Source organism: Ochotona princeps, chromosome 1, assembly GCF_030435755.1.
Source record: "Ochotona princeps isolate mOchPri1 chromosome 1, mOchPri1.hap1, whole genome shotgun sequence".
Lineage (NCBI taxonomy): Eukaryota > Metazoa > Chordata > Mammalia > Lagomorpha > Ochotonidae > Ochotona > Ochotona princeps.
In genome coordinates, this window is record NC_080832.1 from 10,613,779 (window position 1) to 10,902,136 (window position 288,358).

Sequence of the window (288,358 nt, forward strand, 5' to 3'; positions counted from 1 at the left end):
GGCATGAGGCGCTCCGTCAGGGGGCATGTGTTAGCAGTGCTGTGTCTTACTGACAACAGCTCATCTCATGAAGTAGTCCTGGGTTCACACTGTTGCCCGCCCTCTGAGAGAAGTGGCTCCAGCTGCCCTGTCCTGACGACACGCGTGTGGCTGAGCTCCATGCCAAACTTGCATTGCACGTTCTCTGGGTATCACTCTAAGCAAACAGTGAAGTTAAAACCAGCTGTTGGGGCATTGTTCTGACTTAATAATCTGTGTGCTGGAGGAACTAATGTGCCCGGAGTACCAAGCAGATGCTGGCCAGCACAAGCAGGGTGGAGACTGCCTTCCTCCCTCTGAGCGCAGGGAAGGGAACCTCTACCCCCTAGGCCAGCTCCCAGCCGCCTCTCACCAAACAGAGGTTGAGTCCCTGGAGCTCTCCTCTGGGGGTAAGACGTTCACCTTCCTCTTACAGAAACTGATCTGCAAACTGCAGTTACAAATTCATTCAAATCCTGGGAAATGAACAAGAGTTTAGTGAGGTAACCTTGTGTGAGCTTTTTCTGGAACATAAATTAATCATGAAAATAAATCCTTATATCTTCTCCCACCCCTTAAATCCAAGATACAACTGCAATTCATAAATCTGGTTAATTTCTTGGTTTAAGACACTTAGGCATTAGAGATAGAACACAGGGAATTTTTGGTCCTTCCCATTAATTTCGCCCTTCAAAATATTCCACTACAATTTCAAGAAAATTGGCTTTGAAATACTCTTTTTATAAAATACCTATTCACTTATTTGAGACTCTGAGTTACAGACAAAGGAAGAGAGAGAGAGATCTTCCATCTGCTGGTTCACTTCCTAAGTGGCCGCAGCAAATGGAACTGAGCTAGACCCAAGTCTGGACTTTCCTCCAGGTCTCCTACATGGATGCGTGAGTCCCAACACCTTGGCCACTTTTTACTGCTTTCCCGGGCACATTAGCAGGGAGTTGGACCAGAATTGAAACCACCAGGACACAGACTGGCTGCTCTATGGGATGCTGACATCACAGGTTGGCAGCTTTATCTGCTAGGCTACCATGTTGGCCCTTGAAATGTTTTTTTTTTTTCAAATACAACTTTCTAAATTATTATTATTATCATCCATGATATGCTTTAATAGGTATGGAATTTCCCCCGCACCTTCCCTTCTTCCCAACCTATACCCCCTAAACACTGTGTTCCCCCATATTACTACATTAGTATAGTCCTTCAGCAAGTCACAAGTCCAACATTCTGCTACTTAGTTAACAACATCTCTTTTATTTTACTTCTTCTTCTTGTTATTATTATAATTTTATGATACAGTTCCATAAGCCGTGGGATTTCCCTTATCCACTCCCCAATCCCCTCCCCCCTCACTGAGTTCCCCTATATTATTACTATAGTATAGTTCTTCATAAATAGTCATATGTCCATCATTGCAGACACAGACAATGGCAGAGAGTCCAACATCCTATTTTCAAGGTATAGTAAACAGTTTCATTGGGAGTCCATCTTTGATCTGGAAGTAGAGATGCATACTGCATTGTATCCTCACACTGGATATGATAGTCTCCATTTCGCAGTTAATATATATCCCCTTAAATGAAAAGCCACAAAACAAAAACAATAATAGGAAGAAAAAACAATTAACAATGCCATGAAGTTAAATAACATGCTACTAATATGTTGCTGAAGAAATGAAAAAGGAAATCAAGAATCTTCTTGAAGAGAATGATGATATTGAAGAAAATGATCTATGAGTCAGTGAAGAATTTAATGAGAAAGTGTTTTGAAGGGATGAAGCTAAAAAAAAAATTAAAATCCATGAGATACAATTTCTGCTGATCTTTGTTGGTGAGATATGACTCCTATAGGCATCAAATAGATGGGTTTTGTTTTTTTAATCCAGTCTAAAATCTATGATGTTTGATTGATTAGTTTAAGCCATTTATATTCAGGGTTAATATGAATGGGTGAGAATTTGGTCCTGTCATTTTAGGAATGGGTTGTTCATTGATTTAGTGTTTTGTTGTTATTTTTACTGGGATGTTCTTCCCATTTGCCTTTGGTTTTGGTGGGTGCTATTCCTCTTCTCTGTCAAGAGAACATCTTGAAGTATCATTTGTAGGGCAGGTTTGCAAGAGGTATATTCTTGTAACTTTTCTTTATTGTGGAAGAATTTTATCTCATTTTCAAAGACAAAGGAAAGCTTTGCTGGGTACATTATCCTGGGCCGACAATTTTTTTCTTTTAGAATCTGGAATATGTCACTCCATTCTCTTCTGGCCTGTAGAGTTTCCTGTAAGAGGTCTCCTGTGAATTTAATTGGCATTCCATTAAAAGTCAATTGATTTTTTTTTACATGCATATTTAAGGATATTTTCCTTATGTTTGATTGAAGAGAGCTTAATGATCATTTGTTGTGGTGAAGATCACTTTGGTTCAACCGTTTTTGGAGTTCTGTGCCCCTCCTGGATCTTGCTTCCCAATTCTTTCTCTAGATTAGGGACATTTTCCCTTCTTATTTCATTGAATCTACCTCTAATCCCAACTTCTCTTTCTGGGAGTCCCATAACTCTTATATTTGGCCTTTTAATAGTGTCTTCAATTCTTGAATACTTTTTTTGGCCTGATCCAGCTCTGCTTCCAGCTTTTTGTTTGTTTCCCCCTGGTGACAGGAAATATCTTCCAATTCAAAGATTCTTTCTTCTGTCACCCTCATTCTATTTTGGAGACTCCACTGTATTTTTAATTTGCTCCATTGTATTCTTCATTTCTGATATATCAGTTTTCATTTGATTCATTTCCAGTGTGACATATTCCTTGAATTCCTTGAATGCTTGCATTACATGCTTCTTGTTGTCGATAAGAAGTTTTATAACAAGTGTTTTGAATTCTGTATTCCGCACTTTCTCGATTTCTGCCTCAGTGAACTCTGAGTTTGGTAAAGGCTTTTGCTCCTTTGCAGGGGAGTCTTCAGTAGTATTCATTGTGCCTCTGTCCCATCTTTTGCTATTGGTCATTAGCAGAGTTTTCTCCTAAGGACAGGTTTCTAAGCTGTGTCACCCACAGGTCTACAGCTTGATCTTATTTATTGTAGTTGGCACATGGCTCTTTGTTTGCAGTCACTTGTGTCACTCCTTCCAGCGAGTTCCAGGTCTGGCTTCTTATGTTGCATTTCTACCATCGTCTTTGTAACCCTGGCTCATTCTCCACTTCCTGTGACCCTGTGCTGAGGCTGCACCATTCATTATCTGTACAACTTTTCTCCCACTTCTGGTTGGAGCAGGTCCCAGGATTAGGGAGAAACCAGGAGTCCTATATAGCTAGGTTGTTGGTGGTGCTGATCTTGCTGGAACCTGTTGGACGTTAGGTCTGGGTGCCACACGGACCTATTTTGACCCATATGAAGCCATAGTCAGTATTATTTTCCTGTGGGACCAGTTCAGTGCATGCACAGCTCACTGTTGACTCTGCAGTCTTAAAGCCTTTGCCACATCATACAAAACACTGGCCACTACTAGAGTTCTTGATTTGCTAGCCATCAGCTCTGAGGGTACACAGATCTATCTTGGGTGGAACCTGTAGAATTCTGTGTTGTTGCAGTTCACTGAGCCAGAAATGAGTTCACTCCCAGCTCAGTGCATGTGCAGTCCTGTCCCATAGCCTTTGATTCTTTAAACAAAATGGTGCCTGATGCAGCTCTGGGTTGTGAAATCCACCCTGTTCCCACACTGCCAGCTTGGGACCTGCCACTCTGTCTCTGCTCCTGGTCAAATCAAACAGACCAGCAAGATGAGCAGTTCTTTGTCTGGGTTCACCTCCTGAGCTCCCAGGTAACGTCCCTTCCCACCTTATTGCTGGTGGACTTCTGGCTGCTGCTGCAATTCAGATTACCGCATGCTGCTGGGGTATTGATCACTGCAACACCACACCATTGTGTCTGCTGTCTTCCTGTGTCTCTCAGTCTCCATGTACTCCTCTGCTACTGTTCTACACTGTCCTGCTTCATGGAATGTGCCCTCTGTGCTTCACACTGGCTAATGTTTCTCCATCTGTTTAAACATGTCCTTATCCTATTCCGCCATCTAGATTCTCCTGAAATGTTATTTTCAAGGGATGATCCTTCACATGCTTTCCTCTGAAAGTTTTGACAAAAATGAACCAACAATCCATTTATTATCTGGGATACACTAGGTATTATAATATCAACATAATCCATTGTTAATGCTTCTGAAACAAATGAGAAGATCCCCCCCATCACACTTGCTCCCAGGTGATTTATTGGAACTGACAGATGGCCCAACTATGGATTCTATTTGTTTGTTCCTGGAGATCACAGGGTGTGGACTGGAAGGATTTGCCTTTCGAAAATCTAGGTTAGAGATTCAACAATTAGACACGACTCAAAGAATCCTCTACTCTCTCTTTTAATAATTATGTTTAAAAATGTTTTCTGTGTCATCCTTTGATAAGTAGGTGCATAGACCAGACTACTTTGGGTAAGATACAGTGATTTCAGTAAAAGAAAAAGCCGCACAAAGTCACTCAGTTTGTCTACTGCCACATCTGGACTTCCAGTGAGGTCCCGCAATGTGCGAGATACCGTGTTGAATAAATCAGTTAATAAATGAATTAATGCCCTAAGGGAGATGTACTTAATTACTGTTTAACAGAAGAAAGAAGAATATTCTTCAACAGCAGAAAACCAGAGTAGTTAAAATCAGCATTGAAGGCATTCTTACTTATTGCTTCTGTTTTGCTGTTCCTATTTCTTGTTTCCTTTTGTGTTGAAACTCCTACGAGGCAAGTTTGCCATTATTCAGCAGGAAGATATGGACTGAAGAGGCCCCACACACATCTGTGTCTATGTCAGCAGAACTAGGTGACGTGAGTGGCAGGAATCTATTTTTTCCTTAAGATTTATTTATGTAAACAGGAGAGATAGAGGTACCATCTACTGGCTCACTCCCACAAAGGCCACAGTGTCCAGGTCTGGGCCAGACTGAAACTGGGAGCCAGGAAGTCTGTCTAGGTCTCCCATGTGAGTGGCAGGAGCCTAAGCACTTAGGTCATCCTCCTCTGCTTTCCCAGACACATTGGCAGGGAGCTGGACACTTAGCACTTAGGATCTGAATCAGCACTAGATGTGGGAGGTGGGCAGGTGTAAGAGGTGACAGCTTAACTCACCAGCCAGGCCCCAAGTTGCATGAATTATGAAACACACACACATATACGCACACACATACACACACACACACACACACACACACTGTTTACAGATCATTATGTCCAACCTCTCCCTTTGCAAGTGAGAAAAGCAAGATCAGAAAAGCTTAGAGATAAAAAAAAAAACACAACCAGTTGAACATGAAAAATTGCTGTGACACTATTCACTTCTCTTTGCAGGGGGTGTTTGTGTGGGGGCAAACGAGCAGCTCAGAAGCCTGTACCATGCTTGTTGGATTTGACTGATTGATTTGCGTTTGCATTGCTTTTTTACAAGAACTCACTGAAAATCACGCTCTTTGTTGGTCTCCTGCACAAGAATGGACTGGCATGTGGAGACATAGTACAGTATGCATCTCCATATCCAGATAAATGATGGACTTCTGGTGAAACTGTTGAATATGTCCTGACAATTGGATGTTGGACACTGTGACATTATCCATGCCTACAATGTCGGGAAACACTGCACTAGCAGAATGATGGACTTATGACTGTTCATGAAGGACTAACCATTGTAATACTGGAGGGGAAATCAGTACTTGGGGGGGGGGATTGGGGAGGGGAGGGGAAATCCCAGAGACTATGGAACTGTATCAGAAGAAGGAGCAGGAGGAGGAGGAGAAGAATGGACTGGCAGTGGTTGTGGGTGGGGTCGGGATGCCTTATTACAACAATATACTGCTTCAGGCCCCAACTCCTGAGACCGTAATTCTGTGAGTCAGAAGGGGGGGAGAAGAATCGGCAGTTTTATAACCTGCATTCAGATGCAGGAAATGCATGGCTGGCCTCAGTCCGGCCCAGCCTTCTTCCAGGAGTGCGAAGGGAGGACTCCCTGATGTCGCGATTGCTCAGATGACATCCGAAGTGTGGGAGTGATGCGTGTGTGTCGTATACCGGTAACATCTCTGACTTATCACTGTTAGAAACACAACGCCACTTCCAAAAAGGCATTTATTTTGGTGTGAGAGATTTCGAAATCCATGTGTTGCAGGCTTTTTTCCAAATATGCCCTCTCCATGAAGTTTTTGAAGACGTTCATTGTGGGCATGTGCCACTTTCATGTTTCTGAATGAATCTGCGATAAGGGAAGGCATTAAGAGAATGCGTCTGACCAGGTGAAAACCAGACACACTGCAGCATAAAACCCATCAGTCCTATACTGGAGAAGCCACTGGCCTGTTGAAGAAGCAGTAGAGGACAGCCCAAAGCCTTGGGACCCTGCACCCACATGGGAGACCTGGAGGACGTTCCTTGGCTCCTGGCTTCAGATTGGCTCAGCTCTGGCCGTTGCACTATTTGGGGAGTGAACCAGCAGATGGAAGGTATTTGTGTCTCTGTCTCTCCTTCTCTCCATAAATCTGATCTGCCTTTCCAATAAAAATAAATAGATCTTTAAAAAAAAGAATGAGGCAACTATAAGTCTGCAGAAATGGCAGACACAAAATATAACACTCTAGAGGTGATCACGTCTTTCTTCTCAGGAATTAATTAAACTTTTGAATTCCCTGTTTTCTTTTACTTCAAACCACAAGTTTCTGGGAGGCCTGGGATATTTTAATGAAACTCCCATGATGAGCACAGACTTTCCAAGCCTCGCACCAATACTCTTCAGAGCCTGGCTTAAAGACAGAATGAGTAGGTCAATAACCAACTCCGGAAGTCTGCATGATCCCCTACAAAACACGACCACTGGGCAGCGGTGGCGGGAATTGTCCCGGGTCCATTTGAAGGCTTGTGGCGATGATTATTTCATCGCCTTCTGTGACTGGCATTTGGTTCCCTTACTTGCCTGTGCTGTAGTCACAGAGTAAGGTTCTGTCTGACTCAGGCTATGGAAATACTTGACTTGGCAAGCAGTGTGGGCATTCCCTATGCAGGCCTTAGCACAAGGCCCAGAGAAATAAGGCCAGCACTTGCTTCCCTCCCCTGGTGCCATCTGTAGTGGTCTCAGCTGCCCTTGCCAAGTGCCACAGTGGAAAGTGGAGGCTGGACAAGCCAGCCACGTCCTGAGCTAAACTTTGCTCAGAGAGGCAGCTGGGAAATGGGATAGGACTGAACAAGAACACTCTCTCTCTCCCTCCCTCTCTCAGTCTCTCTCTCTCTCTTTCTCTCACACTGCCTCTGTTTCAGTGTCTGTCTGCCCCATCCCATCTGTCCCTTCCCATATACAACTCTCCCTCTCCTCCTTCCTCTGCCCCTCTCTGCCTTCTTATTTTGTGGGTTGCTTATGAAAACAAAAGCAGCAGCAAATCTCCATGAGCCATGTTAGCCAGCAGATTGCTGTGGACAGCCTTGGCCTTTGCCCAAGTCTGTCACTCTCTCCAACTTGGCCCATTGCTTTCAATGTGAAAAACAGAGGGAGACTGCTGGGAAAGCACACAAAGAAACAGGCAATTCAGTAAGCAGCCCTGGCCTAGAGGGGCCGGGGGAGTTAGACTTCATGTGAAGAAAGGCAGCCAGGGGTGGCCTGCCCAGGGGGGGTACCTTCTCCCCAGGATCCACACAACATCCCACCGAGGCCACCAGGCCACCCTGGCTCAGCACATTGCATTTGATTACACATGTCACATGTGTCATGAGCTGACTTCTGGACTCTGAACATAGTCATGCCATTCACGGAGTCTCCCAGGTTTACCATGGGAACAAGAATTCCAGCTTAAATATTAAACAATGCTGTATCTTGGACAACTTCCTTGCTAAAGTGGACAGAGAAATTATTTCTTGATCTGCATGCATTCAATGGTCAAAAAAGAGCACCTTTCAGGTGTAAGGAGCAAATCCCAAGAGTTGCTCATCCAGTAACAGCAAGGTCCCACAGAGGCAGCTCTGACCACCAGCTGGCTGCGGCCCGGCCACAGGCCACCGGGTGTGGAGTCCAGGAAGTGTTGTCCCACTCCCAGGTCAGCAGTTGCTGGTGAACTTTTCTGGGGAAAATCCGAGAAGATGCAAGAAGAGCTCCTGGCTTGTGGTCTTGGCCATGTCTCAGAGTTGTTCCCTTCCTAAATGTCACCTCGAACCGTCCTCCGTGTCCCAAATCTGCCATCTGAGAATGGGTGCATTGATTTGTGAAGGTAAACACCCAGGGCTCAGTCCAGGAAGTTGTCAAGCGGGTGATTTACGCACATGTTCTGAGTCCCGCCAGGCGCTGAAGAGATGGCTGCTTGGCTAATAAATCTTGCATGCGTCAACATTAATTTAAGGTAATCTGAGTTGGAAGTCAAAAGCAGGCTTTGCAATAAGCAGCCAACTTCGCTTCCAGGACATCTTTAGGAGAATAAATTACCAGCTTGAAGGAGATACCATCTGCAAGGAACAGAGCTGGAATAGGGTTAGGAATGGAGCTGGTCGCTTTGTGTCACAAACACATATCCTGGTGGACATATGGGGCCCACAAGTCAGGCGGTGAAACAGCTTTGTGGCCTCCATGCTCACCCCTTCCCACACAGAACCCTTGGGAAGGCTCAGTGTCCCTGAACCCTGTGCCATCCCAAAAGAAGGACAGAGAAGCCCCATAGTGACACAGGCCAGGCTCACAGTCTACACTCAGCTGCTCAGAGAAGGACGAGGCACGAAGCAGAGACCTGAGCCCTGCACTCTGGGAGATGCGAATTAACTTGCAATCCATTCACTTCCCAGGAATAGCTATTAATTGGAGATCCCTTCACTTCCTAGGGAAAGAGCTAGGTCAGCCCCTGCCCCAGGCACATGGCCAAGCAGCAGGTGGCCATGTGCCAAAAGATCAGAGGAAGCAGGAAGGACAGGTCAGTGCATGAGTGTAACTGGCCACGGTGATCCGGGGCTGAGCTACATACACACCAATCCAGAGACAAGCAGGCAGGGTGTTAGAAGGGACGAAGGCGTGGGGCAGGGGTCACCTGGAGATGAGGAATGCCCTGAAGGCAGGTGGGAGTTGGGCTTGTAGTCTTCTGAGCTAGCAGTGGCCTAGAAGGCTGCTGAGAGAGGGATGGAGGGTGGGATGGAGGGTTGGACGGAGGGAGGGAGGGAGACAGGGAGGGAAGAGAAGGAGGGAGAGAAGAGCTGATCCAGTAGGGCTAAGGGAAGGGGAAGCTTCAGGAAGCCTGGCAGTGGGCAGAGCCAGTGGGAAGTTGCCGCCATCCGGCCCCTGGTTTCAGTGGTGGGTGTGTCCTCGCAGGTCAGCTCAACATCACCCATTGGGTATGGGAAGAAAATAAATATTGGTTTCAATTTGCTTTTACTATTTTTTAAATGTATTTTTTATTTTTATTTTTATCTTTTATAATTTCTACATAGTTGGAGTGATTAGGGCCAAGGGCTACAGGAAGGTGGGTGAGATCACCATTTCCACATTCTTTTTCCCTTCCTGTATCTGGAGGAAGGGGAGAAATATGGAGAGAAGCCACACCCAGCCTCCTCTGAGATGGAGGACAGCCACACGACACCACCCCAGGGTTCCTGATGTGAGGCATGCACTGAGGGTCCTGCACAAAAGGTTTTGATAGTTCAATAGTTCTGAAATACTGCAAATCTCACCACTCCGAGCACGATAAAATCTCCCCAGAATCCACTGGTTGACATAGTCCATCTCAGAGTCTCACTTTGCCCCGATATTCACTGCCAACACGTGGCTGGGGTAGTTGATCAATTTATTCTGTCCTCTGTCCTCTGTGGTGGTACCAGGTGTTCTCTGCAGACTCCAATGTACTGTGTGTCCTCCATGTGCACCTGGATATGCTGCCCACTGCTCCATCTAAGCCACTGAGGAGGCCCAGCTCTGACACATGCACTCCACAGACCATGGAACCTACAATGCTCTCCATGGTTGGGGTTCTGAGTCCAGCAATTCAGTTGTGGGAATCTCCAAAGAAACTTTGTCTGAGGTGATCCCAGACCTGATTCTTGCATGTGCTCGTCAGGACAGGGTCTGTCACAGTCCGTCATCACAAATCAGGCTATGCAAACACTGGTGGATGCAATTCCAGGGTCAGTTCTGTCTCCAGCCCTGTCTTCTACATGAACCAATGGGTGTTTCAGTCCAGCCCAATCCTGCCCACCACACACTTGGCCTTCACATACACCATTGGAAGTTGTAGCCTAGTCAGAGCAACCCACAATAACCCCCATGATACCTGCCCCATGCCCCCTGCCCTGGTTCCCATGTTTGCCAGTATGGACAGCCAACTGGTTCAGATGGTCCCACATTACATTCAGCTCTCATACATGTCAATGGGCATTGAATGGGCATTGAAGCCTAGTTCAACCCTACCAGCTCCATTATCCAGCACACACACGTACCTATGGGTGCCATTCTCTGTCTAGCCATGCCTACACTAGTCCTGGCTCTCATGATCACCAGTCAGAGTGGCAACCCAAGAGGGATGTGTCCACTCTTTCCCTACTGGACCCACTCCAACTCCCACATCAAGCACTCTCCAGGTGGTTCTGCAGTTTAACTTGACAGAATTTGCCCCCCACCCCCATGCCAGCATCTACCTGCTAATGCTGTGGCAAAGCCAACCAATCTACACCCACTCTGACTTGTGCATGAACCAGTAAGAACAGTCAACCCAGCCTGGCTTTTCCCTGATACAGTTCACATGAGGCCAACAGGCATTGTAGCCCTTCTAGGCCCGGTCTTCCCTATCCCAACTCATGCTCTCCAGTGGGAGTGGTGGTTTAGCAAGGGAGCTCCACACAGCCCCCTTACTGGTTTTACCCCCTTTCCCTCTGGGTCTCACATGTGCTGGTTAGGTGCTGCAGCCCAGTCTGGCATGGCCTGCCTCATCTCAGTATTTGTCAGTGGGTGCTGTAGCCTGGCCTAGCCCACCTCCAATTCCAACTCACGCTGGTTGGGGCTACAGCCTAGCCCAGCCCAGCTGGTCCTCAGTCTTGGAGTTCATGTGAACTGCCATGTGCTGCCACGTGCTACAGCCTAACCCAGCCCAACCTACGCTCTGTTCTGGTGTTCAGATTCACTAGCAGGTGATGTAAACTGGCCCAGCCTGGTTTGCCCCAACCTGAGCCAAATGTGTGCTGGTAGGTACTATTCCTTGGCCTGGCCTGGGCTGCTCATATCGTGGTTCTTGTGTTCACCTGCAGGAACTGTGTCCACGGAAGAGTTACCCAAGCTCCTCCAAAGAATCTCTCCCAAGGTCAGATCTGGTGCACACTGGTGGGTCTGTGGGCCTTCCCTACACTTCATTCACCTCCTGTCCTAGCAGGAACAGTGGCCTTTCGTGACTGACTTTCAATCCATTCCAGTTTTACTGTTGGGTGTTACAGCCGAGCCAAGCCTAGTCCACACCCAGACACAGTTCACACATGGCTCAGCAGGGACAGAGACCTAGCCTAGCCTGTCCTACACCTACCCTGGTTCTCACTAGCACCACTGGGTGCTAGAGTCTAGCCCAGGCTGGTACACCCCAGACCCAGTCCACACTTGTGCTGAGGGACACTGCAACCATGTCCAGACCAGATAGCAGCCTCCACTCTGGCCTTCCAACTCACCAGTGGGAACCACAACCCAGACAGGGTGTCCCCTTTGCTCCCCAAGCAGGCATGTTCCCAGCCATAGATCTTACGCATGCCAGTGGTTGCTCTGACCTAGCTTGGTATATTCTATCACTTGTCTTAGGCTTTGCCTTTGGATGATGTAGCCTGGTCAGACTCAGCCAGCCCCCAGTTCCAACTCTCACTGTGGGTTCCAGAACCTGGCCCTGTTCAGTCTGCGCCCTTCCCTAGGTCATGCAGACTGGTAGGTGTGACAGCCTAGCCCAGCACAACCTGCACTCCAGCCTGGTTTCTGCACTTACCAGTGAGCTAAGGTTTGCTTGGCTCTGCCTGGTCTGCCCCCTACACATTTGCCAACAGTTAGAGCTACCTTGCGCAACTTGCCTGACCCCCATGCCTGGACTTCATGCTCTCCAGCGGGAGTTATGATCCAGTAGGGGAGTTTCCCAAGTTCCCCCACTTGGTCCACTCCCAGACCTCATGCATGCCAGTGGGGCTAGGCCCTTGCCCAGCATAGCTTGCTCCTCCATTTTGGCCTTGTATGAGTCGGTGAATGTTGCGGTCTGGCCAACCCCATACCCTGTTTTAGGATGCACATGCAGGTGCTGCAGCCTGTACCTGCCCAGGCTATTGGTCCCTGTACCTGTGAGTGATGACAGGTTCCATGGTCACACCTAGCTCAGCCCATCACCACCCCAACTCTTGAGCTAATCAGTGGGACTTGTATTTCCACAGGGTTTGACTCACATATTCCCCCACAGAATCTACCTCCAGACCTGATTCCTTAACGTGCTGGTTAGTGACATGGCCCTGCCTAATGTGACCTGTCCCCTGTTTCTACATTCAGTCAGATACTGGGATCTAGCCCTGCTAGACAGGCCCCCAACCCTAGCTCTCACATGGACTGGCATGTGGTCAGCAATGCTCCATAAAAAGCCTTCTCAGGACTCCCATGTAGGCTGATATGTCAGTCTGACCCATATGGAACTTCTGGTCTCTTCCCTCCAGCCACCAGATCTGTCCCCTCCTTACCTGCAAGTACATTGGCCCTGTTGTTGGGAGTCCCTCAGGATTCATTCCTCACCTACACGTACAGTGGCCTTATCCATGGGCGTCCCTAGGCAGTAATTCCAATCCTCCAAAACCATAGAGCTCACTGATGGGTGGCCAGTGGGTGAAGTCTGGTGCCAGTTGGCCCTTTGGCTGCCCACAAGCAAAGGATTTGCTCACTGTTTGGCAGCAGTGGCTCAGATACCCCCAGCAGCTACCATGCTCCCAGGAGCTCCCTCCACCCATGCTCTGAGGTCAAACTCTGCTTTTACTATTTTTTTTAAATCTCATCATTTTTTATTTGTGTAATTTTTAAAAAAGATGTATTTATTTGAAGGACAGCATTACACAGAGAGGGAGAGACAAAATTTTTCATTTGCTGGTCCAGTAGCCAAATGGTTGCAACAGCCAGGCCTGGGCTGAGCCAGGACAAAGCCAGGAGGCAAGAGCTCCTTCTCGGCCCCCGACGTGGGACATCTGCTCTTTTCACAGATGCCTTAGCATGGAGCTGGATCAGAAGTGGAGAACTGCAACAGGAAACAACACTCTAATACGGAATGTCAGCATTGCAGGAGGTGGCTTGATACTGGTCCCGCACTGTGTGTGTGTATTTAAAATGAACAGACTAGCTTCATAGGCAGAGAGTGTGATGTGCAGACAATTAAAAATCGGGAGAGAGAATTGTTTGTCAAGCACACATTTTGGGGGGAGCATATGCAAGCCTCTATTGCTAACGAACAAGGTCCAAGGGGCTTAAGGATTGAGGCGGGTGTTACTAGGGTGATGATGAGGGTGAGGCACTAGCACCCAGGAAGAGGGAGAGTAAGTTGAAAGACACAGGGGCACCAGGAGTCATGCCAGATGCCTAAACGGCCTCTTTTGTAGCTCAGAAACACATACCTGCAAGCAGATGTTAGCGTCTTTTGCAGACACTGGAATCTGACCTCATGCACACATGTGTGTTTGTCTGGAGGGTGTTGTAAACAAGGGCACAGATGTGAATTATCAAGGTGTGGTGTGCAGGGCAGGGCAACTGGCCTCACTTGCTTATCTCCTTTTGTTCAGATGTTCGAGTGATTGGGAAGCCAAGATGGGGCTGCTGTAGAGCAGGTGCCTGATACTAACAGAACTGCCAATGTAATTCTCCGGAAACCTCATTCAGAGTTCAAAGAGGAAACAAAAGGGCTGCTTTGTGTATGCCTGTGTGCCTGTGTGTGTGCCTGTGTGTGCATGTGTGTGTGTACGTGTGTGTGCATTTGCTAAGTACATGTGTGCATGCCATGGTTGCATGTTTGGGCAGGTGTATATGCCTCTGTGCGCATGCCTACATTGTGAGCTTGGCACATGTGAAAATGTATGCCCAAATGTTTACCCTCTAGAATTTTGTGGTGCAAATTAGGATGCTAGCTCTATTAATGAGGCAATAAAACATCAATGTTTGCCCTTCTGTCTCTCAGCAGGCACAGGAAAATGGCTTATCTTGGGTCCTTCAGCAGCTGCTCACACCATAAGGAAGTCATGGAGGATAGAATTATCCAGAAAATTTAAGTTCAAGGCCACAGAGAAAAGGGGCTCCCTTGCTGGGTGCTCCGCATACAGAGCCACAGTCCCCAGCGGCTTTGCTGGGCCTGTCCTTCGGGAGGGCCATGGCCACATGGGCAGCAGCTGAATGGCACATCTGAAATGAGAGCGAAGCCATGCCAGCAGCCTTTTGACAAGAGCCAACTCTGACATAGCCCTTGCTCAAGAAGCAGGGCACTCAACTCAAAAGTTCTTAGGAAAGTTCTGTGGAATTTTCATTCATTTGTTTATTTGAGAAACAGTGAAACAGAGGCAGAGACAACTCCTGTCTGCTGGTTTACTTCCCCAAAGGCCTGAATGGCTGGGGTTGGCTGGGGCTGGGGCTGGGCATGGCTGGGTGGGGCTGGCTGGGGCTGGGACTGGAAATTCAATCTGGTCTCTCACACGGGTGGCAAGGCCCCAGTCACCTGAGCTGCCAGCTGCTGCCCTCCAGGTTCTGCATTGGAAGCAGCTAGAGTCAGGGGCTGGGGCTGGGTCCCAGGAGCATCTGAACCAGCATTGCAATTGTTAAGCTAGGAACCCTATCCCTAAGAATGTTTTAAAACTAATTTACTTATTTGAAAGGCATGCAATATGATGGAGACAGGTCGTCCATCCGCTGGTTCATTCCTCAATAGCTACAGCAGCCTGGCCTGGGCCGAAGCCAGGAGCTAGGAACTGCATCCAGGCCTGGCGTGTGAGTGGCATGAGCCAAGCCCTTGGGCCATCACCTCCTGTCTTCCCAAGCACATCATCAGGAAGCTGGATCAGAGAAGAGCAGCTGGGACTCGACTGGGTGCTCCGATGTAGGATATTGTTGCAGGTGGTAACATAGGGCCCAACGTGGTACCCTGGTGGCTGGAGTCCTTGCCTTGAACGTACCAGGATCCCATTTGGGTACTGGGTCTAATCCCAGCAGCCCCACTTCCCATCCAGCTCCCTGCTGGTGGCCTGGGAAAGCAGTCAAAGACAGCCCAAAGCCTTGGGACCCTGCACCCACGTGAGAGACCTGGAAGAGGCTCTAGGCTCCTGGCTTCAGACCGGCTCAGCTCTGGCTGTTGTCGCTACTTGTGGATCACAGGAAGGAAGATCTTCCTCTCTGACTCTCTTCCTCTCTGTATATCTGACTTTCCAATCAAAAATAACCCCCTGTACCACCACAACACCACAGCTCTCCCTACCTCCTGACTCAAAATTTTCACAAGAGTTTTTTCAAAATTCAGGCAAACTGGGCCTGGCATGAGAGACTAGTGGCTAAAGTCCTCACCTGCAAATGCTGGCATCCCATATGGGCACCAGTTTTGTCCCGCCTGCCCCACTTCCTATCCAGCTCCCTGTTTATGGCCTGGGAAGGCAGTGAGGGATGGCTCAAGCCTTGGGGCCCTGCACCCATATGAGACCCAGAAAAAGCCCATGGCTCCTGGCTTTAGAATTGGCTCAGCTCTGGCTGTTGTAGCTACGTGGGGAGTGAACCAGTGCATGGAAGATCTTTTTGTCTCTCCTCTCGGTAAAATCTTTCCAATAAAATTAAACAAATCTTTGAAAATTCAGGCAAACTCTTACACCCTCCAACCCCAGATTAGTGGAAAAGAAGCACTCTTCTCAACATATTTCACAATCAACCTGTTTTAAGAAAGGCAGTTTTAGGGTCCAGCTGGTTGCCTATCTACTGAAGGCCTTGCCTTGGATGCACAGGGATCCCATATGGGTGTAAGTTCATGTCCCAGTGGCCCCTGTTTCCCAACCAGCTCTCTGTTTGTGGCCTGGGAAAACAGTGAAGGATGGCCTAAAGGCTTGGGACCCTGCATCCACATGGGAGACCTAGAGAAGGCTCCTGCTCCTGGCTTCAGACTGGTTCAGCTCCAGCATTTGTGGTCTCTTGGGAGTGAATCAGTGGATGGAGGATCTTCCTCTCTGTTTCTCCTCTTCTCTGTATATCTGACTTTCTAATAAAAATAAATAAATCTTTTTTAAATGGCAGTTGTAGGTTTGTTTTTTTTTAACTTGAAATACTGTTTTGAGTCATTTTATATGGTCTCACAAGAGCTCACCAGATCTTGGTAACAAAACAGCCCAAGGCCCAGAGTTATGCTCCCAGCTGCTGCAGCACAGCATCTTCCAAAACCCTCGGCTTTCTTTCCTGTGTTCCTCCGTCATGGACCCTGACTCCCACAGGTCTACCTGTGTTGTGATTATAGTTCACGGACAAGTTGCAGTCTCTGACTCTGACATCCACATCACTGCCCAGGTCTTGAAGGAAGAGGCTGACCCTCCTTACCCATGGCGCCCAGGCTGGAGCCCTGGACACAGCAAGGGTCCACTAGTGTCTGGCGAGGGTATGAGAGCTAGAGTAAGATATGAGGAGGTTGGAGCTGGCATGCCTAGGCCTTGGGCAAACAGGGAGAAGATCCTGGTCTTGACGTATCATTTTTGAATGAGGGGGTTATATGTTAAAAAAAAAACAAAACAAAACACCTGCTCACATTTAGGATTGGGGCACCAGAACGCAGATCCAGGGAAGAAGCTATTGCCAGAGTCATAAGGTTAGAGACTAGAGGTAAATCTCAAAGCCATGTTCTGCATCCGAGTATCCAGGTTCAATACCCAGCTCTAGTGTCCTGCTTGTGTACACCTTTGGAGGCAATGGTGACGCCTCAAGCAGCTGGGCTCGTTGCACACATGCGGGGGAGGTCAACATCAAGTTCTCAGTGCCTCACGTTGGCTGCAACCCAGCCTTGGTCGTTGCACGTGTTTGGGAGAGTGAACTAAGGGACGGCAGATCTCTATGTATCTGTCAATTAAACATTGTTATGATGTTTACATAGTTGATCAGGGTGGGAAGGGTTTGAGGAAAATGGATGAAACTACTGCCTTCAAACTTACTTTCTCATTCTCCTGTATCTGGGGGGGAGGGGGGAGGGGGGAGGGGAAGACAAGTGGAGAAGCTGCACCCATCCTCCCCAACCACCCCAACACCCAGGGATGGGGAATGGCCACCCAACATTAACCCGGGGTCCCCGATGGAGCATGTGGTTTTGATAGTTCTGAATTGCTGTCGATCTCACCAATCCAAGGATAAGGAAATCCTTCTAAGGTCCATTGGCTGACACAGTCCACCCTAGAGCCTCCATTTGCCCTGATATTTGCTGTCCATGCTTGGCTGGGGTAGTTGTCCTATTTGTTCTGCTCTTCGTCCTCTGCTATGGTACCAGATGTCCTCTGCAGTCGCAGTGGAGTGCCACCTCCTTCAGGTACATCTGGGCATGCCATCCACAGCTCTGTGTTTTCCAATGATGAGGCAAGGTTCTGACACAGGCACTCTATGGTCAGACCACTGATCCTGCACTTCTCCCCATGGTTGGAATTCTGAGTCTAGTGTTTAGTTGCGGGGGATCCCCAAAGAGACCTCATCTGAGGTGATTCCAGACCTGAGTGTTAATCAGTATGGGATCTGGCTCAGCCCATCACCCATATCAGCCTATGCATACACGGGTAGTTGCAATTGCTGGGTCAGTTCTGTCTCTAGCCCCATCTCTCAGACAAATTATTAGATCCTACAGATTGGACCAACCCAGCCCACTACACACTTGGCCCTCAAGTCCACCAGCGGGAGCTGTAGCCTAGTCAGAGTGAGCCACAATAACCCCCACCAGGCCCGCCCCCTGCCCTGGTTCCAGTGCTTGTCAAATGTGCAGCAGATTGGTCCAATCTGTCTCACATCCCATTCAGCTCTCATACACATCAAGAGGCATTGCAGCCTAATTCAACCCAACTGACCCCACTATCCAGCAGATACTCATACTGGTGGGTGCCACCTTCTATTTAGCCAGGCCCATGCCTAAGTCCTGGTTCTCATGCTCACCAGTGGGAGTTGCAACTAGACAGAGAGGCATTCACGGTTTCCCTACCGGGCCTACTTCAATTCCCAAATTTTGCACTTTCCAGGTGGTTTTGAAGCCCAACTTGACAGGATTTGCCCCCAGTCCCAGCACTCGCCTCAAATAAATAATTTTAACCACATTTTGCATAGAACTTGGTGACACCCTCCAAGAGATGGGGGCTATGGAAGGGTCAACGTCATAGGTGAAGGGTGGGCCAGAAGGCAGGCGAGAGTTGCTTGCTGACTTTGAATAGAAGCCACAGGCTGAAATGTCCAGACCACAACTGTAACATGGAGCAGGGTTTGGGACTCCGGATTCCGACCCAGCGGTCATCCTTGCGGGCTCGGCTCTGGGAAGAGAAGGAATTCCACCTGAAGGACAGGCGAGAGTGTCTGGCTCTGTTCCCAGATCTGCTCCCCGGGGTGGAGAGAGGATGAGACTAGCATAAGGCACCTGCCAGGATCTGCCTGCGTGTGAGGCAAGCGAGGGAGGGCTGCGAATCTCAGGAAAGAGAATGACCCCACCGGAAGGGAGGAGGAGTGCAGAGCTTACAGGGGAAGTAGTTCATGACTTAAAGACTAGACTCAGCAGCGTGCAGAACACAGATGACGCGGAAGAGCAGGAAGCATGGTGCAGAGGTGCAGACTAAAGGGTGGTGGAAGTGCTGAGAGCTCCAAACCAAGGCCCAGCATGAGCTGGGTCGCAATGAGCTTTCACTCTTGGTGTGTCTGCCAGAGCTTTCCGCACTGAACCATGCACCTAGGTCCCCTCCCCAGGAGATAGGTCCCCACAGTTGACTTCATAGCAGGTGACTCCTGTGTATCCAAGGCCCCCCTGAGCCCTAGAGAAGGAGGCTGATGGTGGCTATGCCAGCCGCTGTGTGAGCATGAGAGGAGAGACAGCGGCCCCAGGCTGGGTGTGAAGCTCAAGCGCTTCCCTTCGTGGGACAGAGACTGTGCTGTGTCCATAAGCTGCCCTGGTGTCAGTGTGCAGAGAACACATGGCTCACGGGTCCCCAGTGCAAGTGCACACAGAGAAGGGCCATGGCTGCAGGGATGCGACTGGACACAACTTTGGGGTGTCCTGGCTGTGTCCATTGAACTCAGGCACTCCTGCTGGGAAGGGGAATGAGATAGCCAAGAGCCACAGGTTCTGACACTTATACAAGTCAGGGTAACCCAGGCTCCAGCCTCCTTCCTCTTCACACCCTTCAACCCTACAGAAAGCTGGGCAAATCCTGCCCCATAGACATCTTCACATGGCATCTATTTCACAGGGGCAGAGGAATGAAGGATCCCAAAGAAGCTTAATTGCCAGAGTTCCGGAAGTATCCAAAGGGCCTTTAAACCAGGGGGCAATGGAGTCAAAGCTGTAATGATGCCTTCCTGGTCTGGGGATTGAGCTACTGAATGAGAAACAGCAATGGAAATCTCTGGGGCCAATGTTTTGGTGTAGTGCGTTAAGCCATTGCCCACAGCGCTGACATCCCATATGGGTGCTGGCTTAAGATGTAGCTGCTCCATTTCTGATCCAGCAGCTAACTGATGCACCTGAGAAAGCACCAGAATATGGTCCTGGTGCTAGAGCTCCTAAGCCCACATGAGAGACCTAAAAGAAACCCCCGGCTCCTGATTTCACTCTGGCCCAACCTCAGCCCCAAACTATGAAGCCACTTAGGGAGTCAAACAGCCAGTGGATGGAGGATCTCTCTCTCTCTCTTTATAACTCTGCCTGTCAAATAAATAAATCTTAAAAAAAAAAATCTCCTGGGTTCAGCATAATGGCCCAATTAACTAATCCTCCCCCTTGCAAATGCCAGTTCATGTCCCTGCTGCTCCACTTCCCGCCAAGCTCCCTGCTTGTGGCCTGGGAAAGCAGTGGAGGACGGCCCAAAGCCTTGGGACCCTGCACCCGTGTGGGAGACCCGGAAGAAGCTCCTGGCTTAGGATCAGCTCAGCTCTGGCCATTGCAACCACTTGGGGAGTGAACCAGTGGATGGAAGACTCCTATCTGTGTATCTCTTTCTGTAAATCTGATCTAATTTTCCAATAAAAATAAATAATCTTTTAAAAGTATTTTCTAAGATGTCACTAACAATATATTTGCATTCAACCTCCTCCAGCATAGGGTTCTGAATTTTCCAGAAGATAATCCATAAGCTAAAACCATTGCTATGCTTTGTGGGGTGCTGATCTTCCAGGGGAAAATGTGCGGTTCCCTTCAGTGTCGTTTTTCTTATGACAAGTACCACTAACAGATAAGAATTAAACAGTATGGCCTGCTACCAGCCCATGTGTGTTACATAACAATGTACAAGCTTGCACTGTGGGTGTTTTATTACCCTGGTTTTATAGACACAGAAAATGAGCTAGGGAGAGCTGGAATCCGATAGCACACACTCAACAAATCCTTTAACGGGATTTGAACCCATGCAGTATGGCTCCAGGAACTGTGCCTTTGACCATGGTGCTATCCTGCCTCAAGGATGGGGATGTCGCTCATGAAGAAGGAGACCCAGTGCAGCAGGAGGAAGGAACAAGTCGAAATGCATCATCAACCAACTGGGGGAGTGCAGGGACCGAGGTCTAGTCAGGATGCTGGGCTGAGCTCAGCCCACTGTAATGGCTCCCAGATGGGCTGTGTGAGCTGAGGCAGGTGAGGCAGACAGGCAAAGGAGGTGCAGGTGGTCATGCCAGATGGAACGACAGCCAGAACAAAGGCACATGACAAGTGCCAGGCTGAGGAAAGGGCTTTGAGCAATGCAGCTGGGGGAGCCTGGGCTGCAGGAGACCTCAGGAGCCTTGCCGGACACCGGAGTCCTGAGATACGAACCCTTCAGACGCAGCCCCAGGGGAGCGACATGCTGGGACATGCACTCTATTTTAGGGGGAAATGAGGAACCAGAGCAGGACACGGGGACTGAGGCAAGAGGCCAAAGGGAAGTGATGGAGGACACACAGTGAGGAGGCGGCTCCTAGCAGCCACTCGGCTCTGTACAACTACCGACCGGGCAGCCCTGTCTGCGCAGAAGCTCAGGCCATCTGCATTCTGAGAACAGCAGAGGGAAGAGACTCCTTCGTGAATCTTTCCAGGCGAGCTTCACCTTTCAAGCTGAACCACTTCCTAATGATCTTTCCCAACAGACTCTGTGAGGATAGTGACGCCGGAGCTGGAGAACTGCGTGGCAAATGCCACCACCCGAAGCATCTCCTGCCTCCTCTGTACTGAGCAACCTTTGACATTAACACAAGGGAGTGGCAAGGCCTACCCTGTGCCGGGGACAGGATCCGAATTACCCACAAGCTTCAGGCCGGCTGGTCACTATGGACTTGTGAAGATTCTGAGGTCAATGGAATTCGCTACTGACCTTCTAAAGCTGGAATCAGGTGGCTGGAGGGAAAACTTCTTATTTTTCTGGGTGTTTAGATGCTCCATGATCTTCTGTGTCATTCTGTTCTAGGAGAGAACAACAAGCAGGCTCGTTAATTACTCTGTGGCAGCTCACAGGGCACATGACAGAAGACATGTTGCGTACACAAGATGAAGTGCAGCTTGGAGCGAACCACCATGATGACAGAGGCCAAAGCTTGTCTGCTGAGGGTTCCCTTACATGGGCAACAGCTGCCTTGGCCCCTTGCGGCTCTCGCATCAGCTGACAACACGATGTGATTGGAATCTCTAATCTGAACATCTGAAAACCAAACTCCCAGAGTTTTGTTCTTTGGAGCATTTGGGATTTTTAGATGAGAATGCTCAACCAGTATTGTCTGTGCAAATGTGCAAGGATTGAAAAACAGCCAACTCTGAAAAGCTTCAGGTCCCATGCCTTTTGGATAAGGCGTACTCAACTAATCCTAACAAGACACAGCTGTAGGCACTGTACCGATCTGACCACAGCTCAGACTGCTTTCTTGTTGGTAAATATAAAGAACTCCAAAGACCAGGCTTGGGGCATAACCTTTTATTTCAAATTTTTACTTATTTATTTTCATTTGAAATGTAAATACAAAATATACAAATTAGAGTGTGAGAGAGAGAGAGAGAAAAAAGATGTTTTGGTTTCCAATTCACTCCCCAAACACCCACAATAGCTAAGGGCTTGGCCACACCAAAGCCAGGAGCCTGCTCTCAACCAGGCCCTTCCACACGGGCAGCAGGAACCTGAAGATTGGAGCCATCACCTGCTGTCTCATGGCATGTGGCTTGACAGGAAGCTGGATCCAAAGTGGAGCAGTTAAGGGCCTGGCACGATGACTCAGTGGCTAAATCCTCGCCTTGTACATGCCAGGATCCCATTTGGGCACCGGTTTATGTTCCAGCTGCTCCATTTCCCATCCAGCTCCCTATCTGTGGCATGGAAAAGCAGTCAAGGACGGCCCAAAGCTTTGGAACCCTGAGCCTGTATGGCTTGGAAGCTGCTGGCTTCAGATCAGCTCAGCTCAGGCCATTGCAGCCACTTGGGGAGTGAACCAGAGGACAGAAGAACTTTCTATTGGTCTTTCCTTCTCTCTGCAAATCTGCTTTCAAATAAAAATAAAGAAATCTTAAAAAAAAGTAGAACACCCAAGACTTGGGCGAGGCACTGCTACCAGGCCCTGCAAGTAGAGGCTGAAGTGCTGCATCAGGAGTCTGTTCCAGAGGCACAGGCTTTTAGAATAGGTGGCATCCTCCCGTTGGCTGGTGGAGAAATGAGATCCCAAGAGGCTACTGCATCCACAGCCTAGCAGCCAGCTCGTCGACTCACAAATCCATCGCACTAATTCAGGTTCACGGAGTGAAAATGATTTTTTTAAAGTATATACTCATTGTATTTATTTGAAGACGTTACCGAGAGAGGGGGAGACATACAGAGCGAAAGAGAGAGATCTTTCATCCCCAGGTTCAGTCTCTAAATGGCCACAATGGCCAGGGCTGGGCCAGCCAGAAACCAGGAGCCAGGAGCTTGTTCCAAGTCTCCCACGTGAGTGCAGGGGCCCAAGCACTTCGACCATCCTCCACTGCTTTCCCAGGCCATTAGCAGGGAGATGGATTGGAACTGGAGCAGCCAGGACACGAACCAGTGTCCATGTTAGATACCTGTGTCACAGGTTTGCTATGCCACATCATTGGCCCCAGAATAATCACTCCTATGAAAACTTAGGATTGTCCAAACATTCTAAATCTTTCATTGGCTTTAAACTTATAATTGTCCTAAAGGTAGATTTAATATTTGTTTCCCCCCCATGGAATTCTAACAGTAAGTTATTTTTTTTTCATTTTCCAGGGAGAAATGAATCTTAATATAGTATAATTAGAACGACCTTCCCCCATATTTCCAGCCAGAGACTGCCCTGTGCTAAGCTCAGAAAGAAATGCTATTCCTGAAGGCGAATTTGCCTCCAAGCCCATGGCATCTTCGAAAATCCTAGACTGCTTGAGCTGGCTGGGCCCTCAGACCAATGGTGTGTAAACCTCCCATTACGTTGAATGAAAACAATGTAGAGTCTAAATATCTGTTAAGCAGAGGGCTGTATGCAGAAACCGTAAATGCATGTTAATTGAGCATGGGCCAATGCCAGGCCCTGAGACTTGGGTTTTAAGCAAATATATATTCTTCTTCAGGTCTCACAATCACGCCAGGAGGTAGGCAGGCCCGAGTACTTCGCTGTCTTGCCAAATGGAGGCACCAACAGTCAGAGAAATTGAGTTGTTTACCACCTTGAGTACACCAAGGTGCAGTACACATTTACTGAGTTCGTAAGTCATACAATGTATTAGGGATGGGTCGGGAGGGAGTTGGACAGCTTAATGAAACCTGTGTTGTTAATCTTGCAGCTTGCGACCCGCAAGGAAGTCATGAGATTCCTTTGGTGGGTCATGATCAACATGAAAAAGAAATCATTGAGACAGGGAAGTAGCAGGGGATGGCACGCCGTCAAAGTGAGGGACATGTGGGTTCTAGCCACACGTGACTCTGTGCTCTGCTTTGCACTTTCTTTTGTAGGTGATGGCTAGAAAACCTGTGACCGAGGAGCAGTGCCCCCATCCAATGCTCAGAGCTAGGAAGAGCTGAAATACTACTGGTAGGAAGTTTCAGGGATGAGAAAAGAAAGCAAAAGCTGGGAATGTGAATCTCCTGGAGCCTGGGACGGTAAAACACCTCTGGACACTTCAAGAGTTAGCAGGTTTATGCCGATCCACTAGGCTGTCAGTCTCCAGCAATGGTTCAAGAACTGCTAATGCAGTCACCTGTGCCACACATGCTGTGAGGCCCCTTGACATGGGCTATGCAACGACCAGCCAATAGCAAGCAGCAGAGGGCACATACATGCGTCATACTATCTCAGTGACTTGGCTCCTGCGTGTGCTTCTGTCCACAGGCAATGACATGTGCTAATGTCAAGATTTATTATGTTGGGTCATAGCACAGTGGGTTAAGCTGCTGCTCACATCACTAAAATCCCATGCCAAGTGCTGCTTTAAGTCCCAGTTGTTCCACTTTTGATCCTGCTTCTGGCTTCATCTGGGTCTCCCACATGGGTGGCCTTGGGCCATCTTCTGCTGCTTTTCTCAGGCCATTAGGGAGCTGGATCAGAAGTGGAGCACCCAGGACAGGACTGGCATCCACAGCATTGAGACTGGGAAAGCACTGCAAGATGGCCTAGGTACCTGTGGCCTGCCTCCCATGTGGGAAACCTGCAGGGAGCTACAAGCTGCTAGCTTCAGCCTGGCCCAGACCTGGCTACTGCAGGCATCGGAGAAGTGAACCAGAAGATGGAAGCGTCTCTCTCTCTCGGTGTGTAACTCTGTATTTAAATAAAAAGAACGGCTGGATATATATGTTTTATGTTTCTTCACTGATCATACGTGACAGATGATACAAATAACAAGGTTTCAACCAAGTTCACCTTCACTATAGCTGACGGCTGAAAGAACACTCACATATGTTAGAATCAGGAGAAACAGAGCACGATTCTTATTCAATTAAGAAGCAAATGAAGGGCCCGGCGGCGTGGCCTAGCAGCTAAAGTTCTCGCCTTGAACGCCCCGGGATCCCATATGGGCGCCGCCGGTTCTAATCCCGGCAGTTCCACTTCCCATCCAGCTCCCTGCTTGTGGCCTGGGAAGGCAGTCGAGGACAGCCCAAAGCATTGGGACCCTGCACCTGTGTGAGAGACCTGGAAGAGGTTCCAGGTTCCCGGCTTCGGATCGGCGCGCACCGGCCCGTTGCGGCTCACTTGGGGAGTGAATCATCGGACCGAAGATCTTCTTCTCTGTCTCTCCTCCTCTCTGTATATCTGACTTTGTAATAAAAATAAATAAATCTTTTTGAAAAAAGAAGCAAATGAAATAGGTGATGTATAAGTGCTGCATGAACCACAAGGTATTCTGCAACTATTCACCATTCCGGGAATTGGTATTGAGGCTTATAACTGATTAAGTAAAAAAATGAAAAAATATGTTAGTGACCACAAGTAAAGGAAGTTGTATTTCATGTTTCCTGGGGTTACTGCATTCACGTATCTTCGCTGTTCCAATCCTGGACAGACACCTAAGCACATGCTCAAGGACCAGCATAGTGAGGAAGAATGTGCAATGCATAATTACAGGATTATTCAGAACGGAATGCCCATGGGCTTAGGTTAATAAACAGGCCTTAGTATCTGCACCTGCTGGAAGAACAAGCGGGAACGGAACAGGTGAGTTATCTCTCTGGGTGGGGGTAGGGAGTTACACAACAGCACACCAGGAACAGAAGCCAGAAGCCCACGCCAGGCACCAGAACCCTGGCTTTCCACAGCAAGCCTGCTCCTTGCTGTACCTCATGAAGCTACAAACTATTTTCTACTTGTCCAAACTACAGGTGATCATACACCACGCAACATTATTCAGTCCATTGGTTACATGCTGGTTACAATGCTCGCATCCCATGTCAGAAGGACTGGGTTCAAGTCCTGACACCACTCCCAATCCACATTCTGCTCATGCGCACCTGAGAGGTAGCAGGCAAAGGTTCAAGAAATCAAGTCCCTGCCAAGTGCGGAGAGATGCAGGTCGGACCTCTGCCTTCTGGCTTAATCCTGTGAGCATCTGGAGAGTGAATTAGTCAGGAGAAGGTTTTTTGCACAAATAAACAACTATTTCTTAAAAGTTTATGGAAGGTGGGGCTGACGTGATAGCTCAACTTGCTAATCCTCAGGGCTGCAGCTCTGGCAATGCTATGTGGGCGCTGGTTTGTGTCCCTGCTGCTCTACTTCCCATCCAGCTCCCTGCGTGTGGCCTGGAAGCAGTGGAAGGACCCTGCACCATGAGGGAGACACAGAAGTTCTGGCTCCTGGCTTCAGCTCAGCTGAGTTCTGGCCATTGTGGCCATATAGGAAGTAAACCAGAAATAGAAGATCTTTCTCTTTCTTCTCCTCCCTGTAAATCTGCCATTGCAATAAAAGTTAAAAATAAATAAACAAATAGAGTTCGGGCTTGGGTTTGGGGGCAACTGCCGCTCCTCACAGTGTGGCGGCTGTGGGGGGTGCCCCTGCCGGGTCGGACCCAATGCTGGGGGCTCACGCCAAAGACGCTGCTGCAAGGCAGTGAACGAGTCCTCAGCCTCACCCAGGACCCAAGAGAGCTCTTCCCTCAGGGTAAGTACACCATGAGGGAACTTGGGAACTGGCTTAAAATTCCTAGCTCCACCCAGCTGCTAATATCTGGCAGCTAGGTGAGTTTGGGAGGAGTTCGGGCTTGGGTTTGGGGGCAACTGCCACTCCTCACAGTGTGGTGGCTGTGGGGGGTGCCCCTGCTGGATCGGACCCAATGCTGGGGGCTCACGCCAAAGACGCTGCTGCAAGGCAGTGAACGAGTCCCCGGCCTCACCCAGGGCGGCCAGTGCACCATGTGGTGCCAGGCTGTGCCTGCTGGCCACCCGGGCGGGGAGCTCTGGGGTAATGGATGTCCGAATCGCTGTTTAGATAGCTCTAGGGTGACACCACTGTTTCTGGGTTCTGAGTCAATCCTAAAGATTCCCAATGCCAGTAACTCTTCTTTTGGAAAACTTCTAATCACTCATTAATGCTGAGCTTTGAACACCTGTAATGCAAATGATAAGCCCCGGACTGTCTAGCAGGATATTTTTTTGCCTGACATGATGTTGGTTCAGGAGACTGGTCACAGTAGGCAGGTCCATAATTTTAACTAGCACTCTAGAACCTTATCCTGGGATGGACTCTGTGCAGGATGTGTGGGCCACACCCTGTAGAAAGTTTAGCCCCACTGGTAAACCTAAAGTTTAGGTGGTTATGGACTAAGCTAGGTGTGACCAAGGAGCCTGCCATCAATCACAGGTTAAGGGATCCGCCATAGACTGGACTGGGCAAGGCAGCAGCACCCAAATGTGCATCCTGAATAGGGTGTGGGGTGGGCCGGGCTGCAACATTCACCAGCTCATACAAGGCCAAATGGGAGGCCAGAGTACACCGGGCACTGGCCTAAAAACCAATGGCATGTATGTAAACTGGGTTTGGGAGTGGATCAAGTGGAGGTACTTGGGAAGCTCCCCTGGCGAGTCATAGCTCTCGCTGGTGAACATGTCGTCCAAATCTGGGGGTCGGACAAGCAGGGCATAGTAGCTCCAAAATGTGCAAATTGGTAATGGAACGGAATGTACTGGGCAGGACTGAGCAAACCTTTGTCTACAAGCAAAACTAGAAACCAGCATGGAACACAGGTCATACTGAGCTAGGCTCTTGCACCTACTGGTCCTCAGAGCAACCACGGGCAGGTGCATGATTTACAGCTAGGAACAAGCCCAATCGGGGAGGCAACAGGACACCCTAACTAGGTTGAGGTTCCCACCAAGGGGCGTATGTGCTAGAATTGGAGCTGCGTTCTATCTAGGAAACAGTTGCAGTCACCCGAGGCACTAGTGTGGGCTGGGATTGGATGCACCAGGCCAGTTCAGACCCCAACACCATCTGGTGTCATGGAGAACCAGAGGGTAGATGTGGGACTGACTAGGCTGGGTCTCAACCCCCTACTGAGCCATGCGTGAGCTGTATGTGGGTATGGACGAGCCATGGCCGGGCTGAAACATCCAACAACAAGAACCAGAATGGGGTGAAAGCCAGCCAGGAAAAGCCACTGTTCCTGTTAGGACAGGAGGTGAACTGAGTAGGGCTGGCTCAAGGACCCCCTGGCATGCGCAAAATCTGGCATTGGGAGGGGTTCTGATGGAGGAGCCTGGGCAACTCCTCTGGCAGGACACAGTCCCTGCAGGTAAGCGCAAGAAGCATGATAGGAAACAGCCCAGAATAGGCCATGGAAAGTTTCCCACTGGCACACATTCAGCATGGGTCAGGAGCAGACCAGGCTGAATCAGTTCATGTCACCCACTGGCAAATCCGATCACCAGATCAGAGTGTGGGATAAGCCGGGTTTGGTCGCGACAAAACCAGTACACATTATGGAATGCCAGGGCGTGGTTGCCTGTACTGGATATGAATGCAGCACCCAACCAGCACACGTGAGATCCAGGAAGGAAGGGAGGGGCAGAACTGGCCGGGGGATTAAGGGGCTGGTCCCCTTGCCGGACAGCTACTCCTAATGGAGAGCGTGGGCTGGGATAGAGACAGACTAGACTATGCAAGGCTACAACACCTGTGCGCTGCATGTGGACTAGATCAGGGAAAAGCCAGGCTGGGCTGATTATTCCTGCTGGTGCAAGCATAAATTAGAGTGGGTGAGGGATGTTTGGGCATAGCCGCAGAAGCTGGCACTGGGGACTAATTCTGTTGAGTCAAATCACAGAACCACCTAAAGAGTGCATAAACCGGGACAGAGAGACCTGGGAGGGAAAAAGTGGGTTCCCCCTTCTTGGGTCACTATTCCCGTGGGAGGGCATGAAAACTAGGACGGGGGCTGGGATGGTTAGATAGAGAGGCACTCAACAACACCTGTGAGGGCTGGATGGTTGAGTTGGTTAGATAGAATTAAGCTTTAATACCCATTGACAAGTGCCAGAGCCAAATGGGATGGGGGACAGACTGGTCTTCTGCTACACATACTGGCAAACCAGGGTAGGGGGCGGGCCTGGTGGGGGTTATTGTGGGTCGCCCCGACTAGGCTGCAGCTCCCACTGGTTTGTGTGAGGGCCGAGTACGTGCTGGGCAGAACCAGACTGGACTGCAACACCCATTGGTTCCAGTGCAACTCGGGACTGAAAACAGAACTAACCCAGCAATTGAAACCACCAGCTGATCAGGGTGATAGACTGTGCTGGGCCCTGTGCTTGCTAGAACATACAACAAACTAATCTGGGAATACCTCAAAGTTTCTTTGGAGATCTCCCCAATCAAACTGCTGGACTCAGAACTCTAATCAAGAAAAGACAGAAGACAGAGCATATCAATCATTCATCTCAGCTATATGTTGGCAGCGAAATATGGGGCAAACGGAGACTTTATGATGGACCATATCAATCAGTGGACGACCTCATCGAGCGAAACTGGCAGCGATTCATAACTGGAGAACTATTAACACCACTTGAGCACATATCTCAGAGCATGCCCCACATCCGGGACTCGGGGTGGGCGGGAAACCGGGTGGGGCTTCTCCCTCAATATCCCCCTCTACCTCAGATACATGATGGAAACAATGTGGACATAATAGTCTTACCCACTTCCCTATCTCCCTGAACCTTTTTTTTTTCTTTTTTTTTCTTCTTTTTCCTTTAACTGTAATTAACTATGTAAAGATTGTCAACAACAACACAATAAAATAGATTAAAATAAATGAATAAATAAATAAATAAATAAATAAATAAATAAATAAATAAATAAAGCAGGGCCCAGCGTAATAGCCTAGTGGCTAAATGCTTGCTTTGCTTTCACCAGGATCCCATATGGGCACCAGTTTGTGTCCTAGATGCTCCACTTTCTATCCAGCTCCCTGCTTGTGGCCTGGGAAAGTAGTGGAGGACAGCCCAAAAGCTTGGGACTCTGCACTCATGAGCAAACGGGAGAGCTTTTTCTTTGTCTCTCCTTCTCTCTGTATATCTACCTTTCCAATAAAAATATATGAATCCTAAATAAACAGACAAAGAGAAGTTCATGGAAAATGTACAATACCTTTACAAAAAATTCTTTAAGGACTATACCACTGTAGTAAAATAGGGAAAATCTGTTGGGGGTGGGAGTTGGGGGGGAAATCCCAGTCTACACGAAATTGTAACACATAATTCAAAAATTCAAAAAAATATATATATATGAAATATTTAATATTTGTTTATTTTTATTTGAAAGGCAGAGTTACACAGAGAAGAAGAGACAGAGAGAAGACACTTCCATCCTCTGGTTCACTGTCCAAATGGCTGGATCAGGGCACACCTGACACCAGAAGCCAGGAGCTTCCATGGGTCTCCTACATGGGTGCGGAGGCAGGGGTGGTGTCTCACTTCTCCCCAGGCACATTATTTATTTGAAAGGCAGAGTTACAGAAAGAGAGAGGGACAGAGAGATCTTCCATACACTGGTTTATTCCCCAAATGACAGCAGCAACTGGGGATGGGCCAGGTTGAAACCAGGAGTTTCATCTCCCCGTGGATGTAGAGGCCCAAGCACTTGGCCCACCTTCTGCTGCCTTCTTTCCTTAGCAGGGAGCTGAATCAGAAGAGGAACACCTGGGGCCTACACTTGCTGTGGACGGTAGCTTAACCCCTTTATGCCACAACACAGAACCTACTTATTTTTTATTTATTTATTTATTTGAAAAACAGAGAGAGAGAGAGAGAGAGAGAGAAGAGGCATGAGAGACAGGGAGAAAAATATCTGTGTCATATCCACTAATTCATGCCCCAAATATCCACAACATCTAGGGCTGGGCCAGGCAAAAGGGACTCCATCCAGGTCTCCATGTGGGTAAATGGGTCCAAGTACTTGGGCCGTCTTCTGCAGCCTCCCCAGAGTAACATTAACAGAAAGGTGGGTTGGGAACATAGTAGCCAGGACTCAAACAAGCACTGTGATATGGAATGCTAGTGTCCTAGGCAGTAACTTCATCTGCTGTGCCAGAAAATTATCCTCAGCATCTTTTAAAAACAGATTTATCTATTTATTTATACTGGAAAGGCAGATATACAGAGAAAAGGAGAAAGCTCTTCCATCTCCTGGTTCACCTCCCATGTGGCTGCAATGGTCTCAGCTGAGCTGAGCTTAAGCCAGGAACCAGGAGCCAGGAGCTTCTTCCAAGTCTCCCACGTGGGTGCAGGGTCCCAAGGCTCTGGGCTGTCCTTGACTGCTTTCCTATGCCATAAGCAGGGAGCTGGATGGGAAGTGGAGCAGCTAGACATGAGCTGGTGCCCATATGGGATCCTGGTACTTGAGCCATTACCCCAGACCCTAGCCTCAGCGTTTTAAACTCTATTTTGAGGTTTTATTTAAAACTAAGTATTATCATCTTGCTTTTACTTAAATTTGTTTTGCTTACAAGCTGTTCAACAGTTAAGCTTTATCAGCGTGGAGGAAGCATTTCCAGTTTGAAGGAGGAAGGAAAATTCCTCACATGCTTTTAAATGGGCAAGATTTGAACTTGTGAATCCAGGGATGCACATTCGGGTGAGAAAAGCATTAAATGTGAGAGTGTGATGGATGACCGTGGAAAGCCAGAAGGGTGGCCACCGTGGGGGCTGCGAGGGGGCTGTGAGGGGGCTGGGTGGGGACCAGGTTGGGTGAACGCGCGGCAGGAGCCGGTAGCCAGGTCCACACCCTGCTTGGCTCGGGTGGTGTTTGCCTATTTGTGTGCCTTGCTGTCTTTTGGGTGGGTTTCTTTCCTTTCCAACTGAAGGGATTTACATAAAGACATCACTTGTTTGCAGCAGAGAAGTCAAAATATAATGATTGATGACTTGCTGTTCCCAGAGCCAAAAAAGCCTGTGTTTCTTCCATCTGGGAAGTGAGAGGTTAGACAGTAGGGGCCAGGTAGGGGAATGCACTTCAAAAGATTCACCGGAGCCGTGTGTGATGAAAACACCACACGTGGGTGTCCAACACATTTGTTTGGAGTGAAACGCACTTATCTTTTAACTTGACTTTCTCCCCTTGAGTTTGCTGGTCGATGGAGTCCCCTTAGTCATTGCAAGTTAAGCCTCCTCTAGTGTGACAACACAGGGAGATGTAATGAGCTGGGTTTTTTTTTTCTTTAAAATCTGATATCCAAATGCTTGTGACTTTCTGGCTTTGTTTCTTGGCTTTCAGATTTCAATCAAGTTCAGAGCACTTCAAAATTTCCTCTCCCAGGGCCCGACGTGGTGGCCTAGTTAAATAAAGTCCTCACCTCACACGTGCTGGGATCCCACATGGCAGCTAGTTTGTGTCCCAGTGGTTCGCTTCCCATCTAGCTCCCTGCTTGTGGCCTGGAAAAGCTGTTAAGGACGGCCCAAACATTGGGACCCTGCACCCACATGGGAGACCTAGAGGAGGCTCCTGGCTCCTGGCTCCTGGCTTCGGATTGGCTCAGCTCTGGCCATTGCGGCCGCTTAGGGAGTGAATCAACAGACAGAAGACTTTCCTCTCTGTCTCTCTTCCTCTCTGTATATCTGACTTTCCAATAAAAATAAAAGAAAGAAAGAAGGAGAGAGAGAGAGAGACAGAGAGAAAGAAAGAAAGAAAGAAAGAAAGAAAGAAAGAAAGAAAGAAAGAAAGAAAGAAAGAAAGAAAGGAAGAAAGAAAGAAAGAAAGAAAGAAAATTTCCTCTCACACAGGAATGGTCAAGATGGAACCCTGGGTGAATCAGGGTCGGCAGCCCTGCCACCTGCATGGGCCCTGAACCTGCATGGCCCCAGAGCCTGCATGGGCTGCAGCCACCTGGGACTTCCTGGCCTTTCTCTGGGGAAAGGACAAGAAAGCATGGTGGAGGACACAGCCTGGCTATGTCATGCGAGTTCTCGGGGGTCCAGCCTCACCCCCTGTTCTGTGGCTTCCCCCATTTTCTGTTTATTTGCACAGAAGGCTTGTTGAACACCTGGGTGTGGGAAGTTGGGGGCTGGGTAGGAGAGCTGCAGCCTTGAGGATGCAAATGATTTCCAGGCACAATAATCACTCCCAGAGAGGGCAGACGACGGTAAGCAATCGATTTCCCTTCTCACAGTCCTTAAAATAAATGCACAGCCTTGGAGGAGGCCGTCTGTGTTTTCACTAGAAGAAAAAGTGTGGAGGGAAGCAGATCTTTGGGCACTGTCTGCCCCGTGCCCAGGCCCTGTGCCCAGGCCCTGTGCCAGCCCACTTTGGAAACTGAGTCTCCAGGGACAGGGTCCCTGGAGGTATCTGCAATGCAAAGTTGTCTGAAAGTCAACAAGGCCACTTTCCGCTGCATTGGGCCTTGGTGCTGGGACATCCAGGGGGATGCTTGGGCTCTCACACCTTCTGCAGAGCCGAGTCTTGGGGTGCTGAGAGATGCTGTGTTGGTTTGGAGACCCCAGCCACACAGAACTCCACCTGAGAGCAAGTTAAACCTTCATTTTTTAAAGTTTTTTTTCCCCTATTTATTTGACAAGCTGAGTTAAAGAGCGAGAAGGAAAGACAGACAGAGACAAGAGATTTTCCATCACTGGTTTACTCCCTTAATGGCTGAAACAGCCAGGAGTGGGCTAGGCCAAAGCCAGGACACTGAAATTCCATCCGAGTCTTCCATGTGGGTGGCGGGGTCCAAGCACTTGGGCTGTCTTCTGCTGTTTGCCCAGATGCACTGGCAAGCAGCTAGATCAAGGTGGAACAGCTGAAACTTGAACTTGTAGCCCATAAGGGATACTAGTGTTGCCAGTGGCATCTTACCTGGCTGCAGCACAGTGCCCACCCCAGGCGATGGCAGGTGGGAGCTGATCCCCCTGAAGCAGGTGAGTGAGGGTTGGGGAACAATCCAAGGCATCTGATTTTCTTCCTCTGCCTCTGAGAAGCTGTCCCTTTTAGTGGCCAAGGCCATTGTCATTCCACTTCACTCCTTTTGAATAAGGCCCAAGCATCGTGGTAGGGGGCACATTACACACTTGGAAACCCCAAATCCCAGCTGCCAACAAAAAGCCTGATACTCCCTTTGTGGCCAGAAGCAGGCATAAGGGCACATCCCTGGAGTCCATCAAGGGGCATGTGGCAGGGAAGCTCATTTTCAACACAGAAAGGCACCCCCTCTTGTCTACCCAACACTCCTCTCACACTAACAACCTGGCCGGAGAAGAGGTCCCATCAGGGGATTATTTCTCTCAGGCTGATCAAATTTCTATTCTAAACATCCTCTTTATTTGCTACTGAAAGCAACAGACCATTAATACGTTGAGCCGAAGGAGGAATGAGACATATGGCAGGTTTGCAAGGAGGCCTAAAGTAATCAGCAGTGCTGCCCCCTAGAGTTGTGCAGTGTGCTGCTTGTGAAGGCATATACAATTTACTCACATATATAAAAGTAAATACACGTTGGAAAGGCAACAAATGTATTTTCTGCAGGTACGCCAGCAAGTTTGTGAGAGAATGGAAATTAGAAGTTAAGCTTGGCTTGGCCTGGTGGCCTGGTGGCTAAAGTCCTCACCTTGCACTCACTGGGATCCCATATGGGTGTCGGCTCTAATCCCATCAGCTCCATTTCCCATCCAGCTCCCTGCTTGTGGCCTGGGAAAGCAGTTGAGGATGGCCCAAAGTCTTGGGACCCTGTACCTGTGTGGGAGACCCAGAGGAGGCTTCTGGACTCCTGGCTTCAAATTGGTGCAGCTCCAGCCATTGTAGCTGCTTGGGGAATGAATCAATGGACAGAAGATCTAAAAACAAAAAAAAAAAAAAAAAAAGGTTAAGATCATTTTGGTTCAAAAACTTTTTTGAGATCTCTGCATTTTTTCACAATACACATTTTAATGCATACATTTCAAAATTATTGGCACCAGGCTGGTGCTGTCAAATAGCAAACTAAGTTTTTCCTTTTAGCATTGGCATCCCATATAGGTGCCAGTTTAAGCCCCAACCACTCTGCTTCCAATCCAGCTCCCTGCTTATGGCAGTGGTCAAATCATGGAGGACAGCTCAAGTCCTTGGACCCTTGTACCCACGTGGGACATCTAGGGGAGGATCCTGGCTCAGCTCTGACCATGCGGCCATTTGAGGAGTGAACCACCAGGTGGAAGATCTTCCTCTGTGTCTCTCCTCTCTATAACTTTGTCTTTTACAAAAATTAAAAATAAAATAAGTCTTTTAAAAAATTATTTGCAGCAAAACAAAATTATTTAAAAATTTGTTTAATTTATTCATTTGGAAGAGAGAGGGAGAGTGAACGCTCTTGTGCTGATTTGCACTGCAAATGCTCCAGCAGCTGAGGCTGAACCAGGCTGGACCAGGAGCTGGGAATTCAACCTGGGTCTTCCGTGTGGGTGTCAGGGACCACCACCTGCTGCCTCCCAGTATAGTAGGAAGCTGGAACGGAGAACAGAGCTCTGACCCTCCTTTGGAGTCCAGTTTAGAACCAGTTTGGAATGTGGGTACCATAGCTTGTGCCTTACCATTAGGCCAAACACTTGATCCAAATGCATCCTTTTGTTTGCCATTTAACTCCATTTCCACACAAACTTACTGAATTCCCCTTGCATATTCCACACTCCTATAAATCTGTTATTTTGCATGTCTATTCAAAGCTTGCAGGGCAGTCAGTGCTACCTCACTATCACCATTCTATAAAAATGTCAGACAACCAGTTATGCTTGTGTGCAAACATGGGGATCATGTTTCATCCCCGAACACAAACCCACTGTGCAAGTCAGACTTAGTTCCACCGGAGTCCACGGTGATTTCCACTCTCTTTACCACAATGGTCACCAAGAACTGGAGCTATAAAAATCCCTCTCAGGACTTCCCATCTCTCCTTCGAAGCACAACAAGTTTTCTAACCATTGTTCTGAGTTCCAATCTCTTGAAACCCAATCTGTCATGTTACAGCCATCATCAGTGTCTGACACCAAGATAGATGTAGGTTCACTTCTCTGTTTTAGGATCTTGGCTGTTTGTTGCCAAAAGATGAAATCCAAACAAACCAACACAGTACACAGCCTGTTTAGAGTTCAGTCCAGTAGCTAGAAGTAGCATGGCTTCCAACAGCAATCCACAACAACCATTCATGTGTCAACCTACGGGGCCCTGCTGAAAACATGATGGGATTCAGAAATCCTGACCGGAGTAATTCCTATTCCAAATCTCAGGTTTGGGTACAAACACTTTCACAGGAAATATGAAAATGTAAATAGGTATGATAGACCATAATCAGTGCAACTTCATCCCAATCTGGTGATCTGCCTAATGTCCAGGAAGTTTCCACTCATCCATCCATATTGAAGTCTTCTTGGATTATCCCAAAATGTGTCCAGTCCTTCGATCCCTGCAACCTCATGTCACTGCAGGCCTTACAATGCCCTTCCTGGGTGGCCGTTCTCCGACTCCTGGGTGCCCCCGACCTCGGCCCGATGCATTCCCGCTTTGCAAGGTCTTCCCTGACCCGCAGGCATAGTTACTCCCTGCTTTTCTAGGGCTGCTGTAGTTTTCAGTGGACATTCTACTATAGCAAACTTTAATTGTGCTGCAACTACAGCAATACTTCAAGGAACTCACAGAAAATAAAATTGAAAGGTGTTTGTTTTGGTGCAAAAAATTTTGGCGATCCATTCATAATTTTTTTGTCATATGCAATTCTATGAAATTTTTGAAGATTTCTCATTTGTTCAAATGTCTGTGCTTCCCACTATGCTGGCCATGTTCAGGGCAGCCTCTGCAGCTTAAGTAACTGTGACTTTGTCACCTCTCCCTGCTACATGGCAAATGAGGAGGGCTGGGAATAAAATGGTAGGGCCACTGTTGTGGCACAGGGGACTATGCAACTGCTTAGCATGTCTGCAGCCAATATAGGGTGCCTGGTTCAAGTCCCGACTGCTTCTAATCCAACAGCTCTGCTAATGTGCCCAGGAAGTAGCACATGATAGTTCAAGTACTTGGATTCCTGCCACCTACATGGGAGGCCTGGCTAGAGTTCCTGTTTCCTGGCTTTGGACTGGTCCAGCCCCGGCTGTGGTAGGCAAAGGGACCAGCATTTGGGCAATCTCCTCACTCTGCTGTTCAAATAAATACAGCAGGAGGAGGGAAGGAAGGGAGGGAGGGAGGGAGGGAGGAAGGAAGAAAGGAAGGAAAGAAGGAAGGAAGGAAGGGAGGGAGGAAGAAAGAGAGAAAAGATGGGAAGGGAAGGGAAGGAAAAAAAGAGAAAAGGAAAGAAAAGAGGAAGGGGAATGGCAGAGCAATAGCAGTCAGCAAGAGCTGACCCCGGCCAGCGGCCTCGGTCACGGCATTCGGAGCAGCTCCTCCGCCTGGGCTGCTCTAATCCTGAGTCAGTGTGGGAAAGGTGGTTTCCGTGTGGCTGAGCTTAGCCCAGGCGCCAAAAGGCCTTGGTCTCCCGAGAGGGGACAGTGGGGTAGCGGCACTGGGATGCAGGCTGGTGCCCTGCACATAGTATGATCTTTCAGCTGCTCCCTGCTCAGCAAATCACCCCCCTTCCAGGCAAATCCAGTGTCTGCTTTTGTAGTTTGGAAACTAAATGTCCGGGTTCTGTAAAGGCTTGTAGAAGTGCTTGGTTTTGCCTGGGATCAATATAGGCCACTGGTTTAAGCACGAAAAAGGAAATGAGGGCTCTAATCAAGTACAATGCCTTTTTAAAAAATCTATTTTAGGGTGTGGTACACTGGCTCAACAAGCTAATCCTCCCCTTGCAAGTGCTGGGATCCCATATGGATGCTGGTTCGTGTCCCAGTCATTCTGCTTCCCATCTTGCTCCCTGCTTGTGGCCTGGGAAAGCAGTGGAGGATGGCCCAAAGCCTTGGGACCCTGCAACTGCGTGGAAGACCTGGAAGAAGCTCCTGGCTTCAGATTGGCTCAGCTCCAGTCATGTGGCCATTTATGAAGTGAACCAGTGGATGGAAGATCTTTCTCTCTGTCTCTCCCTCTCTCTGTAAATCTGCCTCTCCAACAAAAATAAATTGTTTTTAAAAATCTATTTTAGGGGATGGCTCTGTAGCATATGAGGTTAAGTTTCTACCTGTGCTGCTGGCATCTCAGATGGGTGTCAGTTTAAGCTGTCCCACTTCCAATCCAGCTCCCTGCTAATGCACTTGGGAAAGCAGCAGAGGATGGACCAAGTTTCTGGGCTCCTGAACCAGTTACATGACCCAGAAGAAGCACCTGGCTCCTGGGTTTGGACTGGCTCAGCTCCAGCCATTGTGGGAGTGAACCAGTAGATGGAAGATCTCTCTTCATTTCTGTCTCTCCTGCTCTCTCTGTTATAACTCTATCTTTCAAATAAAAACAAGTAATTACTTTTAAAAATGTACTTTAAGTAGAGTTCAATTTTGCTTTTCGAAGGGCAGAGAGAAATGTGGAGAAAGAGCTCTTCCACTCATTGGTTCATTGTGCAAATGCCTGCAACAGCTGGGCTGGGCCAGGACAAAGACGCAAGTCTGGAACTCCTGCTGAGTCTCCCAGGTACGTGAATCACGCAGCACCGCCACCTCCCAGGGTGTGCACCAGCAGGAAGTTGGATTTGCTATGGAGCAGGCCAGCCTCAAGCCAGGGACTCAGACACGGGACATGGGCATCCAAGCAGGGGCTTAACCAGCATGCAAACGCCTGCTCCCGGGGTTCACTTCACAGTCATTCATTCAGTAGGAGGTGGGAACTGCGCACAAGAAATTCACAACCCAGTGGCCATGTCTTAGGTAACTGATAACCCCACCCTCTCCCACAGAATGAGACATGCCAACCTGTAACTATTTATTATAGAGGAATCCAAATTTTAAAAAAATCAACGAATCGATCATTTAATTAAATAATAAACCCATTAGCTCCTCTAGGCTAACAAGTGGTGACTTCCCCAGGAAAGAGAACTGCGTTGACCTTCAACCAATGAAATAATAGATCGGAGTGTGTGTGTGTGTGTCTGCTGCCCAGGGTCTGTGACAGGTGGGCACACGTGGACACAGACATCTGCCTCTTCCGTGGCTGCCTCCACAGCAGCCAACAGGCTGCTGGCCACTTGCAGGGCTGGCCTGGCTGATAGGGTTTCCTCCTGGACATCTGGGATCCACAAGCTCACCCATGCTGGGGAGCTCCCAGAAGGCTCTGCGTTCTTCTCAGGGACACAGGGGCTAGGGGTGACCTCACGCCTTGGCCAGCCCACGGCCCACCACCTTCCTGCTTCTGTCTTACAGGCTAAAGCCCAGGTTGTCAAGTGTAGCCCTTTGACATGTCCCTTCTCCGGCAGCCGTTCAAAGGACCTGTGTTCTGGTCAGGCTTGAGGTCTGGAAGGCAAAACCCCCAAGGCAGCCCCCCGCCCCCCTCACCCAAGCCCGTTCTGCATCTTTCTCTCACACAGCAGTGCACTGAAACCCTTAGTGAGGCTCATCCGAAACAACAGCCAGGAAGCTCGGAAGGAACCCAGAGCTGCGCCTTCAAGTGGGGGGCGGCGCAGCTTCCCTCCCACTCTCCAAGGGCTGCAGGCCCGGGGCAGAATCCCAACCAGAGTTTGCTTCCTGTTTCTTGTATGAAGCAAGCAAAGCAAACAATGTCCCTTTGGAAACAGAGTGTAAAATTAACTTGGGAGAGACCAGGAGCGTGGCCTAATAAAGTTCCCAAACCAGCCACTGCCCTACCCTGCTCTATGCCACCACCACAGCATTTCAAATTGATGCAGTTTGTGCCCTGGGAGCAGCGGGGACCCGCAAGGCCCCCCTGCTTGGAATGGCGGGGGGCCATGAACAGGGTGCCAGTGTCAGCATGCGCCCTGCTTCTGGGAGCTCTGCCCTTGCAGACCACAGCCAGAGGAGTTCCAGCCCATTCCCGGAGGACCCCCTACCCGCCACCTCCGGCCGCACTGACTGTCCCAGGCGGTTATTTGCATACATCCTAACCTAAAACAGGGCCGCTTTATAAAAGGCCTTGTGTTTAACTTTCTTCTGTTTAATTCCAGTGCTTTCTTCCAGCTACCCAGTCTGTACGTAATTAAAATCATATTGCGGCAGACGTTGACTGGTATGAAAAGTTTTGCCATATGTGTACCACCGCCTCACTGCAGAATCTGGCCCGTCTGCCGCCATGCAGTGAATGAGACGCGAACCCGCCTTCATCTGGAGTGGACGTTATGTGCTTGTCTGCAAGGCTTAACCCCTTGTCACCGGTAGCCATGACAGCCTTGAGTACCTCAGTGATGACAAGCACTGCGTCTTCCTCCAAACCTCAGGCCAAGATACTGTTAGGCGGAGAAAGCCTTCTTGGAAACATTTCCGTTTTTCTGAGCCCAAATTAGCCCTCACAGTGCTGACCGGCAGTGGCGGGGGGCAGATACCATCAGAGGCTCACGGCAATGGGGCAGGGGCAGTTAGGATCATAGCTTGCAAATCCTGGAGACCCAGGTGCCACCTGAAGCTGCCAAGAGGCCCTTTTTTTAGGAAAGAAGAAAGATCGTGCCACTATGGATAATCAAAATGCGAAACTTACATCTGCAGAGGAAGTAGGTAGAATAGAAACAGATTAAAGAAAGATTTAGCAAAAGTCACGCTGACAGAGCCGCCTGCAAGAGCCACTCCTGACCTTCCCAGAGAGAGGGCAAAAGAGACTGTGCACCTTACCGGACTCCGTGTCCCACCCACCTTATAAAAAAGACAGGATGGGACTTTGGCCCTAGTCCCTGGGTCAGCTCTGCCCAGGCTGGATACAATGTGTAGATAATACAGCCATAAAGGACAACTTCACTTTCAAAGCTGCAACAGTAAATTTCAGCCTGCCTTGAAATCCCTCCAGAGAAGCGTGTGTTCTTCTGTGGATTTAAAATAATTTTGCAATCACATCCATGGGACATAGCCTGAGCTTAGAACAGCGTTGGACAGATCTCTGCAGCTTGTAATCCCCAGACTAAGAGCAGGTCAGCTATGACAGGTCCGTCTGCAGCTGCACAGAGGCTTGGGACGCCAGAGGGCATTCGCCTCATGCTCAGGTGGTTGTGAGGCTGGGGTGAGGGTCCAGGAGGCCAGCGCATTTGGGAAGGGAAGATTGGAGGAAAAAATGTCCTCATCCTGCTCACCAGATCCAGGCAGGACTCAGCGCTGGGCTGTCAGAACCAGATGTCACGTTATGAATGCTGAAGTCCGAAGAATGTCAAATGCACCTCAAGCATTTGGCCCTTTAAAGGGGGGGGAGGTGCCAAAAAGTATTTAAACATAGCTTGGGACTGTCCAGTCCAGCAGCTGGTTTCAATGATCCATTGTACAAACAAGATGCACAAAAGACAAAAATAAATTTTTAAAAATATGAAAGGTAAATAAAAATCGTTTTGTAGTTCAGAATTGCATATTTCAGATTTGTACTCAGGGTAAGTGATGAAAGCCATGACGCTTTGTCAAGTAAGAGTAAGAACAATAGAAAAAAAATGGAAAACAGGGGCAGGTGTCTGGCACGGGACATGCCAGGCTCAGGCTGCATGGGATGCCCCTGTCCCAGAGGGGAGGGTCTGGGGCCAGGTGTCAGCTGTCCTCTGAATGCCAGCCTCCTGCTGGTATGCCCTGGGAGGCAGCGAGGGGGCTTCAAGCAGCTGGGCCCCTGCCACCTGCATGGGAGACCCCAGGCTTCAGCCTGAACCCTTCAGGGCTGTGGTAAGCATTTGGCGAGTGAAAGTGCAGGTGAAAGAACTCTATCTACCTGTCTTGCCTGGGTCTTCTCTCTCTGCTTTTCAAACAGATAAATAAGAAAGACTAGGTATAAGAAAGACTAGGTATGGCGGAAAATCGGGAATGGTAAACCCGTGCTGAGGACTAAAGCAGCAGAGAGTTCTAGATGGTTAAACAGGGCTGGTCGTGAAGATGGACACCTTCAGTACCATCTACTGAGGTTGGCCCCCATGTTAGGCAATCCTTCCTCCACGCCATGAGACAAGCAGCAAATTCCAAATCTCCCCAGTCTACAGCTGCAGAGACTGAGGCATACAGACAGTCACCAGGCCACAAAAGGACCAGCTGGTGAGCTCCCTGCCGCAGAACCCGATGCCCTCTGTCCATTAAAGCACCAGGATCCTAACTCCTTAAGCAGTTTTTAAGAAAAAAAAAACATAGTTTTTCACCTCACTCCCCCTTTGCTTCATTCATCATAGCTAAGTGGGTGGCTTCGGAAAGCTTCCCCCCTGGGGAAGAAACACTTGAATCACCAGAAAGCGGGTAACTACCTGAGACCACTTAGCCTGACTCTGAAATGGGAAGCACAGTCCCATCCATCTTATCCATTCGCTGAGCAGGGAGTTAGGGGCAAGCGGTCCAGGCTGTCAGGCAACTCGAGACGCAACTCTGGCTTCTTATCCTCCTTCTTTCATGAAAGACAAAGTGGGAAAATGCCACATTCCATTTGGGGGCCTGTCACTGGGGGCTCAGGGGACTGAGCAAACACACACCAGGTGGTGTTTCTGACCTAGCCGAGATGACCAGATGCAAAGAGCAACAGGTGCAAACGGTATGGCACAGGAGAAACAGAACTTGCATTTATTCCCATCTTGGCTCTAGAATAAAGCAATGGACTGGGACCACTGAGTGCGTCCAGGTGTGCCCACCTGTCACACACCCTGGACGGCAGACACACACGCTCCAATCTCCCACTCCATTGGCAGAGCTTTGGCAAAAGAGAAGGTGAGTTGAATGATTCTACAGAAGATTTAGAGACTCAGTCCTCCGTCTTAGCCCTTTCCCATGGACTGATCAGTATCATTTTTCTGCCTTCCTCTTGCTTCAGGGAAGTTGTGTTACTGGTCTGAGACTGGGAAACCTAGTTGTTAGCACTGCAGCGCATCCGGTGAAGCCACTACTTGCAAGAGCAGCGTCCTCCTTCTGGAGCACTGATTCACGTCCTAGCTGCTCCACTTCCCTTCCTGCTCCCTGCTAATATGCCTGAGAAAACAGTGCAGAGTAGCCAAAGCACTGTGTCCCTGCCACTCGAGTGGGAGATTCGGATGGAGTTCCTGACTGCTGGCTCTGGACCGCACCCGGCTCTGCTTGCTACAGCCACTGCAGAGGGACCAACACATGGAGACACCACCACCCTCTATCTCTCTCCCTCCCTTCCTCCCTCTTGTCTCTGTCAAGCTGCTTTCAAATTCATAAACCTTTAAAACAAATGATAAAGATGAAGGCCCATTGGAAACCAGCTCCCTATTTATTCCACACATTTTAGGGCTTCCTCCCTTTAACTAACAAGATGCACATTTCCATCTTGGATATTTCCGACCAACCACCGATTACATGCTGTTTCTTTCATTTGCCTCCTGGGTTCACCTTAACGTTGCCTATCCACTTCCTCTCCTAGTGTGCAGAATTGGATAACAACAGCTCTATTTCCCAGCTCCACTTCAGTCAGCAAACAAGGAACTTCGCTTCAAGTTGAACAAGGAAAACATTAACTTAGAAATAAGAAGTTTGCTCAGCTCTGTCTCCGACTCCCCATGCACCTTGGCTGACATGGAGGCGTGCGATGCTTTGTTGAACTCCTTAGTGTCATCCTGATGGAGTGCTGACTATATCCCAACTTCCTACTTCCTCAGGCCCGGAAAACTGTCGAATCCAACCCATGTAGGAAACTGAAAAAGTCTCTTCTCAGGAGATGGCTCGGCTGGGTGACAGCATGATGGGGTGAGGAGGAAGATGAGGGTGTCCTTGCCTTGCCACCATCCTATTAAGCAACATCTAGCAGAACTTTGACTTGAAGTGGAAGCCTGGAAGATAATGGATCTTTGCTTCAAACTGTCACTTAACCGGAGCACAAGGGTGCACCGACATCAACAGGGAATCCGAGGGCCCTTGATGAAGCCCACTTCCCTGACGAGAAATGCATCCTGTGCAGATGACAGGGCTGGATCGAGTGTTTGAGTGACACTTGTGTAGCTCACTTGCCAAGATAAAGGCCTCTGGCTCAATCTCAGAGCAAATATGATCAATTTCAAGACGTCCTCTGGGTAACAAAAGATGTTGGGAAGCGGTTTCTTCCTGGGCCAGGAAACCATCTGTGAGCAGAGGTCGCTGTGGCTGACCAGCTCAGTCCACCGGCAGACAACCAATCCGGATGAGCAGGTGTGCTGTTCTGTTCCCTGTCAGTTGCTGACGGAGGGATGCTGACAGCTCAGTGGTAGGGACTTATCTGTGGCTACCTTAACTCGGCCAGCATTCCTTTGAGCGTTTTGAGCTCTCTGACCAGGTATATAATTTTACGGATGATCCACATTCCTGGAGGATTTCCCTGCTACCCCTGATAATATTTACTCATCCTGAAGCCTATTTTCCGTTCATGTATCTTTGATGGCCAGTCCAGGTTTCTAAAGCACATTGCCACCTGACACTGACTTCAAATTAGAAGAGCCCTGCCTATGTGTAAGAAAGCAGGTGTGTTCTCTCTCTCTTCCCCCAGCACCCCCCGCCCAGGTCAACAATCTCTGCCTTTAAACTGTGCAGTCCATTTACATTTAATATCCATTTCTGAGGCAGCTGGATTTACCACCCTGATTTACGTTCTTTTTGCCCCATCTCTTTAAAAACTCTTCTTCTCTGTTTTATGCAAATCATTAAATATTATTTAGAATTGTATTCTCATTTCTGTGATTTTTTTTTAAAGCTCTCTCTTTTTTTTCTCTAAAATTTATTCGTTTTCATTGGAAAGGCAGATTTACAGAGAGAAGGAGAGGCAAAGATCCTCCCTCTGCTGGTTCACTTCCCAGATGCCTGTAACAGCCAGAGCTGAGTTGATCCACAACCAGGAGCTTTGGGCTGTCCTCTGCTGCTTTCCCAGGCCATATAACCCGGGAGCTGGATGGGAAGTAGAGCAACCAGGAATCAAACAGGTGTCCATATGGGAAGCCGGCGCTGCCAGGCAGGGGGTTGGCCAGCCAAGCTATCATCACACCAACCCCTCCGCCTTAGCTGTGTTTAATTTTTTCTTTTTTCACAATTGGTAATATGATTAAAAACCAAGAGCCCAAACCAAACACCCTAATCCCTTCTGCCCCAGGAAGTGAGCCAACCAAGCGCTGGCAGTCACTGCAAACAGACTCCTTCTCCATTCCCCCTGGCGGTCCTCCCTGCCTTCCTTGGGGCCTAGTGTGATCCCAGTGACAGAATCTCCTGGACCTGGGCTTGCATCTGCAGACTTCGCCTTTCAGCTCTTCTGCTTCCTCAGAGCTCCTCCAGGGTCTTACTCTCAACTCACAGGACTTGCTGTCCTTTCTCTGAAAAGTTTGAAAACCAAGCTTGGGGCCTGGAGAGGCCTGCCCAATTCTAAGGCTTGCCAGGAGCGCCCTCTTGAGGTAGGCTTTGTAAACTATTTGGGCAACTATTGGGGAGGAATTCATTTCGCCAGTTTCCAGCATGAAAAGCTAATAAAAATACTCCAGCAGCCACAGCAGTGAAAGTAAAAATGACTGAAACGTCTTCAGACAAGCAAATAAATTTTAAACCCTGAAAGTCAAGGTAATTTCTAGCATAAAAACCAAGAGATCACGGTACCTCACTAAATGAATAAGTAAGTATACAATGATCAAAAGCTAGAAACATGCCAGTCAGAAAGAGAACGGAGATTCCAGGGTTCATGTACTATTATTTTACAACATTATTCCTCATCCTGAATGAAAACAAAAGGCAAACTTTCCCCAGAGAGAGAGAGAGAGAGAGAGAGATGTAGACTCATCATAAGGTGACCAAGAGAAAGACCACCAGGTCAGAGGGCCATGCCCTTAGGGCCCTTGGTACAGGTCCAACGCACAGGGGACTGTGCATGCATGCCGAGTGCCACTAACAGCATCTACATCCGGGGCCAGCATTGTGGCGCAGCAGCTAAGCTGCTGCCCGCGAGGCCTGCATCCCACAGAAGCCCTGGACTGAACACCAGCTCTTCAACTTCCAACCCAGTGCCCTGGGGAGCAGCAGCAGTGGCCCATGTGCTCCAACACCTGCCTCCCATGAGGGAGACCTGGACAGAACTCCAGGCTCCTGATGTCAGCCTAGCCCACCTCCAGCTACCGTGGACATTTGGGGATGAACAAATGAATGTAAGAATCTCTCTTTCTTTGTAACTTCTTCAAATAAATAAATCTTTTCTGTCTGGTTCAGCCCTGGTCATTGAGGTCATTTAAGGAGTGAATCAGAGGATAGAAGAACTCTTTCTCTGTCTCTCCACCTCATTTAAACTGCCTTTCAACTAAATTAGCGAATCTTTTTTGAAAAAGGAAAGTCAAGGATACTAGGTGCCTTAGCAAGCTAATCCTCTGCCTGCGTGCCATCGTCCCATATGGGTGCTGCTTGTTATCACAGCTGTTTCACTTCTGATTTAGCTCCCTGCTTATGACCTGGGAAAGTAGTGGAGGATGATTCAAGTCCTGGGACCCTGCATCAGTATAAGAGACCCTTGGGCCCTTGCGCTCACACAGGAGACCCAGAAGAAGCTTCTGGCTCCTAGCTTTGGATCAGCTCAGTTCAGCCCATTGCAATCATTCGGGGAGTGAGCTAATAGATGGAAAAGGTCTCTAGCTCTTCTCTCTGTAAGCTCTACTTTTCAAATAAAAAGAAATCTTTTTTTTTTTTTAATCAAAAGCAGAAAGAGACATAGACAGAAGGCTCGCTCAGCTCAAAGCCTGTGGGCAGGCAGGGTTGCGCCAGGCTGAAGCCAGGGCCCCGAACTCAGCCTGGGGGTCCCCAGGGCGTGCGTGGCAAGGCCCTGCGTCTCTGGGCCATCATCTCTTCCTCCCGAGGAGTCTCCCAGGTTCATCAGCTGTTTCTGGAGACAGAGCTGGGCTGTGAACCCGGGCATCATGAGTGTCATCTTAAAGGCTGTGCAGAACTCCCCCAGCTCCATGATCCCTGTAACCAGTTAGCAGCAGAAGGTGACGATCACCCCGGGCCACCTGGCAGCAGCGGGACATTTGCCATAGCTTGGCGTCTTCTGCTGTGCTCCTTGCTCACTCGCTTGTTTCACGCCTCCGCCCCACCCACGTGTTCAAACAGCGAACAAAGCTGGGAAACTGGCAAGACAGTCCACAAAATCGGCATGATCTCAGAGACACAGAACGCCGAAGGGGCAGGGAGAAAGTGACCTTGGGTTCCCTGAGGTTAAACAATACGTGCTGGGACAACACCCCAAGGGTGGCCCCATGAAGGAGAGGATGATGAGACTAGAGATGGAAAGACATCCAGGGAATTAACAGTGGTTGGCAAGCTGGCTATTGTGGAGCAACCTGGCCATTCACACTGGAGCGGAGAGCTTTTCCAAGTGCAAACTAGGTAATATTGGGCATCCAGAGCCCACAGTGAGCCTCCATTTTATTGGGAGGAGGTATGGCCAGAGACCCAGAGGCCGCAAGGGTGTAAGCCAGGACCTGGGTCTTTAAAGCAAACTTCCACAGAAGTGGAAGTTCAACTGCTACCCTGTGGTCATACCCCGCTCTGAGATAACTCAAGATGCCCCGTGCCTGGACGCTCCTGTGACTTTGACTTAGAGAACCAGGAATTCACTTCTTTTCTTCCACAGACTGTACTTGCCCGGGGAGTAGGGGAAAGGCAGCTTGGAGAACAGTAGAACAATGATTCCTAGGCGCGAGAATGGGGGTGTAGCCGGTTAAGCTGCAGATGCCAGCATCCCACATCGGAGTGCTTGCCTGCCTACTCTATGCTTCTAATCCAGCTTCCTGCGCATGCACCCGGAGGCTTCAGGTGCTGGTCTCAGCACTTGGCTTTCTGCCACCCACGTAGGAGACCCAAACGGAGTCCTAGGCTATTGATCCAGGGAGTGAACCTGCAAACAAAACTTCTCTCCTCTTCCTTTCAAATAAATAAACTTAGGGGCGAAAAAAAAGAGGGACTTGCTCCCATCTGTCCCTTCTTTCAGGTTTTCTTTTTTCAAAACATGTTTTATTTATTTGAAAGTGAGAGTGGGCAGAGTAACAGGGAGGAAGAGACAGAGAGACAAAGAGCGGGGTCGGGTTGAAGCCAGGAGCTCCAGCCTGGTCTCCTGCATTCAGGCGCCAATGGTGCGAGCACTTGTACCAGCTTCCGCTGCATTCCCAGGTACATTGGTAAGGAGCTCCATTGGAAGCAGAGCAGCTGAGGCTTCAACCCCACCCTCTGATGTGCGATGCCAATATTGCGGCTTAACTCACTGTGCCACAATGCCAGCTCCTCTTCCAGGGGTTTTGAAATCTCTACTGGGCTGACCCATTGGCTGCTGGGTGTGGGGTTGGGGCCTGGGTGTGGTTTCTCCCCTTATCTCTTCCCCCTCGATACAGGAAGAAGAAAAAAAACCTGTGTAAACAATGGTCTCACCCACTTTCCCCTAATCCTGGACCCTTCCCACCCTGATCAACTATGTAAACATCATCAAAAATAAAATTTTTAAAAAAGGCTTTTATTTTGACCTCAGGAAAATACTTTCTCCTTTGCTTTCAGAACATTAAAAGAATTTTTATGCTTATATAAAAAATAAATACATAAAGCACCTCTGGCAGGTGAAACATCATAGGGTTTCTTTAGGGTTTCCGCCCACAGGAACAGCTTCATCGCTTCCCTGCCTGCAGTCTTGTCTTTCCACGGCAGCAGAAGGGCACATGGAAAGGTGACATTCTTATACTTGAAATCCCTGGTGCAGGGAAGGTGGGGGCAGAGAGGCTGGTATCATGGCACAGCAAGTTAAGCCTCTCCCCGTGGTGTCAGCATCTCACACAAGAGCTGGTTTGAATCCTGACTGCTCCACTTTCAATCCAACTTCCTGTTAATGTGCCTGGGAAAGCACTGGAGGATGGCTCAAGTGCTTGGGCTCCTGCACTCATGTGGCTGACCCGGAAGAGGGTTGTGGCTCCTGGCTCCGACCAGCCCAGCTTCACATCTGCTGCTGCCGCTGGGGAGGGAATCCGCAGATGAAGGTCTTTCTCTTTCTCTCTCCTCTTTATTTCTCCCCTTCTCTCTCTGTAACTCCACCTTTCAAAAAAATCTTAAAAAGATACATGTAAAAAAAAAACACATCAGAAATACAGAGATCGACAATTAAAAAAAAAAAAAGAAGTCCCAGGTGGCTGCCCACCACGCCAAGAATGCAGCCTCAGCTCTCGGCTCTCCACAAGCTGCCTGTTAGAATTTTTTCTTGGCAGCACCTTGATCTTTCTCTCATATATAGATCCCTAATAGCTCTTCCTTCCATCTCTTGTTGGTTTGTATCGCTGCTGTTGCTAAAAGTTGAAATTATTGCACTCACTTCTGTGTTGCTGTTCTGCGTTTGAACATGCGGTCCCTGTACGCTACTCATGCAGGGGAACATGCGTTCCAGGGCTGGCGCAGTGGAGCAGCAGGCTAAGCCCCCACCTGTGCTGTTAACATGCCGTATGGGTGCTGATTTGTGTCCTAGTTGTTCAACTTCCAGTCCAGCTCTTTGTGAACTGGGAAGGTGGCAGAGGATGACCAAATTCCTTGGCATCCTGTACCCACATAGGAGACAAGGAATAAGCTTCTGGCTCCTGGCTTCAGATCAGCTCAACTCAGCCATAGCAGCCATTTAGGGAGTGAACCAGCAGATGGAAGGCCTTCTCTTTCTCTGTCTCTCTTTTTCTCTCCTCCTTTCTTTGTAAAATCTGCTTTTCAAATGAAAATGGATAAGTCATTAACGGAGGAAGGAAGGAAGGAAGGAAGATGCAATGAGGCCATACACAAGGATCTGTGCTTGTCTGTTCCCAGCTGAGTCCCAGTGCCTCAATATTTGTTGTCAGTTGAGTGAGCGAGCCGTCTGGTACTTGGATTTTGTGCTGTCCCTGTCTTCTAGCTCTCATGATACATTCAAGTCCTCAACTCTTGGTTGGCAGGAACACGCCCTCTGGCAGCTTCCTGCAAGAGGAACGTGACCAGATGGCATCTAGAGACCTTCGGCTCCTGTCCAGCTCCCTGTACCTTCTTCCAAAACTGCACAGTCCAAGTGTGAGGTAGAACTCCTGGGCCAGGACTCCATCCAGTCAGGCAGCTTCCAGATGCAAGCTCTTGACGTGGAAGACTTGACAGCAACCAAGGGTGTGCATGCGCCCTCGGGTTTGACCATTCCCATCAACTCATTTTTCCCGGGCTGCCTGAATATCTGGCATCCCACAAGAGGGAGGGCAAAGTCCGCACCGTGAGCCTCTTCCCGCACACCTTCGTTCCCAGGCCCTGGCCTGCCGTGGCTCCGAGCCTGCGCAGCACGCACTTGGCCCCCCTCAGCTCTGCTGGGTCACTCTGGACTAGGGGGAGGCGTGGTCGGCTGCTCGGGGCAGACACGGCCGGCTGGGTGCCGAAGACCACTGGCCTGTGGGGTGGGCTGTTCGTGAGAGTCCCCATGGGAGGCTATGAGCACTGTACACAGACTCCGGACGTCCTTCAACACATACTAAAATGCAGCATCCAGAAAATATACAGAACATGTCACCAAGGAGAGGCTGAGTATGGTGAACATGGAATCAAATGTTCAAAACTTAGAAGATCAACTTCCAGGTGGCCAAATACAAGAGGTGATTCTTCAGGTTGAAAAGGAGCTAAGTCTAGCAAGAAAAAAGATGCAGTGGGAACCATGGGAGCCGGTAGTGAAGACCCTCCTGCCAGCCAGCGGAAACAACCAGTAGAGTCATCGTTACCTCATTTTGATAGGTTGATGAGAAACAAACGTTATTCAGTCTTCTATTGTTTTAAAATGGCCCTTTATTGCTTACATTTTGTAGAAATGTAAAAATGTAGATAACTGATATAAGATGTATTTAGGAAGCTTGATAAAATTAGTTATTATGTTAATAGAGTCTTGTGGCTCAGTTTTTGATTTGTATTTACCCTGATTATTTCAAAGATGGTATTTCTTTGATAAGATTGTGGGGAGATTTGGAAGTTAACTAGAAAAATCCCCACAAGTCTACAGAACGTGGACTCTAAACCAAAGGCCAAGTGGCTTCAGTAGAGCATAGTAATTCTTCTTATTACTACTATCTAGAAGAGTTTGGGAAAGAGAGGTACCTAGTTATTACAGTCTAAACAAACTGACAGGCTGCCAGCCAGCAGAAGTAGTAACAATGTATATGTTAAGTTATAAGAAATCAGCAAAAATAGTTGGTGTTAAAACTTCATGTTGTTAACCTAAAATATATACCAGAATAAATTAGGGGGAGGCAGGTAGGAGGGTCCACACGTGCGGAATTCAGCTCCAGCCTCACTAAGGGAGTGGACCCCTTCCCTCTCTCTCTCTATTGTCTCCTGGAGGAGAGAGGCTGCTTTGTAGATGTGGGACCAGGAGCCCGTGGGAAGATGCATCCACCAATAACAGGGTTGGTTGAGGGACTCTGTGAGTCAGTGATCAGCACATGGCTCACAGCTTAAACAGCAGCTCTTCCATGAACCCACCTGCACCCCCCTACTCTGCCCTCAACATCATGGCTCATCTCTGCGCACAGCACTTCCCTGGCTGGAATCTCGGACTCCGTGTCGCCTTGTCGAGTTCTACATTCGCTTCTCCAGTGTCTCTAGCACAAGAGCTCTGAGCTTTGTCCTTGCCGCTTGCTTGGCAGGTACTTAGTCAATAGTTCTAGAATGAATGAGGGAAACAGGATGCAAGTGGTGCCAGCTTTCCTTCCTCACGGAGTCAGGCAGGTGCTTCCAGCAGGACTGGGCTGGACGAGAGCGTTCTGAGTCCAGTGAAGTGGCCCCTAAAGCAGAGCGCTTTCATCTTTCCTGGATGAGCTTTTTTAAAGCTGCCAGTTTGTCAGTTCTAAAGCTGAGCTGATATTGAGAGGCACCCAGTGTTCAAGATTCCCAGCAACAGGAGTACGTTTGTAGCTTGCAGAGACATGCGGTGGCTAAGCTGGTAAGGTACACGCTTGTTACGCATGGCCTGACGGCACCCACAGCTCCAAGCCTTTGGCTCTCCGTGTGCCCCAGGTTCTGGGCTGAGCATTTTTCAGTGTGGCTGTCACAAGTGCATCACATATAACCATCTGGGGGGGGGGATTTACTATTTTTTTTTTTTAAAGATTTATTTTATTTTTATTACAAAGTCAGATATACTGAGAGGAGGAGAGACAGAGAGAAAGTGGAGCTGCCGGGATTAGAACCAGCCGCCATATGGGATCAAGGCGAGGACCTTAGCCACCAGGCCACACCGCCGAGCTGGGATTTACTATTTTCATGCCCTGTCTCCCGGTATTATTCCTGGAGCTGAAAAAGACAGCGATGAAGATGGGAGGTGCTAGACTTTGGCCCATTGGCTGCTGCTGCTGGTCGTGAAGAATTTGCTAGGACCGGAGACATTTGCCTTCATAGAAAATGGCTTCTTCCCTGGCAGCTGTACCAGCATCAGTCTCTTGGTTGAAATTTTCTCTGTCAAGCTCAGCTGGGGGTGTCCTCAGGTGCTTTGGGATCATTATAGATGACAACATATGATGCTGGATTGGTTTTTAGCACAAGGAAATGGAGATGGGGAACACCGGATGTCTGTGACATGTGGTGGGAAGCCCCAGGTAGGACTCTGGCCCAAGACATACACAGATGCTCCCATTTGGAGTGTTGCCCATTCAGAGATGGGCTCCGTGGGCAGAGGTGTCATACTGTGAGCTGATGTGGCAACAGAGGCTGTCCCAGGAGGAGGGGGCCAAGGAGGGCTCCCAGCATGGAGTGCATCAGAGTTGAGAGCTGAAGAAAGTAGAGCAGTTGGCCAGGAAAAGGTGGGGAAATAAGTGTGAAAACTGAGAAAAGTGTGAAACTGAAAAAAAAGCAGAATCTCCAAGATGCAAAGGGAGACCCCCAAAGCTGTCATCAGTAAGTGCTTAATAAAAGGGAACTGAGACACAGCATGCTGCAATGTCATGGCCAGGTTCTAGTGGTCACAGCATTTCACTGTGTTGGGAAGCAACACTGTGGGAGACTGAAGATTCACAGTGGTGCATCAGGCTAACCTGCCACCCTGTGGTGCTGGCATCTCATGTGGGTGCTGGTTCATGTTCTGGTTGCTCCAATTCCAATCCAGCTCCCTGCTTATAGTCTTGGAGAGTAGCAGAGAACTGCCCAAGGCCTTGGGACCTTGCACCCACATGGGAGACCGGAAAGAGGCTCCTGGCACCCAGCATCAGATCAACTCAGCTCTGGCCATTGCTGGCATTTGAAGAGTGAATCAGCAAATGGAAGATCTTTCTCTCCCTTCTTGCTGTAAATCTGCCTTTCCAATGGAAAATAAGCAAACCTTTTAAAAAAATCAAGTAGTGCTGTGAACCTGTGAGCTTTGAGTCCTCTCTACATGACACACCACGCCTTGTACGGTGTAAATGCTGGGGCAATAGTCGTTAGAGCATATATCTAGAGAATGATGGTCAAAAAGTTTACACAGGTTCGTACAGGCGCAGGTGTTTCTCAGTCTCCGACTGGCTGACTCTGTCAGCACAGCGCCCCCTTTGGGATGTTTCTGTACTCTGAATCTTCACTGTGGCACCTCAGTGCACTTTCTGTCCTGCACATGATTTCAGTAGGAAGCCTTCAAGACAGAAATATGGGGTGAGGGAGGTCACAGAGACCCGAAAGGGACTGTGTTCGGGGTCTTTCGGGCTGTCACGAACAAACACTTGGGTCTTGGCATGGAGTTGCACTGCACTGCCAACAGCATCTGGCAGTGTTCAAGTGGTGGTCAGGATGGCGTCACCTTCCACTGCAGGAAGTGAGGTGGGTGAGGGATTGTGGTGTGGACCAAGAAGGTCGGGTCCTCACTTCCAGAGCCTGTCAACATGACCTTACACGGGGACGAGCCTTTGTAGATTCATTAAGAATTCTGAGATCAGACCATCTTGGAATATCTAGGCATATTATGAAGAAACTATGATGAATATCTACATTTTTATACCCACATGAGCTCATCTTTTAATTCCATTTTCCATGAACTCTATGAAGCTGCCTCATATTTCCTGGAATCCAGATTCCTCCAATATTTGTCATAAGAAAATTATATTACACCAGATCAGCAGCTTGTTAGAAAACATAAATTCACATCAGACATTTCCAACATTTTGCCACGCCCTTATAACCTTCTGTGCCAGTGAGATTCCTTCCTAAGAAAAATATATTCTCTTTTTCCCTTGGTCATTTACATGACAAGTATTCAATTACATGTATTTTCTTTCTTGGGTCATTAAAAGCTCCAGAGAGGTAACAGCTGAGTTTGGTCATGAAGACATGTCCAAACGATCATTTAAGAGCTTTCATTTGCATCATGGACCCTAAACTTGACCCGCTAGTTCCGTATTGTTTGAGTCCAGTTAACAGCATTAACTGAGCATACTCAGGGTTGGTGGGACAGATTCTACTTGTCAGCATTTTCACATTTGTCCTCAGAATTCTGCTACTATGGTAAGCAATGCTGTCCCTTCCCATCTTACAAGTAGAAAAACAAAGGTTGAGAGTAAGATAAGGCTAAACGCCAGTGTGTAATGGGGTTGAAATGTTCAATTCTGGCAGAGCTGTTGGTGCTGGAGCCTGAGCCACTGACCACTAGCCTGCAACCTGTCCTGGGGAATCAGTGGGGAGGTGGTCCCCCAAAAGTTGTCCCATAGGCACCGCCAGGGACCGCTGCAGCCCCAACCTAGCTGTTGCTGTGACCACAGCAGGTGCGTCCTGGGTGGCCAGCGTCCTCAGGCATTCCTCCCAGGATGAGGTAGATTCACAGGGGCTGGGCCATGCCTTTACGCTGTCAAAATGCAGGTCTGGCTCAGGAACCCACCTAAATTATATCTAGGACAGGAAACGGAAAACCCCACCCCGCAAGCCTGGCCTTTGAGGCCCACTTCTCCTGGCCTGAATTCCTCCGGGTCTTGGTAGGTGCCTGTTTTCCATCAGGCTTGACTGATTTTTCCACTGTGGGTTAAAATGATGAGGATTCCAACAGCTATGGCATTTCTCCCCCTCCCAGGGCCTCGGGAGGCGGGAGAATGGGACCCTCGTGCTATGGCCTCTGGGTAGCTAGTGATGCTCCGGCTCACACAGCAGCAGATGCCTAGGGAGGGGGAGACGTGACTGCCACCTGAGCTCTGTTCCCCATTGGGCTCCCACTTGCCCTGGAGCTTTAAAAAGTTCCACTGCATCAGTTTCCTTATTAATAAAAAGGACCCTGAGTGATTGGAAGCTTTACCAAGCTCTGTGTCAATCAAACACAAAGTCACGGCTGTCATCAAAGACAAGCTCAAATGTTCAGTAGTGCTGCAGGTGAGTTTAAAGTGGTCTCAGTTAGGAGGCCTGGGATGCAGGAATGGAATGCTGGGGGCACCTGTGGCTCTCACAGGCTGCAGATGGGCCAGGCACATCCTGACCTCCACTTCCTTGCCTTGTGGAAGGGAAAATGAGAGGCTTCCCGTCTCCACCCAAGGCTGGCAATCAGTGTCCCAATCCTCCCTCTAGCTACTGTTTGTCACGTTTTATTTTAATGGAAATAATTTTTGTTTATCTGAGATGAAAGCAAAACAGAACTGAAGCACCAGAGACAAAACTTACTAGATTAAAAATACAAACAGCTGAGCCTGGCACAATAGCTTAGTGGCTAAATTCTTGGCTGGCATCCACTAAGATCCCTTATGGACATATGTTCATGTCCTGGCTGCTCCACTTCTCATTCCAGCTCTCTGCTTGGGGCCTGGGAAAGCAGTTGAGGACGGCCCAAACGCTTGGAACCCTGTACCCACTTGGGAGACCCTGAAGAAGCTTCTGGCTTCAGATCGGCTCAGCTCCAGCTGTTGCAGCCACTTGGGAAGTGAACCAGCAGAGGGAACATCTTTCTCTTTATGTCTCCTTCTCTCTCTGTGTATCTGTCTTTCCGATAAAAATAAATAGATCTCAAAACAAAACAAAGCAAAACAAACAAAAGCCAGACCAAGCAGCTGTTGGACCTGGATGGGTTGAGGACCGGAACAAGAAAGCCCCACCTGTCCTTGGGGATGTCCCTGGGCTACAGTCAGGTGACATCAGCTATGCGCTCACCAAACACCTCAAAGTAAGTGCCCAGACTTATCTGCCCAGCAGATCCTGTCTGCCAAGCCCAGCGCAGATTCACCCCGCCCTGGGAAAACAAGACAATGGCCTCATCTCGGCTAGGAAGCAGACCCTGCGGTCACCCACCTTATTTTCCACTTTCATTAAACTGACATCACTCAGTCCTCCCGCTGTTTCTCTGCCTTCCTTTCGACCCAGGGCTGAAGGGCAGCTCTCTTGTGCCCCCTGCCCACTTCTCCCGGGCCAAGCCCATTGTACCATGCTCTCACAAAGCACACCAAGGTAATTAAATTCACGGATGAGGGAACTGCTGGCATCGTTATCTCCATTTCACAGACAAGGAATCCAGGCTGGAAAAATTAAATAATGGGCCGCAGATCACACAAACACGAGGCAGAAGTCGGATCTGCGCCCAGGCAGCCAAACCTTCACTTCCTTCCCTCTAGCCCCGTGTTTCCTAAGCGCCAAGGGAGGAAGACCCAAGCCCAGGGCCCTAAGTCATGATTGTCAGGGAAGGGTAGAGGACTCAGAAAGCTTTCCAGAGGACTCTAAGGTGCAGATAAGTTTGGGGATGACCAAGGAAGTGACTGAAAGCATCTTTGGTTGTAGCTGTTTGCAAATCACACAAGCGCACAGGGAGAGCAAAGAACCCCCAAACAGCGAAGGGCGGACGGTGCCGGAGCAGCTGCAGGGAGCTCCAGAGGGAGGGGGTTCACGTTCCACACGGTGATGGCTGAACCTGGACAAGCACAGGTCGCTCAAGTGGAGCGCTGATTACGACTCAGCCTCGACGGCTGCTCATCTCGCTTTCCACTCTGCTCTTGGGAAGAGTGAATTGTTAATGTCTCCCAGGAACTTTAGAAAAGCTCCTGGAAAAGCAGAATTCACAGCATGGTTTGGCCTGGCCCTGGGGCGTTTGGCTCGGCCATGGGGTCTCTGGCTGAGACACCTGGATCCCTCGCTGGCATGTTTGGGTTTGATTCCCACTCCAGCTCCTTTCTTCAGCTTCTTGCTCTCACGGATCCAGGGAGGCAATCCTCCTGACTCAGGAAGCCAGGTTCTTGCCACCCATGTCTCTATGCCCCCAGCTCCTGGCTTTAGCTATGGCTGCTCTGGACACCTCAGGAGGGGTCAGCAGATGACAGCTCTCTGTTTCCCAAAAACATTTTTTAAAATTTTAAGGTTTATTTTGGTGCATAGATTTTTGAAATTCATGCAGCATTTATTCCTAATATGAATCTTTTCCTTGCATTCATGTTAGATACTGGCTTTCCATGCACAGAACCCTGTGGCGCCTTGAGTGACTCCAACAGATAGACATTCATTCAGAGCACCCTGAGGTCCTCACGGCCTTTTGTTGCATCAAAGATTGATCACAGGGCATTTAAAAAATATATTATAACCCCTAAAATCCAGCAGATCCTTTGGAAAACCTTCTACCTCTCACTATACTAATAACCAACCTAGCATGATATCCTGGGGATTGTCAGTTTGAGAGACTGATGATCTACTAAGCAAATAGTACTCTCTGTTGCAAAGTAAGTAGGATTGCATGTCATGTCTTGATTGAAATCCAAAAAAGGATAATGAGCAAATGAGAGTGATGGCCATGTTGACTTACTAGGTGAATAATTTAAGTAATATGTATTGTTCAGCGTGTTTAAGTGACCTTGGTCTTCCAAAGCAAGCCTAATCTGGGTTTGATATTCCAGTTGGTGACACTTCGACACTTCCCTGCTCACGTCTGATGCATCATTCCCCTGCCTCAGAAAAAGGCAGGAGTTCATTCTGAACCAAGTACACAGTTTAGGGGTCAGAGTTGTCATTGTGGCACAGTGGGTTAACCAGCCACTGATGGTGGTGCTGGCACCCCATATGTACCAATTTGAGCCTAGGCTAGTTCACTTTGAGGCCAGCTCTCTGCTAATGTGTTTGAGAAAGCAGCAGATGATCTGAGTGCTGGGCATCCCATGTGGGAGACCCGGATGAGACTCCTGGTCACTGCAGCCACATGGGGTGACACAGCACATTGAAGGTCTCCCTTCGTTCTGTTTCTCCTTCTCCCCTTCCATAATTTTTTCAAAGATTTGTTATTTCTATTGGAAAGTCAGATACACAGAGAGGAGGAGAGACAGAACGAAGATCTTCTGTCCAATGATTCACTCCCCAAGTGGTTGCAATAGCTGGAGCTGGGCCAATCTGAAACCAGGAGCCAGGAGCTTCTTTCTGAGTCTCCTGTGTGGGTGCAGGGTCCCAAGGCTTTGGGCTGGCCTTGACTGCTTTCCCAAGGCGCAGGCAGGGAGCTGGATGGGAAGCAGGGCCGTCAGGATTAGAACCGGTGCCCATATGGGATCCCTGGTGTGCAAGACAGGATTTTAGCTGCTAGGCTACCATGCCGGACCCCTCCCTCTATAACTCTTCCAAAATAAATCTTTAAAAAAAGAAAGAAAAGTGCACACCCACATGAGGTGCACTGATCGTCTCTGGCTTGGGCTTCCTCTTCTTCCTGAGGAGGGTCTGCTTAGCCAATCCCACACTGAGGCACCTGCTGATTGTAACAGAGATCTGGGAACATTGTGTTGCTTGTGTCGAAGTTAGGAAGGCACCAAAAAAAAAAAAAAAAATGAAACAAACTTCAAGAAAAAATGGACTGAGACCATTTCCTATTTCTTGCTCTCCCTTGCTGTAGATCATTTGGTTCCATTAAGCAGACTTCTGAAAAACACAAACTGAGAACACTCTTGCAAAACTGAATTTGTGTAGTTTGACAGTGGAAAGAGCTTCTCTTCGGTGTCATGTCCCCAGCATCATGAAGCGAGGTGGTTGTGCATATTAGAAGGTTTCTCCCGCTATAGCTGAAACTTGTCGGTTCTTGCTTGGACTTCAATGGCTGTCCTCATCAGCTGTACCCCTGCTGCAGAAATGAGCCATTCATTTCAAAGCTGTTGCGAGGAATGTCCACATGCAGAACGCATTTGCAAAACCCTGTTTTGGAGGCCTTTGCCACCAGGCCATTGGATAAGCCGAACAATTGGAAGGGTTCACGCTTTGAAGTGAGCAGAATCCTGGGGGTCTAATGTCCATTTAAACCTGAAGCCGTGGCTGGCTTGGAAACAGCACAGGGGAATGTATAGCGAGAACTATTTTGTTGTTTTTGAAAGTGGAATGCTGAAGCGCTGAAAACACAAATCACTTTAAAAATCCACCTCGGATTGGTGCCACTGTTGTGGGCCTCTTTTATGTTCCTCTTCCGTTTGGTATGCCAGATCTGGCTGGCTGCCTTTAGGATCTGTGGGTCTAATGCTGGGCACAGCCATCCCTGATCCCAAGCACAGAGCTAGGCTCTTGGCAAACACAAAATAAACGCGTCGGATGAAGGAACAGATTGGTATTTTTGGAGATGGGTGTATAGCACGATAACTTCAGAGCTGGAGCTGGAGTGAGTAAGAAGACGGCTGCAGGTAAGTGAGGGTCTCTGGGTCGCTTTCTGGGGTGGCAGGTCTGCAGCTGTTGTTGCAGAAACCGGAAATGACCGCTCAGTCCCTGCGCTCTGCTGGGCAGTTCCTGCCGGGGCTCGGCTTCAGGGGTGTGGCTTCTGTGTGCCCCTAGAAGATTCTGGTCATTGTATTTATCGTCTCTAGCGCCATACAGAGTGGACATGTACTTGAACTTTCATCCCATCAGGCAAATGAATTTCTTAGTAACATAGATGTTGTTTCTGTAAATGACGTCCTTTCCTTCATCAGCTTTTTTGTTTTGCTTTCCTTGCTAGGAATGTTAGGAAGAACGCAATGAGAAGTGGGAGGTAGCCATTCTACTCTGGCTGTTGGGTCTCCTCACCTTTTAACACTGTATATGAGAAGTTTTCGGTTTCAGTGCAACTCACCATCGAGGCTCCTTGAATATGAAGGAAAATGATTATGGGGTAGGAGGCATTGGCCCCGAGGCTCAGACACCTCTTGGGTTTCCCACATCCCATATGGAAGTGCCTGGGTTTGAGTTCCAGTTCAATTCCTCACAACAGGCTCCTCCTAACGCGCACCCTGGGAGGCAGTGGGTGGTGGTGGATGAAGTTTTGGCTTCTGCCATGCGCGTGGGAGACCCAGATGGCTTCACCGTCATCACAATGTGGCTGTTGTGGACATTTAGAGCATGAACTACTGGATAGAAACTTGATTTAATTTGTTTTTTTTTTAAAGATTTTATTGTTATTGGAAAGCCGGATATACACAGAGGAGGAGAGACAGAGAGGAAGATCCTCCATCCGATGTTTCACTCCCCAAGTGAGCCGCAACGGGCCGGTACGCGCCAATCCGATGCCGGGACCAGGAACCTCTTCCGGGTCTCCCACACGGGTGCAGGGTCCCAAAGCTTTGGGTCGTCCTCAACTGCTTTCCCAGGCCACAAGCAGGGAGCTGGATGGGAAGTGGAGCTGCCGGGATTAGAACCGGCGCCCATATGGGATCCCGGGGCTTTCAAGGCAAGGACTTTAGCCGCTAGGCCATGCTGCCGGGCCCGATTTAATTTGTTTTTAAAAATTGCTTTTACGCTCTATCGTTCTTCTCCTTGCCCATGACCATGGTAAAGCCCTACAAGGGGCATCAGAGTTGGCCCCAGCCACAGGAGCCGGAAGTCAGCCACCCGAGAGGACGGAACGACCCAGCGCAGCATCATAAACATGTATTCACTTTAGGAATGATTCTGTTTCAGAGACTATACCTGAATCTTGTGCTTTATCTTGGATTAAAAAATTAAGATACTAAGTGCATGCATGGTTTTTCTAATTTACGATCTTTTCTCTCACACTGCCTGCAATAACAGGCATTTGCTGTTTGTAACCTATTGGACTGGGAGCCATTTGGCTTTGCAGTGATGTAACAATGTCGAAAATGGGCTTGATTTTATTACAGCCCATGAGCTTTCTTCTTCTGCAATGCGTGTATTAAACATCTAGAAAGAGATGTGTGCCTCAGAAGAAATGAGAGCCAACATCTCTTATAGGTTCCAAGATACAACAAATATTTAAAAACCAGTAACTGAACCCTCTGACTGTGTCGGGAGAGGGTCCACTCAGCTAGCAAAGGGTCTGGGTATGTCGGCACCTCCAGGAGTGCTACCTCGAGGTTAACATCCAGAAGCAGAAACAGCGGCCACTAACAAAGAGGTTTCTACCAAAGTGTCAGAACTGACTGATTTCCCAACTGATTCTCTCAAAACATTTTAAAAGACGTTTGGGGTGCCTGGCACAGTGGCTCAATTAGCTAATCATCTCCCTTCAAGCACTGGGATCCCATATGGGTGCTAGTTCATGTCCTGGCTGCTCCACTTCTTATCCAGCTCCCTGCTTGTGGCCTGGGAAAGCAGTGATGAATGGCCCAAAGTCCCAGTGTGGTAGCCTAGTGGCTAAAGTCCTTGATTTGCAAGCGCTGAGATCCCATATGGGTGCTGGTTTGTGTCCTAGCTGCTCCACTTCTCATCCAGCTCCCTGCTTGTAGCCTGGGAAAACAGTACCAGGATGGTACCAAGCCTTGGGACCCTGCATCCAAGTGGGAGACCCAACAGAAGCTCCTGGCTTCAAGTCAGCTCAGCTCTGCTGCTGCAACCACTTGAGTAGTAAACCAGCGGACAGAAGATCCTCCTCTGTCTCTCCTTCTCTGTAAATCTGCCTTTCCAATAAAAAAAAAAATCTTAAAAAAAAAAATGCCCCAAAGCCTTGGGATCTTACAGCCATGTGGAAGAGCCAGAGGCTCCTGGCTCCAGGCTTAGGGTCAACTCAGCTCCAGCCATTGTGGCCATTTGGGGAGTTAACCAGCAGATAGAAGATCTTTCTGTCTCTCCCTCTCTCTATAAGAATCTGCCTTTGTAATAAAAACAAATAAATGCTAAAAAAATTAATCAAATTGACTGCTTTGGGTAAAAGTATGCATCTTTGAGCAGATCTTTTGCAGAGGCCATTGTGAAACAGACCCCTGCCACCCCAACTGAATTTATGAACCACAAAGAATTTGCTTAAGACCGCCCACATAATCTTTGGTTTTCAAATGAGCGTCACTTACAAAATCAAATAATCCGCCTAAGAAATATAATTGTGTGACTATCCAACAGCTTCCAATTGCCAGGGTCACTTAAAGCTGTTTTAAAAGCTGATTCCGAATGGTTAAAAAGTCCCCAGAGAACAGCCAGCTCGCCAAGGCTCTCCAAGGGCTGTGACCAGGGGGCAGGGATAGAGCGCAGACTGTTCAATATTCATGGAGATTCACAAAGAGCTGGGCCGGATGCTCCTCCTGGGTGGAGGGCGCAGGGCCCAGAATACAGGCCTGCACCTGTGCCCTGTGAGCCTTTAGAGACTACCCACTTCTCAGATGGGCCTCCGGGGCACCTGACCTTTAGGGAAGGGCAGGGAACCCAGGGCCCTGTCCCCAGCTGGCTCATCTCTTTTTCTCCCACACCCCTCATGAAAAGCACCTGGGAACGTCCTGCTTTATTCCAATGGGAGAGTTTTCAAATCCTAAAGCCACACTGTTCCTTTTGTAAGGGGGATGATTGGGTGGGATGCTCGGGGTGCTAGATATGTCAGCCACCTGTAGATTTGGTTACAAAAAAAATAATAATAATAAGAGGAGGGTGAGCCTTCTTTATTGCCAACCCCAGTCTGGTAGAGCCAAGATACATGTTTGTTTTTTGCAGGCTCCCATGTCTGTTGTTTTTTTTTTTTCTTTTTTGGCATCATTTCTTATCACAGCATGATGGAATACACAACGGTACTCCACACAAGGCGTGGGGTCAGGTCGATGCTATTGAAAAACCCATAGCTGCCACTACATTCCCCATAGCTGTCTTCTGTTTCCCACTACTTATTTAACAGAAATCCACGCATACTTTTTCATAGTATGTATTTTTTTAAAATTTTGAAGATTTCCTCTTCACATGCATGGATTTCAAAACAGTTTTTGTACCCAAACTTATCTTTTATCCAATTTTCTATGAAAGTACCCTTAAATACTATATTTAAAATATATTATAATCCAGGGCTGTGTCATGATATAATAGGCTAAGCCTCTGCCTGTGGTGCTGGCATCCCATGTGGGCACTGGTTGAAGTCCCAGCTCATCCACCTCCATTCCAACTCCCTGTTTATGACCTGGGAAAGCAGGAGAGGATGGCTCAGGTCCTTGGGCCCCTGCGCCCACACGGGAGTCCTGGAAGTAGCTCCTGGCTCCTGGTTTTAGATTGGCTCAGCTCCAGCTACTGTGGCCGTTTGGGGAGTTTACCAGTGGATGAATGACTCCCTCCTCCTCTCTCTCTCTCTCTCTCTGCCTCTCCTTCTCTGTGTAATTGTGCTTTTCAAACAAAAACAAATAAACCTTTTTTTTTTTTAAATACTATAACCCATCTGATAGAAAATACAGCCAGAAACCCAAGCTGATACGATCCTGAGAAATGATCTTTCATCTGTGTTGTAGAAGGCAAATTCAAAAAGACTTTGGCTTTGAAAAAAATTCGGCAGAGACACAGAAAGAGGGGCTGTTCAAGCACAGAACACCACAGTGACTCAAGGAGACAGTGAAAGGCTCGAGCTCTGTGAGCTCTGCGTCTGTCGATAGCAGCGACACCGGCTGCTGGATGGTGCGAAGCCGAACCATGACGGATGCACTAAACTACACAGCCAAATAAACAACTAACAATCAAAGCAGTTTCAAATTTTATTACGAATGTCCAAAGTGACAGCATACTGGGAAAGGGTGGGGTTCTCATTGATTCAACTTCAAGAGACCACAGACTACAGCATTTCAAGCATTTTAATTTTTGACAGAGCCGAAACAAAAGAATGATAAAAAATATTCTTTTGGGTGTAATGAGTGCTCATACTGGAATTTTTCATATTTTTTTCTTTTCCCCTGCAGGTATAATGAATACTGATCATTTCCAAAACACAGATTCCTGGTCTGGGTACTTGCAGTACATTGTAATCACCTCTACTTGAATTGGAAGCCAATAAGAAATGTACTTATAAAGTATGTTTACAATACAGGGTCATCTGTCTGTTCATTGACCTTTCCTCAAGGCTTCTGGCCAACCACCTGGGAGTCTGCTATTGACAATAACAGGACAGGAAGACTAGAGGGAAATGTTTGGAAGACTATTCTCTACCCTGGATTTTCTCAAGGCTGCATTAAAAAAGCCTTTTTTTTTTTTTTTTTTAAAAGAAAGTATAAGACTTTCAAAAGGAGTCAAAGAATGACAAGGGACCAAAGCCATCATCCAGAGCCCCCCAGGCTATGCGTGGCGTGTCCGAGAGCGCAGCCTTGGTCTGCTAAAGCTAGGGTCCGGGTAATGTGTGGTTTCAGCACACACCGGCTCCTTCTCCCCGGGAGGCTTCCCTGCCCTCTCTCCTTGTCTGTCACTGGTCCTGGACAATGCTACAGATGGAGCTCGTTGCCACTGAGATGCCAGCCAGTCCTGGTCCTGTGGAAGTGTGTATCTCTTACAGATGCAATACTGTTCATCTGAGTGGATCCTCAAAAAGAACAATTATGAACTAGAAACTCACAGAGTTTGTGTTTAAAATTTGTAAAATTAAACCTGCTCCAACAGGTAATACAGGAGGCATGCTTGCAACCTCGGGATTCAATCACAAACAACGCCTGAGAGCACAGAGCCTTCTCAACAGGGAACGGTGGGTTCCTTCTAATGCTTCCTTAAACAAGATCCGACGGGATGCCCATTAGAACTCTGAAGCACGTCATTTATTTCTACAAGGCCTGGGACACTGGAGGCTGCCAGGACTTCACCAGCTTGCCTGTTGACAAAAGGAACAATAACTGGTCATCACTGGTCAACGGAATCACTTTTCTTAAAAAAATTTTTTCCCCAAGAACATTCCTAACGAAGAGATGATGTCCGCAGTCAGTGTTTCCACGCTTGATGAATTGCTGCACCCGAGAGGGCCAGCTCTTCTAGGAAAGCAGAAAGGCTAGGAGATGCAGCGGCCACTTCTCCCGAGGCTTCAGCTGCTTGGACTAGCTCGAGTGAACACGTCAAGTCACTTTACCTAAAGACACACAACTGGCAAGCAGAGATGGCACTCAAGCCAGGAGACCTGACGCTAAGACTGAAGCTTGTCTTCAGGATGCTGAACACCTCACCACACCTCCGTTAAACAGATCACAAACTGGGGCTAGCACATTGCAGGTGATTTTTTTTCCCTCCCAGCAATCAGGTTAAACATTCAGAAACGCTGGTCGGTTTGTTCTCATGACCAACACCAACACAAGCTTCAGTCATTGAGAGACTGTACTTAGCACTTTGTCTTGATCTTTACACCCCTGTGGCTGGTAAACACAGACAACACAGAAATGGCCATTATGAGTTATGCCACGTTACACTTGGCTGATTTTTCACCGCATATTGCTTTAATGCGCCCTGGCTGTCCCCTGTGACCAGCAAGGTGGTGACAGCTTGCACCTGTTTACTACGGCTTGGGCACGGGGACAGACACACAACTTTGCAACAGGCATGAAGGAGCCACATAGATTAAACGTGGCGAGGAGACCTTGTCGATTGCTTTGGGGTGTTCTAAGTGCTTGGCAGATAAGTTGATCCTCAGAACTTGAGTGCTAACTTAAAAGTCACCCCTGCAAGATAAGGAAAGCCCAGGTCCCGGGCTCTCAGAACCATGTTCTGAAGTCTAGCTAAGATGTGCCAGCTTGTAACGGGGTAAGCCTGTGCTAAAGGCACAGACGCTACAATGCGGAACAAAAAGAAATGCAACTTTATTCCAGTTATGAGGTGGGGATGGAGGACGGTTGGCAAACGCATGCACACACTGTCTAACACACAGTAAATTGGCTGGTTTTTTTGTTGCCAATTAAGAGAAATATTTCTGCCATGACAATGAACTGTAAAAGGTGTGTCAACTTTGTTACGGGGATTCTGGCAAGTATTTCTATGACTGTGGTGTTCTGGAATGATGTCATGAAGAAGTGCCTGATGGCATCGCTACAAGTGCAAGTAACGCAACCCGTCACCAAGGTGGACACTGAAAGCAAGCACGAAGTGCTTGTGCAAGGAACAGAGATGAGAAGACCATGGGTGTGGCAGCTCCTGTCGGAAGAATGCTTTAGTTTTGAAGGTCTTTCTCACTTATCAACACGGTGTTCCTCACAGTGGGGGACTCGGCTTCCAGCAGAGGCAGCCCCGATGCTACAGCCAAGGGCTTAGGTCACTCGGTTGGGGCGGGGCAGGCCAGCCCCAGGCTGCGAATGGCAACCAGGCCTGTTTAATTCTTTCCCAGGTACTGTTGCCTCCTGCTCCTAACCCTTAGGGTTCACAAACCATTATTTCTTATTCTTCTCCCACCTTTGCTGCATAGCATGTTGTACTAAGTGCTTTATAAAAAATGTCTTGCAAAATACAACTGTCTCCAGAGAGAAGCTGAGGTTCCAAGGGCCATGGCCCTTGCCCCAGGGGAAAAAGCCAAGTGAAGTTCTAAGCTGGAATATTCGATTTTTACTTATTTGGGAGAGAAAGAGAGATGGAGAGAGAATTCTCTTCTTTTGGCTCTCTTCCTAAAATGTTTCCATGATTGGAGATGGGCCAAGCCTAAGCCATCAGACCACAACTCAATCCAGGCCTCCATGAGGGTGGCAGAACACAGGTCCTTGAGCCTTCTGCTGTGTTCCAGGGTGCACATGTGGCGGGAAGCTGGGGTCTGAATCCGGGCACTCTGATATGGGACTCGGGCATTCTGAGTGGTGTTCTCATGGCGGCAGCCATCACTCCTGCTTCAGCCTCAACTCCACAGTTGTTGCTTTTTCTCTGTGGGAATCACTTGGGCGCCAGCTGGACTGCTAAGCAGAAGCTCCTCTGAATGCCCTAGCGCTCCACACCCAGCAGGAGTGATGGCATCCGAAGCTTACCCTTGAAAACAAAGCTTGGGCTGCACTGGGGAGCCACACTGGGGAATACCACAAACACCCTCCTCTGACACTGTCCCCTCCACCAGCATCCTCCCCTCCTCCAGCATCCTCCCCTCCTCCAGCATCCTCCCCCTCCTCCGACATCCTCCCCTCCTTCGACACCCTCCCCTCCACCAGCATCCTCCCCCTTCTATGACAGCCGCCCCTCCTCCTATTCATTCTGCACAAAAGGCACAGTGTGTGATTAAGAAGACACAGAGAATGACTGATTCTAGCATCTGGATCACCTGGGCCACCTAAGAAGGTAACGGAGCAACACTCATGGGTAGGAGGGTCCCCGGAAGACATCCCAAGCCAGGCCTCAGCCAGCCTGCCATGAGCAAAGGAAGGGCCCTGAGGCCCTGATGGATTCCAGGCCCCCATCTGCCTCTTGCAGCTGATCTGTTCAGTCTGCCCATATGGACGCAGGATGCTGGCACGGAGCTGCAAGTGTCATTGTGTGCAGACACACACTAACATAATTTGCTAAATGTTTTATTGTTCTGCAGTTAAAAATCTGCTTAACATGTGTGGAGCTGTTTCCCACTGGGTTACAGCAATATGCAGTCCTGTCTTTCCAATTACCAAGAGTAAAAGTAATTAAAATACAGGCGATCATTGACGATTGGGGCACTGATGCCTGTGATGGGAGCTGGCCAGGGCTCCTCCACAAGACTGAAATGCTACCCCCTGCGTCGTGACCACACGAGCCATCCTGCATGCAACCCTTGAAAAATCCCAAACACGCAGCTTATTCTGCCATAAAAGAAAGGAGGCATTGCATCAGGGCTAAAACAGATCCTAGAAGTACAAGGCAGCAAATGACAATCTCCAACTCTAGGACACTTTCTAGAACAAGCTCAGAGGTCCCAAATTTGCTCACCACCATGCAAGCAATGTGACCTGAGTTGATGCTCTGTCTCTGGTCCCAATAACGTCATTTAACTCAAGTATCTCAGATGCCACATCCTGAAAACTTACATCACATGGCTTGAGTGTTCAAACTCCAGAGCAGCCTTCAGCATCACAAGGGACTGAGCTGTTTCCTTACACACTGGAATTCATCAAGAGCTGCTGGGGGGGAGGCACATGGACCCGGGGTCTGGCAGAGTCCCCCAGCAAGCCTATCCAAGTCCTTGCTGACTGCATGTGTGTGCTCCGCCGTCAGACATACTGGGTTTGCAATGCTGCGATTCCCCAGCTGTAAGGTCACGTGAGGGACCCTCCTTCCTTCACCAGCTGTGATCTCAGTGCTGGGGAAGCAGAGCAGCGGAGGTGGCCGCTCCTGTCTGGTTGGCTTTCCACACTGCTCACTCCTGGAGGCTCTCGCCTCACTTCCGCACGTTGGCAGAGCAATCCCCACCCTCCCTCCATCTGTGTCTCTCATCACCTCCTCCTCCCCTGAACTGGGAGCTGCTCTGTGGTTGAAAATGCCATGAAGGATGCCATGACCTCCCCACTTCCCCGCAGATCACGGTGCCTTCCACTGAAATGACACCACGGTGGTCACGGCCATCAGGATTCCCCCTCCTCCACACTGCTCCCCGGCCCCGACTCCTCCTTCCTCCCCCACCTGCCAGGAGTCTCTGTCTGTGAGCCAGCCCTGACCATGAGAGAGGCACGCCACAGGCAACAAAGACCCAGCACACCTGTTTTCACAACCAGACGACAGTAAGAGAATTCATGCCATAAACGCTCAGAGCTGTGCCCCAGCTGTGCCACACTGAGTCTTAGGCTGCATACGGCCTCCCAGGGCGGCACTTTGACACCTGAACTTCCGGTTAGCATAGGTTACGAAGGTGCCCTTTTGTGACCTAACAACAGACAGCCAACTTTGTGACTGCACACCAGACTGCAAGCTCCGTGAGAGCAGAGCCGGGGTCTGAATTTAATTTTCAAAGATCTCAGTGCCTAAGCATGGCGCGGAGTGGAAGCTCACCCTTGCACGAAGGGCTGACTAAGAGAAATGACACGCCTATCCTGGAAGGCAGAGCCTATTTGCTACCCGTTAATGATCTTAGACTGACTGTGTGAGCCAGCCAGAGACAGTCACCGCATCAGCAATGAGATCAACTGCATTGACAGTGGCATCCCCTGAACTGCATGGAGCCCTCGACGGGGGCTCATGCTAAAGCCCAGTGGGTGCTGCATGAGAGCTTGCTTTACAGCTCTCCTTTCAGCTTAAAGGTAACAGAGTTGAACTCTGGTTTTCCCAAAGCAGATACAGTGACATTAATGCATGGCAGGCCACACGACACGCTGCCCTTCAGCTATGGACACTTTGTTAGTACAGTGGAACCCACAAGATAAAAGCTGTTCATGATTTTACGAGTTAGCTTAAGAAGGCTTCCACATTGCTGGTCGGCACAAAGTGTGCTCTAGTGGGCAGAGGTCGTCCAGGCCACGGACAGTCCCCTTTGGTCTGGCCCTCCCAAGACAGGTGCAGACAGGACCCAAAATTCAATCAACCCAGCTACAACAGGCTAATCTTTGATAACATTATAAATCTCTAAGAGGTCTTTGGCAAAAACGAAATTCCACACCCTTGCTAGGACATGAGTGAAATCTTATTTTCAGTGTGCTGAGAGAGGACTGTGTTTAAAGGAATCTTATTGTTAATCCTTTTTTTTTCTAGAAGTGCACAATCAGCCATTCAGAACAATTCCCGATTTTCTTATATCCAGTTTGCTGAAGGCAAACTCAGTCTGGCGTCCTCAGCTGTTTTCATGGTCGAATCAGAGAGACAATCCGGCTCTCCATTCGAGCAGACGCTGTGTTTTTTTTTTTTTTAAATAGCTGCAGAAGCTCATTTGCAAACTGAATTAGTGGCAGAGAACAGATACGTCTCAGTCAAGGAAATGACAAGCGCCCACTCCTCTCAGATCCAAAAAAGGCAGTCCCAGCCCCGGGGGACCCATCGCCCTGGAAGGGACAGTAGTCAAACAAGCATTGATAGGGACCCAGACTGGCTAACGGGTCCAACTGCCCCATCAGGGCACTAAGGCCTGAAGCAGATCTTCATTTCTCATGCAGTTGCTTTGTCTCATTGCCTGGAATCATATATTACAAGTAGGAGTTGGCTGCTTTAATAAAAAAAAAAAAAAAAAAAACCACACAAATCCCACAAAAAAAGTACTAGAAAAGTGCGTAAGTGAAAATACTAGGGGCCCAGTGCAGTAGCCTAGTGGCTAAAGACCTTGCCTTGCACATGACGGGATCCCATATGGTTGTTGGTTCTAATCCCGACGGCCCTGATTCCCATCCAGCTCCCTGCTTGTGGCCTGGGAAAGCAGTCAAGGCCAGCCCAAAGCCTTGGGACTCTGCACCCGCACAGGAGACTGAGAAAGAAGCTCCTGGCTCCTGGCTTTGGATTGGCTCAGCTCTGGCCATTGCGGCCACTTGGGGAGTGAACCAACAGATGAAGATCTTTCTGTCTTTCCTCTTTGTGAATCTGCCTTTGCAAATAAAATAAAACAAATCTTAAAAAAAAAAACCACAGCTTACAAAAGCTGGGAGTGGCTGAAACCATAGATGTTAGAATCTGGGATGCCAAGGCATGCAGGCCTGAGTTTGTGATTCGCTTCCTATTGGTTAGCCTTGGGGGCACATAGCTTTGGTTTAGACGGGTTTGCCAGACCTTTATGCACGGCCTCGGAAACACAGCTTGCAAGCCAGCGATCTCATTTGCACGACTTTCATTCGGAGATGATTTTGAGCACTATCAATGAGCCAGTTCAAGTTAACAGCCACTGCAGCCTACTCCCGGATCCACCCAAGAGCTCTAGAGGTCTGCCAGGTGGACATTTCTGCCTGTGAATTCAGGGGACAGTTCCCTGATGGACGGTGAAGAAAGCCCAGCCTTCCTTGCTGCCTTTTTGGGGCCTGAGCTCTGTCCACATGCAACATCGCACTGTGGGAAGCTGAAATGCTTTCCTGAGAATGTATTCCTTCCTCAGTCACACTGTGTGCTGTAGCAAACCCTGGCCCACTCGACGATGATTCGGAATGAAATGAGCTTCTCTGTTCAGCGACAACTTCAGGAACACAAGCTGGCTTTAATGGCCTCTTTCTCTAAGTCTCCGCCCCCCTTCTGCCAATCACACACACTGAGTGAGCAGGCTAAAACAGCTCTAAGCTGTAAGCACATTTATCATGTGCACCAAGCGATATGCAAGTAAAGCCCACGGATGTCCTGTGGCCCAGGGGAAGCTGACACCTGCTCCGACACCATCTACCCAAAGACCACAGAGCAGTGTCACAAGTCAAAACAGGGCTGGGGGACAGCGGAACTAAGAAAGCAGAATGGCTGCAGGTCGCAGGATGACTGGGACAAAGCCCTGTCTATAAACCACTCTCAAGAAGGTGCTATATAGCAACACAACCACGCCCCTCTTGACACTTGGCCGATTTAGCAGAGTTTGCCTTCCAGTTCTTTTTTTTCACATCTTGCAAAGAATCAGCTATTACTTTTCCAGCCAGCAGCCATATCCAAAGCCTCTGCTAAACCCTCTCTGGTGACCTTAGAGAATGTATTTATGGCTATTGGAACCACTTTTTCCAAAACCATTTAATCTTCTCCCTTAAAGCTTGCCATGTACTTGAGCTGTCGTCAGTCCTGGGCCGGCAGAGCCAAATCTGATTGTAAGCCTGTCCTGGTGGTGAGGCGGGAGCAAATGAAACGTTGCACCTGCACAGGTGCCAGGCACTCTGCTCCTGACCTGCCCATGGCTGATGCTAATTCCCGTCCCAGAGAGGACCAGGCCCATAGGTTCACCAAGCCAACCCAGGCACATGAGCAGAAAGTGCTAGAAGGAAAATAAGAAGGGCTTGGGGTGGTACTGTTGTACTAGATGGGACTAAGCTTGCTGAGATGTACTAATGGGAACTTCAGGGCTGCACAATAGTGAGACAGGATGAGAGGAAGAGGGAGGAGAGGCAACGATTTTGCATAGGGAGTTTCTGGAGAGATTCCTAAATGAGCCGGGGAAATAAGAGAGGCTTCCAGGAGGTGTTCACATACCAGCCACGCTCAACTGGCATGTGGTGACCGCAACCACACAGACCCCGAGTCCCAGAGCCTAACGACCGGTGGCTTCCCCAACATGCAGCAGGGTCCTCTCGGACCCCTGAGTTGTCCCTCTTGGCCTTAGCCCTGGAAGCAGCTTCCTTTCTGGACAGCGCCAGTGGCCACCAGGAAGCCCAAATCGAGCACCTCTTGTATGACTGAAGCTGACTCCAATCCCCCAGCAGAACTCCACTTCCTCAAAGCCAGGGGCCTTAACGCTCCTCAGGCATTCTCCAGGGTGCGCATCCTGAACCTCGCCTCTCTATCAGCCTCCTGTGGACGCACCGGGATGTGTCCCTCCCTGCACGCAAGCTGGGCTTGGCTCTGACATTTCGGTTCTGGACTGACCACGGGGGCTGTTAGGGCACTGCGGGGGTCTGGCACCCATCTCAGACAGAACTGTGTGTCTGCGTACACAGGCCCAGATTGGCATCCCCCACTGGCCTCTCCCCCACAGGACGCTACTGTGCAAGAGTGATCTGTGCTGCACTCAGAACAGCTGTGCTTGGGACCTGGCCTGCAGGATCAACGGCCTGTGGTCTTCTCTCCCACTGCATGTCACCCACAAGTGACACCCCCATGTCCTCACTCAAAGCAGTAGGAACCGTTAGTCACTGGGGTTAGGTCCAAGCTCAGAGACTTCTCTGTCCCAGACTATGTGACAGCTGGCTGTGGTGACATAGTGGGGGGCGAAGACCCCCTTGTCCACCAGCCCTCAGTCTCCGTGCTCCTTTCCTTTCCCCACCCAGTTGGGTTTTCTTCCTTCTGACCTAGGCCCTGGCTCCTGACCCCTGCTCTCCAGCTTCCAGACAATGCACAGGTAGGGGTGTCTCTCCCGGACTCCACTATCCTTGGGCTGGGCGGTGCGAGCTGGCAGCCCAGCTCTGCTCTTTCATGCCTGCGAACCCGTCCTTTTCACACTGCAAACTTGAGTTACCCAGGCCCCTTGCTGAAACCCTGCTGGACGGTACCGTGTGGTTCTCATTCGCCACGGAGGAGCCTGTGTTGCAGGTTGCGATGATCATTCTGGCAGGGCCTGTGCTCAGGGAGCCTGCCTCAGCTCTGCTGGAGCAGGGGTACCCTTCCTAACGGCGACAAATCTAATGAATTCTTTCCAGCACCAGGCTGGGAACCGCGACAAGTTCTAGGAAGCTCTCTGCCTGCTCCCACCCACGCACCAGCCTCTCCCTTTGCCCAGGCTCGAGGGCCTGCTGCATGCTAGGGACGTCACCTGTGGGGGCAGAGCAAGCCTGGGGACGAGCAGGAGCTCCCATACAAGCCGTGTCCCCTCTGAGCTTTGCTTCGCATACTTATTCACACAGCACCCTAGGAGCCACTACCACCTCCCAGCTCCGGCTTTTTGCTGAAAGCAAACAAGCAGACTTGACCGCACAAGCCTCATCTCAGACCTCATGTGAGCCACCTGTCACGGTTTGCTTCTACAATTTCACGTTCACCTTGACTTGGGTGTGCTCCTCTTTCCCTCTCTGGTGGGAGCTGGCCTGCTGGTCAGCAGTGAGTGCACACAGGGGTCGCCTGCTGGGATCACGTGTCACGTTCCGTAGGCCAGCTGGGTGCTACCGCCAAGCTTACCAGTCTCCCTGCATCCGCTTTCCTATTGGAAACTGCCCCTTGTGTGGTCTCGGAGAAGCACAGGCTGTCCTTAAGGCACATGTGCCCCAGGCCATGTCCTGTCACATTCTTCACCCTGTCTGCCCTGCCATGGGTCCTGCACACATGCAGATTCAGTCCCGCTAGCAGCTGCACGTTCATGCTACCCTCTGCCTTCGCTAAGAACTCCCATCAGAGAAATTCAAGAGAGCGGAAGCCTGGTCCAAGGAAGGGGCACCGCCAGGATGGAAGCCCGCCTCAGGGAGCGCCAGGAACCCCTGACACTGCCTCTGTTTTCTGTATACTTCTTTATTTGCAGAGTCTTCTCCTTCATGGCAGAGAATGCTTCTTCTGTCTTGTTAGTAATTTAAGAAATGCTGCCTAGGTTTAGGACTGGGAGAATTTCCTAGAGTATTTACTATTTGCATGATTTAAAATGCACAACCTGAGACCCAATTTCATCTGTACAGCAGGACAAAGACTCTCCTTTAACAGCATTTAGCAAGAATATGTTTTTAATGACCAAGAAATTGTCATTTCCTGTGACAGTTCCTGATTGGAATTGTATGATAAAAAAAATAGGACACTTGTTTTAAAGAGGCATTTACCAGGTGAGGTATGGAAAGGGGGTATAGGCAGGTTTGCATGAAAAACACGGGTCTCCAGCCCCCCAACTAGCAGTGGTGGAGGGGGTCCCTTGGTGCTCCTCTTTCCAGCACCACTCCACACAGATGAGGCTTTCCTGTCGGCAGGGTTACAGTCTGACAGGCGTTCTGCTTACTGTCCAACAACCTGTTCAACTGCTACTTGGAAGCACTTAAGATGAATGTATCAGAGAGTGAAGTGGACTCGGCCCGCATGTCTTAGCAGATTCCTTACCGACCTAATTAGTGTGGATACTCTAGGAGTATTCCTAAATATACTCCAACAATGAATGCGGGCGCTTCGAAAACAGCTTGTGGAAAACACTTAGCATAAAAAAAATTATACAGGGATTTCAGAATTTTTTTGCATCAAATTAAACTCACATTTTAATCTCATTTTTGTACAGATTTTTTTAAAGCTCCCCTTATATTGATTCTATCTGCATTGTATGAATCTCAGAGGCACAAACTGGAAACACAGGTCTAACATTCTCAGCGTGGAGAGAGACACACTCCAGGTCACAGAGTTAGTTACAAAGGAGAGGACAAAGCCCGAGCTCTACTTTTATAACACTGAATTTAATCTAAATCGTCCTTCGATGAGTTAGGGAAGTCATCTAAATGGCCTAATTCTAGTCAAGGTGTGTTTTCATCAGAAAGTCCGACGTTTCTACGGACAGCATCACGAGGAACACTGTTAGCTGAACAGCTATGTAGGTTTCTATGTGCATTTCGTATTGCAAAAAAGCTGTAGGAATCCGAGGTGTGGCAGCTGGCTGAGACGACTGCGAATTTTAGAAATCTGCAGGTGCATCTGTCAGCAGTTTGGACTTCCTACCACAGACTCACAATTTGGTGATAGCAAGCTGTTTTCCAATTAATGTTCCAAAAAAAAAAAAAAAAACACCATTTAATTTCGAGATTTCTAGGAGAAGGGCCAAGATTTTCTGGGATCTAGTTCCATGAAGCGTCATCGTGTTTTGTGCCTTTTACAAATCTCTCGTGTCTAGGATTAATAAGCCGTATGTCTTGAACACGTTTTGATTTTTTTTTGGAAAAAGCTTCATGGAGGCTCTTCAATAGGTAGTTTGCCTTTAATCCTGTGACAGGCTCATGGATAATTCACCCTCCCCCCCAAAAGTAAAGCCCTTCGACATTATATTTAGATAAATGCCTTTCTCAGGGCTATGCGATTCCTCTTGTCCCTGGTAAATGTGACTCACAGCCTTAGAAACATCCCTCCTTCCACCGGGGCTGGTTTTATCTGTGTCCTGCCAGCCTGCCCCTGGCAGCCACCTGCCTGCGGCATCACAGCCCCCAGTCATCTTCACACACCTCGAGACTGGCCTTCTTGGTATAACTTCTCGGGGGTTGTGGGGAGCCCCCAGAGCTGCACGAACCCTCGTGGACCTGTGGCGTCGCGAGCTCTCCTGCCACCTGCTAGTGGAGCACGTATCACTTAGCCTGGACCAGGGTCCCAGCACAGTGCCCAGCTGCTCAACCGCATCTGGTGAACAAATAAACGGACAAAACCTAAGGCCCAACTGACAGTCCACAAGTGCTCCTTGAGAGCACTTATTACTAAATCTAGTAATAAAGTAGAAAATCTGAAAATCCACATGCACGATTTTTAATATATTAGAAAATTGGAAAGAAAAAAAAGGAGTAGCAAAGTCTCATACTATACTTTCTACCTCATCTTACCACTTCCGGTTTATAAATGTCACTTCTGTGAGACCATAAGCTTTCTGTGTTTGGGAGTAATGTCTTATTAAAATTTCCTGTCATGACTGTGACTGTTGTTGAAGGGCTGTACTGCTGTAATACTATAGGGAAAATCAGTGGCGGGGCAGTGGGGAGGAAGGAAGATCCCTGCGCCTATAGAATGGCATCATAAAAAAAGAAAAAAAATGTTTAAAAAACAAAAACCCTTCCTGTCGACTATAAAACCAGGGTACTGTCTTGCACAAGTACCTGATTGGTTTTTTGGAGGATAGCCCAGAAGGACGAGCAGATCAACAGACATGCGCATGCAAAAGTTTCCTACAAGCAGGAGAAGTCGAAGTTAGCCAATAGGGAACACGGAGCGTATTCACCTCGTGGGAAGAAAGGTGGCAATGAAATGGGACCCGCCCGGCCACCCGGTGACAGCACTGGGGTGCACCCAGAGGGAAGACAGCGGCAGGTCTTTGGGACAGTCGCGGGTGAGATGTTTAGGGCTCTCAGAGGGCGACACGGCTTGGGTGTGAAGCCAAACAGAGGGAGTTAAAAAGTCCCACCATGGTCACCCTCACTGCTACTAAGGTTGGCGTCTAACACCAGCCACACCAGTTTCATGTGGGCTGGTACATCATGAGCAGAACCAGGCCTCTACGTATTGCTGCGAGACCTCTTTGCCAGCCAATGGTCTTTCACCAAGTTCTTAAGATTCAGAGTATTCTAGGACTATTGGGTTGGCACAGGAGCGGTCACAAATGCTCTGGGCCTGTATGCCAGCTATACACAGCATGGGTTAGTGCGGCTGCCTTCAGAACCTCGGTGCGCTTCTGGGGGCGTTGAGGGGGGTCTCCCCATAGCTGGTGCCGTTGCTGAGGCATTTGCAGGGCCCCCGCGCGGACCACCTCCGGGGAAGCTCTCCTTTCTCCTCGCGTCTGTGTCGGCCATTAGCGCAGGCTCAGCTGTGACAAGCAGATGTGGGTGTGATGAGGATCTCAGGCCGCCCCAGGGTTGGAATTTGCTTCCCAGTCATTCAGTACTTTTCTCACTCTATCCAGTCTACTTCTGAATGCCTGGATGTGCCAACTGATGCAAGAATGCCACTTTCCATGGCCAGCAAGCAGGCTGCACCTGCAGCACCAGCATTCCCTGTGGGCGCCAGTTGGTGTCCCCTCTGCTCCACTTCCGATCCGGCACCTTGCTTATGGCCTGGCAACGCAGCAGAAGACAGCTCAAGTCGCTGAGCCCCTGCATCCATGTGAGACCCAGAAGCTCCTGGCTCCTGGCTTTGGATTGGCTCAGCTCTGGCCACTGTGGCCAGTTGGGAGGAAACCAGTGGAATGGAAGATCTCTCTGTTTCGGTCTCTCCTTCTCTTGGTCATTCATTGTTTTCAAGTAAAAATAAATAATATTAAACAAAAAAGCTACTTCCTCGTGTTTATTAGAAAGCCATTTGATTGAAAATGATGCATTACTGCCTGCCCCAGACTAGAAGCATGGGGGGGCTGGCACCCTATTGTCTGGAAAGCAGATGTGGTCACAGGAATCTTGAGGCTGGGCCATGCTACTCCACAATGACAACCACAGGAGAATAGCAACGTCAGAGGACCTGTCCCACTCACTCCTCCCCCTCTCAGTGTCCAGCCTTTACTCCTCCGGGCAGACCTCACATGACACTCACTCTCCCTCGAGGGTGCGGCAGCATGGCTGGGCAGGGCGTCCCATAGGTGGTGTCCCTGTGTTGTGCTCTGCTGGCCCCGCAGTGTCACCTGCCCTTTGTTCTGGGTCACTCATCACTCCCTGGTGCTGTCCACCGGTGTCCCTGCCACCAGCACGTGCAACAATATGTCTGTGCTTCGGTCCTAAAGGGTCACTTACTTACTAATATGAAAGATGGAATTATGGGGGTTGGGGAGAGAGCGTCCATTTTCTGGTTCACGCCCCAGATGACGACAACAGCTGCTCTGGGTTAAAACCTGGAGCCTGGAACTCCCTTCAGGCCTCCCATGTGGATGGCAGGGGCTCATCTATCGGAATAAAAACCAAGCTTTTCAGCAGATAACGTTGAATGAACAATATGCTTATCATCTATGAATCTATCCTGGATATTCCATGCTCCTCCCTGGGGATCCCTCATGTCCATGGCTTCATGAGATTCTCTTCCTGTTTCCCTCAAATCAGCGCCCCTTGTAGCCTGGCGAGAGCCATGGTTTACCCCATGCACACGGTGAGCCACGGCCTGGGAGGAAGAGAAGGCTGGCTTGTAAGACCCTAATTTAGGGGAGCGCATCTGGTGTGACAGTTAAGAAACAGCAGGGTTAGGCCCGGAGCAGTAACCTAGTGGCTAAAGTCCTTGCCTTGCACGTGCTGGAATCCCATATGGGCACCGGTTCTAATCCCTGTGGCCCCACTTCCCATCCAACTCCCAGTTTGTGCCTTGGGAAAGAAGGGAACCTGGAACCCTGCACTCACGTGGGAGACCTGGAAAAGACTCTAGGATCCTGGCTTCGGATTGGCGCAGCTCCTTCCATTGGGGAGTGAATCAAGGGACAGAAGATCTTCCTCTCTGTCTGTACTTCCTCTCTGTATATCTGACTTTCTAATAAGGATAAAAGAATAAATCTTAAGAAAAAATAAAAGAAAGAAAGAAAGCAGCAGGATTACATTGCTGGTTCAAACTTGCAATCCAGCATTCCTGTGAATGTAGCTCTGAGAAGCAGCAGGCGACGGGTCAAGTGTTTGGGGTGCTGCCTTCCATGTGGGGGCCCCCGCATTCAGTTCCGGGCCCCTGGCTTCTGCCTGGCCTAACTGCTGCAGCGAGTAAAGCAGCAAGTGGAAGAGCTCTTTTCATCCACCTCTCTGCCTCACAAATAAAATCAAAATAAATAGAATTTAAAAAGAGAGAGAGAGCGCTGCTACTTGGGAATGCCCACATCCCATTTCAGGGTGCCCAGGCTATTCCAGCTTCCTGCTTACGTGCACGGTGGCAGGTACTTTTACCTGGTCTAAGTCTAAATGCCATTGAGTGCATTTAAGAGAATGATCCAGTGGGCAGAGAAGAACTCCAATCCTTTGCTTCTGTCTCTGCTCTCTGCTTTTCAAATAAACTTTTAAAAAGATTATTAATTTGCCAGGATACATGATCCTGCCGACATAGCATCCACATCAAACGAGGACAACCGGGAGTGTTCGGCACTCAACAGGTGCTGTGTGAGGACTTTGCCTGCCCCAGCGAGCCCCGCGAGCCCTGCGAGCCCCGCGAGCCCCACCCAGCGAGCAGCGCGCAGAGATGGCCGCTTGCTGCCTTTCCCAAGCCTCAGGGCTCCCAGGGCAGACATCGCATCGGAACCAAATGGCTTTGAAGGCCCGTGCTTTCCCCATGACCTCACACCGCCTGTTTCACAGGAAGCAATGTTTGTCTGCACTTGTTTCAAGTATGAAATGTGCTGCTGTTGTCATTCCACCACAAAAATAAAGTTCCTAATTGCGCTGGAAGAACTTCAAATTGCTTTCCCATGAACAAGATCACTCAGTACAATCGCCCCGCCATCTGGTGTTCAGAACAACAGGAATGGTACGGAGCGCTCTGTCAGCAGCACAAACGGCCCAAGGCGCATCCCCCACAGTCCCAGTGAAACACCAAGGCTGCTGCCCTGAGAGCCAAGCAGAAACCCCTGCAGTCCCATGGGGATTCCTGGCTGCACTTACAGATAAAAAGGCATTTGCAGGTTACACGGCGGGCACAGCTACAATGTTCATTCAGCCTCACTTCTCCACCACGCCAAGAAACAGGACATCCCACCTCACATTATTTTTCAGAACGGCAGTTGCACACGCGACCTAAATCCACCTCTGCCTGCAGTGCTCGCTCCCTGATTCGTTAGGCGTTTTCTGTCGGATTTCACAGGACGGAGGGCTCAGCGTGGCTGCTGCTCGCTGCTGGTTCAGACAGATCTGCTTTCCTCAAACACCCGGGCCGTCTTGTCTGTGCCATAAGCAAAGGACTGAGAGAACAGCCCGAGGCCCTTCTTCAGTGCATCCACTGCCCCGAACTTTAACACACGGATCTGCAAGCAGCTGTCTGCATTCACCTGGACCGCCAACCGGGAGGAAGCTGGCCGGGCTGGTCCTGTCCCTCCACCTGGGAGCTCACGCCCACTCATACACACCCCACCACACAGCATGACGTCTCCTTACAGCATCCTTTCAACCTGTTTGCTTGACATCAGCATTGACCTTGCACCCTGACCACCACCTCCTGTCATCTCTAAACTTCAGGAATGTGGCCAGACCCCTAACATCCCACTAGCTCCTCCAAAACGGACCTTGTCACAAGGGCTCTGGCCACAACAGGATCATCTGGTGCTCACTTCGCTTTTATCAACTCTGTCTGGGAACAGCAAAGGGCCTGGGTAAATACTTTGAGACAAATCAGGTTTTCTTGTTAAGACTGGCATTATTTGGGCCTGGTGTGATAGCCTAGTGGCTAAAGCCCTCACCTAGCATGCGCCGAGATCCCACATGGGTGCTGGTTTGTATCCTGGTTGCTCCACTTTCCATCCAGCTCCCTGCTTGTGGCCTGGGAGGGCAGTAGAGGATGGCTCAAAGCCTGGGGACTCTGCACATGTGTGGGAGACCCGGAAGAGGCTCCTGGCTCCTGGCTTTGGATTGGCTCAGCTCCGGCCACTGTGGCTGCTTGGGGAGTGAAACAGTGCATGGAAGATCTTTCTCTGTCTCTCCTTCTCTCTGTATATCTGCCTTTCTAATCAAAATAAATTAAAAAAAAAAAAAGGACTGGCATTATTTGAGGGGCTCTGGGATCCAACCAAGGGCTGGTTTGGTATCCAGGGTTCACCCCAATGACATTCTGAGGCTCTGGAGGCATCGCTGCCACACAAGCAGGGGGGCATCAGGCCCAGCAGGTGCATGCCCGACCCAGGGCAGCACACCTGTTTGTGGCTGCTTCCTCAACAAAGAACCCCACAGAAACAAAGGTCGGTGTTAAGGATCTGCAGATGGAGAAAACTGAACCCAGCCCGCAGGCAGGATATAAACTTACAGGAAAACTCCCTGATGACCTTGTGTGGGTGGGGCACACAGCCAAACCGGACAGTTTCGACCGTTGCAGGCAGCCACGGGCCTCTCACTGCTGCATTCCCATACCTGCCTGTGGCACTCCACCAACGTGTGTTGACACTAGTCCCCAACTCAAGTTGAAGAGCCATTTTGGGTCATCAGCTGTCTGGCATCACCCCTCAAATAACCCCAAGCACCCAGACTTGCCTTCCACGCTAGAGCTGGCGCATTCAGCTATGTCGTATTTGTGCTCACGGGGACATATATCTGCCACATTCTGACCCCTCCCTGTCTCCTGTCTTAATTTTGTGAATTAAAATTTCTGTCTTAAAATTGTGACTTCTGTGATCTGACCTAGCAGTATGCTGAGCAGGCGTGGGTGTTGTGGCTCAGCAAGTTAAGCAGCTGGCTGGGCCACACGTGCTGTGTATCTGAGCGCTTCTTTGTTTCCCATGAAGCCTTCCACCAACGTGAGCAGGAGGCAGCTGAGGATGGCCCTGCCACCAATGGGAGACCAGGCCTCTCCTCTCACTCCTCTTCTCTGTCACTTTGCTTTTCAAATAAATATTTTTCTTAAAAAAAGAAATTGATAAGCAAAGCAATGACAAGAAAACACCTCTGACAATGATAGTGGTTTCAAACACTAAGATAACTAATTATGTATGCATGTGGAATGCCCATACTTCTTGTCATTAATTTAAGAAATCTCCTGATCAGTTATGAATGATTTCTTACAATCATTTAACATAACTCTACTTAAGAACCTATATACAATGGGTTGTGTAAAAAACGACACCAATTAGTTTTGATTTCCTACGTAGCTTTCCCAGTACAGCTGATTCAGATCGATAGCTGCTGCTGGTGACCATCTAAGTTATTCTGAAGTGTTACACTGAACTGTGTTTGAGCATTTCTCTTGCCTCTTAGCAAAATACAATTATAAGGTACTTAACAAAATTGGACCCTTTGTCATGATTTTACTCGCCGCATTCCCTATTTACAAAGCAGCGATTGCAAATGCCTTCAACTGAACATTTTAAGATGTGGTTTTCTGACATATTTCAGTTGACTTACTGGACCCAAATGCCAGCTTTGGAAAAAAGTTCTCCAAAGGTCACATGCGGCTTAAAAACAAGGAGGAAAAGAAAGACAGGGCCCTGCGTGTCTTCAGTTAGTGAATACAGAATCACCAGTGGAGAGCTGAGCCCACGAGTGAACACCTGCCCGTGCAGACCTGAGCTGCACACTCTCCTAAGATCTCCCAGCACAGTCAACTCCGACGCGACCCACGCTACCATCCCTAGAAAGACGCGAAACGCTGCCACAGATGAAGACAACACAGGCCTTTACTAACCAAGCTTCATCATCATTCAGACTCAAGCAACTGTCATCTTTATCAAATCTGCATAATCAAGAACAAGGCAGAAGTGAAATCAGATGGAGTAGAACATGACTGTGCACCCAAACATTGAAAATAAAAACAGCCGGGGCCAAGCACTGAGTGTAGAGGGAGGAGAAGGCTTGCGAGTGCCAGAGTTCAAGTCCCAGTCACTGCTTAGTTCAGCTGCCTGCTTGCACGTTTCCTTGGGAGGTAAGTCCAGTCCTCGGGTCCTTGCCACCCACACGGGAGGCTCACACCGAGCTGGGCCACCTCGCTGCGGCAGGTATGCCAGGAGAGACCGAGCACACGGACAATATCTTTCTCTCTCTGCACCTGATCTTAGCCAAAAGTCCAAGAAGCAATTTTCTCTGCCTTTCAAAACTAAACAAATGACTAAAAGAACTTTAATAAAAGAAAAATGAAAATAGCTATAAACATAATTTAGATGATAAAACACTTTGATGGATTTCCAGTCTTTGTTTTGGTATAACTCACTTAAAACTCTGAGTATAAACAAATGGTTAACTGCTGAGCCCAGATCCACTTAGGAGCACCGAGGCACAGGGACTCGTGTTGTGGCACAGTGGGTGAAGACGCTGCTCGTGACACTGGCTTCCTACACTGGAGCACTGGTTCTGGTCCCAGCTGCTTGGCTTTTGCTCCCGTTCCCTGCTGATGTGCTCAGGCAGCAGCGGGCATACTTAGGCTCCTGGCTTGGACCTGAATCAGTGCATGGAAAATCTCTCACTGTCATTCCGCCTTTCAAATAAATAAATAAACAGACATTGAAAAACAAAAAACATTGTAGATTAGTAGAAAAATTATAGATTCCAAGGTCTGGCACGGCCTGGTGGCCTAGTGGCTAAAGTCCTCACCTTGAACACACCAGGATCCCATGTGGGCGCTGGTTCTAATCCCAGCAGCTCCACTTGCCATCCAGCTCCCTGCTTGTGGCCTGGGAAAGCAGTCGAGGACGGCCCAAAGCCTTGGGACCCTGCACCCGCGTGGGAGACCTGGAGGAAATTCCTGACTCCTGGCTTCGGATCGGCGCAGCACCGGCCCGTTGCAGCCACTTGGGGAGTGAATCATCGGAAGGAAGATATTTCTGTCTCTCCTCCTCTCTGTATATCTAACTTTGCAATAAAAATAAATAAATCTTAAAAAAAAGAAAAATTATAGATTCCAGGCATTAGCTCCCATATATTCAGAAGAAATTATAATAATCCACAAGTGTATATTTAAGAAATTAATTTTTGCCTTTAAATATTTCTATTACTATGTATTAAAAATACTGTATTATTTGAGCACTTAAGAAAAGAAATAAAAATTTACTGGAAAAAAATCTGAGTCATATTCTGGTCTATTTCCTGAACCTTCCAAAAAAGAATTATTGACAAATCATATTTCAACATAATCTTATTCCAGAAAACTAAAATAGTCAAAGTGTTTTTATCTCTGGAAAACACTGAATATGTATGATTCTTTTTATCTTTAAAAAAATATGTCCTGCAACTTAAACTTAGGAACTAGTGGTCAGCATCCCAGTGCCGAGTTCCTTCCGTCTCCCAGTCACAAAGGGACTCGAGCTGACAGACCTCTCGCAGCATTCTGAAGGCATCACACTTCATAGACACCGAGTCACCAGGACAAACACTCAGGAGGGACAACTGACTTCCGGAACAGCCAGAACGCAGCCAGGTGCAAGCGACCGCTGGTCTCCTACGGCATGATGCAACACTGTGCTCCAGGATGCCTCCCTGGGGGCGCGTGTGTGCACACGCACAGCGTGGGGTGTCCACACACACAGCGTGGGGTGTCCACTTCAAATCCTACCGTGGACATTCGGGTGTTAACGTGCTGCTTTCTTTGCAGTCAACATTATCTTTAACATCCTTTGCCTTGGAAATATACGGCACTTCATGAAGAAAATAATGGTACTTTGTGGCCTCCTAGATATTCTAGGAATTCATGTCTTAGGAAATGCTAGGGGTTAAGCAGATAACACAGGTGGCTAACATTTTTTCTCCTTGCTTACCTATCTCCAATAGATCGCAGCAAGTGAGAACCAAACCATCCCCCTACCGCCGGCTCAGGCCGCCTACCTACAGAGACTGATGTGGACAAACGCTGAGCAGTATAGAATTTAAAAACAGCTAGTGAAAAGGAGAATCTGTCACTCTACTGGGTCTATCTTTCAAGAAGAAAATGTCAAAAGTTCCATACCAGACCTCAATTCCCCTCATTCAGAACTGGCAGGATTGCAAATGAACACGAAAATGAGTACTGTTCTTTTATGTAAGTGACTGAGTTGCTACTGCATATATTTCCAACAGGGTTGACAAAACGTGAATGCTTTATAAATAGTCTGATACATTTCTAATAAGAAAAAATATTATAGAAAAATATTTAGGAAACAACAACTTGAGTGACTTTCACGGAAAAAAGGCATTTAAATACAAAAAAAAATCAGTAGGAATCACTAAAAACAACAACTGAAATGTAATTACTTACTCCACAGACAAAATTTCTGAGCAAAATAATGGATCAAATGAGGGAATTCATTGAATTAATATGAGGCCAGCTTTAAAGAAAATATGGAGAAAACTTAAAACCACTGAAGTTTTAAACATTCACTCACATACAGTCTGGTGCTTCTGGTCCTTCTGACTGAGGGTTCATCAGAGAAATCAGAACGAACTCCATTTTGATCCTCAAAGGACAGTCAGAAAATGGGATAAGATCTAAGAGTTCGGCCACCGTATCCCAGCACAGGCTCCACCAGCAAACAGGGCAATCCTCCCCCGCGAGCACCGGCATCCCATACGCGGGTCGGTTTGTGTCCCTTTCAGCATTCTGCCTGTGGCCTGGGCAAGTGGCAGAGGATGGCCCAAAGCCTTGAGACCCCGCACCTGCACGGGAGACCCGGAAGGGGCTCTTGGCTCCTGGTTTTGGATCAGTTCAGCTCTGGCCATTGTGGCCCCTTAGGGAGTGAATCAGTCGATGGAAGCTCGCTCTCTCCTCTCCACAAGTCTGCTTTTCCAATAAAAATAAACAAATCTTAAAAAAAAAAGTGAGGGTGTTTAACAATAGCAGCTCAGTACTCAGTGCTCTGAGCAGGTACCACTAGCAGCCCTCCATCGCAAACGTGCACTTCATCCCTTCACAGGTCATCCAGGACTCGGATCTCTTCCCAGAATGCAGCTGGCTAACTACATGCACCTGCCAAGGAGGATGATCGGTTAGAACCTGGGAGCTGTGGAGGCGTCTAGTACCTTATTCTCCTTCAGCAATCACACAGCTCCACAGGGTGGTCCTCAGTACCCAATCGCGTGCTGCATTCACAACATTTTCTATTGCCCTTTACAACCAATCTTAAAGTAACTGGGCTATTGGAAAAGGCTGGTTGGAGATTCACACACTTGCTCTGAATATGTGGTAAAGGCATCCTTACAGTCTTATGGACAAACCAGCACTTGGTAGTTTAGTTCTTAAAAGTTCCTCTTGCTATCACCTGTAGGAACGAGCCACATAAGGCAACCTTTTTCTGCAGAATATTTTGTTGGTGTGCACAGGAAAAGGAATGTTATGTAATACAGACTACAATAGTGCAAAGGCAGCAGTAGTTTTAACAAGCAAATGCCATTTATGCTGAAAATTCCTTTGAAACTATTTTAGGTTAGCAAATTAAATATTAAAACAATCGATGCTAACTCTGACGACTGGAAACGTCTTTAACACTCAGAGTCAATGATGAGTGTGCACGAGCGTGTGTGAATGCACGCGTGTCAAATCCGAGCTCCTGATACAGTAGCTGAGTCCCTCAGTACCCAAGGCCCTACCCAGACAAGCTCTGATTATGTGAGCTCAGGTGACAGTCAAGGGTGGCAACATGATGTGGCTAAATTTCCAGAAACGACAGCTGTCAGTTCTGGTATAACCAGTGTTTGGTTTCGTTCCACAGGGCTACAGTGACCCCTGCTGGCTCATCTATGGAATCCTGAAATGCAATTTTCTCCACAGTGCAATTTCAGGGGCACGACTACAAATATTTATCCTTTGGATCCCGTCATAATTTTAATTAAATTCCTTCCTCTCCCAGAATCAGACATTCCAATAAAAAAACACCATTCACATAAAAACCTAATTGAAACAACTAGACATTTGAAAAACGAATCTTGTTGGGAAAAGCAAGTGTCACGGTGTTGAGTTATTCATACAAAAAATAACATTTTTGGAAATAACTTAAATATATACAAAGAAAATTAAAAAATCAAAAAAATATCCAAAAGTTATCTATCAATGGCATATAATATAACCATAGAATCTACTTAAATGTTTCAAAATATTTTGAAATCTGCATTGTGAAATACTAAGTTGGCCTACCTCTTCATGGATGTGTTCGAAGTAAGTTACAACTTTGGTCTGTTTTCTGTTCTAAACCTCAAGAGTTAAAAAACAAAATGGTAGCTAGCTTCCTTAGTTTAAACTGTTGATGGGCAAATTTTTCTCACATGAGAAAAAAATGCTGAAATAGCTATTTGACCTCAAAGACATTTCCCATGTACTTTATTGTACAATAGTGACGAATATGCAGAGACACCTGGAATACCATATGCAAGCTCAAAGGAAAGTATTTATTTCAAAAAAAGAATTTAAAAATGAGTAAGAACATTTTTCATTCTTACAGGCTGCAATAATTTCCTTGATGCCCTATTTCCATAGCTTTCCACTGGACAAAATGAAGCACAGAATTCAAAATGGTATTTTTCAGCCATGAATGTTTAAATCCAACTTCATTCCAACAACGCGAAATGCAGCCTTGCTAACTTTGGCCACTTTCTTTTCTTTTTAAATTTAATCGCAGGTTTGGAGATGGGCAGGTTTTGCACAGAGCAGATGCAATGATGGATTAAATGCTAATTACTACTGAAATAAATGCAGAGTACAGGATGAGGAAAAAATGAGGACAATTGGGCTAGGCACAATGGCTCAGCTGGTTAATCCTCTACCTCCAAGTGCTGGGATCTCATTTGGGTGGCAGTTCGTGTCCCAGCTGCTCCACTTGCCATCCAGCTCCCTGTCTGTGGCCTGGGAAAGCAGTAAAGGATGGTCCAAATGCTTGGAACCCTGCGAACACGTGAGAGACCTAGAAGAAGCTCCTGGTGTCGGATTGGCTCAGCTTCAGCCATTGTGGCCATTTGGGGAGTGAACTAGTGGATGGAAGATCTTTCTGTTTCTCCTCTCTATAAATCCGCCTTTCAAAAAAAATCTTAAAAAAAAGAGAGATTTATTTTTTTAAAAAATATGAGGTATTAATCCACTGAGTTCCCATATATCTGTTACCTCATTTCCCCTAGTAATGTTTTAATCGTATCAGGGAAACACAGGACATTAAGTCGAGAAAGTCAACATAAACACCGACGCCTTAGCAGTACTCTACAACAACATGTCCAATAAACAAGTAAATACCATCGTTTACAATTCTGTGTGCATGAGGAGACACTGTGTGTACCCCCATATCCCACCGCAGGGGCCTGGGCTGAGTCCCCACTCTGCTTCCGGTCCTGCTCCCACATAATGCTCACGCTGGGAGGCAGTAGGTGACAGCTGAGGTCCCTGCATCCCCAGCACCCATGTGGGAGGCCCGGATGAAGTGCCCGGCTGTTGGCTTCCATCTGCATATAGGGAGTCAGACAGCAGACGGGCGCTCTCCACACACCCACCTCTCCCCCTCCTTGCAGATATATTTTTAAAAAGGAAAAACACTAAAACTGTGCCAAGAATGGGTTTAATGAAGAGAAGAACAGGAAGCAAGCGAACTACTGCTCAGCGGTGAACTGACCATCACGGGAAACTTCGCTGAGTCTGGGCAGACTAGGAAACCAGGGAACAACCCAGGGGTGCCCCAGGAGGAGACTGGCATGCTAACCCATGGGTAACTGGGCACTAAAATAGGGCTGAGTGCGTCTGCACTGCAAGCTTCTAGAATGCTCCGTGGGGAACTGAAACAGGGCCTGCCTCAGAGAGGAGGAGAGACAGAGAGGAAGATCTTCCGTCCGATGATTCACTCCCCAAATGAGCCGCAACGGGCCGATGCGCGCCGATCCGAAGCCAGGAACCTGGAACCTCTTCCAGGTCTCCCACGCGGGTGCAGTGTCCCAATGCATTGGGCCGTCCTCAACTGCTTTCCCAGGCCACGAGCAGGGAGCTGGATGGGAAGTGGAGCTGCCGGGATTAGAACCGGCGCCCATATGGGATCCCGGGGCTTTCAAGGCGAGGACTTTAGCCGCTAGGCCACACCGCCGGGCCCAACATGTATTATTTTAAAAATAAAACAGAGCAGCTGGTGTCATGGTATAGCAGGTGAAGCTGCTGCCTTTGATGGGCACTGGTTTGTAGCCCAGCTGCTCTGCTTCTGATCCAGCTCCCTGCTCATGCCTTGGGAAAAGTAGAAGATGGCTGGCCCAACCTCGTCAAAGGACCGTCCTCCATCCCCGGGTCCTGTGTAATATTAAAGAGCTCAATCCAGAAAGAGGAAAACGCAGACAGGTATACATCCCAGTGTGTGAAGCAAGTACCACTAGACCTTTAGGGAGAGATGCATTCTAACGCCATACGATAACACTCCACTTTCAGAAACGGATAGCTCATCTAGACAGAAAACACATAAACAGAGGAGTTTAATTCTACCCTAGATCTACCAGCCTTCACAACTATCTACAGACCCTTTCAGCAGACGGCTGCAAAGCACGCATGTTGAGAAGTCCACGTGGTGGGAAGCCTTCTCCAGGATCCATCTGATGATAGGTCTCAATGAATTCTCCACCGAAAGCATATGATCATCCTTGCTGAGTGCAGTGCAATACACAGGAAGCCGCAACAAGGAGCTAGAAAATAACATAGTGCCTGAAAGTGAACCAACCTGTTTCTAAACAAGCAATGCTCCAAAATAAAGAGTGGTTTCCTTGAAAACACAAAATTAATCAACCCTGGAGGATTCTAACCAAAGAAAAACAGAGAGGACTCAAAACCACAGAATCAGAGGAATCTGGAGCCACGCTGGCTGACAGCACCGGAGTACAAAATGCTGAGAAGGGCTAGCATGAAAGGCAGCATGTTCGATAACACCTGAGGCTGTTGACGGAATCATGAGGGAACGAAAAGCCGCAACAACAAGCAGCAGTAAGCACAGGCTGGTCATCCAACCCAGGAGCACTGGGCTTCATTGCTGCTCCTTCCAAACGCTTAAAGAATTAACACTAATTCTTATTTTTTAAAAATACAAAAGCAAGGAATTCTTCCAAATTCATTCTATGATGACAGATTATCAAAACCTGACTAGGAAAGAAAAACAAAACAAAAAAACCCCAAAACAAAACAAAAAGAAAGCTACAGGTCAACATCTCTGATGAATAGACATGCAAAACTCCTCAACAAAATATTAGCAAATCAAACCCAACAGCATTTTTTACAAAGATCACTCAACTATGACAAGTGGGTCTCAGGCTTGGTGAGATGGCTCAGTGGTTAAATCCTTGCTTTGCATCCACTGGGATTCCATATGGGTGCCAGTTTGTGTCTCGGCTGCTTCACTTCCCATCCAGCTCCCTGCTTGTGACCTGGGAAAGCAGTCGAGGACGGCACAAGGCCTTGAGATCCTGCACCTGCGTGGGAGACCAGGAAGAAGCTCCTGGCTCCTGGCTTCAGACTGGCTCAGCTCTGGCCATTGCAGCCACTTGGGAGTGCACTAGCAGACTGAAGACCTTTCTGTCTCTCCTTCTCTCTGTAAATTTGTCTTTCCAATAAAAATAAGTCAATCTTTGATTAAACACACACACACACACACAACATGTGGGCTTCACACTAGGAATGCAAAGATTGTTCAACAGTGAAATCAATTAATGTGCTACACCACATCTCTGGAATAAAGGACAAACATCAAATGATCATCTCAACAAATGTGGAAGAGGCATTTCATAAAGTCCAACTTTCTTCCATAATCCAAACCCTGACCAAACTAGGTAGAGAAGGAATATACCACAACATGATTAAAACCACACACATCATGCTAACAGCTCACATCACACTGAACGGGGGAATGTGAGGATTTTCTAAAATCTGTAACAAGACAAGGCTGCCCATTTCCACACCTTTAATCGACAAGGCACAAAAGTGCTAGGTACAGCAATTAGGCAACAGAAGGAAATAAACTAATTCAAATTCAGAGAGGAGAACGTCAATGGCCATAGCTGCAGATGACATGAGAAACCCTAGAGAATCTCCCAAAAAGTTAAGAGAATAAACAAACTTGGCAAAGTCGCAGGATAAGTCAGCAAACAAAAAATCAGTAGCATTATTACAATTACATCAACAGCGAGTTGTCTGAAAAAGAAACCAGGAAAGCAATTTCATGTACAACAGCTACAAAAAAAGAAAACAGCGGGGAATAATTTTAGATCTCTATGATGAAAACTATGAATCATTGACAAAAGAACACTTAGGAGGTCACGCAGAAATGGGAAGACATCTGATGCTCATGGAAGAATTACTGTGAAAGTGTGCATAATGTCCAAAGTCACTTACACGTTCGATGCAATCTTTATCAAAATTCCAAGGACATTTTTCACAGAACTAGAAAAATACTACTGAAATTTGCAGGAACTGCAAGACTCAAAGTAGCCAAAACAAAGCCAAGGGGAAAAAAAAAAGCAGCAAAGCAGTAGATATTATATTACCTAACTTTATCTACAAAGCTACAGTAACTGAAACAGTATGGTATTGGACTAGATCAATGAATATAATACAGACTTCTCCTAGAAGCAAAACTAAACACCTATAGTCAAGTGATTTTTGACCAAGATATAAGAATTTGTACTAGAAAAAGTACACTCTTGAGTCGGGTGCAATGGCTCAACTGGCTAATCCTCCCCCTTCAAGGGCTGGGATTCCATATGGGCACCAGTTTGTATCTTGGTGCTCCACTTTCCATCCTTCTGGTGGCCTGGGAAAGCAGTAGAGGATGACCCAAAGCCTTGGGACTCTGCACCTGCATGGGAGACCAGGAAGAAGCTCCTAGCTCCTGGCTTCAAATTGGCTCAGCTCTGGCCAATGCAGCGTTTTAGGGAGTGAGCCAGCAGATGAAAGATCTTTTTCTCTGTCTCTCCTTTTCCCTATAGGCATGCCTTTCCAATAAAAATAAAAAGAGGAGAGAGAGAGAGAGAGAGAGAGAGAGAGAGAGAGAGAGAGAGAGAAAGGAGAATTTGAGTGTTAGAGATGGAGACAGAGTCTGTTTCTAAATGGTCATGAGAGTTAAGGCTATGCCAGGCCAAAGCCAGGTGCCAGGAGCTCCATTCTGGTCTCCCTTGTGGGTGGCAGAGATTCAAGTTTCTAGATTCATTTTTCTAGTGCTTTCTCAAGTGCCGAGTTGCCAAGTTGAGCATTTGGACTCCCATCAGCACTCTGATATGGATTGCAAGCAGGGGCTGAATCAGCTGTGCTGTATTTCCAGTCACAGGACAGTTTTTTTAACTAAATTGTGTCGGGAAAATTGGATGCCCACATGTAGAAGGATGCACCTACCCCCTCACCGCGTGAGAACACTGATTCCAAAAGAACGAAAAAGAGTTAAGCATTTACATCTGAAGCCTATTAGAAGAAAACAATAAGAACAATTCAGGACATGCGAATAGGCAAGAAATCTCTGGCTCAGACCCCTCAACTCGCAGAAAATGAAAAATTGACAAATAACATTGTATCAAACTACAGAGGTTTTGTGTAGCAAAGAAAACAATCCAAAGAATAGAGAAACAGACCAGCAAATGGGAGAAAATATCTGTAAGCTACACCCAAGAATTTAATATCCAGAATATATAAGGAACATAAACCTCTTAACAGCAAAAAGGGAGCAAAACTCCATGAGTAATCCAGTTAAAAAACAGCTGGTGGGGCTAACATGACCTGTCCCCAAAAGACGAACACACGCTGCTGACAGGTATCGGACCAAGCGCTTACAATCGGAGCACCGCAAGCTCTCAGCTCGCTACAGCGAGTGGCCTGGGCCCCTGTGTCCACACGGGAGGCTCAGAAGGAGCTCTTGGTTTCTGATCAGCTCAGCTCAAGTTGTTATGGCCATTTGGGGAGTGAATCAGTGGCTAAAAGACCTCTCTGTCCTTCTTTCTCTATAAAATTTGCCTTTCAAGTGAAAAAGAGTAAATGTTTAAAAAAAACAAGTCAAAAATAAAAGACAAAAGGTTGCAAGTGTTGGTGGGGACATGGAGAGAAGAGAAACCTGATGTTCTGGGGTAAAAACTGGTGGGGCCCAGCACAGTGGCTCCCTGACTAAGCCTCCCACTTCAAGCTCCAGCATCCCGCATGGGCGCTGGCTCACGTCCTAGATGCTCCACTTGCCTTCCAGGTTCCTGCTTGTGTCCTGGAAAGCAGAGGAGGACGGCCCAATGCCTTGGGACCCTGCACCCGCATGGGAGACCTGGAGGAGGTACTGGCTCCTAATCAGCTCAGCTCCTCTCACTAAGGCCACTGGAGAGTGACCAGCCTCTCTGCTCTGTCCATCTGCCTTTCCAATAACAGTAAAAAAAAAAAAAAAAAAAAAAAAGAATGTAGTTGCATAGCCACCGTGGAAAACTCTATGGAGTTCCTTGAAGAGCTAAACACAGAAGAAGCACATACCCCACCAGCAAACTCGCTGCTGGGGATACAGTCAGGGAGTAGCAAGCCAGTTGCAGAAACATCTGCATACCTACCGCGGCACTGTCTGCAATAGCCAAGCTAGGGAACCGACGTAAGTGCTTAGCAGAGGACGCATGCGTAAAGAAAATGGAATCTGAATACACAAGGGCTTTCTCTTCAGCCATGAAAAAGCATGAAATCCTGGGATTTGCAACATTACGGATGGAAGTCAAGGGAAGTCAGTCAGATGCTAAAAAACCAACACCCGTGTGCACACTCACACATGAGGGCTGACAACAACAAGAAGAAAGTAGAACAGTGGTTGGCAGCGTGTGGAAGGCTCAGCAGGGAGTGGGGAGGGGGTGTTCACGGACATGGGGTGGGGGACACTGCCGGGTAGGAAGACTCCAGTGTTCTGTAGAACGGATGACGACAGTTGACAAATATGTACAATTACTGAGCCACTCAATTGAAAGTAAGATACACAGAGAGGAGGAGAGACAGAGAACATCTTGTGTCCACTGATTCACTCCCCAAGCGGCTGGAACGGCCAGCCAGAGCTGAGCCGACCTGAAGCCAGGAGCCTAGAGCCTCTTCCGGGTCTCCCACGCAGGTGTAGGGTTCCAAGGCCTTGGGCCGTCCTCTCCTGCTTTCCCAGGTCACAGTCAGGGAGCTGGATGGGAAGCAGGCAGCCAGAATCAGAACCGGTGCCCATATGGGATCCCAGAGTGTGCAAGGCGAAGACTTCAGCTGCTGGGCTACCATGCTGGGCCCAAACGATGTATTTTTAAAAAGCAAAACCACAAAAGAATTTACCCATCACAAGTATATAATAATCAAAATCCTACACTAAATACTTTAAAATTACAAAAAAAAATTTAAATAAAAAATTACAGTGTATGGGAATATGTCCAAAATGGGAAGAATCTACTGGCACGTAAATAGCCCCCTATTTACCTCAGAGGACAGCCCTGAAGTTGTTGGCTCATCCTTTCAAAGGACTAAGGGTATTTTATATTCAGCTGCAAGCTTTCTTACCACAAACCAATTTATCGGGGACATTCAATGTCTCAACTTCACAGCTGAGATTCCCGATGTCCCATTTAAGTAACTAACAGCCCAGTGCACTCTTACAGAGCAGACCTGAAAATCAAAAGCCCCGTGGAAAACTAACGACTAGAAAAACTTATTTCTGCTCTGGTTAATGACATTCTGGACTTGGTGGCAGCCCTGTGTCAGGGGCACTTCCCTTTGGACAACTAGTAGGAACTGTAAATCTTCTCTTGTACTTGTGGCAATGAACAATCAGGCGTTCCACGCAGAGGCACGAACACTCAACATTATGCATGTAAATGCACAACTCGGTCTCAATGTACAAAGCTCTATAGTTTGCACAACACTACCAATATAGTTGGATGAACAATCAAATCTGTATTAATGATAGTCTAGAAATTCTGTTTAATTACTGTTACTTCCTGTTATTTAAAAAACATACACACAGGAACACTGTTATGGCACAATGTTTTATGCCTCCATGTGCCATACTGGCATCTCATAGTACAGTGCCAGTTCAAGACCTGGCTACCCCACTTCCAATCCAGCTTCTGCTAACACACCTGCAAGCCAGTCTAAGTGCTTGTGCACATGGCATCCACGTGGTAGCCCCACTGCAGCTCCTGGCTCCTGGTTTCACACTGGTCCATTGGGAAATCAACCAGCAGGTGGAAGATGGGTCACTCTCGTGTGTCTCCCCTCTCTGCCTTTCAAATAAACAATTAAGTTTTAAAAGCATATACTTTTAGGCCAACAGAAACAATCTAACTTAACACGGGTGATACATATTTTAAAAGGAGGGCCATTAACAAACCTGCCTTGCAACATGCTTTTCTTAGAGAGAGGATAGTTGTACATTTTTATCTCATTTGCCTACTGCAAAATGCTTGACTGCTGCTTTTTTCTTGTATCACACACATAGTTCTTGGGCTTTCCCAGCCAACTCTAATAGAGATAGATACTGCTTTCTTGCCACTGCAGAGCTCACATGGCAATCAAGAGGCTCCAAGAACGACCTTGAGTGTAGGCACACTGCAGAGGAACATGCGGCGCTTCCCCCCAAGATTGATTTATTTGAAAATCAGAGCCACATAGATGGACAGAGCGAGGCCTTGTGGTCACTGGTCTACTTCCTAAATGGCAACACGCCAGAATCCAAGAGCTTCATCCAGGTCACCTACTTTGGTGCAGGGGCCCAAACTCTGGGGTCATCCTCTGATGCTTTCCCCAGGCCTTTAACAAGGAGCAGGTGTGGAAATGCAGCGGCCAAGGCTTGAACCATTACCCGCAGGGGTGCCAGTGACACAGGTGGCGGCTTTACCTGCAAACCTACAACATGCATCCTGGAAACATGTAGTTTTAATGTTATCATGAAACAGAAGGAAAAGTAGCAAGCTACATTCTGCTTACAGTCAAAGGGAATAAGTATTTTCAGATTCCATTCATGACTGTAACAAACATGAATATAAAGAAATTCAGGCTTCCCCCCCTCCAGTATAGTACTTAACTTGTTTGCAAATAAGCATTAAAATAGCAATGGTCTCAATTTATTCATATTTATAGTAACCAAAGGCCAGCAAAGCTTAAAGAGGGGCCAAGTGTAATATGGTAGCTATAAGGTCAAGTGCTTGGATTTCTGCCCAGCAAGGAGCAAATTATACTTAGTAACCATGTGTGCTCCCACCCCACCCTCTTCTAACGTAGGCTAATTTCACCACTTATCTCACTTATTAGATAGAGGTTTTTCTTTTAAAGACTGGGTAATCAAATGAATACAGGTTTTTACAAGCAGTTTCAGTAGTCAATACAATATTCCATGAAGAAGTGTAATTATTGAAGAATGTTTTTAAATGAGACATCTTGGTGGGGCCTCAAGCATTCAACAGTAGAAACTGTGACATTGACATTCTCATAGGAAAGGAATTTGATTGAAAGAGATTTGGCAGTTGAAAACCCCACCAGTGCAGGCTCAGCCGTGGGGTCAACGGCACTCAGCCCTTCGAAGGTTCTTGCAGGAGTGACAGCTCGGTAGAAAAACGAGAATTCCTTGAAATCAGTGGTTCTCAAAATTTCGTACCTATATACATTAAATGGATTGTTGGTTAGTATGTGGTTTCCTCTGCCTGCTCTCAAAGAGTTTCACCAGATCCTGGGAATATCAGCAGCACCTAGGCTGTCCGTGGGGCACACTTGCAGAAACACGAGTCTAAAATGGAGACCCGTTTATACAGGGAGCCCTTTCCACAGCGCGATTTCCACTGAGCACTGTGTCCTGTCGGAAAGCCTGAGAAACCTGCTGTTTCGTCACTGATCTATAATGAAAACTGGACAAGGAGAGCCCCTGGTTTACAAAAGCCATGTAGGGGGCCCGGCGTGGCCTAGCGGCCAAAGTCCTCGCCTTGAACGCCCCGGGATCCCATGTGGGTGCCAGTTCTAATCCCAGCAGCTCCACTTCCCATCCAGCTCCCTGCTTGTGGCTTTTTTGGGAAAGCAGTCAAGGACAGCCCAAAGCTTTGGGTCCCTGCACCCGCATGGGAGACCTGGAAGAGGTTCCAGGTACCCGGCTTCGGATTGGCGCAGCACCGGCCGTTGTGCTCACTTGGGGAGTGACTCATCGGACGGAAGATCTTCCTCTCTGTCTCTCCTCCTCTCTATAGATCTGATTTTGTAATAAAAAAATAAATAAATCTTTAAAAAAAAAAGCCACATAGCAAAGTAAGGCTATACATTTTCAGAAGAGATTATACTCCAAATTTAGCTCATTGTGGAACAGTGAGTGGTCTAGAATCTTTTGGAAAAAAAGACACAAGAAAGTAAAGTGGAGAGTGCGAGTAGCAAAACGAACAATCTACCAATAACTTTGCTTGGGCCCAGTCCTGTGTGTCCTACCAAAGGGAACATGTCCCATGCAAGGGTGCTATGGAGAAACCTGTCCATGTCCCTCCCCCATCTGACACAGACCCACTAAGCCAGTCTCTGTAAACCCCAATTCATCAAGTCAGTTTTCAGTTTGAGAAGCGGCACTACGTGGGATCCACCTGACTACAGCCGACCACACAGCTCCTGCCGCTTCAGGCGCTGTCCAACCTCATCTCACCGAAGCCATCACACCACCTGTGATTCCTGAAGCCACTCTGACAAGCGGATAGAGCTTCCAGCTCAACAACTGCTCAGGGACAGACTCAGGGCTGCACGTGGGCTCTAGTGTTCACCCCTGCCCACCTCCAGGATTTCCACCGTGACTCCAGTTGGCACCGCGTTGCTCATCTTCTCTGCACCTGTAACATCCCAAGTTTTCACCCAGGACTGAAGCACGCGCCTGTGGGCAACCCACTGCTCTGCCAGCACCATTCCTGGTAATTCCTTCCCACTCCGCAACAACTCCCCATGCTTCTGGGGGGCAATAACATTTACAGAATTTCCTGCTATCTGCCATCTCATCTGGACTCTCACACAAAATGCTAGCAGACGGAGTTGGCTTGAGAAAGAGCCACCATCATTTATATATTCCATTATGAGTCAGCTGCATCCCCAGACATTATCAAGCAAGCAGTGGGGTGACCTTGACCCATCACAGACTGTTTCTCAGCATGGAAGGAGGGGGCTATACTTGGCAAATGGTCTTTGCTTCTCAACTCATGTTAACTCTTCAAACAAAAATGTGTTGTTTTTCCTGTTCAGCATTACGTGAGATTCTACAGTCCGTCTTCATTAAAGATAAGCTAATCAGAACCTTGCCTACTTGCAAAACTTGCTGGCACCAATATTACAGCTGAGAAGAGGAATTAAGGCACCGCCTTTCAGACCAAAAACACTGCGTGTTCTATTTCGTCACATTAAGACCTTCAGATTAATGAAAGGTTTGTAGGGAGCTCATTTCCTGTGTGCTCTGCTCAGCACCTGCTGGATAACATTAGATGTCAGTTGTAACTTGGATTAAAAAACAAAGTCCAAACTGTGTGTGTGTATAAAGTATAATACAGATGTGTGTGTGTGTGTGTATAAAATGTGCCATGAACTGAGCCACCAGTCATTTTTCAGTTTCCGAAAACTTTCATCACTCCAGAGACCAGCATTAGGAGCCATGGAGGTCGTGCTTCTTCCAACCCCAAAGCCTGAGGTCCTAGCAACCATTACTAAACTGTTTATCTCTGCAGATTGGCCTATTGTGAGCAGTTCATATAAATAAATCACACAGCATGTGGCCTTTTGCGTCCGGCCAATTTTACTGCACATAAAACCATCAAGGTTGAATCATGTATTCATACCATGCAATATTCTTTAGGTCCTCAAAACACAAAACACCAAAACTCCTGCACTACATGCAATCACTGGCTTCATTTTACATAGAAAAACAACGGACACAGTGAGAGGTATATAAACCTGCCCTGTATGGATCTTTCTGAACTCAAGCTTTCTCACTGCATTCCTAGGACGTAAAATTAAAAGTATTATGGAAAAGCTGACCTGGAGTAAAGCCGACATTTGTTCAAGCCCATAGGTATCTGTATCTATGACCATGACAGAAATTACACCTTCTGTTTGACTCATATAAAAATATAACCAATGAGCTCTGTGGCGCTTTCAAACTAGGTTATTTTTAAAGACATTTAGGAGTTACCCACTTTGTCTTCAACTCTGAGCAGATGCGCCATCCTTCCTAATAAACGTTAAGTATTATTATCTATGATGGGAACCACGGGTGGAGAATTTATGACCTTCATAAAGAATAACAAAACATTTCATCGTACAGAAATCTCAGTACTTAGGTGTAAATCTGGGTGCCATTTTCAGGGCCAAGAATTTCTTTTAAAACTCTCTCTGAAAATATTCTTTACAGACACATACAAGGATACTCGTAGGGCCCTTATGGATAAGTTCTTGGCAAACGGCCCCAGAATGTTTATGTAACAAAACCTTTCAGCTCACTCTAAGTTTGCCAGTAGCAGTCAGCTCACGGTTTCTCTTCTGCTCAAACAAATTAAATAAATACCTAAAAACGTCAATATGCCTAAGGGTGGGCTGACTGGCAGCTGCATTACAAACACCCATTGAATACTGTCTTGTACTTGGGAAGCATAAGCTGAATGGTTGAGTAAAAAACAAACAGCAGGAGCCCGGCGGCATGGCCTAGCGGCTAAAGTCCTCACCTTGAATGCCCCGGATCCCATATGGGCGCCGGTTCTAATCCCGGCAGCTCCACTTCCCATCCAGCTCCCTGCTTGTGGCCTGGGAAAGCAGTCAAGGACGGCCCAAAGCCTTGGGACGCTGCACACTTGGGGAGTGAATCATTGGACAAAAGATCTTCCTCTCTATCTCTCCTCCTCTCTCTATATATATCTGACTTAGTAACAAAAATAAATAAATCTTAAAAAAAAACAAAAAACAAACAGCAAACGTAACACACAAAACACTAAAGAAAAAAACCGGATCTAGGCGGCCCGGTGAAGATGTTTACAGACACAAATAACCCTGTTGTCTCGAACCAGAAGTAAAGGTATCTAATATTACTTGAAAACCTTTATTGGTATCTGAAGAAGATAGTTTAATGAAAGCTTTCAAATGTGAATTATCAACCCAGAATTTGCGTTTATAACAAACGAGAATGGAAACCAGGAAGCCTTCATGGAAAATCACAAGAAACAACAGAATTTTAAAAAGCCGAATAAAGTGAGAATTTTGAATCATAAAATTGCCACAGTAAATAGCCCATTTTCAGTCTTATACCGTCGTCAATCACTGTCTTAGAACAGTGCTATAGAAAAGAATTTTCTGTACATGTTTTATGTTTGTGCTAATTTGGCAGCCATTAACTGAATACAGGTATTGGGCACTGCAATGCGGCTGATACAATCGAGGAACTGAATTTTAATTTTGTAAAAATAATGTGTAGATATGTAAGAGGCCGGTGACAGTGCGGGGCAGGCAGAGGGAGACAAAGAACCTTCATTTACCGGCCCCAACGGCCACAGCTGGGCCAGGCTGTGGATCCCCCAGCACGTGGCCATCAACCACTGCTTTCCCAGGCACATCACCAGCGAACAGCAGGCACTCTGCTAGGGAATACTAATGTCACAGGCAGTGGCTTAACCCACTGTGCCACAATGCAGGTACTGAATTTTAATTTTTCATAAAATAAAGTGAGTAACCATGTAACTAAGGCCTATCATGTTAAACAGTGCACATCTCTGATGGTAAGAGACATCGTACACAGAAAAAAGCCATACAATTAATCTCTTTGAAAGTGAGAACAATAGACTTGGGCTATGACTGGTGCATGCAGCGGGGAGTTGGGGGGAGGCAAGAGTTAGGAAAACAACAAGAAAACTTCTGGGGCTGGCACAATGGCTCAACTGGCTAAGCTTCCGCCTCTATTTGTTTCCAACAAATCCACACACTGGGGTTTGAATATAAAAAGAAAAAATGAAGAGAGGAAAGCATAGTAATTGCTACTTGGTTTTATCTGTGGCAGCCCACACCTGCTACCAACGCTTTTCTGGTTTGTGCGTCTCACTGAGCCCTTCAGGTCAGTCTGTCTCCCAGCCTCTGTGGCCCGCAGCGACAGCCTGTGTCCGGTCAGTATCTCCTAGGCTTTCTCAATCATCTCCTACCATCACCTTCTATCATGGCACCGGAAATGTATGAATGCGAAGATTCTTCTAGAAGCCCATGGAAACACAGAACTACAATGAATTACTTTTGATACAAAAATATTTAGAAACCCACATATAATTGTTTTTCATAATACCTGTTTGATATGAACTTTTTAAACACCTCTCCTATATTCTCAGTTAGGATTTGCTGAATGGAGAGTGAGTTTGCTTCCATCCCAATGACACGCAAAGGTGGTAAACAAGCTTTCTCCAGCTCCTGCCTCTCAACTACGCACAACCGAGTCCGAGCATCAGCTCAAAAGCCTCGTGTCCAACAGTTTCATAAGCTGTTTCAAAAGACAGGGCAGAAATCTTTGAAAAGAGTTTGAGATGTCATGATTTTCAGGTCCATTAATTGAAAAAAATTTTCTTTTTTTTTTTTTTTTGAAAACAGCTGAACGAAAACTTTAACACTTGACTGAAATACTTATTACACTAACTGTGCCAACAGCATGCATCCATTCTGTCTGGAATGTGCTAGGGCAGAGGCACACGCTGTGCTTTACATAACCATGGCTTGGGGCGTGCGTTTAGCAAGCAGTGACTGTTGGGGGGGCCGTGTCCTGCAACACAGCATGGGAACCTGACCCCCCAGTTCTGGCTCCCGACTCCAGCTTCCTGCGAATGCACACCTGGTGGTGACGCTGCAGTCTCTGGGTTCCTGCCACCAGGAGACCTGGCTTAGTTCCCCCTCACAGCTGTGGCCGGTTCACCTCAGCCCAGACCACGTGGCCACTGTGGGAATACGGGGAGTGAGCTAGAAGATCAACATTTTTGGTCTCTCAAATAACTTCTTTTAAAAAAATTAAACCATAAGGCTTTCCTGGTTCCCAATCTTTGCAGTATATTTCATTAGATTTTCCTCTCTCTATGGGACACACTGCCAGAGTAAGGCGAGGTCTTGGACAAGCTTTGGAAGCCTATTAAAAAAATCAGAAGAGGCCCAAGTGTCTTGACATTTATTTCCTTAATCTAAACTCACAGCCTTCAACCCCCAATTGTACTTGGAAATTTGATCTGTACTTGAAATAAAAACATTCATACTGAAATGCCTTGAAAACTCTTAAAAGTATCATCAGAAGTGAGTACTAAAACTTTTCAGCGGTGGGCTTCCAGTCCTAAGTGAGCGCCCTGGGGTGGACTGTCACGATGGCCACACCCCTTCCTGGGGGTGCTGGCCTCTGGCTCCTCACGCCAGCCTCCTGCAAAGGGGGGCATGCTCTAGCTGTTGGGTCTATGCTAGCCACATGGCACAGTGGGATGGGGTTGCTGGCTCTGTCAATGTGGGCATCGAGGAGGTGAAGCAGCATGAGGAAGCATGCTTGCTCTGCCCCTCAAACTAACAAATCAAACTTTCCTTCGTAGAGACAAGCGTCGTCTAGCTTCTGTTAACTGCTAGTTGAGGAGCACTACTTAGCAGGAGGCATTTGGCTTAGTGGTTAAATTACTGCTTAGGGTGGCCACATGCCAGGGCCCAGGACGATGGCTTGACTGGCTAATGCAAGAGCCAGGATCCCATATGGGCACTGCTTTGTGTCCTGCCGGCCCACCTTCCCATCCAGCTTCCTGCTTGTGGCCTGGGAAGGCAGTCAAGGATGACCCAAAGCTGGGGGATCCTGCACCCGCTGTGGGACTTACTGCTGATGTGTATCTTTGGAGACGGCAGCTGCTGCAGCCCCCATCACCCAAAAGGAGACGCAGACTAAGCTCCCAGCCCAGCCAGAGTGCACACAACGGGCGGGGAGCTCGGTCTGCTCCTTTCTGTCTGCCTTCCCCTTTCAATAAAACAAGCACATCTAAAAAAATTATATAGCACCATTCACTTGTCTTTAAATTTTACTTCACTTTTCTGGCCATTAAGCCTATTTTCAAAACTGCCTATTTCACCTTTATATACAGCAAAAATGGGATTCTGAACCAATGAAAATCATGTCTGTTGAGGCAATTTTATCACGCTGAATCAGCCGAAGGTCCTGCGGAGACACAGATCCTGACCAGTAAACCTGAGGAGGAGTCAGGAATTCAGAATTCTATCACACTTCAGGAGACACGCACACAGCTAGCTGGCCCAAGGCTTGTGTTGCAAGAACTCACTTTTCTGGATGGCAGTGCCTGACTCTGCTGGCATCTTTTCACTGTTGCTTCCAAATTCTTACTAAAGGTGTGCTAGGATCCAGATACTTTACAGGGAATATAAATCTGATCTGATCCCTGCCTTCCAAGAACTCAGTGGTGAAGCAGAGAATGTGTACCTACAGGTCAAGCAGTACCTGGCCCCTAACTGACCAGCACTACAGCAAAGGCCTGGAGGGAAAAGGGAGTCCCTGGAAGAGAAACAGAAGCCTACTCGGCACACAGGATGGTGACGGCGCATCTGGGGGAAGCAACAGCAAGACAGGCCACAAAGTGCCTGGCAGTTGTCATCAACAACAGCCCGTGCCAACTGGGCAGAAAGCAGAAAGGAGACTGGAAGGTAAACTGAGTTGCACCATGAGGCCAGCATGTCAGAGGAGATTGCCTGAGTTTTATTTGGCATGCTGTCACACCAGTGAAGGATTCTGGAAGATAAACATGCTTGTCCATGAATGATGATGTTAATAATCAGACTAAAGTAACAGCGGATAACATCTAAATGTTTATGTGCCAACAGCTGTTATAAGCGCTTTAACCACTTTATATGCATGTATTTAATGCCTTCATGTTACATCTTAATTTTACTTATTCCCAGAGGATTCCAGAACACTGAAAAGAAAAAGACCCTTCCGCCCACCACCCTCCCCCTTCACCTCAATCAAACCTAAGCAATACTGTCACAGGGGCCACATTCCCCATATTGATGAGAATTCTGCGAAAAATCATACTCCAGTAAGCATTGTTGAAGACGCCTGTATCAGTTGAGCCGGGAAGATAGTTTTGAAGCTGCTGCAGTGTTCAATTAAAGAGATGAGGAGGAAGGTAGGCGTTTCACTGGGGATCAAGACACGTGCACCCCACAGCAGAGTGGGGATTTGATCTCTAGCATGGGGCCCTGCAGGGTTCCCAGCTCCTGGGTGCAGTCTGGCCGACCCAGGCTGCAGCCATGAAAAGTGCACAGCCGCTCCAGCTCTCTCTAGCTTTACTTCCAAAATGATAAAAATTAAAAACAAAATGCAAAGGAGACGGTCAAGGACTGATTTCAGACAAAGGTGACAGAGAATTCCAGTTAAGTTTTGTGAGTGAAAGCTCTAAGAACTTTGCCTCTAGGTACGAAGAAGAATATTTGCCAGTTTCTAGAGTAGGATATGGGAAGAACAAAGTGGCTGAGCAGTCAGGCCACTGAGAAGAGAATCTGGAGAGCCGGGTTGAAGCCAATGGGATACCCAGCAGAAATCTTTCACAAAGGCCAGGCAGGGCTGCGCGTCGGTCCTCCGAGTCTGTGTGCTGTGAATAGAATGCAGCCACGGCGCAGGAAGGAGTAGACTTCCAACACGAGGCAGCACACAGGCAAGGGGCACAGGAGTGGGTGGTCTACCAGCCCTGAAAGCTGGCTCCAGTTACTTAAACAGCAATGCTGTGCAAGGCAGTTGTGGGCCTGGCCCAGTCCTGGCTCTCCTGGGCATCTGGGGAGAGAACCAGTTGACTGAAAATCTTGGTTACGTCTCCAAAGATGCATTTACCCTTTATTCAAAACAGTGCAGGCAACAGCCTTCACACAGGTGAAGGGATCAGACCCAGACAGCATTCCTAGTGCTTGCCAACATCATTACCAAGGACAACGATCAGTGAAACTTAGCTAACTCAAAATCTTCCCAAAACATCTGGGGAACCTTGCCCCAATTTCCTTTCTTTTTCCTGCATTTGCAAATTTACTGAAGCACTTTAAAGTGAGGCTGATTCTGCATGTTTGAATACATTCCTAAAGAGATCAAATGCATTTCAGCATGAATATCTTTCACTTAGGAACATGCCGAAAGCCCCTACCCTCCACCTGCACATTAACTCAGTGGCTAAATCCTCACCTCATACTTGCTGGGATCCCACGTGGGCAGCAGCTTGTGTCCCGGCTGCTCCACTTCCCATCCAGCTCCCTGCTGGTGGGCATTAGAGGACAGCCCAAAGTCTTGGGACCCTGCACCCACGTGGGAGACCCAGAGGAAACCTCCTGGCTTCAGATCAGCTCAGCTCCAGCCATGGCAGCCACTTGGGGAGTGAACCAATGGATGGATAATTTCTATCTCTGTAAAATTTGCCTTTCAAATAAAAAATAATCTTAACAACAACAGAAGAATAAGCTGAGACCATCATCGCAAAGGTAACAGGCAGAGGTTCTCAGGATTGGCATCTGTATAACCCTCTCCTACAGCAGAAGCTGCTCATCTCACTGGGGTGAACACAACTCCTTCAGCTGTAAAATCGCTTGGAGTTGAGCTGAACACCGAAAAACAAGTACTTTAAATATGCTGCTGTCTTCCAAATGCAGACAATTCAGATCTGCTCTCTAAACTGGACAAAAGAACAAGCTTCAGTCACATATTAAAGGACTGATTTGCCTGACATTTAAACACATCGTTGACTGCAGTACTTTTCACTGTTTCAGGATAAGGCCACAAACTTTACCCAAAATTTGAGTACAAAATGAGACCCCAGCCAAGAGCCAAGTGAACAAAGATGAAAGAACGCATTTACCAAAGGCAGACATGTTCATCCTGCAATCAGGATCGTCTGGAGCTGTTGAATATCTGTCATCTCCCAAAGAAAGTGCAACGTGTGTGATTTAGGAAGCAGGGAGGAGGTACTCACACTGAGAAAGGGGATGCAGGGACAGCTGCAGAGCAGTCCAGACACGATTCAAGCACAGCAACAAATCCGAGATGTCCGCGGCCAGCTCTCATCTCAAGCCGCTTAAAGCAACACAGCTCTGTACCTATTTGTCCTTAAGTCACTTTGGTGCCAACATCAAGCAAGATCTTACCAGGCTCTTCCATCAAGCCTGGGAGTTTAGTCTGGTCTAGTCACAGTGGGCACATTTCTGACTTTTTTTTCCTTTCTCACACAAAATGGATTCCTCTTTGAGGCTTATCAAGAAGTCAGCGAGGTCCCAGGGCCCTAAGATCCAAGCGGTATTTGGATCACATCAAATGTTCACCTCTGGGTCTATTATTCCATGTACACATTAACTTACTGTAAGGCTTCACTTTTTTAGTTCAAGCAGCATCTGGTACACACAGGTGCTAAACAAAGCTTGCTCTTTTTTCAGTCTTAGCACTGTTTCTCACTAGCTTTACTTTACTTTTCACAGGCCTACATCATTTTTGCTATGCTTTTTATTAGTTCTCTTCCCTTAAGTTTCTTCTTCAAAAGTACAAACTGCACCTTCAACATCTAAAAAAAATTTTTTAACTGGGTTCAAAAGTCATGATTAATATGTTTCTAACAATGATTTAGACTGGTTTTACTGACAAGGTTAATTTCAGACTGAAACAAAAAGAAGTATCCTACTTACTGTATCTGTTAAGGATTCTTTCCTTTTAAGTTAAAGCCAAAGTAGTCAGGGTCATTAAGACATGGATAAAATGAAGAGCGAATAAATAATGTCTTCCATGATGCTATTTTTGGTTAAAAGAAAAAAAAAACTTAAACTTGGGAACACAAACACTTGGATGACACAAGGTGTGGCTGCATCTCACAGCCAAGGGAAGGCCACGCCAGCGCTGTCAGCAGGCTGCTAATCAACCTACAGTAAGTAAACAGGCAACTCCTCCAAGAACTCCACAACTGTGCTCCCCAAACCAGGAGGACAATGCACAAGGGACTGCAAAGAAAGGCACACCACTTTAAAAGGAGAACGGCTCACCGACAGTGGTTACCTGCAGCAAGAGGGAACATGCTGGGCTCAGCAGTGCAGAGCACTGGACAGACCGATGGGACCTGCACAGCTATATGGGAAATGCGTTTCTCCTTAGGGCAGGAGACACACGCTGGCCACAGCTCCCACACTGCATGTCACCCCTCCAGGTAAAACACCACAAGATCAATTCTAGTACTGACAGGTGTTACAGCATTCATTTTCCTCAGGGGTTAGGTTCTTTCCACTGTGCAAGCTTATAGTAAAAAGACACCCTGAAATCCATGAGCTATTCTCATGTTGCTTGCAACATTCTTAACTACAGATGAAAGCTAAAAATTAGATTTGGCAAAGCCAGAAGCCAAGGCATCAGGGTCTCCACACAAGGGTCTGTTAAGAGATACAGTTCACTGCTTTTAAACTTCCTGTTTAGAGAGCAGCAGGGTGTAGAAAAAATAACATTGGCACAAATTGGGATGCTGTGGTTTGGAAACACAGGAAGTTTTCTTTCCTGGGCTAAAATCCAACGTCAAACAGCTGGATTTTAAAGTACCGCTGTACTTCACATATGTACATAACAATGCACAAGGAGCCAAACACTCTCGACTCCCCCGTATCAACCCTATAAGCTGAATGCTTTTAAATAGTTTTGCATTCATCTGTCCAATGAGTTTAGAACAGCAGTTAACAAATTACAATATCCACGAGTATATTCTTTTTTTTTTTATAATCTTTATTGCTTCCTTTTTTTTTTTTTAAGATTTTATTTTATTTTTATTACAAAGTCAGATATACCGAGAGGAGGAGAGAGAGAGAGGAAGTGGAGCTGCCGGGATTAGAACCAGCGGCCATATGGGATCAAGGCGAGGACCTTAGCCACCAGGCCACGCTGCCAAGCCCCCGCGAGTATATTCTTAAAATGGACTTTTAAAGTCACAAAAAAAGGAGAAAATAGTGGGTTAAGCCACTGCCTGTAATGCCAGCGTCACATATGGATGCCAATGAGAGTCCCAGTTTCTCTGCTTCCGACTCAGCTCCCTGCCAAGATGCCTGGCAAAGCAACGGAGAATGACCCAAGTCCTTGGGCTCCTGCACCCACACTGAGCACTAGAAGCAGCTCCTAGTACTTGGCTTTGGCTGAGCCCAGCCCTGGCCACTGCAGCCAAACGCAGAGTCAATCATTGGACAGAAGCTCTGTCTTTCCCTAACTCCACCTTTCGAATAAATAAATATGTAACTTTTTTTCCCTTAAGGAAAATAGAAGGTTTCCTCTTGATTCAAAACTGATTATGGGGCCCGGCGGCGTGGCCTAGCGGCTAAAGTCCTCGCCTTGAATGCGCCAGGGATCCCATATGGGCGCTGGTTCTAATCCCGGCAGCTCCACTTCCCATCAAGCTCCCTGCTTGTGGCCTGGGATAGCAGTCGAGGACGGCCCAAAGCTTTGGGACCCTGCACCCACGTAGGAGAACCAGAAGAGGTTCCAGGTTCCTGGCTTCGGATCGGTGCAGCACCGGCTATTGTGCTCACTTGGGGAGTGAATCATTGGAAGATCTTCCTCTCTGTCTCTCCTCCTCTCTGTATATCTGACTTTGTAACAAAAATAAATCTTAAAAAAAAAAAAAAACCACTGATTATGAAGTAGTCTAAAGTAGAGCAAAGGAGCACCTGTCGGTCCACACTACATCACTGTCTTCTCCCAGCAGCTTCTAGTTACTGCTGGCATCTTTGGACCAATGAGTTCCAGGAATGAAGCCAAAACAAATCCACACAATGAATCATGGTATGGCTGCTCATAAGAATGTTCTCTTAGGCTATGATAAATTGAAAACTAAATGAGTCAAAATGAAAGAAGGCCCATGCTGTTAAAGTCAGCTGCCTCAAGTGGAGCTACCACACTGCTCTAAACCTCAGCGGCAGCTCTGATTGGTTCCCACTCTCTACGATGGGGATACTGTTAGGATGTGCTCCCGGCTACTTGCTCATTTAAAGGAGCCCTTTTTCTAATGAGGGCTGAATCTACAGGATTTCACAATTAGAATTCCTCAAAAGTTGCAAGAGCCCAACAAAATGAAGGCAAGGTTATTGACTGAGAACAGCAACAACAAAAAAAGTTTCTCAATGATAATCAGCTTGCTTCATGAATCCTGGGTGGGACTGGCAACCGGCACAAGATGAGCAACTTGAAACAACAAAAAAGAAGGGGACTTGGCTACTCTGCTTAGCATACGTTACTGGAGAAGGACTTAACAATTCTCCATACATCCTTAACCATTTCAGTTCTCCAGACCTCGGCATCATGACTGCCTAAGACCCACTTTTACTGAACTATCCATATATTCTTTAGATGTTTCAGACAAGACCCAAAGCAATATTCTTGTCTATGACACATGTAAAGCCAGAGGTTCACTGGGATGAAAGGCTACTGTTTTTCTTCAGTTTGCCAGATGCGTCGTCCACGAGATTCTCTCTCCACCCGTGAGCGCGCCCACTAGCCGCTGCATGACTGCTCTGGAGGTGGAGGGAGCGCTATTTTGCCTCTATGAAAACTGATGCTCATTTAGAACTCAACCTAACTCTACAATGATTAAGAATGACTGACTTTACTTTTGCAGAATATAAACGCTCTGAGTTGTGAGTTCGGGGCAGGTGAATGTGTACGTGATTCTGAGTAATGTCCTCTAGGTGTCAGGACTAAGTAAGACGCCCGAGGCACTGGGCTGGATGCCTGCCTCCAGTTCCTGATGTCATTTTCCTGCTGTAGGGCTGCTGAGAGGCAGTGACAGTGGCTCAGCTAACTGAGCACCTGTCACCTTGGTGGGACACCTGGGCAGAGTTCCTGGTTCTGGACTCTAACCCACCACTTCACTCTGGGCACAGTGGTTATCTTGGGAAACAAACCAGCAAATTAGAGATTTCTATCAAATTAAACGAAATCCCCAACTAAGTCCTCTAGCTTAACAAATAAATGCCAGAAAGATTCAAGCCGTAAAGTCTAAGGAACTGCACCATTTCGAGTATTTCTGTAAGAAAGTAACAACTGGGCATTCTCCTGAAGGAGCACAGCTGTTACTTTCTAAACCACCAATATCAGGCAAGTAATTCACACTTCAATGTGGCAGTAACTGTCACCGCTGCGGCATTTTGTTACTTCCACAGGGGCCCAGTTCTTCCAACATCTTACTAGACTGCCGCTGACTTGATTAGACACCAGAATCTGAAAACAGGTATCTCAAATCCTGGCATCCCAGGTGTGCGACAGACCCGGCTGTCAGCGGCAAAGTCACTTCATTCCTCTCCCCAAAGAGAAATAGCTTTTGGAGCCTCTACTTGACAGATTAACTCTGATGCTTTTTGAATTCTCAGGAATCTTCCCGCAGGGCTCGTGCTGGGGTGTAGCATATTAAGCTGCTGCTTGCATCACTTGCATTCCATATGGGTTTGTGCATCAGCTGCTCTATTTGTGATTCAGCTCCCTGCGGATGCTCCTGGGAAAGCAGCTCAAATACTTGGGCCTCTGCACCCACGTGGGATGAAACTCCTGCCTCCTGGATGTGGGGAGTGAACCAGTGGATGGAAATGGTTAACTGTGCCTTTCCGATAAAAAAATATTTTAAAAAAATTCCTCTAAATATAGTTACCCACACAACAAATTAAGTATAATAGTATTTAAAGATGTGGTTACTTTGTTATTAAAAAAACTTTGAGTGAATATATTCATGTGAATGACATGTCTTTCTTTTCCTGCCCCATTTCAAAATGCACCAATCCTTTTCAAAGATCCACGGGGGAAAAAAATCAACTTGAAAACGTGATTTTCCACTTCGCTGAATAGGAAAACCAGCGATACTATTTCTAACCACTGGATCGTTCTTCTTCAGACAAACTGAAGACAAGAAGCAGCCACCTCTCTGAGATGGCTCATCACTCAGCTGCATCTCTGAGGACTTCTAGAAACACAAATCAGGCTCAAGTAGGCTTTGGAGAAGGAAATGCCTTTTTAAAACACTTACAAAAATTCCATTTCCCTCCAATTTCTGAGTTACATGTTAGTCTGCAAAAATCTTTTAACTGAAACTGGTATACCACACTGACTTGCATGTCTTAAGCCTCTACTAATCACTATTGACAATTGTTAAAAGTCAACACTATAAGACATTACGCACCAAGCAGTTTCAGCAAATATTAACATGAGGATTTCTTCAAAATTTGTGGAAAAATGGAATAATCAATCCATGCAGTTTTTTTATAATACATTTTCCATTAGTTTTGTGAAGGCCTCATTTTTTTTCTTTAAATCATGACAAATAGACAAACTGCTCACTTCCAGGTAACTATGAGGACGGCTTAAAAAAATCCTTTGCTTTTAAGGCAGTGTGTATATATATATATATATTATATACACACATATATATTTTAATGAGGAACAGTTTAAATTCTGTTATGTAACATTAGTATCATTGGATTTTTCTTTGCAAATGATTACTAAAGCAACACAAAAATAGGAGCATTACACTGGAATCCCTTATGGACACTGGTTTGTGTCCTGGCTTTTTCGCTTCCAAACCAGCTCCCAATTTATGGCCTGGGAAAATCTAGGGCTTAGCGTCCTGCTTCCCATGTGGGAGACCTGAGAAAAGCTATGGCCTCAGCCTGGACCAGCCCTGCCGTGGCTGTTTGGGGAGTGAAACAATGGATGGAATACATTCTCTCTGTAATTCTCTCAAATAACTAAACCACTTAAAAAAATACCAAAAACTAAGTTCAAAGTTATCCTCATACAATTCAGTTACAGGCTGTTCCGGACTGACAATGTCTCCTGCCAGGTAAGTGTTCCTGTCCTAATTGCCAGCATTGTAGAATGTGACCCTGGGTGGAAAGGGTCCTTGCAGAGGCACTGAAGACGGGGTCATGGAGCAGGATGGTTACTGCAGTACAACTGGCATCACAATCAGAAGAAAATTTGAACACAGACCTGCACAGAGGGCAGGGAGCTATTAGAGGGAGGCAGGCAGTGCTCGGTCCTTGTACAAGCCAAGGGTAAGATCTGCTGAGAATTGTCTGGAAGAGACAAGGAAGGGTGCTCCCCAGAGCCTTTAGGAAGGTTCCAGAACTGGGACAGGGACAGTGTTAGTCACAGCAACCTCAGGAAACTACACAGGACACACTCATATAGAAAGGGTTTCCAAAAGGCCCATAGAAACGCAACCCAAACACTATGGTAGTTTTGCACCAAAATAAACTCATACTGATTTGTTATGAGGGGATTTGGTTTGAGACACAGAGAATAAGACAGCACTCCTACGGCTAGAACCATTATCACGGAAACAGGAAGTCTGCCTACACTGAAGAACAGACATGCAATTGACAAAAACGATGGAGTGGAAGAACGGTGAAACCAGCACTGCGTTTTAAAGTACCTTGTAGGGACAGTGTCCCCAGAGCGCTTACTGTGCCAACGGACAAGGTGCTTTTAGAAGGGATGAGGTGATGTGGAAAATGAAGCCAACAAATTCACATGGATTTGAAATGGAAGAACTGTTCATTCCACCCTGAATCAACAGTATGACTGACAACCAACACACAGAACTACAGAATTCTGACTGAAAAATCAAAGTGGAGTAAACTGGCTGCTCAATCTGTGTCACTGTTCAATGATCATCTGCAGCCTGTGGCGGCTGTAAACAAGTGATAAAAAAGCGTATACTGCTTTCTCCAGTACGAACCTGAAGACAAAGCCAAGTCCACCAACAAGTGGAGCTGACCACTCAAGGCAGAAGCAGTCAAGGGCAAAAGTTACCTCCCACTGCTCTGTGGTGCTCAGAGACCCAGGGCCCCAGGATGCCATCAGCTCACTAGCACAGTGTTCTGAGAAAGGCAACATTTTAGCAAAACAAGCCCTTTCTTATCATAGAATCCTTCTCTACTGTGACAAAGCCCTTGTTATTCCTCTCCTTCAAGGCAAGTGTTTTGAGTTTTGGTGGGAAGCCATTATACATTATACCTCGGTGTGACTGGACTCGCTAACATCTTTTTCCCCAATTAGTAACCCAACGGAGACTGAATGGACAGTTACATTCCCTGTACTCTTGATTCTTCATGCATGGACTTAAGGGCTGCGGCCATAGATTTTCAAGAGTTTTTGAACTTGATGGAGTTTACACTGAGAAATAACGCTTATGTTTAATGTCATATTTTAATCCCATTGGCCACAAACTTTGAAGTCCCTGCATACTGAAGTCTGCTTTTCTGAAAGAGCATCTTCTTTTATTTTTTAAAGATTTATTTATTTTTATTGGAAAGGCAGATACACAGAGAGGAGAGACAGAGAGGAAGATCTTCCGTCCGATGGTTCACTCCCCAAGCTGCTGCAACAGCTGGAGCTGAGCCAATCCGAAACCAGGAGCTTCTTCCAGGTCTCCCACCTGGGGCCCGTCCTCGACTGCTTTCCCAGGCCAAAGGCAGGGAGCTGGATGGGAAGCAGGGCTTCATATGGGATCCTGGCGCGTTCAAGGCAAGGATTTTAACCGCTATGTTATCACGCCGGGCCCTGAAAGAGCATCTTTTAAAGTTAAACAAACTGGAGCTAGTCTTTTGCTCTAGTAGATTAAGCGCCATGGTCCCAGCCCCAGTCTTTCCATTTACAATCCGGCACCATGCAATGTGCATGCGAATGCAGCAGAGAACAGTCCAAAAGCCTAGGACCCTAAAACCGTGTGAGAGACCTGCAAGAAGCTCCTGGCCCAGTCTCGGCTTTGCAGCCATCTGGGCAGCAAACCAGCAGATGGAAGAACTATGGCTCTTCTCTCCCTAACTCTGCCATTCAAATAAAGAAATCTTAAAAAAACAAAGCATGGTTTTGAAGTCAGTAAAATCAGGGTTCAAACACCAATGCAAATCAAAAGATGTAGCTCCACCTGTAGCAAAACACGTTAACCTGCATCCATGGACTACTACTGTGCCAGCCATTTAGGGACAGCGGGGGACAGTGTTGTAGCACAGCAAGCCAAACTGTGAGTGGCAATGCTGGCATCTTCTGTAGGTAATTAAGAGATTCAGGTACTCCATTTAAAAACAGATTCCTGCTGATGCACCTGGGAAAGCAATGGAAGATGGCCTAAGTACTTGGGAGTTTGCACTCATGTGGGAAATCCGGATGGAGATGTAGGCGCCGGCTTCATCCTGGCCCAGTCTGTTATAGACATCTTGGGAATAAGCCAGTGGATGTAAGACTGCTTTCTTTCTCTAATTTTGCTCTTCAAATATTTAAATAAATATTTAAAAAAAGAAAAAAGAAAACAGAGGGCTGCAGTTAAAATATTGTTAAATAGCACACTGCTCTAAACAAACCGCTTCGTGATGATGCCTCCTGGAAACCCCTACAACCTTCTGCATGAAGTAAAACAAAGGATGGCGAATGCTACCTTCCGTCCACTGGGCTCATCACATGGTCACAAGTGATCTGCCTCAAACAGCTCTTTGAAATGTTCAAAAACTACTTCATTTGAATGTCTTCTGATTTTACTAACATTTTCTAATATTTCACTAATATCCTTCCTAGTGTATACATTTATTACAGCTCAGTAATAAACACATTTATTTTAAAATAACTCACAAAAATTTGCTAAGTGAGTTTTCCCAAGGTGTGGATCAGGCATTCCCTCCCTACTGCCCAGGGTCACTTTGGGAACAAACGCCAGCACCATGACACGCCACTGATAATATATCCTGGGAATCATAGTGACCTGAATGTAAGACTTGGTCAGAAAGAAAATCCAGAATAAGTTTATATATTCTAACAAGGGAATGTAAATACAAGTTATCCACTGCCACCAAGGACAAAGGTCAGGCTGGCAAATTCAAGTGGTGAATAAACAGTGAGTATCAAAGATGTTTAAAGGAACTTTATTTACAAGTCAATGAAATATTTCCAAAAGAGGACTTTATACACAACAAACACTGAATACTAAGTTTTGGGCTTACACACAAGACTAAATTTTAGAAAGGAGCCCCCTAAATCACACTGTAAACTAAATACCTGCAAGTCATCACTGGCTCTGCTTTAGGAAATATTTTGAAGGGTAAGAGTTAAGGGGAGGAAGTACTTCCAAAAAGAACTCTAATGCATCAATCCAACATAAATGTACTTTTTTTTTTTTTAAGATTTTATTATTATTGGAAAGCCGGATATACAGAGAGGAGGAGAGACAGAGAGGAAGATCTTCCAATGATTCACTCCTCAAGTGAGCCGCAACGGCCGGTACGTGTCAATCCGATGCCGGGAACCAGGAACCTCTTCCAGGTCTCCCACGCGGGTGCAGGTTCCCAGTGCATTGGGCCGTCCTCGACTGCTTTCCCAGGCCACAAGCAGGGAGCTGGATGGGAAGTGGAGCTGCCGGGATGAGAACCGGCGCCCATATGGGATCCCGGGGCTTTCAAGGCGAGGACTTTAGCCGCTAGGCCAAGCCGCCGGGCCCCATAAATGTACTTTTAAAAAAAGGATTTATTTATTTCTATTGGAAAGGCAGATTTACAGAGACAAGGAGATACAAAAAGAAAGATCTTCCATTCAGTGGATCATTTGCCAAGTGGCTGTAATAGCTGCAGATGAGCTGGTCTAAGCCAGCAGCCAGGAGCTTCTCTGGGTCTCCCATAAGGGGGCAGGTTCCCAAGTCTTTGGGCCACCCTCTCCTGCTTTCCCAGGCCACAAGCAGGGAACTGGAAAGGAAGTAGAACATCCAGGATATGAACATGTGCCCATAGGGGATCTTGACACATGCAAGGCAAGGATTTAGCCATTGCACTTGGTCCCATAGTGCACTTCTAAACAGTTATTATGAAATTTAAAATCATGCCACATATGACTTAAGACAAATAAAACAAACCAGGCCAACACTGTGGCATAGTAGGTAAAGCTGCCATTTGTGGTACCAACATCTCTCATGGACACCAGGTTTGAGTTCTGGCTTCTGTACTTCAATGCAGCTCCCTGCTAATGCTCCTGGGAAAGCAGCAGAAAGACCTCAAGTCCTTGGACCCCTGAACCATGTGGATAGTCTGCAAGAGACTCCATCTGATGCAGACATTTGGTTAGTCTATCAGTAAATGGAAGGTCTCTGCCTTTCAAAGAAATAAATGAATCTTAAAAACAAACTGCAAAAAAGCACTTCAAGAAAGCTCTAGCGCCAGGATCCCACATGAATACTGGATCCTGTCCGACTGTTCCACTTCCCATCCAGCTCTCTGCTTATGGCCTGGGAAAACAGGAGAGGACGGCCCAAAGCCTTGGGACCCTGCACTCACGTGGCAGACAGAGAAAGCTCTTGTCTCATGGCTTTGGGTTGGCTCAGCTCCAGTCATGATGACCACTTCGGGAGTAAATCAGTGGATGGAAGATCTGTCTCTCCTTTTCTCAGTAAATCTTTCAAATAAAAATCAATGAAAAATTAAAAAAAAAAGCACTAATGATTACTTAGCTACAGAAAAGGAACCAGCGAAGTCCAACACGGGCTACTGCCCAGACAGGAATACCACACGGGCATCAATTTGTGTCTTGGCTCTGCTACTTCTGCCCCAGATTCGGGATAAAAGCAGCAGATGACCCAGGCTTTGGCCCCTGCCATCTGATGAAGCTCTGCTTTCTGGCTTTGGCATGCAGGCAGCCAGCTGGGAAAGACTCGGACAGTGAAACTTTTCTGTCTCTCCCTCTCTATGTAACTGTCAGGAAAAAAAAAAACAAAAACAAAAAAAAAAAAAAAAAAGAAGGAAAACCATCCCAAAGCCTATGTGTTAACAATGAGAACACAACTTCAGCATTAACTGCAGTGTAACCTACAGACAAGGCGGCATGGCCCTTTGGTTTCCCTACACATCCTTCCTCATCTTTGCAAAACAGAAAGTGAACTGATACATGGGAGAACATCTGCCATTCTGCAGCACGTGCTTCTGTAGCACGCTTTTTACATGTGAATGGGTTCCCATTTCTGTTCAAATGCAGGAGTTATGAGACTCTCGGAAGGTACTTACACCTGTGACTTGGATTCCTCTTTAGTGAAATAGATATTAAGGTAGTAAGTTCACTGAATTGTCACAAGGTCTTTACACTGAAAATACAACTACCACACGTGGTACGTGTCCATCTCAAATTAGCCATTATACTGAATACAAACACAACCTTACAGATCACCCACTGAGACTTGGATGCTCAAACTTCTCCAAAGCATATATAATCAGTAATTGCTAAAATTAGCTTTTAAAAACAATGACAACATTTGTACTGTCTTAAAAGCGCTCTAATACATTGATCTTTCTTTCTCTGCTCCTTAGCATCTTTAACTGGTTACTCACAGAAAGAAAACGCAGCTCATAGACTCAGGTGTTGAAACGGAGAAAAGGATCCTCCAAGACCCTCAGTGAAGCAACAGCCAGCTTTGAAGGTGGACAGCAGTCTGCCTAGAAAGAGGTCAGAAGGCAGCCTGCAACCCCCAAGGGAGGGCTTGGAAACACACCAGGAAGGCAACAGCAGCAGCTGCCCAGGTTGATGGGGACTGGGGGGGGCGGTGCAGCAAAAAGCACTGGACAACCAGGTGCTATTCAACTGGCTTCATGTTCTGGCCTCTGCATCCGCAGGTTCAACTAGCCACAAACTGAAAAGATTGGGGAGGGAGGTGTGTATTTTCGTTTCTCAGTCAGCACGTAGAGATATTTTTGTCATCATTCCCTCAAAAAAACTATCCACACTGCATTTACTTTGTATTTGAGACTAAAAATAATGCAGAAATAGTGTAAATATATGAGAAGGTAGACGCAGGTCATATGCAAATGTCATGTCATCCCACACAGCAGGGCCTTGAGCATCCAGCTCTTGGTCCTGAGGGGGGGGTGGCTTCTGGCAGAAGGACTAACACTGCGTCATCTCCAGCACTCCACAAAGGCACTGGGATCACTGTCTGATGCAGCTAACACCGCTCACACTCTAGGAAATCAGTCCATTTGCACAATTCTAACCCCTCACAACATGACAACAATGGAATATTTGCTTTATCTCTCCAATTTAGAACAAGGCAAACTGGATGAAAAGGGAGAGATATTTAGTTGGAGAGGAAGAGAAATAGCTCAACAATGCTCGTGCCCAAATAAACTACCACTTCATGTTAGTTCTCATGTGCAACCCACTTTTAAGAAGTCCCATGAATGGTACTACATAACTTCTTGAACACTATTTTGACCCAAAAGGGATGTTTCTATAATCAAAGCATTTAATTACACGATCAACTTGTGGAGGAAGAGCGCTAGTCAAGTTCTACTTAAATCAAAACTTGTACAGAGCCATCTTACATGCTTCCTGCTAGTCTTTGTCATTGTAAAGTTCAAATTAACAACCTGAAACTCACTTTTCCGATTTTTATTCATCTCTCAATACCAAATGCCACAATTAACTTATGTTCAAAAGTAACAAATGACTTCGCCTATCTAAAATTTTTAAGAATATTAAATGTATATTCAATATATACATATCTTAATATATGTCAATGGTGGTGTATGGTGATTTTAAAAAAATCCTACACCCCCAAAAGTGCATATACGTGTGTAATTCAGGTACAAGGTATTAGCCCAGGAGAGTGTATCAGACTGCGACGCCCACCGCTCTCTCCAGCAACCTTCACAACTACTCAGGTGGCTATTATACAGTTTCTGACTGATAACCCCAGAGAGCACATTTCAAAATGCTTTCACTATATATCCCTGTTTGAAGTTTGGTTCCCCAGTACTTGATCACTTAGACTAATTTAGAACATTATGTTTATTTTTAATTAAAAATCTTTATTTACTTGAAAGGCAGAGTCAGTCACAGAGAAAGAGAGATCTTTCGTCTACGACCTTATTCCCCAAACGGTTACAACAGTAGGCGCTGGGCCACCGCCTAGGCCACGAGCCAGGAGCTGCTTCCCTGTCTCTCACAAGGTACACATTCCCAGGCAACTTAGGAAGTCCTTCGCTGGTTTCCAGGCACGTTAGCAGGGAGCTGGATTTGGCATCCCACATAATCAGGTGGCAGCTTTAACTGTTACAACATGACTGGCTTGTCTACGTTATCTTAAAAATTAATCTAGGGCCCCGCAGGATGGCTCAACTGGCAAATACTACTGGCTACAAGGAATGGGATCTCATATGGCCCTGTTTGTGTCCTGGGTGCTCCACTTCCCACCAAGCCCAGGTTGGGGCCTGGGAAAACAGCAGAAGATGGCCCAAAGCCTTGGGACCCTGTACCTATGAGGCAGATCAGGAAAAAGTCCTTGGCTTTGGACGGGTTCAGCTCCAGCCGTTGTGGCTACTTGGGGAATGAAGTCGAGGATGAAGAACTTCCTTTTTGTCTCTCCTCTCTGTAAATCTGATTTCCAATAAAAACAAATAAATCTTAAATGAAGGCATGTAACTACAGTATCGTTTTAGTTGAATAGTTTCTAAACTATTCAATAAGGGCATACACACACACACCAAAATTTAGACGAGTAATAATCATATAGTCTCAAAGAACTGCACAAAGTTCAGCAAGTTTCCTATTTCAGGATACTCTGAGTATCAGCGTCTCTGACTTAGGGATGTATCGTGCAACTCCAGGCACATGCTAGCAGAAGCATTTTGTATTTCTGAATGGTGTTGCACACAAGCAATAGCTCTCCAATGAAATGCAGTGTTTAAGATCTTTTTCAATCTTCAAATAAAAAAGATAATTTCTAAAGTGTAACAGAATTTCCCTCAATTTCCAAAATAACCTTGAATGTGTGACTTCAGGAACAATCTTCTAGATGTAAGAAACAGTAAGGAAACTTCATGAAGTAATTATATTCACCAGCTTTAAGGAGTATTTTCAGTGAAATACTGCATGCAGCTACTTCTAGAATTTTAAATAATTTCATGCTGTTTCTATATTCTTCAATTTTAAAAACATTTTTCTATCCTAAACTAAAATCTAATTAGAATAAAGGTACATTTTACATATACAGTATGGATAGATTAGTTTGTTGTAAAGTAAATTTCTATGTACAACACAGAATGGCCAATTATAGTATATGCTATATATTATTTTGTTATTCTAAAAAAAAAAAGCCAAAGTATAACAAAATATTTGGGGACACTCAAAAGTCAGTTTCAAGCAAGTGGCTCAGTTTACTAGTACTGCAGAAAGTCTTACTTTTTAATGCATCACAAATTTATACAATGTGATTTGGTGTCTAATGTAGTGCTGCCCCATATCTTAAACCATCATGTTGCAATGGTTCCTCCTTGCTACCATTTAAGTGGGTGAAACAGTGAGTGGCTTCAATAGTCTCTGGCATGGTTGGTATACCATGCCGCCATGTGGTACTGGGCACCTGTTGTCCGGGAAGGAGACCAGGATAGAGCTCTTGCAGCAAGTAGTGAATCAGCAGATAAAAGATCTCAATCTCTGTCACTCTGCCTTTCAAATAAATGAGTAAAATAAAGATGTTTGGGTTCTATGACAAGTATCTCGCAATAAGGCAATACTGTTACCATTTAAAAAAACAGTGAATGCAATTATTCAGTGATAAGAATTCATTTAAACTGAATTGATTAACTGAATAATCTTTCACTTAGACACCAAAGCAAAACAATGACAAAGCAAGAGCAAGCACAGGATTTCTTATCAGCCATTTTACCGAGTCTCTTGACCCAGCTCCAATAACCAATGAGGTAATTCTTAGCACTTGAATCCTGCAGCCTGCAAAACTACTGAAAATTTCACATGCTGTTGCTACTTAATCCAAGGGCATGTCCCTTCAGTTTAATAATGGCAAATGCAACTGAAGTAGTGTTGAGAGGAATCCTAGTAAGTATTATTTCCTTAAAGTTATGGCCACAGTTTCCGGAACATCAATACACTGTACAGTTGTCACCCTCAGGAAAGAACCTGAAACTCAAAAACTGAATGGAGAGAAACACCAACATTTCCACTTCTGCCTACCTTTCCAAATAACAAAAACATACTACCTCTATTCTGAACCTGCAGGGAGAACATGTATTCTGGGCCAGCAACCGTAAAACCTGTACACACCTCTTTAGACCATCAGAGGGAAGCAATAACAACCTAGCTGCAAAGCGCAGGGACTTTTTTTTTTAAGTCATCTTTTGTGGAAGTTTGACAAATACAACTTAGGAATTTCACTAAAACAGAGCAAAAGACATAATGTTGTAAATGCATAAGAAGCATAAGGACTATTCATAGAAAGAACCAAACGGAAATCTTCCACTGCAAATGAATGAAAAGAACCAAAGATTTTATATGTAAATAAATACCGCATACATAAACTAAACAGCAAATAAATGAAAATTAAAACAGAGACAAACAGAAAACTAACTCCATGTTTCCTCTCAGTGTGTCTTGGAGACTAATCTCAAGAGTGTTCCCAAGGCTACAGACACTCGAGGGATCCACAGTTCCGGGCACTCAGTCCTCTCCTCTGAAGCCACCCCCACCTCATGCTTAACCATCTAAGAAAGACCTGTCAGAGCGCCACTGTCACTTCTTCACAGCATTTCACATTGCACCTTCATCAAGACTGAAAGCTACCTAGCTACAGCTATCAACAATGTAACTGGCCAAATTTGTCCAACATTTTTTATCAGGTTTTAAAGCTTATTATCTAAACTAACAAATATTTTACGAATTTCTGTTTTTCTCTGTACATACACGAAGACAGAGAAACAGAAAAAGTTACTTATGATTTACACAGAAATCCCTATAGACGTCACATACACACTAATGAATTCTGTATCCAAGGACATGCCTTCCCACCACACAGCTCTTCACTGTTGTGATATGAGCAATAGAAAACGTTGACAACTAAGTGCATGCTACTAAGGATCCAGGGATTTTAAAATTTGTGTTAAAAAAATACAATTCCTAGAACACTGTTATCAAACAAATAAGTTTTATTGGCAGCTAAAAACAAAATTCACCCAACATTGAAATGTACTTTAATATTTATGTTGTCGTTTTCTTTTTCACTCACTGAAGTATGAGGAACAAATCACAAACACTTACTTTGGAGTGACAGAGACCATAGTGTTGATTTTACAAAATCACTTTTTAAAATCTCTGTATTATGCTCCTCAAATATCTAGAGCCAGTCTTTGCATAAAATAATCACAGCTTTGTCTATTACCTTAAAATTCTGCAGCAGCCTAAAGATATGGTTAAGATATACCACCACTTGCTATTCTGAAATATATCTATCGCCATATCCAACCTAATGATAGTATCTAAAAAAATTCTTTCTTCCATAGGAAGTCTCTGACAAGCTGTTATTCATTTCCTCGACGTTAAAAGAATCTGGGGGCAACATTTATACTTTATCAGAAAAATGTTTTTAAAAAATGTTTACCTACCATGTTCATATTAAGAACAATGTCTATACAAGTCAGTTTACAATTATTTTAAGAGAAAGGTGAACATCAACATCATATTAACTTAATTCTGGCAGACAAAAGTGAACAACCGTGGTCCAGTCAGCCATTAACCTATTACAGAGATGACAACTTTACAAAAGGTATCTTTTACCTACTGAGTGATGATTATGTCCCCTCAGTTTCTGTGCTTTCTACCACCACTGGGTCACTTTCTACATCAGCAACTGTGTCACTCTTCTCCTTGCTTATCTCACTGGAAGATGCCAGTTTTTCAAAAAGTTCAGGATCACTCTGCACTGGTAAAGGCGGTGGCTGGGCATGTCTCTCTGTATTTTCCCCATTAATTTGAGGCACGTTATCACCTTTTCGTTGAGAAGTGGCTCCTTCAAAATAATCAAAGACCCGAGCATGAGGAGGTGGGACCCAAGTGTTTTGAATTCTGTCTCGCCCAAGACGATTTCCATTCACTTCTCTGCAGAAATCCAGGTCTCGGTCATCCCTGTCCCTCTGCCTCTCCCAGGGTCTTCTGCGGTCATCAAAATCTCTGTGAACTTCTTGTCCAAAACCCCTGTTCCAAGGACCACTTCTTGGATCAAAGCGATAGCTTCCAGCCCGAAACCGACCTCGTTCCTCATGTAAGCCTTTGGGACCACCAAATACAGGCAGAACCCGATGCTCTCTCTCATCAAAATCTCTGTGCCCCCAAGGCTTCTCTGGATTAAAACCAAAGTGATCTCTTCTGCCAAGGTGATCTATTCCAGGCCTCACAAGATTCTCTCTGATATCTACAGGAGGTCTTCCAAAATGATCTCTTCCATCTAACGGAGGCCTTCCAGGACCTTCTCTTGGATCGATGGGTCGGCCCACCACATCCCTGACCTCCACTGGGGGCGGCCTACTAAGGCTTTCCCTGGTTTCTAGGGGAGGGAAGCGGTAATCTCTATCTCCTTCCTGTTGAATGTTATCACTCCCAAGGGGTAGCCTTTTGTCTGGGTTAGTAACATTGTCTACACTTTGTCTTCCAGGAGGCAGGAAAGGTCTTTCAGGCTGACTGAAAATATCTCCTGGAGGAAAAGCTCCCCGAGGTGGTGGATGAAGGGCAGAATCAAGGACAGAGGGGGGAGGGATGCCCCGCTGTGGTGGGAGCCCAGGTTGCATTAAAGGGAATCTGGGTCCAGGGGCCTGTGGTATTAGTCCTGGACGAATATCTAACATTGGCATTGCAGGCATCCTCTGACTGGGAATATTTAAAGGGGGCAAATTTTGAGGTCCAGCTGGTGGTTGTGTTCCCAAAAGTCCGGACGTATTGGGAACAGGTGGCTGTACTCCTACAAGTCCAGAATTGTTAGGCATATTTGGGGGTAATACCCCCAAAAGTCCAGAACTATTTGACACCGTTGGAGGCTGAATCCCCAGGATCCCGGAGTTATTCAGAATATTTGGTGGCTGGGGCCCAATAATTCCAGAACTACTGGAAACATTAGATGGCCGGACTCCAAGAATTTCAGAATTACTTGATACATTTGGTCTTTGGACTCCCAAAATTCCAGAATTGCTTGTGACATTAGGCGGCTGTCCTCCTAAGACTGCAGCATTATTTGAAATATCATTTGGAATGACTAAAACGAAAAAGAAGAAACAACAGCGTTAGTGATTTTGGTGGGAAGTTCATTTAAAGTTATTAATGTACATACTCCTTAATCAACTACTTACATCCATCAAGAATCACAGCACAAAAAATACTAAGAAAAATCAGAGCTAAAGTTTCAATTTGACAGAGTATAAATATTAAAATGTAAATGTGAGTATTACACAAATCTTGCTAATCTTTTCAGTTAAATAAAAAAGTCAAGGTTTACACTGATTTTTCATGTTTAAAAAAACTTTCTAAACTATAACTCAACATACCACAGAGTGGCATAAGTCTCAAACACTTTAAAACAATTTAAAAACCCATGGAAAATCAGAACTAGATGCTTATTTTAGTGCTAAAAATTTTCAAAAGTCATGCAGTTTGCTCACAATACACAATTTTCACTAATCTTTGGAATCAATGATCTAAAAAAATTTTACCAAAAAATACTTACCCTTTGATTCCACTATAATGATCTTAATTCGACTACTACTTCACTTATGCTGATCTTGCCAAATAACATCATAAACATTTCTATAACTTACTCATATCCAACACATGTTGATTTTTTACCTAACTGCAAAAAGGTGTGGGGTGAAGGTCCCAATAGAAAAGAACTGAACAGAACTGTTCTGGTTTCTTTTCAGGAATATTTTTAGGACACAGCACTCCTAATAAAAAAACTGCAATATTTTAAGGTTCGTACATTTACTGGTTACAGATACTGTTTCTCAAACTAAACTCCATTGTAAACTAAGTCTCATGGTTTACCTAATGTATTACTAAGGTTTTTGGGCTTTACCTGGTCTGGTGTTTTCAGCAGAAGAGATCTGGTGATCTATAAGATGAGGTATTTTTTCTTCAGGTTCGGCTTGCTTAGTTGAGGGATTAAAAACATTTCCAGCTGGCAGAGTCGAAGTAGCAAGGCCACCAGCAACAGAACCACCTGGTAAAACAAGGCTACCAAATCCAACATCTTTCACAGTTTCTGGGGTCATAGACAATGGCGGATGCACTAAAGCTGTTGAAAGAGGAGGAAAATGTTTCAGGTTTGTCAGTTAATTCACATACTAAGTTTTCCAGCAGCCGGAGAGCTTGACTTAATGACATCTCTGTATTACAAAGTGCATTACATCGCTTCTATCCCAAATGACAAATTGTCACAAAGAAGTTAAAATATGCTCAGAAAGCTTCTCTTCTGAAAAATTTAAAAACCAACTTTTGAAGAAATCATTTTACCAAAATTGGAGAAATAAGGGCAGGAAATTAATAAATTCCATTAATATAAAAATAATTATCCAGGAATGTTAGATGAGTATCTCAATATACTTAAATGATTTTTACACATTTACAGAAGCAGAGGAATATGAAACAACTGTATAATTATAAGTTTTACCTAATTTATGTCTAGATAACCTGGACAAACTGTTAGCTCAAAACTGCTCTCTCTAAAAGAGAGACACCCACCAGTGTCTGCACACAGATATGATGACAATTAATGACAGAGCAAATGAGAAAAGATTTGGTAAGCCAGAACTTCTTTCTCCATTAAACAAAGCTGATAGATAGGAAGAAAGAGATTAGGGCTCTACCATAGCCTCTCAGAGTGGTAAATTAAGAAATAGCTTTTGAACACTTCGTCTAAAGTACAAACCATTCTTCCTAATTAACAAAGTTTTAAAAATGAAGCATTTTAATACTATCTGATATGTCAAGGGAAAAAAGTGCTTAAGAATACAAGGAAAAGGAATTATTAAATGTTAAGACCCTAATTTATCAAGTACACTACTTTTCCACGCCTATTTTTTTATACAAGTTTAAATTACTAAAGGTTTGTCTAAAGTCTAGAAAACTAGAGGGCGCATAGTATAAAGTAGCCAAGGTACAAGTTCTGCGATATTAAATCTGTCTTATACCTGTCCACTGAAAATTCCTACTCAATACAAACTCAAGAGCCACATGAGAACCCAGTAGCTGGGCTGTGAACTCTGGCTCATTTCTCACACCACAGCAGGACCTGGGACTGAACTGCTGCCTCCTGCCGTGGGAGATGAAGATTTGACCAGAATAAGAACTTTAAGAAACTTTGCTGCAGAATAAGAACTTTAAGAAAGCAAAACAAAATGCATAGCTAACTATGAAAAGGTATTTTGAAATACGCAAATATGAATAATACTGATAATATGAATAAAAACTTAACACAAAGGACCTCTTCTTAGAGGTCCTTCAACGAAAGCATCTGCCTGAAACTTTTCAAATTAAAAATTAACAGTTCATAAGAATGAAAACTGACACACTAATACTACCACAAACTTTAACAATCCTCAAAAGTAGAAAACTCACATGCTGGTACTACCGGTGGAACTGTAGGGGGTGGTACTACGGGTGGGGGAACTGGCGGTGGCATGAAACCTATGTGGAAAAAAAGATCAAAAGTAAAACAGCACAAGAAAAGAGACTTGCTTCCAATAACAGACTTCAGTCGCTACCAATGAAATACTGTCACAACATACACTGCTGATCTTTCACTACTTGAAGTGTTTACACGCATTTGGCTTTAAAATGACTTTTAAACATATTACTTTAATATTTCATCATGACCTTACAGCATGAGAACATCCTATTTATTTTCTCATTTCAGTCCTATGGCTTTCTCTAAAGTCAGGTTAACACTAACCAGGTAATCTACATATAAGTTATATTGTGGGAGTTAAACATATTTATTTCAACCTGTCAATACATTTTCTTTGAAACTTTATTAACCTTGGATAATGCTTTCCTTTAAATACTGGAATAAATCTCTAATTTAACACAAGATTTTTTGGTGATGTGATTTCTTACATTTATGTATTTCTTTTTTACATGAAAGGCACAGAGACACACAGTGTGATCTCTTATCTGCCAGTTCACTCCCCGAACGCCAACAACAGCTGCCAGTCCACTAGACCAAAGCCAGCAATCCTGTCGGGATCTCTCCCATGGGTGGCAGGACCCCAAGTGCCTCCCAAGTCACCCAGCAACAGCAAGCTGGAACTGCAAGGATAAGTTAAGACGCAAAGCGGGCACCGTGATACAGGTGGGAGGCAGGCATCCCAATGTTCTAACTGTTACACCAAACACCTGCCCTTTTCTTGTCATTTTTTTCAAGATCAAATGGTAAAACTACATATAAACTCATCATTTACTCAAATTAAAAGTGACTAAAAGTAGATGATTTTTTAATGAGTGAATGGTAGAAAATGACTTTACAAAGTCTGTGAGGTATGATATTGCAATTTCAAATCACAAATCAAAATCAGCGTCAACTTCCAATAATGTACTAACTAGAATTTAAAAATCATTACAGTGACAAATACAACTATGCTCAATTACCTTATCAGTCTTACTGAAAGCTTTTTGAAACTCTACCCAGTGGCTAACCTATAATACACTAATAAATTTCTTATAATATGCCTCAGTCCAAAGAAAAAATTTCTTTGATCCTGCAATCTATATAAATAAAAAACATAGCTTAATTTTTTGTGTCTTCCCCTATTCTCCTAATCTTCCACTAACACTAAAAGCTGTATCTCCAAATGTGTATACACACACACACAAAAAAATATTTATACATGTATTTCTTAAGATATGTTATTTAAGTAATATAGCTTTTACCAGAAAAACTGATTCAAGGAATGATTCTTTATGTCAATAAAAAGTACTCAGAAAAATTCAATTATTATTTCAAATGTAAATGCTAATGTCAAAAAGAAATCTGATGATTAGAATTCAACTCAAATTTTCAGATGGAAGGTTGATAATTACAGAAAAATTAACATAAAAACATCAACAAATTTATTTAACATTATTCATTAATTCTTCAACATCACTATAGAAGAGCAATGATTTTCAATGATTTCGAAGGAATTTGATTTCTTTTATCTAACAATGTTATGTCCCAGAAATCTGCATCAAGGGAATATTTTAGAAATAAAAACTGGAGGTCCATAAAAACCCAAAACCTGGAGGCTGCGTCCAGCAGCCTGTGACTTATGAGCTCTGTAGGCAACTCTGTTGTTCGCCAAAGTTCAAACATTAGTACTCCACAGTATTTAAGCCCAGAAAAAGAACAATTCTAATGATATCTTAACTAGCATCCAAACCTGGTGACAACTCAACTTACCAGGAGGTGGCTGTGAAGGGTTAAAACTTGCTCGCAGAAAAGGAGGTGGAGGTATGGGGCTGAATCCAGGGGGAGGAACAGGCATTGACACAGGAAATGTTGGTGGGACTAAACTAACTGTAGGCACAGCTGGTGCTACCGGGATCTATTGTGGATTGGAAAAAAAAAATAATCAATTCACCTGCAATGATTACTTCCTGGAACAATTAACGTGCAAACATCTGCATCATGGCTTTACCTCTCTCCTAAAAATCACATTACATCAGCTGTCCTTTCACTTAATACACATAAATAAATTCTTAATTATCCCTCCCACAAGGACTTCCACCATCTGAGAATGGCTAATTCCATGCTTCCACCATCTCACCAAACACCTAAGCTCTCCCTTTCCTCACAACTCTAAATCTAATCATGCCAAGAAAACAGAGCTTCAAACACCCCTAGTATCTGACCCTTTGCATAAGCTCTGCTGCTAGCTGTGTATTCTGGAACTCAATGTCTCTCTTTTGCTCTACAACTCTTGTCTTTTATTACCGCAGAACAGCCTACTGACATAATAGCCAATGAAATTCCGTAATACTGTCAGTCGGATGAATCACTCCTGAGCTCCAAATCCTCTAACAGCGCCTTGTCTCATCCACATGAAGCTGACAATCTTTCAACTGGGTCTTGCAGGCTTGACTCCATCCATTCCGTGTTTGGGGACACACCATGCATATTCCTGGTGTTTGCACTGGCACTTATCCTTAGGAACTGCTAGGGCTAATTCTCTCAGCATCTTCAAGTTGTTTAAATGTCACATTCTTATCTTTAGAAAGGTTTACTCTGACCAAAGAGTAAGCTTAGAACTCAATAGGGGTTCTCCCATACTGAGTTCAAGAGATTCTAACACTTGGGATCATTCACCATCTGTTGTCTCCTTGGGTGCACACTTGCAGGAACAATGCTGGAATTGGAAGAACTTCATCTTGAAATGGGTTGGGTGCATCTAAAGCAGTACTCACCTGTTACAAAAAATACCTGCTCCATGTCCAAACTTAAAAATTCCTCTACCTAACACTAACATATTTTAATTCAGACAATTTGCTGCAACGCTCATAAAGGGCATGCTCGAATAAAAACAGAAGTGAAAACATATTAAAATAAACTCAGAACTAACCTGCAACATAGCAACAGGTGGTGGGAAGACCTCCGCCTGGGTTGTGACCACTGTCTCCTTCTCGGTAGGAGGCGGGCTCTGAGTCGTCTGTACTGTCTCTTTCACGGGTTCGGAGCTTTTCACAGTCTCCCACTCTGACCAAAATAATGAAATTGAATTTCAGTGAAATGGTGAAATGGAACTTCTTTTTTTCCTGTAGTTATATCCTAAGTCCTTCATCAACTTTATTCTAAGACACAATCACAACTATGCTGTCTAGATAAATCTAAAAAAGACACTAACGAGTCCAAGAGACTATAAGATCTAAATGAAAGACATTAAAATGTTTAATCTAAAGAAAACACAACAAATATACCTATTTACCTATCTAAAGGGCAGACTGATACGAGGAAACAAATCATAATCTATTTTTATCAAAAGGGCCAACAAAGTAAAACCAGCAAGAAAAGCATTAGCCCAAGAAAGCAAAATCCATCTGAAAAGACAGCTATGTAAACAGAACAAAAAGTTTGTCCAAAACTTCTTTAATATTCAGCATAAAGTCCAGAAGATGTCACTAAGACTGACAAATTTTACATGTTTCTACATTTTGCTTCAATCTGCAAACTCTCACGCATTTTGCGGAAGCTACACTCACACTCCCTGCCTTATTTTCCATGCCTGCAACAGCTGGGGTTGGGCCAGATCCAAACCACAGCCAGGAACTCAATCCAGGCTTCCCATGTGGCTGAGGAGTCAAATACTTGAGCCCTCACTTGGTGGTACCTGAAATGTGCATGAGGAGGAAGCTGGAACTGGAGCAAAGCCAGGACTGAAGTCTTGTCCCTCTGGCACGGAACACAGCTGACCCAAGCAGCCTCTCAGCCACCACAACAAATCTGACACAGAAATCCTGCACAGCCTACCTATATAATCATCTATTTCTTTCCATTAAGGTGGCACCCTTTTTCTGTAGTAAGTAGTTTACACTTTGCAGGGCTTGCACTTTGTATTACACCTATTAAAATGCAGTTGCACAGGAAGTTATAAAAAATGAGTCTCTAAATTTAGTTGTGTTTCAATAAAATGTTGTTTATAGCACAGCCTTCTGAAGTATTTGGTGAATGGGATACAGGCTGTCAATCCCTATGCTAAATTTCACAGCAGGAATTTCTATCTCTAATTCCAATTCCTAATATTAGGCCTGGTACACAGTAAACTAAAATACTTATTGAATGAATAAAAGTCTTTAGAAATTGCCATCAATGTGAGAATAAGAAAACAATTACATGAAAATACTTCAATAAATGCCTGTATAAGCCCCGAGAACTAAAATATTTAACACCAGCTAAGAAACATAAAAATAAAGTATGTATTACAGTTTAGTTTATTTCCAAATACCAAATGTAAAAATTTTTAGTTATAATAATTTGTGAGCATATAACTAAAATAAAAAACCAGACAAATGTTTAAGAAGAGCAGATCAGGTGATCACATGGTTACAGCCACTATAAATGTATTCTGAAGTCCTCTCCTTGAATGCACCGGGATCCCACACGGGCACCAGTTCGTATCCTGGCTGTTCCACTTCCCATCCAGCTCCCTGTGGCCAGGGAAAGCAGTCAAGGATGGCACAAAACCTGGGGGCCCTGCATCCATGTGGGAGACCTGGAAGAGGCTCCAGGGTCCTGGCTTCGCATCAGCACAGCTCTGGCCACTGTAGCCGCTCGGGGAGCGAACCAGCAGATGAAGATCTGTTTCTCTGTCTCTCCTCTCTGTGAATGTGACTTTCCAATAAAAATAAATAAATCTCGAAAGGAAAAAAAAGGCTTAGAAAAAAATCTCCATTTAAGTAATTAGAAAATATTCAGTCTTAAAAAAAGCCACTATATACATAAAAAAAAGTCAATGAACTGTTAAATTTCTCTTGAACAGTTCATGCTATCACCTAAAGTCATGTTCCTTACGGCCTCCTGGGGGCTAGGCAATAAAATGACATTAGGATGCTTACCAGGATTTACAGTCTCCTGATCAATCATGCCTCCTTCTGCAAAACCATCCAAGTCATCCACTTTAACTTTTTCCCACGGTATATATGTAACGCCTAGATCCACATCCCAGAATTGTTTGTATTCTGTTTTCACACCTTTGTTTAAAGCCCAGGCAATCTGTTGGCAACAGGAAGAGGGGTGGGGAATAAAAACTCACATGTATACCATAAAAACAAGATAAAAAGTTCAAAATTACATTTAAACAATGTAGGTACAAATGAAGTTACTTTCAGAAAACAACTTGATAGGCAATTTTGGAAGATAGCCAACAATAAAAGTTTATTATATACCTCATTTTTTCTTCTTAAAATAAAATCTGCATTAGACAAAGTCTAGCAGATGACATTTACTTCTACATCTTGACACATTCGCTCAGACAATCCAAATCAACTTTTCACCATAAAAAATTCAACTTACATCAGCAAGAAATTAGGACAGCTGTGGTACAGCCTCAGACAATCCTGTGCAAGGGGACTTCAAAAACTTTGTGGAAAAAGAATTTAAAACATCAGTCTGAGTGGCCTCTGGAGCAGTTAAATGAGTACATTCATCGACAGAGCACCTGCTCTGCTCCTGGCTCACTTTCACTAACGCTACTGGGAGCTCAGTCAGCAGCTGAGTCTTCATCACTCCTAAGGGTGACCTGCACTGAACTTCCTGCTATAGTTTTTAGCCATTCGCATCATGACCACTGCAGGCATTAGGGGATGAATTTGCAGCTGGAAGATCTTTGCTTCATTAAAAATAAGTAAAAGATTTGCTGCAGAAGTTTACTTTTGGTGGGGCTGGTGCCACGGAATACGAGGCTAAGCCTCTGCTTGTGGCTCTGGCATCCCATATGGGTCAGTTCCAGCCCCCACAGCTCCACTTGTGACAACTTTCTGATAATGGCTTGGAAAGGCAGTGAAGAAGAACCCAATCCTTGGATCCTGCATCCAGGTGGGAGACCCGGGAGAGGGTCCAGGCAGCTGGTTTCAGACTGGTCCAACCCCGGCTGTGAACTAATAAATATATAAGATCTCTCTGTTTCTCCTCTCTTTGCCTTTCAAATAAAGGTAAGTAAATCTTCAATTTAAAAAGCTGTTTTGTGCAAAAAATTTGAGATTCATACACATGGGGTTTTTAAAAAGTTCACAGAACTTTGAAAAAACATACATTTCAAAAATATTTTTACTACTGAATAAACTACCAGCTTCACTTTCCATAAACTTTTTGAAGTCTTCCTACACTGCAGGAAAGAAGAGAGCAGTGCAAACTCAGTTTACATAGATTTTCTCCAGCTGAAACGTCAAAGACTGTCAACTACCTTGAAAGCAGAATTTTTAATTCCACTGCAGAAAATACAAGAAAAATAGAGATATTTAATAAATTCTTAACAAAAAACTAAGAAGAGTCTAAAAATACACTAAAAGAACTCAGTGTGGTATCCTAACGGCTGAAGTCCTCGCCTTGAACTCGCTGGGATCCCCTATGGGCGTTGGTTCTAATCCCAGCGGCTCCACTTCCCATCCAGCTCTCTGCTTGTGGCCTGGGAAGACAGTCGAGGACGGCCCAAAGCTTTGGGACCTTGCACCCGCATGGGAGACCTGGATGAAGCTCCTGGCTTTGGATCGGCACAGCTCCAGCCGCTGTGGCTGCTTTGGGGAGTGAACCAGCAGACAGAAGATCTTTCTCTCTGTCTCTTCTGCTCTCTGTATATCTGACTTTACAATAAAGAATAAATCTTTAAAAAATAAATAAAAATACACGAAATGTCTCTGGGGTGGGGCCAGCCTGTGATAACATGGCTTAAGATGCCACCTTTGATGCTGGCATCCCATTAAGGGCCAATCTAAATGTCAGGTATTCCACTTCCGATCAGCTCCCTGCTAATGCTTCTGGGAAGGCAGTGGAAAGCAGTCCAAATGCTTGGGCACCTGCCACCCCAGGGAAGACCCAGATAATGTCCCCAGCTTCCAATTTCAGCCTGGCCCAGTCACAGCCATTGTAATCAAATGGGAAATGAATCAACAGATGATGGATCATCTCTCTGGGTCTCCCCAGCTTTGTGTAACATTGCTTTTCAAATAATACATTAAAAAAAAGTTTCTCAGTATGAACTTAATTAGTGTGTGTATGTGTGCATACATAAAAGAAGTTTTTTAAAGGAGAGAAATTACAGCAACCAGAGAGTACAATTAGGAAGTGGTAAAACCGACAATTTTGTGAAAATGAAAAAATTCAGCTCATAAACGCTGCTTTATTACTTGGAGAACTCTGCAAGCATGATTTCAACAACTGTTTAACTGATATGCTGTTTACCAGTCTTGTTTACCTATATCTAATCCTGAGACACGACAATTTTGAAGCAGTAAGCTTCCACTTATATTTATCTGTAACAAAAGAAGATGAACAGAACATAGAATCTAACCTTTCTATAATAAAACAGAGCATGTGCGCTTTTTCCATAAAGACTTACCTAGCAAACACCAAAATGTGGCCTACTCAGTCACCTGCCCATCCAGAAACTCTTACCTTGATGACCTTGGATCCAATTTTATATGACCCAGAACTAAGTTTCTGAAGAGCTCGAAAAGCATCTTGTCGATGAACCATACAGACATAAGCACATCCCCTGGGAGGAATCATCTATTAAAAAAAATTTTATGCATAATCACTCATCTTAACAAATCCCAAAACTCAAACATTAATTATGTTTAATTCACTCAAAGACATTACATATAAAGATCTTGACTACCACATGCCATAACTTTTAGTACAACACAAGCTATTGAAATCTTAAAAGTACAGCTATATATAGAACATCTAACAGATAAAAGGGAAACTGTGAAGTATGTGCAAAACATCTGAACACAAATTATTTACTTCCAGATGTTACTTCAACTTTTGCAAATGCCAGAGTTATTATTAACATTTGGATGAGATTTGAGAAAAAGACTCAAGCTCTTTAATATCCAACTTCTTACAAGTCAATCCAAGCCCGGCCTGATTCTTCACTTCTTGCTACTGATGGCTACATGACTTGTAATTGTCTAATGAGCTTTTTACAAACTTCAAATTTCTGAAAATTAAATGAATGTATGAATTTCGTATCCTAGTTTTACGACCATTCAGTTCACTTCAGTTTTAAAACTAACTTTGTGTCTATTAATTGTAAATACTATGACCTAAAACAGTCTAGGGAGGGTGCTAAGCCAAAGAGATGCTCAGAGTCACATCAGAGAGACCGTAACAAACATACAGTGGTGTGTGTCCAGGGGCAGCAGCTTGAGCTGCAGGCTGTGGCGCCGACATCCTCACTGAGTACTGGTTAAAGTCTCAGATGCTTATGCACCTCGTCAAGCGGAAGATGGCCCAAAGCTTGGGCACCTCTTTCTCCAGCAATCTCTTTCTCTAGATCGTCTCTGCAATCTGCCTTTCAAATACATACACTAAATCTTTCTTAGAAAAAACCCCCACAAAATGCTATGTGAATAAAAAGTCCCTTCACAGTGATGACTCCTGTTTGTGCATCTGAATTACCTAATTTTTTTAAATGCTAAGAGTTCTGATATCAACCATGGTTGAGAAGCGCTTGGTTTGAAGGTAGGGAAAATCAGAAGAAATCAGAAACAGTGTAGAGACGTAATGTAATGGGGTGGCTCTGAAGGGGGGTAGGTCTGAGCGAGAATGTGTTAACACAGAAGCATTCACCTATTTTCTATCTGCATGACTAACGCAACAAAGTCAGTTTCCTCACTGGAAAATACCTGTATTTGAATTTCTTAGCTGCTTTCGTCTGAGTCTCCAATTATATTGTAAGTATTTGAGAGCAAAATATAAACTAGACAGAGTGACGAGCACTGTTTGTTGCAACAGTAAACCTGGCCACACAAAGGAACATTGGGAATTAAACCAAAAAGGAAAAAATTAAACATCGAAACAATTAAAAAAAAACTCAAGGAAATGAATGTCTGTAGACTTCACTGTTTACCTTTATTTCACTGTAATTTACATGATAGGGGAAGGAGATACAGGAAAGCAAATTATTTCCAAGTATTAAGGCAATTTAAATGGCTAATTAAAGGTACCTGCTCACAGGAAAAAGGTAACAGCCTCGGGAAGAGGAAATACTCAAGGAAACTAGACAAAGAAGCAGTAAAAGAAATTAAGTTTAAGTGTGAAAGAACTGTTCTCCAATTGCTGGAGGTGCCACCGCAACACCATTATTCTTGCAAAATATCCACTTTACAGTGAAAGAGATAAAATGAGATAAATGATACAGCAAGGGAAAAAAAAAACCTGGCAATCTCAATTCCGACCGCATCTCTATGATTATTTATGAGTGACTCAGTCCCGACTTACAAAAAATCTCAAATTACAAAAACCTAGATCACGTGGGGCTGCTGCTAACTTAAACTCAGAAAACAATTTAAGGAGATAGTTTTATCAGAATAAACACAGAAACAATCCTTATAGAAACGCACCTTAATAACATCAGATACTATTAAGTTCTAAGTAAATACTGAAGCAATTCATTGAGGAAAGTCCTCTGTGTGTTTTCTCTACCTTATATGACTGTTTCAAGACCTCAGACTTACATTAATGGATTCTATTTGTCCAAACTCTTCAAACAGATTGGTTAAATCCTGCTGTGTTGCCTTCTTATCCACTTGGCCAACCCAGAGAGTAGTGCTACATACTGTCAGAACAGAAGAGACAAATAAATCATTAGTAGCACTAATGAATTAAATTTAAAATAGTACATATTTAGTATATTTAAGATGCTGGCTAATGGATGTTAACAAAGATTATACTTAAAATCAACAGAAATCCAACGTGTAAGCTAAGCTAATCTGGTACCACATACCTGTCACAAGCTTGAACAGCTGTGGATGCAAGGCACTTTAGTGACATGTGGTGTGGGGAATGACTAATACCAGAATTCCTCAGGTGAATCCAGTCACTTCTCACTGCAGTCTATCTCTATACCTGTATGTCTTTCAGTGCTGTATGAAACTCTAAACGACAGATAACTCTGAGACCCTGACTACCCACAGCCTAAGAAAATATTCTGCACAGACACAGAACCCTTACGTTGTTATCATGAAAGACCAAGACACTCAACCGCTGCAGCCTCCCCTTAAATAACCAACTGACATCATCTGTACTTTCAGCTGCGTGGTCTGTTATCACCAAGAATGATATTTTCAAAAATGTCTGTAGTCTTAACATATCATATTTTCTTTTATGTATCATTACAAAACAAAACAAAACACTCCAAATTTCCAACTTTTTAGCTAACTTTAACATATGACAGCAGAAATCTAGATATAAGGCATGATTGCTGCAAGACCACCACTACATGACCCAGATTTTCAGCTAGGTTTCTCTATGCCAGTTAGTCAAGATGCACAAATCTTCCAGACCTGTGATAAGCTCCAGGAACTGCTTAATGAACACAGACCCCCCGGTAACTGTTGCCTGCAAATATTCTTTGTCTAGTATATTCTGATCCTAGGTACATAAAATCTGATATTCTCCCAAAAACTCAAGGTACCTGTGTCAGTTTTTATTGCTGATGTCAGAAAATGATACAAACCTCACTCTACTCAGATGGAAGCTGATGTCTCACGTCTGCAGAGCTCTACAGCGGACGGACAGAGCACGCGCTCCCCTGGAGGCTGCAGACTTTGGCTCCCTAGGCTTTGAGAACCCTTACAAACTGCTTCAATGCCTCGACCTGGCAGCAGCAACCACCTCCTGCACAGCTAGCAGCATAGCAGACTTTTCCAATCAGTCTGTTTCTCCTTTCATTTAAAATTCTCTTCTCTCTGATCCAGCTTCCTCCTTTTTTTTTTTTTTGAGATTTATTTTTATTGCAAAGACAGATATAGAGAGGAGGAGAGACAGAGAGGAAGATCTTCCATTAGTTCATTGGTCAGAGCTGAGCCAATCTGAAGCCAGAAGCCCGGGGCCTCTTCCAGGTCTCCCATGTGGGTGCAGGGTCCCAAGACTTTGGGCCGTCCTTGACTGCTTTCCCAGGCCACAAGCAGGGAGCTGGATAGAAGTGGGGCAGCCAAGATACGAACCAGCACCCATATAGGATCCCGGGGCATGCAAGGCAAGGACTTTAGTCACTAGGTTATCACAACAGGCCTGGGCTTCCTCCTTTAAATACTCTGTTGATTCAATTGGGCCCCCTTGGATAATGCTTGTCTTTCCACCGTAAGATCCTTGACTGAAAGAGCACAGAAACCTCTTCTGCCCAGTGGTGCCCTCGCCACTGTCTGACATACTGTAGCCTCCTTATCTGTTTCATGCTTCTCCTCACTACTCTCTAGAGAATTATCCCATAAACAATTATTTTATTTTGAGAAAGCAAGAATGACTCCCTCTATCCCCACCCTGTCGGGACATGCGACTCCTATTATAATGTTGTGTGGTGCTTTTTATCTCCTTCCCTAAACAGAAAAATATTCTAGGCTACAATCTGTGTGGGCCCAATAGCAGAGAAACACCGCTACGTTTCAGATGTGCTGATAAAACCCCATGAAGCCCATGATACTTTAGAGTGAGGACGGCTGTGCACTGACGGATACACAAACAGCTCTCACGGCGATCTGCTTATTTGCCATCTGGAGTCTCTTTTCCTCTATGACTTACAGCCATCAAAGTAAAACCGTAACAAATAAATTCCAGGCCCAATAGCTGCATAAATTGTGACAATAATAATATGACAATAACAATATGACAATGCCTGCAAGAAAGCCCTGCCCAGGAACTGGTATGTAAATTTCAGGGCCCTGATTGTCTTAAAGGGAATCACACGGGGCATCAGCACACTTTGTAGTTAGCTGTTCAGCATCATTTTCTTGAGTCTTCTCCACTAGTTTCAATTTAGTTTTCCAAGGTGCAAACAGAAACTTCTAGAGCTAGAAATACCAACATAATCAAACTGGTACTAGCTCTCACAATCAGGTAAGAGTAGGCAAACAGCCAAATCCTGCCCAAGCTGACAAGCTCAGCAGGAAGACAACCACTGTTTCAATTCTAGGTCTGCCTTTCTCACACATTCCAGCATAGCAGCCACACGACAATGAGGTGACCTGAGCACGGTCCAGCTCTTGCTGCGACACTGTGACATGCTGACGCCCCATCTGAAGTGGTACCTTCACCTTGCAAGTTACAATCACAGGCAAGTTACACAGATTATCATTTACTTCATTATACTTAGCGTTACTAGCGAATGAACCTTCCTCTAGCCAGTTCCTAAACTAAATTTATTCTATGTATATTAATAAAAGATTATATATAGAGAAAAGCCTTGTAAAATACTTATTTATCTTCTTTGGCAACCTATAAACTTATAATTTGTTTTAAAAATGATAGCAAGGGCCCAACACAGTAACCTAGTGGCTAAAGTCCTAACTTGCATGCACCAGGATTGCATACGGGTGCTGGTTCTTATCCTGGCTGCTCCACTTCAGTTCCCTGCTTGCTGCCTGGGAAGGCAGTCAAAGACCGCCTGCAGCCTTGGAACCCTGCACCCACACGGGAGACCCCGAAGAAGCTGTTGCCTCCTGGCTTCGGACTGACTCAGCTCCGGCCATTGCAGTCACTTGGGGAGTGAATCAGCAGATGAAGATCTTCCTCTCCGTCTCCTCTCCTCTCTGTATATCTGCCTTTCCATTAAAAATAAATCTTAAAAAAAAAATAGTAGCAAAATACATGCTCCTTCAGACCTGAGGGTCACAAACAGGATGCTGTGCACAGAAGACAAAGTATCTATGCTGCAAATTCCTACCTGATTAGCTCTATATTTTCACTTATCAAGTCACACTTCTGAATCTACCTTAAACTAAAAAACAAAAAACAAAAACAAGCAAAGAAACAAAAAAACCCAGAAGCTTGCTGCTCAATCAACTCGAGTTTGGGGAGAATCTATTACTCCTTTTCTCCTCTTCCCAATAATGTTACGGCCGCGCCCTACCTCTGCAGAACGCACAGAAACGAGCTTCTCTAGAAGCATGCCACTCACCGCTTAACGTTTTAGATCTGATCGGCGGCAATCCCTTCTTCTGCCGTTCCTTCTCCCGCTCCCGGGCTCTCCTCTCACTGGAGTAGGACCGGGAGGCTTTCCGCTTCCTCTCCCTTGAGCGGGAACGGGAGCGTTTTCTGTGTTTGCGCTTCCGAGAACCAGACCGTGACCTCGACCTTCGTTTTCTTGGTGATCTGTTTAAAAAAATGTTGATTTCACTGCTCTAAGAACATCCTCTAAAATTCCTCACTTTTAAGTGAGGAAAAACAGTTGTCTTACATCTAGTTCATTCCTAAAGTATTTAAATAGTCAAGTTTCTGTCTATATATGTGAAATTTTTAATTTGGATAATGTTGACATAGTTGAGACCTATACATGCCCATGGGGGATACTGGTGAGGGTGGAGAGGGTGGAGGAGTATGGGAAAGTGGACGAGACCGTTTTTTCTAATTTTATTTTTATTCTTCCTATATCTGGGGGAGGAAACAGGGCAGAGGCCACACCCAGCAACCCAACCATATCAGTAACCACAGGTGGGGAACAGCCACTCCATGTCACTCCAGGGAACCCGAAGTGGAGCATGCTCTGAGGTGGTTTCAATAGTTCTGAAATGCTGTTGATTTCACTGCCCCAACGTTAAGGAACTCTTTCCAAGGCCCAGTGGTTGACATAGTCCACCTTAGAGCCTCCTTTCGCCCAGACACCTGCTTACAAAAAGCTTGGCTGAGAGGGTTGTCCAGTTTGTTTTGCCTTCCATCCTCTGCTGTGGTACTAGATGTCATCTGCATGCCCCAATGGACTGTCATATCTTCCATGTCCATCCGGGCATGCCATCCACTGCACTGTCTTCAGCAAATGAGGCAGCCCATTTTTGACACATGCACTCTATGGTCAGACCACAGATCCTGCAATTCTCCCCATGGTTAGAGTTGAGTCCAGCAGTTCAGTTCGGAGGGCCCCCCAAAGAAACCTCACCAGAGGTGATTCCAGACATGAGTCCTCTGTGTGCTACCCAGTACAGAGTCCAGGCTCAGTCCATCCACCCACATCAGAGCACACACACACACTGGTAGTTGCAGCTGCTAAGTCAGTTCTGTCTTGCCAGTCCCAACTCTTACACAAAACAATGGATGCTGTGGCCCAGCCCAACCCTGCTCACCACACCCTCAGCCCTCAAGTATACCAACAAAAACTGCAGTCCAGATAGAATGACATGCTAACCCTACCAGGCCTACACCCAGCCCCAGTTACTAAGCATGATGGTGTGTGCATCAGACTGATCCAGTATATCCCGTATCCACTTGGCTTCTATATACACTGATGAGTACTGCAGCCTAGCTCAGCACAACTAATTCGAACAGGTGTTACTGTCTGTCCAGCCATGTCCACTCCTAACCCTGGTTCTAATGCTTACCAGTGGGAGTCGCAGCTCATCAGAAGGGTGCCAAGTTTCCCTACTGGGCTCATTCCCAGCCCTAGATCTTACATTTTCCAGGTAATTCTATAGTCTACCTTGACAGCACTTGCCCCCAATCACAGTACTTACCAGTTGATGTTGCAGTAAAGTCCAGTCAGCCTGCACTTGTTCTGGCTCATGCATGCACCAGTGGATTGGGCACTTAGCATAACCCAGCTCACATGCAAGCCAATAGGTGCTGTAGCCCTGTCCAGCCTGGTCTGTCCCTGGTCCCAGTTATTTCCACCAGTGGGGGCAATGGCACAGCACGGGAGTTCTCACTGTTCCCCTACCAGGGCAGCCCACCTCTGCCCTCCCTGACTCACATGAGCTGCTGAGTGCTGCAGCCTGGTCTGGTGTGGTCAGCTTCACCTCCAGATTTGCCAGCAAGCACTGAAGTCTGGCCTGGCATGACCTGCCCCCAATTCCAAAATTCCAACTCATGCTTGGGGATGCTACAGCTTAGGCTAGCCTGGACTGCCCCAAGTCCTTGCTCTAATGTGAGCTGGCTGGTGTTGTGGCCCAATCCGGCCCATCCTGCCCTATGTCCTGATTTCGGCTGTTCCATGCCTTGATTCTTGCATTCACCTGCAGGAATTGTGTCCTGTCAGAAGAGTTCTCCAAGCTCCCCTATCAGGTTACCATCCCAATGGCAGATCTTGCCCACACTGGTGTGGTTTGACCCAGCCTAATTTGGCCCACCTCCTGTCCCGGCAGGAACAGCAACCTTGCACTGGCCCACACCAATTCTGGGTCTTACTGTTGGGTGCTACAGCCCAGCCACGCCTGGTCTACACAGACCCAGCTCTCATGTGGTTCCACAGGCACCGAGACCTAGACCAGCCTGCCCCACTCCCACCTGGCTTCTGCATGTATGAGTGAGTGCTGAAGCCTAGCTTCATGTGGCACACCCAAGAACCAGTTAACAGCCATGCGAAGGTACACTGCAGCTACGTCCTGCTGAATCACCACCCTCAAGACTCTCATGCTCACCAATGGGAACCACAACCTGGTTCACAGTCTGGAGCATTCCCTTGTCTCTCCGACCAGGCCTACTAGCAGCCACAGATCCTGCAAGTGTTGGTTTCTCTGACCCAGCCAGGTATGGCTCATCCCCTATTTTGGCCTTTGTCATTGGATGCTGCAGCCTGGCCTGTGCCAGCCTACCTCCAGTCCCAACTCTCACCGGTGAGTGCTACAGCCTAGTTTGCCCCATCCCAGGCTTTCACACAAATGGGTTGGTGTGATAGCCTAGCGCAGCACAGCCCGCACTCTATCCTGGCTCCAACACATGCTAGGGTGCTACTCCCTGGTCCAGGACCAGCCCGTAACCTTGCCAACAAGAATTATCTTAGCCGGCCTGACCAACACCCAGTCCTGAATCATGTGCTCACCACCGGGAGCTGCAGCTCAAAGGGAGTTCCCCAAGTTACCCAACTGGCCTATTCCCAGCTCCAGGTCTCACATGCGCCAGTGGGTGCTAGTTCCTTACCTAACATAGTCTGCCCCTCTGTCCTGGCCTGTGTATGTGCTGGAGGATGCTGTGGCCTACCACCCAACATCCTATTCTTGGGTGCTGCAGCCTGGAACCCTAGGCCTATTCCCAACTCCAGCATCCATGAGTGTCGGGGGCTTCCATGGTCATGCCTAGCTAAGCCCATCACCCTGCTTCAGCTCTTGAACAAACCAGTGGATATTGTAGTTCCACAGAGTAAGCCAACATATCCCCCACAGAATGTCCCCAGATCTGCTGCTTTTGCATGCTGGTTAGTGCCATGGTCTAGCCTAACATGACCCGTCCCCTGTTCCAACACTCACTTGTGGGTACAGTGATCTAGTCCTGCCAGGTAGGCCCCCCAGCCCTAATATTAATGTGCACTGGTAGGTGATGATTGGTGGTGGTCAATGCTAACTAGCCTAGCTCAGGTCTCCCAGGTGGGCGGGTACATCGATCTGACCCAGAAGATCCTCTAGCTTCCCTCTTGCAAATCACTCAGCCTCAGCCTCCTTGCTTACCTGCAGTACAGTAGCCTTGTCAGCAGAAGTCCCCCAGAAGTCATTCCTCACCTGTGACAAGCTCCCACAGTAGTCCCCCTCCCACACATCCTATACTATCTTCCCTGATCAATCCACAGCTCTGGTGCCTGTGAATACATGGATTCCACAGCTAATCTTTTGGTGGGGTGGCATACTGCCCTGCAGCCCAGCCCTGCCCGCCCAGCTGGCACCCCAGATCCAGTTCTCCAGCACACTTGCTGGCCTGGGACCGTAACCTCTGCCACCCAGACTCAAGCATGTTAATGAGTCTCCAAGCCCAGCCCACCAGCAAACGATGCCAGCACACAAGCCTGGGGCCCTAACGCTTACCCTACCTGCCCGCCAGGGACCCAAACATGTGTCGGTCGACTTCGCTCCGCTGGTCCCCAGCACAAGCCCCCAGTCTCCCAGAAGCTGCCTAGGCACCTGAGAGCAGGAAGGCACCTAGGTGCCTGGCCTAAAATCCAAGTTTCAAACAGGCATTCTTTCCCAATCTCGAAATGCACAGTTCAAATTAGTAACAAATTTCATGTAGAATCAAAGATTGAGATTCTAGAAAGAGTTTCATGAAGCTTCTCTAGTGTTATGCAACTTATTTATATAGTAATCAAAAACAGGAATGAATGACCATGTAGGTGGCAAAGATACCACAATCATGAAATTAGGAAATGAATGTTAATAACAGAAAATTATACCATCGATCAATATCGCTGGGTACTGATGTAGTTAGGATAATGAATCTGACCTGTTCTCCTTCCCTCTCCCACATCCACTCTCTCCTCTTCCTCAACCTTCCCACCCTAAACAGGACATGGTATTATATCTCTTGTTTCTGACAATGTATTTTGGAGTTCTGTGATGAATCTTGGCATCAAGAGATAAAATGAAATGCAAAAAATACAGTTGTAACTGCTATGTTCAGAAGCAATATCCTAAAATGGAAGTTATCAATAACACTATCAACTAAATGCTGACATCATCCAAAATCCAGTCTAACTGTGTATCTGTTACTCTTAGGTATTTCATTAAGTAGCTACAGATATATCCAATTAGAATACAACAAAGGTGATTCTTGGTTTTTGAAGTTTTGAATAATTTTTTACTTAGAATTTGTCATTTCAAGAAAAGCAGTTCCTTTCATCTTGATGTAAAGAAATAGTTTAGAAGCTCAGACAAAGCTATGAATAAAATATGAACCTTGAACGAGACCGTGAATGAGTTCTGGATCTTGAGCGAAGAGCCGCTTTCTTAGTTTCTTGTTCAAATATCTCCTCTTCCACTCCATCTTGCGCTTCATCTATATCCATATCCTTGGAGGTTAAAAACAACAGAAAAATCAACAAAAAGCCTCATTAACAATTAGCTATATTTTGACTCTATGCCTTAGTAACCAACATGCAAAATATCTCGTAAGTAAGAGGGTTAGGGTGTGGAGCTAAGCAGCAGAAAAATGCTTTACAGAAACGACCTTTACATGATACTTGCTCTATACTTTCATTTTCTAATTGTAGACATAATCTGCAAAAGCATTTCCGTTCACCTGTTGCTGAAAATCGATGGACTCATCTGGATTCGCTTCAGGCTCCAGAAACTGCTGCTGACTGCTGCTCTGGGATGGTGATGCCGAGTGCTCAGATCCAAATGTGCCTTCCTGACTATCCTGAGGCGTTGCCTAGGAAAAAGCACAGAAAACACATTGGGAGATTATCATCACAAATGGAAATTTAAATGCAAGACATTCCAAATGTTTAAATCACATCAATTTAAAATTACACCTTTGCATAACATAGATTCATTTAAAGATGGAGAATATCTCCGTAACAGAAGAGGAAGGGACTATATGACAAATACAACAGTAAGATCAGCCATATATTTAAGATATTTCTTGGGCCCAGCGCTGTGGCCTAGCAGCTGAAGTCCTTGCCTTGAATGCCCCAGGATCCCATATGGGCGCCGGTTCTAATCCCGGCGGCTCCACTTCCCATCCAGCTCTCTGCTTGTGGCCTGGGAAAGCAGTGGAGGACAGCCCAAAGATTTGGGACCCTGCACCCGCATGGGAGACCCGGAAGAGGTTCCTGGTTCCTGGCTTCGGATTGGTGCAGTGCTAGCCGCTGCGGTCACTTGGGGAGTGAATAATTGGACGGAAGATCTTCCTCTCTGTCTCTCCTCCTCTCTGTATATCGGACTTCGTAATAAAAAATAAATCTTTAAAAAAAAAAGATATTTCTTAAAAATATACAGAATTCATAACAGAATTTTTATCATGAATGAATGACATACAATGTCACTAAGTTAAATAAATCTAGAATTTCACTGATAATTAGCACTAATAAAAATGGTACAAAGTCCAGGAAAGTATCTTACATGGCAAAACAAACTTCAAATGGTACAATTAAGATCACTGATCATAATCAAACTGCTCTGAATCTAGACCTGTAAAATACTTCTAAAATTCTATTGGCGTTAAACTTTGAACTCTGTACAGCGAATGTGAGGCACATTAGGACAGCACACGCGATGCGTGCATCCCATGAGAATGTTTGGGTTTACTTGTCGGCTGAGTTATGAATTCCAGCTTCTTGTGAACGGGAAGCACGGCAACAGGCATTGTCTCAAGTAGCTGGACTGGCTGCCATCCACACGGGGAACCAGGATTCCAGAATCCTTGGCATTTGCAGAGTAAACAAATCTCAAAAACATACAAATTGGATGCAGTGCAGTAGCCTAACAGCCAAAGTCCTTGCCTTGAATGCGCTGGGATCCCATATGGGTGCTGATTCTAATCCTGGAAGCTCCGCTTCCCATCCAGATCCCTGCTTGTGCCTTGGGAAAGCAGTGGAGGACAACCCAAAACCTTGGGATCCAGCACCCACGTGAGAGACCCGGAAGAGGCTCGGGCTCCTGGCTTTGGATTGGCTTAGCTTCAGCCTTTGCGGCTGCTTGGGGAATGAATCAACAGATGGAAGATCTTCCTGTCTCTCTCTCTCTCCTCCTCTCTGTATATCTGACTTGGCAATAAAAATAAATATTAAAAAAAAAAATACAAATTCTCAAATCCTCAAACAACAGAAAGTTTTAAAGGACAAGAGAATCAGACATTTTAAAAGACAGAAACTGTTTTGTTCAATTTACTGGCTTTAGGAAGCAATTTAAGATACCTTAATAGAAATTATTTTCTACATTAACGGTAGTGCTGTGCTGTGGCATGTGCGACGTCACCACAGCAACAGTATCCCACCTGGGCACCATTTCAATCCCAGCTGCTCCAATTCTGATCCAGCTCCCTGCTAATGACAAGGGAAACGAGCAGAGGAGAGCTCGAGTCCTTGAGTCCCCGCACCCATGTGGGAACCGGAGGAAGTTCCTGGTTCCCAACTGTGGCCATTTGGAGAATAAATCACAGGATGAAAGATTTCTATCTCTTCCTCTCTATATCTTTGCCTTTCGAATAAATAAATCTCTTAAAATAAAAAAGATTATTTTGATTTCAAATTATCCTTTGTAAGAGAGTAAATTAGCTATTTTTATAAAAATTACTGATTGCAAACTCGTTTTCATTAATTTTATTCTCTACAAAAATAAACAATATGACAAGCAACAACCATGGTTCTTATTTTGAAATTGTCAGTATCTTCCTTATAACATTAAACATTAAAGCTGAACACACCATATACTTAAAAATAATTTAAAAGCAACATCAAGATATCTAACATGTTTGAATCATAGCAAACCAACCAGTGATTTATTTACATGGGAGCTTGAAATAGGTTATTCTTATGACTGACATTAAACTGGAAGGAAATAAAGTTGTATGGAAACTAACAGTGAAAAAAATGCAAAGAACCATTCTACGTCCTGTGATCAATAATAGGGGTGCAGGTTCCCTTGTGCTAAGTAACGTGTGAGATTTTGAAATGAAAGCTCTACTAGGAATTAAAACAGACAGCAGGGTTCTCTACCACAACACTGACAGAAGTTAGTAAGTAACCCTACTCTTCCAGCACAGCCTTGGTGTACCCTTTAAAAACATTACACTAGGGCAGGCATTGGCTGCAGTGACCAATGCTGTTTTTGCACACCTACAGGCTATATTAAGAGTGTCTAGATTAAGTCCTGACTCTAACTCTGGCTTTTTACTAATGCAAATCCTGGAACGCAGAAGTTTAGACTTCAGTCCCAGCCATCATCATTTGCCTCTGGGACAATGAGGTATGCTACTTCTGTCCAATTCAGCACGTTACAGAAAAGACTTCATTTAAATGTACCCTTGCTCACCTATGTTTTAATATCAATCTGTCACAGGTTTTACAGCTTACTGTCCACCTTATTCACCTTATTCAGCAGAAACGATGCTTTTAAAAGATTGTAATTACACTATGCTGTGAATATTTGAACAAATAGAATAATTAAGCCCAGATTTCTTTTTGGTAGGTCAGAGTCTTAAAATAATTTTTTTCTCAAGTTTCTAGTACCTTATTTTAATAATACAGTTTGTTACAAGCTGGTCAAGAGTACTATCTTGATTTAGCTTCAGCTAAATCCTCTAAACTGAAATGAAACTTAATAAGGAGATTGTAAAAAATGTCATACTTACAGCCCCACAAACCTGTTGTTTGGACAAATTTTTTTCCATCAACACTGTCTCTTGCCTATTTAACAGCTCTCTGGTCATCTAGCACTGTAATAATTAACACTCTGCTTCCTTATTTGAGTTACAACTTCTGCTTTTCTTTAAACAACGTCCAAATGTTTCGCATTATATTCCATCAGCAACTTCCTGGATTCTTGAGTAGATAGATGTGCTTGGCAAAAAAATAGTGTCCTTCCCCTCCCCTAACTGCCTGTATCCGAATCAGCTCTTCACAAGAAACAGCAATTCCATTCTCAACCCAACAAATGTGACAAATACTTACATTATGTTTATTGTTTGCTTTAAAAGTAAAGTTCAGATCCTGCAGTGCGGACTCCTGCCTTTGCATTCCATGTACCCACTCTCTCTTTTCTGCCCTCTGCTGCTCTACTAGACAGCCAGAATGCTGCTGAGAGTTCACACAGATGTATATGCTCTGGACTTGTCTCTATTTTCAAGTCTGTGTGTGACTCTAGCACGGCAATGTACTGTTCATACATTTTTTAATGTGGTAGCACATTTTAGCAAGAAGGATGAGGGACGGTTAATAGGAGAAAGGGTTTCCTTACTGTTATTCTAAAAGGTCTAAGTATTTCAAGCCATTTCTCATACTGAGTAACAACAGGCTTTGTAAAAATGGATGTAATCCTTCTACACCTTAGAACATATTGTATCAATCTTACGGTATAATTTTTTTCATTAAACTTGAAACTTTTGATAAGATTCTCTAAAATTCAAAACGATGTTACTCAGGGCCAGCACTATGACATAATATGCTACGCCTCCAAGGTGGCACCAGCATCCTTTACGGGCAACGGTTGGGATCCTGACTAACCCGGTTCCAATCCAGCTTCAATCCAGCTCCGTGCTTACAGCCTGGGGAAGCAGCGGGAGATGACTCATGTCCTGGGACCTTGCACCCACACAGAACACCCAGAGGAGCTCCTGGTTCCTAGCTTGGAATTACCTCAGCTACAGCCATTATGGCCATGCCGGGGGGGGGGGGGGGGGGCGTTGTTGGGTGGGTGAACCAGCATAAGGAAGACCTGTCTCTCCTCCTCTCTGTAACTGAAGAAAATAAATCTTACTTAGAAAATGTCACACTTTCAAGAAGTTTGAAATTCTTATCTATACAAAAAATAAGGATATGTTTTAAGACTGATGGTATGCATCCATTTTTTACTTATTCAAAAGGCAGACAGACCAAAGACTTCCCATCAACCGGCTCACTCCCCCTAAATACCAAAAGAGCCAGATTGGGCAAAGTTGAATCAGGAACAAGAAGTCACTGTTCTTCAAGGTGACACGTGTCAGCAGTGCTGACTTATTCATCAGGATGGCTATTTGTAAGAAGCAGGAATTGTATGAACTAGGGAAATGGGCTGTGGTGGCTCAACTCACTAGTCCTCTGCCTGCAAGCCCTGACACACACGAGCACTAGTTCAAGATCAAGTTGTAGCATTTTTGATCCAGCTCTGTGGTTATGGCCTGGGAGAGCAATGCAAGATAACCCAAAGTCTGGGACCCTACAGCCACATGGAGATCTGGAAGAAGTGAGTGGGTCCTGGCTTTGGATTGGCTCAAGTGTAGTCATTCTGGCCATGAAGAATGGAAGAACTTTCTGTTTCTCCTTCTCTCTCTCCAATAAAGGAAGGAAAGAAGGAAGGAAAGAAGGAAGGGAGGAAGGAAGGGATGAAGGGAACGTGGGAGGGGAAGGCGGGGAAAGAGGCGCTAGGGCCCGAACCTAAGCCCTCTGGCATGGGAGGCAGACAATACTGTGCCAGGTACATGCCCTCAGGTCTGCACTTAGTATCAGACGTCTATCTCACTAGCTTTCAGCTCCCTCTGAAGTAAACAGGAGTCACAATGCCTATCCCATGAGGATTAATTGTTAACTATGAATGTTAGTTTGCTAATAAAGTTGCTGGTACATACTCTTTGCTTAACAAGGAACAGAGTTGAGGGGAAAACATGAAGTTTGAAACAGTAACTGAAAGTCTAGAGTTTTCTGTTCTCTACTTGCAGTATACTCCAATGAGTTTCTGCAATGTGGAGTCAAAAACTATCAGAACACAGTACAACCTTCATGCAAATTATAAGACGAATAATCTTTTCAATATTGTTTTTGATACAACTCATGGGTTTTGATATCTTTGTACTTATTTTTATTTCTTCAAAATAGTTTCTATTGTCTAATTAGTACAATTTTCTCCAAGATTTTTTGTTTTCTTTTTCATTTCTACATTGACACATTAGTTACTCAATAGTATATATATTTTTTTAACTTCATGGCTATTTTTTTTAACTTTATTCCTGTTTTAGATTTTGTTTTATGGCTTTTCATTTAAGGGCATGTATAGTAACTGTACAACAGACTATTTCATCCAGATGTGAAGATACAATGCAGTGTGCATCTCTACTTTCAAATCAAAGATGGATTCCCAACGAAACTGTTGAATATATCTTATAGTATGCAGGACTGTGTGCCACTGTCTGCACTCACAATGTCAGGACACACACTGTAGAACGATGGGTTTATAACTGTGTATGAAGGACTGCACTCTTGTAATAATATGGAGAAAATCAGGTTTTAGGAAGGGGGTAAGGGAAATCTCAGAGCCTATGCAATTGCATCATAAAATTTAAAATAAAACAGAAGCAAAAATGGGTCCAGCATGGTGGCCTGGTGGCTAAAGTCCTTGCCTAGAACGCACTGGGATCCCATATGAGCGCCAGTTGGTATCCCAGCGACCCCATTTCGCTCCAGCTCCCTGCTTGTGGTCTAGGAAAGCACTGGAGGACAGCCCAAAGCCTTGGGACCCTGCACCCATGTGGGAGTCCAGAAGAGTCTCCTGGCTCCTGGCTTCGGATCAGCTCAGCTCCAGCCATTGTGGCCACTTGGGGAATAAATCAACAGCCAGAAGATCTTCCTCTCTGTCTCTCCTCTTTGTATATCTCATTTTCCAACAAAAAAATTAAAATATAAAAAAAACCAGTACAATTACAGAAAAAAACTACAAAGGTTGTGAGAAGAACTTAGTAACACAAAAGAACCTCAAAGAATATGCATACTCTGTCTCTCCTCTGTGTAAAATTGACTTTCAAATAATCTTTAAAAAGTATGTATGTGGGCCCAGCTGACCCACTTCCCATCCAGCTCCCTGCTTATGGCCTGGGGAAACAGTACATGTCCCAAAGTCTGGGGACCCTAAACTTTCATGGGATACCCGGAAGAAGCTCTTGTTTCCTGGTTTCAGATCAGCGGAGTTCTGGCAGCTGCAGCCATTTGGGGAGTGAATCAGCGGATGGAAGAGTTTTCTCTTTGCAGTTTCTAATAAAAATGAATCTTTAAAAAAAAAGTATGCATACAAATGGAGGTAAAACTAAGATTCTTTTTATATCAGCACATTTTGAAATCCATGCATGAAACACTGCCACAAAGTTAAAGACATACCACCATACTTCAGAAAAGAAACAAAGTAAAAATTAAAAGGATGAAACAATAGCAGCAACAGCGAACTGAATGCAAAACCTAAGGATGCCCATCTGTGTCTCTGAGCGCCAGGTGAGGGGGCAGATACCTTCGGTGGCGGCTGCTGCTCCAGGAGCTGCTGTCTCAGGTGCTCCAGGTTCTGCTGCTGCAGCTGCTCTGCTATCTGATGGAAGATGGAATTGTTCACAGAGTCCGGCACATGGGACCTACATGGAAAAACGGAAACATGGAAACATGCTTTAGTTCTGTTAAAGATGAAAATAAACACAATAGTTTAGAATATTAATACATTAAAAGGTATAATTCAATAGTGTTACAAAAGATAACATGTTAGAGATTCTCCCTTGAAGATCTGATACTATCTCTCACGCTACTAAATACACACTGGTGTTTTCATCAGAATAGCTTAAAATATAGAAATCTTGAATTATTTTAAGGTTTTCAATTTAACTCCTCTGACTACAATATAGAGTCAAATATGGCTGAGCAATCAATACATGGAAAATCACAATTACAACTAACCAGAGATCTGACAAAACGTACCTTCTTTTAGAAGCACAAATATATACTAGGCATGCTAACACAAATCGATAGTGCTTAGATAAGAGGAAATAACAATTTAACTACACTCTGAGAAATCCACACCTGGAATAAACCTGGAATCCTGGGTGCCACAGGTAAGACATGAACTTAAAAAGAGGGCATCCCAAAAGGGGAAAGTAGGATGGTAAGAAGTCTTGCAACAGTTGAAAAAAGTGTACTTCATCTGGAGCAGATAAACCGAAGGAGAAGAATGATACCTATTTTCAAATACTGAAGGCTGGGTCTCAAAGAGATGGAACACATTTGTTTCCTTGCTTCAGGAAGCAAAACTCAAATCATTGTGTAGAAAATAAAGAAAACCAGATTCAATAAAGGAAACAAACGAACATACCGCAACACCAATGACTTGACTTCTCACCACAGCTGTCAGCAGAACATACCCTTGTGGCCTATTAAAGGCTCTATAGTGGGGTATGAGTGTGCTTCAGGGTCTCAAAGGCTTCGTCCAACTCCAGTTACCAAAAGGAACACTTATATTTTACACATTCTATAATTATACGGCTTTCATACTACCTAACATACAGAACTGACATCCTCTATTTGAATCAAGAGTATCAGAGGAGGTCATCCACGCACCCCCCTTCCGCCAGCTTCCACCCCATTCTCAAACACCCTTCTTCGAACGGTCCTTCACGGACCCTCCCAAAACCTAGTAGGGTCTGCAGGACTGTTTAGGAAAAAAACAAAAACACCCCAACAGTGATTTGAATAAAAACATGCATTTCTCAACACATAAAATGTCTACAATCTAAATCCTCACTTCTAGTTAGTCAAATAATACTCCCCAACTTGGTGGCAAGCTTCTTTCTTTCCTAGCACTGGAATTACTCTACAGCTGAGTTAGATAACTTAAAAACTAAAAAGGAAATATCACAGCTAAACTTACTACTACTTAGCAATTTTCCTATATGAACTAGCTATTTTTAAGTTCCAAGAAAAGACTACAAAAAGACAGTAATTCCACCACTTTCCTGAAATGCGGGAGTTCAAGAGCCAGAACCAATATCCCAATTTACTTAGTACATATTTTAGGTAGCAAGATCCCACCCAGTATTCACAAAAATAAGAGAGGAAAAACTACGGATATACAGAAAAATCACAAATCTTACAGCTGAGGAGTTGCAATTTCCTTTTTGGGTTCTTCACTATGCTCAGAATCTTCTCCAAAATCAAACCTATCCACCAACTTCTAAGAAAGGGAGAAAGAGACAAATTAAAGAACACTTCATTTAAATCAAAGTTACAAATCCTATCTGTCAATGATGTCCTGTTAATTTCTATCATTATATATGTTTTATATGATTTTATAATACACTAGAACTTTAAAGGGGTCCTTATTTTTGCTTAAAGCATGCTGACATACACAGAAGTCCTCCCTTATCCATTTCAAATTCTACAGTTTCAGTTATCTCTGTTCAACTGTGGTCTGAAAATATAAATTAAACATTACCACAGGTATGTATGTATGAAAAAACTTACTCAGCTCCACATTATACGAAATTTGTCTTTTGTATTCATCTGGAGTTTTAGAATGTATATCCTGGGGGTTACGTTGATTACTGAATTACTTTACACAATAAAATCAGAGATGCATAATAAACAGTAATACAATTGAGCTGCCCATGCTAATACAGCTTGGTAAAACACCTCGGGTGACCATCAATGGATCTAATTCCTAGTGTGGTCTCAGAATGCTCTATTCCTTGGGCCAAACTTGGGCCACAGTAGAGTAAGATGCAGTCTGAACTGCCAGCATCCCAACCTGTTTCTATCGTTTTTCCTTTCTGTTTTTCTTTTTGAAAGGAAGAGTCACAAACAGCGAGGAGTGGGTACAGATAGAGATCTGTAACTTTCACCCACTGATTCACTCCAAAATAACCCCAATAGCCAGTACCGGGCTTGGGTCACTCCGGCATATCAGCAGTGCAGCAGTGGGATTTGGGCCGGTGACTACATGTGAAAGCAGCTGTCCTACTCAGCACACAATGCCAGCCCCAACATGGGCAAGAGTTTATGTCTGGTTTTATTTCTAATCCAGCCCCCTGGTAAAGTGCCTGAGAGGGCAGCTGAGGATTCTCCAAAGGCTTGGGCACCTGTACCAGTGTGAGACCAAGATGAGACTATCGGCTTTGGCCTACACCAGCACCAGAGCTCATCTGGCCATCTGAGGAGTGATCAATGGATGATCATCCCTCCAGCCCTTTGTAATTATCTTTCAAATACACAAAATAAATACAGAAAAAAACCAAACCAAAACAAAAAAGGTTCTACTTAAAGCTAGTGCAGTGGCCCAACAAGCTAACAGCTCTGGCTATTGTAGCCAACTGGAGAATGAAGCAGCGATAGAATACCTCCACATTCACTCCCTGTAAAATCTGCTTTAAAAACAGAAATAAATGAATGTTAAAATGCAGTACTAGGCTTTGCACGCCCAGTTTGAAAATCTTGTTACTGTTTGTCTTGTATTTTAGGTATTCTAGTCATATAAAGCTACATTAAATGTCTTTGAAGCTGTTGGCAAAAAAGTCTAAGTAATGATACAATAAATCAGTGTTTCTTCTTATTTTTCCTACCAAAAAACCACAAACATTTAAAAATCCAGGAACTGCTAATTAGTTATAATATTCCTGTAATTAACATATATAATATATATATATAAAACATATAACAAAATGTTACTTCTGGGATATGAATTCACACAATTTAATATTCCACATGGAATTAATATTTCGATTTCTACCTTGTTGAAAGCGACTCCCTGCTCCAAAGGGGTCAGCGTGTTGGCTGCTGCGGCTGCAGCAGTGAGCTGTGCTGTGAGAGCCTGCAACTGAACGACGAGACCGGCATCCAGGGCCTGCAGGATCGAAGGCTGCGGCTTCTGCTGCTGTATCTGTAACGTCTGTATTAACTGCTGAAGCTGGAGGGAAAAGGTATAAACACAGATGAGTTTTGTTCATAAAAGTGTCCACCTCAAGTTCCTAGAAATTAAGAATAAAATGCACACTAATACAAAGCAACTGTTAAAAATTTTCAGGTAGTATGGGCCATATATATTAAGGACAAGGCTGTTGTAAGTAAGGTATCATGTTTCTGGAACGCTGGAGTATTCTAAACAACATGAAGAGGTCAGACCATGACAACAAGGTAAAGAACTCGTCACAAAGCGCCTGGTTTCCTTCACCTCCCTGAGGATAGCCCCGGCATTTCCCCGTGAGTGCTCATGTTGACCAATCAAGAACACAGTTTTCCTGAAACAGCGAATCAAGGAGATTCTTTTCTTGGAGCAGAGTGAGAGAGTAAAGAATGAGTAATAAGGGAAAGGGAAACTCGAGTTGGAAGCAAGCTCTGCTGCCACTGTTCCCCTGTCTCTGGAACAGCAAGGCCTTGAAGAGCCCATGAACAAGAAAACAAGGAACACATTTTGAAATAAATCAATCATAAAGTCTTCAGCATGAATTCAATCTGATCATTGTTACTTCAGAATAGAAAAATCAAAATAGCAAAAAATAAAAAATAGCAAAGCAACTGGTACTTAAAATATCTTCATTAGCTAGTTCCATTTAGAAAAAAAGAAACATTTCTCATAAAACTATTAATGTGAGAACAAACGAAATACAAAAATATGACAAGCTATTGTACTTAGGAACCCCCGAAACCCAAGATCAGCAGCTAAGCACAAGCGGACAGCAGACACTGCCCTCCGTCTGTGTCCCTCTCTGTAACTCGGTCACATGAAAGCAAACCATTAAAAAAAGGGGGGATAAAAGAGAGAAGAAAAAGGAATCAAGGATAATTCGAAGATGGTATTTCCATTAACTTAAAGACTCAGTGATGTATCTTCTACTTTGAGAAGTCTCTTAGTTGACAATGCTCAGGCTTAGCAACATTTTTCACCTGTCCTTTAAAAACAAAGAATGTACAGAGAAGTAAAATTGGCCAATTAATTTCTGAGGAAGAAAAGCCAAATGCTATCTACACAGTATCACCAATATTCTAAAAATTAGACAGGAAACGGTCAGCGGGGATGCACTGGGTACGACACAAAGATTAGTTACTCCTCACTGGGGTATTGAAGATTTCTCTGCACACCCCTCCTAAAACTGTTCACGTAAACTGTTGACATATGTCTTGTCAGAGTTACAGAGTTAGACTAACTGAAAAACAGCCAGGTTCAGCAAAATCATGCTTCAACGCTATAAACTGCTAAATACTAAAATTAAAATAGACATGAGACAGCTGAATCGTAATCTACAGCCATTCTAAGGTGTATAGAACCCGGTTGTAGATAAACTAATAACTGAAATGTCAATGTAGAAGTCACAGGATGTGGTTCAGAACTTACATTCTTTTTTTTTTTTTCCTTTTTCTCTTTTAACATATTGGTTACTCAATACCATGTCAACTAATTCCATAACATTTTAAATTGTTACTGATGTTATGTCAGGGCTTTTAACTGAACGGGATGATACTCTGCCGGCTCTACCTTCAGACCAGAGATGGTCTCCCCAAGAAACCGTTGAATTTATCTGGACAATAAGATGCTGGACTTATGCTTGGTTGATGCTTGCAATGAAAGAATCTCAACTGAATTTGAACTGTGGTAATGCAACAAGGTGGAGGAATCCACCCGGGGGGGTGGAGGGATGGGGGGAATCCCAGTGCCTATAAAACTGTGTCACATAATGCAATATAATCAATTTAAAAAAAATCAAATGGGACCAGGGCAATACTAGAAAAAAAAATTTAATTCCAATAAACATAACCTTAAAAAAAACTACAACATGCAATCAGATGTCTGTTAGATTTTTAGAAAACAATGTACAATAATGGAAAATTTTTAAAAAATGGTACTTTTAAAATCATAACATCTATTACTAGGGTCTATTCAGAAAAGTTAAAAGAACACAAAAATGATGAATGAAGTTGAAAATGCTGCTTTAAAAACAAACAAGACCTTCCTGCCCCACACTAAGACAAGAAGTCTGTTTGACAAGATTCACTCAAGCCTTCCACAGGCACAAAAGTTCTAGCTTATACCCAAGAGAACACAGGAAAAGGTCAGCATTTCTAAACCAAATTCATAAAAATAATACTAAATTTTTAAAAATATTTCCTTCATTTTTATTGGAAAGGAAGATTTAGAAACATCTTCCATCTGCTGGTTCATTCCCCAAGTGGCCACAACGGCTGGAGCTGAGTTGATCCAAAGCCAGGAGCCAGGAGCCGCTTCCCTTCTCTCACATGGGCATAGACTCCGAAGGCTTGGGCAGTCCTCCACTGCTTTCCCAGGCCACAAGCAAGGAGCTGGATGAGAAGTGGAGAGGCCAGGATACAGTGTCATCCACATGGGATCCGGCCACGTACAAGGCAAGGACTTTAGCCACTAGGCAACACTGCTAGGCCCAATAATTCTAAATTTAAAGCTGAGAAGAACTGTGAGGAAACAGAAACCTATCTTTCTGCAGTTACACAATAACTGCAAAGAGCAACTGATTGCAGAAAATTTTGCATTTCAATGCAAAACAAAAATTATAAAATATTTAAATGCACTGACTCAGAGAAGCATGGTTGTTCGTGTGTGTGTGTGTGTGTGTGTGTGTGTAATTCAGCATGTCCCCTGGTTAACAGAAGAAAAGCTAAGTCACCTCCTGAACAAAACTGTAACTAACAAGGCTGTCACCCAGGGAAGTGGACTGCACTTCTAGCACAGCATGTCCCTCAGCCGGGCGCGGTGACGCAGCCGGGGAAGCCTGCACGGCCATCAGTGTACCTGAACACAGCCTGCCTCGAGCCCTAAGCATTAGCAACAGGAAAACAATCAAAACTAAGAGAAGGGCTAAACTGGCACTGACTACTTTTCAAATGTTCCCATAGAAATACACACACAGCATGTGAAAAGTGACAGCTTAAAACTAGGAAGGCGAAGTAAAAACTAAAAAAGGGCTGAACAACAAAAACATGTAAAGCAAAACAGAATAATCTGGTGTCATGAAGCCATGAATCTTTGCCATCCTTCAAACTCATTCACACACACAGTGTGATGTCCTCATACCGCAGTGCCCAAACAGGAAAGCCTTCTCTTTCATTTTTTAAGGACACATTAATTTACTGACTGATTTTAAAGTTACAGAGACAGAGAAGGAAAACACAAAGAGATCTTTCAAGCTCCTGTTCACCCATCAGATGGCCACAATGGCCAGGCAGAAACCGGAAGCCAATCACAGCATCCAGGTTTTCTATGTAGGTGGCAGAGGCCCAAACCCTTAGGCCAATCTTCTGTGCTTTTCACAGGCCGCTGGCAGAAAGGCTGGATCTGAAGCGGCACTCCTGGGACTCAAATGAGCACGCATGTGAGACCTGGTATCTCAGCGACAATCTTACCTACCACACCTCGAGAGCTTCTTTCTGACAACATGCCATGCTGCCTGCAACCTCACTTGTCTACACATGCAACTTTCCTTTCCTTTCTGCCATGACGAGTTCCATTTCAACTCACAATTAAAATGCCACTTCAAAAATAATTTATCCTGGTGGTGGGGGTAGGGGGGAGGTTTGACATGGTGGTTCAACAGGAAATTCTCTATCATAAAACGCCACCATCCCAGATAGGTCCAGTTCTAGTCCCAGCTACTGCACTTCCAATTCTGCCTCCGGCTTATTGACTGGGAAAGTAACAGAGAACAGCTCAAATCCGTGGCCGTTCTGGTTTATGGTTTTGGATTGGATCAGCTAAGCTCCAGCAGCCGTGGTTATCTGGGAAATGAATAAGCGAATGGAAGCTCTCTCCATCTCAGCCTCGCCTTCCCTCCATAAACTGGGCTTACAAATAAAAACACGACACAACACAAAACAAAAAAACTCCCACAGAATGTTTAAATATATACATATATTTTTTTATCTTTAATTCTGACCTGCCTCTCAAAACTTTGTCACTTTCAACATTTGTAAAGTCATGTGTCACTCTAAATGTCTCACTATTTGTCTCCTTCAAGCAAGAGGTGTCCTTCAACACATGAGACCATCCATTCCCTTACAGAGTTACCGACAGCACCCAGCAATGCTTGGCACAACTGATGTGCTTAGGAACTGGCACTGTGCTATAGCAGGTAGAGCCATTGCCTGTGACCCTAGCGTCCCACATGCATGCCAGTTCGTGTCCTAACTACGAATGTTTCAATCTAACTCTCTGCTAATGGTCTGGGAAAAGCAACAGAAGAAGGCCCAAGTCTTTGGGCTACTGCCCCACATGGGAGACTTGGAAGAAGCCCCTAGTTCCTGGCCATTGTGGACACCTGAGAAGTTGGTATAAGGTGTTTGACTTTCCCTTTCTTTTAGTAACTAATTTTTTAAACAAGAAAAATATTTATTTTTGTCGAAAGGAAGATTTACGTAGAAGGAGATAGACACAGAAAGATCTGTCCACTGGTTCACTCCCCAAGTAGGGGCAAATGGCTATACTCAAAGCCAGGAGCTTCCTCAGGGTCTCCCATGCAGGTGCAGGGTCCTAAGGCTTTGGGCCATCCTCATCTGCTTTCCCAGGCCAACAAGCAGGGAGCTGGATGGGAAGTGGAGCAGCTGGGACACAAACCAGTGTCCATATGGGATCCCAGCATATGCAAAGCGAGGATTTAGCCACTAGGCCATCATGCCAGACCTTCATGGTAACTGTTCCAATTAAATGAATAAAGCTGTTAAAAAAATGAAGTGCTTGATGATATTCTGTCACAGAAATAAAATATTATTATTACTAATTTTTTATAATATTTATAATATCCAATGACATATTAAGGTACTCAAAAGGCATTCACAAATTAGAAGTTCAAGGTAGAGTAGTGATGCACTATCAATACATATTTCATAGTATGTATGAAGCAATCCATTAGGAAAATAACGAATTATAAATTATTTTTAACAAACCAGAGTAACTCACCTGCTGGCCTTGAGGACTCTGCAAGATCTGTGCAACGGCCGCCAGTGTATCAGTGTTTGTTATCTGAGACACCCATGGGTCAGGTAAGCCTGGGACCACAGTGGCTGGAGTCACAGGTGTCACTGGAGTTCCTGCGAAGAGACGCATGCCCACCCAACAATCTACATCAATATGTAAAGAAATGAGGCTCGAACAAAGACAAATATGTCCTATTATTTTCATAAGATACAGAAAAATTTAAATAAATGTTTTATTCTGCTGACTCCACTGTGAAAAATCGTAAAAATCCTTGGTAATTTTAGGTAGTGTAAAAACCCAAACGAACTTTCAAAAAACCAAAACCAAAAATCTACCCAAACAGAGTGTATAATAACTTAGCAGTCAGTGTACTCAGCAAAGTCTAAATATCTGGAAAAACTTTATAAGAAACTCAATAACACAACATTCCAAATATGATTTTTGAGGAAAATATTATGAACCATGTTTCACTTACTAATTTAAGCATTAAAGTATTAATTTTTTTCATGAAAGTATTAATTTTTTCAGAGTTCTTCATAAATATTATATTTCTCTATTAGCAACTAAGATTGATTTCATATGCAAGAGTGAAAGGTCAGACAGCTTACTTCAAGGAAATCACAACCTGCAATATTCTTTTCCAAGGTTCATTATGTTTGTTTCTTAATTACACACCAATGTAGTATCCAATTACATATTTCTTTCCTTCAAAATACATTCTTTCATTTACCTAATGCTGGGCAAATTTCCTGGCATTATCCAACTACTGTTTTATCTGGGAACAATTACACAACGACCCACACAAAGTGACATACCTGGCGTATTGCTCATCCCAGCAGTAGTACTGGCCAGCACTGGAGTGGCAACAGGGGGTGGAATCCCTGCTGCCATATCCAAAAGGGGCTGAATAATCTCACTTTTAAATACATTGTTCTTCTGCCATAAGTTTAATACTCTCACTATTTTACTCTAGAGGTAAAAAGAAAAATGGTATTTTAATATTTTCATAGCACAGGAAATACACGTGACTGGTCACTGAATAGCAAAGGGACATTCAAATACTTCTAAGTACTGAATTTCATCACTGAAATGTCACATTTCCTACCATTTCATATTTGCTGCCTTTAACTTACTTGAAAATATATCTTATTCTCATATGTTGAATCCAACTTTGATATCTAGCTTTCATCTTCAACATCAATTCTAATGACATGGAGGGTACAGTCAGCAGAACAAGCTAAAGGATTCTGAGGCACACGTATCATCTCAGTATCCAAAACAAGATGTAGTTCAGATCGATATAAAGTTTGATCACATAGGTTTTGTTGATAACAATAAAATAACCGTACGACAAAGCCCTTAGTTAATGTGACTCTTTGAAATTCATTTTTAAACTAAATGTGGATAGTAGTAAGATATTAATAAAATTAATTCCTTTCTAAATATTTTACTATACATGCTAGGGACACAAAAACTTCTTTATAGACAGAATTTGAAATACAATACTGCAAAAGTTCATGGCAGGGCCCACCCTGGTGGCATAGCAGGCATCCCATGTGGGCACTGGTTGGAGTCCCTGCTGCTCCACTTCCAAGTCGGTTCCCTGCTAATTGGCCCAGGAAAGCAAAAGAAGCTGAAGCATTTGGGCCCCTGCACCCAGGTGAGAGACCTCCAGGAAGCTCCTGGCTCCCAGCTTCAGACCAGCGTAGCACTGGCTGTTGCAGATATTTGAGGAGTAACAAGAAGACAGATAATCTCTGTTTCTCCCTCTCTATTTTTTACTTCTGTAACTCTTACATTCAAGGAAAATGATAAATCTTTAAAAAATTAAAAAGAAAGGGGCCCGGCGGCGTGGCTTAGCAGCTAAAGTCCTTGCCTTGAACACCCTGGGATCCCATATGGACGCCGGTTCTAATACTGGCAGCTCCACTTCCCATCCAGCTCCCTGCTTGTGGCCTGGGAAAGCAGTCGAAAATGGCCCAAAGCTTTGGGACCCTGCACCCGCATGGGAGACCCGGAGGAGGTTCCTGGTTCCCAGCTTCAGATTGGTGCAGCACCGGCCATGGCGCCTCACTTGGGGAGTGAATCATCGGACAGAAGATCTTCCTCTCTGTCTCTCCTCCTCTCTGTATATCTGACTTTGTAATAAAAACGAATAAATCTTTAAAAAAAAAATTAAAAACAAGGCTGAGCAAGATGTGGTAGCCTCGTGGTTAGAAGTCCTCGCCTTGCATGCACCAGGATCCCATACGGGTGCTGGTTCATGTCCCGACTGCTCCACTTCCCATCCAGCTCCCTGCTTGTGTCCTGGGAAAGTAGTAGAGGACAACCCAAAGCCTGGGGAGCCTGCACCCGCGTGGGAGACCCAGAAGAAACTCCTGGCCGCTGGCTTCGGATCAGCTCAGCTCCAGCCACTGCAGCCATTTGGGGAGTGGATCATTGGACGGAAGATCTTTCTCTGTATCTTGTCTCTATAAATCAAATTTTCCAATAACAATAAAATCTTTAAAAAAAAGTTCATGCAAATGTATGTTCTTTTAATTTCATCTTTCCACAAACTTTCTTAACTACCACATACAATCCATCCCTTCCCCTCTCTTTTCATCACTGCCATAATGAAATTATTTAATCTCGCTCTCAAAATGCTAAATACACAATTTACACAAATAATGCTCCATGTTACACAGTAATCTGAGTCCTTTACATTCTGAAAGGAAAAAAATAAAACTAGAAAACTTTGCTGCAGGAAGAGCTGCCATCTCTTAAGCATGCTGGTCATTTTTCTGTTCCTAAGAAGGCCCTTACCTGCAGCACAGCAATAAATTTACCCCCCACCCCGTTAGGCATCCAGCATTGCTAACCAAAACTCACAGAAGCATCATGCAAGTCAAATTTTTACTTTACTTGCAATCATTTTCAAGTTAACCTAAGCATAGACAATATTTCACATTTCTGATAAAATTCTAGTCATTTAGTAATTACAAAATTGCTATAAAACTCATGGGATATATACATACCAGTTGAAAAATCTTCCTGAGTGTGAACTTATGTCAATATGTAAATAAGTTAAAAATAATCCTCAGTTTTCTCACTAGTACACTGAGGAGGCTATTTTAAAGATTTCTATGTATTTATTTACACAGACACAAAGACATTTTCCATCTGTAATTCACTCCCCAAATGGCTAGGAATCGGGTGCTTCTTGTCAATCCCCCATATGGGTGAAGGGGCCAAAGCACTTAGGCTATCTTCCACTGCTACTACAGGCACATTAGTGAAATTATATCAGCTGGCATTCCTATGGGATCCTGGTATTAAAGGCAGTGGCTCACCTGTTACATCACAGCATCAACCCCAATAAGGCATCTCAGATCCCTTTTCTCAAACTATTTCAGTATCTGTTTCCTTTGAGTTTGTTACAAATGTTTACATTTTTATTTGAAAAGCAGAGTTAGAAAGGAAGCAAAGAGTGTAGTACACGTATTCATTCCTATGTGGCCCCAAGAGTCAGCTCTGATCCATGTTATAGCCAAGAGAAAGGAGCTTCATCAAGCCCCCTCACATATGTAGCAGGGGCCCACACACTTGGGCCATCTGCCTCTATTTTCCCCAGCTCATTAGCAGGGAGCTAGATCACAAGAGGAGCAGCTGGGACATGAACCAGCGCGCATATGGAATACTGCTGTTATGTGCTGTGGCTTAAATTGCTGTACCACGTCATCCACCCTAGTTTTGATGCTTTTACCAGTATCAAACCTTGAGTAGCTTGACACAGAATTCCATCTCCCTTCTTTTTTTTTCCTATCTCACTTCTTTCCAGTTCTTTTTTTTTTTAATCTATTTTATTGTACTGTCATTGACAATCTTTACATAGTTAATTACAGTTAAAGAACAAAAAAAAGGTTCAGGGGGTATAGGGAAGTGGGTAAGACTATTATGTCCATATTGTTTCCATCTTGTATCCGAGGTAAAGGGGGATATTGAGGGAGAAGCCCCACCCGGTTTCCCACCCACCCCAAGTCCCGGATGTGGGGCATGCTCTGAGATATTTGCTCAAGTGGTTTTAATAGTTCTCCAGTTATGAATTGCTGCCAGTTTCGCTCGATGAGGTCGTCCACTGATTGATATGGTCCATCATAAAGTCTCCGTTTGCCCCATATTTCGCTGCCAACATATAGCTGAGATGAATGATTGTCCTGTTCTGTCTTCTGTCTTTTCTTGGTTAGAGTTCTGAGTCCGGCAGTTTGATTGGGGAGATCGCCAAAGAAAATTTGAGGTATTCCCAGACTAGTTTCTTGTATGTTCTAGCAAGCACAGGGCCCGGCACAGTCCATCACCACGATCAGCTGGTGGTTGCAATTGCTGGGTTGGTTCTGTTTTCAGTCCCGAGTTGCACTGGAACCAATGACACCGGTGTTGCAGTCCAGTCTGGTTCGGCCCTTACATCAACCAGTGGGAGCTGCAGCCTAGTTGGGGCGACCCACAATAACCCTCACCAGGCCCGCCCCCTACCCTGGTTTGCCAGTATGTGTAGCAGAAGACCAGTCTGTCCCCCATCCCATTTGGCTCTGGCACTTGTCAATGGGTATTAAAGCTTAGTTCCATCTAACCAACTCAACCATCCAGCCCTCACGGATGTTGTTGAGTGCCTCTCTGTCTAGCCACCCCAGCCCCCGACCTAGTTTTCATGCCCTCCCGCGGGAATAGTGACCCAAGAAGGGGGAACCCACTTTTTCCCTCCCAGGTCTCTCTGTCCTGGTTTATGCACTCTTCGGGTGGTTCTGCGATTTGACTCGACAGAATTAGTCCCCAGTGCCAGCTTCTGCCAGCTGATGCTGCGGCTATGCCCAAACATCCCTCACCCACTCTAATTTATGCTTGCACCAGCAGGAATAATCAGCCCAGCCTGGCTTTCCCCTGATCTAGTCCACATGCAGCGAACAGGTGTTGTAGCCTCGCTTAGTCTGGTCTGTCTCTATCCCAGCCCATGCTCTCCAGTGGGAGTAGCTGTCCGGCAAGGGGACCAGCCCCTTAATCCCCCGGCCAGTTCTGCCCCTTCCTTCCTGGATCTCACGTGTGCTGGTTGGGTGCTGCATTCATATCCAGTACAGGCAACCACGCCCTGGCATTCCATAGTGTGTACTTGTTTTGTCGCGACCAAACCCGGCTATCCCACACTCTGTTCTGGTGATTGGATTTGCCAGTGGATGACATGAACTGATTCAGCATGGTCTGCTCCTGACCCCTGAATGTGTGCCAGTGGGAAACTTTCCATGGCCTATTCTGGGCTGTTTCCTATCATGCTTCTTGTGCTTACCTGCAGGGACTGTGTCCTGCCAGAGGAGTTGCCCAGGCTCCTCCATCAGAACCCCTCCCAATGCCAGATTTTGCGCATACCAGGGGGTCCTTGAGCCAACCCTACTCAGTTCACCTCCTGTCCTAGCAGGAACAGTGGCTTTTCCTGGCTGGCTTTCACCCCATTCTGGTTCTTGTTGTTGGATGTTTCAGCCCGGCCATGGCTCATCCATACCCACATACAGCTCACACATGGCTCAGTAGGGGATTGAGACCCAGCCTAGTCAGTCCCACATCTACCCTGGTTCTCCATGACACCAGATGGTGTTGGGATCTGAACTGGCCTGGTGCATCCAATCCCAGCCCACACTAGTGCCTCAGGTGACAACAACTGTTTCCTAGATAGAACGCAGCCCCCATTCCAGCACATGTGCCCTTGGTGGGAACCTCAACCTAGTTAGGGTGTCCCCTTACCTCCCTGACTGGGCTTGTTCCTAGTCGTAAATCATACACCTGCCCTTGGTTGCTCTGAGGACCAGTAGGTGCAAGAGCCTAGCTCGGTATGACCTGTGCTCCATGCTGGTTTCTAGTTTTGCTTGTAGGCAAAGGTTTGCTGAGTCTTGCCCAGTACATTCCGTTCCATTACCAATTTACACATTTTGGAGCTACTATACCCTGCTTGTCTGACCCCCAGATCTGGACGACGTGTTCACCAGCGAGAGCTATGACTCACCAGGGGAGCTTCCCAAGTACCTCCACTTGATCCACTCCCACACCCAGTTCACATACATGCCATTGGGTTTTAGGCCAGTGCCCGGTGTACTCTGGCCTCCCATTTGGCCTTGTATGAGCTGGTGAATGTTGCAGCCCGGCCCACCCCACACCCTATTCAGGATGCACATTTGGGTGCTGCTGCCTTGCCCAGTCCAGTCTGTGGCGGGTCCCTTTGCCTGTGATTGATGGCAGGCTCCTTGGTCACACCTAGCTCAGTCCATAACCACCCAAACTTTTAGGTTTACCAGTGAGGCTAAACTTTCTACAGTGTGTGGCCCACACATCCTGCACAGAATCCACCCCAGGATAAGGTTCTAGAGTGCTAGTTATTATGGCCCTGCCTACTGTGACCAGTCTCCTGAACCATCATCATGTCAGGCGAAAAAATATCCTGCTAGAGAAGCCGGAGCTTATCTTTTGCATGATAGGTGTTCAAAGCTCAGCATTATTAAGTGATTAGAAGTTCTTCAAAGGAAGAGTTACTGGCATTGGGAATCTTTAGGATTGACTCAGATCCCAGAAACAGTGGGGTCAGCCTAGAGCTATCTAAGCAGCGATTCGAACATCCATTACCCCAGAACTCCCCGCCCGGGCCCAGCTCAGCATGAGCACATGTTGGCTGGGATCGGGATCCGAGCAAGACGCTCTCTCCTGCAGCCCCCCCATCTCACTTCTTAAAATACTGGTTTATTTGGCTCAGTGCAGTAGTCTAGTAGCTAAAATTCTCACCTTGTTGTATGCACCGGTTTCCCACATAGGCACTGGTTTTAACTCTGGCAGCCCCACTTCCAAACCTGCTCCCTGCTTATGAGATTGGAAAAGCAGTGAAGGATGGCCAAAAATTTTGGGACCCTGCACCCACGTGCAGGCTCCTGGCTCCTGGCTGGCTCAGCTCCAGCCATCACAGCCACTTGGGGAGTGAAATCAGTGGACGGAAGATCTTCCTATGTGGCTCTCCTTCTCTTTGTGTATCTGACTTGCCAATAAAAGTAAATCTAAAACATTGACTTATTTATATGAAATGCACCATTGGGGGAGGGGAGACAAAGATTTGAGAGAAATCTTCCTCTACTGATTCATTACCCAATGGCCACAATGGCTGGGATCAAGTCAGTTCAAAACCAAGAGCCACGAGCTTCTTCATGGTGTAGGGGTCTAGGAGGTGCGCCATCTTCCACTGCTTTTGCAGGCACATTAACAGGCACTTGATCCACCCATATGGGATGCCGGCACCACAGTTAGCAGCTTTACTTGCTACCCCACAGTGCTGGCTCTTGCAGTTCTTCATAGCTACATTAGTAAGCACTTCTATTCAATTATTTGTGCCCATATTTTGCTCCTAAAATCTTCATGAGAAATTCTATCTGGCTGTGAAATCATAGCTAATGGAATATTTGCCCGTCTCTTCTGTGATATTCCAGGTATTATGAACCTGAACACACAAGGTATTACTGTTTTCTGTTTCTTCACTAATTCAGCAATCTAGTAACAAAGGAATATTTAGAAAGACCCTGAAAACTAAGAAAATTCCTATTTAAATGTTTCACTGCCTGTATGAAAGGGAGATCGTGTTTGATTTCCCCATCGTGGCTCTAAATCTAGTCTAGTCCCTGGAAGTGGTGGGCACCTGGGGAGTACACCAGTAGATACTAGGTCCCTTTCTCTTTCAAATGAATTGTAAAAATAGAAATGAAAACGTAGACCCAAGAGGCCAGTGCAGTACAATCATGAGTTAAGCAGCCACCTGCAGTGCTGGCTCCCGTATGGGTGCTGGTTGCAGTCCTAATTGCTCCAATTCCAATGCAGCTCCCTAACAATGCACCTGGGAAAGCAGCAGACATCGGCTGTAGTTCTTAAGCCCTGCACCCACACACTCGAGACCAGGAAGAAGCTTCAGGCTCTGGCTTCGGCCTGACAGAGCCCCACCCACTGCGGCCATTGAGGAATAAAACAGTGGAGTAGGGGAAGGATCTCTCCCTCTGTCACTCTGCCTTTCAACTAACTAACTGAACATTAGAACAACACACTAATAAATGTCTCTTCACACCATCTATTGTCATGCAACGTGATCTTAGTTTGACTGAAAAAAAAACTTCCAAATCTTGTACCTGAGATGAAAGACTTATGAGTAGTTACAGTTCATCCTTAAAGCATTCATTAGTTTTCACCTGTTCTTACCTTTTCTATTTAATTCACTTGAATCCTGTCATAAGAGCACACCTGATGCTCCAATCAGCACTGAAAATTAACTAATCTATCAGGGTAAAACAAAGATAAGTTGGGCCCGGCGGCGTGGCCTAGCAGCTAAAGTCCTCGCCTTGAAAGCCCCGGGATCCCATATGGGCGCCAGTTTTAATCCCAGCAGCTCCACTTCCCAGGCTTGTGGCCTGGGAAAGCAGTTGAGGACGGCCCAATGCATTGGGACACTGCACCCGTGTGGGAGACCTGGAAGAGGTTCCAGGTTCCCGGCATCGGATTGGCGCAGCATCAGCCTGTTGCGGCTCACTTGGGGAGTGAATCATCGGACGGAAGATCTTCCTCTCTGTCTCTCCTCCTCTGTGTATATCTGGCTGTAATAAAATGAATAAATCTTTAAAAAAAAAAAAACAAAGATAAGCAAGCTCTCCTTGTCCTCCTCCGGAATACAAAGCTGTCCAATAACTTGCTATAAACACAGTTGTACATTCATATCTACCAGATCGACAAGTATGGCTTCCAGCATTAATAAACATCCAACCAACAAAAGAATTTTGATTTGTAGTCATTTTCTATTAATTGCTCAGAAAACTGTTTTTTCAAAACTGCTGCAAAGGCTAAGCATCAACTCAAGTCAAATATTCAGAATCCTGAACTGCTTGGATGTATCAACACAGGAATGTCCAATAGAGGGAAAGTTTGTTGTATTAAGTTTCTTTGTTTTTGGTACCAAGTTTCTTTAACACCAATTACTTTAATTTATTACAATAGCTGGATATTTCATATTTGGAGTGACTAAATGACAACAATTTCGTCAATCAGGATATTCCAAAAACCGATTAAGAGTACAATGTATCTCTTTAAAAACAAAAAAAGTAGCAACATACCTTATCATCACCAGGACAACGATATAAATTCTGAAAAGTGCTAATTATGTTATTACTAAATCTGGGCGCAAACACATCCTTTTCTTGACCAAACTGATGTCGAGATTGTCGTACAATGGAGTCGATAACATACAGTCCAGGTACCTTGTATTCTGGCTTACACTAATGGGGAAAACAAAGAGAGAAGGGAAGAAAAAGGAAAGGTAAAATAATCATGATAGACCCTATACAAATAGAAAAATACTGCACTTACTGACAGTGAATACTGAATATTCATAAATTGACTACTCCTGACCATTGATTTATACAATGGTATTGTAAAGCAATCTCTTTTGGCTACTCTATGTATTCAGTTTGACTGCTAATCATCTAAGTTCTAAAATATTACTGTGCTTTAAACACAGTATATCTAAAATGTTACTGGCTTGAATAACCAAAAACAGAAGAATAATAATAATAAGAAGAAAGTTTTTAATGATTAGAAAAGCTACCTGGAAAAGCAAGGAGCAAATTCAGGAAAAATGGGCTTTAAGAAATGCATAGCCAACATGCATTAGACTTCATCTTAAACACGTAACAAAAGTGTTTCTTTAATAATGAAAGAACAAATACCAATGGCAAATTGTAACATTCTAAATACACTAAGCCCAAATATCGCATCTATGAGAGTGATCAGACAGCAGCAGCATTAATCCTGGGAACCTTTCCTATGTAAACATGTTTCAGCTTCTCCACTGGGTCAATGTTTTTCAACTACATTGTTTATCACTATTCTCAGAAGCCTTGTATTCTCTCATCATGGGTATTAAATAAACACAATGAAGAATCATTTTACATCAAGTTTAATGCTCCTATTTTGGGGCCAGTGCTCCTCTGTAGGGGGTAAAGCAGTTGACTGTGGTGCCAGCACTCCACGTGGTGGCCAATTTTACTACAAGCTGGTCTTCTTCCAATCCAGATCCCTGCTAATGTGCCTTTGATAACAGCAAAAGATGGCCCAAGTCCCAGGGGCCCTACACCCCCTTGGGAGACCTGTAAGAAGCTACTGCCTCCTAGCTCTGAATTGGCCCGGTTCTGGTATTTAGGGAGCAAATGGAAAATCTTTCTCCAACTCTGCCTTTCAAATAAATATGAAATCTTTTAAAAGTTCCTTTTTTATCCTCATACGACAAAATATGAGAAAACCTTTTCACCACACACATGCTGAAGAAAATAAAATTATACCTGCGCAGCAGGTTCTACTTTTGGATATAATTAGGTTAAATGCATTATGAAACAGAGTCTGCTGGTACTCATATTTACACTAAAGCAAAAACAGTGCTGAGAAACTCTTCTTGGAAATCCAGGAATGAGTATGAGCCAAAACAAAACAAAACAAAACCCTTCGACCCACTGCTCTCTACTATAAACTGTATCTCTGAAGATTTCTCAGCCAGTAACAGGAGGATTTCATTTGGCAACAACACTAGATGAGACCAGTCTTCAACTTTTCTATTTTATTAAGCCAAACATTTTAACAGGCCTTTAATATTTATTTACAAAAATGTACTTGAAGACTCTGGCTATGTCTATAGTTGAAGTATTTCAAGGAAAGGCAGTAACGTTATTTTTGGACAAAACCATTTCAGGTTTAACTTAACTGAAAAATCCAAATAATCTGTTTAAAATTACTGTTTTAAAAACTGCCTTCCTTCAAGTTCCAAAATACTTGGTACATCTGCCCTTCAGTTCATATATCCAACTAATACTATATTCCTTTGATTACCATGCAAAGAAAATTACTACTTAGCCAGGCAAACAATACATTCCAGTTAAAAAAAAAAAAAACTTTTCGAACTTAATGAAAATCAGGACATCTACCTTGTTAAATAAATAAAAACATATCCCCCAGTGTCAGAAATGTAGGTGTTTAATAATTATTGACTTACTGTCACTTTAATTTCCCTAAAAGCTGGAAATAATCTTACATATAACGCATTATCTGAGAGCAGGACAAGTATTATCTTCATAGTAAGGCTGAACAGAACTTACAAGTTGCTGAAAGAGCTTTAAAAATTAATAAACAAAATACAGTGATAAAGTTAATGTAATTAATGCAAGCAATACAAGTAATTAATGCATTGGTGTTTGGGGATACATCTTTTTCTTTAATTTTCAGAACAAAATCAATAAACTACAAAGTTCCAATACACAATTACTGCTCGTGTGAAGCACACACATTTGCCTTTGTGGTCTGCTGTGAAGACCGGAAGCCCCAGGGCCTATCCAGAGCAGCTGCAGTGGCAAGCCCTAAGAGCAGAGAGCCTTTCTTCCTCCAGCAGATCATGAGGCTTAGTTCACGGCAGCAAAGAATACAGCAATCCCTACACAGATAGATCAGGCATTTCTGCCAAACAGAATGGCAAAAAACTATTTAAGCACAATCTACTATTTCAAATAATGTAACATTAGAAAACTTGGCTAAGTCCTTATCTAGAAACTTGAGAGAAGAATGAGGATTAATCTACATTGTTTTTCAGTTTCCACTTTAGGTATTAGATGAGAACAAGAATTCCTGAGCCTCTCCAATAGTACAAGGCATTTTTATTCTCAATAATTTTTTAAAACTTTTGTTAGGTTAAATCTTCACAAATATTCTTTTTGAACTATATTCTAACAATTTCCAGCTTCTTCTGCTACAAAGAAATGGCCTTTTAAGAAGGGTTATAGAATAAGAAAGATACTTTATACAATTCATGCTACAGCACCAGCATACTGTATGGCTGCCGGTTCAAGTCCTGGCTGCTCCACATTCAATCTAGTACTCTGCTTATGGCCTGGGACAAGTGCTTGGGTCCCTGCACGCATGGAGGAGATGTGGAAGAAGCTTCTGGCTCCTGGTATTGAATTGGTGCAGCTCTGGCTGCTGTGCCCATTTACAGAGTGAACCAACAGATGGAAGACCTCCCTCTACATCTCTCCTTTATGTAACTCTTCTTAAATAAAAACAAAATCTTAAGAAAAAAAAAGATACACTGTACAGATTTTCCAGAAGATCCCCAATCTTCTGATGCCTATTCATAGATGCTTATACTAGCCACCAAACTCTCATTAACAATTCTAAAATTTAACCTGCAAAAGAAATGACCATCTGAACTACATCTTTCCCCCAAAGAATTGAAATAGGCTTCAGTATTATTCTGCAATTCATATGGAAGAATGTTACAACAATCAAGTAAATTACTTTTGTATTTAAAGATTATTTAGGAGACAACTGAGTTCTTGATCAGTTTACTTTACTTCTAAATTCCATTGCACCCTCACTATTCCACATAGAGTAATGAGAAAAAAAACTTAGAATATAAATCAATACATTATCCAGTGTTCTCCAATCAGACTAGTTGAATCAATAGAGGGATAATGCATTCCTAGCTGCCTTTGGGTTTTGTAAATAGCAACCAATATTAGTTGATAATGCAATACTTTTACATTTAGACATCCCATCAAAGAATGATGAAAAAAGAAACCTTGGGATATCTTACATATTTTCCTCAATACACAAATGTTTCTTCAAGTTGTTTCCTTTATGCAACATAGTAACTATTACATATCCCAGCTAAGAATTCCTTACATAAGGTACTTTATTATAAAGTCTAGAAACAGGCTAATTTATGTTAACAACTTCAATATCAAAAATAAATCTAGACTCCAAACTTCACGGACATCCAATACATGGGTTTCAATTTTGTTTTACAGTAAAATACACATCATTTAAAAAAAAAATATTTGATAGGAAGGGAGAAGTAGACAGAAATCCAAGAGGATAAGGAGAAAAGAAAGACACAAACAGGGCCCAATGCCCTGGTTCACACTCTTAACCCCCTCTAGACTGGGACCAAGCTGAGCAGAAGGCAAGAGCTGACGATGTGCTGGGGACCGCCAGAGGTGAGACGCAGGACACTTTGCTGCTAATTCTATCTCCCATGAATTTTCTGAATCACCTTTGCCAGTTTATAAAGCTTCAACAGGAACTAAACACAATGAAAACTCTACAGGAACCTACCACACCTTGAGTACTTGGACAGACGCCATGGAACAGCACAGTTCCTAAATATCTCGCTCCTCACAAGGCTGCCTGCACTGTGCCTGAGGAGCCCTCGTGGCTCCTGCTTCACCCTGGCCTAACCCTAGCTCTGTGCACGTGAAAACAGAACAGCTCATGAAGCTCTTTCTGCGTGTCTGTCTCTCCCTCTCTGTCCATCTATTTTTCAAATAAATCACTTCTGATCCAGCCAACTGCAAATGGGGCACTGTGGGAGTAAGTGGACAGAAGCCCAAGTTCTTGGGCACATGTCACCCATCAGACAACCTGGTTAAAGCTCTAGGCTCTAGGGCCTGACACAACAGCCTAGCAACTAAAATCCTCGCTTTGCACATGCTAGGATCCCATATGGGCATCACTTCATGCCCTGGCTGCTCCACTGCCCATCGAACTCCCTGATTGTGGCCTGAGAAAGCAGCAGAGGATGATGTAAAGCCTTAGGATCTTACACCCACACAGAAGAACAGGAGGAAGCTCTGGCTCAGTTTTGGCTGTCACAGCCACTTGAAGAATGAATCAGTGGACAGAAGATCTCTGTCTGTCTCCCCTTCACTCCGTAAATATGACTTTCCAATAAAAATTAATAAATCTTTAAATAAATAAATAATAAGCTCTAGGCTTTTGGCTTCTGCCTGGCTTCTGCCTAGGGACATTTACAGAACAAAACAGTGGATGAGACCAAATGTTCTCTGTAAAATGAACTGAATTTTTTTAAAAGGGAAAATAATCTTTGACTTACCATCATTCATCACTTTATGGAATAACAGACAACAGATTACACACTGCAGCTACAACTCTCCCTCACTTGTATCACGTTACAGTATAGGAAAGGAATGTAAAATGGCATAACCAATCTGGTAAATAGATTGACAGTTTATCTGAAAAAATGATAATATGCACTTACTATCCTATAGAAACAAAAATATATTCATGTAAAAATCATTGTACAAATACTCCAGCAGCTTAATTATTAATCACTCAAAACTAGAAACAACCTAGATGATACCCAATGAGCAAACAAACTGCAATATATCCAAAATAATGAAACTCTATCTAGAAATAAAAAAGAAACCACTTGATAACATGCAACAACTCCGCTAGCGCTCAAGAGGATTATGCAAGTCCAGAAGTCAAGCTCGAAAGGTCACATATACTATTTTATTCCACTTAACATTCCTGAAATACAAATTTATCCCGACAGAAATCAGGTTAGTGACTTCTAGGGCAACAAAGGCTGAGAAGAGAAGGAGGAGGAACTCTCCTGCAACTCGGCCATGGCGGGGATCAGGAGTCCATAATGCAACTCAGCTGCACTGAGCTCAGGTGGGGATTTAAGCTGGCAGTGAGGACTGTGGGAAAACGTCTGTGTCCCACATTCATGTTGCAGTGTGTGGCTCCTGACTTCAGCTTCCTGCTGCTGCAGAGCGGGACTGGGAAGGGAGGATGGGTGCCACAGGACACGACACTAGCAACTCGGTTACCACCACCTGTGCACTTGATTGAGTTCCTGGCGTTAGCCAAGTGCAGTTTGAGCTGTACACCATTTGGAGAGTGAACCAATGGCAGTTCTGTCTCTACTTTTTTTTTAATTGCACATAACTAGACACAGATACAGAAATAAGTATACACAAAACTGATAAAATCTAAGTCAGGCTTTCACATTGACGGCATAAAACAGACTGGCCTATAAATGAAACACTGGTATCAATATCCTGGCTCTAACCACAATCCAGTTACAGTCGGAGCATCCTTTATGTTAAACACTGGGGAAAAAGAATTTATGTTTTCAGGTACGGATATTTTGGGGGGGGTGCTTTGAATATGCAATGAGTTATCCAGTCTAAATTTGAAAGTCATTTGCTTCATCAAAACTCCAAAGTCTGTACCCAGTGCAGTAGCCTAACAGCTGAAGTTCTAGCCTTGCACAAGCCAGTATCCCCTATGGGTGCCGGTTCCAACCCCAGCCACTCTGCTTCCCATCCAGCTCCCTGCTTGTGGCTTGGGAAAGCAGTCGAGAATGGCCCATAGGCTTGGGACCCTGCACTCGCATGGGAGACCCGGAAGAGGCTCCTGGCTCCGGACTGGCTCTGCTCCAGCTTTTGTGGCCACTTGGGGAGTGAATCATCGGATGGAAGATCTTTGTTTTTCCTCCTCTCTGTAAATCTGACTTTCCAATAAAAGTAAATAAATCTCAAAAAAAAACCAAAAACACACATACAAAAAAACAATTTAAAATATACATGAGCAATTGAAACACCTCTACTCCAAATCAAATCATACCAAAAAGAAACTTAATTCATCAACTTCTCTGATACTCAAACTGTGATTTCTGAAAATACAGCAAAAGAAATGAAGCACTGAAGAAGAACATTAGTGATGAAGAATTGGAGGTTCTTCGCACATTCAGTGGGTGAGAACGTGCATTTGAACAAGAACCCGGGCGAGTCCCACGCACAATAAATCTAGAATTTAGAAGTTCCAAATATTCAGTTCTGCAAATATCACAACATAATCTTTATTTCATAGTAACTGCAAGTGGTGAATTTATTGTGCCATTTAAGCCTTTGTGAGAATATACAGGAGAACAGGACAAAATGAGCTAAAAGGCACTGCTTTTGACCTTACAGCCTTTCCAAAAAAGCTTATGTAAGCTTTAAACAAATGAAACTTTGCATTCACTAGCATTTGTATAGCTTAACTGATCTAAAACAGACAGGCACTGGTTACTTTACCCGTGCCTTAGCTTCAGGTTACTTAAACTACTTAATCCCCAAACCAGTCTGACTGACGCTGGAGAAGCAAGGTTACCAAGCTTTCTGGGTACCAACAATGGCACTTTCATTAGTATATCCTCCTCCCAGTCAAGTATTTTATATATATATATTTATTTTTATAGGAAAGGCAGATATACAGAGAGGAGGAGAGACAGAGAGGAAGATCTTCCGTCCGATGATTCACTCCCCAAGCGACCACAATGGCTGGAGTTGAGCCTATCCAAAGCCAGGAGCCAGGAGCTCTTCGGGTCTCCCACATGGGTGCACGGTCCCAAGGCTTTGGGCCGTCCTCCACTGCTTTCCCAGGCCACAAGCAGGGAGCTGGATGGGAAGCAGGGCAGCCGGGATTAGAACTGGCACCTGTATGGGACCCCGATGCGTGCAAGGCGAGGACCTTAACCAGTACGCTATTGCGCAGGGCCCCAGTCAAGTATTTTTGTTCAAAAAACAGAATGCAAATTTACTGACTCCTCAGTAACCTATACTGATTTTCAAACTGGATCTGCTTCTATCACAGTACATAAACACAAGCACACATACACAACAAAAACTAAGTATGATTATGACAAAGTACAACTTTCCTGCTAAGTACAAATCTTTTGTTCTGCCCAAGATTGGCATCAATAAGGTGTTAATCAAAAAAGATGATAATAAAGAAAATCTTGTCATCTCAGGTTCCAATTACAAAAACATCACTAGATGCAGGTAAGATAATTATTAATGTTCCTCTGTTTCTATGGAAAAAGATAATAACAGGCAGTATTGATTATACCCTAATGGATCAAAACACTGCTGTTAGGCAATACTGTAACTACTACCACTTAGTTTCTACCTTTTTTTACACCACCAATTTCTAGGCATATAGATTGAAATTATCAATTAGAATTTCCTTAAATGTTATATAAAGCAACAGACTCAAATTTTAAAACCAATTATACTGACACTAATATTTTCTGAGAGACAGATGTTAACTATGGCAATGCAAATTTTGCAAAGAAAAAAAATTACACAATAATGTTTTACAAATACCCAAAGAGCGTTTGGTCTTAATTAGAAAACACAACTGAACTCAGTCCATTTTGATGTAAAGGAGCCAAGCAGAAGTGGGATTTAAAAAAATGGATATGTATATGCGTAAAATCATATACTTACCTTCTGAATGAATTTCTCAACACTCTGTACTACATGCTTATAGAACTAAAAGAAAGCAAAACAAAGCATGATGTTAAAAATCTATTGTAGTATACTAGAATTTATTGTGAACTGTAAAATTTAAACAACTTGCGGATGTATTAAGTAAGAAATTTGAATCTAGGTTTCTGCCAATCAAGAGCAACTTAACGACGGCATGCTGTGCTGCTTTGATTCATTCTCCATGCGCAGTCCATGGAGCAGTCTGCTCTTGCGCTTTGGACTAAAGTTTAGGCACTTTAGAGGTAGCTAAATATCTGTAATCAATACACAAATAATTGCAAGCATCACTTAAAACTCACATCAATATCCCATATCATCCCCATTTGCTTGTTTTTTTTTTTTGCTTCCTTTTTTGCTCCTGATTCCAGCTTCCTGCCAATACACACCTTGGAAGGCAGCACAGCTGACCGGTCAAGTGACTGTTTTCACTCAGAATAGGACAACATTCAGTATTCAGCTTAGTATCTACTCAATTGCAAAACAGCATTCACTCCACATTTTAAGACCCCTACTAAGGCAAGGCGCTCTAACTCTAGAGACTAGAATTTCCTGCAGAGGTATCTTCAGTTGAGTGTTAAAGGAGCCTTTACTAAGACTTTTAACAAACTTCTGTACTGATGTATGTTTCTTGAGATGATCCAACATCTTCCTGAGATTTTCAGGAGTCTCATGAATTGGATGAGTTCAAAATTTTCTTCCATATCAGAGTAATGGCTCAATGTCTGACCTCATTGCACAGTTTAAGTATGTCAGACACAATGAGGTCCAACTGCTTACCATAACACACCATTTTCAAATCTATAACGTGATCAATTTGAAGAAATTCAATAAGTCTTTAATTAACCTTTAACAAATCATATTTCAAAACTTTGCAAAGCCAATTTAATAATAGTGTTAAACAAATCTGCACAATATGGATATATTTAAATTATTATCTATCTTAAAAGGTGAGAAAAAATGATTGCTTCACGTTTATGAGGAATATTCGTCTCTATGGCAAATTATGCAGGTGACAGAGTTTTTGTTTTTTCCACAATCAACTTGAATTAACACTGAAGAGTAGATACATATTGAAAACATTCTTTATCAATTTCTTAGTGAAAACACAAGAATAAAATTTAATACTCACCTTGATAGCTTTGATGGCTGCCTTTGTAATCTGAGTCATTTTTGCTTTAGAAATTGGTGGTTTATAGTCATTCAGGGAATACAACTGACGAAAAAGAACAAATGTCAAATAAATAATTGTCTCAAAGAAATTACATGAATGACCAAATAATTCCATTTGTACATGTCCAATGAAGCCAAATGCTGATTTTACTTAAAAAAAAAAAAGTCAGCATCATTAGCCATTAGGTAAATATATCATAACTATGAGGAGGCATTACTGCACATTAACTTGCTTATCATCAAACATAACAAATATGGAAAACTGGAATGCTGACACTTGGTTAGTAGGGATGTAAAACAGTATAGCAGTTTTAGAAAAGTTTGGCATTATTTTTGTTAACAAGTTATCAAATGATCGGATGATTCCATTCCCATGTATCTCCCAAGAAAGCTAAGAACATACAATCATATAAATGTCTATAAATAAATGGCTACTGAAGCATTATTCATATGAAATCATTTTTTTAAAAAATCACTTAAAAAGCAGAGGGGTAAGAGCCTACACAATAGTCTAACACGCTAAGTTCCTATGTGAGGTGCTGGCATCCCATATGGATGCTAGTTTGTGTCCTGTCTACCCTACAAGCGGCAGAAGGCGGCCCAAATCTTTAGGATCCTGCACCCATGTGGGAAACCCAAAAGAAGTACCTGGCTTAAGATCAGCTCAGCTCCTGAATACCTTGCCAGCCTCTTCTCCAGGATCTCAGTTCCTTGTTCCAGGAACAGGTGCCTATACCATGAGGCTGGTTCTTTCTGAAATACTTTCCACCGTGACCTCTCTAAGAGTTTCTTGTACTCCTTTATCTTAGTTAAAACTTCACCAAGTAAATAAAAGCCTTCCCTCCCTCCTCAACCAGATCAATATTCCACCTTTGGCTCTCAGTGTACTACCCACGTTTACCTATTAATAACACAGAGTGCTAGTCAATCTGACCTTTACTGTATTTGCTTAACACTTGTTTAAAAAAAAACAGACTGTTACATGGTGATGGTGACTGACAACAGGACAAAAAGTGATGTAAATTTTGGTAACCCAATTTTAAGTTATTACAATTGTATGCAGTCAACACTGATAAGTATTAGTGGAGTTCAGAGTCCTGCACAAGCCTCAGAAAGACTTTGATTTGAATTCCAATCATATAGCTTCAGTAAAAGTTGTTAAACTTCTGAATGGTGATTTTCTATTCACAAAACAGTCACCTCACACAAACATTACACATAAACATTTTAGAGCACACCGAAGTCACTAAAACCGTTATACAGATCAGAATCTTTCTCTCTTACAGGCATCCTTCATTCAGCCATGTGAAGGAACAGTATATAGTTACGTACAGCACTAGGGCTGGAACAGGCACTAGGTGGTCCCATGTTTGAAAACACACTTTTTTTCTCTTGTATACCAGTCTTGGCATTTTGATCAAATACTAGAACATACTCTAGCAGATGTGCGCTTTGCTTTCTTTTGCAAACAGGGAAAGGGAAATGGAACTTAGATTTCCAAACTAATTTTTTTTTTACATTTTATTATTATTATTATCATTGATGATACAATTCCATAGGCTCCTGGCATTTCCCTTATCCTCCCCCCAATTTCCTCCCCCCTCCACCTAGTTCCTCTATATCATTACTAACATTTAGTTCTTCATACACAGTCATATGTCCATCTTTGCGGGCATGGACAATGGCAGAGAGTCCAGCATTCTATTGTCAGGATATAGTAACAGTTTCATTGGGAGTACATCTTTGTCTGGAAGTAGAAATGCATACTACACTGTATCCTCACATCTGGATATGTTAGTCTCCATTTCACAGCTACTGTACATCCCCTCAAATAAAAAGTCATAATACAAAATCAACAAAAGAAAGAAAAATAGAAATTTACAATGCCTTGAAGTTAAATGACATGTTACTAGATATGACAGTCTCCATTACACAGCTTCTATACATCCCCTTAAATGAAAAACCACAAAGCAAAATCAACATCAGGGAGAAAAAGGAAATTAACAACACCATGAAGTTACATAACATGCTACTAAATGACTAATGTGTAGCTGAAGAAATGAAAATCAAGAACCTTCTTAAAGAAAATGATGCTACTGTATGATCTATGAGTCACTGAATGATTTAATCAGAAGAAAGTGTTTTGAAGAGATGAAACTAACAGAAAACAAAAAAACCCATGTGATATAGTTTCCACTGATCTTTGTTGCAGTGTATCTCCTCCAGACAATAAATAGATGGTTTTTTTTTTAATCCAATCTACTAATCTACGATGTTTGATTGAGCTTAAGCCATTTACATTCAGAGTTTAATATGTATGGATGGTACTTTGGTCCCGTCATTTTAGGAATAACCTGTTCATTGGTTTAGGCTTCTGTTGTCAATTTACTGGGATGTTCTTCTCATTTGCCTTTGGTTTTAGTAGGTGCTATTCCTCTTCTCTGTCAAGAGAACATCTTTAAGTGTCATTTGTAGGGCAGGCTTGGAAGAGGCAAATTCTTTTACCTTTTCTTTACTGTGGAAGAATTTTATTTCATTTTCTTTGTTTTTTTTTTAAGATTTATTCATTTTATTACAGCCAGATATACACAGAGGAGAGACAGAGAGGAAGATCCTCCGTCCGATGATTCACTCCCCAAGTGAGCCGCAACAGGCCGATGCTGCGCCGATCCGATGCCAGGAACCTGGAACCTCTTCCAGGTCTCCCACGCGGGTGCAGTGTCCCAATGCATTGGGCTGTCCTCAACTGCTTTCCCAGGCCATAAGCAGGGAGCTGGATGGGAAGCGGAGCTGCTGGGATTAGAACCAGCGCCCATATGGGATCCCGGGGCTTTCAAGGCGAGGACTTTAGCCGCTAGGCCACGCCGCCGGGCCCGAATTTTATTTCATTTTCAAAGACAAAAGAAAGCCTTGCTGGATATGTTATCCTAGGCCGACAATTTTTTTCTTTTAGAATCTGGAATATGTCACTCCATTCTCTTGCCTGTAGAGTTTCCTGTGAGAAATCAGCTGTGAGTTTAATTGGCTTCCTTTATATGCCAACTGATTTTTTCACGTGCACATTTAAGGATCTTTTCCTTATGTTCAATTGAAGAGAGCTTGATAATCATGTGTCTTGGTGAAGACTGCTTCTGATCAAGCCTGTTGGGAGTTCTGTGCCCCTCCTGGATCTTGCTTCCCAATTCTTTCTCCAGATTAAGGAAATTTTCCTTTATTATTTCATTAAATACATTTGCAAACTCAGCTTCTCTTTCTGCACCTTCTGGGACTCCCATAACTCTTCTATTTGGCCTCTTCATAGTGTCTTTCAATTCTTGAAGACTTTTTTTGGCCTGATCCAGCTCTGCTTCCAGCTTTGTGTTTGCTTTCCCCTGATGACAGAAAATATCATCCAATTCTGAGATTCTTTCTTCTGCTTGCTTCATTTTATTTTGGAGACCGTCCATTGTACTTTTAATTTGCTCTACTGTCTTCTTAATTTCTGATATTTCAGCCTTGATTTACTTTACTGCTTCCTTAAATTCTTTGAACTCTTGTATGTGCTTCTCATTATTGATCAGAAGCTTGAAAATGAGTTTTATGAATTCTGTGTGCCCCATTTCCAAGATGTCTTCCTCAGTTAACTCTGAGATTGGCATAGGGTTTTGCTCCTTTGCAGGGGAGTTTTCGGTAATATTCATTGTGCTTTTGTCTCTTCTTTTGCTCTTGGTCATTGTACTTCTGGTTAGCAGAGTCTTCTCCTTGGGGCAGGTTTCTAAGCTCCATCACCCACAGGTCTACAGTTCGATTTTACTTATTGCAGTTGGTACACAACTCTTTGCTTGCAGCCACTTGTGCCACAACTTCCAGCGAGTTCCAGGTCTGGGTTCTTATGTTAGATTTACGCCGTGGTCTCCACAGCCCCAGCTCCTGGCTCACCACTCTCCACCTCCTGTGATACCATGCTGAGGCTGCACCGTTGTCTCTGCAACCTTTCTCCCTCTTCCAGTTGGATCATGTCCCAGGATTAGAGAGACACCAGGTATCCTATATAGTTAGGTTGTTGGTGGCACTGATCTTGCCGGAACCTGTTGGACGTTAGGTCTGGGTTCCACACGGACATATTTTGACTGGTACAATGCTACAGTTGGTATTATTTTCCTGTGGGACCAGTACTATCCACGGACCTCAGTGAGTTCTCGTGAGCTCAGCACATACACAGTTCATTGTTGTCTCCTGAAGTCCTAAAACTTTTGCCACAGTATACAAAATGGCGCCTCACGTACCACTACTAGAGTTCTTGCTCTGCTGGCCGTCAGGTCTGAGGACTACCCAGACCTGTCTTGGGTGGAACCTGTAGAATGCCACATTGATGCAGTTCACTGGGTTGAAATGAGTTCACTCCCAGCTCAGTGTATGCTCAGTCCTTTCCCTTGCCTTTGCCTCCTTATGCAAAATGGCTCCCAATTCGGCCTTAGGGGGCTGACTGGGCTGCAAAATACACCCTGTTCTCACACTATCTCTCTGTCTGGGATCTGCTGCTCTGTCTCTGCTCCTGGTCAAATCAAACGGACCCGCAGGACAGACAATCTTTGCCTGAGCTCACCTCCCAAGCTCCCTGTGAAAGTCCCTTCCCACCTGGTTGCTGGTGGAGTTCAGATCACCGTTAGCTGAATGCTGCTGGTGTATCAGTCACTGCAACCCCACACCATCGTGTCTGCTGCTTTCCTGTGTCTGTCAGTCTCCCGGTACCCCTCTGCTGTGGTTCTGTCCTTTCCTGTTTCCTGGAATGTGTCCTTTCTGCTTCATCCTGATTAAATGTTTTTCTGTCCGTTTAAACGTGTCCTTACCCTATTCCGCCATCTTGATTCTCCTAGATTTCTAAACTATTAACAGTCTGAACAATCAGTTCACCTGACAGTCTCCTTTCATGTGGCATCTACCACAATTAAGATATCACTTTGAGAAATATTGAAAGCACAGTACATTTCAAAAGGTTTACTTCAATGGGTTTGAAAATAACCATTTCTTTAGATTTAGAAAATGCATTTCTTCATTAAATCTGTTCATCAGGAAACAAAAATAGATGACTCTACCCAAGTCTTTACCAATTGCATTTAACATTAAGTTTTCAATTTTCAAAGACTGATTTCAAGATCTCCCCCAGAAAACTGCCCTATACTTATCTGTTAAGGAAATTACTTCCAACCAAAAGTCCCAAAAAATTTACAAAGCATATTCTTGAATTTACAAACAGTAAGGATACAGTCAGTTCCAGTGTACTGAACTTTCATTAAATAAATAAATAAATAAATAAATAAATAAATAAATAAATAAATAAATAAATGATTGATTGTTTGATTTGACGAGAGGGGCAGATGTTGAGGTATAGCATGTAAATCCACTGCCTGCAATACTGGCAGTCCAGAGAAGCACTGGTTTGTGCCCTGTTGCTCTGCTGAAAGACAGGAAAAACCACTGAAGCGTGGCCAAAGTGCTCAGGCCTCTGCCAAAAACGTAGGAAACCCAGAAGAAACTCCTGGCTTCAACCTGGCTCAGCCTTGGCTGTTGTCGCCACTTGGGGAGTGAACCAGTAGATGAAGACCTCTAACTTTTGGCTCTCAAAAAACACATAAATAAATATTTAAAGGAAAAACAGATGAAATACCATCTTCCCACTTCCTGCTCTGGACTGTATCAATCTTACTGATAAAAATGTTGAGTCACCAAGCAAGCACAATTTCAAATGTCTACCACCATCTACTTCTGCAGTCCATTAACTACATTTACTACATACAAAAGTGAAACGTGCGTACTCTAATTCTGCTAATTCAACTGCCTCAACTTCTTTTTGAATCAGTTGGAAAATATATTTATTCGACATCTGCTGAACTAAGTAAAGTGAATATAGCAGCCGGAACACAACTCATCACAGTGTTTTCATTTTGTCACTTTCTCTAAATTCAATTATTCACATAGTCTACTGTTGTTTAACCTTGAGTTCCAAACTCAGCTCTCTCTGAACTCCAACAAAGGCCATCTGCTGAAAACTTGTGTTACTAGGGCCCCACACGGAAGCCTGGTGCTGAAGTCCTTGCCTTGCACACACTAGGATCATATATGGGCACCAGTTCTCATCCCAACTGCTCCACTTCCCTTCCAGGTCCCCGCATGTGGACTGGGAAAGAAAACAGTAGAGGGTGGCCTGGAGCCTTGGGATTCTGCACCTGCATGGGAGACCCAGAACACACTCCTGGCTCCTGGCTTCAGATGGGCTCAGCTCTGGCCACTGTAACAAATCTTTACTTGTACAAATTCTGTAAGTCCACCTGATCTCAGTGATGAAAATAAAATCCCACCTTGAATGGGTAGGAAACTGGGTGGGGCTTCTCCCTTTATCCCAGGTACAGGAAAAAAACAATGTGGAAATAATAGTCTTACCTACTTTCCTGTAGCCCTTGAACCTTTGTGCCCTAATCAACTATGTAAAGATTGCCAAAAAAAAAAAATTGAAAAAAAAAAAAAGTAAAGAAAAGAAGGTCCCAGTCCTAACCCAAAAACTCAAGATATCATTTCAATGACGAGACTTACTGGAACAACAGCCTGGGCTTTCACTTAAATCAATTCCTTCTTTGTTTTAACTTCTGCATACACTGAAAAGTGTTCCTTAAATTTGTAAAACCTATAACTTTGATTGTGGGTACAACAGTAAATGCTTATTTTGAATCTGAAAACTGTTTCAAGTCAATCATTTTCTAATGTTTTATTTTATTTATTTTTTTTTGAAGATTTTTTATTGTTATTGGAAAGCCGGATATACAGAGAGGAGGAGAGACAGAGAGGAAGATCTTCCTTCCGATGATTCACTCCCCAAGTGAGCTGCAACAGGCCGGTGCGCGCCGATCCGATGCTGGGAACCAGGAACCTCTTCCGGGTCTCCCACGCGTGTGCACGGTCCCAAAGCTCTGGGCCGTCCTCGACCGCTTTCGCAGGCCACAAGCAGGGAGCTGGATGGGAAGTGGAGCTGCCGGGATTAGAACCGGCGCCCACATGGGATCCCGGGGCTTTCAAGGCGAGGACTTTAGCCGCTAGGCCACAACGCCGGGCCCCATTTTCTAATATTTTAAACCAAAGTTCAAGTGATCTTACACCTAAACTGTTACTGCTGGAAACCTCACCTCGAAAAGGTTAAAAGTCACCCATTCTCAGAGTCAGTAAACTTCTCTTGTGAAGAGCCAAAGAGTAAATATTCTAGGCTTTCCAGGCCATGTTTTACAGTTTTGTTTTTTGTGTCAAAAAAAGATTTCTTATGGAAATGGGCACAGTGTATCCCAGCGAACTGAAATGCAATCCAAGCTCTCAATCTCTAGGTAATATGGCTTCTGTTTAATTTTTAACAACCTCACGCTCCTGCAAAGTACTTTTTATGCCTTCTCTATTCTATGCATCGAGATTCTTAAGCCAAATTTATCAAAACATATTTCATGTTTGCTATTTTAAGCAATCTTGACTTTTAAAATGTTAGTATCCTTCTCAGTTTGAGCAGTTATTAAATAAATTCTACTAAAATCAGGGCAAGTTAATCTATATCTGAAGGTTGTTGGTTCTTTTGATCAATGAAATTAATTGGAAGAATCAAGCTAAACTAAGCCATAATCCAGCCAGTCTCTCCCCACATGGTCCTTCACTCCAACTCAGCAGCAATCCAACATCCTCAAAGTTCCTTCCATCAACACAACCCTGACATTCTGCTGACCTGGAATTTTATTTTCTTCCCCATATTGGGAGGTCTATAAAGGACTTTAGGGGGAAAAAAGTATAAAAACACACAAGGAAAACTAAAACAAGAATTAGAAGAAGAGATGTTACTAACTTCCATAAACTGGAAATGCGAGAGGCTGATTGCTAGCTAGGTGATGAGACAGACAAACTGCCAACACTGCAGTGCACAGCAGCCACAGAGGGAACTTCGTCTTCAGAAACTCCAGACTCCTCAATCAAAATCACGGCGCTGGGCCAGGCGGCGTGGCCTAGCGGCTAAAAGTCCTCGCCTTGAAAGCCCCGGGATCCCATATGGGTGCCGGTTCTAAACCCGGCAGCTCCACTTCCCATCCAGCTCTCTGCTTGTGGCCTGGGAAAAGCAGTTGAGGACAGCCCAATGCATTGGGACCCTGCACACGCGTGGGAGACCCAAAGAGCTCCTGGCTCCCGGCGTTGGGTCGGCGCGCACCGGCCATGGCAGCTCACTTGGGGAGTGAAACATCGGATGGAAGACCTTCCTCTCTGTCTCTCCTCCTCTCTGTATATCCGGCTTTCCAATCTTTAAAAAAAAAAAAAGAAAAAGAAAAAAAATCACGGCGCTGCAGAGCACGGAAGCAGCACAGCTCATCTACACTGCCACCAGCCGCTACCGACAAACCAATGTCTGAAACTTCTCAACAAACAGTAAACAAAATCTAGTCAATGAAAGTAATCATAACAAAAACTGTCTCACTCACACACACACACACACACACACACACAACTGGGTGAATCAAGCATAGGGCAAGAAGGAAAAGCACCTAATAAAATCTTAAAAAAAAACAAAAAAAACAAAACTTACAACCAAGAGCATTCCTGTCAAGAGACCCCAGAGCCCAGCCCTGACTCGCATGATTTCTGGTGCCAAGGTCACAGCAGAGAAAAGAGCTCTGCAAACCACTGCATCTTAGACTGCTCATCCTCCAGAATGGAAATAAAATAAATTTCATTGTGAGCTGGAGTGGTAGTGTAGCACCTGTAGTGCCAGCATCCCTTATGGGTGTCAGCTTGAGTACCAGCTGCTGCACTTCCCCATCCAGCTCCCTGCTTGTGACCTGGGAAAGCAGTGCAGGACGGCCCACAGCCTTGGGACCCTACACCCATGTGGGGAAATGGAAGCAGCTCCTGGCTCCTGCCTTTGGACTGGCTCAGCTTTCCAGCTGTTGCAACCACTTGGGGAGTGAACCAATGGGTAGGAGATCTCTCTGTTCTCTCCTTCTCTGTATATCTGCTTTTGAAAAATAAATAAATAAATAAACAAATAAATAAATCTAAACCCTAAAAAGAAAAAAAGGAAAAAAAATTCCATTGCATAATAAGGCACTTTATAAAAACGTAGTTACAAAAATTTTTCTATCCAATTAAGGATAACTGCTATGATTAATCAATTAGAATTGAAAACAAAAGGCTAAAAAACAGTGCATCTCTATTTTTGAATATATTTTTAAAGTAGCAGAATCTCCTTCACAAGACCCTATTCCCAGTTCAAAATCACTATGAAGGAAAACCAGAATGGATGATTCATTCTTTTGTCCCCCTCCCAACTCTGCCACCACGACAGAGGACAGATGTACAGTGATGCGTGTTCATGTTCGATGAAATCCGTCAAAAAAGTTACTTAAATAGGTTATCAGCATTCCTAAGAAACCCCAACTGCTCTCCATACCTAAGCAACCCATATACTTTTGTCTTAACTCCTCTTCTCCCCCCATGAACTATGTCCCTTGAATGTGGGTGGGTTTGGGAATATCTTAGGATAACCACTCCCATGTAACTGCTCCAACAGTAGCAGTGAACTGCCATGCAGGAGGTCCAAGCCCCCCTCCGCCGGCTACCAGGATCAGAGGGTGGCCACAGAAGCTGAGACCCATTCTGCGCCTGCAACCAGCTCACTGACCAGAGAAATCAGTCCCCGAACCGCAATGGCTGACATGTACAAAGGAACAACCTCAGTGAGAGCAGCTCTGGTGGACAGCCCAACTGTAGCCCACTGCCCGGCCGCTGCCCAGCCACTGCCCAGCCACAGAGGACTGAGCCAATACACAAAATGTAAAATAAATGCATGCCATTTTGAACCACAAGATAAGTCTGTGATAGCCTATCACAGACTAATAGAAAAAACTAACAGAGGTGAAGTCATAAACAATTTTTTCTACATATAACTTCCATGTACAGAATTTTTTCATAAAAACATTAATGAAAATTATGTCTACTACTCCAAATTAAATTTTTTTTTAAGATTTATTCATTTTATTACAGCCAGATATACACAGAGGAGGAGAGACAGAGAGGAAGATCTTCCGTCTGATGATTCACTCCCCAAGTGAGCCGCAACAGGCCGATGCTGTGCCAATCCGAAGCCGGGAACCTGGAACTTCTTCCGGGTCTCCCACACGGGTGCAGTGTCCCAATGCATTGGGCCGTCCTCAACTGCCTTTCCAGGCCACAAGCAGGGAGCTGGATGGGAAGTGGAGCTGCTGGGATTAGAACCGGCGTCCATATGGGATCCCGGGGCTTTCAAGGCGAGGACTTTAGCCGCTAGGCCACGCCGTCGGGCCCTCCAAATTAAATTTTAAAAATAAGCAATCTTTGTAAGTAAATCTACTTCAAGGGAAAATACAAATTCAATATTTCGCATATAATAAATAAAATGCTAATATTTGTTCCACTGATGAAATAAGGTCTAAAAGCATGTTATTAACCAAATTTCTCTCTAACACAAGAGTTTCCTAGTCTAAGTAGCATGTTCTCCCACAAGAATTTCAGTTTGGCTACAATTAGATATAAGTAACAAAGTAACACAAAAAAATCAGATGTAAATGAAGTAACAAAATGTGACCAGAAAACTTTAACATTAGAATTTACAACAGCAAATCTCAGGATAAGAAAGGCAGAAGACCAAGAGATTTTTCTTTAGATTCCTCATAAGCTCCTTTCAAAATTCTCTGTAAAATTTTTTTCTTCATAAAAATGTATGAAATCGGGCCCGGCGGCGTGGCCTAGCGGCTAAAGTCCTCGCCTTGAACACCCTGGGATCCCATATGGACGCCGGTTCTAATTCCGGCAGCTCCACTTCCCATCCAGCTCCCTGCTTGTGGTCTGGGACAGCAGTTGAGGACGGCCCAATACCTTGGGACCCTGCACCCGCGTGGGAGACCTGGAAGAGGTTCCTGGTTTCTGGCTTCAGATCGGCACGCACCGGCCATGGCGGCTCACTTGGGGAGTGAATCATCGGACGGAAGATCTTCCTCTCTGTCTCTCCTCCTCTGTATATCTGACTTTGTAATAAAATAAAGAAAGATCTTTAAAAAAAAAATGTATGAAATCAAACTAATAAAAAATTGGGCTAATTTCACTAAACTAGTTAATATTCTTGAGCAGCAAGAATTCTTAAAAAACAACGCTCAAAAGGAGATATTACAAACATTCTGAGAAGACACTCTCAGAACACTCAGCTCTCCACTGTAAGCTACTGAAGTGCCATGGGGTGCACGGCATTACCATGTTAAGCCACCTCCTGCAGCAGATGACAGCTCCAGCCCTGGCTGCTCTACTTCCGATTCAGTTCTCTGCTATCAGCCTGGCGAATCAGCAAAGGATGGCCAAGTGCCAGGGCTCCTGCACCCACTTGGGAGGCTCAGAAGCAGCTCCAGTTTCCTGGTTTCAGAAAGGCCCAGCTCAGGCTGTCGCAGCCTTTCGGGGTAAAACAAGCCTCTCCTCCCCTCCCCACCCACCTACCCCAATCTATGAAACTCTGCCTCTCAAAGAATAAACAAATAAATCATAAAAAGTTCTGATTAAGAAAGTGCCAGAAAAAAACCTTCAAAACAAATTGTTTCAAGGGCATCTCTGAAAGAAAAGAAATACACAATGAACATAGTAATGCTTGGTAGTGAACATTTTATAAATACCATTTGCCTTTTCCATATTTTAATGTCTAGGATACCCTTTATTAGAGTTATTAAATGTTAAAAGGGAAAATGACATGTATTTTTCTAAAATTATAAACCTGGAAGTATACAAACACCTATCTAGTAAAATTAAAAGGCAGAGGTGCCTTACAACTAATTATTTTTTCCTAAGTGTTACAAGCATTTTCACATAAACAGCCTTTTAGATTAAGTAATTATCCCATTTCTCAATTATGGCAGCTGTCTAAAGTTAACATTACAGCTTTAATTTAATTTTAAAAGGAAGACGGGGTGGCATCTGTCAGGAACTCAGGTCTGTGGGCCACACCGGGGTGACAGTTCCCCTCCCGGCTTTGCCTGGTACGAGTTGCACTTGCGTTCTGGCCACCCACATGGAAGACCTACGACAGCTCCCGATTCTGCCTACAGCTGGCCCAGCCCTGGCTCTTGTAAGCATCTGGAAGACTGAGCAAGTAGATAAAGACATCTGGCTGCTTTTCAAAGAATCAGAAATAAACTTAAAAAAAAAATCTTGTAAGGGAAAATAGTTATTTTACAATCTCAATAGTTTGAACTTGCATTTGTAACACAGAAAGTCCCTCCCTCCAAAAATTATGGCTTCACAGTTCAGGCCAACAGGGAGGGAGCCAACCAAACAGCCGCTCTTTCTCACTGATGACAAGCAAAAACCCTAGACTAAATACAAAAAGCTGAGGACTCAAAAAGTACAACAGAAGGCACCTGGGGTTTGTGTCAAACCTGAATAATGACCAGGGAGAACAGGGGAAGAGCTGTGAGAAGCTGGAGTTCAGTTCACAGCGCTGGTTTTCAGCCTTCATCTTCCAGCTCTGATCCCAGGGCTGACAGGACAGTGTGGTCACAGCACTACAAGAAACCCTATGCATGCTTAGCCACACAATAACCCAAAGGAACTCTTGCATGCTGAACAACAGGAGAGTCAAAAAAAATTCAAGTCTTTCCCCTCTCACTTCTTTCCAGGTCCTGCTGTAAGTTCAAAGGTGTCCCCTGTGCCACATTGGTATCTGAAACCTCAAGAGAAGAACCAGCCCTGGCCAGAGAAAACAAGAAAAACGAACACTTATTATCCCACCCAAGAAAGGGAAGCAGGGGTTTTTACGATGTTCCTCTCCAGACAATCCATCCTAAGGGGCAAGTTGGAAAAGAAACTTGACATTTTGGCCAGAGAAAGAAAAATCACAGAAGGAGCTCGAGGATCTGAAGAACATGTGGGAATCACAGAGAGCAGAAGATGCTCTTACCTGTGTGGATGTCAAGTACGGGCGCATCCTGGAATTGTGTCTACACACAACAGACCCAAGCACACACAGCACAGGCCAGGAGAACTGCCATGTGACCCACTACCCAATTAGCAGACTAACTCCTCAGTGGAATGTGCACTGAGCACATTTAATGAGCACAGCACATGCTTTGAAAATGGAACACTGGGACCAACACAAAAAGCCAGAACCTGCAACCTGAACATATCCAGGCTGGATGCCTAATAAACAGAAACATTCTCTAGAGAACTCAATGAAACTGCTGCATTGTACTCAAAATGGCCAGCATACAAAGCAACGTACACGATACCATCAACCAACCAATTAGCATTTCACACACACATGCGTACAACTCTATAAACAATGCCAACGACACAGAAGCTGGAATTGTCAAAGACCAAAGAAATTATATTCATTTTCGACAAGGTAAACAGAAACACTTTAAAATAAATTCAAAGATAGAGATCTTCCACATACAAAGAGAAACTACAAAGAACGAACCAACTCGAAATTTTAAAACTGAAATATACAGTTTCTGGAAGATACTGCAGAATCAGAATCAGGTACAAGAGGCACAAAATTTCCACTAAATGATTTTACATATTTTAAGAAAGAAAAGCCTGTGGCAGCCTTGTGGCACCTCTTGAATGCCAGTATCCCACACTGAAACACACATTCCAGTCCCGGCTATTCTGCTTCCAAACTAACTCCCCGAAAATGAAGCTGAGAAAGCAGCAGACGGGGCCAAGCAGCCTCTGCCACTCATGCAGGAGACCCGGATGGCGTTTCAGCTTCCTGGCTTGAGCCTAATCCAGCCGCTTGGACAGGGAAACAGCCAATGAAAGATTCTGCCTTTTCTTTCGTCTCTCTTTCAAACAAATATTTTTTAAAAGTCCTAATATTTATTCCCTATGTATTTCATACTATCCTCTGCAACTACATGGCTTTCAAAGCTTAAGCTAGCCAACCTATTGATGAACTTTTTCAAGGTAATTCTCACCAGTAAAAACAAAGCAGAAAATACTGAAATCGTCACTATATTTTTTCCTTCCTCTCTACGTCACTACAGGATCATGACACAAACTGTAATTCCTGCTATGGGTTGTGGTAAAACTGTATTCATATTTTTGAAAGACACTGCTCCAGCCTACAGTTATTTACAGAAGGCAACATTAAAACTAGTTACAGAGGCTTGCATCATATTGTAGCAGGTAAAACCACCAGTTGAAAAGCTGGAATCCCTTATGCACACAGGTCCAAATCCCAATTGCTCTACTTCCAATCCTGCTGCCTGCTAATGGCCTGGGAAAGCAGCAGAGGATGGCCCAAGTCCTTGGGCAGCTGCACCCACATGGCAGACCCAGAAGCAGCTGCTTTCTCCCAGCTTCAGCTGTAGCAGCCATCTGAGGGAGTGAACCAGCAGTGGAATTATCTGTTTTCTCTCTCTCTCAATCTCTTCTAATTCTTTCAAATAAAATACAACAATCTTAAAACAAAAAATTACAAGGAAAAGAACATTAATAAATTCTTTCTAGATAATACTAGTGACTAAAAACTGAATCTGAAGCACCTTAACTTTAACATTAGAGGCTCTGACTTTATCTTTACTTTAAAAGCAGAGCAGCAGAGAGGGAGAGAGCGATAGGAGATCTTCCATAACTGCTTCACTCCCTAAGTGCAGGCTGAGGCTGAGCCAGGCTGACCCCAGGAATTCAGAACTTCACCCCAAGAAAAATCTCAGCAGCTGAGGCATCACCTCTGCCTTGCAGGTTAAAGAGCAAGACAAAACAAAGTGTCAGCCTAGGCCCTGCCCTGCAAGGCTCCAGCCCTCAAGTGTCAGCCTAGGCCCTGCTCTGCAAGGCTCCGGCCCTCAAGTGTCAGCCTAGCACCCACCAGCCAGAAAATACCCAGTAATGTTTGTATCCTGTTGCAGCCAAACACAACAGGACAATTTCATGTCTAAAATTATATCCTGCCACCAGTGACATATGCACGTGTATGGGTATACATTTGTACACATGAGCGCGGGTCAACTGTTTAATCTATTTCTGTCTCCATCTATGCATTTAGGGAAATTTCTATATGATTACAAACTATCAATTCTTCCAACAGTGATTTTTTTAATATCACCCACAGTGCCTCTCCAGTTACATAGTAAGTGTTCAAATGTATGATGACCTGACTTTGATAACGTAACTCATTGTGGGGAGCGGAAGGGCAGAACCAGGGCACAGGGGGATAGAGCCGGTCTGCTCCTGGAAAAGCCCTGCATCTACAGGGGAAAGCTGCAGGAAGTGCCACTCCCTGCTCCGGCTCAGCTCAGCCCGAGCCATTCCAGCCACGTGGGGAATGAACCAGTGCATAAAAGGTCTGTGTCTCTCCCCCTCCTTCTGTAACTCAAATAAAATGAAAATAAATCTTCACAAAAATAAAGTAGTTCACTGGGTTCTAAAGGTAGTAAGATGACCAAGTATAAATTAGCAAACCAAATCTGCAAAACTGTCTCACAACTAAATGCACTCCAATCTGGATTATAAAATTTTACCCAAAGAGGTAAACCATCAAGCCACAGCTAAGGACATCAATCCAATCCCCAACCCTATAATCCTATGCCAATAATCACAGATACATACAATCCATTTCACTCTAAAATAATTCCCTATCACCTATAAAATATTGCTCTTTGTATGCAATATCTAAATTAATTTTAATAATTATGATATTCAAAATCACATTAATAAAGTTCTAGCACCAGGATAACAAGAATTAGGGAACACAAAACCAATTCAATCTAAATAATGACACAGGTTAAATCAAGTCAACAGTGACTGATTAGCTGCTCAGGACAGACATGGTACTTAGGAAACCAACACTACCAGCTCCCTTACTCAGCCACACCATCTGCTGAAACTGAAGGGGACAGCATTACCACAAGAGTCATTCTCAGCATACCGATTTATTACAGCCAGCTGTGACAATCACTAGTGATCACAAATCTTCAAAATGCCATCATGTATACATTATGTACTACTCATAATATGTATATTAATCTGAATTATTCATGACCTGGTATCTTTGGTATTCTCTCCTCACATTCCCCCACACACTGAACAGGAGTAACATCCTAAGAGGTAGACAGAATGTGGGGAAATCCAGAAGGAACTCAGACTTGGCTTCACAAAAAGAGAGGCACACGATGTAACAGCGCTGACACAAAAGCTCTACAGACGGGCTACAGAGGGCAGGCCTACAGACCTCAGGCCGGTAAGGAACAGCAGCTTACATACACTCAGCTGGAAGCAAAAGAAGTAACATCTAATACAGGAAATAGGAGTTCCAGCTACTCAAAAGAGCACTGGTTTGTCTCCACTTCCGATCCAACTCCCTGCTAGGGCCCTGTCCCATCCGTGACAGAAGCACAGACCAAGCCCCTTGCTCCGGACTTCACCTTGCCCAGGCCCACCCTGGTGAAGCCCTGACCACATGGCCATCTGTACAGTGAACCAGCAGATGCAAGATTTCTCAATACTCAGGCTTTCAAATAAATAAATAAATCTTAAAAAAAAACACATGGAAGTGAAATAAATTGGCATACTGGGTAACAGGCATTCTTGTCATGGTTACAATTCTGCCACAACACCAGATGCATTTACAACAGACTTATCAAGGTATCTCTTCACAAACAGAACGTTAAGTGGTTACTTCCTAAGTGGAATGCATCGGAATCTCAACAGAACTCTGATTTCCTACTGAAAAAAAAATCACTGAATTTCAGAACCAAGAGGACAAAAGACACATAATTGAATACACAACACACAGTATTACATCCACAGCTCCAAAAATTTACAGAGTTGAATAAAGGTAAATCTAGAGGATTCTGGACCACAGTTGTGTAGTGAGTTAAGACACCGCCCTGTGATGCCAACATCCCAATCTTCCCACCCAGCTCTCTGCCAACGAGCTCATGTTCTTGCACCCATAAGGGAGATCCGGATGGAGCTCCTGGCTGCAGTCTAGTCCAGCCTGGAGCACAACAGCCATTCGGGCAGAGAATCAGCAGAGGAAAGCTCTCCCTGTCTCTCCCTCTTTGTAAATCTGCCTGCCAAATAAATAAAATTCTGACAAAAAAAAAAAAAAAAAAAAAAAAAAAGCACCAAGCAAAATCACTGTTTTTGAAGAGTTTAACTGGGTAAAAATCAATCTAGCAATCTAACAAATCTCATTCTATGGGACCCAGTGTGTGTCTCGGTTGCTCCACTCCCTATCCAGCTCTCTGCTTGTGGTCTGGGAAAGCAGCAGAAGATGGTCCAAAGCCTTAGGACCCTTCACCCACATGAGAGACCCAGAAGAGGCCCCTGACTCCTGGCTTCAGAATGGCTCAGCTCCAGCCTTTGCAGCCACTTGGAGAGTGCACCAGTGGACAGAAGAGCTTTCTGTCTCTCCTTCTCTCTATAAATGTCTTTCCAATAAAAATTAATCCTAAAAAAATCTTATTCTATTATTGAGAAAAAGAATATCAAATTAAAAACTGACCAAAACAAATGAAGGCAGAAATAATGAGGGCATGGATTAAAATAGTAATAGTGAAAATAGAATGATGTAAAACATTTCAAGTAAAATCATTACATTTTAGGACGGGCATTGTGGCACATGTTACGCCATTATCTGCAACACTGGCATCCCGCATGTGCAGCTGGTTCAAGTCACGCGTGTTCTCCTTCCTCTCCAGCTCCCTGCTACATGCCGGGGCTCCTGCAGCCACGTGGGTGACCCAGGTGCAGTTCTTGGCTCCTGGCTTCGGACTGGGCCAGCCAGTCATGTGTCCGTTTAGGGAGTGAACCACTACATCAAAGGTCATGTTCGTTCTCTCTCTCTCCCCTCCCCCATAACTCTTCCTCTCAAAAATTTTTTTAAATTAATGCATTTCATTACTAACACAATATGGATGAAAGAAAGGCATTTGGAATCTCAAGTTTTCAGGTCTGAATATTTGGGAACATGATTTTACTACCAATATAAAAAGGAAATATAAGAGTTCTCTGAAGAAAAAATAGCCTTGGATTTAGGGTGACAGCAATGATTCTCAAGTAATGGTAAGTGAAAACCAACTAGATGATTTAAACTCTCAAAAGAGAAGAAAAAATGCAAGCCGTTCCGGCCAACACTAAGAAAAGAAATAAAGGATGAATATTGATTAACATCAAAAGGAAAATAAGCAAAATGAGAACCCATAAGGTCTTATGGCTAAAATCTTTTCAGAAGAAACACCAACACAAAGCAATTCCAAAGAGAACAGGCAGGTGCCAGATCCACGGCATCCGTCAGTTCTGCAGCCCTATCACAACTGTTGTACCACTTTTATTTTGAAGCTGATTTTATTTGACTGGAATTATTTAGGGCACATGACTACGAAATAAAGTTGGCAGTAAGTTACAGAACTGTCCTGAAACAATTCTAGTTCATAAATGCGATCCAGTCTAAAAAACAGTCCACCAGCACGCACCAACAAAACGTTTGTAACTGAGTCAAACAGCAAAATGGAAGACTATGAATACACATACTATTTAATAACTTCAATCAGATAAACTTCGATCAAAGAGGATTATGGTGCTTCTGAGTCTATCAATCAACTAACAGCAAGACAAATTTCCTTTAAACATGAATTCCATGCAACCCTTACTAAGGATGAAATCTTCAATCCCTTAACAAGAATTTAGCTCAAATGCTGAAACGCACCAACTCCTCCCACCACTCCAAGCTAAGTCTCATGCTATTAAAAACTGGAAACTATTAAAAGCTCTTGTTCACTGCAATCTATTTGCCTGCAGTTCTCATCATAAACAATTATAGGCATCCATGTTTCTACATGTTTGTGTAAATATTGTAAACACGTGAGATTAAATAATTTAATAGAAAATGACACTATATTCCTGTCTAAAGTTCATTTTCGTAAAAGCCCTGCTGAATTTAGTAAAACATGAAAATCATTTTAAGATTCATTTATTTGAAAAGCAGTTATAGTGAAATGGGAAGAGACAGAGACTGCCCATCTGCCTCCCTAAATGGCTACAAAGGCCAGTCCTGCATCAGGCCAAAGCCAGGAGCCAGGAGCTTCTTCAGGGTTTTCACACAGGTGGAGTGACCCAGGTCCCTGGGCCATCTTTTTGCTGCTTTCACATACCATTAACAGGGAAGTGGATGGAAAGCAGAACAGCTAGGGCACGAAGCATGTCCATATAGGATGCTGGTTTCAGACAGTCACTTAACCATCTGCACAACGCCCACCCCTGAAAATGATGATCATTATGAATCTCAAACCAAAAAACATAATGGTCTGTATTGTATTGTCATTCAATAACCTTGTTCAATTATTTACCTTTTAAAGTATATAAAACATAACCTAATACCATCTTTACAATTCATAATTTCTACAACTTTCATCTAGTATTAAAGGAGCAGGAACTTGGGACTTCTGTAGGCCATACTGGAGTGACTGGTTCCAGTCCTGGGTCCTTTCAACCCACCTTCCTGCTAACACGCATCCCTGGAAACAGGAGATGGTTCCCCAGTGGGAGGATGGGAGGGCCTGGACTCAGTGCTATCTCGCTGCTTTCAAACAAAATGAAAATAAATGAAATTTAAAGGATACGGGAGCAGGCACTTAGCCCAGCAGTTAAGATGTCCAGATCTGGGCCCGGCGTGGTGGCCTAGCGGCTAGGGTCCTCACCTTGAACATGCTGGGATCCCATATGGGCCGCCAGTTGTAATCCCGGCAGCCCCGCTTCCCATCCAGCTCCCTGCTTGTGGCCTGGGAAGGCAGTCAACAATGGCCCAGAGCTTTGGGACCCGGCACCCGCATGGGAGACCCGGAGGAGGTTCCTGGCTCTTGGCTTCAGGTCAGCTCAGCACCAGCCGTTGCAGTCACTTGCGGAGTATCAACAGTCAGAAGATCTTCCTCTCTGTCTCTCCTCCTCTCTGTATATCTGACTTTGCAATAAAAATAAATAAGTCTTAAAAAAAAGAAAAGCTGCCCAGATTCCACAAGCTCCAATGGGTTATACCGTCAACTGCAGCTCTTGACTCCAGTTCCTCACCAATGTGGACTCTGGTCCAAGAAACTAACTGGGTTTCTGCTAAAAGCACAGGAGGCCTGTATTATGTACTTGACAGGCTTTCATGCTGGGCCCATCCAAACCAGAGCCAGCACTTGGTAGTGAGTCAGTGAATGAAGCTCTCTGCATCTAACAAATAAATAAGCTGGGCTTTTAAGATTTCTTTATTTCTCCAAAAGGCAGAATCATGCAGAGGATCGGGTGGGAACAGTTCTTCCTGGCTAGCTCCCACAATGATCGTAACAGGACGGAGCCAGGTTAGGCCGGGAGCGTGGAGCTCCAATCCGGGTGTCTTACAGAATGACCTCACGTGTTCTCAGGCACACTAGCAGGAGCTCAGCAGCAGCACAGCAGCCAGGATGTGATCCGGCGGATCATACAGCATGCTGGCTAACACTGCAGGTAACAACTTAACTGCTGCACCACAACGCTCGGCCCTGAAGTTTATTTCCAACCAATGTTATAATGTGAAGATATTTTTTAGGGCAACAGAAATATCTCTAGTAAAGTTTCAATATTCAACTTTCAGGGGTTCTTTTGGTTTGCTTTTTTGACAGGAACAAAAAGAAACAGAAAGGTATCTCCTTTCCATCAGCTCCTTCGTCTCAGCAGTAGGGAATGGGTAGGCCAAGAGCCTGGAACTCAGTTCAGACTCACCCACATGCACGCAATGGGCCCACTGCCTGGGCCAGGAAGAGCTGCAACTGAAACCCAGGCCCCATAACTTGGGACACACTGTCAGAGTAAACGCTCATCCCTAGATGCTGCTTTTTTAAAAACAAGGAAACCCTACCTTTCTCAGCATTCCTTAAAACATTTCACAAAACTGTTGGATTCTTAAGTACTCAAACCAACTCTGAAAGACAGGCAATTTACTGGTATTTCTATGTTTTAAATAACCGAAGCTAAGAACACAATTAGAAAACATGCTCATTAGGACTACCATTTAAGGAATCCTGCAGGTTATCATGTCTACTCCCATTTCACATATGAGAAGACCACTATCTCCTCCCTCACACCTAGCTGTCTGTCACATCTTTGGCACGAACAGTACTGCATGGTTAAAAACAGTATCGGTAGCCTTCTGTCAGAGGCTTACAGAAATCAAAAGGAAATAGGGCCCGGCACTGTGGCCTAACAGCTAGGGTCCTCGCCTTGAGCGCCGGGATCCCATATGGGCGCCGGTTCTAATCCCGGCAGCTCCACTTCCCATCCAGCTCCCTGCTTGTGGCCTGGAAAAGCAGTCGAAGACGGCCCAAAGCTTTAGGATCCTGTACCCGCGTGGGAGACCTGGAAGAAGTTCCTGGCTCCTGGCTTTGGATGGGCACAGCACCGGCCCGTTGCGCTCACTTGGGGAGTGAATCATCGGACGGAAGATCTTCCTCTCTGTCTCTTCTCCTCTCTGTATATCTGACTTTGTAATAAAAATAAATAAATCTTTAAGAAAAAAAGGAAATAGTTGAAATGTGAAAACCAGAAGGTGTCCAAGGCACTAACAAGTCACTGCATTTCTCTCATGAAAGGGCACAACCACATGAGCAACGTGCGGGGCCAGCAAGCCCTGCCAGCTCCCTGCCACGTGAGCTACTGCGAAGCAGCAAAGTGCTGCAATGCAGGGCCTTCCTGCCAAGCTGCTGCTTCCGTGGCTCCCTGTTCTAGGAACAAGGAGCCGTGGCAACGTGATTTGTTCCTTATGCTGCCCTAGGATAAGCATGAAATTATCATCATCAAAATATCAGAAATGTCTACTCCGTCAAGAAACAAAAATTACCAAAAATCACATCTAAAATAATATATGCGGTAAAAAAACAAAAATGGCCAACTGAGACACAAATGATATAAATTCTAATGTGCCACCTGACTACGTGCTTCTAATAAGGCCTGATAACAACTTCTGGGACCTTGAGTCTCATCTGTAAAATCAATCTACAGAGTGACAACTAAGTCTTTTGGCTCTAAGCTTCATACTTGCTTACAGAAATCAAGTTTAAGCATAAAAATAAAGAATACAGGCCCTGCGTGATAGCTTAGCGACTAAACCTTTGCCTTGCATGCACCGGGATCCCATACGGGCACCAGTTCGTATCCCAGCAGTCCTGCTTCCCCCTCCAGCCCCCTGCTTGTGGCCTGGGAAGGCAGTAGAGGATTGCCCAAAGCCTTGGGTCCCTGCACCCACACGGGACACAGATGAAGCTCCGGGCTTCTGGCTTCAGATCAGCTCAGCTCCAGCCACTGCAGCCACTTGTGAACCAGCAAATGGAAGATTTTCCTATCTGTTGTCTCCTCCTCTCTGCATATCTGACTTTCCAATTCAAAGAAAAGAAACTCTTAGTTACCGAATCAAATAAAAAATAAATAAAAAAGAAAAAATAAAATAAAAATAAAAAATACAATTACATAAACATAAACTTTAGCTATACTTGCAGCTTACAAACACACAAAATGACTGTAACGGTTTTTGGCTACCCTACAGTAAAACCAAAGAGAACAGAAATGTTTCTCCATAAAAGAAAAATCAAAAATTTAGGAGCGAGCACTGTGATGTATGCTTATGACATCAGCACCCCATATGGGTGCCAGTTCAAGACCCACCTGCTCCACTTTCAATTCAGCTGCCTGCTAATGGTCTTAGAAAAGCATGAAAGATGGCCCAGGTGCTCGGGTCCCTGCCACCCAACGGGAAGACTCAGATGGACCCAAGTGGAAACCCCCAGCGGCTGTCACTACGACCATCTGGGAAGTAAACCAGAACGTGTAAGATCTCTAACTCTTGCAAATAAACAAAAAACAAACATGCATGCTATATAATAAAAGCACTAAAATAAGGAAAAGTAACTTCAGTGTAAATGTTATCTAGCATTCAAACAATCTACCTTCATTTCAGTTCTTCTCATGTCTTTTGTAAACACCAAAATGAAAAGAAACAATGTTAACTCCTCTTAGTTTTGAAGTACTAGTAACAGTGAAACGAACAGACTATTACAAAAAATCACTTATTCTAAAAAAAAAATGTACTAACCAGAATGTCTCAAATAAATAAAGGATTTATTTCCAACGACAGAATAACTCACAATTTCATGTTCACAATATATTGGTGACAACAAAGTGAAGACTGGGAAGCCAGACAAAGCAGGTTAAGTCACCACTTGGGACACCTACATCCAAAATCGGATGGTCAGCTTGGGGGACACTCCCTGCACCTGGGTAAAGGGCAGAGGCGGACATAAGTACCCCGACCCCTGCATCCCTCGCATCCACGGGGGAGATGGAGCAGGCTCCCGGCTCCCGGCTCCCTGCTATGACCTGGCCCAAGCCAGGCCCCTGCAGCCATTTGGAAAGTAAACCAGCCGACAGAACCTCTCTCTTCCTCCTCTGGGTCTCCATTTCTCTGTAACTCTGCCTTTCAAATATATAAAATAAATCTCAAAACAGGTATCACTACAGAACGAAAGGTCAAAGCTTATCTGAGAGCTAATCTGAAAATGACTAATTTGAGAAAGATTCCACAAAATTCTGTCATAACCTTGCTTCTCTTTCTATGTATCTCCCTCTTCTATGTCGTCACTTCTAGTGGGCTCTCCTGACCGACAGACCCAGCTGGCATCTCCACATAGACATAACACAGATGATACTCAAAATGTGGAAAACTACTGTGCTCAACAAAATGGCAACAACATTAGTATTTCAGGTGATTTTAATCCTCATTCCATAGTGAGAATCTTTGTTTTATTCTTCGTAGGAAAAAAAATGATCCTCCATCCATTCTAAACCACAAATTATTTTTCTCCTCAAGCTTCCTGTATGTCCAGATTTGCCCATCTTGGTGATTGGCACCACACCATTATGCTGACCTAGTCAAACAGGTCAAAGCAAAAACCACCGACTTTGTGGCCACAAGCACTGCTACCAGATACTCTGACAACGAGGTGTTGAGATCATGCACTTCCTATTAGGACGACCTGCACTGATAGAACAAGCCCTTCCACTCAAGCTCACCTCTGCATCTAAACCTCTGAATTTCACAATGCCACATGAAGAATGCTATCTTCATGTTTCCACAGTTCAGAACCTAAGTGGTTTACAGTACTTGAAGGTAGGAAAATGTTACCCATAATGTCTCATATCATTAAAATAAGAAAAACATCAAAATGAAACACAAACAAGAAAAAGACTAATTATATTTCAAAATAGCTGAAAAATATTAAAATGAAAGCTGAACGTTTATAGAGTATTTTAACTATATACTTTACCTCCAGCTAAACACAAGATGAGATATAAACATTCGCACTCCAGCTCACAGACACACGCCTAGCAATTTTAACCTACTCCCTGTGCGCTTTAGAAATGAACAAACAGTCCACAAATACACTGCAGACAACAGCCAGGTTCATCACAGCAGACAAAGGAATTACAGATTCAGAAAGGGTGAAGGCTAAAATAAACATGGCATTAGACTACAGGTGCAGACATGATGAACGCATGAGTTTTTAGACATAATACAGATGAAGAATTCTGCACTATGTACATGTATTTACATATACAATGTCTCGCTCCATCTGTTAGTAAAGACATTCACTAAGATAAAGTCAGTCAATTCTGTAGGGCTAGAGTGAGAACATCTTTATATATCAGAAAATAATAAAAAAAAATGAGGACACAAAAAGGCTCAGATGAGACACACCATGTCTAAAAAACGAATGAATGAAAAAGAACATCCACATCATAAAGGAGATCAAGGGAAAGCCCTTTGAGAATATCAAGTAACAAACAGAGGAGACTCAGGAAACTGCCAGTTGGCAACCATCTTGCACCAAGTGATTCAGGGAAGAGCTGCACACACACTGAACAGGTGGGTGGAAATGTGATGAGAAACACAGCATTTGCATCAAAATATCTCATCATCAGATACATGTTACAAAGGGAAAAGACTAACTTTACAGTGGAGAAATCTTGTAGCTAATACACTTATTAATGGGATTAATGGACATCACATTTTTCTGGTGAGATATGCTGATAATATTATCACTTCAGAGGTCTTGCCTAAAAGATAGATAACCTAAACCAAATCATGAACAGTTACAACACTGAAAACTCCTAAACGAAACCAGCCCACTCTCATCAAATATCATCTGAAAGGTTATAAAATGAAAAGAGCAACCAACTGTTTCAGACTAAAGGAGACTGGAGACAAAGCGATTTCAACATGTGCTGTAAGACAGACTGGATTAAGAATGCCACTGGTACAAGTAACAATCAGAATGAGAGGCATACAACAGAAACATGAGATTCAGTTTTCTGGTTTTCATCACCTTGGTATGGTTACATAAGACATGCTTGATTTTGGAATGCATATTCAGGAGTAAATGTCATCATGTGTTGAGTTTACTTTGAAAACATTCACAAAAAGTTCAGTGTACACATGGACAAAATAAAGTAAGCGGAGTTAATGTAACATAGAGAAATCTGGGTTTCTTTTTCACTTATACAAATTTGAAAATGCAGATAAAAAGTTTAAAATAGGGGAAAATAAAGTCAATTTATATTTAAACATCACAGCAATAGAAATAATGATGAAAATCCGGTGACGAAAATCCCGTCCACACAGGCAAGAAAACAGCCACACCATGAGTTGAAAACTGAGCACCTCTCGGCTGCGCCCTAACAGCCACACTTACAAGCTGTATTTCCTAGGTTTCTTTACAAAATCACAGTAACGGGCAGCAATGTCCTCATTTGTAAGGTGGGGGTAGCGCCTATCGACCTGTTCTCACCAGCTAAGCTGGATGCCCTGGTCGCGTGACAGCAGCCGGAGTGAGGGCAGTGTACAGAGCATGAGACACACTCCGCTCCACACTGACACCTGCCAACCACAGATCAGACTCCGCACCCACGTTCAACACGCACAAACTTCTTTTCTTGTCATTAATGGATCCTCAATTCATATACTATAAAGTAGCTAGTCGCAGAGCACTCAGACAGTATCAGCCATCTCCTGAAGAAATGACCGGCAAAGGATGTTCAGAGCAGCATGCCACCCCCATTAAAGGATGTGAGCATCCACAGAAGTGGGTGCCCGGAAGTGGGTGCCCTAAGAGGCTCCAGAACCAATCCCCCACATACATGCAGGGACAACTATTTCAAAGCAGCTCATTTTAAAACAAATGTTGGGTAAAGTAAAAGTACTTGAAAAGCACATTTGCCCAACATCTTTCCATCATAGTAAGTAGCTGTTACAGTAGACATTCGTTCTATCAGATATTTTGGCTTGCAGAAATTTTACTAATTACACTAAGATCTTTCACTCCAATTTTCACCCATTTATTTCAACCATTTCAATAAATTCAAAACACCTATGTCTATTTTTTTTAACCATCAAAATCTGGCATCAAAAACACTAATAAATGAAAGCCATTAGGATTTTGGTAAATCTTTGACACTACACATCACTATCCCTACATCAAAATCTTCACATTACTTCCCAAGTTCTTCTTGACCCAAAAGAATTCTCTACTTGCAAATGAATTCTCTACTGTTTAAATGAATTCAGAGTTCAAAGAAATTATATCAAAATCAGAAAGTGAGCTTGTAACAAATATCAAATTTAAATCCCAAATCAGTGAAGCTTGTTTTCAAAATAAAACTGTTCATTAGTTCTCTAAATTCACAAAGCTTTGATCATCACCTAACAAAAGTAAAACATGAAACCATTTTCCTGACAAAGCATCTTTACAGCTTTAAGAAGAAATCCAAATGTAAAATTTCAAAATATCAAATACTTTCAAAAAATATGACACCCAGTTTGAGACAAAATAAAAACGTAATCATATTTTCCAGTTATTAGAACAATACTGAATTAACATTCTTGTTTAAGTAAGCCCACTGCTGCGTCTATTTCAAGCAAATGAGCAATCTGACTCTGGAACAAACTGATGAGGACGGGTCAGGCTGGACCCTGGCCGGACAGAGTGCCGTAAGCAGCCCAGTGCCAGGGACCCCGGCCTCCCTCTGCAGCAAGGTCACCAGGCACAGTGTACCCCATGCAAAGGATGAAGGGCCACAAGAAGGGAAGGCCCAGCAGGCTGCGGTGTCTGTCTGTCTAGTTCACAGCTGTCTCCCAGGAGACAAAAAATAACTGCCTGACAAAGAACATAAGTTCTCTCAGAATTAATTAAATGAATGAACAAACAAAGAAAAAACTTCCAGGTCCTTCAGGACAACTTATATAAATTACAATAAGTTGCATAATTATTTCAGAAACAAATCCAGCATGCATTAACTCAACAATAACTGTATTAGACAAGACCGATACTGTACTCTTCACTCCCGACTAGATGAGGTAACATCAAGTGATCTGAACTATTCTGATCTGTAGTATATACTTCAACATTTGCATACTATTTTCCAAGTTAATCACATAGCTGTGTCAGAAACTCCCATAACAAGGGGTTAGCTCAGTTAAATGCACAAATTAAGGTCAGAAAGAACAAATACATCACATTTACAACTACAAACAGAATTAATTCAGGAAGAAACACAGGCTATAGAAATATTTCTGATCAGCATTTACTTAATAGTACTTCTACCACAATCTGCTCCTCTATAATTAGAAAATCAAAATTTTTATTTAGCCTTTTCTTTTCCATTCCTACGTTGAATATGCCAATAATTTGTCATCTTATAGTTGGAAGATGTATTTCATTTTCAGCCAAATTAATGTTTGCCTTTACAAAAAAAAAAAGATACTGTGGAGCAGAGTGTAAGTAAACGTAACAGGAATCCACATGTACGACTTATTCTTACTATTATGTCTACTAATAGCTTTTTGGGAAGAAATTCTAAAATTTCTTGTGAAAAAAAATTCAACTTAACCCCTACATGCCCTCTTAAAGATTACTAATATAGTCTAAGTGACAAATTCCTTTCTACTTCCCAAGCACTACCATATCACAACATATCATTTCACTGCAACTTCGGCCTGACAGTTTCCCAAGGGCCTGCCTTACGTGGGTTACAATCCTCTTACTATGCTTCTTGTGTCCATGCTGCTGGAAAAGCAGTCTGCACAAGCAGGAGTAGAGGCACAATCCTGAGAGAGAGGAGCAGAGAGAGATGTTGAGAAAACAAAACCAGACAATATGAGCTCACTTTAGAGTTCAGGAGTTCACCAGTGTTCAACGTCAAGGTCGATTACATTTTCATCCCATTATGATTTAAAGCTGTTCAATAACAGCAAAACTAGCCCTAGAAAGAGATATCTGAAATTGCATATACAAGCAATAATACAACTAACTCTAAGTCATCCACATCCCTCCTAAAAACACAGTCCAGGAGCATGAAGTAAGGACGCGTGAGACCGGGCAGCAGAAACCACTTCCCAGCAATCCAAATGCCAGCAACTAACTCAGTGCAAGGATACAACCAAGTGCAAACCACATGTATGTTGGGTTTTAATACTGAGAACAAAATTTTATTCCAAATGCTTAAGACTACAGTGCTCTCAAATGATGCAGTCTGAAAACCTCCACCAATAATCCCGATTTTCTTTATATCCTAACATTTTTAATGTAAGAAAAAAACTTTTCTTAGTTTTAGTTACTACATACCATCATAACCTGAAAAATGCAAAAGCAGAAGTACACGTGCAAATAGGAGACATATCGAGCACAAAGCTCGGGCTGGGCTGAGCCCCACTGGGATTTCCAGCTGCAGCACCCTTTCTGCCCACAGCCCGTGCAGTGAGTAGAATCAGGAACACATCAGACTCCTGGTTAGTTTCCACCTAGTCTCCTATACTGCTTCAGTGCCATAAAATGACCTTCAAAATAATGTTTAAAAACACACAATCCTACCAAAAAACTTACTTTACACGAAAAAGCAATCTTTCCACTAATGGGGAACCTAAATGTCTAAACCATTTCTTAAAAAAAAAAGTCTAGAAACACTAACTACCTTGGTCAAGGTCATTTTACTGCCAACTCTATCACCTATCCCAAGTGTCTTTACTGGGCATATGCATAAATGTATGTGTCTATATACACACACATATATACACACACACAAATCTATAAACATATATGACATAAGTGTGTGCACTTTGTACCACAGACATGAAGTACTGAAGCTATATAATCACTACCCTCCTAGAGCTCAAGCCTAGTGGTAAGGATTACTGAACACTAACAATTACAATACTGACTGCATTAGCAAAGTGCTTTTTAGACAGTAGAATGTTTGACCTAACTCAGGGACTGTCAATCACGTCACCCCCCACCACCACCACCAAGAGACACTTGGCAAGGTCTTGGAGGCAGTTCTGGCGTCACCACGGCAGGGGCACATACAGAGACCCAACGCGTGTGACCGGGAGCTGCTGGACATTCCACCAGGCAAGTATCACTTCCACAACAAATAAAAATCCAGCTTAAAACATCAGCAGGGTCAAAGCTAAAAACCCTGATCCAAACTTGCGGGGAACGGGGAGGCTACCCAAAGCGTTCTTCACGTCAAGATCACGACACCTTTCAAAGATTTTCACAAGATGGAAATAAAAACACGGCTCGGCTGTTACAACTGACCATGACTCCTAGAAAATGAAAGCAGAAAAGAAAAACACAAATTCCCAGACAAACAAGGAATGTTAAAATGACAAACAGAAAAAAAAAGTTTCATAATTGCTTCAAATAAATTCTTCTGGAGTCAGGCAAAAGCATAAATTCACATTCAGATACCGAATTTTACATGCTTTTATCACACCCTTGAACAACCCATATCTATTCCTAGATATTGGTGGGAAGATTACAAAAAGTCCCAGTTAGCCTAAACACCCTCTTCTGTCACAAAACTGGAAACGGGCTTCACATCAGACAGCAAGAACATACACTGCATGTTTAAGTGACTGAACAGCCTGTACTGTATCCTGAGACAACTTACAAACAAATAAGCTAGTGGGGCCCAGCATGGCAGCCTAACGGCTAAAGACCTTGCCTTGAATCCACCAGGATCCTGTATGGGTGCCGGTTCTAATCCCAGCAGTCCCCATTCCCATCCAGCTCCCTACTTGTGGCCTGGGAAAGCAGTCGAGAATGGCCCAAAGCCTTGAAATCCTGCACCTGCATGGGAGACCCGAAGAAGCTCCGGGCTCCTGGCTTTGGATAGGCGCAGCTCCAGCCACTGCGGCCATTTGGGGAGTGAATCATCAGACAGAAGATCTTCTCACTTTCCAATGAAAATAAATCTTTAAAACAAAAATAAGCTAGTGAAAGGATCCTAGAACAAAAACAAAAAAAAGAACTTACTAAGGATTTATATACACTAAAGATGGTATAAGAGTACAGATCCTCTCAATTTATGAAGCAACATAATAAATCCCAAAATGAAGCTGAAGGCACTTCTCAGCCCCATCTCAAGCCTACAGCTTGGTCCTATTTCTTCCTACTGAGCCTCTTCACGGATCTGCATGGGCAGAGTGGGCTGCGGGGACTATAGCTATGCACAAAATCACTGACTGCTATTTGGTTATGCTAACAATTTATAATTTCGGGGCAGTATGACATCTGTATTGGGGCAGTGTTTCATTTTAAGGTGATGGGAACTCTAAAAATTCAATATGGAAGCAAAACTTACCTCCTCCAGTTATTACGTTCCCATAACTTTTACATTAGAGTTACTACACTGTTAAGATGCCTCTCCAGTTGAAATTTCACCACAGAAAAAGTAGCATGGTACCATTCTCTTCCCCTACTTATTTCAGGGAGGGGGAGGGAGGAAAAGGGAGACAGAGAGCCTCCCAGAATGACCTCTATAAGTAAGTGTGGTCATTCTACCATTTTTTAAAATTTACTTACTTCTATTCACATCAGAGAGAGCACACTCCTCACAGGTTCACTCCCTAGACACCTGCCAAAGCACGGACTGTGCCTCCCAAGTGGGCAGCAAGCCAACTAGTTCCGCCATCACTGCCGCCTCCCGAGGTCAGAGCCGGAAGTGGAACAGGGTTTCAACCAAGACCCTTCAGTGTGCGATTAACCACTGTGCCAAAAGCTCCTCCCCATGTCAGTCATTTTTAAATACTGAGTATGGAAACACTATTTATTTTATAAACTGTTGTATTCTAGCAATCAGCTGCAGCCCTCAAGTGTGCCAGCACCTTAAGCAGTCGCTTGCCAAGCATGTCAGGCAGGGAGAGCTCCACTGCCACCTGGGAGTAGCAGGTCCATGCCCAGGACCACACCCTGCTCAGGCCCAGCAGCAACCCTCACAGTCTGTTCCTCCATCACCCCAGGATTCACAGCAGTGGTTCTGGGACTAACTCTCCTCCACAATGAGGATGCTTGAAACAAAAATTAAATTTCCCCATAAAATGAGCACAGCAGGCAATTAAAAATCCATTCTTAAACCTAAATCTCATTTAACTTGTGCTAACTGAATGGAATTTACAACATAATTCCTGTACAATTAAAGGATCTAACATACTAATAGAGGTGGAAAGAATGGTAGCCACCCAGCCATACCCTTCATACAATCAGTGTCTTCACAAATGGAAATTCACCCCCCAGTCTGCACATTAAAAATCTGTATTCTTAACCTAAAAGTCACTGTCATGGGAGCCCTACATAGTGGAATGGAAACGTGACCCCCACATGCATTCCATATGGCTGAGATCCCATTGGCGGCACTTCAGACTCAGTGACGACCTGGGGAAGCACAGAGGATGGCTTAAATCCTTGGGCCCCTGCCCCTAGCTGGGAGACCTGCAAGAAGCTTTGGCTCCTAGCTTCAGACTGGCCCAGCTCCAGGAGGCTATCGCGGGCCTCTAGGGAGTGAACCAGGAGGGAAGAACTATCTCTTCTTTCTGTATAATCCTGTCTTTAAATAAAAATAAATCTCTAAAAATTATCTCTAAGGCCCAGCACAAGAGCCCACTGGCTAAATCCTTGCCTTGCAACCACTGGGGTCCCATATAGGTGCCAGTTCATATCCCAGCTACTCCACTTCTCATCCAGCTCCCTGCTTGTGGCCTGGGAAAGCAGTCAAGGACGGAACCCTGCAACCGTGTGGGAGCTTCAGATCGGCTCAGCTCTAGCCATTACAGCCACCTGGGGAGTGAACCAGTAGATGGAAAATCTTTTTCTCTTTCTTTCTCTCTGTATATCTTGTCTTTCCAATGGAAAAATAAATCTTCAAAAATATATAAATATATTCTATTTACTCATACTTACGTATTATATATAACTACGTGTGTGTATACATATATACATATGCGTGGAATATTCCTGTTTTCAAATCAGTATTCTTTAATTAAAAATCAGAAGTGGAGGAAAGCCCAGTATTGAAAAACTTAAGAATTAGCAACCCATAAAGTTATTTCCTATTTTCAATATGTCATTAAAAAAACCCTGACAAATATTTGCAATTATTCTTAGAGCTAAGTTTTGATGCTCTATGAGCAAACATAACTTTCTAAGAATACAATGCTACAAGTTCTCAGACCCAACCCAAAGAAAAATGTCAAATTCAGGGTCCTAGCGCAATGGCTCAACTGGCTAATCCTCCCCTTGTAAACCCTGAAATCTCAAAGGGATGCCAGTTTGTATCCTGGTTGCTCCACTTCCCACCCAGCTCCCTGCTTATGGCATAGGAAAAAAGTGGGAGTGGTTCAAAGCCTTGGGACCCTGCACCCACTTGCAAGACCCAGAAGAAGCTCCTGGCTTTGCATCAGCTCAGCTCTGGCTGCTATGGCTATTTGAGGAGTGAACCAACAGATGGAAAATCTGTCTCCCTTTCTCTCTATAAATACGCCTTTCAAATAAAAACAAATAAAACTTTAAAAAAATTCATTCTAAGTGCTCTAAAAACATCCTTTTAGGGACCAGTGCAATGGTATGCTAATCCTGCACCTGCAGTGCCAACATCTCATCTGGGTGCCAATCCAGCTCCCAGTGGCTCCTCTTCCTATCTAGATCCCTGCTTATGGCCTGGGGAACAGGAAAAAGGCCTGAGTCCTTGGGCCCCTGAGCCTTTGTGGGAGACCCAGAGGAAGCTGTGGCTTCATGGGAGCTCAGCCAACAGTTGTGGCTTTGTGGGGACTGCACCAGCACATGGAAGACCTGTCTCTCCTCTTGGTAAAAATCTGCCTTTCAAACAAAAGTCTCAAATTTATTTTCTCCTTCGATTCTTTTTCTTTTTTGTACTCCCCTTCACACAATTTAATCGAAAACAATCACTGAACTACTTTCTAGCACACGCCCACCTGCAATAAACATGACACAAAGCATCATTCACAGAAAATACTACCAAAACTTTCATAAGATGATGTCATCTGTTTTCTGAATCTTCAGATACACGTCCTGTCCTCAACTCTTGACCCTGTTCTACTTTCAAGCATGGTGAAACGAAAGCCCAGTAGTGATGCTCAAATACTTCTGAGTTCTCTGAAATTCATTTAGGAGGGGTGAGCAACACCGGTGCAGAAAGAGAATACCAGAAAGCTCAAGTGCCCACAGAGCAAGAGGGAAAAGCCTGGCACGCACACACACGCTGTGCCCTGGATCTTTATCAATGTTCAAATGATAAACAGTCCCTTGCTCCTCTCCTCACTCAGCTGTGACCAACTACAGTGCACCAGCCACCTGTTAATATCTTCCCTTTAAAGGGTGTGCGCGTGGTGAGGGGGGCCTCAGGATACACAGCAGAACTCTACTAGACAGATCCATCAAGATGAGGGAGTTTTAAAACCCCTTAAATGCACTGAAAACAAGCATGCTATTGTACGATTTAAGAAAAAAACAAAAAAGTAAACGCCTGCAACTGTAGCATGGCACGTTAAGCTGCCACCTGGGACAAGCCTCAGGACTCCTGCAGCAACTTGCAAATGTGCCTGGGAGAACAGCAGTAGCTGGCCCAAGTGCCTGACCCCGCCCCCCACCCACATGGGACCTGAATAAACCTCCAGGCTAAGCCGGGTAGCCCGGCCAACCTGGCAGCTTCAGGAGTGAACCAACAGATCAAAGATCCACCTCCTCCCTCCCAAACAAAATTTAAAAAAACAACCACCACCAAGAGACTTGCTTTAACAAGAGTGCTACAGCACTCCGAGCGGCAGAGCTGCAGTTGTGGTACTGCTAACAATAAATCGATCCTACTCAACATTCTACACTGCGTGCGTTAGTAAACGCTGTATACCGGAAAAATCACCTGCCCCAAGTTACCAACTAGATTCGTAAAATTAAAAGGGTTCCAATATGTTGCTCTGAATTATTTACTAAGAAGTGTGCGAAATAAGTAATAAACTCCAAGAAAAGGTTTCCCCACTAACAATCACATACTGGGTGGCCACTAGCTGCGCTAACATACTGTATCTTTCACCTCTTTGCTAAGCTTCCCAAATCCTAATCCTCAGACTAAAAAACATCTATTTTAACGAAAAGTGGTGTCTAAAAGTACTAAATGCATCAATCTGGTATTTAGTAAGTGAATTATTTACAATACTGACAATTACACTACTGGAGATTATATGTACAGTGTTTCCATTTCGAAGTTAGCATTTCCCAGAATTGACACCTAGTTACTCTCAAATTTAAGTATTGTAAGGCTCACGCAAATAGAATTAAGGCCGCTAGTGCAAACACGCAAATGCCTACGTTTAGGTCCACAAAAAGTCGGGAGTTTTTCAGTGTAAACTGTGCAAACTGCACACCTGCTTAAAAAAAAACACAAACACAAAAGCTCTCAAGTTCGAGTGGACGGCTGGATGACCGTGCAGGCTGCTGTGGGCAGCACCTGCCGTTCGCAGGCACCTTACCTTACCCTACCCTACCCTACCCTACCCTACCCTACCCTACCCTAGGCTCCTCTCCTCTCCGTGCCCTCCGGTCGCGACGGGGGGAGTCCACAGAGCGAAAACCACAGAACATCCCTGCCTGTCCAATTAGCTCAAGTCCCTGGCTGGGCCAGCTACCCTCATCAACATAAGCTACAAACACCACGAGGAGTGGGGACCGCAGAGCAGCACCGCCGGCGTGCGCCTCCAGGGACCCGGGCAGGCCTGCGGGGAGATGCGCCCCGCACCCCCAGCCTCCTAAGCCTAGGGGTCGCTCCCGCCTCGGCGGGGTGCGGGGCGAAGGGTGCAGGTTGCTTCCGCCCTGGAGGAGTACGGGGCCAGGGGTGCGGGCCGCTCCCGCCCGGTCAGGGGGGTGCGGGGCGGGCCGCGCGGGGCCCTCCGCCGCAGTCCGCCCGGGCCCGGGGGAGGGGCGCCCCGGGAGCCGCGCCCCTCCCCCCGCGGCCCCACCCGGGGAGCCCTCGGGGTCCGCGCCCACCCTCCGCGCGCGGGGCCGGCCCGGGGTGACCCGGCGATACCAACCTCGCTATTGAAGGTCTTGACGGCCTCCATGTTGTCGCTGCGGAGGCCCCGGGGCCCGGCGGCGGAAGAGGCGGCGGCCGCGGCGCCCGGGGAGCGGAGAGCGGGGGGCCGGAGCGGGGCGCCGGCGCGGGAGCGGCCACCGCCCGGGGCGGCGGCGGGAGGGCAGGCTCGGGTCGGGAAGGGCTCCCTCAGGGCCGGCGGGGCCCCGGCATGGCCGCCGGGGCGGGCGGAGCGCCGGGGTCGGCCACAGAGGCGCAGCCGGGGCGGGCCGGCGGGGGAGGGGCTGGGCCGCGGCGCCTGGGCTTCTCCGCCCCGCTTGCTCTCGCTTCCGCCGCCCGTCCGCCGCTCCCGGGCACCTACACGCCGCACTCCCTCCTCGCTTTTCCTCCGACAGGCTCCCCTCTCGCCGCCCGGGCCGCAGGAACCGGCAGCGCACGGTCCAGACACAGGAGGAAGCGCCGGCAGCAGCGGCGGCTGCGGCATCCAATATGGCGGCCCAGAGTCGGGCCGCGCAGCAGCTCGGAGCTCGGCGGCGCCCGACAGCGCGCCCCCTGGCGGCGGGACCGCGCGGGCCGCGGCCGCCGCGCACGCACCATCGAGCCTGCGCGGGCCAGAGCGTCGCTGCCCGGAGGTCCGCGCGGGCTCGGCTGGGCTGCGGGGCTGCGGGCGCCTGCACCCATGTCCCCGCGCGCCCCTGCGGCGGCGGGAGCGGCCCCTGGGGCGAGGGGTGCCTCCGCCGCCGGGGCTGGGAGAAAGCCCGTGTACGTACGTGCACATGAAGGCATTTCCGTCCCCACCACTCTGCATTGGCCTCCCCTAGCACGGGGGGGGGGGGGGGAGCTTGGGTTGCTTTGGAGAACTTTTTTTTTTTCAGCATGGTCTGCAGGGTGACAGCCAAAGAAAAGTTGCTAGTCGTCCACCTGTTCAGTAACACTGTATCCCAATGTTTGGCACGGGGGTGGGGGAGGGCCTTCTGGGAGCAAAACTCCTGGCCTGGGAGCAGCCCACTGCCGGTACGCGCGGACAATGGGGGTCCGGCACGTGCACTGGCACAAGGGGAACCCGAGGGTTAGGAGGTGTGGATTCTCCCGCAAGAATTCTGCCGTGGATTGTTTACAGAGAGCAAAACGCGCTGTATTGCAGATGGAATCAGGATCTGCTGCCTGCAAGCTGCTTGCTCGTTACCTGCTATGCAGAACAACGACGCCAGTTTTAAGAGCCAGCATTTCTTGACATTAAAAGTTAAGAGTGCTTCATTGCACCGCGAACACGCAGGCCAATTGGCGAAAGTCATCCTTCCAGCAAACATAACCGAGTTCACAGGGTGAAAACAAAAGTGCTGGCGGAATTCAACGTTGGAGGGTTGTTGGCATCCAGGCAATTGGCTGAGAACAGGTGCAGAACCCAATGGAGAGTCTTCCTGGTTGCCCCGAGGCGTCCTGCACCACGGAGAGATTGTGGACACAGGTAAAAGCTTTGCTTTTAAGGGTGGGAATCCCACATGCTGCAACAACGTCGCACCTGTCCCTGCAGCTGCCTGGTAACCCTTGGCTTGCTTCTTTGCCCAGACAATAGTAGAAGGGTTGCTGGGTTTACCATTGCAAAACTAGTGCTTAACATTGCGCTTACTCGTTGGGCTTAAACCAGCCTCCCCTAACTCAAGTCACTGCCTCCGCACAGACGTTTCTGTCCATTTTCAGATGATTGGGCAGCTCGGTGGGAGGGGCCTCTCCTGTGAGGGTTCTCCCAGTCACTGTCCAAGTCCTCATAAGGGACATTGCACACTCAGTTGGGGTCTGCACCAAGTTTTCACGTTCGGAGCACAACACTCTGGCCTATTCGGGATCATGTATCCTGACGTAATTGGGATGAATGCCGACAGAGTTACTGGGGGCTGATAGACAAAAGCGCAACACGAGCCAAAAGCTGTTACAGTTTAATAGAGTTTCCAGACCCAGAGCTCATGCCCTCAACAAGGCAGTAACCCCTCTTAAAAGCACCTGCACCCATCAACAGTTACACTAGGGGCCGAGCCCCAGCCACGCCTCTTAGAATGCAAGATTCTCTTTCAAGGGGTCAGAATTCCCCTGTGTACTGTTCAAGATGAAAATCTTCGTATCAAGGTAACTAATTGTCCAGAGGTAACTTTGGATAATTTAGTAATAGAAAGGGAACTTTTTTTTTTTTTGAATCGGCTGTGTGGGAGGGACAGTTTGGCTTGAATTGGGTTTCTCTAGATTCACCTCTTGGAGTCCTAACTGCCTGGACCTCAGATACTGCACCTGTGTTTGGACACAGTCCCTGTAAACAAAAGGGTGACTAAGCTAAAATGAGACTCAGAGCGTGGGTCCCCATCCCGTATGCCCGGGATCCCACTCAGAAGGGGACAGTGTGCCACACACAGGCCCAAGGAAACACAACATAAAACACAGGGAAAAGGTTCCATTTACACACCAAGAAAAGAGGCCTCCAAAGCAACCAAGCCTGATGCCTCCATCTCCAATTCCAAGCCCCCAGAGCTGTGAGAAAACAACTTGTGCTGTTTGGGGTACCCAGCCTGAGGTGCTTTGTTGGTAGCCCCAAAAAGTGAAGCAAGCAACGTGCAAACCACTCAGACTAAAGCCCAGTGTTTCTTTAAGCTTGCAAGCTAAAAGTATCGGGGAAAGTTGCCCAAAGTTTTCTCTATTTTATTTTATTTCATTCGTAACATTGTCTACATAGCTGAGGGGGATGCCATGTCCGTCTCTGATTAGGTTGGGGACGGTCTCTGATTAGGTTGGGGACGGTCGAGTTTGGAGGAAGCTGAGTGGGAAAGATGTTTCAAGATTTTTTTCCTGCGTCCCCTCGACAGAAGAAGAGGAAAGGACCACTGCTTGCTGACAAACTACATCAGCACCTGGCAGTGGGAGGTGGTTGTGTGATGACATTTTAGATACCCCACTTGAGTGGTTTTCATAGCTTTGAGATGTTGTCAGCTTTGTTACACCAGGACTGAAAAAAATCTTGCCAAGGTCTGTTGGCTGAGCAACTCTACCACAGACCCAACAACGTGCTGCAAAGCTTGGCCAGGAGAGTGGTCCAACCTGTTCTGCTTTCCATGTTCTGATGACAACCTCTGCTGGCCCAGATGAGCCAGCCGTCATTGTCCCCCTGTGTGTCTGGGCATACTGTCCACTGCACAAGCCTCAGCAACGGAGGAGGCCCAGCCGTCTAGCTGGGGAGTCCTGCAAGATACCTCACCTGAGGTGACCTCAGGTTTGACTCTTGTGTGTACCAGCCAGTGCAGGGTCAGGTTTGGTCTGTTACCTGCACCAGCCAATGCACATATTGGGTGGATACAGCTGCCTGATCAATTCTACCCTCAGCCCCAACTCTCACACGAAATAATGGGTGCTGTAGCCTGCCTAGGCCCCGTCTTCACACACACCAGTGGGTGCCACAATATAGTCAGGGAAACCCCCAAAACCATTTGTTTAATTGAAAGTAGGAATTACAGAGAGTGAAAGACAGAGATCTTCCATCCACTGGTTCCACTCCCCAAATGGTCGCATTGGTAGGAAGCTAGATTACAGTAGAACATCCAGCCCATGTGAGATGCTGACACCACAGAGGGTGGTTAAACCCGATACGCCATCATGTCAGCTCTCAGAACTGTTACTTATAATCACAAAGCGAAAGGAACATCACAATGTCATTTGGAAATGCAGTTCAGCACACCAAGCACCACTCTGCAATTCTTGTGCTCATGCCAAAGTGTGTTGGTAGTGGGCAAGGTCGCTAAGCCAGCCTGGAATTGGCTCAACCTTTAGTGTGAGGAGGCAGTAGGTTTTAATCACTTATAGGGGATGAAGGGATTGGCAATGCCTTGAGAAAGTGTGGTATAAAGGGTTCAGCTACCACTTGCAGCATAACTGGTTGGTGTCCTGGCTATTGCACCTCTTAGCTCACTGCCTGCTAATGGCATGGGAAAACTGCCTGCTGTCCAGATGAAGCTCCTGGATCCTGACTTCAGGTCAGCCCAGACTGGATGGCAGCTGTTGAGGATGGAAGGTGTTTGTCTGTCCTCACTAACTCTGTCTTTCCAATAAATAAGCAAATCTTTCAAAAAAAAAAATTCAGTTTCCCCAGCTATAGGCAACTACCTGCATTGCCTTGTACCTAGGCAAATGTTACACTGCTGGGAGAAAAGCAGCAAGCAGCTGGTGGGCATTCTGGGCCTGGATAATGCCAAATTCATGTTAACTATGCCAGTATGCCAGCGTAGTTGCTGCTGCTGCTGCTTTTCTGTCCCCTTTCATTTTCTTTTTTCTTTTCTTTTTTTTTTTGCAAAAAAAAGGAGGGGTGGGAACTCTTGGCCCCCAGGTGGTGGTGAGGGGACTGCAAATTTCCCAGGGAAGGGGTCTGTATTGGAATGGGGGCAGCTGAGGACATGTTTCACAAGGGAGGAAAGAGTTCTGGGGTCTTCCACAGACAGGGCCACTGCGCTCACAAGTAGGTAAGGGGGCTGAGACACAGTGGTTTAAAGGGGGGAAACTGGAGGCCATGTCTGCGTCAGACCAAGGCACCCACACATGTGGGAGGCTGGGCTTGGCTAAATAGCATCACGTATCACCTGCTGGTGCTTCCACAAGCTGGGGCTGGTTAGCGTACCTGGCGGGGTACGGTATCCATCTGTGAGTATTGGAGCAGAAGATGAGCCATGTCAGGCTGGGCCACATTACCCACCAGAACATGAGACAATCAAATATGGGGACAGATTCTGTAGGGGAATTGTGGGCTCACCTCTGTGGGACTGCAGCACCCACCTTTTCAGGCAGAGAACTGGGACTGGTGACTGGCTGAGCCAGGCTGGGCGGCAGAACTCATCTAATAGGAACCCACCTGACACTAATGGGGCTGGGGCTGGGAGAAAGCTAGTTGGAGCCAGGATATAACACCTGCCATCACATGAAAGGGCATGGGCCTGAGAGCAGACCTTGCCAAGCAAGGCTGCTACCCCCACTGGCAAGGCTGCAACAGCCATCTAGGTATGTGGGGGCTGGGTCTGGAGACAGGCTGGGCTGGGCCAGAATGCAGCACCTGCTGGCATGCTCAAGAGCCAGGATAGGCTGTGGACCATAACTGGCTGGATTTGGTTGCAACATCCACCAGCAAGGGCTGAGATTATGAGTGGTCCATGTCAGGCTGGATCAAAGCACCTGCCAGCACGCGGGAGACCCAGGACTGGGAACGGGCCTAGTAGGGGGATTCTGGGGACTCCCCTGCCAGATCATAGCTCCCACTGGTGAGTGCAAGACCCAGGACTATGGATGGATTAGGCTGGACAAGGTTGCAGTAGCCACTGGCAGGCATGCGGGTTGGGTCTGGGAACGAACCAAGCTGGGTTGGCTCCAGCACCCAATAGTGCTCATGAGAGCCAAAATAAGTATAGGACAGGCCAGGATAGGCTGTGACACCTGATGAGTCACACGTAGCCAGGTCTGGGAGTGGGATGGAATGGGGGGCAGCCTGGCCTATGCTATAACATCTATCAGTGAGAGCCAGAATGGGTGTGGGTCAGTCATGCTAAGGCACAGCACCCACCAGTGAGTGCCAGGACTAGGAACTGGCCATGCCAGTTTGGGAAGCAACACCATACAGCCTACATGAGATCCACTGCTGGGAGTGGCCCTGGTCGGGGACCTTGGGGAACTCCACTCCTAGGCACAGATCACACCTGTGAGCATGAGAGCCAGTGCTGGGAGCAAGTTAGACAAACCTGGGCTGCAGCACCCATTGGCACATCTGTGAACTGGGTCTAGGGGTGGGCTGGGCAAGATCAGTCCACAGCACACACTGGCACGGGCGAGAACCAAGACAGGATATAGGCCAAGCTAGGTTGGGCCACAACACCTGCCAGTTCACATGAGGTCTGGGGCTGGGGATGGGAGAGGCAGGGCTAGGCTGCTGTACCCACTGGCAGGAGCTGAGACTGGGGGTGGGCTGGGCTGAATGAAGTTGTAGTACCTGCTGGCAAATGCCAAGACTGGGATGGGTCATCTCAGACTGGGCCATAGCATGTATTGGCACACACAAGATCAGGGATGGGAGCAGGCCTGGTGGGAGAACATCAGAGACTCCACTAGTGAACATGAGAGCTGGAACTGTGTGTGGGCCAGTCTGTGGAAGAGCCAGGCTCAGCTAAGCTGCTGTCCCTGCTGGTATGCATGAGAGCCAGAACGGATGCAGGCCAGCTGGGCTAGGCTGCAGCACCGACTGGCAAGTGTCAGGACTGGTTGTGAGTTGTCAGCCTAGACTGCAGTGCCCCCTGGCAGGCACAAGATCTAGAGCTGGGAACATATCTGGCAGGGGAGATGTGGGCACTTCCCTGGTAGGCTGTACCTACTGCTGGTGGGCACAAGAACCAGGGGCTGAGGGCAGGCCAAGCTGGACAAGATAGCAGCACCTGTTGGCATACATGAAGGCTGCATCTGGGGGGTGGGTCATGCTGAGCTAAGCTGTAGTATTGTGGGTATGTATCAGATGAGATGTGGGCTGGGCTGGACTAGGCTGTAGCAGAGCCTGGCACATGGAAAAACTGGGGCTGGAAGTGGGCCTGGGGGGAGTTACTGGAGGTTGCCCTAATTAGGCCACAGCACCCATTGGCATGCTTGAAGACCAGGTCTGTGGCAGGCTGGCTGGGCCAGGCCACATCATCCATCAATTCCTGTGAAATATGGGGCTGAGGCAGAACTGACCAAGCTACATCCATTGGTATGTGCATTAGCTCAAACAGTTAACAGATTAAACTTGACCTTGCACTGGCTGGTGCACACAAGAATCAAGTCTGAGGTTACCCAAGATGAGGTTTTGGGGGGGACTCCCTGATTGAACTGCTGGATTAGACCCTGGCTACAGGGAAAATCACAAGATATGTGGTCCAACCTTATATTACACATTAGTTGCTGATGCCTGTGCAGGGCACAGCATGTCCAGGTGCACATGAGGGATGTGATGGCCAGGTCAGCTAGGGCAGCAGAGGATGTCAACTGCCTCTTCAGAGGATGGAATGCAGAACAGGTTGGACTAAACTCCTGGCCAAGCTTTGCAGCATGTTCCTGTGAATGCTCTAAGGTGAACTCCGTCAACCAGCAGACTTTGGAAAGATTTCTGAACCCTGGAGCAATGAAACCAACAATATCTTAGAACTATAAAAACCACTCAAGTAGCATTCTTGGAACACTCTTCCTTATATGGGGTCTCCAAGCCATTCCCCATCTCCAGGTACTGATGCAGTGGCCCTCTCTCCTTTCCTCCCTTGAAGGAAAAAAAAAAAACAAACTGAAACATTTGTCCCACTCACCTTCCTCCAAACCTCAACCCTCCTCGCCTTCCTCGGAGACCAACATGCATGCCTTTCAACTATGTAGACAATATTAAAAATCAAAACAAAACAAAAATACAGTCCAGGCATCCCTGTGGTATCCGGAGGTAACTGGAACTCTATAGAACAGTCTAGTGAGCCACTAGAACATTCTATTAGGTTAGTTTAGCACAGTGACAATGAAGTGCTATAGGTAAGGAAGGCAGGGATTTAGAATAATTATTTGTACCTTACAGGCAGATTATTTCATCTTGGTTGCATGGTAATTGTCCATTGATTAGTTTCTGAATTCACTCATGGCCATCAACAGCACATTCCGTTCTCCCTTAGGTATAATATGTGCCTTCTGTTTGTGAGATTTTTCTTCTTGAATTTCCCTTTGGCTCCTATAAAATGGTCAACTATCACTCCCTTCTTTACATGTCTGTGTTCTGGACATGTAAAGGTAAGTAAGGCATAACAATAATAAAAGAAAGAGTCCATAATGATGAGAAAAAGAGCAAAAGAGTCAAATGTTTAAAAAGAACGCATGTTAAAGAGATGGCAGTCAAAGTATAAACTTTCCCTAGCATTAGGAATTTTAAGATCTAGACACGCCTATTTGATCAACAAGTATGTTTTATGGGCGAATTTCCTGAAAACAACTTCAGTGGAGTAGTGGGAGCAGAGATGAGATTTCAGTGGCATAAGGAATGGCTTGTAAACCATTTTGTCAGGAGATTTATTACACAAGGAGGAAAGGGATAAAATGGGAGTGAAAAAGAGTAAGGGGCTGCTGTGCTGGGGCAGAGCAGTCAATTCAAAGGGCACAGTGGGCTGGACACGAGAATATGCAGGGAAACATGCCAACACTTCCAACACCAGAGGAAGCGCGAGCTGAAGAGAGTTCACACAATTCCAACCTTAAATCATGAAGTCCTAACGCTGTGGAGTGGAGTTGCTTAAGCTGTTGGGATGAAAAGGCAGCTGCCCTGTGCAAATGAAAGGGAGCAGGAAACACAGGCAGAGACATCCAGCGTGATTTCAACGCTTGAGAAGTCTCATAGTGCCCAACGATATGTTCATTGGTAAGTGATTTTGCTCATTGAAATATGAAAAACAGTGATATTCACACATCTGCAGATTCATCCAATCAGAAATCAAAAAGGTTTTTTTTTTTCTTTTAAACAGCATTGTCCTGAACAGGTAGACTCCCAAACAAGGCAGGATAACAATTGTTTATGTGGGACATGGCCATTACATGAGTTATTGGAAGACTCTCGAGATGTCTTAGAACATACAAGAACACATGAGCAGGCTATGCACAGATACTACACCATATTATAAAGGGGCTAGAGCCTCTGCAGATTTCTCTATCTGTGGAAAAGGTGCTCCCTTGTGAACATGTTGAGAGTAGCTGGATTCAGGGAAACTTGAATCCAGAAAGCTTTTCTCTAGATTTCTTTTAAGTATTTATTTTTATTTGAAAGGCAGGTTTACAGAGAGAAGGAGATACAAAAAGGTCTTCCATCTGCTGATTCATTCCCCAAAAGATTGCAACAGCCAGAGCTGAGCCCATCCAAAGCTCGTAAAACAAGTATCTTTTAAACATACATCTTGTCATTTTGCCTTGGTATAGTTCACATCTAAATTTTATAGAAGAATGGATTACTAATTAGCAAGAGTTATAAAAGAGAATTGAAGATGGAGGCTGAAAGAATTGGTGTTGGTGGCATACCATAGTGGTAAAGTGGTAGCTCATCTGTAGAGTCAGGGTGGGAGTCCTGGATATCAAAACATTTCCTGTTATCCTTTTAAGGCCTGGGGACAAGTGACACTTCAAAATGATGAATTTCAGCCAGGATGGAGGCCATATTCCTTAAATACTTTTATGGTAACAGTTGAAATCCTATATTTTCTTTTCTTTTTTTAAATTTATTCATTTTTATTGGAAAGTCAGATTTACAGAGTGAACGAAAGATAGAGAGAAAAATCTCCCATCTGTTGGTTCACCCCCCGAGTGACCACAATGGCCGGAGCTCAGCCGATCTGAAGCCAGGAGCCAGGAACTTCTTCTGGGTCTCCCACATGAGTGCAGGATGCCAAGTGCTTGGGCCGTTTTCTACTATTTTTCCAGGTCACAGGCAGGGAGTTGGATGAGAAGCAGAGAAGCAGGGATGCCTTGTTACTAACTGGCGCCCATCTGGAATTCCCAGTGCATGCAAGGGGCTAGGCTACTGTGCTGGGCCCCCTGCATTTTCTTTTAAAAGCATTACGGAATTAAGAGAAGTTAAAAAGCAATCCTCCAAAATGAGCCAAATGAGCAGACGCAGGGAGCCCTGAGCTGGTGCACACCGTGAGACCCTAACTCCTGATGACACCTGGCTTTGACTTTGAGAGCCACATGAGAGAATTTGATAGGATAGGAGATGACAAAAATTACAGAGTCTCAGAATTTTGCACAAAGTCAAATGCTGTGTTGCCATTAGAGTGGTTCAAGTACAAGGACTGGTGTGGATGGAGGACACTAAACCTGTCCCCGAGTGAGAAAATCAGAGGGGTTGGCAAGGACATCCGTTTGCTTTGGCATTGGAACTGAGTGAGGACAGGGAGAAACAGTTCCTCTGCAATTTTGAAATCCCAGATCAGACCTCCTATCAAGTGCATGGTCCAACTCATGAAATCTAGATGACATGAAAAAAAATGAAGCCAACAAAATATTTCAGCTCGGTTCTGGGCCAGCATGCCTCCCCACAAGTGAGAAGGCACTTGCCAAGTCTCTCAGAACAAAGCCACTTCAGCTTAACCTTTGAGGAACTTTGACAAACCAAAGTCCAGTTGCAAATAAGATTCTAATGAAACCAACAGAGCATCTACTGAGTGGAAGTCAGCAGAGACAAAGGCAGCAGCATTGGACAGCACGCAGTTCAGACAGCAGAACTGACATGTTCAAGATGCAAACGCTACACCAGGTTTCCTGCACTGTGAAGAAAAACTAGTTTATAGACTTCAGCGCCCATTGACATGTGCGAGAGCTTAATGGGATGTGGGACAGACTAGACAAGCCTGCGGTGCATACTGGCAAGCATGGGAACCAGGGTAGAGGGCAGAACTGGTAGGGGTTATGGGGAGTTGCCCAAACTAGGCTGCAACTCCAACTGGTTTGCGTGAGGACCGAGTATGAAGTGGGTAAGATCGAGCTGGACTACAACACCCGTTGGTCCAAGAGGAAGACAGGGCTGAAACAGAACGGACCCAGCAATCCCAATGACCAGCATGTGCATAAGCTGATTGGTGTGATGGAGGGTGTTGGAATCTGTACTAGCAAACTCACGCAAGAATCAGGTCTGGGATCATCTCAGATGAAGTTGCTTTGGAGATCCCTCCAGCTGAACTGCTGATCTTAGAACCACAACTATGAAGAAACTGTCAACCAGTGGATTCTGAATAGGTTTCATTGTGATTGGAACTGTGAGACTGGCAGCAATCCAGAACTGATGAACTATCAAAATTGTTTGAGCAGGACCCTCAAAGCGTGCCTCCCGTTGGGGATCTGGGATGGGTGGAGGTTGGGTGGGGTTTTTCCCTTTGTTTCTCCCCTAACCCCAGATACAGGGAAAAATGATAATATTAGTGTGTAAACAATGGTATTACCCACTTTCACCCTGTAGCCCTTGACCCTTTGTACCCTAATCAACTAAGTAAGATTATTAAAAAAAATTTTAAGAGAAAAAAGAAAAACTAGTTTATTTAGAAAAACTAAATTATTCGCACTAACTACATTCCAGAAAACAACTAAAATCCCAAGGACAAATCCCAAGGAAAGTGAGGTGAGCACACCCTTGACCTTGCTTTTGCCTGAGAGCATGATCCATGTGAGATGAACTTGAACTTGGGTTTGGACAACCTCCTGGGGAAAGGGTAGGGAAGTGAGGGGCCATGGTCTGCAAGAGTCAGGGGTCTCACGGGAGAGTCCACACTAAAGTAGACTGTCAAAAGCTTAAAATAGACTGAAACACAAGTAAACTCATAGCACAAGGCATTACAAGGAAAAATGTCCTTGTTCAAACATAAGCAAGAAGTAACAAGTGAATCCAACCTAGCCCTAGTGTGGATTTGAAGCTGCAGGTAAATACATGAAGCTGTTCATGCAGCAAACCCCGGCTTTTAATAAATCTTCTCTTAAAGATTATTTTTAAAGATTTCTTTATTTTTTATTAGAAAGCCAGATATACAGAGAGGCAGAGAGACAGTGAGGAAAATCTGTCCGATGAATCACTCCCCAAGCAGCCACAACAGCTGGAGCTGAGCCAATCCGAAGGCAGGAGCCAGGAGCTCTTCCAGATCTCCTGTGTGGGTGCAGGGTCCTAAGGCTTTGGGCCGTCCTCGACTGCTTTCCCAGGCCACAAGCAGGGAGCTAGATGGGAAGTGGAGCTGCCGGGATTAGAACTGGCGCCCATATGGGATCCTGGGGCGTGCAAGGCAAGCACTCTAGTGGCTAGGCTACCGCATTGACCCCGTGCTAATTTCTGTAGGCTTCCTCTCCATCTTTAAAAGATGGGCCAGACTTCCTCACATCCAACCATTGTAACCTGCGTTTGACACAGCATTTGGGTTTCTGCTTAAGATGTCTGCATCCCATATTTGAATGCCTGGTTCAAGTCCAGGCCACTCTGCTTCTGATTGAGCTTCCGGCTAATGCACAGCTCAGTGTGCAGGTCTCCGCCATCCCCCAGATTGTGTTCCTGGCTCCTGACCCTGGCCTGGCTCAGCTCTGCTTGTTACATGCATTTATGCAGCAAACCAGCACATAAAAACTCTCTCTCTCTGCCTTTCAGATCAAATGAAAAATTTTAAAATAAAATAAAATAAAATAAAATAAAATAAAATAAAATAAAATAAAATAAAAAAACTTTTTAAACATCACTCTGACAGGGTCTCCCTCATCACATCTCCTTCCTTCACAATTTTGCTTCTGCCTTCATTTATGGCACCTTAAGTGATTACATTGAGCCAACCGAGATAATCCTAGCTAATCGCCTCATTTCAAGACCCTTAGTTTAATTACATCTGCAAAGACCCTCAGTTTAATTAAATCTGCAAAGTTCCTTTTGCCATCATGCAGAGGAGGACGTGGGCATCTTGAGGGGAGCTCATTATTCCGCCTACCAAAATGAGAATCACATAGTCAAGGGTAATTAAGCTTGAAAGGAAATCATACTATGAATGCAAATCAGTAGAAAAGACAGAAGATTCATCTGCAGAATGGTACTTCAGAAATTGCATGCAAGGAACATAAAAGGTAAATTTATTTTGGTGCAAATCATTTTAAAATCCATGCATTTTTTTCTTGATGTTTGTTTTCATCCATTTGTAAAAGGCACCAGGAAAGTAAGAGATAAGGGAAGTGTGCAGGTGGGAGGGAAGGGGACAGTGAATTCTTCCATTTACTGGTTCATTTCCTAAATACCTGCAACAGCCAGGATCGGCCAAACTGAAGCCAGGAGCCCAGAGCACCATCTGAATTATCCAAATGGGAAACAGGGGCCCACACACTTGTGCTATCACCTGTCAACTCCAAGGATGCATTAGTGGAGAAGGGTAAAGAAAGAGGAATAGTTGAGACTGCAAGTGGCATTCCCATATGAGATGTGGGTGTCCCAGGCAGTCGCTTAAACTGCTGTGCCACAATGCCCACCCCATTCATGTGGTTTTCAATGATATGCACTGTCTATGAATTCTTTGAAAGTTGGCTTATCAAAGGAATGTAGGGTTGTTTTAACGCTGAAAAGTTTTCTAAATAGGGGGCTGGCTCCATGGCACAGCCTCTTTCTGTAGCACCAGCATAACATCCGGGTGCAGGTTTGAGTCCAGGCTGCTCTACTTCTGATCCAGCTCCCTGCTTATGGCCGGGGAAAGCAGCAGAGAACGGATCAGGGGTTTGAGTCCCTGAACCTATGTGGGAGATCCAGAAGAAGCTCCTGGCTCTTGGCTTTGGACTGGTCCAGACCTGGGTATTGTGGCCACTTGGGGAGTGAATCAGAAGATGGAAGATATTCTCTCTCTCTTGCTTGGCTTTTTAGATAAACAAACAAACAACATAATTCTTTTTAAAAATTCATCTTGATAGAATTCATGTTTTAAGAAGGTAAAAGACGGAGTCGGTGTTGTGCTTCAACTAGCTAATCTTCCGCGCTCAAGCACTGGGATCCCATATAAATGCCAATTTGTGTCCCGGCTTCTCTGCTTCCCATTCAGCTCCTTGCTTATGGCCTGGGGAAGCAGCAGAGGATGGCTCAAGTGCCTAGGCCCCTGTGCTGTGAGGAAGACCTGGACGGAGCCCCTGGCTCCTGATTGCAGATCAGCTCAGTTCCGGTTATTGCAGCCACTTAGGGAGTGAGCCACAGGATGGGGGAATCTTTCTCTACCCTTCCTTCTCTCTGTAAAATTTTCCTTCCCAATAAAAATTAAAATATAAAACAAAAAAGAGGTTAAAAGAGGGAAACTAGGTGATTATTTCAGTAGGCACAGTAATGCATCTGACCTGATACAGTATCATTTGCTACATCACAATTTTATTTATTTCTAGTGACTGTCACAACCAGTTACCATCAATCTGGGGCCTCAAATCTGTAGAAATTACTTTTTTCATAGTCCCAAAAGTTAAAAGTTCCAAATCAAGGTATAGGCAGGCAAGAGTCCCCCAGGGGCTCCCAGGGCGAATCTGTCCCTCGTATTTCCAGCCTCTGCCGATGTTCATTGGCATGTGGCCACCTGACTCCCGCCTCTTCTTCCAAACACACAGGGTCTTCTCCTTACCAGGCTGTGAGCCGCCCCCACCTCTCCTCCAAGCACCTATGTGACTGTATTTGGGAATCACTTGCATAACCCAGCAGAAACGCTCCTCTCCAGATCTTGAGTCTCATCATGTAAATGACGTAAGCCCGCTGCTGCTTTGGCGGGTGACACGCACAAGCTTCAGCATACCTTAGTCAGGGAAGGAGTGCATTTATTTGCCAATTTACCGCAAAAAACATTCTTACCCTGATTCTGAAAGACAGCTTCTTTAATCTGTTTTGTTATCAGGGTCTAAAAATAGCCTTAATAAACCTCATACTTGATACTGATGCCTAAATAATTCCTTTTCAAACCAGGAGTAATGGGGCCAGCATTGTGGCACAGCAGGGGAAACCAACAGTCCATATAGGTCCCAGCTTCTTTCCTAACTGCTCCCTACTAATGCCTCTGGGAAAGCAACAGAAGGTGACCCAGTGCTTGAGTCCCTTCCCTTGAGAGACCTGAACGAGGCCCCTGTCTTCAGCTTGGCCCAGGTCTGGCCACTGTAGCCACTTGAGGAATCAACCAGTGGATGGAAGTACTCTCTCCCTCCCTCCCTCTCTGTCTCTCTCTCCCTCCCTCTCTCTCTCTCTCTCTCCTTCCCCTCTATGTAACTCTGCTTTCCTAATAAATAAAATAAACTTTTGAAGATCCACCAGAATAAGACAAGATGCCCGTGACTGACACTTCTACTCTACAACATCCTGGAAACTCAGGCCAAGTAGCAAGAGAAATAAAAATTCCCAAAACGAAAAAGATACACAATATATTATTTTTGATGTAAATGTCCATGTGGAAAACCTACCAAATGTCTAAATTATAGTATTAGTAAGAGTCTAAGACAATTACTTTTTCATATGTTCTCAGGTAAAAATTGTACCAGAAAGTATAATTAATTCTCAAAATAATGCCCCAAACAGTGGGGGATGCTCTGCTTCCCGCCTTGGCGGACTACCCAGCACCACACTTTCCCTCTGTCCTAGTTCTACTTTTCCTGTTGCGGTAACTGAGTACATTTTTTTAAAAAGGGTTTATTTATTTTTATTGGAACAGCAGATTTACAGAAAGAATAGGACACGAGGAAAGCTCCTCCATCTGCTGATTCATTCCACAATGGCCACAATGGCCAGAGCTTAGCTGATCTGAAGCCAGGAGCCTGGAGCTTCTTCCAGGTCTCTCAGGTGGGGGCAGGGTCTCAAGGCTCTGGGTCATCCTCCACTGCTTTCCCAGACCACAAGCAGGGAGCTAGATGGGAAGCAGAGCAGCCGGGACATGAACCGGCACCCATATGGATCCTGGCACTTGCAGGAGGAGGATTAGCTGACTGAGCCATCATGTTGGCTCCCATAACTGAGTATCTTGTAACTTGTAGAGGATAAAGGCTTATTCATATGATGGTTTGGAGCGTAGACAGTCCAAGCTCTAGGGGCCATATCTGCTGAGGGGCCTCTTGCTGGTGGGGACTCTGCAGAAACCCCAGTGGTAAAGTGCATCTCCTGGCAAGAGGGAAGAAGGATGTATGGACGGCACACCATACTGACTTTTGTAACAGACCCATTCACAACATAACTCGGGAACCCACTAAACTCTAAGTGGATTAATTCTTTCATGACGACAGTGTCCTCTTAACCTAATTACCGTTAAGAAGCTCCACATGGTCTCATCTCTTCTACTGTATCTCACGATACAGATTCAATTTCAACACAGGTTTGAAATGGGTAGTTCACCCTCTAACATTAAAGAAAAAACTGACCTATATACAAAACAAGTGTAACTGCTCTTTTCAGACAATGGAGCTGAAAAGCAAAGAGGCAGCAAAAAGCCATGTGTGTGTGGGCTCTTTCTGGATCGCAGTGTGGGAAGGGGAACCCACACTGAGTGTGGGAGCATCATGGAATGGAGGAGATGAAGACCACATGTTGGACAGATTAGCCGGAATCTGTAGGACAGAGGACCCAGAGAAGTTGGCTGTGCAGAGAAAGAACTCTAGAAATCTGCAAAGAACCCAGATTGAACTTTTGGCTTAATACAAAGTAGCACACTTACAGTTCAAACTACAGCAAAGTGGGGGGCAGGGTTCTCATATTTGAGAACTGAACACTGAATAATTACCAGAGCGAAGATAAGTGTTTGAGTTAAGATTAGCTTAAGTGTAGGAAACTTTGCTCCACTCTTAGTAGTCACACCTAGCTCTAGAGCCACTGGGCCCACTGTAACAAAGCAAATATCTTAACTGTGGGCCAAAACAACTCAACCGACAATTTTTCTTTTTCTTTTTCTTTTTCTTTAAAAGATTTATTTATTTTTATTGGAAAGTCAGATACACAGAGAGGAGGAGAGACAGAGAGGAAGATCTTCCATCCGATGTTTCACTCCCCAAGTGACCGCAACGGCCAGTGCTGCGCTGATCTGAAGCCAGGAGCCAGGAACCTCTTCCGGGTCTCCCACACGGGTGCAGGGTCCCAAGGCTTTGGGCCGTCCTCGACTGCTTTCCCAGGCCACAAGCAGGGAGCTGGATGGGAAGTGGAGCTGCCGGGATTAGAACTGGCGCTCATATGGGATCCTGGCGGGTTCAAGGTGTGGACTTTAGCCACTAGGCCACGCCGCCTGGCCAAACCAACAATTTTTTAAAGACTGCCAGGGACCCGGCGCAATAGCCTAGTGGCTTAATCCTTGCCTTGCATGTGCCAGGATCCCATATGGCTGCCAGGTTGTGTCCTGGCTGCTGTACTTCCCATCTAGCTCCCTGCTTGTGGTCTGGGAAAGCAGTAGAGGATACCTCAAAGCCCAAGGACCTTGTACCTGCATGAGAGACCCAGAAGAGACTCCTGGTTCCTGGTTTTGGATTGGATTGGCTCTGGTCATTGTGGTCACTTGGGCAGTGAAGCAGCAGAGGGAAGATCTTTCTGTCCCTTCTTTTCCCTATTTATCTACCTTTCCAATTCAAAAAAAAAATCTATAAAAACAAGACAAAACAAAAGACTGAGATCCAGGCACTTATCAAAGTGACATTCAAAATGACCTGTGTTCAATAAATAAATCACCTAACATGAAAAATTAGGAATATGTGATTACTGTCAGAAGTTTCTCAAACCACCCTTGGTTCAAATATTAGGATAGTTCAGAAAGGCTAGTACCCTCATGATGACGGTTTAACACAGTGAAAACACTGTAATAGCACTAGCAAAGGGAAAGACACCCTGAGCAGAGCCCAGGACATTCTGGGCATAAGTTTCCAGAAGTCCTTTCCCGTCAGAGACGTGTGGACAGAGGTCAGATTTCCCAGCAACAAGGTGTTGCAACCTGCACAGGGTGCTGCTCACCAGGGAAGCTAACTGGAGCCTTTACATCCAGGGTTTCTGGAAGGAGATAGCCGTGAAACTATGGCTTGCTTGTAGTTGACTTATTTTTTAATTTAGTTTCTGGCCTCTCCAGAAGTCAGACCAATACAGCATGGGCTGATATATATACCATTAACCCCACTGTTAGCATAAACTACCTAGGATAATCAAGGAATTAGGTAAACAAAGCCTCTCTTATCTGGGAGGTTATCCCAAGGGCTTAGAGGTAATCTTCCAAGATCCTATAAAGAGCCAGGCCTTTCCAACCCTATGGAACTAAAAGTCCCACTGGTAAGCTTGAGAGCTGGGATGGTGATGGGCTGAGCTAGGTGTGACCATGAAACTCACCAATGCTTAACAGTACTGGGGCTGGGAATAAGTGGCCTAGGTCCAGGTTGCAGCACCCAATGAGTACCCTAAAACAGGGTGTGGGGCAGGCTGGGCTGCACCAGCTCATACAAAGGCTGAGATGGATGGAGCAGGCCATCTAGGGTAAGGGCCAAGCACCCGCTGGCAAGTGAGATCTGGGTCTGGGAGTGGCCCAAGTGGGGTAACCTGGGAAACTTGCCTAGTGGGTCATACCTCCTGCCCATTAGCACGTGGTCCAGGCCTGGGCTTTGGGCAGGCTGGGCAAGGCAACTCCATCCATCGGCTAGTGTGTGAGTTGGTTTTGGAAGGGGGTGGACCAGAAAGGGCTGAGCAAACCATAGCCCACTGGCAAGTGCAGAAACCAGGATGGAGTGTAGGACATGCTGGGCTACCTGTCATACCTAATGCTTTGAATGATCCAGAGATGAGAGCAGACTGAGCAGGGCCAGGTTCCAGCACCTGCCAGCGACAGTTGGGACTGGGGTTCGGCTGGGCCAGGCTAGGCTGCAGCCAGCATCCAAAGGCAAAGACCAAGACAGGGTGGGGGGAGGGCTACGCCAGGCTGGGTCAAAGCAACCACTGGCATGCATGAGGATGACATGGGATCAAGTCTGGTTGGGGAGCTAGGGCATACTCTGGCTGGGTTGTGGGTCCCACTGGTGAGAGCAAAGGCCAGAGTAGAGGCTGCTGTCTAGTCTGAGCATGGCTGCAATGTCCCTTGGCACAAGTGTGGACTGGATCTGGGGCATGCAATACTGGGCTAGACTCCAGCACCCATTGGCGCTTGTGAGAACCAGGATGGGTATAGGATGGGCTGGACTAGGTCTCTGTCCCTGCTGAGCCATGCATGAGTTATGTCTTGATGTGGACCAGTCTTGGCTGGGCTGTAACACCCAATAGTGAAACCAGAATGGTTGAGGACTAGTCAGGAAAGACCAATTTTTCTGCTAGGATAGGAGGTGGACTAATAGAGCTGGCCCATGGACACGCCGATGTGCACAAGATCTGGCTTTGGGAGAGGTTCTGAAGGAGGAGCTTGGCAACTCGTCTGTCAGGACACAGTCCCTGCAGGTAAGTTCAAGAACCAAGAAAGGGAGCAGCCCAGACCAGGCCAGGTGATGGTATCCACAGGCTTATCTTTGGCTCAGGTCTGGGGTAAGCCAGACTGGGCCAGTTCATATCACCTGCTGGCAAGTCCAAGAGCCAGAATGGTATGTGGGTCATGCCAGGTTGGACCAGCTAGTATATACATTAGGGTTGGGATTTGGGGTTGGCTGGGCTGGCTAGGCTGTAGACCCTACTAGCATGAGCTGGAACTGGGGGTTGGCCGGACCCGGCCAGGCTACAGCACCCACTGGCAAATGCCAAGGTGAGGCAGGCTATGCCAGATTGGGATGCAGTGCCCAACCAGCACATGTGAGACCTGGGGGTGAGTGGATGAGGGGCTGCAGGGAGCTCCACTGCTGGACCACCATTCCCACTGGTGAACGTGAGAGCTGAGACAGGGGGCAGACCAGGCCGGGCAGGGCTCGAACACCTGTTAGCCTGCATATGAGCTGGATCAGGGACAAGCCAGGCTGGGCAGATTATACCTACTGGTACATGCATAAGCCAGATTGGTTAAGGATTGGATGGACTTTGCCACAGCATTAGCTGGTAGATGCTGGCACAGGAAAAACTCTGTCAAGTTAAATTGCAGTACCACCTGGAGAGTGCAAGATCCAGGAGGAGTGAGCCCAGTAGGGAAATAGTGGGCACCTCCCTCTTTGGTTGCCACTCCAACTAGTGAACATGAGAACCAAGACTGGGACAGGCACGGCTAGACAGTGGCACCCGTCAGCACAGGTATTGGCTGGATAGTGGAGCTGGTTGGGTTGAACTAGACTTCAATGCCCATTGACATGAAAAAGAGCTCAATGGGATGTGGGACAGACAGAACCAGTCTGCTATACATACTGGCAAGCACGGGAACCAGGGCAGGAGGCAGGCTTGGTGGGGGTTGCTCTAACTAGGCTTCAGCTCCTACTGGTTTGTATGGGGGCTGAGTGTGCGGTGGGAAGGATCGGGCTGGATTACAACACCCATTCGTTTGTGTAGAAAACAGGACTGGAGACAACTGACAGCAATTGCAGCTAACAGTATATGTGAAGGTCTATTTGGGCAACAGATTATGCCAGACCCTGTATTGGTATGCACGCACAAGAATAAGGTCTGGAATCACCTCAGATGAAGTTTCTTTGGATTTCCTCCCAACTGAACTGCTGGACTCAGAATTCCAACCATGGAGGAAATTGCAGGTTCCATGGTCTGACCGTGGAATGCATGTCAGAGCTGGGCCTCCTCAGTGGCTTCGACAGAGCAGTGGACAGCATATCCAGGTGTACACGGAGGATGTGGCAGTACACTGGAGCCTGCAGAGGACACCTGGTACCATAACAGAGGGCAGAGGACAGAACAAATTGATCAGCTACCCCAGCAAAGAGTTGGCAGTGAATACTTGGGCAAAGGGAACTCTAATGTGGACTAAGTCAGCCAGTGGATTCTGGAGAGGATTCTGCAGATCAGCAGCAATACAGAATTGCTGAAGTATCAAAACCACTTGAGCAGGACCCTCGGAGCATGCTCCATATTGGGGACCCTGGGATAGTTGGGAGACTGGATGTGGCTTCTCCCTGTATCTCTCCCCTCCCCCCAGATGCAGGTTGGAAAAAAGAGAATGCCAAAACAGTGGTTTCCTCTAGCCCTTGACCCTTTGCACCCTAATCAAATATGTACAAATAATCAAAAAAATAAAATTTATTAAAACAAGAAAATAAAATAACTTAACTAAAAAAAGAGCCAGGCCTTTATTGCATACACAGAGAGAATATTAATATAAGCCAATAGAAACTCAGAAAGTGATGGAAATAATTACAATAGTGGTCATAAGAAATATAAAACAATGTTTAAAGACAAACATGAACATAATGGAGGAAAAAATGGGAAAAAATTATAGAGACAAGCAAAATGAAACTTCTAGGAATAAAAAAATAACTCAAAGCAATAAATACATTCCTTTTGAGAATTAAGTAAAAGATCTTGGCACAATGGCTCAGCTGACTAATCTGCCCGTTGCAAGAGCCAGGATCCCATATTGGTGCTGGTTCATGTCCTGTGTGCTCCACTCCCCATCCACATCCCTGCTTATGGCCTGAGAAAACAGCAGAGGTTGACCCAAAGCCTTGGTACCCTGTAGCTGCGGGGGAAACCCAGAACAAACTCCTGGCTCCTGACTTCGAATCGACTCAGCTCCAATTATTGTAGCCACTTGGGGAGTGAACCAGTGGACAGAAGCTATTTCCACTTGTCTTCCCTCTTTCTTTGAATCTGTCTTTCCAATAAAAATAAACGAGTCTTAAAAAAAAGGAGAGTTAACTAAAAAGATGTGGATGATGTGAAAAAAGTTCCTCCTGTTGGAATGCAAGTTTACTCGTGGGCCTGGGGAGCAGCTGCAACGAGCCATGTGATGTAGCAATGGATTTGTATTGGATTAGAGTCTACTTCTGTAAGATCTCCAGCGCACCCAGCACACCTTGTGCTCAAATCCTGGTTTACTACCATTGTTCTGCAAAAGGAATCCTGGATCCTTGGCGAGACTGCAGAGGCCAAGACGGGGGCACGTAATGGGCAAGAGAAGTCTGCAGTATTCTGCGGAACAAGGAGTGAATGCGCAGGCAGCAGCCTTCAGGAGTCGGGAGAGGAATGATTTCAGAACAGTGCCGGGCACTCGCAGAAGGCATCCAGCAAGTCTGTCAGTTGCCATGATCGCTCTGCCTAGCTCTTTAACTGCATCAGCCCTCACAATGAAGCAATTTATTTAATAGGATGTCCTCAAACTTGGAAAGAAATACCAGTTTCAATGAAAATATACAGTTTTCCATTTTGTTTTGCCCTGTGATATTTTACCTTATACTTTTTGAGACAGAGAGAAAGAGAGAGAGAGAGAGAGAGAGAGAGAGAGAGAGAAGGAGACAGAGAACTTATGTTCACTGGGATACTTCCTTAATATCTGCAATGGCCAAGGCCAAAACACATCCAGGAAGCAGATGTCCAGCTACTTGAGCTGTCACTACTGCCTAACACTTGCAAGGGACTCAAATCCAAGAACTTTTATATGAGACATGGGTGTTTGAGCTGGTTTCTAGGCCACATGCTGCCCCTTAGATGTGTTTTAATGCCAGTCAGTTCAAGGTTTCCAAGAGGAAAAATATTCAGTAGCATCATGTGCTTGCACTGTATAGATAGATGAAAGCTTAAAAATGAATGTCATCAATCATGGAATCCAAAAGTAAGCCACTTGGTACATTAATTCATGCTGAGAAGATGATAGAAACGGCAGAACAAGGTCGACTGTATATGAAGAATGGTTTGATCACTACATCAAACATTTGGATTTGGATGTAGTTCAGTTCTTTAAAATGTTTGACTTTTTGCTTTTCCCATATTGGGCTCAGATCTATCTTCTCATCCATTTTTTAAAAAAGAAGATTTACTTATTTCACATTCATGGAGAAAAGGAGGAGAGAGTGTGTATAAGAGCTCTTGTATCTGCTGCTTCTCTCCCCAAATGGCTGCAGTGGCCTGGCAGGCTAGGTTGAAGCCAGGAGTTCAGAGCTTCATCCTGGTCTCCCATGTGGGAAATGGGCCGGGTACTTGGATCATCTTCTGTTGCTATGCAGGTGCACTAACAAAGAGCTGCTCAGAAGCAAAGCAACCAGGACTTGAACCTGTGCTCACATGGGACGCCAGGATTGTAGATAGTCTCTTCATCCATGGCTTTTCAGTGGACTGTCATTCCTCGCTAAAGTACATTCATAGCACATATTCCAGCAGATGGAAAGAACAATGCTGTGATAGCCGGTGTTTCGTAGCCTCAGTCTTGTGATGTCTGGGTAATAAGCGGATGAGGCATAAACAAACTATGCAGGTTCATGTGGCGTCTTAATTCCTATGGTGCTTGGTTTTCATCAAGCTCAGGGATTACAAGGCCATGTGAGTCATCAGGCAATGGTGGGTTTCTATTACAAAGGATTATCTGTCAACCTTGGTTTTGATAGGAATAAAGAAGTCAGGCAATGTAGTTAGCCATGGAGAGCTACAAAAATGAACAGATCTGAAAAATCCATTTGAGTGGAAAGATAACGTAAAAAATCTGTTACAGGATTTGTAACTTGTTGAAATGCCTTGTAGTGTATAATACTTATATTAACAATATAGGTACTTACAAAGTGAGATTTAAGATATTTTTCAAATTTCAAGCCAAACATTGTGCGAACAGAAATGTATTGCTCAAAAATGTTTATTTTTGGTTTTGTTTTCATGGTTTCCTTTCAAATCATACCTTTCCCATCATGATATAGAACAGTCCAGTATGAACAGGAGGGGCAATTATTTTTATTTTTTAATATTTATTTGAAAGACTTACACACACACACACACACACACACAGAGGCAGAGCTGAGAGAGAGAGTGATTTTCCATTTGCCAGTTAATTTTGCAAGTGACCACAATGGCCAGGGCTGAGCCAAACTGAAGTTAGGAACTTCATCTGGGTCTCCCACATGGTACAGGCACCGAGCAATTAGGCCATCTTTTGCTGCTTTTCCAGGCCTTTAATAGGGAGTTGGATCAGAAGTGGAACAGCTGGGATTCAAATCAGTGGCAGCTTTACAGCTTTACCACAATGCTGGCCTCAGGGGAATTTTTAATTCCCACGCTGTCCACCATGTAAGCCAGGTCATTCCAACCAGTCTTTGTTCTGTGGGCCTCCCTGCTACGCCTGTCCTGCAGTAGACATTCAATGAGACCAGCGAGATTAGTCTTAGGGTTTTCTTGAATTTGTTTCATTTTCAGATCAGCTTTAGATCTGCCATCTTTTTCAAGTCGTCATTTTCCTCTGAATTCTTTGGAAGGACTGCTTGTTTTGTTGCTGATTACTTCCCACAGGGACCTCCAGGGGCCTTCTTTCCTCTGTGGCCTCCAGTTTCTTCTGGGTCTCCACCAGGAACAGATTGTTTGTTCTGCAGAGAAGCTGATGTCCATGGGTTTCTGATCTGGTGGCTGTAAGATACATTCAGACACCTGGTCTTGGGGTCGCACATTTGGCATAGCAGTTAAGGTGCTACCAGCTAGGACATGTGCATTCCACATGGGAATGCTAGGATTTGATCCCCAGCTCTGTCTACTTCCTCCAACTTCCATATGGAAGCAGGAATGGCCAATCTTAAAAAGATTTGCTTACTTTTGTTTGAAAGACTGAATTACAGAGAGAGGAGACGACAAACAGAAATCTTTCGTCTTTTGGTTTATTTCCCAGATGGCCACTACCTTTGGGTCTGAGCCTATCTGCAGCCAAGAGCCAGGAGATTCTTCAAGGTCTCCCACGTGGGTGCAGGGACACAAGGATTTGGGTCTTACCAGGCCATTTGCAGGAAGCTGGAGCAGAAGTGAAACAGCCACATGGGATATTGGTTCTACAGACAGAGGCTTAACCTACATGGCACCAGCCCCAGCAAGATCTTACATATAGAAAAATCTAAATATCCTATCAAAAAATCATTAGAATTGATTCACAAATTATGCTGTAAAGTTACAGGATATAGGATTAAAATATACAAATCCGCAGTGTTTCTACAAACCAATAATGAATTGGCTGGGAAAAAGTCACAGAGGTAATCTCATTTGCAAAGTATTATCTTCGAGTTATCTGCCTTTATTACAGCTTTTAGACATAATTATCTTAACATGGATTTTATTGATGACATTTAGGATGAAGAGAAGTTGCTCTGTTGTCATCCTGACCTTAAACCTCAATTCTTCCGGAGCATAAAAAAAGATTTTGCTGATGTTTAAAGCTATCCAGTCAGTGGGATTTTACTGTGGTGGTCGTAGCCAACAAACATGCTGGTGGCTGCATTTAGCCAAGCAAGAACCACAGGCAAGAGCAGGGCAAGGGGAAAGAAGATGATGGTCTGGGTGGTGACCATGATAATCAACCACAGATTGATCCTGGACAACTAACAGGTGGAGGACAGGTGGGAGTTACGGACAATAACCTTCCTTATTCAGTGTTCTGGAGGCTTCTAAACAAGAGCGACTTGGTAAAAGTTATAGTATCACTAGCAACGACCTGCATTTAATTCTGCCCACCTCATTTCTTAAGTCTGAGTTGGAAGGCTTTAAGCATGCACCCATAGTTGGTTACTGTGAACATTTTTTTGACAAGTAGTCATTCAGTTCCTGTTCTTCTAGTTCCAGTAACGAGGAAGTCAAAACTTCTCCAGGAATCCAGTTTATTTCAAATCTGTTTGCAGCTAAATTCTATATCCAAGTGAGCCACAATCTTTTATACCTTTTGTTCATGTTGTCTGTTTTGTGTTCCAGAGCCACGTTGTGAGAATTTAATTTCTCTTCCACAGTGTCATCTTTAAAGAAACAGTTTTTGAAACTATCATGTGATCTACTCAGCCCAAATGGGAAATATCTTTTTTCACTTCTTTCATCTTTCATATGATCAATACACTGGCCTAACTACTAGTGTTAAGGGTTCCAGAACTGAATATAATACTGCAAATACTGAACAAACTCAGCAAGCAGCAAAACTATTATGAAGAGGTCTTCAAAATGTTCATGGAAAAGTCTGATTAAAAGAGAAGTTTAGGGGTTGGCGTGGTACCCTAAGGCTAATCCTCAGCCTGTGGCCATATGGGCACTGGTTCGAGTCCCTGTTGCTCAACTTCTGACCCAGCTCCCTTCTCATGGCCTGGGAAAGCAGTAGAGGATGACCCAAGTCCTTGGACCCCTGAACTCACTTGTGAGATCTAAAAGAAGCTCTTGGATCCCAGCTTTGGACTGGCCCAGTGCATTTTCCAGGAACTTTCTCAAGTGTCTGCACTTGTGTGGACCACTATCAGTGGCGTTTGTCATGTATGTATCATATTTGCTGCTCTTCTGCTAGACTCCTGGGCAGCTAGGCTTTTGGCTGAGTCCCAGTTGTCACCCTCTCTGTAGTAAACTTTGCTCCTTTAGATCAAGCCCAGCATTGCAGTTGATGACTTTCAAAAAAGTCTGATTCTGTCTACTTTACGAGCCTCCAAATTTTGCCTCCACTGGAGATCTTGTCAGCACACTCACAATGTTACTGCCAGGAAAGGGTGGTCACGGAGGACCTTGTTCTTCAACTTCAAAGCTTTCTTGCATTCTGACATTGAACAGCACTAGTTCATTCTTTTCTAAGTATTCTGTTTGAATACAACTCCATGCACCTTAGATTATCTTGTCTACAAAAGCGTCAGGCAAAGCAGATAACTTGCTTTTAAATGCCATAGTATTCTTTCATAAATCCATAATAAGTAGGACTCTGTGGTGGGTTGTGGTAGCGTTGACTTTCCAGTTGAGGATCATCTGCCACTAACTTCCATTCAGTGCTGCAAAAACGCCTTCGAGACTTCTGCAAGACCATGGGTTGAGGGGCTGGCATAGCCGTGTTACAGCCCTATTCTTCACCTGCAGCGCTAACATCTCGGAAGGGCATCAATTCGAGCTCTGGCTGCTCCACTTCCAATCCAGTTCCCTGCTTATGAACTTCCTGGGAAAGCAGCAGAGGACATGTTGGATCCCCAAACCCATACAGAAGACCCAGAGGAAATTCCTTGCTCCAGATTCTGATCAGCTCAGCTCTGGCCACTGCAGACATTTGGGGAGGAAGCCAATGGACAGAGGATCATTTTTAAAGCTGTATTTATTTTTATTGGAAAGGCAGATCAGATTTGCAAAGAGAAAGAGAGTCTAAGAGAAAGGTCTTCTATCCACTGGCGCACTCCCCAAATGGCTGCGATGGTCTGAGCTGAGATAATCTGAACTTAGGAGCCAGGTGCTTCTTCCGGGTTTCTCATGTGGGTGCCGGATCCCAGTGTGTAAGCAGGAAACTGAATGGGAAGTGGAGTATTTGAGATGCAAACTTGTGCCCATATGGGATCCTGGTGCTTGGAAGGTAAGAATTTAGCTATTGAGCCATTGTACCAGGCCCAGATGGAAGACCTTTCTGTCTCCTCTTCTATCTGTAAATCTGCCATTAAACTAAGAATAAATATTTTTTAAAAATAGATTATAGGCTGAGTATATACATATACCACACTTATCCCTGAAACTCCACTGAAATGATGCTATGAAAATATAAAAAATCAGGTAAACACTGTAAGAACAGATAATAAATATCAGCTGACAAGGACAAGAGCTTAAAAGCAGCTTACAATGCAACTAATGAGTCCTAAGGAAAATTTGTGTAAGGAATCTTTGAAAATTCATAGGAAAGAGGTTGGTGTGGTGGCCCAGCAGGCTGAGCCACCTGCAAGCATGAGCATCCCATATGGGCACTGGTTCCTGTCCCAGCTGTTTCGCTTCCCATCCAACTCTCTGCTTGTGGCCTGGGAAAGCAGAGGAGGATAGCTCAATTTATTGGGCCTTTGCACCCACATGGGAGGCTGGTGGAAGCTTCTGGCTCTCAGCTTTGGATTGGCTCAGCTCTGGCCATTGATGCCATTTGGAGAGTGAACCAATGGATGGCATCTCTCTCTCTCTCTCTCCTTCTCTCTATAAAATCTTTCAAGTAAAGATAGATACATCTTTTAAAAACTCATAGAAAATGTATATTATTTTAGTTCCATTATCCACAAACTTTCTGAAGCACCCTCAGATGCAAGGTATAGTTTGAACTTGTCTCCCCCAAGTTCATACCTTAGAAAAGTAATCCCTAATGCAGCACTGAAGGCAGATGTGCCCTAATGGGAGGTATTTAGGTTAGGAGGGTGGAGTTGTCATAATTAAACTAATTCCATTATGGAAGGCTTGACAGAAGGCGGTTTGCACCCCGTTGACTTTTAGTCTGCTACTATGCGAGGACACAACAAAAGGGCTGTATCAAACACTGGAATAATTTTTGCATTATATATGCATTAAAATCTTGCAGATTTTGTTAAAGTTCTAATCCTTCAGGTTTGAGATAAGGCCAGTTATTTGATGTTTGTGGCAATTATTACACACATACACAAATAAAAGCTCCCAGAACATATCCATGCTGCCGGTTCATGGACACGTTGTGAGTAGACCCCCCATACACATCTAGAACAAAGTAGAATCCAAATCTGTAACACAGAAAATAGAAGAGAAAGAAAGAACCCAGGAATGCCAGTGACTGGAGCTCATCAAGCCCCAAGAAAACAGAGAACATGGAGGAAATAACTGTGAGAGAAGCAAGAAGAGACAGTGTCCTAGCACTGGAAGGGAATTCAAGTCTAAAAGGAGCATTGACTGCCAGGTCAGGACGCATGTGATAAACAGCCACCTGCAAAAACATTTGCATGTAATTCTAGAATATTCTAAAGAGCAAATGTTGAAAAAAGTACAAGAAAGCTTATTAGAGATTGGTATAAAACCTCTCCATGTTCTGAGCAGGGTTTTGAGAAAGAGAGAGAGAGAGAGAATGAATGAATGAATGATTTACATGCTGGTGTACTATTTTTTGCATTAGCCAGGGCTGGTCCAGGCCGAACACAGGAGCCAGAAATTGCGCTGTGGTCTCTCACAGGGATGGCAGGATCACGGGTCCTTGGGCCATCTTCACCTGCTTTTCCACATGCATTTGTAAGGAGTTGGATGGGAAGCAGGGCATCCAGGACTCACTCCTCTGCTCCATATTGATGTCGTTGCACACCATGGCTTAATTCCCTGTGCTATGACGCTGGTGCCTGCATATGTTTTTATTGTGGACAGTCTATTGTTTTGCTTTTTAAAATATGACTCTTGATTTGTATTTATAATCCATTTATATTTCATTAGATATAATCACAAATTAGAACTTCCAACATTTAATATTTTCTATTCATTTTCATATTCATCTCATCCTACCTTTATTATTTTTATAGCAAGAATTTATGTTTTGGATGATCATGTATTCACTTTTTTCTTCCTTTTTGTTTTAGTTTTTAAAAGATTTATTTATTTGAAAGGCAGAGAAAGAGAGAGAGATAAGTCTTGTATTTGTTGGTTTCTTTTCCAAATGCCTTCAATGGCCAGGTCTTAGCCAGGCCAAAGCCAGGAGCCAGGAACTAGATCTAGGTTTCCTACATGGGTGGCTGGGACCTAAGCACTTGGGTCATCTGCTGGAAACTGGCTTAAATACAGCAGCCAGGGCTCAAACTAACTCTGTCATATCAGATAGCAGAGTCACAGGTGGTGGCTTGATTCACTGAGCTGCAACACAGAGAGAGGCCACATGTTTATGATAATGGCATGTCTCAGGGGACCCTCGGGTAAAAAACCTTCTGGCACCTTCTATACTCAGGTCTTGGGCAGCAAACTTTCTGGCACCTTCTGGCACCTTCTATACTCAGGTTTTACTGATATACTTATATATACAATTCTATATTTGGAGTTGGTTTCTTTTTGAAACTTTGAAAATGCATGTCCAGTATTTTTTAGTACAATATTTTTGGGAGGCTTAATATTACTTTGATATGCATCCTTTGTAGGTTTCTTCTGTTTTCTGGACACTTTTACAATTTTCTGTGGGTGATTAAAATAAACATGCTACCCTCTTGGGCGGTTTAGAATCCTGACTAGAGATTCTGCAGCTTTCCTCTGATTCTGGAAAATAACTTAAAGATTTTTTGTAAATATTTCCTCTTCCTGGGTCTCTGGTTATAGAAGTGCTGGCAGCCTTGCTTCCAGCTTCCCCGACTTTTCAAATAAGTTTATTTATTTCTTCTTGACATCCTCTGAAAGATTTTCCCCCCTCTAAATAGGATGATCAGCTCTGAGTTTTCCTAAGAATTTAAGGTTTTAGGACAGAAAGTCCTACATCCTGGGGAATCTCTCGATTCTTAGAGAACCAGAGTGGACACTCAGCTTTCTTCCTATGAGATGTGCTGAGTGCATTTTGTGGCTCTGTTACCTGCTGAGTTCTTAATCCTATATTTGCACTCTTACCACACCTGCCTCCTGTGGCAAAAATCTACATTCTCTCTGAGAGAGATTAATTATAAAATAGTGACTAACCATCCATCAGTTGTGCGTCATGGGTCTTTCCTTCGCTGCTGTGGGACCTCAGCCCCCGGTGTCTGGTTACGCCCCTGAAGACCTTGGCGCTTTCCAGGGAATGCACCTCAGAACTGCCAGCATTAACTCCACTTGCTGCCCCTTTGGGGGGAGTTTAAATGGCCTCTATGTATGTGTCTGTATGTGGATCTCTGTGTTTTTGAGTGTTTGTGTGTATGTATGTGTGGATCTGCCTGCTTGCAGGTGTATATGTGTGGCTCTGTTGGTGTGTGTATCTGTATCTGTATGCCTGTAACTGTGTGCATGTGTGTATCTGTTGTGTACATGTGTGTTTGCTGGAGAGCTGTCAGAGCCCAAGTCAGTACTGGACCACCCTACCCCCACTCTGTTCACTTGGATGCCTTCCCATTTGTTCACTCAGGAACTGTCTTCCATGAGCTCACAGGCAATGCCCCGTCACTGGTATTTCTCCCTGATCCTATCCATGCACAGCATGGACGAATGAGAGCACTGAACGTAGTGGGGAAGGGTGAGGACAGAGGTGGTCAACACTGCCCAAAACTTCTCTCACCGCTGTCCTGTCCACTGCCATCCTGGCCAGCACAGGCCCCCTCCACTTGCTTCTTACCTTGTAGGGCAACGTCACGGGCAGAGGCATTCCAGGCCAGTACAGAGAACACAGAGTTCAAGGGAAACTCCCCCATCTGCCTGCCCTCCTCCGTGACCTGGCACTCAGCCTGCCGTGACGGAGCTGCTGTTTCTTCTCAGATGGCATCAGGTTTCTTTTTTTAGATCCAAACCATCGCTTCTGAGATGTGGTCTGGGTTGGGTCTGGGAAGATGAATGGGCAGTATGAGCTAGTTCGCCATCTCTGCTGAAATGATACACCTGGCCTAAGGGGTGAGAGTTTTCTTATGTGTAAGGGAAGATTTTGTAAACATTCCAAAGATACTAACCTTTGCTAGTGTATGACACTCGCCTGATCAGATCTGTCTACACATGTGTGTCTACTCCGCTTTACCCTGGCTCATTTCCCCAATCAGATACAGGGAGGGGTCTGTAAATATCTCCCACCACTGTCCTTCATGCCAGCCTTTTCTACATTTCTAAGCATTGAGGTATTAACAGTCAATCTACTTGGTGAAGGCTCATGGAAGCCACAATTTAGTAGGAACTATGTCATCATTTGTGAAGAGCTGAAAGTCTTTACTTACTTTGTTCTTATCATCTCCAGTTCATAGCATAATTCAATAAAATATATTATTCATTAAGACTTCAATTCAGAAAACAATTGTCAGTATCTGAAGCCCCTGCTTTGGAAGATGTTGTCTGTTACGAATGTAATTGCAACAGTTTTATGTTTGGTCTTATTAATTACTTCTTATCCTTTTAATTATTTTGTGTCATTTCATTTGTGCTTAATAAATTGCATATAGAGTCTATTTTAGAAGCTGACACTTTCTCAACATGCGAATTTTATGAGGTCGGCATGGTAGCTGGGTGTGTAAAGCTGTTGCCAAAGATGCTGGCATCCCCTATGGGCACCAGTTCGAGTCCCGGCGGCTCTTGTCCCCTGCCACCCACGTGCAAGAATCAGAAGGTCCTCCTGGCTCCCGGTCTGGCCCAGCCCTAGTGATTGCAGTCATCCTGGGAGTGAGTCAACAGGCAGGAGGCCTCCCTGTCTGTGTCTCTCTGATTTTAATAAAATAAAATAAAATAAAATATTTTTAAAAACGGGAATATTACCCAGATCTATCAGTTGTCTTAAAAAAAAATTCTCAGAAAATGAGTATTACAAAATTATTGCTTGTGGATTTCAAAATGTTTTGCTCCCAACCAAATTTACTTTGGTTTGGATTCTGACACAACCCTTTCAAAGGGCCCTTGTGGTCACAAAAAGAAGTGACAGATTATCTACTCCTCCTTGCCTTTTCTTCTGTTTCCTTGATGTTGCGTATAAAGTGTATTTTCTCGGCTGCCTCTCCTCTGGGTAACTATTTATGGCTCCAGCTATGGAATCAGGAAGGTCTGGCTTTTTTTTTTTTTTAATTATTTATTATTTTTACTTCATTAATTACATTGTATTATGTGACACAGTTACATAGGTACTTGGGTTCTCCCAACCCGAAGGTCTGGCTTTTAACTCCCGTCTACAAAGACTCGCTGCACTGAGGTGTGTGTGTGTGTGTGTGTGTGATAGCCTGTCAAGCTTTAGAATCCTCATCGGTAAAAATGGCACATCATCATCATTCCTACTTCAAACAGTTGGGGGCGCTAAAAATAGACGCATGTGACTTAACCCTTCTTACAGTGCATGGCAAGCAGGTTGGGATAAATTTTTTTCTTAGCAGGTATTGGAATATGTGACTGTCTTGTTTTGAAATTTAGTAATATTGACCATTATGTTTTTCGAAAGCAGTCTCTAACCTAGAGCTACACAATGCTCAGAGTCAACTGTGAAGCAAAAACTTCTTAATCCCCCCATTTTGGACAAACAGTTTAAGTATGCATTGTTAAATCTTTCTCTGTTCCTCGCTTGTTTCCAACCCTCATATCTGAAACTAGTTTGGGTAATTCTCCAAATGATTTTTATCCTTATGTAATCTCAACCTGAAAAAGATCTTCAGTGTATTTGCTTTGTTTCATAGTAAATGTCCAAGTCGTGTTTTTGGTGGTTTTAACTCGTACCCATTCTCACAACTTGTTATTGAGCCTGTAAGTCTGGTTTGTCTGAGCAAATCAACTCAATGCCTTACTACACAGGCAGGAATGCAGTGACTCCGGGCTGAGATCAAAGAGACTTGGCGCGGCAGGTTCCAAGTCAGCATTCTTTTGTTTCCCTTCCGTGAGGGCCCGAGGAGGAGCATTTTCATACCCTTCCCACAGGAGATGCTTCAGCGGCTGCGGTACTGGCTGAACTCACGACCTGTGACCAAGGACTCCAAGCCATGGTAACTCTGGATGCAAATCTGATATTTGAACGTAACTGGACATTTGAGGCAGCAAAATAGTTTTGGAGTCTCATCTCAGGGTCCCTGTGATGATCGTGACAGTCCTTAATATAAAAAACTGTTTATGGGCCCAAGCTACCGACCTCTTCACTGATAAAAAAAAAAAAAATCTGAGGCCTGCAAGCTGTAGAAGTTAGAAAATTTAGCACAGGAGCCAGTACTTTGTCGTCGCAGGTTAAATCGCTGATAGTAATGCCACTCTCCCATATCGGGGTGCCAGTTTGAATTCCCACTGCTCAACCTCTTTCTTTTTTTTAAGATTTATTTTATTTTATTTTTTTATTGCAAAGTCAGATGTACACAGAAAAGGAGAGACAGAGGAAGATTTTCCGTCCGCTGATTCACTCCCCAAGTGGCCACAAATGGCTGCAGCTGAGCCAATCCGAAACCAGGAGGAACTTCCTCCAGGTCTCCCATGCAGGTGCAGGGTCCTAAGGCTTTGGGCCATCCTCGACTGCTTTCCCAGGCCACAAGCAGGAAGCTGGATGGAAAGTGGGGCTGCTGGGATAAGATCCTGCGGCCATATGGGACCCTGGTGCATTCAAGGCAAGGACTTTAACCAATACACCATCGCGCCGGGCCCCCATATGGAGTTCTAAGCTTTCTGGGTTTGGCCTGGCTCAGTCTTGGCTATTTGGGGAGTGAATCAGCAAATGCTCCTTTCTGTCATTTTGCTTTTCAGATAAATAAAATAACTGCAAGTAAAAAACACTATCTATGGGCCTGGCACAGCAGCCTAGTGGATAAAGTCCTCACCTTACACACACTGGGATCCTAATGGGTGCCGGTTCTAATTCCGATGACCTCCCTTTCCATCCAGCTCCCTGCTTGTGGCCTGGGAAAGCAGTCCGGACAGCCCAGACCCTTGGGATCCCGCACGTGTGGGAGACCAGGAAGAGGTTCTGGGCTCCTGGCTTCGGATTGGCTCAGCTGCAGCCATTTGTGGCCACTTGGGGAGTGAATCAGAGGACGGAAAATCTTCCTCTGTCTCTCCTTTTCTGTGTACATCTGACTTTGCAATAAAAATAAATAAATCTTTTAAAAAAATATTATCTAGCTCACTTCTGGCATTTCTTGTGGTTACTGCAAAGTTTTGACAATATTTGAAAGTATTTCTAAGAGTTTATAGAAAACTTAAGATAATTATGTGTAAAAACTTTGAAATACATACATAGCTGTTTTCATAAGTACATGTCCACGAACTCTTTGAAGACTTCTTTTATGCGTGGATTTCTGTTTTTCTCCCCCAAATAAACTTATCTTTAAATTCTGTTTCCCATAAACTTAAGAAAAAGATTTACTTATTTTATTGGAAAGAATTACCACAAGAGAGATAGGCACAGAGATCGCTTCCTGGTCACAAAGACGAGGACTGAGCCAGGACGGAGCCAGGATGAAGCCAGGACGGAACCAGGATGGAGCCAGGACGGAGCCAGGACGGAGCCAGGCCTCCCACATGGGTGTAGGGCCTGATCACTTGGGCCACCCTCTGCTGCTTTTCCTGGTGCATCAGCAGGGAACGGGATCAGAAGTGGAACAAGTCAATTTTTGGAACCTCTTAAACATATGCCTTGTTGGCCGCCTAGGTTGGTTAGCACTGGCCACACTGCCCCCTCAAAAGAGCTAAAGCCAATGGCCTGTCTGAGCCGGTGAGGCGGTAAGGGGTATGATCATGTAGCAGGTTGGGGAAGTTAGCAAGCTGCAATAAAATATCCTTGAGAAGGAATAGCGACTATCTGGATGTAGTGAATTGCTGCTGAGTGCTCATGTAAGACTAATATTGCCAGACCTGTTTTGTAACAGAAACCTCAAATACGAATTTCACACGAAAGTTTCTCACATTAATTCTGGTAGTTCCATAGGAACTTTCTAATACTGAATTCTGCTTCTTCAAGCATTTTCTCTGGGGGCCCACAAAACACACCGAGAAGCTGGTTTTTGGCTGATGGCATCTGTGGCCCGTGGCTGCAAGCACTCAGGCTGTGGTCACAGGGTAGTGCTGGGATCCCAGAGAGAGATGTAAGGCAATAGGGAAGCGTACCGGTTCTAACATGTTGGAATGAGTGGCTGTCACGATAGGTCTAAGGTTTGGTACTCACTGTGCATTTTCTTAGAGTTCTGAAGTTCTATAGTGAATTCTACGACACACATCAAACGTTCTACCAGCACCAAGCCTCCTGGCAGGATGTACTGAATGCTCTACTAATAAGCTAAAGTCTCTTTCAGTATTCATGATTTTACATAGTGATTGATTCGTCTCAGTTCTGACAAGCACATTATCTCCAAGTCGATTCCCCTAATGATTGTATTTCAAGATCTGGCTGCTTACCAACACGGCTTTAATCCTACCCCTCCACCACCCCCTCCAAAGTCCTTCAGGTATATTTTGGATAGAATATAAAATTATTTTCATCTGACAAGGGAGTTCTCTAACAACAACACGGACCGCTTTTCATTGCAAATGTAGTGACTCCAAATAGCTAAGCAAATTAGCATCAATACAGAACCAAAAGTTATTAGGACAGCCCTAAATCGAGTTAGGCAATAAGAACCTTCAGTTAAGGGCGCAGTGGTACCCGTTCTTGCAGCCAATGGGGCTTCCGGCTGTGTGCCCATTCCACTTGGCACGGGCCATTTCAGAACATCTGAGGGCTCAGCTGCGCTGGCACCTGCTCCGGGAAGTCTTCATGGTTCCGGGTTTCCATCCGACCTTCTGGCTTTCAGGTGATGTTTATCCTAAATGTCTGTGCTGCTTTTATGTGGATGGAGAGTTGATTTCCTAGCATTCTTACTCCATATAAACCACTTTTCTTTGTCAACATGGTAAAAAAAAAAGTTGTAGGCCAGAATAAAATCTTCATACAATTGCTTTTCACTTTTAAGGCTTGCTGCTGCTACAATGAAGTTGCCCCCTTGCCCTAGCTGAAGGCAGCACTTGACTCACTTCTCAGAAATCTCTGCCTCTTAACCCTAAATGTCGCCGCCAGCAGCGACACTAAATAACCAGGCACACTCTTGAGGGTCTGGGAAAAGCCGGAACCGCAGCTGGACCCCTCTCTCCGCCACCCTTCTTCCCGTTCTTCTCCTCGTAGGTCTGCATTGCTTCCGTACCGCTTCTGTACCCCTCTCTGCCACTTTTCCTCCCCGTACGCCTTAGCTTTTCCACCCGAAGATCTTAGCCCCTCTTCCCCTCTCTGCTGCGCCGTTCTTCCCCTTACGTCCGTCGTTCTTCTCCCAGTCTTTCTCCTCCTCGTCCCCCTCCTTAGCTTTTACTGGCTGCTTTTATACCTCTCTCCACCAATCACTTCTCCCTGTGGGTCCACTTGGCACTACCGATAGGCCAGTAGCAAAGACATAATCGCAGCGAGGGCATCAGCCTATCCCTGCGTCTTCCTGTTTACCTGCTGAGACCAACCCTGCCTCCTGGCCCTGGGCCAGCCGCCATCCTGCCATGGCCCCTCCCAATCCCAGAAGAGGCTTCGGCACCCCGCTCCCCACAACTAAGGAAGCTCTAAGGTTGCATTCAATCCACGCAGGGTGCTTGTCTCCTTACTGGAGTCCTGCTTGGCCCACGCTAGCCCACTTGGCTTCTGACTTTATCTTACCAGTCAGCAACATGGGGCTCTATAGATGCTTGCTTTGGGCTCATCCTCAGACCTGATCAACAATTCTAGAGGCATTCAGGAGTCACTTCTAGGGGTGGGACGGCAGAGGACACTGATTTAGCAGACTCTCATGTCTACAGACTACTGTTATATTCATGTTCTTTTTTTGACTCCATGCCAAATACTACATTGACAGTAGGTGCTTATTTTTTTTTTAAGAAGATTTATTGATTTTTATTTGAAAAGCACATTTTACAGAGAGAGACAGAGAGAATCTTCTATCCACTGGTTCATCATTCCCCAAATGGCTGCAGTGGCTGCAGCTGAACAGATATGAAGCTGGGAGCCAGAAGCTTCTTTAAGGTCTCCCACATAGGTATAGGGGTCTGGGGACTTGAGCCATCCTCTGCTGTTTTTCTAAGCAGGGAGTTGGATTGGAAGTATGACAGCCAAGACACAAACTGGTCCCCACATGGGATGCCCATGCTTGCAGTAAGAAGGTTAGACTGCTATACCATCATGCTGGCCCCAAGAAGATGCTTTTCAAATTCCCATTACCATCAAGAGTACTTCTAAAAGCTCACGTAAAAGTAGACCTACAAGATAAATATTTTGGTGCAAAATATATTTGAAATTGTATATACAAGCAATCTACAAAAAGATCATGGAAAATGCATATTATGAAAAAACTATGCATGAAATTCAATGTTTTTCATACAAAAAATAAACTTTCTGAAGTCCCCTTGTATATGTTTCTTTTATCAGCTAGTAAAATTTTGCCTAAATGGGCCCAGTGTGATAGCCTGATGGCTAACTTCCTCACCTTGCATGCGCAGAGATCCCATACAGGGGCCAGTTCATGTCCCAGCTGCTCCACTTCCCATCCAGCTCCCTGCTTGTGGCCTGGGAAAGCAGTCCAGGACGGCCCAAAGCCTTGGGACCCTGCACCCACATAGGAGACCTGGAAGAAGCTCCTGACTTCTGGCTTCGGATTGGCTCAGTTCCTGCCATTGCAGCCACTTGGGGAGTAAAACAGCAGACAGAAGATCTTTGTCTCCATCCATCCTTCTCTCTGTAGATCTAACTTTCCAATAAGATAATCATAATAAATAAATCTATTAAAATTTGGCTAAGCAAAGCCTTTTTAAAAATGTGTTCGATAATATTAGTCCCTAATGGAGGTATTTATGAAGCACAGGATTCTCTTATTTCGAATTTGTTTTATTTGTTCAGGAAAGACAGAAAAATACATTATACAATTTTCATGCTGGAAATGAAAAAGGGCATGTAGGATTGTTCAGGAGCGAACTTGCATTGAGTTGTAAGTCATTCAATAGTCTATATTTAAGCACTGATGTTGGAATTAATTCAAGAAAAAATATTGCATGAATATTTAACTAAGGAAAGAATATGAAAGTAGAAAGGGAGACCTTTGGGGCTGATGTGATGGCATAACACGTTAATCCTCCACCTGCTGGCACCAGCATCCCTTATAGGTGCTGGTTCATGTCCTAGCTGTTTCCTGGCTGCTCCACTTCCTGATCCACCTCCCTGCTTAGACTTGGGAAAGCCGCGGTGAATGCTCCCAAGTGCTTGGTCCCTTGTGCCCATGTGGGAAACCTGCAAGAAGCTCCTGGCCCCCAGCTTTGGACTGATTCAGCTCTGGCCATTGCAGGCATGTTGGGGCGTGAACCTGCAGATGGAATATCTCTTTCTCTCTGTCTCTGCCTCTCTCTCTAACCCTGACTTTCCAAGCAAAGTTACATATATATGTGTAAGTTTTCTTAAAGTGAGGCCTTTGAGACAGGAGCACAAAAAAATCTGAAATCCTACAATCAGTCTTTTTTTTTTTTTTTTTTTTTTTTTAAAGCTGTGGCTGAAACTTTGACTTCATCCTCAGGTGCCTGCTTCAATCGGAGTTGTTCCAGTAACTCATTTTATCCCAGAAGCTTTTGCTATCGGCTGTGCTATTCAAATTGTTAGCCTTCAGAACCCTCACATACCTCGTGCAGCATCTTAAAATTCGGAAGCGCTTCTGGTTTATTACGTTGTGCAAGGAGTGACTTGTGTTCAAAGCTGAAACACTATGAAGCTATCTGTTCCATTACACTATCATCTGTTGGTCTGATTGAAATGACAAAACAAATAAAAAGACACCTAACTGGCAAAGAGTGGGTTGTGGAAAGTCGGTTTTAACTTTCACTTATTTCCTAAAGGACAGAGGAGATGTCATTACGAGGGGGAGAAGATCTGATGAAAGTAACTTGTCAGAATAAGCTGAGACGATTTGTCAGAGAGCAAAGCAGCTGGGGTGTGGACCTGGCTTAGCAGGGAGCAGCAGCAGCACCATCTTCAGAGGGTCCACGCCTCTCCAGCTTGCTTTCTGTGTGTGATCCAATGTAGGAGTATTCGCTCGAACCAGAGCCCAGATGTGCTGTGCTGTCTGAACCCTCGGCGGGTTTCGAGTGCTGATTGCGCTGATTGTATACACTGCAAGCTGAGACATCATGGCTTCTGCGATGGTTTCCATACTCAGAATAACCTTCACAGCTTCCTCTTCCATGGCACTGTGGTGTTGCAAGTGGCACCCGCATCTTCCTGTTTCACTGCTGGATTGTCAATACTTTCAGGTCAAGAAGATCAAGATTTTTAAAAACCTGTTCTTGTCTGTTGTGTTTTCCGTATAGCAAGTAATATTTTGGTTGGGTTTCTTTCTTAGACACCAGCTCTCCTCCCTCACCTCCTGCAGTATTTATCAGCATGGGTAACTCCAAAACAGTGTTGGAGTTCTGTGGCAAGATAATGGCTGGGTAAGATGCTCCAGTAATGGTCTCCCTGCAGAGTCCAATTTGAATAGCTAATCACACACCAAGCCACATTTACAAGAGTTGAAAACCAAGTCAAGTGGCATGTTCTGCTGGCATTGCAGCTGCAAGCTCCTTTTTCACCTGCTCCTGATCAGGAACATCATTTTAAAGGGCTTCCTAGCTGTAAGTCCAACATAGACTGGCATTCCTGCATTCTAACTCTACAGTTCCTGTTGGGCCCAGCAGAACAGTGGTGGCCCTAGGACTCAGGGCAACATGGCACTCTCCTCTATGCAGCAGATGGGACAGGGCAACTAGGAGAGACATCCATCCCCTTGGAGGAAGTCTCCCTGTCAGAACTGGGCACCATACTCTTTCCCACCGCATCTCCTCCACTGGCCACCTCATCAATTGCAGTGTGTGGCTGGGTTCCAATGCACCTGCCCAGCTTCACTAAAAAGGCGCAGGGCACCCCGCATACTGGGAATGGCTCCCACAGTGGGGTCAGAGGACATATTACTGGGTGAGTCAGATCCCTAACTGTGTACCCACCTGAGTGCGTGAAGGGCCTGCAAGCACACTGAATGGCTTCAACACCCCTAGCCCCATAGGCAGAGCCAGAAGTTGTTCTACCATGCCCAACTTGGGTGTCACTCTGGACTCTCGCTCTGCCTGTGACAGTGACGAGGCTTCCTGGCCTCCGCTAGCATACACCTCTGGTGCTCAGGTGCAAGTTTTAGCAGCTGTGCCAGGCAGGCCGGTTGCTGCTGTTACAGAGCCAGATCCCTCTTCTCTATCCAGCCCGAATCGCAGCAACACCTGTGGCTCCTGCTTCCTCTGCCGCACATCAGTGCAAATGTTGAAGCTCTGAATCTGGGCAGCTGTGAGGAGTTTCTAAGTCCACCAAGCTCCTAGAATCAACACTGACCTTGCAACTCCAGGGCCTGACTTGGATCCTGTCTGGCAATCTCTGTGCCAAGGACATCTACAACAGCAGCAACACCCAGGAAGTTCATCATTCTGATCCCTCCCACTACACAGGACTGAGTATCAGCAGTCTTGAGCTCCACACTGAGCTGCTAGAGGAGCCCAGATCCCTCCATGACTATCGGCAGCTACAGAGAGCACAGACATAGGAACCCTGCACGAAACAACATCAACAACAAAAACTACCGGGAAATAAAGATAGAGCACTCTGTCGAACCAATCTCCAGGGGGCACAGTTCCAGGAATACAGTCTTCAATCCAAAAAAACTATCCTCCAGAAGTTACAGAATTAAGATTCCCCCAGATGCACAAAAGTCAACATAGAAATGCAAGACGTATGAACATGGAAGACAAAATGACGCCTCGGAAGGAGCATAGCGTTAAGACTGGAATGTGAAGAAAAAGAGATTGATGAATGTTTGAAAAGGAACTCAAAAGATTAACTGTAAAGTCACTTAGAATTACAGAGAACAATTAATATAAGAAAATCAATACATATCATGAGTGAGAAACTCAACAAAGAGAGATGTTGAAAAAGAACCCAACAAAAACATTACGCGTGAAGTACTCAGTGAGCCAAATAAGAAATGTAATGGAAAGCCTTAGCAACAGACTTGATGAAATCGGAGAAAGAATATCTTTTTTTGATATAAGTTATGTACTTATTTGAAGGGCAGAGATCAGGATAAAGGGAGAGACAGAAAGATCTTCTATCTACTTGTTTACTCCCTAAAAACTGAAACAGCTGGGGCTCACCCAGCCCTAAGCTAGGAGCCAAGCCCTCCATGTGGGTTCCCGCCACTGGTGCAAGGGCCCAATCACTTGAGTCAGTTTTTCTTTTGTGTGTGTGTGTTATTTACTTATTTTAATTTTTGATGATATTTGCATAGTTGGTTAAGGTGAGAAGTGTTGAAAATTAGGGGAAAATGGGTGAGACCATAGTTTTCAAATTTTCTTTTTCTTCCTCCTTTATCTGGGAAAAGGAGTGGGGGCAGAGATAATAGAAGAAGCTGCATCCACCCTTTCAACTGCCTCAATGCCCGGGGATGTTGAATGGTTACCCAGTGTCATCCCTGGGTCACCAATGTGGAGCATGCTCTGAGGGTTCTGCTTAAGTGGTTTTGATAGTTCTGAAATGCTGCCTCTCTCACAGATCCAAGGATGAGGAAATCCTCCCAAGGTTCATTGGCTGTCATAGTCCAACTTAGAGTCTCCGTTCACCCAGATATTTGCTGTCAACGCTTGGCTAGGGTAATTGTCCAATTTGTTCTGCCCTCCTTCCTCTGCTATAGTACCAGATGCCCTCTGCAGGCCCCAATGCACTGCCACATCCTCCATGTGCATCTGGGCATGCTGTCCACTGCTTGCCAGTGTGTGCAGTCTGGTCCAGTTTGTCCCACATTCCATTCAGCTCTCGTACACATCAGTGACCACCGGAGCCTAATTCAACCCAACCAAACCCACTATCCAGTCCACACTCATGCTGGTAGGTACCACCGCCTGTCTAACCAGGTCTGCCCTCAGCTCTGATTCTCATACTCACCAGTGGGAGTTGCAGCCCACTACAGAGATGCCCACGGTTTCCCTTCTGGACCCACTCCCAGTCCTGGATCTTGCACTCTCCACACAGCTCTTCATTCTAGCTTGACAGGATTTGCTCCCAGCGCCAGCACTTGCCGGCTGATGCCGTGGCAAAGCCAGCTCACACCTACTCCGGCCCATGCAAGCACCAGTGGATACAGTTGCTTAGGCCAGCTTGGCTCTTCCTCCAACCCAGCCCACATGTAGGCCAACAGGTGTTATAGTCCTGCCCAGCCTGGTCTGCCCCCAGTCCCAGGTCTCATGTTCATCAGAGGGAGTAGTGGTCTAGCAGGGGAGCCCATGTTGAAACAGCTTCTATTGGCCATGCAGGTGTGCCATCCAGGAGCTGTATTGGAAGCAGCTGAGACTGAGCATGGGATGCCAGCCTTCATGGCCACAGTTTAACCCACTGTACCCCTGCAAGTGTTTCCCTGGAGGAAGGAAGTGGGGTTGGGGAAGAAGCATGGAAGGAGACTCGTGTCCTCCTCTCAGAGCACAGATGTCCCTCAACATCCAAGGCAAATTTGCTTCAGAAGCCCACAGATGCTAAAGTCCCTAGCCCACACACATCCTCACAGGTATGTGAAATAATCGCTTAGATTACGTAATACAAAGGTCTCAGGGTCCCCCTAGTGGAGACCAGGTGTGACGTCCGCGCTGAGAATTTGGGAGGCAGGGGACGCAAAGGCAGATGTCCCAATGCACACTTCATTGAATTATTCTGGGCAACTTACACCAATGTTTTGCAAAACAAGCAGACTGGTAAAAGTTACAAGTTAACTAAATAATAGCATACAAGCTACTGCAATGATAGATCACAACAGATTTGGAAAACAATTACCAGGTCTCAGGAAACAGGATAAGTAAACAGGAGTTACAGGAACCAATACCGACAAACAAGCAAATCTAACTAGAAATCCAACAGAACTTGATTTGTATTCAGATAGGCCACAATCGCTAAACAAGTAAATGATAATGAAGACGCCTCACGCCTCTTCAGGCACATTTAGTCAACAAGGCGGCCACAATCTCAACAGGAAGTTTACTTTCAGCATAGTTCTCAGTCTTTCGAGAACATCTGTGACTTGGGGTCCCTTGGACATTTTTTGGTTTGGTTCAGAGGGCAAATATCTGCAATTGGCAAATTTCAACACAGAGGGACTTCAAAAAATTACACAGATGTGCGTTCTCTTTTAATTCCATTTGTAACTTTTTTGAGGTTCCGTAATATCTCATACAATGGAAGGCACGTGTAAATAGTTGTTGCCTATAAGTAACGATGATCTAGTCCTTAGGGTTCTGTCATCAGTGCCGCACGGAACGCACGCTGGCATTCATTCCTATGTGAAGACACGGACACTCATGTTCACCACTAGTGTCACATTGACACCTTTGTTATATGTTCGTCAACCTCATGTGGATGAAGGTTCACTAATTTTTTTCTTTTTTTCTTTCGCGTTCTTTTTTTTTCTCCTCGTGGTGAACTGTACTCAAAGCGATGTGTAGCGCAAATGAACGTTCATAAGTGGAAGCAGAGAGAGGTATGTGCTCATGCATGCAGTACAAGGATGCACTCACAGCGATACGGCTAACAATCTCCTACATTGTTGGCAGACACCTCAGTGGCAGCATGATGGACTTGTGAAAAGTCACCAAAGACACCCATGGTAAGACTGGAGGGGGGAAGAGTGGGGAGGGGAGGGAACTTGGGAAGGGGGAAAGAAGGCCCCAGTGTCTATTAAATGGTGTCATAAAATAGCAACGAAACAAATAAAATTTAAAAATTTTGTTTTTAATATTATTTATATAGTTGAGAGGCATCCATGCCCATGTGGGTCTCTGATTAGGGTGGGGAGGGTGGAGTGTGGAGGAAGGTGGGTGAGATAAATGTTTCAGTTATTTTTTTCTCTCTCTCTCTCTCTTCCTCCTGTGTCCACTGGGAGGGGTGGTAGGCAAGGAGGGCTCGCTCCTGGCTAGGAGAAAGAGTATCTTACCTCCAAGACAGGTCTTTCAAAATATCTGTCAGATCAATCAATAAATAAACAAACAAATAAGTAAGAAATGATGAAAATAGTGTTCAGAATCTATGGGACACCATCAAATAAACAACCAAATATACAAATATTAAATATACTTGAAAGAATGGAAGAAAGAATGACTTAGCAAACCTGTTCAATAAAATAACAGAAGAAAACTTTCTGTGTTTGGAAAAAGATATGGGTACCCAAATACAGGAAATTCATAGAATCCCCAATAGGCATTATCAGAAAGATTCTTACCATAACACATGGTCAAAATTTAAAAAGTAAGCCAAAGAGAATATCCAAAATTTGTGCAAGAGAGAGATGTGCGGTAACTTTCCCAGGAACTCTCAACATGTTGACATCAGGTTTCCCAGCATGCACCCTAAGGCTAGGAAAGAATGAGCAGATGTAGTCCCAGTTTATTTTTGTTTTTCTTTTTAAAAATTCCAACCCAGAATACTTTACCCAACGAAGCTCTCATTCATAAATGAAGGTGAAATGAAGATCTTCCAAGATGAGAAAAAGCTGAAAGAATTTGTGACCGCTCAGCTGGCCTTAAGAACGATACGTAAGGGGGTTGGTGCTGTGCTGTGGTGGGTGAGGCTTCCACTGCAGTACCAACATCCCATATGGGTGCCAGTATGGACTCCAGCCACCCCACTTTCAATGCAGCTCTGTGCTAATGCACCTAGGGAAGCAATGGAGGATTGTTCAAGTGCTTTGGATCCCTGCACCCATATAGGAGACCTGGAAGAAGCTTGTAGCTTTGGACTGGCCCAGCTCTGGCCGGTCATTGAAGCCATACGGGGAATGAACCAGCGGACAAAAGATCTCTGTGTCTTCCCGTTTCACTCTATTTCTCTCTCTTGCACTCTGCCTTTCAAGTGAATAAATAAATCTTTAAAAAAAATGATACTTAAGGAGGCATTGTGGTATAGTATGTTGAGCCACCATCTGTGATGCTGGCATCCCAAATGGGCACTGGTTCATGTACCAGCTACTCCACTAACAATCTTGCTCTCTGTTCATGTGACAGGAAAAGGTGAGAAACAGGCTCACGAACTTGGTACACATGGGAGACCCAGCTGAAGCTCATGCCTTTGGCCTGGCCCAGCCTTAGACAGTGACCCTGTGGATGGAACTCTGCGCCCCTACCTCTCAAATCAACCAATCAGCTAGAAACATTTACTTATTTTAAAGGAAGAGTATAAGAGGAGAGAAATTAAGAGAGGAAGAAAGAAAGATGAGAGAGACAGAACCTTCTAACCACTGACTCACTCCCCAAATGACTACAACATTTGGGACTGGGTGAGGCTGGAGCCAGAAGCTTCAAACTCCCATCACTCACATGGAAGGTAGGGGTCCAGGGCCTTGGGTCATCTTTTTGTCCTTTTGCCAGGAACATCAGCAGGGAGCTGGACTGGAAATGAGGCAGGTAGGACTTGAACTAGTGCCAATATGGGATGCTGGTTTTGCAGGTGGCAGCTTAGTCTCCTGTGCCATGGCAGATCTGACAATAACAAACTTTATGAGAAAATTGCAAGACCAAGTCACAACCTATGCATAATAACCTTTAACATAGATGGACTAAAATATCCAATTAAAAGTTATAGACTTACTGGATGAAAAAATAAGACCTATACACAGAAAAGAAGCTATTCCATGCAAATGGAAACCAAAAACGTTTAAAATTTTGACTCTATTCAATTATGCTATTATAAATATGCATTGTGTCAGTCTTTTCTTTCAAATTCAGTATTTACCTGAGTTTTCCCTTTAAAAGATTTTCTTTATTTGAAAGGCAGAGAGATCATAGTTAGAGACCCGGGGGAGGAGTTAGCTGGGTAAGTTCTGTAAGGATGGCGGTTTGTATGACACAATGAGAGAACAGGGGCCCAGCAGCTGGCGCTCACCGTGGCAGAGTGACTTTTTTTTTTTTTAAATTAGGGTAAAAAGTTACAAGGGCTAAAGGGAATATTGAGGAGAATCCCCACCCAGTCTCCCACCCACCCCAGGTCCCGGATGTTGGGCGTGCTCTGGGATACTTGCTCAAGTGGTCCCGGTAGTTCACCAGTTATGTATTGCTGCCCATCTCGTCACTCCAGACATGATGAGACTGTTGAATAATCCACTGATTGACATAGTCCATCATAGAGTCTCCCTTTGTCCAGTGTTTCGCTGCCAACGTATAGCTGTGGTGGTTGACTGTTCTGTTCTATCTTCTGTCTTTTCTTGGTTAAGGTTCTAACTCCGCTCAGAGTGACTTTGTGAACTTAACTTCAAAGGGCGTGCAGACCCAGAGGCACAGCTCAAAGACGTGCTCTCCACTCAGACGCTCAGAAGGAACGTTGCGCATACGTGATTCCTACTCTGGGTTCGGTTTCCTCTGCCGATGTATGATTTAGTCCCGTGCCCAGCCTGCCAAAGAGAAGGACGCTTGTCCCAAGTGCTTTCAACTTTCCTGTTCTATATCAAAAGGTACTACTTGACACACTTTCACAACTCAGAGGGCAAATCAGCGTACTGTGGGTTGACTGGTGTGTGCCTTCAAGCGTGTAGCTGTTCTTCTAAGGACCAGGCTGTTCTCAGCTCTCTGCAGTGTCACTGAAGGGCAGTAGGTTTATGCCCTGGAAATGGAGTTTTCACAATTGGCACTACAAGGGACTGGTGCAGTAGCCTAGAGGCTGAATCTTTTCCTTGCATGCACCGGGATACCAGATGGGCACTGATTCATATCCAGGCTGCTCCACTTCCCATCCAGCTCCCTGCTTGTGGCCTGGGAAAGTAGCAGAGGACGGCCCAGAGCCTTGGGTCCCTGCACCTGCATGGGAGACTCAGAGGAGGCTCCTGGCTTTGGATCTGGCTATTGTAGGCACTTGGGAAGTGAATCATCGGATGGAAGATCTTCCTCTCTGTCTCTCCTTCTTTTTGCATATCTGACTTTCCAACAAAAATAAATAAATCTTTAAAAAATTGACATTACAGGTTTTCATCATTTCAGCTCATTTAACAGTGATGTCCGTGTTGATCTCCATGTTCAAGTTTACTGGGTAGACTCCTGCTCCTGGAATGTCCTGCTTTATTAAACGAACATAGATTAGCACCAGATACAACAGGTTCCTGCAGGAGTGTGGCTTCCAGTGAAGTGATGAATCAAGCCAGGTCCTGCAGTGAGATGAGGGCAGGCTTGGAACTGGCATGGCAGGGCACCAGTGCTGTATGATGGGTGCTAGTGTGCTGGGATAGCGAACCAGTGTGTGCTGGGAACTAGTGTGTGTGTGTGTGTGTGTGTGTGTGTGTGTGTGTGTGCTGGGCACTGGTGCTGTGTGATAGGTACTAGTGAGTGTGATGGAACTAGTGTGTGTGCTGGGAACTAGTGAGTGTGATGGGAACTAGTGAGTGTGATAGAACTAGTGAGTGTGATGGGAACTAGTGAGTGTGATGGAACTAGTGAGTGTGATGGGACTAGTGTGTGTGATGGGACTAGTGTGTGTGATGGGAACTAGTGTGTGTGATGGGACTAGTGAGTGTGATGGAACTAGTGAGTGTGATGGGACTAGTGAGTGTGATGGAACTAGTGAGTGTGATGGGACTAGTGAGTGTGATGGGACTAGTGAGTGTGATGGAACTAGTGAGTGTGATGGGACTAGTGAGTGTGATGGGAACTAGTGAGTGTGATGGGACTAGTGAGTGTGATGGGAACTAGTGAGTGTGATGGGACTAGTGAGTGTGATGAGACTAGTGAGTGTGATGGGAACTAGTGAGTGTGATGGGACTAGTGAGTGTGATGGAACTAGTGAGTGTGATGGAACTAGTGAGTGTGATGGGACTAGTGAGTGTGATGGGAACTAGTGAGTGTGATGGGACTAGTGAGTGTGATGGGAACTAGTGAGTGTGATGGGACTAGTGAGTGTGATGGGACTAGTGAGTGTGATGGAACTAGTGAGTGTGATGGGACTAGTGAGTGTGATGGAACTAGTGAGTGTGATGGGACTAGTGAGTGTGATGGGAACTAGTGAGTGTGATGGAACTAGTGAGTGTGATGGAAGAGTGAGTGTGATGGGACTAGTGAGTGTGATGGGAACTAGTGAGTGTGATGGAACTAGTGAGTGTGATGGAACTAGTGAGTGTGATGGGACTAGTGAGTGTGATGGGAACTAGTGAGTGTGATGGAACTAGTGAGTGTGATGGAACTAGTGAGTGTGATAGGACTAGTGAGTATGATGGGAACTAGTGAGTGTGATGGAAATAGTGAGTGTGATGGGAACTAGTGAGTGTGATGGAACTAGTGAGTGTGATGGGAACTAGTGAGTGTGATGGGACTAGTGAGTGTGATGGTAACTAGTGCTGTGTGCTGGAACTAGTGAGTGTGATGGGAACTAGTGAGTGTGATGGGAACTAGTGAGTGTGATGGAACTAGTGAGTGTGATGGGACTAGTGAGTGTGATGGGACTAGTGAGTGTGATGGGACTAGTGAGTGTGATGGAACTAGTGAGTGTGATGGGACTAGTGAGTGTGATGGAACTAGTGAGTGTGATGGGACTAGTGAGTGTGATGGGACTAGTGAGTATGATGTACTAGTGAGTGTGATGGAACTAGTGAGTGTGATGGGAACTAGTGAGTGTGATGGAACTAGTGAGTGTGATGGAACTAGTGAGTGTGATGGGAACTAGTGAGTGTGATGGAACTAGTGAGTGTGATGGAACTAGTGTGTGTGATGGAACTAGTGAGTGTGATGGGACTAGTGAGTGTGATGGGACTAGTGAGTGTGATGGAACTAGTGAGTGTGATGGGACTAGTGAGTGTGATGGGAACTAGTGAGTGTGATGGAACTAGTGAGTGTGATGGGACTAGTGAGTGTGATGGGACTAGTGAGTGTGATGGAACTAGTGAGTGTGATGGGACTAGTGAGTGTGATGGGACTAGTGAGTGTGATGGAACTAGTGAGTGTGATGGGACTAGTGAGTGTGATGGGAACTAGTGAGTATGATGTACTAGTGAGTCGATGGGACTAATGAGTGTGATGGGAACTAGTGCTGTGTGCTGGAACTAGTGAGTGTGTGTGATGGGAACTAGTGAGTGTGATGGGACTAGTGAATGTGATGTTAATTAGTGAGTGTGATGGGACTAGTGAGTGTGATGGAACTAGTGTGTGTGATGGAACTAGTGAGTGTGATGGGACTAGTGAGTGTGATGGAACTAGTGAGTGTGATGGGGACTAGTGAGTGTGATGGGAACTAGTGAGTGTGATGGAACTAGTGAGTGTGATGGGACTAGTGAGTGTGATGGGACTAGTGAGTGTGATGGGACTAGTGAGTATGATGTACTAGTGAGTGTGATGGGACTAGTGAGTGTGATGGGACTAGTGAGTGTGATGGGACTAGTGAGTGTGATGGGACTAGTGAGTGTGATGGAACTAGTGAGTGTGATGGGACTAGTGAGTGTGATGGGAACTAGTGAGTGTGATGGGACTAGTGAGTGTGATGGGAACTAGTGAGTGTGATGGGACTAGTGAGTGTGATGAGACTAGTGAGTGTGATGGGAACTAGTGAGTGTGATGGGACTAGTGAGTGTGATGGAACTAGTGAGTGTGATGGAACTAGTGAGTGTGATGGGACTAGTGAGTGTGATGGGAACTAGTGAGTGTGATGGGACTAGTGAGTGTGATGGGAACTAGTGAGTGTGATGGGACTAGTGAGTGTGATGGGACTAGTGAGTGTGATGGAACTAGTGAGTGTGATGGGAACTAGTGAGTGTGATGGGACTAGTGAGTGTGATGGAACTAGTGAGTGTGATGGGACTAGTGAGTGTGATGGGAACTAGTGAGTGTGATGGAACTAGTGAGTGTGATGGAACTAGTGAGTGTGATGGGACTAGTGAGTGTGATGGGAACTAGTGAGTGTGATGGAACTAGTGAGTGTGATGGAACTAGTGAGTGTGATGGGACTAGTGAGTGTGATGGGAACTAGTGAGTGTGATGGAACTAGTGAGTGTGATGGAACTAGTGAGTGTGATAGGACTAGTGAGTATGATGGGAACTAGTGAGTGTGATGGAAATAGTGAGTGTGATGGGAACTAGTGAGTGTGATGGAACTAGTGAGTGTGATGGGAACTAGTGAGTGTGATGGGACTAGTGAGTGTGATGGTAACTAGTGCTGTGTGCTGGAACTAGTGAGTGTGATGGGAACTAGTGAGTGTGATGGGAACTAGTGAGTGTGATGGAACTAGTGAGTGTGATGGAACTAGTGAGTGTGATGGGACTAGTGAGTGTGATGGGACTAGTGAGTGTGATGGAACTAGTGAGTGTGATGGGACTAGTGAGTGTGATGGAACTAGTGAGTGTGATGGGACTAGTGAGTGTGATGGGACTAGTGAGTATGATGTACTAGTGAGTGTGATGGAACTAGTGAGTGTGATGGGAACTAGTGAGTGTGATGGAACTAGTGAGTGTGATGGAACTAGTGAGTGTGATGGGAACTAGTGAGTGTGATGGAACTAGTGAGTGTGATGGAACTAGTGAGTGTGATGGGAACTAGTGAGTGTGATGGAACTAGTGAGTGTGATGGGACTAGTGAGTGTGATGGGAACTAGTGAGTGTGATGGGAACTAGTGAGTGTGATGGGACTAGTGAGTGTGATGGGAACTAGTGAGTGTGATGGGACTAGTGAGTGTGATGGGACTAGTGAGTGTGATGGAACTAGTGAGTGTGATGGAACTAGTGAGTGTGATGGGAACTAGTGAGTGTGATGGAACTAGTGCTGTGTGCTGGAACTGGTGAGTGTGATGGAACTAGTGAGTGTGTGTGATGGGAACTAGTGAGTGTGATGGGACTAGTGAGTGTGATGTTAATTAGTGAGTGTGATGGGACTAGTGAGTGTGATGGGACTAGTGAGTGTGATGGTAACTAGTGAGTGTGATGGGACTAGTGAGTGTGATGTTAATTAGTGAGTGTGATGGGACTAGTGAGTGTGATGGGACTAGTGAGTGTGATGGTAACTAGTGAGTGTGATGGGACTAGTGAGTGTGATGGGACTAGTGAGTGTGATGGTAACTAGTGAGTGTGATGGGACTAGTGAGTGTGATGGGAACTAGTGAGTGTGATGGGACTAGTGTGTGTGATGGGACTAGTGTGTGTGATGGAACTAGTGAGTGTGATGGGACTATTGAGTGTGATGAGTACAGCTATACTCTCAGCACAGCAGAGTGTGCCCTGGGTATGAACGACCTTGAACCTGAGCTCTGTGTGCTTCTCTCAGAGCCAAGACTTAGGTCAGCAGGGTTGTGCTGAGCTGTGAAGTCCTGCAATACTTTGTGGGGGACAATGGAACGCTCAGGAAGCTGTGTGTGCACCGCTCATCTGAGGTGGAGCTGTTATAGAAAACACCCTGAAACTCCAGTCTAAGTTGTTCCTGTCAACAGATTCGCTTCATGTTTTAAAACAGATTTTTATCTGAAAGGCAGAGTAACAGAGAAAGGAGACACAGAGCCCTTCCATCCACTCGTTCACTCCCCAAGTGGCCACAGCGGCAGGAGCTGAGTTGATCCAAAGTCAGCAGCCAGCAGCTGCTGGTGGGTCTCCCACGCAGGCATGCCAACGCCTTGGGCCGTCCTCGACTGCTTTCCCAGGCCACAAGCAGGGAGCTGGATGGGAAGTGAAGCAGGCAGGACCTGAACCAACACTCATATGGGATCCCGCTGCTGGCAGGCTGTTGAGACACTGTGCCAGCCCCAACTAATTCCCTTTAAGCAAGATATTGTTTTGCTCTGTTTTCTCTGAATGTAAGTGTGTTTTGTATGTGTTTGGATAGACTGTCTTGACAACATAATAGTGTTACCGTTAAACATTTATTACTTTAATAAACGCCTGTCAACCTCAGAATCCGCGGGATTCTAGTGCCACCTGCTGGCCATGTGGAAGACTGCCACCATCTCTGGCCTCATTAGCAAAAGGCGAAGGAGACACCACGGCCTGCAGAGCGCCCTCTAGCGAACAAGCTCTGGATGTTTTCTTTTTAGCAGTTCATTATAAAGGCTCTGAAAGTTCTTTAGACAGTCCGGAAGGTCTAGGGGAGGGCGTGAGTGTTAACATGGAGCTTTTCAGACTTGGCGGTGAAGTTCAACTCCTCCCGCTGGAAGGGATATCCTGGCAGTGGATTTTGGACATTACAGGCCGTTGCATGCATTTATCCTTGTATGGACATGTGTTCCTCTATGTTGAATTACTGCAGAATTGAGTGGTCAGAGCTGAGTGAAGACACGGGCTTTTCTCTTGACTGACTTACTGACTCGAGCAGGTCATTTCCTGGGCTTTGGTGTCCCTTCCTTAAGGTTGTTTCTGTGGGGCTTGGCGAGGTAGCCTAGCGGCTTAAGCCCTTGCCTTGCCCAGGGCAGGATCCCATATAGGTGCCGGTTCTAATCCAGGCAGCCCCACTTCCCATCCAGCTCCCTGCTTGTGGCCTGGGAAAGCAGTCGAGGACAGCCCAAAATCTTGGGACCCTGCACCCGCGTGTGGAAGACCCAGAAGAGGCTCCGGGCTCTGGGCTTCGGATTGGCTCAGCACCAGCTGTTGCGGCCACTTGGGAAGTGAATCAGCGGGCAGAAGATCTTCCTCGCTGTCTCTCCTCCTCTCTCTGTATATCTGACTTTCCAATAAAAACAAATGAATCTTCTCTTAAAAAAACACCAACCACCGCCTTTCAGCAAAGCAAGACAAAATAAATAAAAACGCCATCGTTGGAAGAGAGCTGAGGACAAATAATGGTGGTTGAAATGGTGGCTGGCCTCTGCCGAGGGAGGGGACAACCTAGTGCCCCGGTCTTTGTAGCATCTGGTTGAAGCAACCTTCAGGTCCGAAGGTGCCAGAGTCAAGACCCTGCACTGGCTGGGGCTGTCCACAGTGGGTTTGTGAGTGTGTGCAGCAATAACAGTGTCAAGAGCAGGAAAGCAGCTGTGGGAGGAGGCAGAAAGTGCAAAGAGCACAATTGCAGCAAGCTGGTGTGGGAGAGGAGGAGCAGGCGGCAGCTGGCCCAGGGTGCATGTTGTCTCTGCGCTGTTAACGTGTTTGCCAAGCAGGAGCTGTTGCTGCAGGGCTAGCCTGGAGTAGGTGCACACTCCGGCTAGGGATACTCAACCAGAGGTGGGCAGCTGGACAAGGATTTTTGATTCTCTTTTCATTTTCTCTTAAGAAGTTAATTTTACTTTGGATGATGTTTACATAGTGGAGAAAGAGGTACGTCCATGTAGACGCTGATTAGGGTGGGAAAGGTTGAGGAGTGGGGGAAAGTGGATGAGACAATTGTTTCTAATTTGTTTAATCTTCCTGTATCTGGGATTAGGGAGGAGAAGAGGGGAGAGGGCCTAAACGCGTAAATACCCAAGGATGGGGACAGCCATGTGATGTCATCCTAGAGTCCCCAGTGTAGAGGATGTCCCCAGCACGCTGCTTGAGTGATTTCAATCATTCTGAGGTGCTGTTGATTCTGTTGCTCTAAGGTTGAGGAAATCCCTCCCAGGACCATTTGCTGACATATTCCTCCCTAGAGTCTCTACCTGCCCAAGTACTTGCCATCAAAGTTTGGCCGGGAGAGTTATCCGATTTGTTCTGCCCTCTACCTCTGCCATGGCACTAGACATCCTCTATGGCCCCAATGAGCCGTTATGTCCCCCGTGAGAATCAACTCCCCATGATCGGAGTTCTGTGTCTCGTGGTCCAGCTGGGGAGGTCCTCAAAGCAACATTACCAGAGGTGACCCCAACCTGACTCCTGTGTGTGCCAGCCAATGCGGGGTCCGGCTCAGTCCATCACCCATATCAACCTACACACACTGGTGTTTGCGGTCACCTGGTCAGTTCTGTCCCCAGTCCCATCTCCTATGCAAACCAATGGGTGCTGCAGCCTAACCCAACCCTGCTCACCACACACTCCGTCCTTACGCGCACCAGTGGGAAGTGCAGTGTAGTGAGAGCAAACCCAACACGCCTACCCCTAGTCCAATGTGTTCTGTGTCCCATTCAGTTCCTATACACAGCAATGGGCACTGCGTCCTAGTTCAGCCAACCAACCCCACTCTACAGCTTACACCAATGCTGGTAGGCACCACTGCCTGTCCAGCTAGTCTCACCCCCAGGCCTGGTTCCCATGCTCATGGGATTTGCAGCCTATCAGAATAAAGCTTATAGTTTCCCTACTAGATCTACTCCCAGTCCCAGATCTTGGGCTTTCCAGGTGGTTCTGCAGCCTAACTTGACAGGATTTGCCACAATTCCTGGCACTTGCCAGCTGATGCTGCGGCAAAGCTTGACCAGCCTGCACCTATTCTGTCTCATGCTCACCCCAGTGGAACAGTCACTGAGCCCAGGCTGTTTCTCCCTCTTACCCAGCCCACATACAGGTGGGTTTGGTAGCCCTGCCCAGCCTGGTCTGCCCCCAGTCCCAGCTCTCACGCTCACCCGCAGGAGCACTGGCCTAGTGGGGAGGCCTCCACAGCCTGTCTGCTGAGCTTGCTCCTTCCCCCCGCTCCTCCTTTTCTGGGGTCTTGCATGTACTGGTGGGTGCTGTGATGCAGTCTGGCATGGCCTGCCTCATCTTGGCATTCATCAGTGGGTACTGCAGCCTGACTCTGCCCAGCCTGTCCCTGGTTCCAGTTTATGCTGGCAGGTGCAGCCTAGCCCAGCCTAACTAGCCCCCAGTCCTGGCACTAATGTGAACTGGCTGGTGTTGCAGCCCAACCCCACCTTGTCCTATACCCCATTCTTGTTCTCACATCTGGTTGTGGGCACTATTTTTTTCTTCTTAAAGTAATACAGACAAAAAATTTAAAAAATAGCATGGAGTAATCAAAACTATAGTGCCTTAGGTGGCCCTTAAAGGATACATTTGATCCCTTGAGTTTTTCCCTCTGTCAAGTGTCTTCACCGGCTCCTGTATTGTGCTAAACAGTATTGTTTGTAACGCATTACTTAGAGACAAGTTACTGACTCCCTGCTCCGCCACACGCGGTTTCAGCTCACTGTTGCTGGGGCTCTCCTGTGCCGAGATTAGACTGGCTCTGCTCTGCGGTCCTACAGCTGCTGAAAAAAAAAAAATCTGAATTTGAGCCACGCTATGAAGAATTGGGTGTTAACACAGCAGTGGAGGTCTTCCCACCTCGCGTGAGAGGCTTGCATCGCGACCCTGGTTGGCAGCAGCTGGCCAGAGCTGGCCAGTCCGTCCAGGTTCCAGTCTTCCCCAGACTCCACCACTCCTCTTGGCTCTTCACTGTCAAAGCCAAGGCTAAGTGTCTGTCACCGTCAGTGTGTGCTTCTCATTGCCAGCGAAGCGCTTCTCCATCACCACGTGTGTCCTTGTCTGTGCTGGCTGCTGGCCCTCGTGTGCACCTGCTTTGTGCACTGTCCTTCCTTTGAGCCGTGTGCAGAGACCCCTCCACTTACACCCATCGATAGTGGGAAGTCTTCCAGGTGGAAAGTGCACTGAACTCCTCTGACCTGCTGAGACCAATGGCTTAGCAGTTAGGGAGCCAGGAGCCTCCATGTTGCCCCTTGTGAGAAAGCATGGGGTTCACTCTAGGGGTGCTGGGAGCATATTCATGGTCTCTACTTAGCACTCCCAGGCAGGATCAGCTGCTCAGCAGGCCTGGGCCAAGGCTTTCTGCCAAACATGTGCCGCTTTAGCACCCTGTGAAGTGGAAAAATCCAAAGTCCAACCATCGGGAGACAGGGAACCATCGGAAGATAGATGTACCAGTGAGCTTATGCAGAGTCAGGATGCTTCCTGTCTTCCTTTGGTCCAAGGGACCAATGAGATGTTTATCAAAGTGGATTAAAAAACAAACTCCCAACCACAGATTTACAAAACAAGCAGTAAGCCCTCTTGTTTACCTGCTAGTGTGTGTGGGTCGTGTGCAGGTGTAACAGATGGCGAAGAGGACTCTTAATGAGGAAGACTTTTGGGAGATTTGGCTGGGGGTGTCATGCCCACTTTCTGCCCAGGGCTTGGTGTTGAGATTGCCGGCCACATCTCAAATGTGTGAGAGCGTCCTTACCAGCAGCAAATGGGGAGGCCTGCGTGCATCCACTGGGGCTTGGGGCCAAACTCCCAGGCAGGGGCCTCTGAGGATGAGGCAGTGGGGAGAACCACATCTCCTCCACGGCAGGTGGGTGTGAGTGTCCAGGGCACCAGGGCTGGACCTCACCAGGGAGCGAGCAGCTGTTCCATCTCGTGCAAAGAGGACTTCCTGAGAAGGGTGGCAGAAGGCAAACAGCCCATGTGTGGGTTGCTAGAGAACCAAGGATTAGGTGGGGAGAAGTTGGCTGCCAAGGTTCATCACCCAGCTGACAGCTCTGTGGGCTCCGGGACCTTGGCAAGTCCTTCGTTAGCAGTTCGAGGGAGCCACCTGTCTGGCCTGCCCCCGCTTTCCCAGTGCTGCATTCCCAGAGATGGTGGAGGCGGCAGTTTGGGGGAGAGGAGTAGACCAAACTCTCCTTCTGCGACTCTCAGTTCCCAGAGGCCTTGGCAGGTGGAGAGGAAGTCAGACAGGCAGCCAGCTTTCCCCACTGTGGACGACTGGACATTGATTTCTGACTGAAGCAGCAGGTACTCTGCTACTTGGCAGCGGGCAGAAATCCCTGGACCACCTACAGTGTTGCTCAACAGCAACGGAAGGTGGACATCGCTGAACAGATGTGCAAGAAGCGAGGGACAGTGACGTTAAGAAGCGTTTTGCTAGCATTCCGTGAATTGTGCTGGCTTGACACATCGATCAGTTATTGATATTGTTATCTCAAGAACTATCACATACCATGTTATAAAACATGTGTTTATCCTTCCCTTAAATACTTTTTTTTTACTCCCAACTGCTTCCATCTGCATTGGACTCCTGAGGTGTTGGTGTTAAAAACATAGCTTATTTTTTAAAAAAAATATGTATTTATTTGAAACAGAGAGAGAGGGCTTTCGCGTGCTGCCTCACTTCTCCAGGTGGCTGCAATGGTCATGACTGTGCCAAGAGGCCGGAACTCCATTTGAATCCATCATGCTGGTGCAGGGTCCTGAGTACTTGGCTCATCTTCTAGTGCCTTCCCAGGCAAGCCAAGACTTAAACCAGTACCCATATGGGATGCTGGGGTTGCAGGCAGCAGCTTAATTCACTGTACCACAACACTGGCCCCTTAAAATGTAACGTCTAAAAAATGCTACTTTATCTTTAATGCTTGTGTTTTAATGAACAGATTTTTGATTTCAGCTAGAAGGGTATGGGTTGTGCTAGACCAATGCTCTCCTTAAGGAAATCTAGAAAAGTCAGATACAATGCCAGCACACCTGTTGGAAGACCCCTGATGCAGCGGAGCCTGGAGGGGATATGCCTGGACAGCCATGGAGCTGGGAAGAGCTCCGCTGTCGGCACATGCAGCTCCTGGCTCCTGACACTGCTCATGGCTTTGAAATTGTCTGCAAGGTGGATGCTGAGGGGGTTCAAAGGCGGTGGGACCCGCAGCACCCACCCAAGGCTGTGCAGGTGAGCAGCATCGGGGGACTGTCAGGGCAAGAATGAAACCCAGGAATGGGAAACAGAATGCACAGTTGTGCACCCAGTTCTTGGCACCAGCGTTCTCCTTGTGCGATGTGCCAACCCTCACACCGAACAAGGCAAGAGATACAGAAATTGACCAGGATGTGGTTGGAAAGCAGAGTAACAGCATTTGGGAGCCTTCCGGTGTGGAAGTAAGGAGAGAAAAGTAACAGGTGAGAGGAGGGGTTTCAGCAAACATTGCTCAGAGGAGGAAACCCAGCTGCAGGTCCCACCTAGAGGAAGGCCGAATTTCACCAAGGTGGCAAGGAGGTCTCCGCTCTGCCTGCTATGGATGCGCTGACTGGCTCCACGGCCACACCTGCTGCCTGCCAGCACACACAGGGTGGCCTCCCGGGCGCCCACAGTAGCCACAGCTTCTGGGGATTTTGCCTCAGTGTCTGGTTGTTGCTAAAATGTTGCGATGAGATGTTGCTAAGTATTCAAATGAGAGACCGGATCCGGAAGTGGCTCACATACCGATGTTATCAGTCTCAGGCATGAAAGTGATTGTGACTGATACGCTGTTTGAGAACATTGATGACAAGACGCAAAATTTTGCTGGAGAATTGGAAAACAATTCGACATTTATTTATAAGAGGAAGTATGACTTTCTTTTTAAAGATTTATTTTCATTGATTTTAAAGAGCAGTGAGAAGGCCTACACAGAATCTTTTATGCTCTGCTTCACTCCTAACATGGCCATGACGTCTGCCTCTGGATGTGGGTTTCTTTTGGATCTCCCAAGTGGGCGCAGAGGCCGAGCACTTGAAATTCCATCCCTATTTTCCCAGGGAGCTGGACTGGAAGTGGAGTAGCTGGGACTCAAACCAGCATTGGTTTGGGATGCTGGCTTAACCTGCTACACTACAGTGTTGGCCCTAGGAAATGAAACTTTCAAAGAGAAACGGGCTCAATTCTTAATCAGTTTTACCATTTGCTAATGCTTATAAAACTATCTTGATTGTTGTTACACATAAATATATTATATGTTATTACCCTTTAGAAACTATCTTTTTTTTTAATTTTATGATACAATTCCATAGGGTCTGGGATACCCTCCTGCCCCAAATTCCCACCCCCTGAATGATTTTCCCCATATTTTCAATAGTATAGTTCTCCATAAGCACTCATAAGTCCATCAGTCTGAGAAACTATCTTTAAAATAAAAAGACTTTTTTTTTAATAGAAAGGCAGATCTACAGAGAGAAGCAGACAGAAAGCAGTGTCTTGCATTCTGCTTGTTCACTCCCCAAATGGCCTCAATGGCCGGAGCTAAGTCAATCTGAAGCCTGGAGTCGGGAGTCTCCTCTGGGTCTCTCTTGTGGGTTCAGGATCCCAAGAATGTGGGCCAGCCTCTGTTGCTTTCCCAGGCTTCAGTATGGAGCTGGATTGGAAACAGAGCAGCCGGGACACAAGCACGTATCCATATGGGATGCTGGTGCTTGAAGGTAGAGGATTAGCCTGTTCAGTCGCAGTGCCAGGCCCTTAGACACTTCCTTTTGGGGCCCAGCAGCGTGGCCTAGTGGCTAAGATCCTTGCCTTGAACGTGTTGGGATCCCATATGTGCCCCGGTTCTAATCCCGGCAGCTCCACTTCCTTTCTATCTCTCCTCCTCTCTGTATATCTGAATTTGTAATAAAAATAAAATAAAGAAAAAAAAAGAAACTTCCTTTTGGCTCTTTTATTTGTTTAATTTCTTTAGAAATGTGCTCAGCTCATTGCTATCCAATTTAATTCATCTCTGATTGTAAGAATACCATAAATGCCCCTTAAATACTTTAAATTGTTTTTAAGAGATTTATTCACTTAAAATCAGAGAGAGAGGGAAGGAAGAAAGGGAGAGAGAGGGAGACGGAGAGGGAGACGGAGAGGGAGACGGAGAGGGAGACAGAGAGGGAAGAAGAGGACAAGAGAGGGAGAGGGAGAGAGATCGCCCCCTGCTGGTTTGCACCTCAAACAACTACAAAAAGGCCAGGACTAGGCTAGGTTGAAGCCAGGAGCCAGGGCTCAGGCGCCCAAGCACTCAAGCCACTGTGTGCTGCTTTAGCAGGGGCCTGGACCAGACGTGGGAGTAGCCAGGCCTGGAACTGGGACTCCTAAGGGATGCTGGCTTTGTAGGCTGCCATTTAACCTACTGCCACACGTTATCTCCCCCTTAAGTTTTAAATGATGCTGATCTATGTACTGTTAGCAATTTCTGCCTAAACCTCACTTTAGCCAAAGAATAAAGTGTACCAATCTCTTGAAATACCTTAGGACGTTTGATGCTTTTTTTTTTCTTGATGGTGTTGTGTGAGTCCTGGGTGAGATGTGGGTTGGTCCTCCATGTTCACAGCACTGTCACTTGCTGTGGGCCTTGTTAATGCTGTGAGCGCTCTTGTAAGCTTTATTGTGGAGAATACACAAGTCTTAGAAGTGTTGGGCAACCCCTGCTGGGACTTTGCTTGCTGATCACAGCCACATAGCAGCCCAACTCAGACTGTATGATGTATGGCTTATCCTGTTGCAGGTCCAGAAGCCAACAAATAGGGCAGAAATCTTTGGTCCATGTTCCTGGTAGCACCACTCCCAAAAGCCAGAATTTGAGAGCAACTCAGGTATTCATCAGTGAATGAACAGATAAGCAAAATGTGGACTAGCCATGCGACAGAACAGCACTTGCCCTGAATACGAAACTGATACGTACCAGAACATGATGATCCCCGAGGATGTTATACCCAGCGAAATGAGCCGGTCACAGAAGAGCAGGTCCTGCCTGACTCCCCGGCTCAGCTAAGATCCAAGGGCTGGATGGAGAGGAGCTGAGGAGTTAACTTGTACTGAGTATGGAGTTTCAGTTTGGAGAGATGAAAAGGTTCTAGATTTGGATAGTGGTGATGGGAGAATGGGCTGATTGCCGCCCCATTGTGTGTTCCAAGTGGTGGAAATGCTAATTTCTGGGTTACATGCGTGTTTCCCCACAGTGAAAGATGGAAGAGGGGAGGGAATAACTGAGTGAAAGATGTGGTGGGGATAACTAGGAGTGGGCACAGTCAAAATGGCAGACAAATAAAGACGAAATGAACACACTGTAATCAGACTCCACCTCATGATAACGTCGTATTTTCAAAACAGTCCTGGCTGTTTTCACATGCAGCAATTTCAATCCAGTATTAAATGCAAGTCCATGAAAAACCACTAGTCATGGAGAAGTGGGACCGCGGCCACTTCCTCCAATCACCTGGCTCCATGAGGGAGAAGCTCACCTGGCAGGGGGTGCCGGGAGGGGGTCACTAACTGCGCCCACCTTGTGGCGAGGCCAGCAGAGGTTTGGTCCTGCACACAGGCACGTGGCTTAGAACTTCACTCCTGTAGCTGGAGACGTGGTCCACACCTGCATGTTTAGTGAGAGGTGCCGAATGAAGGAGATGACGATGTGAATTTATGCGACCTTGAAGTCCTTGTTCCTTTCAGAACCTGCGCTGCTGTAAGGTCCACCCCAGGAAGTTCAGAGCTGAACATTCTGGAAGCAGGATCCTGGTCTTTTCTGCCTGGTTTTAGACGTCACAGCGATAACCGACAACGCTGGAAGGGCCATCTTGCTACCAGGACTTTCAGCTAGCTCTGCCTCCCACTCCATCTCCCCCTCCTCTCAATTATCCCTTCTGTTCTTCAGTGAGAATATTGTTCTAAACTCTACACTCTGGGGGGACATGAAGTGTTGAATCGGTGAACTAGCAAACCTTGTAGGAAATAGCTGGTGTTTCCAGCTGTGTGGAGCTTCCCCTCTGGCCCCCGGCGGGCAGTCACCCTAGGTGGAGGCGGCTGGGAGCCATGAATATGTTGTTTTAGAAATTCAGCTGCCGGGAAGCTTATTTTTACATTTTTTACAGCTGCAGTACAACTCACACTGTTTCTTTAAGTCGTAGGTCTTTTCGTAGCATAATAAAATGATCACATTCATATTCCTGTGAACAATGCATTCACTTTAAAAACTCTTGAATATTGTCTTATATTTCCAAAATTGTGTTTCTTTCTTCTTTTTTTTTTTTTTTGACAAGCTTATTATCAGGTTCTCTCTCTCTCCCTCTCCCCCACCCCCTCCTTTCTATTAACTTTGCCAAATCTCTAGTCCTCCGCTTAGCTCATCTAAAGGTTCATTTCACTCTGGTGTGAATGAACTAAACTATGGACCTGCCAAGGAGAAAAATGAACTGTTAGAAAAATCTTCCAACAATGTAAACTCTGTTTTTTTGAAATCCAAATATATCAAGTATGTGTGGACTCGTGCGTATAGATGCTTCCCGCCCCCCTCAAACAGTCATCCACATCGGCCTTGGTCAGACGACTCGATGACACGAACTAAATGATCTTTCCTTTTTGAAGTCTCGTCTCTTTCCTTTAAGGAAAACCCTTGGGTCTTTCTTTTCCTAATACTGCCACCATAGCCTCTCAGGAGCGTTTGCACTGTTGCTCCCAGGGCCACCTCAAACTGCTATCCAGGTTGTACACTGAACAATTCTAGGAGACAACTTTTACACTGGAGTATGGCTGCCTTACTCCAGGAGGACTTCAGCCTAACCCGATACATCAAATATAGACTCTTTGTAAGTGAGGCTGTGGTCCTAGGTACTGGGAATCATAGCTCTAACACACCTTTTTTGGGGACAGAGAGCCACTCATATCAATAACTTTGACACTCTGATTCCAAATGAAGGCCAAATACAGAGAAAAAAAATTCTCTCTACACTGCAGAGCAGCTAGCATTTGTTCTCGTAAGCACCTTCACATGCTTGCTCCTGCAATCTGAAGACCGCCCTTAAACCCAACTCGCATAGACAAGCCACTGGTTAACTTCTCTTACTCTTTTAGATACCTTTGGTCTCCCTTACATGTGAATGGACAGTCAGAGCCTACTGATCTCTCGTCACGTCATCTTTCAGTTTTCACACACTAATTTCATTATTAAACTGACTTGCCACACAAGGCTATCAATACAATAATATATGCTATTATATATAAACATGTATATTATATACAATATACAATAATATACCTCAACTGTTACGTTTGCCTTTGAGATGTCCCACATAGGTGGAGTAAGTTTTGCAGTGATGGGAAGGCCCTGGGGCTGTGGGTATTGTCTCATCTTTCTCACCTGTTTCATTGATAGCTGAAATTGATTTAAGAAGCAATAAGCCATATTGTGCAGTTTAGGGACAAGGCGCGTACACATGCCTTTAAGCGTAGTTCATGGATTTAAGTCTACTTTGCGCACAGATGATGGGTCTGAGACGAACACGGGGTGGCAGGGTTGTTGGGGTGGGGATTCCGAGGAGAGATAGAAGTCATGAATTGTACGATGATATTTAACATTTCCCTCTTGACACCTTTGCCTTGCCTCATTACTAACTCAGTTAAAATTCTCCACACAGTGAAAACATTTCAAATCTTTATCTAAAAGGCTCATTACTTCAGCAGGGTAAATGAGAAGTCCGTAGGAGATTGGAGGTGAATGGAGCAGGGAGGAAGGGTGGGAGGGCAGTCAGGTGCAGGACCCTTGCCCTGGTGTTCTGAAGCAGAAACAGGTGGCCACTGCCATGAAGAGGGCTGAACTAGACCTTGGGAGACGGGCTCCAGACGTACAGTGTGAAAGAGATCATTCTGGGACGTATTCGTTACGATGACCCAAGTTACTAGAACTTTCTCTAGCTCTGTCCTGGCCTCTCACCATTATCTTGCCTGCCAGTTGCTCCCATATTGATACTCAAGCAACATACATGTGCTAGGGAATAGCAAAAGCTTTTCACAGTAGAATAAGCTTTGGAGGGGACTTACTTCCTTTGAAAGTAGTCAAGTGTTTACAATGATATAAAAGAGGGAAATAAGGCCTTTTGAGAATGCAGTAGAAAATAGTATTGTTTCCTCTAAATGTAAAATAATTTAGGACTAAACATATCAAATGTTCAAATGCACATATACAAGAATTTTGATAAAGCAATATATGCTTATTTAATACTGGAAAATTTTCAAGTCTTAAGGAAATAAAAGCATTTGACTTGTTAATGTTTCAGGACAAGTCTTGGTGAAGCTATTCCAACTTGCATGACTTAGAAATGCCAATTTGGGGCCCAGTGTGATGACTCTGTGGCTAAATCCTTACCTTGCAAGCACCAGTATCCCATATGGGTGCTGGTTTGTGTCCCGGCTGCTCCACTTCCCATCCAGCTCCCTTCTTGTGGCCTGCAAGAATAGTAGAGGATGTCCCAAAGCTTTGAGACCCTGCACCCAAGTGAGGGACCTGGATGAAGCTCTTGGCTCCTGGCTTTGCATCGGCTTAGCTCCAGTTATTGAGTGAAACAGTGGATGAAAGTTTTTTTTTTTTTCTGTAGAAGTCTCTCCTTCTCTGCAAATCCCATCTGGCTTTCCAATAAAAATAATTTTTTTTTTTAAAAAGAAATGCCAATTTGGTGAATTACATTTAATAATCGCTTAACAAAGCCTGACTTTCCTTCCTTTGCTGGTGTTCTCCATGTAACCTTTTGAAAAACAAAGGAGGTGATGAGGGCACACTTTCTTAGGTGGGTCTGACTCCGTCTGGCGCTCCGTGTGTGAGCATGCACCGATTCACATTCATAGAAAAGTGTTTGAATTAATAGTAAAGGCTGTCGCTCACTGTGTCTGAGGTTCCTGTAAAAGCACCAACGGCCGTGGCAGGCATGCATGTCACTGGCACTCTTACAAAGACACCTTGCGTCTTGCCACTTAGTTCATGTACCTTTTGGGAAATCCAGTCACGTTGTTGTTTGCTTCCACATTTCCAGGGTTCCTCATTGTGGCTGGAACCGCCCTGCTGAGCCGTTCTGGTTGGGGAGGGGTGATGTGGTGTTGATGAGGTGACTGGGACCTCTGGTAAATTTCATATTCTGTGTAGAGGTCAAGTATCACTTAATTTTGAGCACATAGTGTGTGACAAATGCAGACTGAATTTTGCATTATTGTTTTGCTGTGTCTAAAACGTAAGCTGTCATCGATAGAAAAGTTTCCAAGAAAGATCTTGATACCAAGTTTCAAATGAATTCACTCTTGTTATTCCGCCTCCTCCTGCTTACCAAATCCAAATGTCTCCTTCATAAGAGAATGGCTATTTACTCAGAACCTTTTTTTGTTTAACATAAAAGTTTAATGAAGAGATGACATGTAACACTAAAAATACTGCTTCCCATTTGTCATCAGAATTGTTTTTATCCTCACTCCACACCAACTACCTGTAGAGATGGCCATGTTTGGCCATCTCATGGATGAGTGCCATTTTGAGCTTTGCCTGGCCACCAGGTCACTTACCCGAGTCAAGTACTGTGAGGCAGGACTGCATAGAAAAAGCGACAGAGTCGAACAAAGTGACCGATTTCTGGGACCCTTAACGCAATGAAGCCTTCTGTGTCACTCATGAACTCTGGTACTCAGAGACTGGGTGAGCGCAGACCCTTTAGTTCACACAACGAATGATCTCAAGATGTTTCCCGTACTTCCTTTTCAAACCAGTCTGCAATTTCCAGGCCGGAAAGGAGGCCACAGCAGGGGGTGAGCGCGGAAGCTAATATTCCTGTGTCATTATGTAAAAGCACAGCTGGCGTCTTGGGAAGGCAGGTGTGGTTTGCTCCAGGGAAGTCCTTGAAGTGCCTTAAGAAACAACCTGGAGGAATAACTTAATGCTTGTGTTACTCACCTCATGCTTAGAGCTCTGTTATTCATGATAGACAAGTAAACACACAAGAAATGTAAATTGCACCATGTTGGAAAATTAGAGGGGCTGTAACAAACGGCCTGGAAGTTCCCAAGCACGGTCAGACTTGGGTGTTGTGTGGCCGCACGCACAGGACCTGGCTCTCCAGTTCCGCGGCGTGGGCTGCAGGCGCGGACTTCAGGAGGCTCCGTGCCGGTGACCAGGAGGAGGCCGAGTCTGGCTGAGCCGCCCTCCTTCCGCAGTGCCCGACCCCTCCGACACTGGTTCTGAGATGCGTGACATGGGGGCAGTTTCCAAGATTGCCTGGATTTCTCTTCCCTGAATCTCGCTCCTACTGGCACTCCCCTGCTTGCACATGGCAGGTCTCCACATAATTTTAAAACAGCGCATCACGCTACCAAGTCTTAAGGAGCCCACAGTTCCGTAGCAATCAAGCAGGCATCCTTGTGGCGTACAACGTTCCCTTCATAGCCCTTCTGAGTTTGGTATATGAATTCAGTTTTCTTTGGCAAGCAAACATTAGATCAGTATCTTCTCATCGTGAGACAGAAAAAGAAATGATTCCGTTTTCCCTGCTCAGCGTTGCTAAGACGTTTTATTAATTTATTTAAAGATTTATTTATTTATGTGTAAGGCGGAGTGATAGGAAGGGAGAGTGAAAGAGGTTTCCCACGGTGGTTCATTCCCCAAAGGGTCGCAAAGGCTAGCACTGGGCCAGGCAGCAGCCAGGAACCAGGAACTCCATCTGGGTCTCCCACACTTGGGCCATCTTCTGCAGCTTTCCCAGCATATTAGCAGGAATGCCATATCTGAAGTGGAGAAGTCATTCAGGTAGCCGTTGTTGGTGCAGCAGTCTGCAGCTTAACATGCTGTGCCACAGTGCTGGTTTGGGATTATTCTTTCTGAAAAACTTCTTTGCTTCCCTCCTTGGCCCTCCTTGTCTCGTACTAGTCTGCTCAGGATACTTCATGGCTGTGCAAAGTAGTGGTTTAGCAGTTCTAATTCAAACTCTACTCCCCCCAAACCTGCTCTGCTGCATGCGTTCCTGCACTTAGGAGTGACATCTTTGGTCTCTGTTTAGTGTCGATGCCGGTGGGCATGGGAGGTCACCCACGGAGACAGGTGAGGCCTTCATTTGCATATATCATCTTTCCAGGCCAGTTGACTGGCAGGCTGGGAAAGGCAGAGAGCTGGGTCATGAAGGATGAGGCTGTAAGAGAGCACAGCTTCAGGTGACCTCAGGCACCTAAGGCAGACTCAAGTAAAAGGAAGACCCCAGACGAAGAGGGAGATGCTCGGGTGAGAGAAGGCCCAGCCTCACCGTCGGGGTGGCCAGGCCCTCCTTCTATTCTGTCACCAACCAGCTTTCCTAGTTCTTTTAAGAGTAAAACTGCTCAGGGGAAATAACAAGCTGTAAAAAAAAAAAAAAATGAGTTGAGTGCTGTGGCACAGCAGGAAAGACACCAGCTGGGATTTCCACATGGCATGTTGGAGTGCCAGTTGAGGTCCTGGCTGCTCTGCTTCCCACGCTCTGCAGTTGGCAAGCAGCTGATGGTGGCTCAAGATCTGGAGTTCCTTCCACCCCTGTGGGAGATCCAGAGTTCCTGGTTCCTGGCTTCCGCCTGGTCTGGTCCTAGCCATTGAAGCCGTCTAGGGAGTGAAACACCAGATAGGAAATATCTCTTCTTAGTACTTATTTATATGCAAAGTCCTATCATACATTAAAAATATGTACAACATATTATGTGTATATGCAGGCGCTCTGTTATACAGTAGAATACCAGGCGCTTCCTCTAGGTCTCCCACACAGGTGCAGGGTCCCAAGGCTTTCAGCTATTCTCTACTGCTTTCCCAGGCTGTAAGCAGGGAACTGGACAGAAAATGGAATAGGTGGGACGTGGGCTAGTGCCGATTTGGGATCCCAGCGCGTGCAAGGTGAGGATTTAGCCTCAGGCTCCCTCCAACTTTTCTGAATTTGTTTATTCATTTTTGATAGATTCTCTGGGGTTTTCTATATACAGGATTACAGACTCTGCAAACAGCGACAATTTGACTTCCTCTTTTCCAGTGAATGCCCTGTATTTCTTTCTCTTGCCTGGTTCCTCCTGCTAGAGTGCTTCGTTAATGGGAGTGGTGCCAACGGCCATGACAGTCTGTATATGAACAGATTACACGCTCTCAGGTAAAGTCCTGCCAATGAGATCTCTTTTTTCTGGTGATGTTGGTCATATTATCATCTACGTGGAGTTCAAAGATGCCTGTTTCTACACAGCGATAGTCACAAAATTAGAAATCTACTTCACCCTTGGGAGAAAAGCTAATTTAAAAAAAATTATTTTTATTTTTATTGGAAAGTCAGATACAGAGTGGAGGAGAGACAGAGAGGAAGATCTTCCATCCGCTGATTCACTCCCCAGGCGGCTACAATGGCCGGAGCTGTGCTGATCCGAAGCTAAGAGCCAGGAGCCTCCTCTGGGTCTTCCCTGTGGGTGCAGGGTCCCAAGGCTTTGGGCTGTCCTCAACTGCCATCCCAGGTCACAGTCAGGGAGCTGGGTGGGAAGTGGAGCCACCGGGGTTAGAATCGGTTCCCATATGCGATCCTAGCATGTGTAAGGAGAAGACTTTAGTTGCTAGGCTATCACGCTGGGCCCCCAAAACTAAATTTTAGCATAGTCATAACTATATTGGTCATGACCCTGGGAGAAGAATTACCTTAGTAACTCCTGTCTTTGAAGCTTATGAACCCTAACTTTATATTTGGTTTTGAAAGCAAGATTTCTAGAAAGGTTAAAGTACCAGAACTACAAAAGGGGTTCATTAAGAAGTATGTCATATGAAATCCTCACACCTAGTCCCACCCCCAAATGCTACACACAGTATCCACATCCAACCTGCGGACTTTCTGATCAGAAATAGAGCAGTATATTCTGTTTTTGTATTTTTAAGTAAAAGACGCTGTTTTATGTTAGATTTTAGTGTTTTAGTGTTGGCATCCATTAAAAGTACTTTGATTTCTCACCTCTATTGGTAACACATATTTATTTTTACCTCCATTTATATTTCTCTCTATGTATGCATTTAATTATAAAGGATTATATGGTGAAAACACTTGCTGAGAGGCCTGGCGCAATGGCTCAATGGCTAAATCCTTGTCTGGCAGGTGCCGGGATCCCATTTGGGTGCTGCTTTGTGTCTTGGCTGTACCAGTTCCCGTCCAGCTCCCTGCCTGTGGCCTGGGAAAGTAGTAGAGGACGGCACACAGCCGTGGGAGCCTGCACCCATGTGGAGACGTGGAAGAAGCCTCTGGCTTTAGATCTGCTGAGCTCTGGCCATTGTGACCATTTGGTGAGTGAACCAGTGAATGAAAGATCTTTCTGTCTCTCCTTCTCTTATAAATTTCAGCTGCTTTTCCAATAAAAATAAATAAATCTTAAAAAAAAGAAAACATTTGCTGCAATAGATTTAAACTAGACACTGATGTTGTCTTCCTGGCCAGGAAAAAGTTGTCTTATTTCCCCACTTTGCAGATGAGTATATGTGAGTGTATATTGAACTCAATTTTTTTTAAAAAAAATAATTAATTTTTATAATACAGTTTCATAAGCTCAGGGATTTCTCTCCCTGTCTTCTTAGTTCCCTGCCCCATTGACTTCTCTTACATTGTTGCGTGTAGTTCTCAAAAACCAATACAAGCCCATCATTGCTGTATTTAAGTGTATCCTGACATTGTAGGCATAGACAATGGTAGAAAGTCCAACATCCTGTGTCAAGATGTATTTAACAGTTTCACTGGGAGTCCATCTCCTATTTGGGAGTAGAGATGCATACTACAGTGTATCTATGTCTTGCTATCAGAGTCTCTATTACACAATTCCTCTAGATGAACTGGATCTTGAGACCAGATCAGAGTCAGTTCTTGCTGACTCACAAAGGAACCGAGAAGGAGGACATATGGTCCAGATGTGTGCCAACTCTGGAGTTAGGATTTCAGTCGCAAAAGTTGCTATTCAAATCCATTTTTGCTTCTTTCCTATTGTCATGAAGCATTCCCTCTCAGATCTTCCTTCTTCTTTTTTTTTTTTCTCTTTTGATCTTCCTTCTTAAATGACGGAAAGTCATACTCCCTGGTGATGTTGCCCTGGGCTCTTCCCAATGGGTGCTTCCTGGACTGAGCGGCTGCTGGGTCAGACAGGTCAGCAAGGCCTCTGAAAATTCACAGACGCAAACACTAAGGCAAAGTGTGGGCAAGCTGGATCCAGAGTGCAGAGCGGCATTAAGGGAGCATCTCACACAGAGTATTTCCTTAGTACTAGATATTCCTGTGTTGTTTGTAGCATGTTTGCTTTGACTATAACAGTACATCTTCTTTCAAAACTTAAAGCAAATGTAGGACTGCACTCTGAAGGACAAGTGTCACCAGCCTTAAAGAGACTGTACATTAGATGGATTTTAAAAATACCAGTGTTGTGTAACAATTGGTATCTTCTAGAAAAGGACTGCAGAATTTCCTGGTTCCTGGTTGGAACTGCCTCTTTTTTAAAAATTATTTTTAGCACAAGAAATGGTTTTCAGGAACACGGAGATTTGAGGTACTCAAAGGACTAAGCAAAGGAATTTGGATCAAAGGTAGACCTCTTGATCACTGTGAACAACAGTTATGCCTTTCTCGCCTTGGGAGCCTGTTGACCTTCAGAGGTCCCAGGATCGGGTATTCAATGCTTCTACCCTTGGGGTTGATATTACCATGGGAAAGTCCCTCTGGGCTTCCATTTAAGTTGGTTTTTAAAGGTAACTTTAATAACCTGTATTACGATTGACTTGTTGTAGGGTTTTTGAACCCCGAATACTGCAGCAACCTCAAATTTTTGTCTCGCAGGAAAAAGAATTTTCATGCGGACACAGTTTAGTTTTAAAGTAAGATTTATTAGAAATAGTTGAGAAAGTAGACTCCCATCCTAGTGATGGGCGGGGGCCTCGAGATCCTCTGCCATAGTGGCAGGGGGAAAGGCAAGAGAGAAAAATCCATATTAATGGTGGAGAAAGCATCTTTTAAAGGTTCCCCTCAAAGATGTTTCTCCATAAGCAAAGGAAATTCCTGGTTTCCATGGTACCTGGTCTTGGGACAAAAGGCCAGAAAGGTGTCACTGGCCAACTTCCTTGGTCCCTTTCTAATGATAAAGAGGCCAGTCTGAAGCCCTCCCCCTTGGCAATGGCTGGAGACAGAATTGGGTGGAGGCTTCAGGTGGGGAATAGATATGTTAATGTCACCCTTGTCTCCTGGGGGAAGCACTCCTGATAAAATATGCATTTGTCTTGGGAGAGATGTGTTCTGGTGAATCCAAGACATGGTGGGGAAAATACCCCTTTATATTTGGGAAGAAAAATGACTTGGGGACCCAGAATACCCTAACTGCCTACCACCCAGTCTAACTCCTCTCACAGACTGACAGTCCCACCAAATCTGGCAGCCTAGAAACTTCTGGAAAAATCAGGAGGACAGATCCTGTGAGCTTTGAGTAGCTGTTTCAGAGCTTTCATTGTGCAAGCAACGGAGGACGGGGACATCTGGGCCATGGTGGGGTACGTGTGTCTATGTGTGTGTTTAGCAGTCCAGCCTGTACAAGCCGACTGTTTCCATAGGCCGTGCAATGCACACAGTGTGTTGCTCCCCCACTGCGCTTGAGCTTCCCATCAGTCCCTTCAGAAACATTTAAAATCTTCTCCCAAGTACAGCGTCCTGATTACTGATGTTTCTTACAACAGAAGACACTATGTTGCTGCCACCCACCTCATGGCAAAACCTCCTGAGAAGGCCTTTTCTCCAGTAGGAATACGCCTGGTCCATGAGCCAACTGAGCATCTTGTATCCTAAATCAAGTCTCTCTCTCCTTTTTTTTTTGAAATGCCCTACACCCTGTATTTACTTCCCCAATAATTTTCCTTCATTAGTGCCTCTGTTTATTAAAAGCCAGACATGTGAGAGATGCGTAACTTGCTTCTGGCTTCTTAATAGACATTGCTTGGCTTGGCTTTCAGCAGATTAAAGGGAGGCATTCATTAGTACAGTCACATTGTGTTGACCTAAAAGACCAAGGCGATTTTAAATAACTCACTCATGTTTGGCTCTAAATATTTTTTTTTTAAAAGGAAAAGGCAGCTTCACTGTGGGAGGACTTCCGGTAGTAGAGGTCATCTGGTGACCCCTTCATGCCTCTTGTAGCTTTCTGATTTCTTGTCATCATGGCGTTTGAGTTCTATTAGGCATTGAAAGTTTTTGGAACAACATATGAAGGGTTTTCAAAAAGCTCATGGAAAATGCATGTCTTTAATTTTTTTCATTAATATTTTAAATAGCTAAGAGGTAACTTATTTACATTTCCTGGGCCACTTTTCTTTTGAGTACTGCCATGTTTAATGGAATGGCTTAAAAATTAGGTGTGGCTGTAATGATTGTATTAAATCATATTGAACATTTAACAGAGTGTGTCTTTATAGAGCAATTTTAATTTCATTTTTACCATCTTTTAGTTTTTAATATAAAAATTTCAAATACATAAAACTACAAGGAATGGTAGTATGAACTTTATTGCTCACCAACTGGCTTTCATGATTCTCAATCTACCATTAACTTGTTTTATCGATAACCTTCCCACCTCTGGTTCAAACACTGGTTGGTTTTTATAGCTTTGAAAATGATACAATTTTACATTCCATAAAGTTTCTCATTGTAAGTACATAATTACTTGTTAACTTATGGATTTATGTACTGACCCTCCCCTCATGTAGTTTTACAATATTTCTATCAGCCCAATATATTTCCACAAACCTTATACAGTCCCTACTCCCATTCCTAGAACAAATGATCATTAATCTGCAAGTCTACAAATTTTTCCTTTTTGGACATTTCATGTAAATGTAGTCACATCTAATTAGTCTTTTACGTCTGACAATTATGCAATGGTATGTGAGAGTAGTTCATTGCTTTTCAATGCTAAATTGTGTTTCAGTATATGGACATATTGCATTTCCATGATTTATCCATCAGTTGACTGAAGCTAGGATTGTTTCCAGTTTAGGGGTGCTGCGTTAGGTACAACGATGCTGTGATTGCTCATACACACTGCTGATCCTGCCCAAAGGAACTTAGAAAGTATGAAAAATGCAGTTCAGGGGGAATGGCATTGTTAATAAAAAGTATTTTGAAATCCATAGTTTTTTTCATATCATATATTTTCACGTTGTTTTGAAGATGCCCCATATGTATGGATTTCAAAATTTGATGGTGGGGGAGAAGACATTAACTGACTCTTATTTACTTTGAAAAATGACATTACTTGGAGAATGAAAATGGCGGAATAGGGTAAGGATACTTTTAAATGGACGGAAAAACATTTAATCAGGATGAAGCAGAGAGGACACATTCCAGGAAATACAAGAGGACAGAACAACAGCAGAGGGGTACCCGGAGACTGACAGACACAGGAAAGCAGCGGACACAATGGTGTGGTGTTGCAGTGACTGATACTCCAGCAGAATTCAGCTAATGGTGATCTGAACTCCACCAGCAGCCAGAACTCTACCAGCAACCAGGTGGGAAGGGACTTTCACAGGGAGCTTGGGAGGTGAACCCAAAGAACTGTCTGTCTTGCTGTTCCATTTAATTTGACCAGGAGCAGAGACAGAGCAGCAGATCCCAGACAGAGAGACAGTGTGAGAACAGGGTGGATTTCACAGCCCAGTCAGCCCCCTAAGGCCGAATTGGGTGCCATTTTGCCTAAGGAGGCAAAGGCAAGGGAAAGGACTGAGCATACACTGAGCTGGGAGTGATCTCATTTCATATTCAGTGAACTGCAGCAACGTGGCATTCTACAGGTTCCACCCAAGACAGGTTTGGGTAGTCCTCAGACCTGATGGCCAGCAGATCAAGAACTCTAGTAGTGGCACGTCAGGTGCCATTTTGTACACTGTGGCAAAAGTTTGGGACTTCAGGAGACAACAGTGAACTGTGCATGTTCTGAGCTTGCAAGAACTCACTGAGCTCCGTGGATTGCACTGTTCCCACAGGAAAATAATACTGACTGTGGCATCATACTGGTCAAAATAGGTCCGTGTGGCATTCAGACCTAACGCCCAACAGGTTCCGGCAAGATCAGCAACACCAACAAACTAGCTATATAAGACACCTGGTGTCTCCCTAATCCTGGGGTCTGCTCCAACTGGAAGTGGGAGAAGGTTGTGCAGAGAGCAGTGCAGCCTCAGCATGGTATCACAGGAGGTAGAGAGTGGTGAGCCGGGAGCTGGGGCTATGGAGGTCATGGTGGAAATCTAACATAAGAACCAGACTTGGAACTTGCTGGAGGGAGTGGCACAATTGGCTATAAGCAAAGAGTTGTGTACTAATGGCAATAAGTAAAATTGAACTGTAGACCTGTGGGTGACATAGCTTAGAAACCTGCCCCAAGAAGAAGAATCTGATAGCTAGAAGTACAATGACCAAGAGCAAAAGAAGGCACAAAGGCACAATGAATATTACCGAAGACTCACCTGCAAAGGAGCAAAACCTGATGCCAACCTCAGAGTTAACTGAGGAAGACATCTAGAAAATGGGGGGCACAGAATTCATAAAACTCATTTTCAAGCTTCTGATTAACAATGAGAAGCACATACAAGAGTTCAAAGAATTTAAGGAATATTTTACACAAACAATAGCAGCAATAAAGCAAATCAAGGCTGATGTATCAGAAATTAAGAAGACAGTCGAGCAAATTACAAGTACAGTGGAGAGTCTCCAAAATAGAATGAAGCAAGCAGAAGAAAGAATCTCAGAATTGGATGATATTTCCTGTCATCAGGGGAAAGCAAACACAAAGCTGGAAGCAGAGCTGGATCAGGCCAAAAAAAGTCTTCAAGAATTGAAAGACACTATGAAGAGGCCAAATAGAAGAGTTATGGGAGTCCCAGAAGGTGCAGAAAGAGAAGCTGAGTTTGCAAATGTATTTAATGAAATAATAAAGGCAAATTTCCCTAATCTGGAGAAAGAATTGGGAAACAAGATCCAGGAGGGGCACAGAACTCCCAACAGGCTTGATCAAAAGCGATCTTCACCACGACTCATGATCATCAAGCTCTCTTCAGTTGAACACAAGGAAAAGATCCTTAAATGTGCACGTGAAAAAAATCAACTGACATACAAAGGAATGCCAATTAAATTCACAGGATATCTCTCACAGGAAACTCTACAGGCCAGAAGAGAATGGAGTGACATATTCCAGATTCTATTTTTTTTTTAAGATTTATTTATTTTATTACAAAGTCAGATATACAGAGGAGGAGAGACAGAGAGGAAGATCATCCGTCCGATGATTCACTCCCCAAGTGAGCGCAATGGCCGGTGCTGCACCGATCTGAAGCCAGGATCCTGGAACCTCTTCCAGGTCTCCCACATGGATGCAGGGTCCCAAGGCATTGGGCTGTCCTTGACTGCTTTCCCAGGCCACAAGCAGGGAGCTGGATGGGAAGTGGAGCTGCTGGGATTAGAAATGGCACCCATATGGGATCCTGGCGCATTCAAGGCGAGGACTTTAGCCGCTAGGCCATGCCGCCGGGCCCATATATTCCAGATTCTAAAAGAAAACCATTGTTGGCCCAGGATAATGTATTCAGGAAAGCTTTCCTTTGTCTTTGAAAATGAAAT

The 288,358-nt window shown here is 45.3% G+C and overlaps 1 protein-coding gene and 1 long non-coding RNA gene across 7 annotated transcripts; both read right to left on the reverse strand.

Annotated features, from left to right (window-relative positions):
- Window positions 1-364: 364 nt before the first annotated feature.
- On the reverse strand, window positions 365-41,374 carry LOC131480167 (uncharacterized). The gene is made up of 3 exons (XR_009245282.1): window positions 41,328-41,374; window positions 21,586-21,674; window positions 365-494 (listed from the first exon to the last, which is right to left on the reverse strand). It is a non-coding gene; the product is annotated as an uncharacterized LOC131480167 (long non-coding RNA).
- Window positions 41,375-64,650: 23,276 nt separating this feature from the next.
- SCAF8 (SR-related CTD associated factor 8) lies at window positions 64,651-213,898 on the reverse strand. 6 transcript variants are annotated; one of them, XM_058662515.1, is made up of 22 exons: window positions 213,374-213,897; window positions 206,039-206,101; window positions 177,875-177,958; window positions 176,704-176,748; window positions 168,697-168,858; window positions 160,360-160,513; window positions 159,527-159,657; window positions 154,337-154,513; window positions 152,706-152,785; window positions 151,082-151,199; window positions 144,411-144,542; window positions 144,068-144,180; window positions 139,378-139,571; window positions 135,938-136,038; window positions 133,872-133,985; window positions 131,318-131,474; window positions 129,328-129,461; window positions 128,169-128,313; window positions 126,350-126,418; window positions 124,809-125,027; window positions 122,525-123,992; window positions 64,651-65,077 (listed from the first exon to the last, which is right to left on the reverse strand). In XM_058662515.1, the coding sequence occupies exons 1-21, from the start codon at window positions 213,854-213,856 to the stop codon at window positions 122,539-122,541; spliced, it is 4,329 nt and encodes a 1,442-aa protein (XP_058518498.1). In that variant the 5' UTR covers window positions 213,857-213,897; the 3' UTR covers window positions 64,651-65,077; window positions 122,525-122,538. The 6 variants fall into 6 exon arrangements, with proteins under 6 accessions (XP_058518498.1, XP_058518535.1, XP_058518560.1 ...); XM_058662552.1 differs by lacking the exon at window positions 64,651-65,077 and having other exon boundaries at window positions 121,879-123,992; window positions 152,706-152,782; window positions 213,374-213,898; XM_058662577.1 differs by lacking the exon at window positions 64,651-65,077 and having other exon boundaries at window positions 121,879-123,992; window positions 213,374-213,898.
- Between the last annotated feature and the right edge of the window lie 74,460 nt (window positions 213,899-288,358).

Bases quoted from the DNA above. Each gene is read 5' to 3' on its own strand.
- SCAF8 (XM_058662515.1), bottom strand. From the start codon at position 213,856: ATGCCGCAGCCGCCGCTGCTGCCGGCGCTTCCTCCTGTGTCTGGACCG. The intron at 160,514-168,696 runs GTATGTTGCTAC...TTTTACCTCTAG, and splicing joins GTTGTCCTGGTGATGATAAG to AGTAAAATAGTGAGAGTATT. The intron at 136,039-139,377 runs GTGAGTGGCATG...CTGTTCTGACAG, and splicing joins CAGATCTAAAACGTTAAGCG to TATGTAGCACTACTCTCTGG.